General features: G+C 39.5%; 4 protein-coding genes and 1 long non-coding RNA gene across 7 annotated transcripts; 2 read left to right on the top strand and 3 right to left on the bottom strand.

Annotated features, from left to right (window-relative positions):
* Window positions 1-11,491: 11,491 nt before the first annotated feature.
* Window positions 11,492-65,030, bottom strand: EFCC1 (EF-hand and coiled-coil domain containing 1). Its single transcript, XM_072876155.1, has 8 exons — window positions 64,347-65,030; window positions 62,520-62,926; window positions 26,706-26,851; window positions 23,066-23,201; window positions 22,599-22,764; window positions 15,911-16,069; window positions 13,537-13,606; window positions 11,492-11,927 (listed from the first exon to the last, which is right to left on the bottom strand). The coding sequence occupies exons 1-8, from the start codon at window positions 65,028-65,030 to the stop codon at window positions 11,794-11,796; spliced, it is 1,902 nt and encodes a 633-aa protein (XP_072732256.1). The 3' UTR covers window positions 11,492-11,793.
* Window positions 65,031-73,274: 8,244 nt separating this feature from the next.
* Window positions 73,275-101,522, top strand: CFAP92 (cilia and flagella associated protein 92 (putative)). The gene is given in 16 exon segments (XM_072876384.1): window positions 73,275-73,548; window positions 74,359-74,552; window positions 75,699-75,906; window positions 77,415-77,554; window positions 80,835-80,953; window positions 85,492-85,655; window positions 88,778-88,962; window positions 90,611-90,950; window positions 90,953-91,493; window positions 92,536-92,693; window positions 93,499-93,577; window positions 95,538-95,835; window positions 97,660-97,824; window positions 98,591-98,620; window positions 98,622-98,804; window positions 101,358-101,522. Coding segments are annotated over 16 exon segments (3,243 nt in total).
* Window positions 101,523-107,755: 6,233 nt separating this feature from the next.
* ACAD9 (acyl-CoA dehydrogenase family member 9) lies at window positions 107,756-133,106 on the bottom strand. The gene is made up of 18 exons (XM_072876086.1): window positions 132,918-133,106; window positions 131,027-131,120; window positions 128,532-128,633; window positions 125,228-125,334; window positions 123,712-123,812; window positions 121,828-121,906; window positions 120,641-120,815; window positions 119,939-120,012; window positions 118,460-118,535; window positions 117,683-117,753; window positions 117,203-117,322; window positions 116,213-116,341; window positions 113,471-113,550; window positions 112,752-112,878; window positions 110,712-110,789; window positions 109,699-109,827; window positions 108,532-108,604; window positions 107,756-108,056 (listed from the first exon to the last, which is right to left on the bottom strand). Exons 1-18 carry the CDS (start codon window positions 133,050-133,052, stop codon window positions 107,956-107,958), a joined length of 1,851 nt encoding a protein of 616 aa, XP_072732187.1. The 5' UTR covers window positions 133,053-133,106; the 3' UTR covers window positions 107,756-107,955.
* Window positions 133,107-133,226: 120 nt separating this feature from the next.
* On the top strand, window positions 133,227-140,428 carry LOC140657955 (uncharacterized). Its single transcript, XR_012044551.1, has 3 exons — window positions 133,227-133,878; window positions 134,256-134,377; window positions 140,331-140,428. It is a non-coding gene; the product is annotated as an uncharacterized lncRNA (long non-coding RNA).
* On the bottom strand, window positions 139,881-211,279 carry IQSEC1 (IQ motif and Sec7 domain ArfGEF 1). 3 transcript variants are annotated; one of them, XM_072875735.1, is made up of 15 exons: window positions 211,128-211,236; window positions 210,402-210,548; window positions 193,530-193,812; window positions 188,521-189,785; window positions 172,160-172,321; window positions 167,770-167,892; window positions 166,784-166,950; window positions 164,042-164,181; window positions 162,402-162,431; window positions 159,977-160,102; window positions 157,987-158,086; window positions 154,436-154,597; window positions 153,569-153,745; window positions 145,958-146,007; window positions 139,881-144,614 (listed from the first exon to the last, which is right to left on the bottom strand). In XM_072875735.1, exons 2-15 carry the CDS (start codon window positions 210,476-210,478, stop codon window positions 144,009-144,011), a joined length of 3,468 nt encoding a protein of 1,155 aa, XP_072731836.1. In that variant the 5' UTR covers window positions 210,479-210,548; window positions 211,128-211,236; the 3' UTR covers window positions 139,881-144,008. The 3 variants fall into 3 exon arrangements, with proteins under 3 accessions (XP_072731836.1, XP_072731837.1, XP_072731838.1); XM_072875736.1 differs by lacking the exon at window positions 210,402-210,548 and having other exon boundaries at window positions 211,128-211,279; XM_072875737.1 differs by lacking the exon at window positions 145,958-146,007 and having other exon boundaries at window positions 144,465-144,614; window positions 211,128-211,238.
* Between the last annotated feature and the right edge of the window lie 71,655 nt (window positions 211,280-282,934).

Here is a 282,934-nt window from a genome sequence, read left to right as displayed (position 1 = left end):
ACTGTTTATTGGGAAATAGCCCTTATCTGCCTTCTGCCAGGCAGAGAACCATTTATTCTCCCAATGCAAAAGCTAAGGTCAAAGGCAATAGTGAATACTGGAGGACCTGGAACTGAGAAATGGTAGAGTCAAGTGAATGACTAAGTGCTCTAGATGTGGCCGAATTTATCATTACATTGGCATTGATGGTTAAACAGAACAAATATGAACATGCAATGCTCAAATTGTTTGAATAGCAAAATTACCTTGTGTTTAATTGTGGTGGGGGTGTGCGTAAACACAGCATACCAATTGCTAAGGATGTTTTCTGAATCATTCGTGGCCATTCATTACTATGAAAAATTAAACTTGAATCTGAATGACTTGTCTATTATGGTTAATTTTTCTTCTCATACTTTCCAAAGACCTTTTTGGGGGTCTATTTAGCACTCTTGCACTGTAACATAGTTGTAGTAGGGCCATTAAGTGACTTGTCAGCATTCCTGTGTCCATACCTGCTATAATTTGTATGGAAATTTTTATGTGGTATTGGCTGGACAAGAAGTGATAGGGAGGAAAGAAAGGAAAATGTGACTTACATTTGCTATTTGCTTGTGTGACAATTTATGAGCCAGTCAAAGGCTAAACTACAACTCCGCTATCCTTCAAAGATCTCCAACTGTTTATTTTCAGCAGAAGTTATGACCAGGTCTCCATAATGTTATCATTCAACAGCGGATGCAGCTTTAAAACTATTTACAGAGTTTATTCATCAGTGCAGGAATGAAGTGAATCTGGAGTCTGTAACAAGGGATTTCCAAAGATTTCATACAAATTGCTGGAGTTAGTTCTTTCCATTTTTAGTAGCAGTAGTATATGGGCCTATATGCTGATTTTTGTTATTGAATCTGTTTCTGCTTATAAGGCAATGTCAAATGTCTTGTAAGATTTGAAATGGCTTTAAACAGTCTTACTACTCTTTAGTTCTAAGCTCCCTTTTCCTTAAACAATATAAACAGAGTAGTAAACTTGGAGCTGCTGTTTTCTTGCATGAGCAAAAGAATAAAGAAAACCAAGGTTTTCGTATTGCCAAATGTTTTAAAGGCCTCTAAATTCTAAAACAGGTTAGGATTCTTCAAGACATTGGTTTTTTTCCATCACAAAATGAGATTCAGTTGAAGTGGAACAGTTCAAGTGAACATAAACAGGTGTTTTGTCAAGGGTGGACTTTCTGGTAAGTGAGGGACACAAATTTCCCATGTTGGGATAGTCAAGGACTATTCTGCTGTCACTTTGTTTTCTTGCTGTATATTTTCTGTAATACTCTCCTTGTTCATAATGTTACTAATGAAAAACACAAACTCTATATGTAAGAGACTCTGAGAATCACAGAATAGTTGAGGTTGGAGGGGACCTCTGGAGATCGTCTACTCCAACGATCATGCTCAAAGCAGGGTCAGCTGGAGCGAGTTGCTCCCATGCCCAGTTGTACTTTGAATATCTCCAACGCTGGAGACTCCACAGCCTCTCTGGGCAACCTGTTACAGTGTTTGACCACCCTCACAGTAAAAAAAGAACAAAAATCTTCTTATGTTTAAATGGAATTTCTTGTATTTCAGTTTGTGCCTGTTGCCTCTTGCATGTCAATGTGTATCTGAGAAGAGTCTGACTCCGTCTTCATTACTCCCCCCATCAGGTATTTATACACATTGATAAGGTTCCCACCTGGGCCTTCTCTTCTCCAGGCTGAGCAACCCCGGCGCTCCCAGCCACCCCTTGTATGTCAGATGCTCCAGTCCCTCAAACCTCTTTGTGGCCCCACGTTGGACTTGCTTCAGCAATTCTGAGAAGACCCTCTTGTACTGCGAGCCCAGCACTGGACCCAGCGCTCCAGATGTCTCACCAGTGCCGAGCTGAGAGGAAGAATCACTCCCTCAACCTGCTGGCAATGCTCTGCCTAACGCAGCCCGGGATGCCATTGGCCTTCACCTAGGTTGAAAGAGATCATGATTCAAGTCCCTCTTGATTGAAAGCCCAAACTTGAATGTCAGCTCCACCTTTCCCAGATGAGTACCCTGACTACTGGATTCTTCAGACTGACTGTGTGAAGGTGGGTCTCTTCCCATTACAGTCCTGCAGTTTGAGTGCAAAAACCTGTATCTTTGTGTGCCTCTGTGTGCCTCTCTGACGATGAGTCAGTCTCTCAATGGCCTATTGAATATTTAATTATTTATAATTAAACAGATTGTTCAGATATTTGATCTTGTAACCCTGGATGGTTTTATAGCACAAAGAAGCATGCTATTTAGTTATTCCTCATATAATTTATCAGTCAGTAATCTATATTTAAATTTATATTTAATTATACTGACGTATATTCTCCTTGATGAATTTTCACAGCCTTTTTCCAATGCTAATCCAAGTTCTAGTAAAGTACCTTCAGAAACATTCCCCAGAAAAGGAGCAAGCAGGTTTTTATCCTAACCTATTATGAAATCCTTCACATACTAGGCTTTTCAAATAATAGTGATAATAATATAGTGCTGCTTTTGTATGCAGTATTGAAGTAGCTTGGACTTTTCAGTTGTTTGAAAAATTGTCCTTCAGCTTTTCTCAGTTCCACCTTGTCAACATGGTCTCAGTTCCACATTTGCTGACGTCTGTGTCCCTACAGGACATAAAATAAAACCAAGGAAATTTCACCTTCTCCTCCTATATATTCTAGAGAATATTTTATTGTACAATTCTTATCAGCAGAATCTCCTTTTCCATAGTCTCAGCATTGTCAAATATGTTTTATTCAGACTCTCGGCCATATTTTTTTTTCTCTCTTCCTGTACTTTTTAATTGCTTGTGATCTCTGTCATGCTCTAACTCTCAAGAGCTTGGGAATGACTTGTACAATCAATGAAATAATAGTATAAGTTGAGGTCAGTCTACCATGACTTGCAACAATTTCCTTTTATGAAATAGTGGTTGCTAGATACACTATTCTGCTTCTCTGTTAGCGGAAAAAAAAACAACAGCAAAACCAACAGTTGCAAAAAAGAAAACAAATGATAGCTATAAATATTCATGTCTTTCTTGAGGATTTGTGGCTTTTGGAATGGAGGACTGTGCCCTGCACAGAAACTAGAAGTCCCACAGTATAAGTTCAAACTTAAGTTCTTGAAAGCAACTCACTGTTGTTAAAATTATCACCATAGAAGTAAATTTTTCCAGATTTATCAATGTAATATAAAAATTTTGTTTATCTTTCTTCTTAGGTTCCCTTCCCAAATTCTGTCTTGCTAAAGACACTTCCTTCACAGATCTGAACATCTTGATTCCATATTTAAAATAATTAGGTTAGAGTGTTCACTAGCAGTTGCTGTGAAAATGTAGTTTCTTCCTCCTGGATCAGTAACTCTTTGGTGTTCCCTGAACAGAAAAGAATCTGCTATGTAATTATTTCTTACTTCTTATGTCCTGAAATATTTCTGTATTTCAGGATTTGAAATGCTTCCCATCTCTTTTCTGTCTCTACTCAATATATTGTTGTTCAGTTCAATAGCTCCTTAAATCTGATTTTGTGAGTCGAATTATTGGTTCTGTCAGTTTTATTTATACGTAGCTCCAGCCTGATATGTAAAAGCAGCTCCAGCTGTGTTTTCCCTCTTGGTAGGGTCTCTCCAGTGTTAATGATGTTCTCTACAGAATTAGTTTAACCCAAGCTGTTATACAGCTTGAATTACAAAATGGATGCATGGGATCAGGCAATCATTTTGCTTCCCTCGCTAGAGGTATAACAGTGGAGTCTGAGCCAAGACCTCCTGCACGGTATATACATTCCCATCTTTATGCTGGAGAGAGTATGTCTTTTTAGTTGTGGCATATTATGTGTAATTACAGAAAATGTTAAGTTGGTTACTGTAATCTTCATTGAAAAGGAGTGTGCTTTAATGGTGGAGTTGGTGCTAAGATGTTTTCTCTGCACTGTTATGTAAAGGTGACCTAGAAATGGTTTCCATGGCAGTAGGATGTGCTACATGCTATTGATGGCAGGGCTCAGAGGAGGCCCCAGAAGGCTATTAGGTTTAAAATGTGAGCGCATTCGAGAGCGACTTTCAAATGACTCTCAAAACCTGGTGACATTTTTGGGTGACTGTCAATCCTTTGGTAGATGAGTCAGTGGTGTGTCTCAGCCCTGGGCATGGCAGATGTTTGTTCATAAGCAATTAGCAGCCGTGCTGACTGCTCCTGTCGTCCCCAGAGCTGATCTCTGCTGGTAAGAGCTGCAGCGCTTGAGAAGAAAGCAAGCAGTACTGCTGCATGTGCTGGACTAGCACTGTGAATGTGTAATGAAGTTTACTTCCAAGATTAGATTAAAAACAAAAAAGGCCCTCCCATGGGTATTGCATATTCTTTATTTAAAAATAACATTTTTTATCTAAATGGTATGTTTATGTCTCAACCTCCATGTGTTTTCTCTTTTTTTCTCTTTTTTTGGCAGCTTTCAGAGGTAGAAAATCCCTCACAAAATACTGGACCTTGCCTTTATTAGAGAACTTTTTTTCCACTTGTAGTTGTGAAAAAATCAATGACAAATAATCAGCAAAACCAGAACTTTCAAACAATAAAACCTTCTTCAAGTACAGAAATTATCCCTAACTATAATAGCACACTCAGCTCTTACGACCTTTTTGCTTTGCAGTGAGGACATGGATGAAACCACTTGAATACTGATAATTTTTCAATGTCATCCTACAGTCCTTGTTTACTCCTTGACAAAGATAAGTTATCTCATAATTCTTTGAGGCAGAATCATAAAACACTCATTTATAATGTAATTTGTGTTGTGCTCGCAAAAGTACTATTCATACAGAACACCACAGGGAACACAGTGACTCAATGGGGTTTTGAAGCCTACCCACTCTCACCTAAGTAAAGCTGCCTGGCATGCAGAGGTTGTGCTGCTGGTCACCTGAAATAACTCTGTAGTGAAGATACACCCTCCCTAGGAGTAGTGCTCATAGGCCTCATCTCATTAGTACGTAAAGGTGTGTTACTACACAGTGTATTAAGTGTTTTATAAGCCTGACATATGCTGAGCTCACTGAGTAAGGTGTGAGTTCTGAAAAATATGGTAGCCAGCTTAAGGTTAGTGGGCACAGACTGTCTTTTGGCAGGACCAGCCCTGTACTGCTTTCAGCCTTGTTATATACTGGGCTGCTTACCCTCTGCTGTTTCCTCAGAAATGTCTCTATTTCTGTAGTCCCCACAGAGCAGGACTTGTGTCCCCCCCCAACACAGACAGAAGAATCGGCACCTCTCTGTTGCAGCGGGCACGGTGGTGTGGTGTGAGCTTGTGTTTGTGACAAATCCTGTAATTCAGCTGCATTTTCCAAGTAGTACTGGATGGAAAGAATGGACTTGCAGGACCATAGGTTTCCATTTCACGGCATCCACAGCACTCAGTCAGTGTAACACAGAAAAGCTAACACGAATAGCTAACCTACAAAGTACCTGTGCATCACTATTGGGGGACCCTATGGATGCTGGAGTGCATCTATGCCAACGTTATGTTGGCGGCCTTATGAAAACCAAGGGTTTGTTTTGTCTAAGGAAGACACGCTACCCAGCTGTTGTACCAGGTTCTTGTCCCTCACAAGCAGCTGGTGTGGAAGCAGTTAAACTTTCATTACCAAAACTTTCTAGTGAAGTCTAAACTAAGGAAGGGCTATTTCCTTCACAAATTTGAATGGCAAAGGTACAAAGTCTGCATTATCTGAAGCATGCATTAGTATCATGCTGAGTTAATTCTTTTTTATTTCCTAGGCTGTTATTTAACTTAAAAATAAACAGCTATCTGTATTCTGTGCTCCAAGTTTTGGCAAACATGTAGAAGTTTAAGCAGACCTTTGTCTACGGATTCTGACACCTTGCTATCCTTTTCTGAGTTTCATTAGACAAAAATATAGTTGTATTGGCAGGAGGAAAACTGGTCATGAATTGAATTTGATGTCTAACTGGCAACTTGTTCTAAAATGCCAGCTAGGATCTCCGGAATTTCCTCTGAGCCTTTTCATTCTTTTCTTTTGTTCTACTGTTAATATGCTCTGGAAACGGGTAGGGGATTAAGTCTAGGAGCAGACTGTTCTTCAGCCAGAGAGTCTGAAATGGTTACAGCTCAGAAAAATATAAGCATTTTAGGAAATAGTGTCACTTACGACGTGAGTCTCAATTCTGGGTGGTTTGCTGTAATGCAGACACCCCTCCTAAGTGAAGAAGTGAGCGAGCTGCATTAAGCAAAGAGGTTTGCTAAGCGGGAGCTCTTCTAAGAACCTGAGTACATCAGTCTGGGTGTGGTGTCCAATACTTTCAGCCTGAAGGACAAATATTAATTTGAAAAAAGTCAAGGAGACAAAATGAAGTTGAGCTATTTTGGGATGCTGAGGCAATGCCAGAAAAGTGCCTCTCAATCTCCCCAGGCTTTCCACAGCTGTTGAGCAGACCGGCCTAGAGCAGCGAGTTGCTGCCCATGGGCAGCCCGTGGACACGCTGCTGAGGATATATACACGTGTAGCTGAAACGGGCAGTGCTCTGGTGGTGTCCTCTGCTGCCTTGAGGTAAAGATGGGGAATGCTGATTCTGTCTTCCGTCTTTTCAGAGAGGAAGCTGGGCTCAGGAAGGTCTGGCAGCATCCCCAAAGAAATGCATATCCAGTCTGACCAGTTGCCTGCAAAAGCCACAATGTAGGGCCACCAAACGAGTGTAACAGACAGTACCACGGGAAATGGGTAAGGATGTTTCTGCTCGTGTATTATGGAAGAGCCAGGAAAGTAGAATAGAAACGAAACGGAACTCTGAAAATCCTGGCCTCTTGAAAGTAAATAATTCAGGAAGTAAGGATGATTCAATTTTCAACTGAATTTCACACAAAGAAACACATTCTATAGCTTTTGTATTGTGCGGAATTATACGTAAAATTATTAAGCAAACAAGAGAATGTAAATATTAAAGGATTCAGTGTCTTAAACTCCATGAAATTATAAATCTAAGAGAAACCCTTTGGGTGATAATGCGATGTGTCACACACACGCTGTGATGCTTTATTGTCATTCTTTCATACCAAGCAATTCTATTTTATGCAGCACTGTTTGAAAGTGTTCCCTTCTTCTTAACAGTAAGATGGAAACAAGGAATGAAATCTAAACAGCCTTTCATCATTGAAATATACCACGTAGTAGATTAATGGACAGTATCATGAAAGGGAGGAGATTTAATTCCAACAAATTCAGCAAATCTAAACATGTCGGTGCCAAAGATTTTTTCTTCCAAGAGTGTGGACAAATGCCATCAGCCTCTTGGAGTAGCTCTGGCTGGAGACGGCCACACTGATTTGGTGCAAAAGTTTTGTGAATCAGTGTAACATCTGTGACGAGTGGTCACTGCCAGATACTTCAGAGAGAGCTTCAATGAAAAGAAATTGGACAATTATTGAATAACTTTATATATCAGGTGGACTTTAATTTACTGATAGTTAATACCTTATATAAAGAAAAAAATAATGAGAGGAGGAAGCTCTTCTTGAAAAGTGTAACTTGTGCTAGAAGTGTGCAGATCCTCAAGTTACCTCAGCGAGAAATATGCCAACCGATAAGTGAGGAGGGCACTGGGAGGAGAAAGTAGTTTGAGAGCGAAGTCAAATCAGAAAGCTTGTTTTGTGGAAACACAGTGGAGATCAGTGGAGGAAATGTCCCAGCTTCCTTGTTAGGGCCAATTTGCAGTTTTAATAGCAAATTAATAAATTAAGGTGGTGACTGCTAAGAAAGCGAGCTTGATCACAATTTTTGGACATCTAATGTTGAACCGCTAAGGCTAAGGAAATGCAAACACATTATATGAGCAAAGTCTGTGAGAGCTAAACTGCCAGGTTTAGGGGACATGAGCAGGAGAAAGGGCACGTTCCTTGAGACTTGTAGGAGTGAGGGTTAGTAGTGCTGAGAACACTCCAGGCAGCTCATTCGAGGAGAGACTGGACACCAGTCTTAAAGTACAAAATCTCGGAGCCTGAGGGATTTATTGCTCTGCAATTAGTGATGAAGGAGGAAAGGACATACAGAAGAGGTGATGAAGAATAACTTTTTTGCTGGGGTGAATTACTTCAGGGAGTCCCCAGCAGATACAACTGGGAGGAAACAAACTGTCCTTTCTGTACGAATGGAATTATTCTCGAGAAAAAAAAAAATCTACTAGAATGAGGAATGAGCATGCTGGGGAGGGAATAAAATCTCAAGGATGGTGTAAGGCCAGAGTTCAACCAGGGTGCCTCAAAGCCAGCATAATTAGGTTGCTTTAGCCCTTTTATAGATGCCCATTGGCTTTCTAACTGAAAAGCAAAGTAGTGCAGGTCCCTTCTACAGACAAGACCTAAGTAACCCTTACCGGTTGGAAACTGTACAGCAGGGCTCTGGTCTCACCCGGTAACGCGTCACATGTACTCCTCCAGACTGGTTTTCCTCCTGAACAAAGAAATGCTGGGAAGGCACACTCTGTTGGCCGTTGTCTACTTACGCAAAATTTTCGATGGGCAATTGCACTTATGTTTATAGCACATGCACTCTCTCCAGGATTTTTTTCTTTAGTGAGAAGTCAACATGCAAGCAAATGGCCATTTATTACCGTTTGATGAACACACAACAAAATAAAGTGTTTGCAGAGACTTGGGATGCTGGATTTGGGGTTGTATGTTTTAAATGGAAGGCTTTTGAGTGTGCTTTGTTATCTTTTCAGTTTTTGTCACATAGGGAATTTTTTTTTACAAAGTCAGTTTAAACTTGGTATATGTTCCCCGTAGAAAAAAGGTAGCTGAAATCTGCAGTAATCACTTCACTTAAGGAGCTAGGTCTTTAAAAAAACCTGGAGATTTGGGTTTGCTCCCAGGATTACTGTGCACTCTTTTGAACATGTTCCACATAGTAAATCAAACTGTGGAGGCCTCCTTGCTTTTGAGGCAGAGCTAGAAATTTCTCATTTACATTGATTTAAAACCACGTATTTTTACAGGTTCACATGAAATATTTATCAGCCTCAGCAACACTGCCAACAGGCTCAGTGTAAAACATTAAGGTAAAAATATTTAAGAAAAAAAATCAATTTTAAGGTCACCAAAGAAGGACTCTCAAAGTACAGTGCTTTGCTTTGCCTCTGATTTCCAGCAAGAATTTGACTGAGGACTGTTTCTTGAGCCATCCTGAAGAAGAGATTCTTCTTATGGAAATACTGCAAGTCTGACTTGCTCCATATTAATTGCTTTTTGGAGTTAAAATAATCAGCTTTTATTATTAAAAGATTAATCAGCATATGCCGATGTGTCAGAAATTAAGATTAATCAGCATATACGATGTATCAAAAATTATTCTGATATAGGCATTTCTTGAAGAAATAAAAACGTTACAGTATTGGAAGCTAATTTAGCAAGATATGATTTTGCTGCTTCTTCTATCAGTTAAACGCTGTTTATGTGTTCCCAAAAGCTTCCTTTTATCTCAACAGTTTGCATCTTCCTTAACACCAGTTTAGGTTTCCAGTGACATTTTCTAGTTTCTGATTACAGTTCAAGTGCAGCTTGGATAATCTGTGCAGTACTCCCTCAGGTTATACTGCTCCTCCCCCATTTTGGCATTAGGACATCAGTTTACTTAGTAGTCTTAGAAGTAGACTTAGAAAGTGAAGTAGAAACTTAGTGGTGAAAAAGATACTAAAAGTATACAATTAGCATAGCAATCTTAAGGTATACATAAGTATATATAACACAAATACACATATATATGTGTATATATAGAGAGTGGATACAGTAAATAATATTAATTCAAATGATAAAAGAATCCTGGAGTGCATGAGGGTATCCCCAGTCAGGTATGTTCTTGCATTATAATCCTATTCCTGAAGTGTCTCTTCTGCTAACTATACAGACAGATCATGCTTATTTAATGATTTGCTGGCATTTTCGCTCTTTATACATGTACGGTATTCCTGGGAAAGTCTAAGAGAGCTGCACAAAACATAAGCTGATACTTGTGCTTGTTCTTTCAGAAGATGAACTCAGGCAGGGAATTAACCTCTGCTCATTTTGAATTTTATCTGTTGCACATTTAGTGTATAGTTTTTGTAGCATATAGTACTAGCATATAGTTTAGTATATACCAAGTATATTATGCTTAGTATTACGTTAGTATTGTATTTAGTATTAGTATACAGTTTTCATTCTTACAGGGTGAATATTGCACTATGTATGTATGTCCTGTCTAATTTATCTTTGTGAAAAATCTACATTAAAAATATATATCTATTCTTAAAATCTTCCTCTGTTAAACCAGAAAAAAAATCCCGTGTAAAACACCATTGAACAGAGTTTGTTCCATTGTTTGCAAAACACCTTTTTTTTCCTCCTCTAAAATGAGACGAAAATATCTATTGCAAATTTTTGTTACCAGCATGGCTCTAAATGCTAAGTAATGTATCACAATTTTGGATGGAGGTCTGCATAAGCTATACAGTGTATTATGAATAGAAAGGAATAGAAATCTTCTTATTCCCCAGATTGCATTGTGATACGGACCTTATTCCTGTATGAAAACCATTTTCATGGGAAAAATTCATATATGCACAGTTCTGAATTGAACGGTCTTATTTCATTGCAGGCATTATCTCAGGAAAATAATTTCACATTCTTAAAGGAACTGCAGTGCATTTTTTAATAACATAAATTCAATTGGATCATTTAAGAACTCTGCTTCTTTTGTTTCTGTGTTTGATAGTTGAATGAAACAGCAAAAGCATCTTGGAAGCAACCTATTTTTTTTGCTTTTGCCCCCAGGAATTATTTTATTGCTGATTAAAATGTTACATGGCACCATGATTAGGCCCAGCATTTTACATTAATTTGTCTGCAAGTGGGGCCTAGTTTTGTGTCTCTACAGTTGCACTGAGGGGAATGAAATGAGAGAACAAAGTCGTGTACTGCACGTGTTGTTTGCTAATGTGACAACAGCAGCTGTTGCAAAGTGAATTTTTCGGCCTTTCCTTTCCCTGAGAGCCTGGGAACAAGATTGCTTTGTGCCTTTTTCAAGCAGTTAAATGTAACTTTTAATGTAAAATCTAAGAGTATTGCTGGGAAAGGCTGTTGCAGATTTCTAAGGCATCTCTATAATTGCAAATACAAATCAGCAGAGCAATAACAAATCTAACTTCAGAGTTAAATAAGGTGAATAACTGAATCAGACACACACAAACACATTTCATCCATGAGCCCTTAAAACTTGCACTACTGGCATACGCTCGTGCGGATGTTGATAATACAGTCATTTTGTCACTTGTATGTTAAGGAAGCGGTTTACTTGCCAGTGATAACATAGGCTGCCTTTTGCTTTTGAATTGAGCTGTCACAAAAGCTAGAAGCTATTCCCAGCCAGGGCTGTAAATCTAAATAGGTCAGGTCAGTGTATTTGGAATAGTTTTTATTTGGTTAACCAGTACAGTTACAGGGCCATCATAGAAGGATGGTTAGGCTTCCATCAGAGACAGACATTGCTATGTAATCCTCACATCATGTGAATGCTCATTCACGTAAGGGAGGGCTTTGACGTTAGCTGAGGAAATGGCGCTCCTCCCAGAAGCAGCATACCTTTGATTTCATGGCTGAATTATTCTATTACTCTTCTCCATTACTGAGCTCCGTTGAATTGGCCAAATCTTATTCATTCATCATGTGTTTGAATGAGTGAGGGCTGTTGTTTGGCTGGTCGTGCGGGTTGTAGTTGGTGCTGCTGCTCAGCACGAGATGACCAGTGGGTTAGACAAGGACTGGTGACTCTGCGCCTTCTCCAGAGACTGGCTTTGAAAGAGTTCACAGGCTGTCAGCTCGTGGTAAAGAGTATCTAGGACTTCAAATAGGTGGGCTTTTCCTTAGAAAAGAAAATTGCAAGCATTATAATTTGAACAAAGACAGAAAGTTGCAGTTTAACAATCATAATGCAAGCTCTCTTCTTCATAGGTGCCATTTCAGGTAGTTAACATAAAATGTCTAAATTTTGATACCAAGTAATGAATTCCTGTCCCTATAAAAATGAGAGTGGAACTGGGTTCAAGGACTGTTTTCTCTACTGGTTCTCTTGCTTCATTCATTGCCCATTCACTGAGTTCTTGCATACTTGTGTGAACAAAGACTATTTCATATCACAATAAAGAATTGCTAATCCAACCATCCGCTTAGTCTTGTCAAAGAGGAAGATGATGTTTGATTACAAAGACTTAGGAAAGCTGCTTAAGTCATATCAAATGCACAGCCAGCAAATGGAAAGCAGAGAAGATGAGCCGTTTATGGCAATGGTGATGCAGAATGGACAGAGCTTTGCAAGGTTACTTCACTTGTTGGTGTCATTTTAGGAAGCTGAGCTGTGCTGCCGTTACAGAGGGAGGTACTTTGTTTCAGCAGCACCACTTGGAGTCAGTGTTCCTGTGCAGGATAAGTAGTAGTACCTTCTGGACACTTGGGTGCTGCGGATACCAACAGTCTCCTCTTTTCTTGTTCTCACCAGGAGAATAGCTGACCTATGGCTCAGGTACAGTTTCTCTCTGCGTTGGTGTCCTGGAGCCAGCAAAGGTCTGTCTTTGCCTTCTTTTCTCTGCTGCCTCTGCAGCCATGCTGGAACAGCACAGCTTAGCTCTGGGCTGCCTGCACCCCGAATTGCTGGACACTAGTAACAACAAGGCTTTGAAACTGCAAAACCCCGAGTGGTTTGTATGTAATTCTCCCTAAATCACTGTTAAGAATATTTGCCAAAATTAAACCCTCAGGCCACATCTAGTCTTTTATAATCTTGTCTTTGACTACTGTCTGCCTATTAAAAGCACCTCCAAGCTATGTTCTTAGGCTTGGTACAGGATGTTCATTTCTTGAAGGTAAGTACAAATGCTCTGCTAATAGGAACAAAATAATCAAATCTAAACCTCCAGGCTGTGGTCCCTGTATGGTTCCTACAAAGGCAGCTCTGGCACACCAGACCATTGTCAAGGGAGAGGAGTTTGCAAGGTTAATTTTCGTAAGAGGAATGCAAAAAGCTATTATTAGAGGAGTGCAGGTTTGATGCAGTTTCTTTACAGAAACATTCTATTTTGTATATTTGTTTGTGTTGCAGCAGAGGAATACAACACACAGTGGGACAGCAAACCTGATAAATAGGTGCCTTACATACTTGGTCATGTTTTCCACTTTCTCATATCAATGAAGCCCTACAGACATTAGTGGGATACTGAATTGTTCCCCTAAGGCCAAATTCTAACTAAAATTTGGCTAAAAAAAAGCCCTGGATGTGTTCCTGCTTCTGATGTGTCACAGACTAGAAAGCATCACTTCCTATAGGTAATCTTCTTGCATAGTACTTCTTTCTCCCTAGCCTGCCCCCCAGTATTTGAAATATTTTTTCTCCTACTCCTGTGTTCATTATCTAGTGTTTTTTCCCAAAAGGACACTTTCCGTGCTTCTTAGTCTTTACACGTGATTTATTTTCTTACCAGGTTGGGGGTCATGGCAGGATTCCAAAGTGCTCAGCAAGATTTTCCCCAAGGCTCGCTTAGATATGTTCTTTAAAAAACAAAATAATATTATGGCACAAATATGTCCTTCACCAGTTTAAATGTATGCAACAAAAGCTATGCGCAGTGTATTTGCATTTGAAAATTAAACCAAAATGAAACTGAATCCTGATAACACAAGACCTGATATTGGCTTTGTTTTCAAGCATTTTATCTTAGATACTGCTCAAATAATAGCAGTTTGCGGAGGACTCCAGTTCTTTAATATGGCTGTAGAAAGACAAATAGCAGTTATTCAGTGGAAAAACCCAGAATTTTCCAGAGTGTGTGCCTAAACAAATCTAGATGGCAAGGAGCGTAAGCAGGGCATGCACAACAAAGGCTTGTTCAGTCCTCTGCTAGCCTGTGTTGAAAGGCGAATGAACGGATTTTGTGGTGTAATCTCAGAAAGAGGCTTCTCAGACCCAGCTGTTCTAGGAATCATTGGGAACCACTTTAGGTATAAACAAATTAGAAGAGATTGTATGTGTCATGTGGCAGGCCCACTGTTAGTTATCTATTGAGATGTAATAAACATTAGCCAAAGTGAGAGTATTGTAAAAACTACTTAGGATTTGGATGGTCTTTTTCAGTGGTAGTTTTATATTAGAAATCAGTTGGGACATTACATAATGTGTCTGGAAAAACAAACTGTCTTAATTTGCTGTCGAGACACTAATGCATGCTTTCTGGGAGATGGTCTTGCAATCAGTTTAATTAGCACTTAGAGCACCCGTATCTGCAGGGACAGGCTGTTCTTGTTAAAACTTCAAGACGTGAAAATAGATGTAAGCTATTCTGGAAGAAAGACGCTATACCTTCCAGCAGCCCAGGCAATACTGGCCTTGCTTGCTCATGCTGGTCATCTACCTTCTGCTTGTCTGCCCCAGTGGGGACTGGGGCATAGTGGAAAGCAGTTTGCAGTGGGCTGTGATTACACATGACTTCTGCAACACAGTGTGGGGTTTTAATAGTCCTAACAGAGCGTGCACTTGCCTTTGGACAGTCATTGCTTTGTAGTAGATTCTGTTGCAAATTAGATGCTTGGGGTATTTAAAACATGAATGTGAATACACGGGGGAAGTGACACCTAAACCCACAGTTTCTGATGAATAAGTTTTCTTTTGTCTGAAGTATATCCCATCAGGGATTTAGGGGATCCTTGCTAAACTCTACTGGGAATGCTGTAAATTATCTTGTTCGTTGACAGCATCATTGCCTGTATTAGTGCTATGGGAGTTGGCAGCACGCAGTGGCGTGTTTCCAGCCATGATTAGCATTAAGTGGTATTATCACTGAGATATGGCACATTGTGTGATGGATTGTCTCCTAATGGTTTGCAATAATGCAACTGACCAGCGAATGACATGTTGAAGTCTTGACACAAAAGGTTATTATGCTTGTTGCCAGTCATAGTCTTTACTAGTTTAATCCTTCACTGGATTGTAATTGATGCATGTGTCAGACTTGCAATATGAAAAGTAGAACTTCCATGTCAAGTGCTAAAAGAAGTTACCAAATTATGAGTTATTGCACTTGTTCCCTAGAGTCATCAGTGGAACATGAGCGTACTTCAGACAAAGTAAAGTGATCATCTGAGAAAGCATTCTCATCTCACACAGATTAGGCAGAGCTTTGCTGAAAATTGAAGAGAACCCTCAGTCATTATCAAAGAAATGAGTTCTTAGCAGTCCAGTGTGGCTCCCAATGTACTCTGTGTTCTGCAGATTATCCAATTTGCCCATCTTGTGGCCAGCCCTTACCATTATCATTCCCACGCAGGAGATTTAAACTTATTTTCTAAAGGACTGAACTGCTATACTGGCCGTGTACTTCTGGGATGTTATTGCATCAGCTTTTGTAAGTCCACGTTTGGATTATTAATTGGGTAAGAAACTTCTTACCAAAAATACCTTATTGGTATATAGGAATGGGTTTTATTCCTTTAATACTGACTCAGTGTCACGTTAGGATGCAGTTAAACAAAGGCCCTTTTCTAGAAGGAAAAATAATCTAGAATCTTTCTGATTACTAGCATTTTTGTTTTTCTTGTTTCCTCTATATTTTTGTTTAGAGGATAATGAGAGCTTGGAGATCTAGATCCAAGGAGATCTCTAGGCTTCTTTCAGAAAGTCAGCCATATGAGTCTAAAAGTTTTCTGCAATCACCGGGCAGTTCCCAGGGCAAACACATGTAAGAATGTGTCCTGGTATAAAGGACTTTGTATTTAATAGAAGGTATGAACATCCTTTTTAGTTTGGAAAGGACACTGTCAAAACCACTTTTAAGTCTCTGGACTGCTTTCTTGCCATACCAAGTCTCGAAGTTGTTGAAGAAGCTGTAAAACATCCATGAGCTTTTCTTCCACCAATGACAGCCTAACTCTCTCAGTCTCCAACATCTGCAGCTCCATCTTCAACAATTCGGTCTCCTCCACCTTTTGCTGCAGTTCACCTAGCAATGGGCCTTTCATCTGGACAATGACACAGGAAATAAAAAGCACTGGAGCTTTTCACTTTCTTGCCCAATAATTGCAAAGCTAAGTTTTCCCCCTTATCTGGTAAATGTCAGTTCACTCCAGAAGATTATCTTGAAAGGAAGTACATTTCTTTAACGTACTACATAAAGTGAAGAATTGATAGTTGCTAGGAAATGCATGCTTTGCTCCGCATGATGAACCACATAATGACAGTTCATTCAACACTGGATGCAAGCAGATCATTCAGAAATTTCAAATACTAGCATTACTATTTCAGTTTTCTAATCTTTTGCATTCCTGTCGTCCTCTATAAAGCATACCTAATTTGTGTGCCTTCACCAATGTAATCATATCTTTGTCTTGCAACTCCTACACATCAATCATCTGTATATTCAGTGAAACAAGATAATTAGCTAATTTCTTGTAAGTATTTTGGTTAAGAAAAAAAAGTCTCTTAAGGAAAAAAATTTAAGGTTCTGGTTCTGCAAAACACTGGCATGTGTGCTTGCTGAAGCATTGGTTTGCACCTGAGGACGGAAGAGTCCAGATTCAACAAGACTTTTGAATGCTACAGAAATCCTGGGCAGGAGGGGTCCCTCAGACCTGGTCCTTCCAAAGCTGAGCTGACCTGTCAGTTCTCAGACCTCCCTGTGAAAAAATGTTCAGGATTTGAAATGTTGCTTTTCTTTCAATGCAAAAATCTAAGTGACATATTTTGAACTACAAAGCTGCCACACCGTTTGCAAAAGTAAGTATCTTTCTTTGTCACAGACCCGGGCCTGTTGCAGATACATAGCCAATTTGCTAAAAAAAGCCTGAAAAGCAAGCATTCCCTGGAAAATACGTCACTTTAATATTAATTTTGGACCTTTGAGAGCACTGACAGATTTCAGGTTTATTGATAAAAGTAAACTTATTTCTCAGTCATTACTGTGCCCAGCATTCTGAATGTTACCATGTTTTGCAATTTCTTGTTGCAAACACACTGTAAATATATTTATAAGTATTACACTGAGAAACAAAATCATGTGGGGTAAATGCCAAATTTTCTGTCTCTGTTAATCCCTTTTTGCTGTCATCTTTTATCTTTATTGCAGTTTTAGAAATAACTAAGGAGAGAGTTGAACTCAAAAAGCTGAAGGCCTTAATATGCATACTATTTAATAGATTTTTTTGGTGGAAATTTGTATCCTAATGAATTTTAATAGATGGGAAGGAACTTCAGTTCCCTAAACCACAAGTGTCAGAGTGAAAACAATCCCTGATCCACACCAAGCCTTCTAGAAGGTCATTTTAGTTTCTGACGGTGCTAATAGTATGTATTAGTTGGCGCTTATTCCCCCATCGCCCCATCAGATGGAAATCAGCCTGTTCCATTAGCTCTCTGTGAGCTTTGCCCTGTGAGGCACTCCAGCTCCTCTGAGCTGTACAACAGCTACAGAAGTTTGGATCACTTAATCTGGTCCATCTGCCAAACAATGATTTCAGCATCCCTGTCTGAACACCCCTTTTAGATGAATACACTAACATTTTCCTGTATGGAGAGCCAACTTTGTTACCACCAATGTGGCAGCAGTCCAACTGAGACATAACAAATACTCTAGAGGCTGTGGGAGGTCTTCAATGAATTAAACATGTGGTTTCCTTTATTACATTGCAGATTGCCTCCGCATTGTAAATACCACCTGGCATAGATATGTACTAAACACATGAAGTAGTTATGTTCCCCTGTACAGCTGAAGCAGTGTCATACCAGATAACAGAGAGGTAAAAAGGTCATTGTTTTTAAGTGTAAAAGAGACTTCCCCAATAGGCAATTAGACAGATGCTCATGGAAATTCATAGCAGGTGCCCATCTATCCTGGTCCCGCACCCCTCACATCACTATCTGCTGCTTTTAGCTGCTGCTTTAGTCATGCTGGCAGAACAGCCGCTCTGGGGAAGCTGCCCAGGGACTCCTCTGTCCTCTGCTGGGTGGAACTGGAAGGCTGTAGCCATGCAGTGGGTCTCCCAGGCAGACATGAATAGGAGAAGTACAAACTTTTCTCTTTAGTATGCACATCACTTGAGTTCTCCATAGTTGTCTAGTGTCACGACCAGCTGCTTAGTTTGTATAGACAGCACAGGCAATATGCTTAGCCGAGAGTGCCGCTAGTGATATTTGGACATAGCATTCGTTGCTACTGCTGCCTCATTTTCCTCTTCATTTTGACTGCTCCTACAAAGCCCTTTTCTCTTGTACTTCCTATGCTATAGCTAGTAAACGGCCTTCCACAGCAGTTGTACCTTAACAGCCACCTTGTCATCTAGGAGGATACTAGCTTCCTGATACCTTTGTTTCATTTATATGCATGGGTATGCATTTTTTGTCTTCTTATTGTGCTTTAAGACAGTGGCTCAGTGTACCATTAAAACATTCTCCCAAATTGTTTTCCCTAGTTAGGTTACATCTAGCACCTCGTGTTACCTTAACATTTGCAATAAGATAATGATGATAGTTAAGCATAAGCTGTTTTTAAAATCTAGATACTCAGGAGGGATGGTCAGTAGTTAAGTCACAGGGCTCAGAGGAGTGGGTTTGTTCTTGGCTCTGTTAAAGTCCCCCAGCAGAGCCTGATTTTGGATCTGTGCCTTGTTTGTGAAATGGAAATAGTACCTTGCCAAACACCAGTTTGGAGAAGAAGTCAGCTGCTGATATCTGACCCTCTTATAAAAGGGGGAGAATGCCATGGGGAAAATCTAAGCTCTGGAGTAGTGTCTACAAATACATCTAGGACAATGAATAATTAATATGCAAAAATCCCTTAAGGAATGTAAGAGAAAATAATTCTATTGTATTTTCCCCAGAAGTTAAGGAGGCTCTCATACTAGAGCCATTTTTACAACCAATGAACCTGAAAAACATTTTCAAAATGGGAATAAAACAGTAACAGAACAGTAGAATAAAGTGCTGAACTGTGCTGTGCAATTTATCTTTTAGATCATTTCACCTTCAAAAGACTGGAGGGTGGCAAATGGAGCACCATTTTTTAAGAGAGGCCGCAGAGATGATCTGAGGAACAGCAAATCACCTCAAGAGTATCAGTAATTCTGTCAGGCAAATTGATAGGAACTGTAATGGAGGAGGGACTTGGTGAATACATAGATGAACACAGTGAAGAATCTATTAGATTTCTTTGAAGGGGTCTGTACATATATATGAATAATGTTAATTCAGTTGATTGATAGAGTGTATTTTGAATCTGCAAAAAGCTTTTGATAAGATTCATCACCAAAGACTCAAAAAAAAAAAGTCACTGCCACAGGGCAGTAGCGCAGCTCCTGCCATGGCCTTACAGCAGGTTAAAAGATGGGGGTAGAGCACAGAGTGACAGACCAGGATTGAAGGTTTCACAACAGAGGGAGATAAATCTTAGGGTCTCACAAGGAGCGGGTTAAGACCTGAGCTGTTCAGCATATTCATAAGCAATTTTTTAAAAAGGTGAATGTCAAAGTGTTTAAGTGTCCTCTCAATACAATTTTTTGGGGGTAATCAAAACTAAAGCTGCCTGTGAAGAATTACAGCAGGAGCTCATGATATTGAATAGCTACGGGCAATAAAAGATCGGATGAAATTCAGTGTCAATAATGCAAAGTAAGGCATGTAGGGAAGGCACACAATGTCATACGTATGCAGTGATGACGACTGCCACTCAAGAAGGAGATCTAGAAGAGCTATAATCTCCTGAACATAGCTCAGCAGTCAGCAGAGATCAAAAGGATACACGCTAGGAGCTATTAGGAAAGGAACTAGGGACAAAACAGAAACTATGATTATGCCATGAAGGGCTTGCATTTGAATACTAAGCACATTTTCAGTTCTTCTCATTCAAAGAGGGTAATAGAGCTTGAAAAGTAATGGAAGAATAAAATAGAATAACAGAAGTAATGGCTTCTCTACCAAGAGAGCTGAGGCAGACTAGGAATGGTGATAACTGAGGCAGTATTTCTGGTAGTAAAAGTCTATAAAATTATGAGGGAAAGATCATTTGCTGATTCCCAAGCGCAAAACCGAGGTGACAGCGGATGATCAGGCAGCAGATTTAAAGCTAACAAAAACAAATCCTCAAAACCTGTTCCTTTCTAACTAGTACGTAGGAGTCCTTGCCCTGAGATACCAAAAGCATCGCTAGCTTTAAAGCGAGGAGAGGTAAATTCATGGTAAATAGCTCCAATGCTGGCCATTAAACGTGACACTCCATGCAACATCCAGTTCAAGATGTGTCTGTCCTTAGTGTACTGGGAACCAGGTGAGTAATACCAAGAGGAAAATCCTTTGTACTGTTTCTCATTGCTTTTCTCTAAGCAACTGCTGCTTGCCATCAGGCGCATGACATTAGGATGAACTTTTCATTTGACCCTGTATGGCAGGTCATAAACTAATTGTCTTTTTAATTAAGCTGCCAGTTTGTATGCAAGCTTTTATAGAAAATAATTGGCAATTCTTTGCAACGCTACACTTGGCAGCATATCACTTTATTTTTAGAATTCACTCGTGTTTTCTCCATCTATTATCCCCATGTCCTGACACCTTCATCGCCCTGTCTTCAGTAGAAGCTATTTTAAAGTGTTTGCTTATTGGAACGCACAACTTTCTAGACATGACAGATTTCAGAACTCTTATCCCCTGGTTTTACAAGTCTTAGACTGAAGCAATTATTAATTTGTATTTGAGAGTGTTGCTCTTCAGTTGCCTGCTGAGTTTGTTACTTGTTAGCTTTATTTGTCTAATTTTCAGCATTGAGCAGGTCCAAACAGAAGTATATAGGGCAATGCATAAGGTAGTTTTGTCAGGTCATCAGAGAAAGTGTTCCTGGCGGTTTATTCATTAAGCCAATATATTTATTTGCAAGTTAGATGAGAGAGAGCATTTCTCAGTCTTCCAATTTGCTTTGTCTTGATTACAGGAACAATCACCTTTTTGAAAGGAATTACTTATTACTTGCCTGTTTTGTAGCATCAGAAAAAAACCCCTGTAACTGCATACAAGATATAAATGCTGGCTAAATAAGGGTTTAAGAATAAATTTCTAACAGGCTCAAAGTGATTCACCCTACTGATTTTAAATTCATGTTGCAGTGAGTTGGCACTATGTCTTATTCACCTCCCCACTTGTCTTTAAATCAAGAGCAACAGGTTCCATTTTTGTCCTGGAATTTTGTATTAATCTATCAATAATGATACTTTTCTGAACACCGTGGACAGAACTAATATCCATCAGCAGAGACTAAAAAGAAGGCAATATGATAGTGCAGAAGATGATGAGCACCTCTGAATGGAAAAAGAAGAAGAAAACTGGCACTACCTACAGGAAGGTAGTTCCTCCCTGTAGGTAAAAGAATAAATGTAGGTTTTTTATGTGGGCTATTGTTAAGCAGTATAGAAGGAAGCTTTGTGTTGCTCTAAGGAGTATTAGAGGAATAAATTGTCATTGAATACTGCAAATTGTGTAAGACACAAGTATGATTTTATTCTGTTTTTAAATTTTTTTCCTCACAAGTAAACGCTTTCATTTAATTTAGTCAAGGGGGAAAATGATATGAAATACTGATAAAAAGCAAAGGATGGCAACATGTAAAGAAGTTGAATATTTTACTCTTACTTTAAATAGTTTACTGATTAATATAATCCTTCCAGAACTACTAAAATCTTTATGCTGCTTTTAAAGAAGGGTTATAAAATACTGAACAAGCACTAACTGAACCTAAGACAAAGCATACCAAAGCAATGCATCTGATGCACTATTTTTGTTTCACAGAAAGATTGCTAGCATTTAAATCTATGCCCATCAATGGCTGAAGTTTGCAGGATTTAAATAGTAAGATCACATGGGACTACTAGGATACTGCACTGGGGCTTTTAACTATTGTTGTTATAAGCTCTGCTGAAGGAAAGCTGAACATGCCACTAAGCCTGAGAACTACTTTTTTTTATTTATTTATAAATATATTGGTCTAAGCATGAGAACCAGCCAGAGTAAACTGGATTATTTCCTCCGAAGGATTCCAAAACGGTGAGCCCCTGCATCTCAGCCAGCTAGAGGGATTTCTTGAAGAGTTATTGTGCTCCCAGAGGAGCTGGATGTCGTAGGATGTGAGGAGCGTTTCATCCACAGCTGAGGAACCACTGAAAGCTGCCTACAGTAACCCTATGGTTAATGTGCAGCTCTTTGGTCTGCACTGGTATCAGTCCCAAACATAGCATCAGTGAACGTCTTAAACCATTTCAATAAAGGATAGTATGTGAAGAGCCTGTGTCTGCCTGTAGTTGGTGTACATCTCATCCTCCAAACCAATGGAGTTTCAGGTAGGAACCAGACTAGAAATGTGGCTGTTACAGGAAAGCATGAGATGTTTGAGCTGACAAACTAACGGCACAGTGAGAAACATCAGCAACAGAGAGCAGAATGGCCAGAATAGAATATAAATGCAGCTACTTAAAGATACATAAATAACGCTTTCATGCTCTGCTTGGCACCCATTACCTCTTCCATGTTTGTTTCCAGTTTTTTCACTTCATGCCCTTTAAGCTCAAGCTGTTCAGTTAGCTGTGTGATTCTCTCCGTGAGCTCCGCTGGGGCTGCTTCGTAGCCATCGGTATTGGTGGTCTCCAAGTAAGACATTAGCTTTTTCCACATTTTTTCATCACATCTATATATACATTAAAAAAAAAAAGTTAGTGAAACCTCACGATGAAGGTCTATGTTTGTAAAAGCCAGTTTTCCTGCAAAACTGTTGGCAGCACAGATCACAAATTAGCATCCTAGCTGACACTGATTAGGGTTCAGTAGGAATATCCAGCGTGTTGTTTCCCATGCGCTGTAAAGAACGGGCAAAGGGGCTTGCTGGTTTTGCTGTATAGGATTACTGCTTCTTACTGAAGCCATGGTGCCTTCAGGTCATGAAATAATCTTTGCAAAGCGCTCAAATAGCATTAATTTCAGAAACCTACCCGCTGCCACAGCAAGGGAGCTTGGCCAGTATTTTCTTCATTTGGTCCACGTGGGATGGCTGGTCTCCTGCCCACTTCTCCTCCTCTTCGTCAGAGGCAGCCTGGCCCTCCACAGAGCGGAACAGCTGATCCTCTGCTTGAGAAACCAACAACCACTTAGCAACAAAACAACAACCCCAATGCACTGCAGCTGTGGCAATTTAAACTCCTGAGACTGAGTCAGACAGAAGTGAGATTTTAAAAACCCCAGTGAAACACAATGCAGGGTCCTTCAGCATCCATGGAAGGGGGCTTTAAAGCTAAGGCAAGGGAGCTGCAGCAAAGATCATTATGCAGCAAAGAGTCTTGAATATTTCAGCAGGTAACTTGTAGCTATTTCACTTCAATTCTCTTCTTTCCTTTAAGTACCTATAATGTAAGGATAAGTGTGAAGGATCAGTGTGTTATTGGGGGGGGCAATTATTGTTCTTGTATACAATTGAATATACACTTTTCAAGAGGAATGAGAAACCATCGTACTGTGTAAGATTTTTTTTTGCATAGTCATTGTACCAGCCGAACACATATTTGGAGTGCAGGAATTTGATATAAATGTTCTCTAATTCATTCCCTTACTGTGTTTTGTAGGGACAGTGATTTTAATATATAAATGTAATATTAGACCCATAGCTATCTAATGTTTAGCTATATCTTTTTTTACCTAAACCTAATGTCTCCTCACACGCCAAATAAATTATAGATGAACTGTCTACAATACATGTAAATATACATGTACTATTACAGTAATATTTCAATACTTTTTTAGCTGTATCTTATAAAAGCTATTGCGTTTAACTCCTTTTTATCACAAGAAGATATTTACTGGGACTTAGAGGATTATTACGATGCTTGTAACTTATTGGGAGTCTTCTGAAGCATTGAGTATGTGAAAAGCACTGGTCACATCTTTATTCTGAACATTTATTTTGAGTTGACATCCAGTTAAGCCACTGTCAACATGATTTTAAATTTTATAATTATTTACCTTAATCACTGTCAGTTAATTAAAGAGGTTTGATGAATTCTAACAGAGTGATCAAATCAAATATTGAAACACATTTGACCTTAGGGAGCATTGCAAGTGTTGTGCATATTTAGTTCATCCAGCACAGGAAAGGTGGGTTCAAGGGGATGAGTCACCCAGCAGAGACTCTCAGGTACATGATTTTCTGTCTCATTTCAAGGACACAAGCACCTGCAGTTCAAGCTGAAATCCTGTTTCAGTTGTCAGGATCAGAAGGGCTCCTGCCGTAGTTGCCAGCCCCTTGCCAGCCAGCAGTGAGTGGTGGCTCGTGCCCGTGTGGTTTGGCAGGCTGCCCTTCCAAGGGCAGGCGTTACACCTCGGCAGAGTCCTCGCTACGGCGTGTTCAGTCCTCTCTCAGGTCTACTTTCAGCAACAAAGGAAAAATGGCCTGGTATTTTTTTTCTTTTGGTTAACACTTGGCATATGTTTGTTAATGCAATTTTCATTCCAGTAGTGTTCAGTGTGCCTAATTTATAGGTTATCATCTTCAATAATTTATTGCCTAAGCAGCAACAAAGCTTAGTTGCATGCAGTATTGCTCTTTAATTAGAGAATGCATGTCTGCGTTTTCATGGCAATCCTTACGCTGTACAAACTAATTTATTAGAAGTGCTTTATTTCTGTGAGGCTGTGCATGGCCAAAACAAAACAAAAAGACTTTCTATTTTCAATCTGTGATATGTTACAAGTGAACTTTTTCTGTCATCGTTTATTTTCTTGCTGTTGAAGTTCAAAGGGATAACAATCAGAGTTTAGAACTGTTGTGGCAGCCATGAGAACTGATCCAACACTATGGATTCCTCGAAGAGCTTCAAACTGGTATGTTTAATCTAGAAAATTAATTTCAGTATCTGGCATAGGAGAAACTCAGATTAGGTTTTTAAAAATGGAGGAAAAGGCATGTGAATCTCAAGCTGTCTTCATGCTAAGAAATCTAAGATGCTTGTAATGCTTCCCACCTCCCTGGGAATGTCCTCTGCTCTGACCGAGTGTGTATGCAAAGGAGACTATCTTTCACATCCCCCTTGTAGGTCACGATTAGCAGGACTGGAAACCAGAGAGGGAAAGCAAACCTTCTTATGCATCTCTCTTAACATAAAGCCAGTATTTTATTAAAATTCTTCTACTAAGCTAATATTTAAAAAAATATTCTGTCAGTAGAATCATAGAGCACTTTATTATTGTGATTTTAGGCACTAATTTGTAAACTAGCTAATGTAGAATAACTTACCCAATTCCATTGATGCAAGTGCTCTTCTGCTCTAAGAAATTAATATTTGTTAAAGTATATAGAAAAAATTATAAATAATTCTGCATCTACATTTATTTATCTAGTATATCTAGGTTTATCCCAGATATTCACATAATTTTTTTATTTGTTCAACTAATCCTCTTTTATTTGATGGAACACTTTTTCACATTTTTAAATCTATAAACCCACAATTTATTTGTTTGAAAAGCTTTTTCTAAAAAGCTGTTTCTACTTGAAATGTGGGTAGTGTAGGTTAGACATGGAAACTGTGAGCTGGCAAAGTGTCTGATTTGATAAAAATATTTGTCAAAGCAGGTTTATTTTATAAGTCTAACCACATAGAGAACACACTGCAATGTTAATTGTATTTACATGTCATTATTTTTCACATTCCTGAGCAGCTGTTTGCCAGCTCCATTCAGTACATACCTAAAATCTAATTTTTTGTCACTACGTGCAGCTCTCCAGTCTGCAGTAAAGATGCCTCGTTACTTACAGTTAATGTCAGATAAGTGCTTTTGTCTTCTTTGAACTAGATGTGTCAAAAAAAAAACCAACCAACCAAACAAACAAAAAAACCTGAAGGCAAGTCAAACTTACCGAACTTTGCATTTGCTGTCTACTTGGTAAACCCCTAGCCGGGGGGGGGAGAAATGGCTACCATAAATGTGTCTCCTCATTACAGCTCCTAAATGCCCACCCCTCCAAATCGCCATCTCTTTGAGAGCCCTTGTCACTGTCTGCTCTACAAACTGTCTAGTCGAGGTCACTGATCGCGAGAGCCGGCCTTGGCAAACCCAGTGATTTTAGAGGACTTTCAAAGAACGCTTCATGCAGTCCCATGAGAAATCGCAAGTATGCAATGTTATGGCAGTAGTTAGCGCTACATGTGCTAAAGAGGTTGGACCTTTTCAGGGTTACCGAAGCAGCCAGGATATTTCCAAAGAGTGTGACTGTACAGAATATTAACTGCAAATGGTTTCCTTGGAAATGATTTTAGCTGAGGTTCTGAGTTTTTATTTGCAAAGAAATGAAAACTTCATACTTTTAAGCCAGGAAAAAGGTTTTGGTGAGGTGAGTTGTATGGAAAAAAGCAGTTTTAAATCATAGCTCTAAGTGATATGTTCAGTCTTTCATTAAACATAAAATTATGTGGGGAGTGAGAAATAGAAAGCTGAGATATTACCTTTTATTTAGGTCTAGGATTTCAAGATTCATTAGGATTGGTTTGTGGCTTTGACGGTTTAATATCTATATTAGTTTTTCTGCTGAGGATCTTACAAATCAAGTGAGGAAATAAAATAGTTGGGTACTGGGTTTGATACCATTCTCGGAAATCCCAGCTCCACCAGTGGGAGATCGTCGATCTTGCTGCACAACCGACAGGCAGTATCTTCCATCTGGTGAGGCTGCTCCCTCTTTCTGCTCTGAGCTGCTTCTTGAGGGAAGCTGAAATCTCACAGTTTTTGATCTGGAAAAGAAGGGCAAAATAAAGTGGACTTGTAGGAAATGTGAAAAACCGAGGTGAATGCACACAGTGTAGTACATGAACGATCAAATGAAATTGTTCAGAGTTGCTATAGAAGAACAGGGGTATTTGCCTTCAGGGCCTGTAAAATCGAACCCCCGAGGGCTGCATTTGGTTGCTTCACTAAGAATCAAAGGAAGGTGGATTTCAGCTATTCTTAGATTTAGGTAATAAGAACTAAACGTTACTTACACCACTTAGTTCAGGTCAAAGACATCTAGAAAATATATACAGAAAGTCTACTCTGACCATAAACTCTCCCTTCTCCACTGACAGGATGCTTCGTTTTTACCATGGGGACTCTTATAATGTAGTAAGAAACTCATAGTTACATTGCATAAATGGAAATTTGGCATATCCATCCGCACATGTAAGGTTTATATCAAACGTTCTCTGAGGTAGGAATAAGCTGCCTCTCAGGTATGGAGCTAAATGAACACCAAGTCCAGTCCGTTACAAGCATGTGTATGTTGCATGTGTATGTTGTGTAATGTAATATTATACATTTCATATAGAGTACGTTTCCATTGCTTCCTTTTTAAGTATTTAGAAAACAGTTTACTTCCAATAGTTACATCAGGATATTTTCCTACTTAGACCGTATAATAACGTGGTTATACTTTTCCCAGTAGGAGCTGTCATGTAGTTCACAAAGAATCTATATGCAGAAGAAGGCAAACCAAATTCTGGAGTTTTACAGTAAATTAAGTTCCCTCCAAATTCTTTCTCAGATTTTTTTTGGTCTGGTGAATATTGAATATTCCTTGTACTTAACACATTAAATATTAATCAACAAAAAGTGAGAGTTGAAACACTTAGCAAATTGGTCCTACTGAAACAAGTTGTATAACATGATCTTTTTGTACAAATCTTCTAAATACTTCCTGCCTGTAAATTGAACTCCTGTTAGAAACAGGACCTTAGATGTAGTAATAGAAAAGCTGATGCCAAGTTAGAGATGAATATTGCAGACAGCCTTTGTTTAATCTAACACAGCTGCTGTGAGTTCCTGAAGAACCACACCACTATTAGTTCCCTTGTTGCTTGTGAAAGTATACTAAGTAAATAAGATCATGAATTTAACAACAACAACAAAAGTCAGTATTTCAAAATATCTGTAGGGATAGAAGCTGGGATAAACCGTGCTTAGGAACCAGCACTTCTTTTACCCCCTCAAGTAGAGCTGACTGCATAAAAACTAATGACGTATTTCATTTACAATTTATGGTATTATTTAGCTTAGCAACAATTGGATTTCCTGTAAAGTCAGGGGAAATAGCAGTCTCCAGAATGGAGCCTGGCTAGTCATTTGGCTTCATTAGTTCTGGAAAAAATAATTATGAAGTAGTGCACAAATAGCAAGCACTATTAAGCTTGGGCATTCAAAATGGGGGCTCGTGGAAGCATCACAGAGCTTCGGTGTTCTGGACAGTTACTGTGGAATATAGTAGTATTCCCTTTGCCAAGAATGTTACGTTTTGTTTTTCTGAAATGGTCTAATTTCCTCCATTTTAAGACAAAAATATTTTGGGGTCTGGTACTCAATAAGAATCCTTTACAATCTCTTGAGGACCGTAGCTGGTATTGTGCAGCTTGTTCTCTTAGTTTTGAGCTGCAGTATAATTTAGATCTGTTTGGATTTCAGAGACTTCTAGAGTTAGTTCACATAATGCAGAGATGTTGACATTTCAGTGAATATTCATTGTAGTCTCAAAGTTGGTTAAGATTTTTAACCTGTAAAACACTGAGAATATCCTAGTATCATGAAAATCTTTTCTAGCAAAAGTGGGTAAATGCTGTGATGTTTAATGGGAGATCTGCTGGTGGTATTAACTTCTTACATCTGGCAGCCTGGTTTCAATTTACCTTGCAGTCCAAGGAACATTTAGAAGTTTGGTGGAAAAAAAACAATCCTTCCCATGAAATTCAGGACTTAGAATAGCAGACTCCCTCCACTTACATGAGATTCAAGGCAGACCTAAATAATAGCTTTCATTTATCTGTAGTACTTGTAAGGGAACTTATAATTAGTTGATGAAAGACAAAGTACAAGCTCTGATTATTCTGTAGTAATTTTCTTGAGAGGACTTCATCAGCTCTCTCTTAATGTGGAGAAATTAAGGGAGCCATACAGACAGCATGTTTTGTTATGTCTTTCTGCCCAATATATTGATTAAAGACAGCCATGTCTGTCTTATCTGGAGATGTTAATCTGGGAAACTAGAAAGAAATGTAAGGTTTGAGCAAGGGTTTTCAGACCCAGGTGCTCCAGAATTTAAATCTTGGTTCTGGCACAGGCTCTATCATTTGCATCAAATCACATTGTGCCTTAGTTTCTCCAACAGAGGAAATATGGCAAAGTTAGTGTACCTTACATCCTAAATAAAAAGGCAGCACAGATTAATATACAGCCTTCTTTTCTAGACCCACGCATGGAAATTATTTCAAGGTGTTTAGGAAAGGGGCAGATTTTAAATGTGTGTGAAGGAACATGTGGCCAGACAAGCTGGAATTTCAGAGCTTGTCCGTGCCAGTTAAAAATGAAGGAAAAAAGCAAACAGCAGCACGAGTAGATACACAAGTTTAAAAAAACATCCAAGAGATTTTATATTTGATCAGCTAATATATAATGTCAAGGATCCATTAGGAATAACAAACCTGGAAATTTGTTGTTTTGGTCTTGCCAGGAGTCCAGTATAATGTGATGCCGGGCATTGGTTTATCCACAGTAGTGACCAGGGAAGGTGACAGGAAAGGACAGGACCAACAGCCTAGTGACAGAGGTAAAGGGAGGGGAATGTCCTGTCCAATAGAGTTCCAAAGAAGGGATGTATAAACACAGTTGGTTTTCATTCATGTCATCCAAAAACACTTTAAGGCAATAATCTGCCAAGTTTGGTGCTAAAGATCAGGAGGCAGAGCTAGAGATCTTTTTGGTTATACAGAAACGGGGGGAGGGGGGGGGCAGGAAGGGGCTGCTAATACTGCTCATGTAGCTGCAAGGGCAAACTTACCATTCCTTTAAACTGTAACTAGAAACTAAACGTGTTGAAGGTTCTCATCAGAAATATTGCACAGAACTAGAATAACACTAGGGACACTAATGAATCTTTGCTGTCTATGGGAAGAAAGGGACTGTTTCCTTCTGTTAATTTTGCCATCGATACAGGATCCTACATTGACTTCGGAGAGTATTTCAAATTTCTGACTGGATTGTCTCTGTTTTTTGAACTTTAAAGAAGATGCAACCAGACAGTACAGAAGGTGTTAATTCATAGGGCTGCTTCATGCTCCTTAGTTCACATTGTTGGAGTACACAGCATTTCATCCTCGTTCTCAAGTGAGGGGATGGAGGCATGAATGGAGTCATGGTGGTGCTCTTTGGTAGCAGAACAATGAAGCACCATGATCTCCTGATTTCTCATCATGTGACTTAACCGCTAGGTCATTTTTTCCTACTGGAGAGCTTTTAATTGATTTTAATGCCAAATCTGCACTCTTAATTATGAACTGGCAGAGGTTTCAGGGTTTAAAGACAAGCATAAGGAAAGAGGCCAACAGGTATGCTTTCGCTGTCGTGGTAAATGCTAAAAGGAGGAATCTTCACTCATTCTTAAACATAGGTTTAATTCTTTTCTCATTAGTATTCATACAGCATCAAATGGGTCTTCATAAATGAGAAGAAGAGTGAATAAACAGCACATTTGTTTAGGGCAAAGATCAGAGGGGAAAGTAGTGCTGAAGATGCCTGGGAAGCGTTTGTGTACGGTGCAGTGTGGCAAGGCTTCCATGGAGACAGGGAAACAGCCCACATTCATTTTAAAGTCTTTGTACTGAGGATAATGGGCAGCTCCAGAGGAAGAAAATTGAGGAGGGGAGAGTTTGCGAAGTATTGGACCTTAAAGTAATGTCCATGACTAATTGGCTTTTAATTGGCACTCCTATTATTGTTATGGAAACTTCTAACTGCAGCAAAAACCACCTGCTTCTGGCACTAAACAAATCTTTAACTTAAATAATTCCTGACTAATCATAAAATAACTCTGAGGAATTACTTGGCTTCGCATTCATAGACCTTTAACTAGTCTCTTTTAGAGATGTATTGGGAGCAGATCAAACAGCCGTGTGGATATGTACATTGCCCTAAGTATAGTTATACAAACTAAGCTACACTTTATTTTAAAAGTGTATGACTTGTGTTTTTTAACCAAGATGAGGTGTGACTTTTGTTTTTGTACTATTTTACCCCAACTGTCAGAGTTCAGGGAACTCAGAATGGTCTCAGTTTTGGCTTATCCCCTACAAGGAATTACAGACTTTAGAAGGTGTGCATATTTTTGATTTATTTACGACTTTTCATTTAACTTTCAGATCAAATATGTTTTCACACTGGAGCTAAGTGTCTGTGTGGGTTTTCTGAATACATCTCTCTTTGGTTGGTGCTATAAGCTGTGAACCCTTCTCCAGCAGAAATTGTATGACTGAACTTTCTATGATCAATTCAGATTTTAAATTGCTTTATCTCGGGTTTTAAATTGCTTGATCTGTAAAGCATTAAATATAAATTTTTAAAGTATGAATTTTTAGTAGCTGTAATAAAGATGACTAAATATCCTGGATTTATACTGAAATAAGGAGAAGTTTGTAGCTGAAGAGCCTCTGTAATACTGGTTACAGTTCTGGGAGGTTTCCTGTTATTGGCTGATGATTTTTATTTTCTTGCCAAAATCACCATCCTCTAGAAAAAAAATCATTTTGCTGATGGCAATGTGTTTCCTTGCAGAATCTTTCCGTCTTTCTGCACATTGTATATAAACAGGCAAATCTTGCAATGGTACTGTCACACGTAGCAGTTATGCCTTGCTGTCATGCAGTGCTCTTCCTATCATGATTTCAAGCATTTCTGAGACAACACAAACCTTTGTGCAGACATAGTGAAATTACAGAACAGGAATGGGCCTTTTATTGTCCACACTGTCCCATTCCAAAGAGCAACTTCTGTAAGCTCAGACTGTTTGGGGGAAATTGATTTTCAGAAATTAGCTGCTCTTAGTACACGTCTTTATTGTTCATTTGTCAGCTGCTTTCTTGTTACTCCACTCCTTAAAATCTGAGATCAGATTAGAAAAACTTATTTCCTGGGTGGTACATTGGTGTTCCTGACATTTTTGATTCTCAAAGATTTAGATGCAAAGATCTTCCGTTGCATATTGCTTTCCCATGCCATTTGGGTTGAATTTCTAACAATCCAAATGTTTCTTAGGCTGATCTAGGTTTCAGGCAAGCAAGAATGCATTTCTAAAATGTAATAGATGCAACAGTAAATGCATTTCTAAAAGGCCTTGTATCTCCTTTGTCTGGAGCGCTGACTGTTTGTAAGAGCTCTGAAGTACTGAACAAGCTCCCATCCATGGCCACGAAGAAATACATAAAACTTTGCCAACAGTTGTGAATCTCTGTTTATGCTAGGCAAGCTGGCACTAACAACCAAGAATGGGGTCAGGAAGATTTTCCCTTTTGCACTCTGTGTTCTCTCCGGCAAGGACAGTAGTGCAGGGAGTGGTGGCTTTGACGTATAGAAAGGACCAGAGGAGCTTTTTAGGCCTGAAAGAGTAGTTCCAAATAAATTTGGAAGAAAAACTCCCTCTTTCTTACCATCTCTTGCCTTTAACACCTTGCTCCCATTCTGCATCTTCTCATACCTGATCCTATACACTCTGAGTTGTGCAAGTGCTTTTGCTGCTATGAACTGGATTTACGAGATGAAGTGTGTTTAAAATATCTCATCACTTTCTTATTTTTGGAGAGAAGTTTAAAATTTGCATCAGTACATAGCCCTAAGAGTTGCATCTTTCAGGGGATGGCAAAATGCAGGGCTGCGACAGGAGTGAGTGGGTGGAGAGACCTTTCAATCAGGTTTTACTGCTGATGGAAGCATGCGATTGACTTACACCCGGAATAGGTACAGTGGTTAAAGTGAGAATGAGAATTACAGCAACAGCAGACTTGAACATGGAGGAAGGAGACAGGACTGGGGTAGAGATAAAGGGACAGAAGATGAAATATGCAGAAAAAAGTTCTTAAGAGCCAAACACACTCCCTGACAAAATTTGGGACGCTATCCAAGTTCTTGAAGTCTTGTCATTACTCTCTATCAGTAAATGTTTGGGAAAACCATCCACAAATGAGTTTCTCCTCCCTCCCCCACTGCAGGTCCACATGGAGGATGATAATTTACTGTGCTGTCAGTTGCTCAGTTAACTCAGAGCAGAAATCTATGCAGGGAATGTAGAGAATCTGACCCTCTTGGTAGAAAACACAGATGTCGTGATGATGCTACCTGATACAAATTCTGGTTTTAAGTGTATTTGGTTTTTTAAGGTTCTCAACTTACAAGATGTCAGGAGGTTGCCTTAACCCCTGGAGCACATGCGTTACAATACAGTTGTTATTTGTAAAATCGCAGTCTGTTTTTCCTATGTGACCTTTGCCTCATTCAAGGCAGGGGATGAATGATTTGTGTGGATGGACAACAACTTCAGAGAGAAGGAAACCTCTGCCAGGAGGTTCCTTTCTCATCTACCGCAGAAGCTATAAGTAGTCAGGTGAGACACAGGAACAGAACGGATAGTGTCCTTGTTAAAGCAGCTAAATCCTCCTTTGAGGAAATAGATTCTACTCCTGTCTCTGCCAGAGACCCTGCATAATGCTAGGCAAATGACTTTAGTTAGGCTTTCTACACATAATTACCATGTTACACATGTACAGATAATAATTGGGTCCTGATTTTTTTTTTTTGGCATGGAATTTGAGACTATGGGGCCTGAGAATTGCAGCTGAAGCATGGGATCATGCAAGTTATGATTTGTGTGGTTTGCTCTGAAATACTAGGCACTGTGAACATTTAGATAAGTCAGAGTGGGCACCTAAAACTAGCAGAAAAGTTTGGTAATCTTTCTAGTCTGGTATATTATGCTGTGATGAAGAGTATACTAAAAAACCTCATCATTCATTTTCAACGTAACAGGTAAGGCCACACTTACAGTTAAGATAAATATCAGTGCATTAAGCAAGACCCACCTAAGTACAAAATAGATGCTCTTATGCATGGATACACACTCATACATAATAAATTTATTACAAATAAATGCATAAGGAAGCTGAATTAAAACTGCATGGGCACGTTTCATTCTGTGACTTACAGAATACATTCCTTTCAGCTCTGAAATGCAGCTCAAGATCTCTGAGTCTCGCTGTTTGTTTTCCTTAACCTTTTTTGGCCTTGAAACTTTAGTTTACCATTATTAGTAAACTATTAGTCATTTGGGCTGCTCCATGGAAGATAACATTTGATAATTAGGCTAAACAGATGAGGTAATTATACTGCTTTTATAAATCCTGTACCTAGCAAGGGATTATATTGCATGGCAGTAGTTCTTGAGTATATTCTTGATGAATCAGACTGCATTTTGCTCTGTGTGAGGTATTCTATGGTTAAGAGTCACTGCACTATCCAGGAGAAACATACGTCACTTTGGAATTATGTCATTCAGATATTCTTGCCCCTTAATGAATTCTTTTGTGACAAAATAAAGGAAAGTTGTTCCACTGGAATAAAGAACTCTGTTGCCACACCCTGCCAGCTAGAAATTCAGATATTTGCACTGAAAATCTAGAGTTTGGATGCACACAATGCAGACCTAAATAAAGCTAGAAAAATTTAAATATCACTTGTTCTTGAACTATTAGCACAAAAACTGTTTGCTAAAGATTGCACAAAATTTCTTGGAAGTCTGAATTGAAAACCTGGATTCAACTTTCCTCCTAGTCATGGAAATGGAAGTCATAGGTCCATTAACTCCCTCATCTTATCTGTTACACAGCTCTGCTCTTGAGTTTCCCTTCCTTCCATATTGGAACAATTATTTTAATTTAGTATAACTGAAGTTTGTGTTAAGCCGTCAATGTCAGAATTATTCCAAAAGCCCACAAGACTCAGCAGTGTATGTGGACATGGGACTGGTGCTAGACCCCACAATGACGCTAAGCAGCACAGCGGTCTGTGTCTTAAGAGACAATACTGAGGGACAGCTAAAGGACCGGAAGGGCTTTATTCAATATTGTACTGACCCACTAACTAACTGTTGGTTAAATAACAGCATTTCCCTCTTACACCAATATGGCGAAACTGTTTCAGCCCAGAGAGCCCAGTACCCCTTGGTGGACTTTCCTAATAGGCCATGTGGGTGCAGCAGTAATTCAGAGTACCTGGCTATGTGCAGGTGGGTTAAGAAGGCTTCTGCTGTTGGTCCTCACACCATGCCATAACAGCCATTTCAGCTGTTTTCCGTGACGGCTCTTTCCCAGCTACAACAGAAGAGAGGACCGGATGGTGTTGCCAGTGGCCTGGATCCAGCCTGCTGGCTGCCACTTCAGCACTTGGGTCTGAGCCAGGCTGCTTTCCACAAGATCCTTCACATCTTGTGGGTGCCCTTCCTCAGGTCAACATCCTCCAGCCCCACTCTAAGAAGGACGTAGATCTTCTACCTGGAGTTTGCCGAAGACTCTGTATCAGCAATATGTTACAAGTCTATTTCAGAAAAGCAGTGCAAAAAATTTACTTCTCCAGCTTATCAGGAAGTGAGGGTCTGAAATAAGGCTGAAGCTCATATGAGAATAAGTTCCCACTCAAGATTTGCAGCCCTCCTTGCTTCTAGTCAGGTTTTGCCATAGGCAAAACCTCTCTCTAGACAGTTTTTGGTATCTCCTTTCAGCCCAGCCCATAAGGAAAAGCAACAGAGGCAGGTGAAAACAAACACCACCGCCACCACCCCAACTACATATGCATGAGTTGTGTGTATGTATGTATTCTCCTAAGTCTATTTGTCCTTCCTGATCTCCAAACTTTTATTTTTATAATTGTCTCTCTCCTGGTATCCTGTCTTGTATTTTACAGAAAGGTGCTTGAAAGGGTTAGAATTACAAATACTTATTTGTAAATTCTAATTACAATTATATAGAATATATATATTCTAATTATATATAGATAGAATTATACATATTTAGAATTCTATATATATAGTTATATATTTATGTAGTTGTAATTAGAATATATATTCTATATAATTCTATATATATAATTCTATATATTCTAATTGCAATTATATGTTACAATTACAATACAGAATTATAAATTCTAATTACAAAACCTAATACTTATTAGTTTTTGGTTTAGGCTAATACCATGAAATTCTAAAACACTGACACATATAACCAAGATAGTTGATATAAGGCATATAAGCCAGATAAAGAAGAGCAGCAGAGCTGTGGTCCTGTAGATAATGTCCTTCTGTCATTGCCTGTATAACAACCAAAACCCCTCCTGTATTCCTTCACGTAGACCTGTGCTATCTAATCCCAAGGAATCCTTCCGTTATTTCCTGCACGCTAGAGTGTATGTCAGTAAAGATCAAATGTCCAGTGATCCTTTTAATGTCCCCTAGATAAAGAAAAGTGTTCTTCCCAAACAGAGTCAGGGACCACTTATCAGCAGGGTGGAGATACTACTGAATTCAACTCCTAAAGCTTAAAACAGCTGACAAAACACTGTTTTTCAGTTCTCTGTTTGATGTATGCAAAACTGCAGGTATCACTGAACGTGGCATACACTCTGAAAGTACCTATTGACTGGCATGTAAATTCCTTCAGGACTCACCTCGGAACTTCACAGGCTTAGAGCCTCATGGATTTGGAGTGACAGAAAAGGAAGGTGGCTCACTTAACAGCAACGTCGTGCCTTAAGCTGGCTGCAAGTTATTTCTGACCAGCTCTTACTAAGCATTTGGGGAAGTATGACATTAATGTTTGTTAACAGGAGGGGCTGCAACCATTGATTTTGCACCTAAGTCAGATATTTCTTAAGCTCTCACAGGACAATTGCATAAAGGCCTGTCTAGTCATCTGGTCCCTGCAGGTTCCCAAGTGCTCCACATAGGAGAGCTGTCCTGCGGTTATTGCTGAGCCCAGAAGCTCAGAGTGCAAAGGGAACACGTTGTTACTGCGAGCCCTGAGCCTGACGTGTCACTGCCTGCAACTGTCTGCTGTGAACGTGGGGAAGTCGCAGCTTCCATGTTCCTCAGATCCTGTACCAGGAAACCAGAATAACAATTACCTCATGCTGTTGTGTTTTCTGTTTCACTGATGTTTGTAAAAAATCCTTAGATCTTTAGAGAGTGCTATTTCTCTATTAGATTACTGTACAATTATGCATGCTCCTTCATATTTAAGCTCTGTGCCTGCTATGCCGATCCTTTTTTGAAATAGTTTTAGGTTTCCTGAAAGCAGCCTGTCCTTTGCTTTCTTGAAGCCTTTATTGTTCTGGTAGGTGTCTTGTGAAAAATAACACTGCCTTCATACTAATCCCAAATGAATTACTTTCCTTCCCAAATGTTTATAAGTTATTTGCCAGTTCACAGAGATCAGAAAAGATTGCCTAGTATTCCTGCATTTATTGGGGTCCTAGGTATATTTTGACAGCAAATATAGCAGCTTCTATTTAGTCTTTTATTGGTTATATGGTTGAATAAGAAACTTTATTTGGAGGTCAAAAAGCCAATGCCAGAAATGTAACACAACCATACGTAGCTGCTCCCTGCAGGTAAGAACTGATTTCTAACCCTGTATGTTTAGCACTCTGGCTCATTTGCTTTCTCCATGGGTGGACTCTGCTTGCCTTAGCAGTACCTCCAGTTTCTCTGTCTGATGAACCTCAGTCCAAGCAGCTTTGCATTGTATTTATCACAGAATTTACTTAAACTTCATCTAAGTTTAAACTTTACGTAATATCTTTCCTACTACAGCAGAATACTTAAGCAGGTGCATCATTTTAACCAAATAGGTAGTCTCATTGACATAAAAGCAGTTTAATTACATTTTAGTTTCATTGTATCAGTTGCAATCCCTATATAAATAAAGTTACACACCTCCTTAAACATTTTACTAAGTAAAGATTTCAGTATTAACCATTTTCAAATAATTGCCTTGATCCAAGTTCAGGTTATGGCTTATACATGTTCATTTAACAGCTTTCCTCAAGCTTTTGCTTTATAAGCCATTTTTCAGTTTCTGTGATATGATTATACTGTATTCATTTCCATGATGTTCAGTAGCATAAAACTGTGATTCAGTTGGGGCTTAGGCAATCTTTAGTCCTCCCCTGGGAAGTACTCCCCCTCTCTTCTATCAGTTAGAATCGCCTGGAATTTGCAGGGTGGCCATGTACAACCTCATTGAATATTTGTAGAAAGTCAACATAAATTAACGCAAATATTTAGCGGAGGAAAAAAGGTATGACTAACTTGTTTCTGTCTCTTTCTGAAAAACTCAATGCCATAAATGTAGGTTAATGTATGAATGTATATAAAACCTGCAGGTTTTACGGATGACTTCCAGTAGACCAAATCTGGTATTTCACAGTACTAAAAGCTAAAATGGTTAAGCAACTGGACTATGGGAATAAGCATACATTAAAAGACATGTAAGAAGTGTAACCTGGGCACACAGCAGGCCAGCAAAGACAGAGACTAAAAATGTAATCATGGTCATATTAGCATTAGCTGGACAGTGTTGCTCAATTCTAATGGATTATTGACCAGATCTTGACGGCTTCTCATTTCTTGAAAAGTTATTGCACTATTAAGGCCAGTTTTCTGATACCCTCTTCACATGCATGTATTTTTATAAAATGTGGCTATGTTTTTAGACCACAGGACTGTTGGCGTAGGATGTAAATGATGTAACTTACCATAAATGTATATTGTGTCAGTGTAAGGAAATCATGACCTAACCTGTTTGAAATTAGTAGGTATTACTGGGATAAAACCAAGATCAGTAATGGTCTCTATTAGGAAGAGTAAAACCTAGTGTTGCTGTAATTTATCCAGCACTGATATTGTATGGCTGGGATAATGTTCTAAAATTGCACGTACATAGAGCCTTTGGAGCCGCCCAGGGTGAGGCGTGTTCTCTATTAATTAGGACAATGGCACAATGAAATCCTGACAGTAGCCCTTGAAAAGAACTATAATATAAGTGATAATAGAACTTCTTTCTGCAGGACAAAGGAGCAATACTTTTTTATTAGTAACTTAAAATCACTCTCATTCCTCCCCCTGCCCCACCACTATTTTTTTTCAACTACATTTTAACTCAACAAGCAGAAAACTTGATTGAGCAAGTAGTTACTGCCTTGGAAATTGCATATAGATTATTTAACAAGGGTATGAAAAAATGAAACAAAACCACCTTCCATCCTTTAACAATGCCTGCGGCTCAGTTTCACTTAGAAATGCTCAGCCATGCAGCAGAACTGCAGTACGTGGGGAGTAAACTTCATCCAGATTCTGTGGAGCCTAGCAGGCTGTCAGAAACCAGAAACAGACACTAAATTATGTTGAAATATATTAAGTACATTTTCTACTTCTGTTTTGGATCTTCTAGCTCCACAGTCTAGAAACTTAGATGTCTAAAGCAAATCAGAGCTACCTTAAAGGTGATTGAAAAAACACTTTTGAGAGTGATTCTGTTTCAGCTGCTGTATATTTAAGGTGTTAGAGAACTTACTAACATTAGGTTATTAGAAAAGGTACATTACGTAGGTAAGATCTTTAATGATACATGGCTCAGTGCTAGTGTATTACTCCCTGACTAATGGCTGGCCATACGTGGACGTCCCAGACTCCGGTGCAGCCCTATGGTTCCTCTCAAGTAGGAGAGCTAATAAATGAGGTGAAGGAGAGGGGGGCAGATGGGAGTTGTTACTAGGCACAGTCCACACAGGAAGGCTGGGTAACTGGGATTCATGTTTTCCCAATCAACATTACTCTCAATTGCTCTAACGAAGGACTCCCCTCCACGCAGCAGTCCTGCTGCATCTGAGCTGGGCGCAGCTTGTTGGAGGGCTCACGGTTACCTCCGCAGGGCACAGCGCTACTCGCATCGCGGGCAGCCCCTACACACAGCAGTGGGTAAAGACGGTTCTTTTGGGCAGTCTTACAGGTACTTAGGAACAGACACTTCCTTTTGTTTTCATAGAGTTTCCTCAATAGATATCCACAGGAAAAGAGGGAAATCTGTATGAAAAACAGGAAGCGGTTCTCAGAAGTTCTCTGTAACATAGCACTAGGAGGAAGACTTAAAATAAATGCAGTTGTTTGAAACGGTAGGTGATACCAGTAGTATTATCTTACTGTAAAAACAATGATTAAATTTAACATCATAGGGCTATAGTAGAATTAAAAACCTCAGGTATTTATAAAAATATATTTAGCCTTTCATTTTAGTTCACAGTAGGTGACTAATATTTAAACTTCTGCAACCAGGTTTTTACACCATATTTTCTATTTCCACTTTATTGCCCTGGGCAACTCTTTTGGAAGACTTCTCATCTGCCTCAGCCTTGGATGAGATCCCAAACTTTCTAATGCTGATCCATTCCTCTTGCATCCAATATGAGACTTAATAATTTCCCTTGGCTTTTTGGCATTCTACAATGCAGTTTCAAATCCTGAGATTTATGTATTAGAAGAAGGAAGACAGGTTAGGATAAAATTTGACACGCAGAAATACTTGTTAATGAAAACCCCCTAGAAACTTCACATTTAAGTTCCTTTCTGATCCGTCTTCAAACTCCCATAAAGTCCCACATGTCATGGAGAAGTTGTTCAAACTTTTACTGCAAGTGCTGAAGAGGGGTGGGGAAGTTTGCAACTCTCCACCTTAAAGGCAAGTACACTCACACTAGGAAAATGTTCCAGTTGACTGCTGGCTGCATTAGGAAGCTCATTAGCCTATGTAGGCTTAGGTGGATGGAGGCAGCCCATTAGAAAATGGGGATATAGCATGTGGGATGGCAATTTTTGAGGAAGAAACCCTTAAATTTGTAAATCCTTAAAAAGAAATTTGAGCCTAATTTTACCATCACTTTCTATATTTAATAAAGCCAGATGTCAGGAAGAAGATGGATTTGGCCTTCACAGTATGTTGTTTGTATTTGAGAATGTTAGGGATAATATATTCTGTGCTCATTTCTAATACAGAAATAGGGAAAAAATGAAAGCAGAATATGTTCCTGAGTTTTACTGCCAGGTTTTTAGAAATTAGCAACATTATGTTTCAAGAGATATATGAAATAAAAATTCAAAATCCTCACAATCCCAAAGCATCTAAACCAAACATACCACTTGGCTGGCAATACTGCTATTTTAATTTTTAAAGCTGAACTAGCTACATACCAGAATTTCATGGAAGCATTTCAGGCATGGCACATTCTACTTTTTAAAGTTTCCATTAGAGTGAGTGTAAAAGGCTTTGTAGATCTGAAGTAGTCCCATTGAAATCAAAGCAGAAAGAGAACTGATATGCTGCAGTGCTTCTGGGTTTCTTTCAGCTTAGTCCCACAATAAAGCCTGATGGGTTTTGTTTGTTGCTTGAGTTAAAACTATTGAACAGAATGGGGCTTGTCTATGTATCTCACACAGAATCTAAAGATACCGTTTTATCTGAGATGATAGACTAAAAAACCCAGTAGTAGGTCTCTGTAGTGAATGTAGATTTTTCTTGATTTTGTTTTCCATAGATACTTTAAACAACTAAAGGGGGGGGGGGGGTGTCAATATAATCTGTGCAAAGTGCAACACTGGTGTATCATTAAGCCTGAAATTTATCACTAGAGACCCCTTCCCCCTCCAAACCATCAATTATGGTTCTTGAAATTATCTTGATTGTACTTGTTGCTGGCCACAGTCTTTCATTACATGATTGGTTGCCACTCTGTAGTGTGCCATGTTGTTCAGGAACTGAGAGAGACTCTAATAATCCTCTGTGAGTGAATTTTTATACACTACAGTGATTAGGCTGGCAACAACAGCAAAAGGTAGGATTTAACATGCTCTGCCTGCATTTTTGATTGTAAATTCCTTGAAACAGGGCATGAGTACATTAAACATCATATATCTGGAGGGTCATTTAAAAAAAAGATGCTGGCAGTAAACTAAGCCAGCTGTACATTTATGTCCTCGAAGGATTAATGACAGCATCCCATGAGCATGCAGAAGTCTGGTTTGCATTAGCAAAGGCTCACTGAATTGCATTCATCCTGGCCAGAACTGGGATATTTAGGATAAATACTGCTTATTTTCAGGTCCCCATCCTACTGGGAATAGAAATGACCTTAGTTTCTGATGTTAGGGCCACTATTAATGCTTGTTTGAGAAGTGACAGGCTCCAGATTTGCTGAAGGGTCTAAGCTGGTAAAAAAACGCAACTGGTGCATAAATTTCATTTTCTAGTGGAAGCATTTGTTTAAAATGTCAGATCATTCCCAGATCTCTAGTTAAAACCCAAACACATCATTAGTAACAGAAAGAAAGGATATATCACATGCAGATGTATTTCAGATGACTATAAAACCACATCATGCGCAACTGCCTCAAGCAGCCTTCAGGTGTCTATACCGGTGATGACAGAGAATGTCTTGTGGTGAGATTTCTGGCAGCGGCTTTAAAAATTGTTATTTAAATACACTTATCAGAATAATGGGAATTTAGGCTCTTAGGTCTATAGCAGCGTAGGAGAGACACAACGGCATGCATGCAAGATCCCAGTATCCCTTAAGACCACTGTTTACTTCAGTTCTTAGAAAGGCCATGCAGGATCAAAGGTTACTTCAGAGTACCCCATCATTACTGTTTAGTAAAGGGCTTAGCAAAATCTTGACCTACGGCAGAACTTCAATGCCTTCCTTTATTTCAAAAGAGTTTCTTGTATGCAGCCTTTTAATCAAGTCCAGGCAATTCGATTCTGTGGAAATGTTTCAATTGCTGTATTTTCCAACCTAGACGGTACAAGATTCTAGGAAACAGTTTTTTCTGGCCATGTGCAATTTGACATTGACAATCTACTTTTATTCAGTTGAATGTATATTATAACTTCACTGTTGCAAATGATACCTAGATGTAGGACTCTGATAGCTGGGCTGGTAAAACAAGAGCTGCTTGTTTAATGCTTGCTTTGTGCACGTCGCAGTGTTGATTGTGACTAACCCATGTTTTTAGAGGGAGACAACTGGAATATTCAGTGTATCTTACCTTCCCAGTACATATCTGGTAACCCGGCAGAGCCATACCCATCACATTTGAAATTTTGGGGTCTGTTACTTCTGCAACTAACTGTATTTGTTTTCAAAACCAGGGAAGAGAGTCAGTCCGCAGTGACACTGTTGCTCATGAAATAGGTTGTGCCAGCACCTCCCAGTCTGAGGGATGTGTGCTACTGGCGTGGACAGGATTTATGTGACTTACTCATGCTAACATCAGTGTGACCTCCTGGATAACTCAAAGGGGGAACTGATACCTCTGTGCTTAGGAAATTGTAATTGAATTCTGCTGCTGTCATGTTCTTTAGGCTCAAAACTCGAGAGATCAAATAGGGTTTTATCTCCATTCTGCTAGTGCTACTACATCAAGGAAATGTATTGTTTTCCTGTATTTCATATCACCTATCTTAAAAAAAAAAAAGTTAGCCTAAGTTGGAGAAGGACTGAGGATTTCCCTGTACATTCTAAACCCAGAGACACGACTGTAATGTGATGTAACCACTTCCTAAACTTGTGCATTTAGAGCATTCGTGAAACATTCATAGCAAACGTGTCCTTGTTTGTTTGCCCACTGTCCTATCCATTAAGCAGATACAAGCTTGTGTGAAAGTTAAATTGAGCGATCAAATGTTTACAGAGAACCCCAGGGTGATGTGACATTCACCTTGGTCCAGTTTTTATTGCATTCTAAAATAGCAAAGACAGTTTTATGAAGGATTGATTTGAATTTTGGAAGTGACTTGAAGCAGAGGTTGTTTATGAAGTTGAATGAGGACCCAATTATTATTGGGATTTTCAGTTGCTCCTGTAATAAAAATGGTAATCAAATGTCCGTACCTTGTTAAACAGAGATAAGCCCACAAGTTGGAGCTTCATCCTCTAGAACCCAAATTTGATATCGTGAAAATGATATCAGTGGCTCGATTTAAGCCACTCAGAGCCTGATTTGAGTATGATTCATGATGTTACATCACCATTCCATATAGTAACAAGTTACAGAAATCCAAACAAAATGTAAGGCTTACAAGAATGTATTGATCTTTAAATGGATATAAGAAGATGAGAATTTAGGAATGACCACACTATGCTTAGAATTTCATCCTGTCCACTGTCCTGTCTCTGACAGGGAGCTATAGTGGATGCTTCAAAAAAGAAATACAGGCACAGAGGAAGTCTAGAGCAATCTTTTCCCGGGTTCCAATAATCAGCATTTTGAAATTTCCACACACAGAGCATGCATATGGACTTCTGTGGTGTTGTAATGGACATATAAAAGCTTATCCTTATAGACATGTAAAAACTTATCTGAGTTTTTAAATAGTTTCACAATTTCACAGAACTGTATCATTAATTTTGACAGTATTTTTCCTCCCCATTGAGAATGATAGTGTTGTGGTTAAATTGTGCAGAGTGCCGATGTTCTCTCAATGTTGGCTCTCTTTGCACACTGAAAAACGAGCCCGGCATGGGTTAGAGCCTATTACTTTAAGGGACCCCGGAGCAGTAGACAAACAGCTGACAGTAATTCATGCCGAGTAGACAGAACACCTCCACTTCTTGCAGTATAATAAAAACCAGCCTACGCTTATGTACAGTGCATAGGAAGGCCCCAAAGGTCTCGTGGAGGATTTAAGAAAGAAATCACGTTTACTATTTCCAAGCTCTGTCTATTGCTGTGGTCCCACTGAATTGTAAAGATTGCATCTGAGCAGACAAAGATCTCAGACTGCCATCAGACCAATCTCATCCAGTGCATGGGCTCATTTCCTGAGCAACGGCTCTGGAATCCAAATTTAGGTTATTTTAATTAAATGCTTCTTCATTCCCTGTGGGTCTGTGGCCAGTTGAAAAGTGCTCTAGAGATCGATTTTAGCATCATATATAAAACAACAAACATCTCTAAGTTTTAGTAGAGCCGGATATGCTGTTATGTATTTATACTTATTTGCCAGCACAGCACCTATAACAATGGAAAAAAGTTCCCTAACTTAAAAGCACAAAACAATCCATAAAGGAAAACTTTTTGGGATTAGACCTGCAATTTTGTGATCTGATAAAACATGGTTTATTTTTAAAAATTAAATTTCCTGAAGAGGAAAACTACAATGCAGTGTTTACAAAACTGAAGAATTCTCCTTGTAGAATAGAATAATTCAGTTGGAAAGAACCTAAAGCTATCATCTAGTCCAAGTGTAATTCTTCTAAATTATTGTTTGCTTTTTCAATTGTCTGTATTTGATATTCATGATGGAGTTCTCTAGAATACACAGCATGCAGACTTCTCCAAGACATACATTGATGTGTAATAGATTTTAAATGAGAATTTTCTTAATAATCTAAATGGGTAATTTCATCATGCTCCTTTGACATATACATTTATCTAGGACTAAAATATTCAGGATACGGCCTGTATTTTATATCTTTGGTTCTGGCAAGTACACAGTAACCTCTATAATAATAGATTTCTGACATAACAAACATTAATGTCAGAGTTCAAAATATACATAAGTCCTTGGCCACATTTGCACAGAACAAAGTAACAAGATCTATTACGCAACATTACCTGCTCATCTTACCATTTAAAACAGAATAGTTATTATTCTGGCGACATGAGTTATTACAATGGTCGAAATAAGTACAGTTTGAGTCGTCATAGTGTATTTATTAATAGAAGCCTACTGCTATGGGAGCAGCAGTACTATTTAAAATCAAACTCATTGTATTCCTAAGTGATGCTGTTGGTCTAAGTTTGGAATGACTGCTTTGCTCATGAATATTAAGTGAGTAATGCAAGTGGTCTGAATGTGTGCTGTATATTTAATAATTTGTTTCATGTAATCTACTTAAGCTTTGTGTTTTACAGGACAGCTATTCCAGTCTGATTCTCTTCCATTTGTATAGTCAGGCTATTCTTACACCCTTGTAGGGGTTTTAAAGGAAGGGAGGATTCCCCATTAATACATTTCAGAACCTCTTTGTTCCTTTTTTCAATGAGATATAATGTTGTGTTTCTATCTCAGGGCTACCTGGACTAGAAATGAGAAAAATCCCTCTTTCCAGGGTTATAGAACATAATTTTCTCTCCCTGACAGCCCCAACAGAGTATGACAAACCAAGTTAGATGTGCATTTATGGGCAGATATAGGTGAGGCACTTGCATATGCATGGTGAATGTAAGGTATCACACTAAATTATTGAATTTATAATTTAGCCCTCTAAATTATTGAACAGAATCTTTAATATTGCACATATATGCACATACCAAGCAACTTGGAGTGAAGTGAGAAAATGTGAACAGAGAAATACCAGCATATGTCCATGACAGGCAGCTGCGAACAGCATGAAGGCCAAATAAATGTAAATGTTAAAGTACATATTTTATTTCTGATAAACATACAGTATTTTGAAAATGCTCTGCTTGCCCCCAGATCTCAGCCTGTGTTGATAACCACTGGGCCAACACTCTTACAAATGATCTTTTTAAATTATGTAGGAAAATATTTGCTGTGCCAGCATGTCAGAAACTCTAAGCCTAGCTTTTCAGATTAAATTTTGCTGTAGGCATGAACGGATAAAAAGGATCTTTGCAATATTGGTATGGCTGTCTCTTACACAAAACCTGACATCTACATTGAATAGTGTGTGCTGGTTTCCAGCTCCGCGGGGAACTTCTGTGATTTGAATGGAAATGAATTAAGTGATTTGAGACTGGACAATAGGCATCCGTCAAGCAGAGTCTAGAATGTGAAAGCATGACCTAAAGGGAGGGACTTGTGCAGGGTTTTGCCATACTAGATTGTGGTTGGACTCCTCAGCTATCTAATCCTGCATCCTACTCATTATGTCCCACAAGCAGATGCTTAGGAGGAGTGTGCAAGAAATCCTGTGATAGGTTGTTAATGGGAAAGTTTCATCTAAAGCTGAGAGTCAGAATTTGGCTCTCACACTGAAATAGAGGGTTCAGAGATTTTCCAAAATGCTAGCTAATATTTATCACAGTAACTCAGAAATTCTTCTTACCAGAGTAATAGTTCATCCATTTTAAATCCTGCTAATCTCCAGGTATCAGTGATATTTTGTAGCAACAACCTCTCATTTAGATACACAAAGAATTAAACAGAATCTGTAAGCTTGTAGTTAATCTTTTCCTATCTTAAAGGTAATTGTAGAACCATTAACTGATGTGGGTAACAGCTGCCTACTTCTGTGGTTGTCATAATTTTAACTTTTTAGATGGGGAAACTGATGTGAAGGAAAAACATCAATGATTCTTCCAAAGCTATGGTCTTAAGTCTGAGTCAGGGCTAAGCTTAGAGCATGGGTCCTCCTAAATTGTAGTTGCATGAGGTAAGCTTGATTCTCAGACCAATAACCTAGGATTCCTGCAGATGAAGACAAGGCAATGACACCTCCTGAAATCAAACTATATTTTGTCATTTTATGTATATTAAAAGTTCAAAGAGAATACTTACATATACATTTCCCCTGATACTCACATACCCTATTGCATCCTTAGTCCTTCCCTGGCCTTTCACTCTGCAGTATGTGTGTAGATTTGCTTGGTGATGCAGGTAGAGATGTCATCTTTCTATTTAATACCCGCTAAGAGTGGTTTTTTTGTAAATCAGTATGTTAGTTGCTTTCTTAATCTAGGTAACCTTTCATCAAGCTAAGCATCTTGCAGGGAGGTACTCCACAGCTCGCTTTACCCGCTGTGTAAGAACCACTTTTTTTTGTCTGCTTGAACCTGCCTCCTGCTTTCATGTGATGACTCATAATTCTTGCATTGGAAGAGACTGAACAATTCTTCCCTATTCATCTTCTTGATCCCAATGAAAATTTCATAGACCTTTTTCACATCTTTCCTCAGCTATCTCTTTTCCACATCTGCAAGTGGCTAAAATAGTTTCCATGCCTTTTTTTCACGCTTGTTGCCTTTTCTATGCCTTTTCCAGTTTTATTCTGGTTTAGGTGGAAGGATCATAATTTCCTTTTTCTGATACAGGTGTTCTATGAATGTGCATAATTGTTTTCTTTGTTTTGTTCTCTATTCCTTTCCTAATAAATTTTAATATTATATTTGCTTTTGTTACTGCAACTCAGCAACTGAACAGCTACATCCATAGAGTTATAAAGCTCAAAGATACAATTCCTGAGCAGTTATAATAAGCTCAGAGTCCATCACTCTATCTCTTCCACTGAAGTTGGAACTGTTGTTTCGTTGGGTTTTTTTTCCCCAAAGTGCATCAGTTTTCATTAACACGGTAGGTATTACCTGCCATCATCCCGTCACTCAGTATCCTAAGATCATTCTGCAATTCTTCAGTTGGTCCTTGTTCTTAACATGTTGAATAATTGAGGCATTGTTTATTTTTTATTTTCATTATTATTTTATCTAAAAATCAAATGATAATCACATTAAAGTGGCTTTCCTCACCACATGATACATAAAGCACATTTTTCTAACTAAAATACAGACCAAACAAAACATGTTTTCAAGTACTAACCAAGGCAGACTACCAGTCATGGTTAGAATTAGGATAAAACTGAAGTTACGTATCCAGCCGCCCCTCAGACAGTGGATGTTCTGATCTGAATCTGAATCTAAGCTTTGTGATTCAAATGCATTTTTAGTTGAGACATGAATCAAATTACTGAGGTGGAACTTTACTGCTTGTAATTCCAGAGATTAATCCAGACTCACCTCTGAAGTATGGTATCTTCTGGAGTGTTTTTAATGAGATAGAAACATCTTGATAGATCATGTTTTTTAATGTATGACAGCATACCCTTTATTTTAACACAAATTAACCTCTTTAAAATAGAAGATCTATAATGCATATCATCCACTAAGTACATGAATGATGTATGCAGTATGCATTTGTTTAATTGGGGGGAGGGGAAGCCCTTTAAACGTAAGGATACACAATCTAAGCCACATAAACTTTTCTACACCTGTTTTATAGCACTCAGCTCTGACCTGGCACTTTGTATGTTATATTCTGGACCAGATCATGGTTTTACACTTCCATTTATAAAGCAATGGAAAAAAACTATCATTTTCATAAGCATGGTCAAAGCAGCATGTGTTCCCAGGGTGCTGGGAGGATTTTTGTCTTTGAAAAGTTGCTTTATTTTAAGCTTGGTTAAAACACAAACCAAACATTCAAAAGCATTGGTTTGCTTAACTTCACTGAAAATAATAAACACCTGAAAGTGACCTCGGGCCTCTGCATGTTGAATCGATGGGTAATTCATAAGCCTGCTTTTAGAAACAATACAGTACATGGTTTTCTTTCCATATTTCAGCAGCTCTCCCAGTTCACATTCATCTTGCCTATTGTGAGCTGTTATACCATTCTCCCTCCAACATAGCAGTTAATTAAAATTAGCCATCCTTGTTGCCAGTATTAAAACTTTATTTTGAACCAGTACTCTGACCCTTTCTGAAGCCTGACTGATGATGGTTCAGATCGCCATTACACTGGTCGTCCTACTAATCCTGTTCCCTTTGACGAAGGATAAATATCCACGCATTACAGTTCATTTTATGCATGCAGGAACCTTACAGGCTGTGTTTAGAGATGTAAAAGGAAGGGGGTCTGTCTTCCCACCGTGGCTGTTCAAGCACCAGCTTCTGTCATAATGAAATCAAGGAAACCAACAGCTGAGTGTTGTCTGCTGCCTTCGGATGGGCCCCCTTTTTACCTCTCTCAACAGCCTCTTGTTTTGTTTTGTACAAACTACGCAGTTTCATCATTCATTCTGACTGTTTGATTTCAGCTTCCATTCCCTCGGTCAAAAAAAAGGCTGGCAAGGGAGGAAGGATGAAAGAAGGTGACACTTTGACAGCTCCTTTTTCACGGTAATGAGCAGAACTGCTCTTTCTTTCCCCACTCCTGTTCAGCATGGCCTTTTCTTTCTTTATAGAGCCACATGAAGGGAAGAAATTGCTGGTTCAGCTTTGCCTTCCAGGGACTGACTAGATAAACTGGAGCGCGCTGCGTGTCTTTTGTGGGCTCTGCCTATGGAGTCATTGCTTTGTTTAGGGGTTATTTTCTGTTTGTTTCCTATATATAATGACAGGTAAATGCAGATTAATAGAATTAAAGTTTCGACTTGAGTACACGAGGCAGCAAAGCATCAATTACTTCCTGGTGACTTCTGTACCGTGCCTCATGCTCATTCATGAAACAGGCATCTGTTAATTTAGCTAGTCCATGGGAGCCTGCCACAGAAAAGCTCACTTTGCTTGGAAGAGGAAGAAAGAATTGCTACCTTTCCGGCATTAATAATCTTCTGTTCTAAAAAGAACATAATTTAATAAAGAGGTAATTTAGACTATAAGTAACCTGTATCCCAACTCAAAGAAAAGACTCGTTCGATGCAAGACAGTGCTGTTTGCAGAAGCAGAGCCTTAACTGATAAGGTTGGAGAACTGCAATTTAAGTATAAATGACTTTTAGTACTTCACAAGTGCCAAGCCTTAGGGACTGACAGTTTCTCTGATTTATATGAAGTACAGGTCTAAACACCTCAAAACTCTCAGGATTTTAGATCTTTAATCATGACTATTTGATGTGAACTCGGAGCTTAGATCATTCATATACTGCATAGTATTTACCTAAAAAGGTTTATTTACTTTTTAATGTTTCCTATTTTTAAATGCATTTGAAGCATCATTCGGAAACTGGAAATCATGATGAACAAAAAACCCCAAACCAAAGAAAGCAAAGCAGGTAGGTAACAACAGGAGAGGGAGAAAAGTAGCAAGCGTAAGACTGACAGCACAGAAGTAGACCCAGTATATAATTCTGCTGTATTTCTGAAAGATACTAGCCCCCTGGCTACGCTGAAAGGTCTCTCATTCAAAGCTAGTGCATTCACCTGGGAATGTCCTGTCAGTGCTGTTCATATTTCACAGCCAGAAGACTTCTTCTGCAAAACCAGTCACATCACAGCCAGGGCTTCAGCAGTATGGAGATACACAGTCTTTCTGACGATATAAGCTAAAAGCACTCTTTTCTTGTTTTCTCTTTTTCCTCTGCTAAAGGAATTGTCCATGGGGACTGGGGATAGTGTTGGAAATTGAGCAGAGCTGTACACATGCATTAATGGAAACATAGATCTTTCAGAAAAGGACCAGCTTTTGCTTGTAGCTGGTCAAATTTTTGTTGTTGTTGTTTGGTTGAATTAGGAATCTGAGGAAAAAATGTTTTGCATCTACAGAAACTGCTTCTTCAACACGAAATGAAATATTTCATTTTGGTTTAATTTCTCTTTTATGTATTAAAATGGTATTTTGAAATTCGATTTAGCTACACTGATTTAATGTCATTCAGAAAGGAAAAATCAAAACACTCCAGCAAGAAAACATCCAAATAAAAGACCACAATTCTGCTGCTTTTCCTTTTATTTTTGTCTATGTGAAATCTTGCCTGATGCAACCTAAATATGCAACTAGTTTAAACTGTTTCCAAACTATATTTTTGGACAATGAACTATTCAGCCTGAGTACTGTGCCTGGGTCTAAGTTAAATTGGAGCAGTTGCTGTAACTGGGAGTCATCCATCTGTTTACCTCATTCACGTCAGATCCGTCAGGCCACCAAATTAAACCACTATAAACAGCCACCTTGATGTCTTTTTGTTCTGCAGTAGAGAACATCTACGAGACCCGTGCTTTTAAGGGTATGTCTATGTTGCGCAGTGTAAAATCACTTGAATTAATTCCAAAGAGCTGGTGTTTGCGCTGTGCAGCTCTGCAGCACTCAGACGTGGGGTGCTCAGGATGTTGTGCTGATGCAGCTACCCTGCCCTCCGCTCCAGAGCGGGCTCGCTGGCAGTCAACACATTGATGCACCACAAAATATAGGTGTACCCCTAGTTTCATACATACTGTTGGAAATCCCACCTTCGGATATTTGCTGACACAGAGATGGGTAGGATACCTACTTTTCTGCAATTTTCATAAGCATCAGCCTTGCTTTGACTGCTCATACTGTTTGTGTAATTTTCTGCTAAGCAGAGTGCTACTTAGACCTACCAGCTCCAGGAGTGTGAAAATACCATACTCGGAACTCAGCTTAAACCTGACAACGTTCTGCTTTAAGCTTGGCTGACCTCAACATATGCAGTTCCAGATACTTTTATGTTATGTGAACTAATGCCAAGGACATGTGATGGGGTCAAGTACAGAGAATAAAAGCAGAGCAGATGTGCTGTGAATACCAGATTTTTTTCAGTGTTATGATTAATGTGACATCATGAACCTTCCCTGAAACACTCTGCTGTGAAAAGAGACTTGACAAAACAAAGCACAGGGCCTGATTTTATTCTGTAGATTTATTGAAAGGTTTGGGGTCTCTCCACTGCAACCTGATTCCTAACACTTGGCACCTCTTTTCTTGAAATGGATGATGTGTGATGTGATGGCAATTAGCACTTGAAGCTCAGGCGCCCTTCAGATAACATGTTTTCCCACAAACAAGGAGGGACTGCAACACACAGTCAATCACAGCCTCTACACCTTATTTTTCAAGTGGTTTTAAGAACGATGCCGTGAAGGCTGAAGTTACTTGTTATGCAGAAGTAAATTTCTAAAGATGTGTCATGCTCAAAGCTTACGTTTGACATTTATTGTCCAACCGTCGTCTTTTCATAAAGTACATTCCTACGTGAAATGGCATTAGCAAGCAGAATACAGTCTGTGATACAGATATCTGCCATAATGATCAAGCTTCATTCCATGCTTTACATTTGAAGTTGAGCTGCAACCTTGTGATCCTTTACGGATACATATATCTATTAATTTCTGTCAGAATTTGTCAGATTTTCAGATGGGCATTATGAAAAGCTATAAAAATGTATAAAAATTCCTTTTTTCATAGATAAAGAATGATCTCTGTAAATAACAACTAAAGCCAGCCTCTTGATATATATTACAACTTTCAGGTTGCTTGACTTGAGGACACAGGGAGGTTCCACATCTGGAATTGGGGAAATATCTCTTCTCTGTAAGGGACTGAAGCAAATACTTTGACCAGCTGATCCTCCTGCCCTTCTTCTTCCCCTCTTCCCCCCTCAAAATCTCAGTCTGAGTTTCCAGTTTACAATTATCTCAGAATGTGAAGCTTTAAGATCAGATGCATTTAATCAAGATTTTACTTATAATGCAGGGCATTCTTTTCTAGTTTTTTTTCTAGTTTGAGGGCAGCATTTTTCTTAGGTTGTGACTGCAGTTTTTCTTAGGTTGTTTCAGTGGCTACAGTTCTGAATAGTTGACATTCAGATTGCAAGGCAAATCTAGCAAATACAGGAAAATATGCTGAGTATCACAAAGAGAATACCCTAAGCCAAGCAGTAGAGAGGCAAATATGAGTCTGGATTTTAATCATTCTGCTAAGCAGGCAGATGAGATGCTGATAAAGTTGAAAAAATGTACTGGAGAACGAAGGGAAGAGAACAGTACAGTAAACATGGCCAGTGATTCAGCAGGAATTCTGACTGCGGTGAGAAGACGGGTAAACAGAACAAACTCCAGCAAATATTTGCAGTACTGCTAAATAACTGTCTCGTGTCAGTTATTCTGAAAATTCAGAAATTGCCTATATTGTATTTCCTAACATCAGTCACATTTATTAGCTCATCCCCCAACCTGCTTAGATTCTAGGCAGTTTTAAATACAGATTGACTATCTACCTGTGTGCAAGTATCCCTGGCAGTGTCCTAAGTAACATGATGGTATCTAAAATCTTTTGATTTTGCCTGTACTATCCTAAGGATGGGCTTGAAGAACTCAGTTTGGCTGTGGGTTTGCATTATGGCAAGTTCCCGGTGAAGTCACGGAGTCAACTAATTTGACTTTCTAGATATTTCCCCAGGTCTCCAGATAATTTAGTATTTATATTACATGGAGGAGCTTTTTGAGAGTTAATGATGAAATAGAATGGTTGCCTGTGCATCTATTAAAGGCTAGATTAATTTCTTTCTCTGGCTGGCTAACTCTAATAGACAACTGGTTGAAGAAAGCTGCTGAAACAGAACATATTTCTTGCAAATTGAAGGACGGGTTTGAGTGGGCTGGTCCCTCTAGCATTTCCAGATTTCATGATTCCGTGCTTTTTTCCTAGTGCATAAATTAAAAAGGCTTTTTGTTGAGTTTTGTTTTGTTTTTTAAGCATAACATAGGCAAATTTCCCTTGAACTATTCTAGGGTGACTTCACTCATCTTGTCACATCATTGTCGGTTTTGGGATGTATTCAAGAGATAAGGCCTCCTCCCCTGCAGATCATTAATCCTTCCATATTCTGAGAGCAGACTATTTTAGCAGAACAAATTAGTTTAATCTGTTTGAAAACTTGGGTTATCAGCATCTATCTTACAGACTACCTTGTCTATTTTGTATCCTGAAGGAAAGTGAGATGAGGAGCAGAGAGTAAATAATTGCTTCTTATTGCTTTAGTAGAACTCCTCCTCTCCTCATTTTCACGAAGTAAATTTATGAAGAAAAAATAAAATTTCTTCCCTTTTTATTCCTCCAGCAGAATAACAAGCTTAAAAGAATGCAAAATTCTCTGCTTGTGCGTGAGTGTAGATGATCAGCAGTGTTTGATTTTCAAAGTAACTTATGTGAATTGACAGCAAAAATGACATGCGTTAAACCTGCTTGAGATATGGTTGGTTGATTTGTTTTAATTTGTTGGTTGATTTGTTTTAATTTTATTCTTGGAGGGGCTCAGTGGAGTCATCGAGTACTTTATATTAACTGTGTGTTGAAGTGCCTGACTGAAGCACTTGTCAATGCTCTGGTCCTCTCAGGGTCTCGCCCCTGGTGTTTTTACTTCAGATTTTTGTCAATATCTTTGACATCCAGGGAGGTAAACATAGAAGCCCCAAGTTTAAGCCACAGGTTACGCTTCGAGATTATGTATTACTACTTTGTCTTACAAAACTGACCTGAAGGAAAAGTAAGTTTTTAAAACACTGCTGGCTCTTCAAAGCATCTGTTAGGGAGGTTTGGCAAACTTCCATCCAGTAAAAGGTTTATTGGCCAGTTACGTTCTCGTTACTCCTGTAAGCAAAGGAGTGCTGCTAATGAATTCAACAGGTCTGATCACACGAGCATATGAGCAGAGAGCAGCGCAGCAGGACCGGGACATACAGGGACCTTTCAGTGAGGTGGGGAAAACTGGAGCGCTCCAGCAAGCATCCTTTCCTGCAGGTGCTCTTTTGCATAGGAGCGGCTACAAACTTGTCAGGTTTGCTCAAGAACCAAACGAGAGGCCAAGTGCGTGACTGTGTAGGCACGCTCCTCCTGGCTCCCCAGAGAGGTTCGTATCACCTGTAACACTTTGTGACAGGAGGCTACAAACTCTTGGTTTACAGATGCGTTCTTCTTGGTAATAGATGACTGTTCTTTTCATGCAGCTCTCCTACACTGATGTGAGTTGGCTTTTAGGTCAAGAGAGATGCATAGATCCCAGTCTTGTCAAGCTGGTAACTCCATTCCCAGAATAACCCCAATGCATTGAGTTTTCTGTGCTTGTATCTGCATGCAGTGGGATCTGAAGTGTCAGGATCTGTCAGACGGATGATATCAAGGTTAATGCAATTCTAAGGTCTATAAATTGAGCGCAACAGCAGTACACAGCAGTGATGTCCTGCCACTGGCCAGCTAGGCCCACCAGGCAGAAGGTACCTAGGAAGCCTTTATGGCAGAAAGTGACATACTGCAAGTATTTGATAGAAAGGTGCTATACAGGAGCTCCCCCAAGTAATCCAGAGGGTTGCAACTGACAGCTAATTATGAGCTAGGACCACTTCTGTTTGATTTTGGTTCTTGCAATGACAGCGAGGAAGTGACGTTGTTCTGGGAGGCGTGCTTTCAAAGTGGCCTAGCCTCTAACAGGGAGTCCAGTCTTATGAAATTATTTGAAAGGCATGGGGGGAGTAGGTGTTTAATTTAAAGTTATCTTTGTGTATGAAATTAATCTTTGATTTTTGCTGGCATAAGATGAGATAGATAACATGTTGCATCACCTAGAAAGTTTGGGCAGTAAAAGGTGTCCATTTCCTTGGGGAAAGACTATAAAGCCGGAGAGGTGTGATGCAGGCAGATGAGGGAGGGAGGGAGGGAGGTGCACGGCTGTCACTGGGGGGGCCACCAAGCTGCTGGCTGAATTTCCAGGCACTGATTTGAGGGAGAGTAGCTGCAGAAACACTGACTGCACACCTTCTGGGGAAAAAATAATCTCTCTGGCATAGGAGGGGTTAGCATGATTCAAATTATGCACAGAAGGGCAGGAGACAGCTTTGAAAGGCAGCTGCATGCGTCAGATACTGTGTACGAGAGGACAAAACTAACTCCTTTAGCTTGAACTGTCTTTTTATTACTGATGACTATGGCAGGGCTTGTAGTACGCTTTAATCTCTCTGTCCCCAGGAAGGTATGTGCAATGAGGTCTGCTAAGTGACACCTACAGCGGGTTCAACAAACGGTGCCTCCACAGAGATGTGGGAGGAAGCCTGGGCCACAGCGAAAGCATGCCCACCCCAGTGAATGGGCAGCGTCCATACCTGTGGCATTGCTGGTGTGCTCACAGTGATTTACTCCAAACACAGCAAATAAGGCAAGCCAGATGAAAAGGGAGGATTTAGTGAGAAACCAGGGAAAGTCTCCCAAGAATAAATGCTGAGTAACTAAGAGCCCAGCACTGAAAAAGGCCGGAGAACTGGCTACATTTCCAATGTCAGAATTAGCACCAAAGTACAAGCTTCCTTGTGGACAAATGCACTTGCATTAATTTGAACAGATTTGAAGTAAAGCTTTTACTATTATTATGGGAAGCAAGTATTATTAATGTTAAAAAGAATTGAAAGAATATTCTTGCATTTGAAATAAAACTAGTCCTTCCATAGAAGGAGATGCTGTACATTTTCTTCAATGTCAAGTTAATGTATTTAAATTGCTCTGTACAGTTCTCTCTAGCATATATAACAATACCTTCCATTATCCCTTTTTGTGAAATCAAAATGTTCCTTTAAAGTGTTTCAAATTAGTAGTAATCTGATTTGCTTGCTTAGCTCATGATTCTTCTATAACTAGAGACATGCAAGTAGTCTAAGCTTCATATGATGGGAACATATTCACCTGTTACTGTTAACTTCTTGAAAAACTTAAAGTTCTGTGGTTTTTGGCAGACTTCTATGTAATATATAACTTCTTACAGTCTTAAGTAGAAGAAAATATCAGGTACAAGCAGAATTAGAAATAAAATGAGATGACATCAGTTCATGCAGAACAATCTGCTTGAGTGCTCTTGCAGATGAGGCTCTGCAAAGTAACATTTTATTTTACCCTCCATGAGTTCGGTTCCCTGACTGTCATTGTTCTCACTGACTGCCATCAGTCACTGCTCCCTGCCTGTTGTTGCTCTCGTCCAAGGACGTACTTATCATCTGCAGTTCTATCCAGTCTTTTGTGTAGTCCAGCACATATACACCCACAGTCTCTGTTCAAATTTTGTGCCATCGGAAATAAATTGCCAAGATGCACTTCACCTTACAGCCAGCAAGTAGTTGATATTGATGACACTAGACAAGCAGAAAGTTGTCTGGATTTTCTTTATTTAATGTCTAATTTTTTAAATAGAAGAACAGTTCTAGAATGCCTAAATATAAAACAGGCATTATCATTCAGACTGGAAATAACCTACTATATACACCTTCTTTTGGGGATTAGTGTTTCCTTCCTAGGGCTTTTGTTTCTTCACCTAACAGCGCTGACTCTGTAGCAGTTAGGAGTATTTCCATACTCCTCTCCTGTTCTTGGATGATTGATTTGGATCTGTTTGGTCCATCTTGTTATATTTTACAGAGTAAATGATAACCTGAGAAATTACTGAAAAGATCAGGACACTGCCTCCTAAAAGAAAAGAAAAATTGAACTACTTCTGATATAGGATAACTTAAAGCATCACTTTTTAGAAAAATTAACACTGGTGACTTTATGAAAGAAATAAATGGGGGAAATTATGCTAGAGGCCTCTACCTTCATATTTTTAAGAGAATATGAGGGGATGAAACAAGCCTCTCTGCATTCCATGTAAAAAGGATTCCTACTCATTAACACATCTAAATGCTGATGGATAATTAAGTAATTTGGGAGACAGACCATGCATATGGGAAGCATTTTTGGTATTTTATGACCCCTTCCACTGACCTATGTAATTACTGTGCTGCTGGCTAACACAGCAACATAAAACCTCTGTGAACATCTCCATTAGGAAGTCTATTTCAATTCTAAATGACCTTTCTTTTTGTTTGTTACAGTGGGATCAAAAAAAGGTTAAATTCTGTTATGCCCTCCAATGCTATTAAAGAGGAAAAAATCTGTAAACTTTATTAAGTAATCAATTTCTAAGCCACCTACAATGTAGTATAGAAAACAGAGCCAGCTTTTATTTGGCAAGAACAATTCACATCAAACCAATCTAATTTCCTTCTCTGACAGGGAAAATGGCTGAATGGATAAAGAGAAGCAGTAGATGTGACATTTTTATTATAGGTAACATTTTTTTATGTGGCATTCTTATAAACAATACTTATAAATCATAGGACGACATTAGAATACATGGACGGTGTCACCTTGGGCTGGAGCAAAACTTACTGAAAAAAATTAGTTTAGGGAATAGCTGTTAATGATGTGCTCTTGGACAGAGCATATCAAGCGGAGGTCACCAGAATCTGTCCTGGGACCTAGCCAGTATGTTCATTTAGGCTTCCAACTTTTGAAAGAGAAATTACAAATGTGCAGTTGACATCAAGCTGGGAGGGAATGACAGCAATTTGGAGGTTAGTCCCAATATCATCTTGAGAAACTGGAAGAGTAGTCCAAAAATCAAAAAGCTGAGCTTCAGTAATAGCAAATGAGAAGTCCTATACCTGGGAAAATGAAATCAAGTGCACCGGTACAAAATGAGAATAACTCTCTGGGCAGTACTGCATAAAAAAGGGGGCTTGCATAACTTCCTAAACTCTTCCATCTACTGACATTGTGAATTATGCATTTGTGATATAATAGCAATGATAAAGCATGCAATTTCTTGTGACATGTATTTTTCCTCTGAAATGAATTGAATTCATGCTTTCCAGAAAGGAATTTCTTTAAATTTACCTTTAAAGTATCTGAGCTGACTAATTAAATGGCCAGGGATTTAAAAAAAAGAATAGTACAAATATCTAATGGTGGAGAAAATAGGGAACCAAAACCTGACACATGCATCCAGCGTAGGAAGAATAGGGTGTGCACCTTGAGACAAGAAGTATTGACAAACTATTGGGTCAACTAGGTTGGCTTCGGAACCTAGTAATGTGATAGGGACATTTCAAACCCTGATACAGGAGCCTGTGTACTCAGAGAATGGCTAAGTCATACAAACTTCAGTTAGCAAACATTTACCAGAGATGTTGATAGCAACATTTTGCATTAAATTTGCAGGAATATGAATCTGTGGGCAGAAAAGGCAATTGTAATTAAAGGTTTTCCTGAATTGGGGTACCTAATCACTTGCAGGTGCTTAAACGCTTTCCTGAATAGATGCAAACTGTGTTGTTTCCTGAGTTAGGGATTATAATTTAAGGTAATTGTTGTGATTCCAGGCCTAACTGATGGCAAGTTGGTGTAAGATGAAGGTCTAGAAGTGGGACTTAGATGCTTAAAGAGCTTTGAAAATCTGAACCTAAAAGAAGAAAGCATTTTCTTCTTTAGAAATGCAAAAGTATAAAGGAGCAGCATGAAAAACTCATAGAGCGGTCTCATCCTTGAATATGATCCTCTCTGGAAGAAATTAGACTTTGGCTGAAGTAAATAGTGGCCATACCGAGCCAGTTAAGGTGAATTCTCAGGAGACAAATCTGCAACCTTAAATGCTTTCTGCAGTATACTCAAATCCCCACCCATTTCCTTCCACTGCTACCTTGCAGCATTAATTCTTGCCAAACCTAGATCCTGCTTACATGCTTACAAACTTTTTGTGGTAATTGGAAATGGAGAAAACTGCTCACTGGAGTACTAAATTAAATACATACTGACTTAAGTAACAGTACAAGTAATACACTTGCCAATTGACTGAGAAACCTGGGGGATATAGCAGCTGTCCCTCCATCTCTACGCTTTGGCCAACTCATCATCTTTCCCTCAACGCGGACTTCCTAGCACCTCACCCAAACTATGCCCATGGGTTTTGGACTTCTGCACCCACAGGAGATGATGATTCTCTATGAGCAGAAGGAGTTCCTGCCATCTGTAGCACAAGTAAGCAAGTGAGTGGGACAAGCTATGATGCCAATGGCTGCATAGGGTAGAGAGAGCCATGCTAGCGTTAAGCTCTTTCATCACAGTAACACAGAGCTCTGCACAGCTTAACTTACCTATTTTCTGCCAGTTTGGGCATCTCTGTGCCACACTGTGGACTACGTGGAATTACGTGGTATTCCATATACTGCGGAACTGTGGAATATGACCGTAGGCATGCAAGTCACAATCATCATTAAGCAGCTCTGCTGTTAAACTGTTTAAGCCAAGAGCAGTATTACATGGACAGGGAGTTGGAAGTGCTTTATGGCTAACATAGAATCAAGACCTGTTAAAGGGTCTTGCATGTGGAAGCTGGCCTGGTCCTGTGCTAAATGTGCCGAGGGGCTAAAAAAGGGGTGTAGCTTCCAAATGCTCAGTCTAGCACCATTCCTGAGCTTTACACTCACTTTAAATTAGCATGCAATTTTAAAATAAATATTACAGATGAATATTATCTTACAAAGAACATTTTTTACAATTACATAAACTCACACTATTTGTTTTGATGTAACCCATAAAAGGTCCTGCTCTGAAAGGCCCAGTTGACATTTCTTATTGTCTTTAACTAGTTCATCTCTACCTGCTTAAAGGTGATTTTTTATGCTTCATCATACTTTGGAAAAGCAATTCTGCAGGACAAGAACTCATCTTAAGTCTTTGGTGGTCATGCCAGGGAGAACTTGATAGACTAGACAAGTAGCGTGATCTGTCTCAGCACCAAGAGTTGTATCATTCATCCAGATATCCCTGTAAATGACAATCATCTTGGACATCCCATGCCCTCACAGTGTTTTTAAAATCCTTCATCCAGATATCCCTGTAAATGACAATCATCTTGGACATCCCATGCCCTCACAGTGTTTTTAAAATCCTTCATCCAGATATCCCTGTAAATGACAATCATCTTGGACATCCCATGCCCTCACAGTGTTTTTAAAATCCTTCATCCAGATATCCCTGTAAATGACAATCATCTTGGACATCACATGCCCTCACAGTGTTTTTAAAATCCTATAGATGTTTACATAAATGCTTTTATCTTCTGCAACCACACAGGTATTAATGTGCACAATGCTTACAGAAAGACACCGGATAAAATGATTATTTTTAGAATTTCCTCACTTCATAAACCAGTACAATAGCTATGATGCTACAAATAACTCCCTATGAATTCTTCTTATAAGCAAACGGAGGAAGTGTAAGTTTAGGAAGAGACAAGGAGTTCAGAATAGACAATATATTAAAATACTAGTTTTGGTGCAGCTAGGAAAAAATATTAGATATTAGCTTTACTTTGGGTCAGTAAAAACAACATTTCATTCCACAGGTCAGTTTGAAACTTGGGCAGAATTGCCTGGCACTGAGTAACCATCAATGAGTCCAAGTTTTGTCTGAGGTAAAAGGCAACAAAGGCAGTGAGCTATTTGTGACCAACTGTCTCAGTTTTGGAAACATATTTATTTATGCTATTACAAAAGTGGGGTTTAGTTGGATGATGTATTTTTTGTTTGAGACTCCCACTATATTATTGTGTGGTTTTAGGAAAGTGTTTTAACTTTTCTCTTCTGGAGTATTACATATTCTGTCAGTGAAGAAGTGATAAAATTGCAGCAGAGTTTAAAAGTGCTGGCCAGAAGTTGGCCTTGTGTGTTTTTCTCCAATTCGTATGACAGGTTGAACAGCTTTCATAAGAAATGGAGGATCAGCCGCCTGATTACGACTGGCTTTGTATGTGTGACTGACCTAGCAGAAAATGTCTGAACTGATATTAGTTAAGGTGAAAAAATAAGTGTGTTGGAAATGGATTCTGAAGGACTGTCAGCAATTTCTTTTGAGGCTTTCTTGAAGTATTACTACGTTGCATCGTGTTGCTGTGTTTGAGGAGTAACTTCGGCTCTCTGTAGATCAAGCATCCTTATTTTGGCCTACCTCCCACTGAACGGGCCTGGTTCTGTTATGGATCCCTACCAAGAAAATTGCTAAGTAGCTTCTAATTTCCCTCTGGCTACAGTTTAGAAGATGTATTTGGACACATTTAATAAGCGACAACCACAAAATACTGTGATTTTATAGGCATTTTTTGACGGACTCAAACTTACCTATAGTGCTGCAGTTCCGATTCTAGCTGCTGAATGTACATTTGCAGATGTGGCACTTCGTTAGCTTTCACTTCCAGCTCCTTCACTTTACCAAGACTGTTGAGGACGGCGTGTCTCGCCTCTTCAACCTTCTTCCTCATTTCTGCTTGTTCTCTCTTCAAGTTACGGTTGCAGTCTTCCAGATTGACCAGAGCTTCCTGAGAGCTCTTCAGCTCTCTCTCCAGCTCTTGATTGAACCTAATTGCTTCTTCAATTTGCCCATCCCTGGAGCTCCGGATGAGTTCCACTTCCTTCAGGACACTTTGAAGGCACTTGGTCTGGGAGTGGTTCTGCGTTAACTGTCTCTTACTCCCTATAAAACAGGTCCCCTCTTCCTTATGGTTAGCATGGCTTTTCCGCAGTCCTACCTATAATGAACAGGAGTAGAAAGCAGAGAGAAATTAATGTGTTTTAAAGCAACTGCCGTTTTAATCAAGACTGAAAATGGCTGGATTGTTTTTTGTTGGGTTTTTGTTTTTAATGACATATAGTTGATCAGCAGCTAATAAGCTGCTTACCTTTGCGAAATACAGAGACAAGGAAACAATCTCTGGAAAGTATTTTTTAAATATGTATCTATAAATTTAATTTTAAAACTACTCGTTAAAGTGGAAAATTAGGTTATTGCACAAGTTTCTGTATAGCTTTAATGTCGTTACTTTGGTCTGTCCTCAAAAGGCAAGTAGTATTCTGAAAAAAACATTCCCAGTTATGTTTTTTATAGAAGTGAACAGAGAGCAGCTGGTGGTGGTCTGGACCTCTCATCTTTGTCCTTCTGATTCCTTCCGGGGCCTTTGACTGGTGACTTCGTGTTTGCTTCTGACTTCTTTCACTTTTCAAATGAAAATGGGAAAGGTGGCTTTCACCTGCCACGCTGGGTGTTGTGAAGATGGCCAGCCAGCTAACGCCAAATGGAAGTGTCACGCGTGGAGCAGAGTTCTGTGAGTGTTGTGTTAGTATTAAATCCAACCTGACCAGACCCGCCAGAACAACCGGTGAACTCAGCCCTTCGGTGCTCTGCCTGTTCTGTGCTATTTCATGCCAGAATAATTTAACTGCTGTTATGTATGTATGCGTTTCACTTGAGCCAATACAGCAGAAACAGAAACCAGCCCCAGAACGAATGGGGCTCTGCAGAGGAGCCAGGGACTGTTCATCAGGAGCCAGGGACTGTTCATCAGGAGCCAGGGACTGTTCATCAGCCCGTTTGCAGAACTGGCTCCAACTCTGAACTCTCATGACCACCCTCTGCAGAAAACACACTTCTAATGTTTCTGACGTTAGAATGTTTCTACATTTATGAGTGAGTAATTGCATGTGCGTGTGCAAGTAAGAACTCAAAAGTTCTTTCTTTCTTTGGAAAAAAAATGCAACGGTGCATAACTGGCATGTAACTGACTGCAAGTGCTATAGAAAAAGCAGCATTACTCTGCCGTTACAGGTCTGTTTGTTAAATTGACATCGACCATTTTAGCAGGGTGGTTTGCAGTGCATCCCTTAAATGTATATAATGTCACACTGGTGAAAAACACAACATTTCTCCTCAAAGTCTCCGTGTAACCAAACTTTGCTAAACCGTTAATGCCGACGGTGAAAGAGCAGCCCAGGTCTATGCCGCCCTCCCTTTACAAATCAGCCTGGGGCCGGAGCGGTTATTAACACCGGCTTTTCCGGGGGCAGCGTCCTTCCTAAGCGACTCTTGGGCCGCAGCCACGGCCCGAGGGGGCTTTGAAGAGCCGGGGGAAGCCGGGCGGCCGTGCCCGCCCCGGCCGGGCGTCGGAGACTCACCTGCAGCGCCAGGCACCGCGCGTCGCTGCTCTGCAGGGCGGCCCGCATGTCCTCCACCAGCTCCCGCAGGCTGCCGTTCTCCTCCTCCAGCTTGGCGATGCGGTCCTCGGCCTGCTCCAGCGCCACGATCTCCTCGTAGCACTCCCGCGAGCAGGGCCCCGCCGGCCGCCGCCCCGCCGCCTCCCCGCCGCCGGGCCGCCCCGCCGCGCCGGGCCCGGCCGGGTCCCTGCGGCGGCGGCGGGGGCTGCGCAGGCGGATCTGGGTCTCGATGTGCTCGCTCTCCCGGCCCAGCGGCAGGCGCGGCACGGCGCGGCGAGGGGCGCTGCCCGCCTTGGTGCTGAAGTAGCCGCAGAGGCGGGCGTGGAACTGGCGGAAGGTGAGCTCGGCCGAGAGGCCCTCCCACAGCCCCGCGCACTCCTCGGGGTCGGCCGCCGCCTCCGCCGCCTCCTCCAGCCCCAGCACCTGGCAGAGCGTCCGGAAGTCCTCGCCGGGGATCCTGCCCGCCCCGGCGCAGTCCAGGTGGTGGAAGATCTCCTGCAGGTACTGGTCCAGGCCGGTGGCCAGGACGACGATCTCGTTCTCCACGCCGCGGTCCAGCCCGTAGTGGTAGGCCAGGGCGCTCACCAGCCACTGCGTCCGCCGGGCCGGCCGCCCGTACGGGTCCCAGCCCTCAGGCGGCTCCATCGCGCCCGCCCGCCGCGCCGCGCCGGCCGCGCTCCCCGACCATCCTGCGCCCGGGCCGGCCGCCCCGCCGGCTGCGCCCCCGCCCCGCCTCGCCGCCCGCCCCGCTCGGCTCCGCGCCCGCGGGCGGGGCGGGGCCGTGTGCCGGGGCGGAGAGGGGCGCCGGGGGCCGCCACGGAGCCCCGGCGGCGGGGCCTCTGTTCCCACCGGCCCTTTCCCGGCGCGGGGTTTTAGGCTCCCCCTCACCGGGGGCCGCTGTCGGCGGTGGCCAGGCGCCGTGCGCCGGCCCTGCGGGCTTCGCCGGGCGAAGCGGGCAGGTGCCACCCCGCTCCCTGCGTTTCCCGGGAGCAGGGCTTCGGCCAAGCCTGAGCTCGAAGTTTGTTTCCAACTGCTGAACTACTGTCTGGTTCCTTTTTAACACGAGCGAAGCGACAGCGTGGCAGAATCCAGTTTGACGAGTAACGCTCGTGAACGAGTGAGTGGTCCCGCTAGGTTAATGAACCTAATGTGCTTAAAAGTTGATCGTCTTTCTGTTCGCTCAGGCTTTGTCACTTCTGTAGGTGTGGTGTCTTTATGGTGTCGGTATGTATTTCTTAAGTTGTTGTCTGCGATAGAGATGAAGAAATGTTACACTGGTTCAAATGACTGAGCTTTCCAAAGCAGTGATTTTTGTCACTCTTTGGCTATGGAGTAGCACCTCTTTGAAAATTAGGTGTGATTCAGAAGGAGTACCCAGCCTTAACCAGTTCTCGAGTGCTTAAAAACCTTTCCTGTGAACACCGGCTACCTTTCTGCTTTAGCAGCCCACCGATTTGAGAGAGAGGCCGTGCGCAGCATCCGACCGGTATTTGTTGAATGCAGCTGCAGTCAGGGAGTAGCACGAGCAGGGCTGCTCCACCCGCAAGGACACGCCATGAGCCAGAGGTGACCGTGGCACCAGCCGTGCCCAAGGTCCGAATAGGGTGGCAAAGTTGGGGTGGTGATTACAGGCTCCGTTAACAGCCCCGGACAAGGCAAGGTGGTGAACCAGGCCTGGGGTCCATCCAAGAAGTCCTGGTCAAGAGCAGCAGCAGATAGGGCCAGAGGCAGGGCTGGTGGAAAGGCTACAGGGCAGGTCCAAGGTCCATCCAGTAGACTGGGCAAGGAGCAGATAGGTACACCCACAGCATCACTCAGGGAAGGACAGGGGACTCAGCGCTGGGTGCAGATGGCGGTCTTGGGCAGGGGGTGTGGGTGGGGGTCCCACCAGAGGTTGTGCAGGGCAGGTAAGGTCTGCTGGTATGCTCAGGGCCCGGATGCTGCTTTTACTTCCCACAGCTGAACGGGAATGTTGACTGACCTCTGGGTGCTGTGCACCATCAAGAAAAAGTGTCCTTTGGAAGGCTTTTGCCCTTCCTCTTTGCTAAAAAACAGATTTCTGATTATTTCTATGGTAGGCTGGCAACATAGAAGGCAACATAGAATCTCCTTTTGGCTTTTATGTTAAAAGATCCAGGTTCCCCCAGGGTACTCAGTGCTCTGTAGGATCAGCCTTCCTGTTCTCAAGGGCTGAGTTTTATCCACCAGTGATCTTCTGTTTATTTATTGTCCAAAATAGTAGCATGTTTTGTAATTTTGCAGTCATTAGGAACCTGCTGTCCAGCTCATGGATTTACTTGTTTGGTTTAGTTTGGGTTTTGTTGGTTTTTTTGAGATATTCTTGTACCTTTAAAGAGCGTTTCTCCCATTTTCCTCTTGTTTAATACATAACATGTAACATTTTTGATTGACTTGAGGAGTCTTTTTTCCATAGGTAACACATATGTATATATTCCTTATTCACTCTCGTAGCCCTCTATACCTATACAACTTTAGCTTTTCTTAGTCTGATAATGTTATTAACGCAAGAAATTGACTTAGGGTCAAAATATCACTGTAATGCAGCACCAGAGAGAGACAGCAAAGACAAAAACATAAACCTTGAATGTTTTCAGCAGATACCATGTAAATCCACATCTGTTATCCACACACACCAAACCGACTGACCCCAAACACCAACGAAAGCATGGAGGCCCTGCAGTTAGACAGTGCAACACTCTGAACGTGTTTTGGTCTAGCTAGTTTCAATTGTAAAAATATTTATCAAGTGGAAATAATTGATTTAAAGGCTGACAGAATCTTTACCAAGCTATAAACCTGTCAGCATAAATTTTACTTTAGCACCTGTGGTTTCCAGTTGGGTTTCTTGATGGTGTCTCTGGGTAGAAGAGAGGCATCCTTAACAGCACTGGGGAGCGTTTGGGCCTCTCCTGAATTCCTCATTGCCCATCTGCTGGGCTTCTGGTTTGAAAGAGTGAAAGACATAAATGGCATGTCAAATCTTTGGCTTTCTGTATTATCACTGTAACAGGGAAGTGAGAATGTCAGTATGATGTCAATTCATATTCACCAAAGTTTCATCTGTGAAAGAAAGCAGATACTTGATACCAGCAAAATACCCCAAACCTTTGGCCGTTGAATTTTGTTTGATTTTTCAGGAAAAGCTCCAACTGCCAGGCTGTTGGGTTTTGCATCGTGTTTTCTTAGAAAACAACCGCCTAACCCAATACTTTTAAACACTAGACAACTGCAAAAACAGCTGGACCAGAGAAATCTTAAATGTCACCGTAGCCTCCCTGTGGCAAGGGCGTTGGGTATGGTAGAAGCAAACTTTCCTTGCAGCCTGCTTTTCTTTGAAACTAAACCATGCATTGCTCCACGCTTCACCCTTTTTCCAGTGCAGTGCTTCTGATATCAGAGGTACAGAAAAGCCTGTCACAGTGTAATTACAATGACTCTTGTATTAACTCCCGACTACAGCACGACTAAGATCTTACTCCTGACCCAGACGAGGTTTGCCTATTCCTTGACTTATTCTCTAAACCTGCTCAGAGAGATGGTAACTTTTTTTTTAAGTATTCAAGGACTTTTTCTTTACTAAGTTGTTCCCAGTTCTGATAGTGCACTCCAGCGTGAAAGTATCTTGAAAGAGTCCCAACTGTAGAAAGAGCTGACGCAAAGCGGGATCTGAATGGAATGGCTGTTTCTACAGTGTGGTGGTAATAGTTGGAAATTAGAAGGAAATTAAAATACTGCTTTTGAAATTACTGAACTGTTTTTCTTTATTTTAAGAGGTTAAAAGGTGCCACGATCAGCCTTAAGCTTGTTTGCCAACATCACTGATGGAATAATGTTTTAAATTGTATTAGGTAGCAGTGGGATTAGTTAAGACACGTAAACTACATTTACAGAAAAAAATGGCTTGAGCTTAAGTTAACTATACTTATACTTTATTTCACGGTTCATATGTGTTGCAGGACCAAGGATCAGCACCGTTTGCATTTATGTCTGACGTTGCAGGATATCAGTAGTCTGGTCTCATTCGTGGGGTGGGTTGTTGTTTTGTAGTGCTATGCTGGGCCAGCCAGAACTGCGGGGCTGTGGAAGGTGCTCATCTTGCCGAAAGATCACTTCATTACAGTAAAAAAAATAATAGAATTTATTCCTTCCAGACTTTCTACTATCAAGGAGAGAAGTGACAATCTAGTGCTAAGTACCTAAAATTTGTTTTCCAAACCCTTTCCAACAAAATCATACTGTGATGTTATTGAACCTTTTAAAACTGTTGTTTCGGAAACAGTTGCTTTCACAAGGAACTTCAGAGATGAGTTAAAATAATATTAGTGGTGCAGTGTTGTTCTTGGCATATTCTTGAAGTTACTTGCAACTCCAAAAATGTTGGGTGTTGTCTTTTTGTTTGTTAGGTCCCGTGCGTTGGGACAGCTCTGTGTATGCAGTAAAACAAAGAAGGCAAAATGTAATTGAACGTCACTATCTGTCACGTAGTTCTGTTCCTGCCTGCAGCATGTTTTCATTTCATACTTACACAGACAAGATTTTAGATGTGCACATCCAGTGAGCGTGTAGGTAGTTCTGATAAACTGTGCAGAAGGCTGTAAAGTTGTTCTGTATGTTTAGTGACACGGAGAGCATATTGGGTGGATACAGGGAAGAGTTTCACTAACTAATATAGGGCACCTTAGTAAGCTTCTGAACGTAAGGAAAATGTCTATGGTAAAAATGGACAAGAACTGGTGTCTGGAGCCTCTCTTGCTGTGGAGCTGATGGGAAGCCACTGGGGTTAACAAAAGACCTTACCTAACTGCAATTTGTTTTCTCTCCTGAGTGATATTACTAATTACATTGTGGTCTTTCTCTTGGTGTAAACTATTTAAAGGGAAGAAACGACGTGTTATGTAGTCTGCAGAGGAAACAGCTGCAGCTCTCTGAATAACCAGGTGTTGTATTTGACATTTCTTAGCTAGTCAGCATCTGGAACAGTTTTAAGGATCTTCTACAGTAATTAGAAAAGAGAAATCTACTGCTTTCAACTTTTATTTAGTGGTGCTCATGGGGTAAACGTTTCTTTTTTATGAACAACTTTTGGAGTAAATGGAGGGGGAAAATTGGAAATTCACAATAGTGTAAGTGAGACCAGAATTTGGCTTGTAGTGCTTCAGTCAGAATTGCTGCTGGCTTTCTGTTTCTCCAGCTGGTAAGTGTGCCAGCAGTTCCCGAGTAGGCTGTAGGAAGCAGACCTGATCTGAGCCTCTCCTACAATGTTTTGACTCCTGTTAAGAGTGTGTATCTAAATTACTCCAGAAAAGTATTTTCTAAAACATTGATGCCGTATTGATTTCTGCTGTAAATTAGACTATAGATTCTCAGAATAAATGTGTATTATTTAGATTTAGCCTTTTTAGAGCCCCTTTTCTCCTGGATATTCCTAAGTACCAGAGATTACTAAGCCTGCGTGTACAGGCGAGGGAATGGAGGTACAGTGACTGTAAGGAGCAGATGCAAGGAGAGCAATGGAAACTTCAGCCTTGGTGTTGAGACCCATTTTGTGTCCATCTGGCCATTCCCATGTCATCTAGAACCTGGAATTCCTGGAAAATCAGAATCAGTTTCCTTATGGGTAAGTTGGACATCGTAGCATACAGTCCCCCAAAATGGCACGCTGGACAGAGCGCTGCGTAGAGTTAGACAACACAAAGAACGTGGGTGTCCCCTATTCCTTGTGATTCTGAGGTTTTATGCACTTTGCTGAGGATTCACAGCCCCGAGCCTTTGCCTGAGGGGAGTCGTGAGTATGAGTTTCTGGCCTGATGGTTTGGGCTCTGCCAGCAGGTGGGGAGTGTGTGTCCTGTTCACTGCTTGCTGAGACTCTTCATGCACTTTCACTAAACCACGGTAGATCTTAAGGCTCTCTTTCCCTATTGAGCTCAGCAAATCTTGAACTCCTTTTGCAGTCGTACAGCTTCAGCAGAAACAGCGGAAAATGCCCCCGTGCTCTGCCTCACGTACAGCCCTGAGGGTTAGCTAGGTCCCACTCCTGGTGGTCAGAAGATGCAGGTGCAGCAAGGCCTCAGGAAGAGAAGTAGACGTGGGTCTCCTGCCTGCAGGGTAAGCGTGCAGGCTGTGGAACGGGTGGTCCTGAGGAAGGTGCTGAGGAAGGTATGACACACTGTCCACAGCCTTTTATTTCCTCACAGCTGTGTTTAAAAAGGAAGTGGTGTAGTTTGGATGTAGCCCAGTCTGGTAGGTACCCAGCAGGTGTATCTACAGCACTTCTGAGCTGAGGGCTGAAGTGGAAGACTGGCATCTAGGGTTTGGGTCTTGATCTAGTGTAGGTGTGAAAGGAGCACCAAACTGTTGAATCATTTTAAGATTTGGATCCTTCTGGGCTTTATGTGCTTTTCAGCTTCATATGAAAAATTCAGGGGCTCTCATTGGGTTTGTCTAAAAGAGATTTACCAAAGCCCATGCATGAAGGCAGTGGCAGATATGGGAATGGCACAGAGGAATCTGTGTATTCTTTTGTTCATAGAATACTCCCTGAAATGTTGACGCTCTTATTAGGAAAGTGTTTAACGACAATCAAGTTTTATTCCATTGGCATTTTAATTTCCACTCAGCTGCTTTTTCGCAGACAATTGAGATGTCAGCCTGAGTTCCTAATGATGGGTTGTGAGACATAGTCCCGTGGGAAAACAAAAAGAACCAAAATCTGTGAAATGAATCACCCCACCCTTTTTCACCCCCCCTTGTGTGAAATATTGTCAAACTATAGTGGCTAAAGTGCTAAAGTGGCTGAGGGCTAAAGTGGGCTTAAATACTGAGCTGTTCATGTGATGTGTGGTTTGTGCAAGAAGACAAAATATTTAATCATTATTTGGCTTATAATCATCGAACTAATCCTGTAATGGTTTTGCTGCTGTCTAAGGAAGAAGGAAGTTGATAGGTAAGTTGTGAGTATATGGAATGTTCGTTACAGTTTAGGCAATCTGAGTCGCTGTAAAGGGAATTGGTGAATAACTCATGTGCCTGGATTCACACTGTGGTTTGCTGCTCAGTGGTTCGGTGTGTAGATAATCCTGTGTCACTGTCTCCAAAAAATGCATCCCTATTTGTTTCTGTCCGGTTTATCCTTATTTCTGCGGAGTCATTTGGATGGTCGTGCTCTTCAAACTCCTGAAAAGTGAACATGCTTAAACATTTTCTTGATTTGTTAGCTGCACGCACAATTAATTACATACTACCGATTGCAGACAATCCTTCTCTCATTCCTTTGCCCACTCTACCATAAATACCATCCGTGTTCAAGACAACGAACACAAATTTATCCAGTGGGAAAAAGACCTGCAAACATTTGAAAGCGAATGTGATTACATTTTGAGGGATTTTCATTCTAGCTTTACGTGGTAGTGCTTACTACATTTTCAGATTCATAAAGCTACAGACGTGATTGGGACGGGGTTGCCGAGGCCTCAGACAGACCGTCCGGCCGCGCTCCGTGCCGGTGCCGCAGGCCGCCATCCCTGCGGGCCACCGTCCCCAATGCTCGCCGCTAGCTCCCCCTCTTCTTTACGGTACAGTCTACTCCGAAACGACAGAAATGGGGAAAAACATTTTCAAATCAAAGTAAGGTGTGAGCACGCCGGCAAGGAAAGCCTACGCAACATGAAGAGTCAGCGCCGAGCGGCGCGGGGGCTCTGGCGAGGTGTTTGCCCTGGTTTCTAGGACAAACGGCCCCGGTGGGATGCCGCTGCCCGTAGCAGCCGCGCACCAGCTTGCGGGACATCCGCGTGCACTGCGGCTGGTTCAGCCCGAGCGCGGCCTTGTAACAAAACAGCTCCCCGGTGCGAGAAGCCGGCCGGGAGCAGCCCGGGCAGCCGCGGCTCGCTGCCCAGCTCGCTGCCCAGCGCCGCCGTAGCGGCAGTCGCGCCGAGCGCCTGGCTGCACCGGTGCGCGGGCGGGGCAACCCCGGGCAGTGGCAACCCCGGGCCCTGGCAACCCCGGGCAGTGGCAACCCCCGGGCAGTGGCAACCCCGGGCAGTGGCAACCCCGAGCAGTGGCAGCCCCGGGCAGTGGCAACCCCGGGCAGTGGCAACCCCGAGCAGTGGCAGCCCCGGGCAGTGGCAACCCCGGGCAGTGGCAACCCCCGGCAGTGGCAACCCCCGGCAGTGGCAACCCCGGGCAGTGGCAACCCCCGGCAATGGCAACCCCCGGGCAGTGGCAACCCCCGGGCAGTGGCAACCCCGGGCAGTGGCAACCCCGGGCCCTGACAACCCCGGGCAGTGGCAACCCCGGGCAGTGGCAACCCCCGGCAGTGGCAACCCCCGGCAGTGGCAACCCCGGGCAGTGGCAGCCCCCGGCAATGGCAACCCCGCGGGGCTGGCGGCCGCGGGCGAGCCGGGCAGCTCTGCGGGGCCGGGCGGCTCTGCGGGGCCGGGGCGCAGCTCGCCCGCTGCCTCGGCGCGCTTCGGTGCAGGGGCTCCCCCGGTTCCTGAGGATGGGCTCCTTGCAAAACGCAGCTTCCCTCTGCGGTTCGGCGAGGAACCGGTAGTTCATAGCCTCAGCTGCCATCCGCCCTTTTCGCTTTTCTGAGCGTGGTGTGGCTGTTTGCGGAATGCGTTGGCGCGCTGTTACCCCGGCTGGTCGCTTGGAGGCTTTTGTGTGGATTGTCCCTGCGTCCAAAAATTAATCCGTTGGGTATATATGTTAAGTACTTGGAAAGCATCTTTCGAAATGGGAATTTTCGGGCCTCCCCATGCTATCCTTCCTTTCTTTGGCTTTGGTTCTAGTAGGGATTTTTATTTCAGCACTAAAATAAAGCTGTTTGTCTTGTTCCGTAGCCTTGAGTCCGTTGTCTGACTGTACATCAAGATGGCAAAGCAAAAGCATAAGAATTCAAAGGCAGTGGAAGAAGAGGAGGTGGAGGAAGGTGATAAAGACAAGATGACAGACTTGAACACAATCTGCTCTGAAAGCACATCTGAAACTGAAAACCTAGAGGTGCTTGGGGGTGGTGGACAACTGACCCCAGAGGGTGAAAGCAGCAGGCTCCTCCCGTCTGAAAAAAGTGGAGTGGAACTGGATGGCTCCCGTACTGTGGCCTGCACATTCGCAGTCTCTCTAGCTGTCCCTGGCCTGCCTACAGGTAAGTACCTGACGCAGGCTTTCCTAAGAACCCTTCTTTTATTACTCCATAAGTTTGTGTGGCAGAGTCCTGGATGGTTTAAGGTGATAACATTAGAAAAGGTGTTAGTCGATTTGAGTTGTCCTGGGTAGATTGCTCAAGAAAATGGCAGTGGGACATGGGAGCCTTTTACCATTGGATGGTTGTCACTAGTGACTGAAAACCGTTCCTGGCAGCTGACTCCTCAGCAGTCACAGTTATTCAAGTTGCTGACTGTAGCTGGTGCTTACTGATCAGTCACTGCCTAATAATGAAAATAAAGGTAGTTTTTTGGTGTATATACTCAACTTGGCTAAGTGTGATTTTGGGTAGTTTAAAGGTGGTGTTGTCATTTTAGGAGAAGGCAGCAGCTGTTCAACAGATGAGGTATGATTCTGCTGTGGCACAGAGGTGTTTGGGTATAGCAGGAGCAGGTACATTCCCCTGAGCAGTGTGGAACTCTGCTTTATGGAACTTATCTTGGTAACAGGACATATGTACCTTGGGAATTGCAATTGCTGGACATCAGGCTGCAGGAAGAGAGGGTGAAGGGGGGAGTTCCAGGAACTTTATGGACCATTACGGTAGTTAAACCTGGGTAAGAATTGCAGGGTTAGGCACTGGGATAAGAGTTTCATGTTCAGCAATCATCCGTGTTTGATCAGTCGCTTTTCTGTTGTCACACTGGAACGCCTGTTACCATTTGGTCGTTGCAGAGAGCATTAATTCCCCCCGAAAGTATCATCTTTGATAACATTTAACTCTTCCAAATAATTTTAACGTTCTCTCTAGGACAAAAGCAGAAGAAATCCAATTCTGATATGCAAGGAAATAGAATTCAAGTTGATGGATCGGGAGCTATTCCAAGAATGCAACATTGCTATCGCATTGAGTACTTCCTTCTACCAGATGACCTCGTACCTAGAAGACTGGATTTGGTGTTTTTTGGGGTGGTTGCAAAGCTATTTACAGAATCCGATTCCAAGGTAAAAGACATAATTAAGTAATCCAAAATCTTGTATATAGAAGGTGGGAGAATGTTTTCAGATACGGAGTGATGTAGTTGCATGTTGTTTTAGCAGCTGCTTAGGCCTTATCTGCACACACAGATATAGAATGAATATCAAGGATAGAACTTGACTCTGCTAGTCCAGATCAGCAGTAACTTCTTACATTTGTAGTAGGAGGCTGGTGGATTTCAGAGTATTTTACTTTTGTTTTCCTCTAGATTATCAGTTTACTTGGGATTATAGCTTTTATCTTTCAAGTACTAAGATAATAATATAATAATTTGAAGGCAACTATCCATTTTATTAACAGTGAATAAAAAAATTGAAATTTATGCCTCTGATCTTTGTTGAGGAGAAAAAGATTTTTAAGGTACTTGACAAATTTTGCAAATTTTGTTTTGTTTAGACACGTGTCTAAATGAATCCTGTGCATTCAAATCCAGGAACCTAAAAATTGGATATATTATTTTGAATACACCTTGGTTTGTTAAGAAATTATATCTAAAAAGTCAATGCTAAAATATTTTTTTTTTAATTTGAGAGAGAGACTGTTGGTTTTAACGCAACCTGTATACTCTCAGGTTTTGTCTTTGCACAACAATCTTTCTAATGGCCCTCTTTGATTGCTTTGCACTTCTGAGTATTGGCTTGACATTTTTGTTAAACAAAATGCACGTGCAAAGTTGCTGATTGAAATGTGTTTTATTGGCAACTCTGATGAGTGCTTTGGCCTTACAATTTACCAGCATGTACATGTGAAGTTTAGTGCTGGTGCTTTAATTTTGTAAATACCAATTCAGCATTTTAAAGTGTATATATTTGCTTTTACAGTATTCTGTTAAGTCTTCAGTCCACAATCTCATGCTGAGCAACAGCTTAATTGCTGTTTGTCCTTACCTCAGGTCTTCGTATCAGACCTTGACTTGATAAGACTGCTTTGTCTGAATCCAACAAAATATGCTGCTCTGACACAGCAAGGGGGGGGTCATGTAAGACCCAGCACAAGCTGGAGAAATAAGAAACGTACAGTTTGAGAGCAGTGGTGATAGTGGTCAGCATGTAAATACAAGTTCTTCAGTACTGGTCAGCTCCTGTAAAGATTTTAATCTTTTGTCTTAATAGGCTATTACACCATGGTTTGAAAATGACAAGATGTGGGTATCATGGAACCATAGTGTTGCTATCGGTGTCACTAATGAATATCTAATAAAACTAAGAGATCACAAAATAATTTTAAAAATCTGGGATACCAAGGACAAAGTTTCCTCAAAAGTGAAGCTTAATAAACCAAACATTATTTCTTCACTAGAAGGAGATGCAGAGGCTGTTAGTAAGTCTAATGCAAACAGGTACATTATAAAACATAGCTTGAAATTGTGACTGCACCTATTGATAAGCTATTGTTGCAATTATTTGACATTCGTATGTCATTCCCACTAAAACAATTCCTACTTGTGTTTTAATGAATGCATGAGTAAGTTTCTGAAAATATGGATGGCAGGAAAACATAATTAGGTCTATAATCTGAACCTTTGAAAACTAGTGAGTTATTTGAGGATGTTGGGTAGTAATGTTAGTAGCGAATGTATCCATTTTTCAAAGATGGATTTTTCTTTTTGTTGTCCTGAGAAGAAGCAAAACTTGTACAGCCACATTTTTATGCTGTGCATCTTTCCGTTTCATCTTCTCCCCCTTGTTGTCTCCCACAACCCCATAACTTGAACCTATGCTTACATTTTGACCACACTAGCTTGAAGGTCAGTGGCTTCAAAGACAGTTATTTTATAATTTATAGTTAATTTTTACTAGTGGAGTTAATTTAATTAAAGGAGAGAGGCCTTATTAGGGCTCTTACAGACATATATGAAATGACATCTTCATCCTTAATAAATACGAGAGAACTAAGCATGAGATGAAACCTGTAGGAAATGGGGTATCCTTTGTTCTGATGGCCTCAAACTACTGTTAAAATTAATTTTACTATTAAAATATGCATAATTTGTTAGTAAAATACTGTAATTGTTCTCTCTTTCCCATGTCTATGAGTGGATAGAGATTTGGTGAGGTTCTAAGATTTCAAATGCTAGTTAGTACAGGGTTGGGTTTCTTTCGATTGAACTGAAAGTAATAAATCAAATGTTTGCTCAGATATGGGGGGGTTTATCAGCAAATAGGCTTTGCAATTGGTGGAAATTCTGACAGCATGTGGTTTTGCTCTTTAAGATAGGTTGAGCACCTGAGTGGCTGTTGTTGAGGAATGGAAACTTGTTTGGAGTTCAGTATTTTCTCAAGAGCAGCCTTACACTGTAGCACCAGGAGGAAGGCAGGACAAAGGATTAAAAGCTGTCCCTCCTGAAGCTGCACACTTCCAGAGGAGTCTGTGTGGAGAAGCCCCCGCAGCGCGCTGCCAGGGCTGTTTGCCTGCTCTGCAGGCTCCGTGTTCTGGGAGTTCCCACAAGCCTCAGCTGCCCCAGCGTTTTCTTCTGAATATGTATTGTCGTAGAGTACGCGGGGAGAACGTTTTATGCTAGATTCTTCTGTGGCCTTTGAGGTAAATCTCAGTAACTCTGGTGATTTTTGTCTCCAGATTAACCAAATTGAAGTCTAAGAGTGGCTTCTTATAGATAGTAGGAAAAGGGGAAGAGGTGCCAGACTAGGCAATGAAGGCTAAACCAGGGAATTTCTTTCCTTTTCCCTTTTCCCTTTTCCCTTTTCCCTTTTCCCTTTTCCCTTTTCCCTTTTCCCTTTTCCCTTTTCCCTTTTCCCTTTCCCCTTTCCCCTTTCCCCTTTTCCCTTTTTCTTTTCTTTTCTTTTCCCTTTTCCCTTTTCCCTTTATAGATGGGGTAAAATACGCAGTGCTATTGCAAAGAAAATTCTTGGAAGAGAGTCAACCAGCACCCAGCTGTACAAAAATCAAAGCAGCAAAGGAATCCAAGGCACAGGAGGAGTCTTCAGCCCTTCCTGTTGAAGGTGTAACAGTATGAAAACTGGAACTGGCTTATGGGTGAAAAGGGAGGGGGGTGCAATGGCAGCTTGAGTAATGGGCGAGCAGGAACGGGACTGAGGAATCTACTGAGGGAACAACGTGTTGCAGGAAGACTGAGGTATTATAGTTAGAACAAGTTTTTAATAGCTTTGGAATAGAATTGGACAGAGTCCAGTAGCAGAATGTCACATTTCCTTTGAATTACTCGTTCATGGAGAAGTACGAAAGTTTGTTCCCAACATCGGCGGGATCCCGATTGTATGCAGTTTTGTAATCTGGCCTTGCCTTGTGCCTCTTGAGAACCTGCTGCAATACTGCCGCAAATAACATCACGATCTGGCCTTGTGTCAGGTTCTCCGTCTAGCGGCAGCGTGTTTGTAGCCACATCTTCTTAAACCCTGCTGCTAGCTTTCCTTGTCCCCTCTGGAGCCCCGCTCAGGTCTGTTCACTGGAAAGCAGGGATTTCTCTGCACCTGGGCACTGTTGAACGGAGCAGCCATGCAGAGTGCTCTGCTGCGAGCTCAGAAAGCACATGGTACCACGTTGCAGTGCCTGACTGGAGATCATGGGGGCTGAGAGCTCACGATAGCAACTGAAGTCAATAGCAGATGAATGAAAACTTAATTAATGAAAATTGAAATAAAAATATGATGCTGAGAATTCTTAAAAAATTAGGTCCTTGGCTTTCCAGCTGGGCCACCAAGGTTAGTGGAAACCTTTTGCCTTATTTTTTTTTGCACTTCAATTTTCAGTCTCCACAATGGAGATAATATTTGACACGTTACAGAAAGTGTTAAAAGTTAAGAAAGCACAAAGATACTTCAGCAATGAGTGTTACAGACTCTCAGGACGTCAGTAATTCTTCTGCTACACCAGGGTTACTGCTTGGATACCCTGTAAGAAATGACCCCAGCCCTGCATTGTGCAGTGAGAAGAAAGCTAACTCTCGCAATGCGCTTTCATTGAGCAACACAATGAACAGTAGTGTGCGACCTGGGGCAGAGGACCGTGGCAAAATGTGTTTAATCCTCGTCTGAGGTCTCGGATACATATATATTTACCAAAGGGCTGAATTCAAGCAGCACAGACCTTTTATTTTGAAAATTTCTGCTTTTAGGCAGTTGGCCTTGCAATTTCATAGTTGTTTTCATAGAATGTTTTTAAGAACAAAAAATGTCCAAAAAGTACTGGAAAGCAATTATTATGAAACTCTATACTTGACTTCAGTAATCTTGTGAAAATGCAAACAAAATGCTTGCTTGTTTGTTTTCCCCTTAATTTTAGATTTTTATGGTGAAAACAAAACTAACAGCTAGGTTGTCACTCTGTGTTATGTCTGTGATTTTGTTAGATCTACAAACAAAAATGGACTTGCCAAATACTCAGATAGAATTATCCAAAAGGAAACCTTGTTAGCGCAGTAAGGAACTGGGGATTCAGCAGATAATGTGATTTCCTCCTATATTAGCGTCCGATGCAGGGCTGCTTACATTACGTTGAGGAGCACCGTGTCACTGGCGTCGGTTGGCTATCTTTTTACTTTTTTTTGGTTTTTTCTAATGGTTAATGACATGCGCCATGGAAGGAGGAGTGGATGAGTTCCTGGTGTCGTTCGGCTGCAGAATGCATGTGTATTTTGGTGGTAGTGCCATCTAGTGATGGGCCCGGAGAGGATTGATGGACCAAATACTGAAGCCTGCAAAGGTAGAAAGTGTGTTCGAGGAGATGAAGGACAGGAACACAGCTTCCAGTTCAGATGAATGGAAAAATGCCAGCGTTTTGCCTACGTGCTAACCCATTCTGTACTTCTGTTAAGGAAGAAAGGAATGTCCTGAAGGTCTCTTTATGTTTCTTTTCATTGACTTTGAAAAACTATGTGCACTATTGGGTGTACCAGTACTTGTGCTCTGTAAAACTGGGAAGTTGTTACAGTTTCTCAGTATCCTGCTTACAGCCAGGTAGAAACCTAATATTGCATTGCTTCATCTTTGCTTACTTCCAGATAATGGCAAATTTTGTTCTTTATTGTGTGGAACGTATTCAGCCATTCAGGTGCAAATTCTCCCTGCCATTCATACAGTGTTGATTTGCTCTAATCTCACTGTAATTAAGACCTAGATCTCATTGTAAGGCTGATACATTGTGAGGCTAAATGTTGAGTAATTAATACTGAAATCTGTGACTGTAGAGTGTTTTTCTGTAATTAAATGACATTCAAACAGGTGTCCTGTGTCATACTTATGGCATATATGAAACATTGACTAAATATCTGGACATTTCTACACATTGTGTAAGAGATCTGGACACTATTAACATTACTTTTTTTTGATGAGTATTCAGTAGAATAGCAATTGGAACAGTTGATTAAAATAAATAAGGAAAAGTAATGTATTACTTCTTATGTATGCAGTCTTTCATGCATTAAGATCTGTTATGGGCATCAGTACCTACTTAAGTACAGATAGGACATTCACCGCTAACAAAATATTATTTGGGTATTCTCACCTCATTTTAATTACTTGTTAATTCCTAGGTTTTTTAAATTGCAGCATGATAATTACCACAAAACTTATTTTTCTAGGAAATAAAGTATGACTTCATAATATTTTAGTTTCTCTGCATGATCTCTCAAAGTCCCTCAAAAATATTTTATTTTATACATTTTAGGCTTATTCAAACTCATCCTTGACTCGGAGACAAAAATTAAATGGATTGTGGTTTTGAGTTACAAATACAGCTTGCATAAGACTTCTCACCACATCTTCCTAGAGCTTTACAGATGCATTTTGTTAGTCTTATGGGAGTTATCAAAACATAGCAAGACTTAATAGCAAACGTAAAACCTGTTTTAATTCAGCAGAAGAAACTGATCTGAATGGACTAGCAACATCTAATTGTGGTTTGCCACATCCATCAAGGACAGATGACTGATGTACAGCGAGGTGAGAATGTGGCACTTGCATTGGGAAATGTTCAGGTGTTAAAAATGTAGTTGAAGATATGTAATTGTTTTTCAGTATCTTTTTTTTTTTAACATTTTATAATTATACTGTGGTTTCAGAAGTGGTTAACTACTGCTTTTTGCACCATGCCTACTGATTGTAGGAGAGGAACAAAAGCATTAAGATCCTCTTTGATACATCAAGCGTGTTATAGTATATTTGGGGTGAAGAAGCTGTTTATGAAAAAATTACATAAAATAACAAATTTTGCTCAGCTTGCTTGTTTGTGCATGTTTTTTTCTTCTGTTCACTTGTATGCTGTGACTTCAGATTTGTGAGATAAGAGTGTCATTAAGACTCGATGGAGGAGGAACAGGAGGTATTCTGCTGCTAGTTGCTCAGCTGAAAGGGTTAGGAAGTGGCAAAAGTGAGGAGTGTTGCGGTTCAGGGTACCTCATTCTTTCCAAAAGGTTGAAGGTAGCGTCAGCGATAACAGTTGCTGGCAGAGCAGGCTTTGCTGGCTTGGGAGCTCAATGAATCAACTCTATAACTATGAATTTATATTGGGTCAAATTACCATGAGGTAGTTTTCTAAAGCAATTAAGGTAATCCTGAGTTTATACTGCCGTAGTAGCGTAGTTGCCTATTTGTTCTGTTCTGCTTTTAGGAACAGCTCTTCACTCTTTTGATTTAAGGAGTAATTTGTTTTCTCAGTGGTAAATTTCTAACAATTAGCATGTAACTCTCCAAAATTGTAGAAAAGGTTAGAGGGTTCAAGACTTGAGAAACCATAACATTTTAAATAAATCGTATTTTCTTGGGTATTATTCATAGTGGAAAACTTTGCACTTGAAATAGAAATGAATCATGAAGAGGGTGTATCTCGAATACATCATCCAGAATGTCATTTAGAAAAATATCAACTCTTAAATTACTTTCTTAAGGTTCCCATCTTGTTTCTAAAAAATTAATTGGTGTTGATGGCACAAGATAACAAATCCACTCCTGTGTTCCAAGATGTGCTTTCTTGTTTTATGCTGTTGTGCAAGTTGGAGAATTTCTCCTGAACAAGATTTAGTCAGATTGTTACCCTGCTCAAAAGATAATGAAGTCAATTAAAGGACTCCTAATGCCTTCAGCACAAATATGAACTCAGCTTTACAGATGGACATTTCTGAGTATTTTGTACGTTGTGAGAACACTGCCATTTCTGATAAGTGCATCTGTAAGTGAATCTTGCAGTTCAAATGGTATGGGTTTTGTGTGGCAGAAGGAAAACATACGTTTGTAGAGATGAACAAAATCAGCAAGAATGTTGCATTGTACATGGAAGCAACACCTTTAGTTCATTTCAGATAGCTTTCATTTAAGTGCAAAATCCATCTTCAAAGAAACCCATTCTCCCAGCATTTAGAAAATCCAGCCATCTTGCTTTAGGCTCCTAGCTTGTATTCTTTTGAGCTGCTATGGATGCTTCTTTAACAAAGGTGCTGTACTGTAAGATTTGGGAGAATGTTGATTTTTAATCAATGTCTTGTTATATCGTCTTGCATAATTCTTGGTTTGCTGCCTGTTCTGTTTTTAACAGTTCTCAGTTTCTGGCTTGTAGACTAAATAGACTCTTCTGTTCATGTCCACCATATATAGCCTTTGCTAATTGAGCTATTTCCTATGAAAGTAAATACCGTGTGATTGCATGATGAAATAAAATGGGGCCCTCAGCTTCATAACTGCTAGAAGCAGTTGGGCTAGTGCGTTTATATCTTGCGTATCTGTTTGCGATAATAGAAATGGAAAAAACAACCTTTGGAATGGAATTTTATTTGTTAACGGCTTATGGGAGGAAATACCTGGTGCAAATGTGAGTTGGGGTTGTTGAAATTAAGTAGTGTTTTTACTGCAAAAATAGCGCTGGTGAAATCTTGCTCTGCAACTCAGACTGTGAATTGTTGCTACTCTGTGTGCCATGAGCACGTCCTTTCTGCTCAAAGACGGGTGTCCATGTTGTGTAAGATCTAATGTAGAACTCCAGGGCATAACCTTACTTTGGACTTGCTCTGCATTTCATAAGCATCTTTATTGCTGAAGTATAAGGATATTTGAAGGATATTTGTTCAGTTTAAGTCTGAAAGTGTAGTTCCTTATGCTGTTGCTGTTCCCTCGCATGCATTTATACTCTCTGTCATGCCAGGAACAAAATTCTGGTGAAACATGAACAAATGAGATCAGTATTTTGCAAAATTAGGAGCATGTGTTTAGTCTTCATGCAAACATAACTTTCAGTACAGATTAACTGGAATAGAAATCCTTTTTAGGTAGAAATATTGTAATAGTTTTTAAAAAACCCCCAAAATCATTACTGGAAACGTATTTAGAGGTATTACAATCTAATGACACAAGAGCTATGTAAGAATATTTATCAGGATATTAATTCTTCTGGAAAAATTTACCTCTTCAAAGTGATGCTCAAACAGATAAAATGAATTAATATTATACCTGTACGTACATCACTGTTGCTTTATCATATCTCTGAACATTCTCACTCTACCTGTATTGTGACTGTGGTGATGGTTTTTTCTAGCTTCATGTTCAAAGAATTATTATTATTGTAATGATCATTCTTTGTGGAGGACTAGTGAGTTACCTGACAAGCAGCCTACATGTTTACTCTAAAAGCAAATCTGAGACTCAGGAAGTTATATTTTACCAATTTTATTATTGGCAAAGTTTTGCTGCTCCTTTGTGCACCTGGAAAATAATTTTTTTTTTCTAAAGAATCAGGTTTCTTCTTCCCTCATTTTATGTCAAAAGTCTACAGCCAGAAAGTATGATAGTCATGATAGTTGTACGTGCATTTCTTCTCTCAAATTGGTTCCAGAAAAATTCTTAATACTGCTGTAAATGCCCACATATGGTCTGATATCCTCTATGCCTTCTCAGTCTGCAGTGGGGAGGTTTCCAACAAATCCAGCAATGAATTCCGTGTTACCTCCGTGGACTCCACAGTTCCGTTTCCTTCATTTATTCCCACCACCGGGAGGTTCCTATATATAGTGGTGGTCTCTAGGGCCTCTGACTCTTTGCAGCGATTTTTCTTTTTTTATTGAGGCAAATGAAACAGCCTGGTTGGTTTTAGTTTTAGCAGGTCTATTTTTTTCTTAGAATGATGGTTTACTTATAAAACCGCATGCAAACTTTTTTTATTTAGATTTTTTTGTTCTCCAAGCAATTATTTTGAGTCTGTCATTCACTACTTAGTTAACCGTATATTAACAATTTTGACTGTGTGTTTTTATAGGAATACAAAGATCTCGGAAAGCTGTGTTTTTAATGTTGATCACTTTTAGTGCTGCAAAACCACACAACCAACCTTCTCTCTCCCCACTCCCAGCTATTACTACGATCCTTTTTGAAACATCTCTGAGGATAGGTAGAGTTATTTGGGAAATGCTTGGCTTAATCTGTGTAATGAACTATTATTTTTAGTGCTGTAAACATACATTGCTTCAAGCTTCACAGCCACAGTCTTGATTCATTGCTCACTGCATGGATGCCTGTCTGAATTAAAATAATGTTTGTGAAGCAGCTGAAGATTAAGATTCCTGGGAGGAGGAGGAAGAAAGGATGTTTGAAAGACTTAATGCCAAGGATAAAGGGAAGATGTTGCACATACTAATAAATCTGAGAGAAGATGCTGTAGATTGAATATGATAATCTGGAGACAATATTCAGCACCAGAAATCCTTAAAGTTATCATTGTGAGAAGCTATGGGGGCAGTAGGCAGGGAGAGTTGTACTTTGTGTCCCAGGCGTATAATACTGGTCACACTCAGAGATGACTAGATGACACAGAGTTCTTGCAGTCTATGCTATTAGCAATAAAATGTTTGTTAGATTAAAGCCTTAAAAAAATAAATTAATGTCATAATACGTGTGTAAAAGAGTAGATTGCATGTATCTGTCTACATATATTGAACTATAGTTATTTCATTACTAAACATTGTACCTCTCAAAACATCATCAAATGCCTTTATTTTCAAACTGCTATTATCCTAAATCATGCCTATAAAGCTAATTAGAACAGGGACCAGTTTTTGTGAACACTGATGTCAACATTTCTTGGACAGACATTGTATTTCCTTGAACTGCAGGTAAGATTCTACCACTGATTCTGTCGCGCCATTGTGAGGAATCTTTAGGGCTGAATGCGTTCTTCACAGATAAAACAATTTTGCTGTGGTATATCTTGTACTGCTGCCCTCCGGGTACAATATATTACAGGGATCTGAAGACAGGGCCAACAAAATTGTTTATTCAGGAGATTTAAAATGCAGTGAGATTCGTCTCTGTTAAACAGCCTTTTCTATTGTTTCTGATTAATACTCATTTTTCAGCAGCAGTAATATGTCAAATTTGTAAGGAATGTGTGTACTTTAGGGAATGAAATGTGTGATGGCTTGTGAAGAACCATTTACAGCAGTGGCTGATATTACAAAGTCTGGGAAGCTTGTTAATGCTGAAACTAAGTGACAGCATTCCTAGCTGCATTTTCTCCCTCAGAAGGCAGTTGCTCCTATAATAGAGCAAAACTGTATTTATTCTAGATTTCTGGTCTATCTGTAATTGTGTTACAGTATATACCAAATGTGAACAGTACTAGAACAGACATCTTTCTCTTTCCTCAAAAAGCAAAGCAGATGTACAGAAAAATCTCTAAGTAAGGTAGTATGTACTATATGATGTTTTACTTTGTGCATCTCTTCAGGTACGTACTTGGTCTCTTTCTTACTTACTTAAAAGAGAAGGACCATGTATCCTGTTGATATCCTTTTTTGATCTCCTTTACATTTATATTCTGGCAGTTGAGCTCTTTTAGACTTGAAATTTAAAAAACCAATTGTTTGGATGGAATCATTAGCATGGCAGGGATTTGTTTTTTTATTTTCCATACTTCTTAAATAACTTCAAGTCTTTTTACTGTTTTCAGAAGTATGATATTTGCAAAAACCAGATTTCTGGATAAGGCCCATCTTCTGAAGCAGAAAGCAGTTGCTGGTCCCCCAGTTAATTCAGCTTCAAAAGAAACTGAGAAAACAAATGATAATGTGGGAATTCTGACATATGAAGCAGACAAAACAGCCACCACGAATGGTAAGTTCTGGATGGACTTATGGACTAGATTTGAAAAGGTCAATAGGGAATTCTGGTTATCTTCTTTTTAAAAAAAATTTATTTTATTATTATTTTAAAGAATTCAAGGTTGAAACAAAGAAGTAAGAGTTACGGGACCTGTGCTTTAGTCCCGGCTCTGCCATGAGCTTTCTGTGTTTCTTCAGCTGCTAATAAAACTTTCTTTTTCAGTTTCCTTAGCTAGTAGTGTGAAGCAGGGATGATGATGGTTCTTTTATACTACTTGGAGTGTTCCACGGTGAAGTGATGGATCTTTGCAAGGGACTTGGGTGAACAATGGTGTAAAACAGTTAAAGAGTAATGTTGGAGCTAAAACAGCTATTCCAACTGCGAAATTATCAAGCTGTTGTTTTGTATCACTTGCATTGCTTTTTCCGCTAGAGACCAGGTTTCGATCTGTGGTTTACAGTCCATTTTTATTTCCAGTGCTTGTTCATTATGTTAAATGAAAACCCACAGCCCCATTGAGTGATATGTTGCTCTCTCATCTGTAGCTTACAATTGACTAAGGCCGTATGAAAGGTGGGAGGAGATGATAGCCCCTGCGACAATGGACGCTAAAGCATATATTAACTGACCTCTGTTAAACAGCGTGCTTGTCTGACCAAAAACTAGCACAGCATCACAGGGTTGCAGTGCACATGGCTCCTGGCACACATGATGAAAAATACATTTGCTTATCAATAAGCGTCACCAGGCATGAATGCTAACATTCAGTTGTAGCATCGTTCTGTCAAAGTAAGCGAATGCACCGATAGCGTCAGCCAGATCTTTGCTTGCCAACTGTTTTCTGTTGCTGTCCACTGTGGCCGAGTTTGGTGTGCCTGCTTTTATGGACAGAGCTTTTGAAGAGCAGTAACACTAGTGCAAAACAGGGCGTGCAGAGGAACAGGCAGGCATTTTGGAGCCCTCTGTGTGCACGCAGATGGTGGTGGGCAGCTCAGGCTGCAGCACAGGGCTACGTTTGAAGAGCTTTAACCCCAAACCACATCTGCTCTGTTCACCTGGGGTGCTGGTTTGCTCTTTCTTTCCCGTGACTCTGGAGACCCCTGACTTATGCGATCAGTTCTACACAGTTATCTCTCAAACTTCCACACCCTGTCTCTTTCAAAATTAAGGCAGTTAGAACTTTTCATTTCCAAGCTTTTGATAAAGTTACGCACTTTGTAGGGAGTTTTCTATGTGGGTTATCATTTTGCTTCAGTTCAGAGTGGACTGTTTTTTCCTCAGTGTCGTTTTGGTACTGCTAATATTTCTAGGCACATTACTATTGTTATTAAAAGATAAAACTTTAGTAATACGTTGCATGCCTCTCTCTTCTTCCATTTGAGTGTTAAATTTGTCCTTAAAACATTCTGCCATTCCTTTTATTGTAGGAATAACAATAAACCAGGAGCAGCAGCAGTGATATTTCTACAATTCTTCTTTTAAGTTGCTGTGTTTGCTTGCTACATTTTTTTGTCAAACTTAAACTACTTTGTGCTGAAATTCTGTACTCGCTTAATTAACTGATTGGACAAAGCATCTGAAGCTAGGATTTAAATACTCGAGGCTGGGACTGACTGTGCTTTTACTGGCTGGGTAAAGACTGGATCTGAGCAAAAAGAATTTTGGGAATAATTACTCAGTCTCTAAGAAAATGACAAATATTAAGGAGTTTATCTTTGTGGTATCCTTGTGAGGTAAAGAAATGACAACATTGCTGTTTCGGAGATGTGAAGTTATAAAATACAGGTTTCTGTAAGCAACAGAATACATATCACAGAGAGTACCATACATGTGTCATAATGCATATACGCAAGGGAAGAATAGTAAGGTGGCAAAGATAAATTTTATTTTGGTAATTCCATGAACTTCTAATGCTTGCTGTTGCAAATTTAACTTCCTTGTAAAGTAGGGATTCTATATACAGTATAGTGGACTGTGCAATGGAAGTTTGAGCTTATTGAAATACCTATAGCCTAAGTTGGTGTTAAAGTGTATAATTGACATCTTTTTCTAAGGATGATACTGAATTATGCCACCTACTGCAGTAAATTTTAAATTACTTCTTTGATTATTTGCAACAAAATGTTTCCTCCTTCCTACTCAGTCCAACCCTGGCTTCCATCAACAGGTAGAAGAGGTTCTGGTCCTAAAAGAAACATTGCTGCTGCTGTGGCAAGGAAGTATGGCATTGCTTCACTGCGGTTAGATCTCATGCCTCTCCTCTGCGGTATTATTCTGTTAGGAAGGGGCAGGGTAAGAGCGACCTGCTGGGTGCACTCCGTGTCTCCTCTGAAGCACCTGTGCTGGTGCCTCTGCCAGGTGGAAACTGTCTTGAAAGATCCTGAGGGAATTTCATGTTGTGGATAAAAGCTGTCTGGTTATAAAAGGTTTAGGATTTGGTTTTGATCTGGGGGAGGCTGACATATGTTCAGAAGTCTGTGTGCTCTGAAGGGCAGGATGTCAAAAATAACTCTGCATTGTAGCTCTCCATCAGCATGGACATCTAAGTTCTTTGATTCAGAATGTGTTGAAAGTGGGATATTGGTCAGAGTAGAGTGGGTTATTTCTGTGGTTTTCTGACTGTAATGAGATTAACATTCATTATTAATATATGTTGTCCTATTTTTGTGTGTAGTGAATTAAACTCCCCTTTGTTCAGTGCACGCAGACAGAAATAGCAGTATGTCATGGAGCATGGAACTCAGCTGCTGAGTGTATGGACGTGGCAAAGCTGCTTGCAGAGAAGCCAGTTTGTTTAAAGGTGCTTGTTTACCTTTAACGAAGAGTTTAATTATGATGAAAAGTCTCTGAACTGCTTTAATTTTTGTGCTTATGCGAACTGTATATTTACAGCTTCAAATAGAAATAAACTTCTGTGTGCTTTCAGCAGTTAGCCCAAGCAGGGGTTCTGACACTGCTTTGGGGACTATTTTCTTCCTTACTGTAAAAGATAAATAATATTTGAAGCAGCTAAAGCAATACTTTTGTTTTATTTTAATACAAATTCAGTGGAGATTTGTAATTAATTGCATCAAATATGGGTGCCTTGATGGGATTGCTTCTATAACAGTATTTAATCTTGTATGTTTAAAAAGGAGAAAAATCAGTGATCAGTCATCTGGCAGAAAACAATCCTGAAGTTTTAGATGCTTATGTGACTTTCACTGTGGAAACACCTCTTCTGTCTGAAAGACAAAGACATTAATTGAATCCACTGATGATGAGGATTAATTCAGCTACCTGCCTCCCAAACACACCTGTACCAATAGAAGTGCTGCAGGTAACACATACCGTTGCTTCTTTCTGAAAGAATTTCCTTGTTACCCTCAAGTAGCTTTGCTTGAAATACGGGCATAGTTTTAAAGATAACTTTCCTTATGAGTAGCAAAATTGGAGAATATGACTAACATATTTCCTGAAAAACATGTGGGCAGATTAGTGCCTATGTTATCGTAGGCACTGGCGCCAGAACAGCAATCCTTGTGTTTTCCAAGGGCAGTAATTTATATATAGTCATCCCATTTTGATTTCTGAGCAGTGGATCTTGAGTAAGCCAGAGAAGATCTAGTTCAGTCACAGCGCTATATTGTTTGCAACAATTTGCTGACAAGTCAGTACGTGTTGACTTGCTCATTAGAACAACTTCTATTCCTGTGTTAAAAATATTCTTTAACTTAAAAAAATAGCGAATGTTTCACATCTTAAAAAATACTGTTCGCAAAAAAAGTTCTATATTGGTGAGAATATAGTTTAAAGTTTTTAGTCTTACGTTTGTAAATTTGGAGAGATGACTTAGAAGATATCTTCCCATGTCAAATGGTTGCATTTTTAGGCTTAAAGAAATGCTATTTTAAAATGCCTCTTTTCTCAGTACGATACATGGTCGATGTGAAAATGAAATTGAGGTCAAAGACCTTTGATTTCAGGAGCTATTTTCTTGATCCTCGGCTGAGGTGGAATTATAAGGGAATAGCATATGAAAGATCTGATCCAAGTTGCATCAGCCTGAACCGTAACATTAGTAGGATGTTTTGCTGTTTTTGTGAAAATAGTTTAATAATATTATGTTAGGAACTTTATAATGGTGCATATAGTTCTGAGGTGGAGTTTTACAGTGCAGGGCTTATGACAGACTAGGTGAATTGGCTTAGCATTTTATGAAGAGAAACGGGGAAAAATGTCAGTAACTGTGCAACATAATAAATAACGGAGACAAAAAGACTCTGTAGTTTCTAATGCAATCTGCAGAGTGACCACAGAAGTTTTGACTTTGTTTCCCTTGCCAAGTAGGGTACTGTAAGAAATAATGAACTGTTTCAAATTTGCAATTGTCAGGATAGTCCTTGGCAAGTAGCCTCTCCATGCAGGCTGCTGTAATGCTGATGGACACTTACATGGAGGAACTGCAACCAGTATTGTGGAATGAATCCCCCACGTGCTTCCCCAGATTTGTAAACAAATGGCTAATGTTGGAGGTCATACAGTCCATTCCATACAGTATCTCTGGATACTTGTTGAATTTCCTAACTTCTAGCTATAGGCATTTATTTTGGGCCTCAAATCCTACAGATGAATGTATAGGGAGAAACAGAAAAGGTCTAGGAGCTGTTGCAGTCCCTAGCATGTTCCTATAATGATCTAGAAACAAGGAGAGTTTTTCTGACATATTTGGAAAGTCAACAAAGTTGAGGACAGGCAAACAAAGGGGACAGTATATTCCCCAAACCCAGGATCCAGACCAGACCTACATGCCCAAACCAGGCATGTAGAATGGCCTCTTTGCTGCCTTTGAAGACCATAATTTGTGCCGTGAAGTACATCCCCCGTACCTTATCTACTAGAAAAGCTGATTGTTCTGTGAGGAAAAAATAAAAAGGAAAAAGGTTAATGCTACAAATATCTGTTTCTCCCCAGTTTTTGTTCTTTAGAGATTGCGTGTTCCCACCTACTGCAAATACAAATTTCACAACTTCCCACCTCATCAAACTCATGGACAAATCCATGGAACTCATGTCTACTTTAAGGATGTTAATGTACTTCTAGCAGGGACACGGAAACCTGGGGAATTACAGAGGTGTCTTAGAGGTCCACCTTTGGAGATTGAAGTTCATGACCGGGATAGAAACACGTAAAACAACACAAAGAAGCCATGTTTGTTTGGGGAGGATGAAGCTGATGAAAGAGTGGGTAGGGTGAGCTTCCTTGCTTGCAAAGCCACAATCTATAATTCTTTTAAGAAGAACAAAGTGTGGCATGGGGTAGCTAAAGTCATCTAGCTGATTTATTGTTGGGTAAAAAGTACTTGACTATCAGTGCTCCCATCCATAACTGTTCAGCTCCACATACAGCTGCTTTCAGGGAGGAGGATAAAAATGAGAAAATAATAGAATCATTGAGTAGTTCGTCCCTGCTACCTATGGGACATTATCTAGAATCAGACTCACTTTTGAAAGTAAGACTTGAAATAGCTGTGCCATTGGGAATGCATGCAGAAATTGCTGATGCTCAAGTCATAAATTGCCCATATGGTTGTATAATCTACACTTTTGACTACAATAATTCATCATTATTACATCATTTGGTGGCAGAGATTACAGAAATCAATGCTAAAGCCCTCCAGCTGGACTGCTGTCCTGTACACTTAATTGGAATGGCTCTTGCTGCATTAAAACTGAAAACCACACTTGAGAAAGTTTCTGAGTTGGATATTGTTACTGGTTTTCATTTATTGGATGGAGCAACTCATCTCTTTGTCTTGGAGGGATTAAAAGACAAAGCAATCAAGAAACTGTGGGATAAACACTTTGAAAGGTAAGAGAGTTTGAGGTTTTTCATCAGTTATTTCCTGAGATTAAGAGATTTTAATTTGATTTATACCTCCCCCATCCCTTTCTACGCAAAGATATATGGGCAAGTACATAGCTGATGCTTTCTATGTGGTTTTAGTGGATATGAGTCCCAATGGGTGCTTCACTTGAGGCATAATCTTCTCATCTTTATCACGTTACACCATGGATCATCCATGTGAAGTTAAAATGAGAAGGATGGCAACATATACTTTTGTTTGTTAAGCTGCTACTTGGTTTATGGGAACAATACTATAATCTGCCCATTCTAAATAATAACAAAAAATACTCAATGGGATCTAAACCAAAAACAGTCACCATGAGGAAGTGGATTTCAACCTGTTTCTTCCTTTGAGTTTAGGGGAAAATGTGACAAATTCAAGGTGAATGTCTTCCTCAAATTTCATGCTTAAAAATAATTGATATTTTTTTCCAGCACTGTAGCATGTTGTTCAAGCTTTCCCTGTGGTAGTTTGTTGTTTTGTTTGATTTTTTTTTTTTTAATGCAAGTCACTTCATTTTTGTTTGATTTTTTTTTTTTTAAATGCAAGTCACTTCATTGCAGTTACTGAAATTATTTATTGCATGAAAAGTTGTCTCTTGTCAGTGCTCACCTGTAACCTAAATTGAAGCTTTGTTTTACTGCTGCAGTATGGATTTTGGTATTTGTAGTAGAAATACTTACTTTTGTAGCTGTAATAAAGCTGGTAAGGGGCACAACACTGATGAAACTGAGATGAGCTTCCTTTCAAATGTTTTCCATGCGACTTAAAAAGAAAGCATGTGCAACTCAGTTATGTCATGAGAGTTTTGATATTTTCTTTGTAATTTTGTCCAAAATAATTTTTTAGAACAGTTCATGTGAAGTGAAGGCTGTAGAGTGAGAGGTTCCATCTGAAGGACAAAAGCAAAGCAGTTTCATTAGAGAGTAATTGTACTGCAGAACTGAGGAAACCTGCGATACAGGCTGATTGTTTTAACCTTGTCACTGGGGTACTTCGTTACAGGACTTACAGACATGAAGATGGACAACTGGAAATACTATATAACTCACAACTGTCTTTCCCTCAACGCCTGTATACAGACCTGGAAGCTATCTTTTATCATTTCCGCCTCTGTAAGCCCCTCTTCACTGTAACAAAACAGCCTCTGCTTTATGTCAGAGGTATGGTTCCTTGGGCATGTTTCCAAGCCTTGTCCAGATTCATAGTCAAGAAATGAAGACATGAAATGTTAGGAAAGTAGAGTCAATACATGATACAAAAAATAATACTCTTGGCTATCTTTTCTGTGATGAAAGCAGTCTGTGGGCCTGATGGGTAACTCAGATTTTGGATCGGGTGCGGTAAGATGGAAGAACATGGTTTTCTAACTGCTGATGTAGTCATAACTGGATATTGGTGAGCCCACTTTCAGTTTGGGCAGGAATTTATACTTTGTAAAGAAGAGGAGACAGGTGTATCAGTAGGATAGTATATCAGAAAATATCTGAATATAATACAAATTGAAGAAAGAGAAGATTCCAGTGTCAGAAGCATCAGCTGGGAAGGATTTACTTCTCTGCTCAGTTCTCATAGAGATGGAGTAAAGGAGGAGGCCAAATAGGACTTGATAGATCCAGAAAGTCACTTGAACTAAGTGGGGAATTCTAAAAACAGTTTTCCTAAGATAACTAGAGAAAGGAAGAGTTTTGTGAGAGTTGGGAGAATATTTTTCCTGTTCCTGGCTTTTTGTTTGGGGGTTTTGTTGCATGATCTATTGCTGGATCTCTGCCAGGTTGCTCATGTCAGCACACGTATTCTCAGCCATTTGCCTTACAGCGTCTCTGACATTGCACCTCATGAAATGGATTGAAGAAAAAGAAAGTGGGTGAAGTCTTATGTGCATACATCTCTATCTATATATTTTACTAATCTATGAGACAATTTCTATGCATGTTTGGTTTTTTGTTTGTTTATTTGTAAATTAAGACATATCTATTGAGAGGTGGATAAAGGTACCGTCCATCGTTGATATGAGCAACTTGGGTTTAGAAGGCAGAGATGAGCTGTGATTGCTTGCTTTCTTGCTAGAAGTAGACTGGCTTGTTTAGATTAACTTCTGAACTGAAATCCTGCAAAGCTTATTTGAAATGAATGGGGACATTTAGTCCTGAGACAAGAAAGAATGAATGTCTCCTAGACATCAATCTGATTTCATAACAAATTGGTGTTAATGTGCCTTTACACTTAAAGTTCTGAAGTATATTCATTCTAATGATCTGCATGTAACTTGGGTACCTCTTCACGTACCTGTAATTCGTTTCATGTTTATGCTGTGAGATGGTGAGGAAAAGAATACACTATGGAAGTGACTGGTGGCCATCACTGTGATGTCCTTAAAAGTCCTTTGTTTCTTTTTATTTTTTTCCTTCAACAATGGTTGGTAAATACTTTTCTTCCTTTAGCTATGTGCTGACAATATTTGAGGTAGAGAAAAATGTAATACTGCATAGTTTAGATACTTGGTAGTTAATTTTCTTGTGAAATTTTATTGCAGTATCTCCTGTCTAAAAAAAAGGAAAATTAAATCAGCAGGTTGGCTGCTGTGCACAACTTGCTAGATAGCTGCAGCTCAGGTCCCTGCAGTGAAAGTGAAGGTTTCGGGATGGCTGGAAGAATTTTAAATGCAGGGGGTTATTTTTCCACTAGAGAGAAAGGAAGCTGCAGGAACGATTACTGTACTTCATAGTACTCATTGCTATAAAATCAGAGAGAACCTCAGTAAAAGCATCTTCAGTGGCTGAGACGATGCCCTTCTCGACACCAGCTCTTTTCAGCACCCCACCATCAACAGGTGAGCGAATCACGTCTGCCGGGCATTGGGCGTTCGTCCTTTTTGCCATACCCTCATTCTGCTGCATCTGTAACTATTCAGAGAAATACAAAGAAATTCTTCACTGGAGTATACGGGCTGTGGACTGTGTTCAAGAGCAGTCTCTAACTTGTACAGCTCCTGTTTTACTGGCTTTTGGTTTGCTGTAGTCAGTCACTGGTTTAATGGGTGCACAACAGAAACTGCTGCTTCCCAATATACTTCTTTCTGCTAGAATTAGCCAGAAAATTAATTTTAATGTAGAAAAACTAATGCATGTGATCCATGTGCACAATGGCCAATTGAATTTTTAACATACCGATATAAACTCAATTTGTGTCATTAATGCTGATGCAACTTTGAAATTAATGTCATTTATCAGTTGTATGTATTGTTCAGAAGTAATGGTAAGAAAATAATGTTGTTGCAGTGATTTTACAATTGAATTCTTTTACCGTACTTTGTAAAGTTACTCTCCCCAAATAAAGAACAGGTATGTGATAAGTGAGTTAACAAATTTCCAGTTTGAGCAAGGAATCATCATGCTCTGTTTGGCTGTTAGTCACTTTATTTCGTGGCCTCTGCTATGGCCTGAGCCAGAGAGGCTGAGAACTGAATTTAAGGGCACGTACACAGGGTGTGTGTATGGTGTTCAGTAGCTGTCATATACTTAGAACCGCTTTTGTGTTAACACTAGGCTTTGCAGGCCAAATTTAGTGAATGAAATCAGATGAGGTAAGCGTTGCCATGAATAGCACACAGAATTAAATTTGATGAGAACGAGACGTAAAATAGAGGTAAGGCAGGATGGATTTTAGTGGGTATTCAACAGAAATATGGGTCATACGCTGGAACCAGTGTGTGTGAAGGGACTTTGCTTTATTGCATTTCCAGCCAGGGGCTAGAGAAATTCAGCAACTAATCATTAACTTGCAGCTAAATCTAGTGCCGGCAGCATTCCTAGAATATTCCTAGTAGGTATATTGCTAACCTTCTCTATTGCTGCGGAATACCAGCATACATGAACTGACCTGAACTTCTTAATAAACAGAGGTTTCAAGAAGGTTGTATAGTTTTTCCACAGTAATACTAACTGTAATGATTTGATGACAGTAAAGTTTTTGTAAGCTAATAAAATGTTGATGTCTATTTGTAGGCTCAGTTACCTCTGTCACAGTGAGAGGTTGAGGGATGTAATTCTGGGGGATCTGCTGCCCGCAGCAGAGGTGATCGCAGTCTTGAGTCACAACTATGGCGTTCCCCTAACTGATGAGGATCTCTTCATTCAAAAACCTCCTTTACTCTCACTTTCCTCTGATGATTACACAGTACCAGGAAAAGTTAGCAGAGTGAAACAGGCAGTGTATTCTTCGTTACATAACTACAATGAAACGTGTGTGCAGCAGAAGAAAGAAATAGCAGCCAAAATGTCTTTTGAGAGAAACCATACTGGGGTGAGTAGTTTGCGGTATGTGAGAAGCAAGCCTAATAGTTGCAAAACTTCATATCCTTAATCAAGACCTCCTTCTTCTCCTGAAACAATGACTCATTAGACTTAAAAACTTTTGGTAAGGTATTTGTAGGTGTTATGCAAACATTATACAAAAGTGCAGGGTAATTTTATTTTGCAGAAGTTGAATTGCAAATGTAATTGCTTCTCAAAGGGGAAAGCAATTCTAGTGCTTACAGGTAAACAGAGGAGACGCAGTGTGAGTGGTGAGGAAACTGATTATTTAAAGGACTTGTAATTTCTTTTGGGGTTTGGTTCCTATTTTTCTTTGTCTCTTTCTTCTCCATAGCTCCCCCATTGTGCTTCAGGATGTCATCCAGGCTTCAGGTGCTCGCGGGGACTGAGCCAACTTAGCTCATGTGAAAATAGTGCTTTCTTCTCTTACCGTGTGAAAGACCTGCTTGCCTTTGGGCAACCAGAATGGCATTTGTTCTTGACTAAATAAAACCAGCAGTTGCAGACAGAGCTGAGCTGAGCTTTAAGGAAATGGTGAAGAATTTTAGAACTTCTTCTGGCTTGTTACCAGCATCCATCTACCACTTCTGTTGCCTCAGGGAAAACACATTGAAACTAAACCCTTTCCTGTTAGCATAGACATCAAAGAGGAGGTATCCCACATGTTTCCTGGGAGTCTGAATTGTTTTTTGGAGTATCTTGCTCAGTTGAGGACTCTAGCCATCCCATGGTTTGTGAAGAATAGTTCTGAATGTTTTTTCCTGTATATATTTTAGTACAAAGAGGTTTTGCCTGATCTGTGTTCCTGTATAAGGGTACTGTCTTGGAGATATTGAAAGAAATTTAACTTGTAAGTATTTCCTTTTTTAGTCAGTCTGTTGATAAAGGAGTATTACGTGAGGCTACAAAAGAAGACTGTCTTAAGTAATTGTTCCCAGTGCTTGCATTTGTAACCTCACGGGAGGATGAGCGCAGCAGAGCTCTTAGGCCTAATCATTCTGTATAGATTCAGTGTAGAGTTATTTTGTTATTTGTATAAAGTTAGCAGTCTTCCCAGTGTATGTGTTTTAACCAGTTTTCATTTTATACGTGCTTTTTAATCAAGAGGATAATAGAGGAATGGGAAGTCCTCTGTAGAAAAGAAAATATGAAATTCTTTTTTAATAGCAGGTAAAGTAAACTTTCAGGCTTTTTAATTAAAAAAAAAAAAAAAGAAAAAAAAAAAGGGAAGTGGATGTCACAGGGAAGTGACATCCAAAATGCAATTTTACTCTCTTGCTGTAATTACCTGTTATGACAGAGTCTGAATTCAAAGCCGTAATTACCATAAACGCAGTAGAATGATGTTCTTAAGTCAATGAAGAAAGGGTATGAGGGTTTAATTGTACTGTGTCAGTAGAGAAATTTAAAGAGCCCTGATGAATGGTGTTTCCCATGTCACTGTATTCGCTGGGGTGTTAATGGAATCATAGAAATGAAAGAACGAATCTTATTTTGTTTGAAGACAATCAGCACCTCTAGATCTGTAAGTAGAGGTCATCCTCTGGAGAGTGCTTGCCGCCAGTCTGCTGCCATTGCTCTTGCAATGTCATATGCAAGGGTGGAATGGTGCTATTTTTTTTGAGAGTGTCTTCTGTGGAGTATTTTCTTAACAAAGAGCTGTTGTGTAATAAATCTATATATAGGGTTTTTTTAGGGTTTTTGTTTTGTTAAAGATTTTTTAAATGTTTACAGAATCATTTGCTTGTTCATAATTTTTTTCGTAACACTGTGAATTACCAATTCAGACAGAACTCAGATGTAATCTCTGCAGGCTAACATTGGTGCTGTATGCCAACTGAAAGGACAGATGAAAAAGCCAAAGTTTGAAGCTTTCAGGATTTCTCCTGTTGATGGTAAAGCTGTCTTTAATTACAGCTCTCAGAGCCTGAATTCTGCAGAACTTGCAAAGAAGCATCTTCGCCAGGAAATGGAAAAGGTGAATTGAGACACGTAACTGGAAGACCTTTGCTTGCTGTATGTAGTGCTGAAAAGAGAGAGAGGAATTAAATAGGTTTACACTAGTACTCCCATGTAGTGCGTAGGAAGGGAAGTTGGTATCCAAAAAGGTCTCAGTCTGAGAGGTACTCTGGTGTAAAAGCCTGCTCTTAATGCCGTTCATTACAGTCGAGTCGTCTTGTCTCCATGACTTGGGCTGTCGTTTTGACTGTGGACTTTGATAATCTAGGTGGTCACTTCCAGTTCTGAGTCCCACACATTTATAAGTGGGAGAATTCAAGTAATCGCAGTGTTGGCGTATGCAGTATGAAGTGATTTGAAGAACACGTTTAAGAACACATTTGAAGAATCACATTTATCTGCTTTTGTCTGCATGGCTGGCTTGAATCTTAATAACAAATGCTATTTTGCTATCAGCTAGTGGAAATTACTATAGCTCTGTGAAAACTGTTCATGAGAGGAACTGCAGTTCTCTTGTTGCACAAATAATATTAAAGATACTTCTTTCTGTAATTATTTGTCACAGATCCCATTATACCACTTGCCATTAAATCCATCGTTGGATCGTAATAGAATGAGAGTTAAAACCATTTTAAAATATGTAATGATATATATATTTTGTATAATTTTGATCTATGATTGCAGTTTTAAGGAGAGAAATTATACTGGTTCTGTACCTTGTGGGCTCCTCTCCCAGCAAAGGGGAATTCACATTAACAACAACAAAAAAATCTTTTTTTTTGTAGGAACCAAAGAACAGATTCACTTATTGTCGTGGGTTATCTGTCAGCCACATTTGACCCAGTGGATGTGGTTGCTGCCTGTAAGGAACCCTTTGCAAACTCCAGGAGTATGTGGCTGTCACCGGATGGATTTGTATTTCCTGGGCTCAAGAGCAGCATTGAAAGCAACCTGCACCCTCGGATGCCTGATGAGGCACGTCTGGAGGAGTTAAGTGAGGTAACAGAAAACTTACATCAACAGTCCAAAGTGAACTCAAGCATTTTGGGAGCCTTGAAAGAGGCAGCCTGCTTTAGCATGTGGAAGTCTCTTTTGAGGGGTACAGCCTAGGCAGCTTTTTTGAGGGTGAGGGCGATATTTGCAGTTTGGGTACATCAGCATCTAGCTCACTCAGGTGATACTTTGTTTGGATACACAAATTCTACCCTGAACACATACAGAAAACCCATTTGCCAGTATTAATTGGATATTAATAGGTATTAATGGACTATAGTGTGCTTTGTTTTACATTTACAGGTGGGGTTTAGTGTCAGAGAAAATCGTAATATTGCATTCCATGATGAATGGGTTCCAGGCTGTTCTTCATGAGTTGCCAATCTAATTGCAGCCTTCCTTTGTGTTTCCAAATTCTCTCACTGCTTATTTTTCCTCCATCTTTTCTTTATGGTTTGTGGTTACAGTTTTATGGGGTGTTTGTCCTCCACCACTGTGTTCTCTATCAGTTTCTTCCTGCCGTGTGTCCTCTCTCCCTTCTCTTGTTCTTTACTATTTAGCTTCTAGTTTTCTGCCATTTTACTGGATCATCAACCTGACTAGTTTACAGTTCCCTGTTCTGAACAGTCTTCGGCATTGGGTACACTCAAGCACATGTGGTCTGCTGTTAGGAAGAAATTTGGATGTTATTAGAATTGGCAAGATGAGGAAATAAAGGGAATAGAACAGGTTTTTTTTGTGCAGGATCAGTAAATTCTACCAAATTAGTTGACCACAGTCACAGCACAGCATGGAACAAGCTGAATGCTTGGAGGCTTGCTATCGTATCTTGCAAGAATGTACACATGTTCATTTAATTTTCAGGCTTTATTTATTTATTTTTTTCCATACAAATTAAAGTAGTTTCTCAGAAAGGTTAGAGTATAGCTGAAGTGAAATGGTTAGTGAAAACAAAGTGCTTTTTTCTGATCCATGATGCTAGAGAATGTATCTTCTCATGAAGGAGCAGAGAGGATTCACTGACCGAGAGTAACAGAAGCCAACCAGTACAGTGTAATTGCTGGTGCCTTTTGCCGAAGAGATAAAAAAGAGGAGGGGAACTAGGCAGTACAGGATCAAAACTGACAAGCTGAAAAAGGGTCAGCAGGCTTACAGTGCAGCAGCTGATGACTGACACCAGGGTTACTGAACTTAAATAAATGGGGGACAGTGACATTCGGCGTGGGAGTAGCGGTTGACTAGTATGTTGTGTTGACCATTGGCGCCTACTGATGGGATGAGAAGGGGGAAGAGAGCTGACATCTTACCCTGAATGGCACTAAGTGTAACCTGGCAGTACCAATACCTGGGTAGCATCCATGGAGCTGTGACAAAAGAGGAAGGAGGCTCCTCCTGCAGAAGCAGGGACCTCATGGGCATGACCAGCATTATGCTGGATAATGGAGGTTGATTCTGAACTTAGCATTCGTGTCACCTTAAAGATGGAACAAAAGCAGAAAACTATTAGGATCCCATTCTGAAGCAGTCTGGTTTTGATAACATTGCTGCTTTAACCATTTCTGGTTTTCTTCTCAAACACTGGATTTGACTATCTTTTGTAACACTGTCCCTTGGGAGGCAAAAGAGTTCTTGGAGTTCTTCCGGTTTCCTAAAGTATTTCCACACAGTTTCTGCACTGACTCAGCTATCCTTTACTGTCACTGTTTTACCTAAAACTGTGCAGTTACAGGGCTAACAACAGACCGCGGGAGTTACTTTGTAGCTTAGGAAGGATAGTTTTGTCTGGAAAAAATATAACTGGTATTTCAGCAGTGGGTAGTCAGAGGACCGCAAAAAGTTGAACTCTGTTTCGCAATCGTGATGATGAATATTCCTGCCAGTGCACATGCTGCTTCTCTCACCTGCTTCCTCGGGACACCTGGGCTCTTGGCCCCAGTACTGATGATTGTATTTTTAGAAGCACTCGGACAGCGTCTGCTTTCTAAAAGCACTATGCTTTAAGATTGTCCTTGAGATGATCTGTAGCTCTCACTGTTCCGGCAATTCTGTACAGCTAGTCCACTTCTTACCACTGGGATAAGATAAATAACTAGTTAGGTGTTGGACTGGGTCTGTCCTCTCACAGCCTCCTTGTGCAGCGAAGGATATTGACACCGAGTCACATGGACAAGAGGGATGGTCCACCTTCGCCTGTGAGTTTAGCAGCTGTCTATGAAATACAGGAAAGTGCCTCAGACCCCTTATACCACTGCAGAGGAATGTGACATAAATATGAAATTGAATCCCCTGCCAGGTATTTCTCAAGTATACTGTAAGTGCCTGTATGTTAGATAACAGCCCAGTACTAGAGTGTCAGCAGCTTGCTCACAAAATGGATTTTTGTTCTTATTCATGTGTATCAAACATAACAAATTGAAAGACTACTGACAGAGAGAAGTAGTCTTGTGTAGTGGAGCTTGGACTTTGGTGAGATCCTATTATGGTAGTTGTTAGATCGCTACCCAATGATCGGGCTAACTTATTTTTTTGTGACTCCTCCCTGGTGATTTTTTCATTTAGAAATGGCAGGAGAATGCTCTGCATGCTGACATGGAGCCAGTGCTGTCACGAGACAGCTGGAGCTGGGACAAATGGCACATTGATTCTGGTCTTTACAAGAAGCCACCTGAGCTCTTCGTGACAACAGCCCCACAGGCTGGCAATGGATCTGTTAAAATTAACTAATCAAAAAGCTTTTAACTTCAAGCTCTGACACCCGAAGCTTGTTCAGTTCTGCCATCAAGGAAGGGAGTTTGAATGCGAAGAGGTTTAGCAAGGAGATCTGCGTACAGCAAAACTATTTGTACTCTAGCAAATGAGGCACCTTAGCATGTAAGACCTTGGCCATACTCCAATTTTACCTCTCCGTTTACCTAACTTCTTAGCCGTAGTTCCTTTGTCTCTAGTAAAATACGACAGGGAGGTAGAGATCCTTCTCGGCTTATTCTTCTGTAAAGCTAGCTCTGTTGGCTGCCTGATCTTCCTTTATACAGATTGATGACCATCAGCTTTTGTTGTTACCAAGGTCAGACAAAAAGCTACCTCACAGACTGTAAGCAATACCAGATAATTGGTCCAGAGGGGGCTGAGATGAGCCGGTTAAATCTGCACGCTGTCACAGCAGCCTGTAGTGTGCCTTGGTGCGGTGGTCAGCGTAGAACATCATGTTCTCACACAAATAGTAAAAGACAAAGCTGTATTTCATTATGAAAGGGTATTTTGAAAGGTTTGCCATATGTTTCTTTTTCCCCAGAACCATCTGAAATTCACTGGAACGTTTGCAAGCTGGAAATAATAGATTTATTGTGGTTGCTAGGACCTTTCATCTTTTAAAACTTTTTGGCTGCACATTGCCCTGTAACTTGCAAACACTTGCTTAGTGCAGTTCTTCTTACAGAGAAATGCTTTTGGAAGCGGTCAGGATCGATTCTGCTTTCATGTGTGTTTTATGGAGCCGACAGGACAGTGGATTGTCTTTGGGGGCACTAGCCATTATTCTAATACCTGTATCATTTGTTCTAGTTGAGTCCTTGTGTGAATGGTTGTTTGGTTGCAATAGAGGCTTTTAGCCTACTTTTTTCTTAGTTCAAACAGCCAAAACTTACCTTTTCCATCTAACTGGTTTCTATTGCCTGATTTTTCTGTTGTTGGCCTTGTGAAGATGCTAAGCAGATTCTGCAGACTACGTTTGATGATACCAAGCTGAAAGCTCACTGGCACTCCACAGCAGCTGAGTGAGTTACCCACACGTGGGCCAAGAGCCAGGTTTCAGCTACAGAAGCTCCAAGGACTTCTGAAAGATAAGCCCCTGAAATTCTCTCTCAGGAAGGCAGGACCAACTTTGAAGGTAAAGACTGTCTTTGGGTACTGACCCTGGCACCTGCCTTTGTGCAGCAGCAGCTGTCCTGCACGTTGTGGAAGGCAGATAACGTATGACACGCTAAATCTAGCATAATACTTTTGGAAGTAAAAATATTTGTTAAAATCGATGGTGATAGCACTGGTTGACTCAATCTTACAAAGCTCATAGAAAAACATATCAATCAGCCAGGGCACAAAATGATTTTTAAATTTTTTTTTCTTTGCTTTGATGCTCAGAGATAATGGGGAGAATTTCTGTTAAATTAACTAACTTCCCTGTCAGCGTGCAGTGGATGAGAAAAGAAGAACAATTTTTGGCCAGCTGGCTTAGCAGCTCTAAAAGAAATTGTAATGTCCCCTAATGAAACGTAGGGGTTGAGGCACTTCTATAGACTAGATGCCAAATGTCGCACCATGTGTTCTCTTGATTACCATAGTGCTGTATAGACTTCCTGAGCGTTGCATTTCAGCCTGTTGGTGCAAAAATCCCACACAGACACCCCAGTTTGCAAGACTAAAGGATTTGCGCTCATTAATATGGAAAGCTGCATGGGTGGCCTGCACCTAGCTGTTCTTTTGTTGCCTGAATCGTAGTCGGTGCTTGCATCTAAATGACTGACCCAAACCCTGGGCGTGCTTTTAAAGCTGATTTTGATCAAAGGGACTGAAGCTCGCTGTGGGCTACAAATGCTCTAGCAAAACAAACACAGGAACTATGAGAATGTTGGTAACAAAAGCAGAGTTAAACCTTTGAGGCCAACTCACTCCCACTCCCCCCCCCCTTTTTTTTTTATTTTTTGATATTGTGAGTGTCAGTCCTTGCATTAAATGGACACTCAGCAGCAAGCTGCCTGGCCTCCTAGTTTATAGCGTCAGGCTTAGGATGGAGTATCCCTTCGTGCTCTCTGTGCTTGGCCTTCTGTTTTGATTTGGCTGTGGCTGTTCAAGCTATGAAACTTGTCCATCTTGGACTCTGCCTGTTTCCTGTAATTCCAATACACAGCCTTTTTTTGTTAGATTGCATATAAATACTCTTATTAGTTTATTAGATAATGTACAGCTTGCACTTCATGACATTCTACTTACGGCCCTCAGACTTGACTCTCTTACATCCCAAGTTTCACGAACACATTTTTCAAGGCTTCCAACTGTAGCCCACAGGAAGACATTTCTGTCTTGCCTCACAAAACTGGCTACTCCTTTGCAAAGACATCCCTTTAAAAAGGAGAGGTTATGTGCATTAACTTCCAAGGGTCTGCTTTGGAAGATTAAAAAAAAAAAAAAAAAAAAAAAAAAGGAAAAAATAAAGAAAATATGTCTTTTTTTTTGTTGTTTCTAATAAATTTCCAAACTAGCCTCCTTTTCCAGTACAGTGTTTTTCCTCTGACAGAGAAAGAAAGAAAATGTCCTTGCCGGATGACATGTCTGGCTGAAGAAACAGAATTTAAACAAGATGGATCCATTAAAGCTAACCGTGCAGAGTTACATTACCACAGCATCATTTATTTTCTGCTTATTTTTATGTAAGCGTGTTTTCAGAATGGTGAACACAGTATCTCAGCTCCACGAGCTAGATTAGTGCCATTGCCTTCTATTATCTGCTCATTCTTATGCTATTGTGTTTTCTGCTGCTTTCTCTCTCTGTGATCACCTCTTCCTTCACCTGATTTCTTTTGTTTGTTTTGTTTTTAAAAATCTTCTTTGCTGTAGCAGCTTAGGGCTGGTGGCTAAGTGTTGTGGCTTTTCCTCCATCCTGTAGAAGCTGTGCAAGTCTTCCTGTCTTCCCTGTCTTCCTGGCGCTCTGACAGAAGGGCATACCGGCCGTACAGGTCTGGGGGTGCTGGCACGCAGAGGGGTTGCTCGCCCTACGGCTCAGGTGCTCCGACCGCCCTTCCCAGGTCTCATCGCTCATCCCGGGGCACTGGGGTGCAGCCGTGCACCTCCCGCTCCCCATGTGGTCTTTGCGTTTGTGCATAGTGGGAAACAGCCTATTCCTAGGGGCAGGCTTTGTATCCCTAACAGGACTTAATTTTTGCTATAAAAGCAAATGTGGACTTTTTAAAATTTTAATCCATGCAGGCTTCCTGTACCTGATTCACATGCTGGACTGTCTCTCAAACCATGTGCTTTCTGTAGCCTCCTGTGAGTGTAATCTGACCGTGTGTTACTTCTCACGTTCAAATCGTGCTTCTGAGTATGTCTACTCTCTCAGACCTTGTCTGGCGCAGCTATTTGATTACTGGGACATTTTCTGCTCAATATTTCTACTCACTTGTTCGGCAAGCAAACCACCTGAGGGCTGTATGACCATTGCTGTGCACACCTCCAAGCTGGAGCTTAACCTTTACCGACTAACCTGGCAGGTGGGGGTTTTGGGTGGGGGTTTTTTGTTCGTTTGGTTGGTTTTTTTGTTATTGTTTTTGTTGGTTTTTAACACTAGGAATCAGCTTATGATTTGTATCTTAAAGGTTTTTGAAGCACAAAGATTGCACATCATGGCTTTTAAAAAAAATAATAATAAAAAAGCATGATCTCAAATACCGTCCTGTAGGAGTTTGAGTAACGCGTGCTTTAGCTGTGTACATTTGCAACCTTGTAGTTCGCCTGTAAGGTAAATGCTCTGGGGCTTATTTATGTAACAGTATATGAGGGTGCAACAGCTTTCATTGTCTTGTCAATGTTTTGGGGAATCTATGCATTTAAAAATTGCCTCACCTTGGCGCTCAAAGGCACCCAAAACTTCCTGTGTAGGCAGACATTCCTCCCTTCAAAGCCTAGCTGGCTGAGCACCTGAACATCTACTATTTTCCTGTCCTAGCCTACCCAGCCCTGTCACACCGGTTCAGATGCCCTCCCAGAAAGGAGGAAGAGCATCGCCAGTGGCTTTGTACCACGCCCTGATGACCAGCACAGCTTGACGTGGAGCAAGAATGTTATCCCCCGGCCCAACAGCAAGCAGGAGATGTTTGAAAAACTCCAAGGCGCAGATTTCAGGTAAGACAACCTAATTGCTAGAACTAGCACAAGTGGGCCCACATCATTTTGTATGGTGCGTGTCAAAGCGTTACAGTATACAGACATTGTAATACTAAATCACTAGGTCAATAAATTAAATTCTCAGGGTCAATAAATTAAATTCTCAAGAAACAAACCAATTATACAGGACAACCTGGCGTTCTTGGGAGGTCTCCCTTTCAAGTCCAAACTCCAGAATTAAGGAATTGGGTTTGTCACTGGTGAACACTGGCCCTGGGTGTCACTGTGTGTTACCTACATGTTCACAGATGGAGCTTTCCACAGAGCTGGCACAGACACTGACGCTTCAGCCGTATGCCTGTCCTTACACTGGAGAACGTAGGCCGCAGCATTTCTCATCCAAGAAACACAAATCTAAGTTCTTCAAGAGCAATGTTTACCTTTCCGGTCTAACTGCTAGAAATTTGAAGAAGTTTCATGTTACTCAAACTTTCTAAATTAAACTGTGTCAGGCAGCAAGTCTTGCATTAACAGGAAACTTGTAGTTACTATCTATCTCAATTACATATGGAGCAAGGTAACGTGGTTTAATTGCTATTTTGTTCTTTATTGTGGGAGATGAGTTCTGGCCTTTATTTCGCTGTCATGCCATTGCATAGTCCAAGATACTGCTTCGCTTCATTTAATTATTCAGCTCTTGCAGAAATGTAATCTTTCAGAATCCCACGCTAGATATAAATCATGCTTAACAAGGTCAGACTTTAGCCTTTTGAGTGTCAGCTTGTGAAATGACGATTCATTAGCTCCCGTGTTGAACCTGGTATCTTACTAGGGTGAACACTAAATTTGTCATTTCATGGCTGGCCTCTATCTTCCAAAGGCAAGGTAGAGCTGCATCTAAGGCAACAGGGTGTTAGCTAACGAAATTACTGTGTTAGCTGATTCAGACCTGTTAGCAAATTTTGCCAGAGCCCACACTGCTCTTTAAATGCTACAGCACCCGATGATCACAATTCCTTGTTCAAATCACACTTCTCCCAAGAGTGGTTGAGCAATACGAATGAGGTAACATGGCCACAGTAACTGATGAAAGGGGTGAGCTCATTGGCTATTACAGTAAATTAGTATTCAGTGGTGTTTAGTAAACACCTTTGTTTAATGGAAAAATTGCAACCCTTATTTATTAGGAATTGGTAGACAAAGGTACAGCTTGATCTTTTTCATTCCAGGTTACTTTGCTATAAACATTGATTTGCTCACAAGAGAGAACAATCTGCAAGAGCAGGAGGACACACCACCATCCTCACACAACAGGAAGACTCTCTCCAGAACGATACGCTAGAGCAAAGTTATTCTGCGGACAGGTAACTTGGTAACAGAAAGCACTCCATGAAGGGCAGATAATTGGTAACGTATACCTTCCTAATCTGGCCAGCAAACAACTCCCAAAGGCAAGTACGGGGACGCTGTTGAAATGTGTCCTGGATAGAACTGACCTTGCAGGGATAGTTAAGGGGTAGCTAAATTACGTTTGGGGGTTAGCAAGAGGGTGTGTGGGGGGGAAATGTGTAAACTGTCATCAAGTCTGAATAATGCTCAGGAAGAATCTATTGTCTTGTGAGTTTTTTTAACAGAAATTACTTATATTTAAATAAAACCCCCCATTTATTGTTGTTAAAAACCAGAACAAACCAAAGCCAGTGTGAGGCTTAAGACCAAGGCCAAGAACAGAGCATGGAGAAGTTCTGATTAAATACAAGGGAAAACTTGTAAATGGGAGCTCAGAGAGAAAGCCCATCTGTGGAGATACTCAAAACTGGCCTGGACAAGGCAATGATGACTGTAGCTGGCACTGCTGTCTGCAGTGTGTTGGACAAGATGACCTCCAGAGGTGCCTTCCAAACGACATTGTTCTGATTCTACAAGTCTTTCCGTGCTTCTCTACAGGTAGGTACGTAGCTGATTTGAGTTTAAAGGTACTTACCAGACACACCCAATCCCTTCCCTGGGAAAACACATCTCTGTCCGAACCTCAACGGTCTGTATTTAGCTCCAAGGGAAACAGACAGACAAACATCGAGTAAGAGAAAACTTGAGATACAAGTAGAATTTCTTTATTTCTCCTTTTTATATGAAGTTGTGTTTAGAAGTTTTATTTTACACAGTTACAGCTAATTACATTTGGTAAACTCATGAAATTGTTTTTAAGGTGTCAAATACTTGAACTGCAGAAAATTAGTCACTGTTTTACATTCACCAGTATTTGCTGTCAGGGAAGTAATTAGAATGTCCTGTCCAGTGGATGAGAACAGATATAGGCTCTCTTTTCCAGTACCTGCTTTGCAGCTTTTTTAATACAGTCATCCAGATTTTCATCTGCATCTGTGGAGAAACAGCAGGAAAGTTAGCTGAAGTACTGTAAAGAGCTTTCTAAATTTCTTTTGAAAAGGATTTTAGGATACAAATGCAAGTATCTAAACTCCAGTGCCAGGAAATAATTTAACATTTCTTCTAAAAAAGACTGATTATTCGAGACTGAGTTTCACAGACCAAATGCCTAACTGGTCAGTACTTAACGATTAGGTATTTGACCTGTCTGGTTATCTCGTATTTTCTTGACAGGAGTATTTGCTTCTGACAGATTTCATGTTCCTCCCCACAGCTGGAAAAAAAGAATCACTGTAGTTTGTTTTCTCTCTTAACTGAAGAGACTCTTTATAGTCACCTGGTACCAGTTCTGTTCCTCATCCTAATTAAAGGCAGAGCAAAACTATTCTGTTGGTCAAACACCTACTTTTGTCTGGAGTCTGTGAAAGCTGTAAGAGTACAAAAAATCCTTTTATTTTATCAAACTTACATTTTTGTAATTGAGCTATGGCATAATTATTCTTGAAATATGCTTCTGTGCAGAAGATATTTGTAAGAAGCACCTGAGAAAATAGTAAAACTCAGTTAAAAACCAGTAAAAGAATTTCATAAACAAACCAATGTAGTAAAAATACAGTAATTTAAATTTCTGAAGGTCTAGTTTTGTCTCTTGATAAAATGGAGCCCTGCAAGCTAGTCATGTATGTTGCAAGCTTAGTTGTTATTTTTTCCCCACAGCTACTGAGCGGCAGAGGGGGGATGACCCCTTCACTCAGAACTGACTAGAAGACGTTTTTGGTAATAAACCCAGAGGGGGCTTACACACACCAAATCTGAAGCCTCGGGGCCAGTGAAGACAAAGGTTAATCAGTCTGGATTTGTCTAGCACTGAACTGTAGCAAATTTACTTGTCCTGTAGCACAACCATTACCATGAAACTTCGTATGAGCTCCTATACAATCACCCGGGTGTCAAACACTCACTTTACTGTCAATAAATTTATTGATAAAATACTGTTGTTACTACACGTTACTATTTATTAATGATTACATGGAAAGAGTTTGGGAAGAACTGCATGGTATTAGCAGGTGTAAGAGAACATGCACATTTGTAATTCATTCATAAACGTGTATGTATGTGTTAAAATATTGTAAATACTTTGATAGCATGCAACTCGTGTGTTCAGAGCACTGGAGAGGCAATTGGTGTGGTTACTGCACTCTTGCACCAATCCGTTTAGAAACATTCCAGTGCGCTGTCGGTTTTACGGGAGAGTCTGCTGTGATCGATACAAATTCTTAACAAATGTAGAGTGTACTTTTAAGTGTAATGAAAGCTATTTGTCATTGAGGTTTTGCAAAGTCTGAGACATTAGCATGCAATGCCTGCTGGTTTAGAGCACTCTCTTAGGTCAGCATCATGCTCGTGCACATTTCGGAGCTGAGGGGCAAAGTCAGCTCGTCGAGACAAAAGCATCTGGTTAGAGCCTTGTAAAATGTACGTAGGCTGTAACATTTCAAGGAGAAGTCTGAGGCTGGATAGTGCCTCTTTATTACAAAACAGTGAGGCAGAATGGTAATAAATACTGGTTGTGAAACTACCTGATCCAGGGAGCACAGACATTAAATGGCTATGACTGGTATTAGAGTACACTTACTTCATGGTCGTGGTTTCTCAGACCGATACTGATAGAGCGGCTAGCTCTGGAAACAGCTGCTGTCATTGCATATAAATTAATAACTATATCTGCCACTCTCTTCAGAACCAACTGCTCATCCACTATTGTCTAGAAGAGTAAAAATGATTATTAGCTTGTAGCTCATCCATTTAAAACTTCAACCAAACATTTTTTTCATACTGTGTTTTTAGGTTCATACTTATTTAGCACAGACAGGTAAGTTGTTACATAGAATTTCTACCCTAAGTCAGTTTGGGATAAGTTTTGGATAAACTATGCTCCGCCTTTTAACAGTTTTGGATTAACTATGTTTGACCTTTTAACAGTCGTTCTGGCTGCAGCCAACATTAAAATTGCTGCGTCTTGAAATCACGTCAGTAAATGCCAAAATGCTGAAATTAAAGTACCAACTACAGTAAGCCTGTTCAAAAGATGTATTAGTTAAGGTGGAATGTGGCAGGGCCTTGGCTGATAAGCATTCTCAGAACACAGCAGATTAACTGGCACAAAATTGTAAAGCCAGGGTATTCTAACTTCAGTCTCTCCTATTTTAACTACACCACTTTGCATGGCATAATTATGGACCCATTTGCTGTACAAGATGGATGACTAGCATTCCTTCCAAAACTGCTGGTACAGCTCTTCGTTGGGGAACAGGGAAATGGGTTCCGGTGCCTACTCACAGCAAGTACTTAAAGTAGTCACTGGAGCAGGCAGGATTTGTTCTTACAGAGGTAGAAGAAAACAACTAAATCACCGAGCTGGCTGGGTTTTTTTGTTGTTGTTGTGTTTTTGGGTTTTTTTTAAACAAAAGTTGTCCATTACCTGAAGTATAGAATTTCAGTGTATTTTCTTATATTCAATGCAAATGTCTTGTGTAAAGGAAGTCCTGGCTCTTGCCACACACACAGTCCATTCCAGATTCTAGCGAGGCCCATTTGGTTGAGGATAAACTCTTCAATAATTAAGATAACACAAAAAATAATAGTTACCTTGCCAAACCTACTTAGCAGGCCTCTCACTGTAGTTCCAAAATAATAGATGTTTTCTTCAAGTTTCTGGCCACTTTCCTATAAAATAAAACACAAAATACAACAATTTGAGTAGTCTTCTAAGGGAAAAAACAAGCACACCCCCGCTCCCTTAAAACAGGACCCGTAGCTAAACAACAAGGACATTATAGGGAAGCACCTATGGGGAACTATGAGCTACTCCCGTGCTGCCCAGCCACTAAACCAGAGTCCTGGGCGCCACGACCTTCTGCATGAGAAAGTAGTCGCTCTGCCCGCGCAGTCCTGGGCTTCCGTGGTCTGGCTGCATGAGGCCAGGATTTCTGATGGGTTTAGTAGCCAAGACACAAATTAGAATTCTGAACTAGAGCACAAAAGTAGTTTTCCTTTTTTAATTAGCCAAGACTGAAGTTTAGCAGAGCACTATTAAGAGGTCTAGAATCAGTTCTGAGTGATCAAAATGAAGGAACAATGTACACTCAAGCTGAACAACCAACACGCAATTCTATTGAAGAAAATAACGATGTAAGCCCCAAGATGCGTGCCGCTCCCCAAGAACAAACTTTCCCTCTCTAAAAAAACGGCAGTTCAAGTTTCTGCTAAATACAGTGCTTATTATCAACTTCTAGTTACTGACCAGACTTCCCTGTTAAGATGACCTTTCACCATTTTATATCTTTTTCTTACCAACTAAAAAGGAGAGAGAGTTTGCTTATTTACCTAAAAAGAATGGGATTATAAAATGTTGATTCTTTTCCAAGGGGAAAATCACTGCCGAGATACAGCCCTGGTATCCTGAAGCCCAACTACTACTAGATTTTTCTCTCGGCGAGAACTGTTTTTTTAACATTCATCCGGTTTGCTGCTGAAAGCCAGATAGGCACTATTCCTTCTCAATAAAATATGCATTAAAATTTTCTACATTTTACTTCTGGTAACTTTTCAGTGTAGTCTTTATGCTTATGCAAGCAATAGTTTCAAAAATTCTTATGCAATGTTTAGGTCTGCACAGCAAGCCTAATTCTTATTCTAAGTGCTGCAGGTTATGAAAACCCTGAAAATCAAGATTATCTGCTCCTACTGTGTGAATTCACCAACAGGCTCAAATTCTGGTACTAAGTAGGAAGAAAACTTCCAGTGTCATATTTGGCTTTTATTAATTCATAAATGCAACTAATTCATGATGCTGATTCTTGTACTGTGAATGCAAGTGAGTGGGTTCGAAGCTATTTACAGCAAATTTGAATCTAGCGTGTCAGCTAGGTCAGAACTGCTGTAGTTAAAACAATCCACCCATGTGCTCTGGGGCACCACAGAACACAGCCTATTTACCCAGAGGAGGTGCCACATTGTTAAGCTTCCTTCTGCGAACCGAACAGTAGTAGCAAATCCTCACAAATCCTCTTACCTGTGTGCCTGAAATACCCGACCTGGAGGACAGGGATACTGACAGAACAGTGAAAATCATTTTGTTACGGTTTTTCAGATTGCTAACGAAACATCATAGGAAAACCATACCTTACCTTTTTTCTATGAACAGAACATTCATCTTTGGTCATAAAAATGATCTACTAAGGGATTAAGCAAGTCTGTATATATATATATACTTCACAGAAATTCCTACCTAAAACCATGTTACTATTCAATGGGAAAAAATAGTGTTTTGTAACTGAGCTTATTATGAAGGGCAGCAACAGACCGTTACAAATGAAGACTTTAGTACTGTGAAGGCTCAATTTATATAAATTACTAAAATGGATATAAACCTGGATTTGGTATAAATACATACTTAGAGCAGTCTTCATTTTACCTTGATGTGTACCCATATGGTATCCATAACTAAGTCCTTACCCCTGAAATGGTATAAACACGTGTTTAAGTTTGTAAATCTCACTGTTCCTAAGCACAAACTTTGTTTCGCATAAACGGGATATAAAGTTGTGACGAGCAGTGAAGGGGATCAAATACAAAAGACCAGTCTCTGGATCCGATCAAAGAGCACTGTGTCCCCCTTCCCCTTACCTGCAGGCTGGGATGCACCACTCCATGATCACCAACTAGCCCATAATCCACTTTTCTGCCCATCGTGTCCCGTAATTTGCTTAGAAACTCCCCCAGTGCCACGCCCACATTTCCTTTCTTGATTTCTCTAAAATGTTGGGCAAACAACAGCTGTTAAAGGCCATTTCCTGGTTTGCAAGGGAAGTTTCAGGAGGTTCAGATAAACCCGTTGAAATTGTAAATGCATTACCGAAACACCTGCAGTTTGTCTACGAATCATCAAGTCTTTTGATCCATTTTACTATGAAGTCTGGAGAACAATTACATGGCCTTAAAAGTATACAACATGGTTCCTACTCAGTTCCGCTCAAAAATACAATAAATTCCAGAGACCAGTATACACACTCAGTATGTGTGATACAGCTATCTTACCAATAAAACTTTGTTATAAAATCTTACGTTATAAGATTTTAATTACTGGTCTTTTAAGGAAGAATTTTACACAAGCTGGAATTATATGATAAGATAAAATAAGTCCAAGATTCCTAAATACATAAAACATCCAATTAAAAAAAAAAAAAAAGACTCCTATAACATTGAACTGCCTTTTAGACAAGATAATACATTCAGAAATACTGCATTTTTTTTCCTACAGTTTCCCCGCTTATCTATATATAGTTAAACAGTTATCAGATTCTGTTTACTTTATTAAAAACTATTAAAAATAAATAAGAACATACTTAATTTTGTCAGTTAAGATTTTGCCTGCGTATTGCATACCCGTCAAAGCAATATACAGTCGCAGAATTTCATTTGTTCCCTGTAAAAAACATAACAAAGTGAAGTCACTATCAAGTACAAAGTATTTTTTAGTATTTCAAAAATCTAGATATGCTGTGCCCCTATTTTATATACATTTTTTTCCTAAAACTGCTTTGAATGTCTAAATAACTTATGTGCTGTGCCTTTCCTTGAAATGTTCTAAAACGCATTTGGACTCGTAAGATAAAATTCTTCTGAGAGCTCTCTGTAAGACAAAAGATGATCACTGCTTGTAAGGAAAACACACGTATGCAGAAACTGCACGCCCCGGTGAGTTTGCCTGAAGCGGGAACAGAAGCTGGGGAGGCAGAGGACATATGGCTGCAGAGGGTCAGGGATGCTGGAAGCAAGCAACGAAGACTAAACACTCTCTTAATTACGTTTTCTTAAAGTATATGTATAATTTTGAAGACAGGTTCTTCAGTTAACTATAAAGTTTACAGTTAACTATAAAGTTTACAAATGAATGTTTTCCAAGCAGGTCTGCTTTGCCAGTCTTCCCTTTCTATTGTTCTGGTGTTAAAAGGTTACTCTTCATCCATCCATAAATGTTTGCTATCTTTTGCTTTATCTCAATTATAAAGTCTGATTTCATTTAGCTGTGAAGAAGGTGAGCCTCTCGTTATTAAACATACACGTGTATCACAATGAAAAAGAAACCAGACTAAATGCATTTTGAGTAAAAAATAAGTTCTGCATTGTTCCGGTAAAGGAACATTTAAATAGTTGTAAAACCGCTCAACGTGCCTGTTTGGAAAGCAAATGCAGACTGAGAAATTAAGATGATAGTATACAATTGATGTCTGGGAATCCATTATATGATTGTTTTAATATAGATGGCTGAAGAATAAAGATCAAAACATAGAAGGCTGGTCACAAATGAAAAGCACCCTGAGTATTAGATCAGTCTCAAAACTGTAACGACCCGGTGACAGGCCAAGTGACGAAGAGGCTACAGTTCAAAGAAGAAGTGGTATTCACCGGTTACTAAGACTAAGCAGGAAGTTTTGGAGGGGCACATGCACAGCACAGCCTACCTACTGTTGGTGCTGGCCAACAGAAACAGATCCTGGACAACAAGGAACAGTCTTTAGAATTCTGTCCTTGGCTGCAGCAAACTGCGTGTATCTGATCTGCTTGCAGGTCCCTTCAAAGCAGGCTAAGATAAACAGCGAGGTAAGCGCAACCTCCTTGTTCTAGCAGAAGAGTAACTTTTACGGCCGTTGGGATCAGTGAGAAAAATGAGCTGGATTACAGGAATTCCAGTGGTGTGGTGTTTTGGTTTTTTTAAACAAGACTTCCTATAACCTGTCCGATATGAACGGTCATCTCTGCTTCAACCAGTCTAGGAAGTGCTCCTTACATCTGGTTTTGCTTTTACTGTTCAGACTGTCTGTGAGATTCATAAACATCAAACTCCACAGGATGTAGGAGGATGACCTTATAGGTTGGCTGGTTTTGCTTTTCAATCAACATTGGAATTGACTCTTCCTACTTACACAAGATAAACACACGTGTATTTGCAAGAGCAGCTACGTGACTGCTATGCACTGAACTGCAGTTTGAAAATTCTTGCTTGCATTAATTTGCAGTTGAGATCTTTGCTGTCCTGACAGCAGGAGGTAAACGATCACTTCTAAATGGCCCACCAAGAAAAATCAAGTCTGGAAGTCTCACTCAGATGTACAGATGAATAGTCATTGATAATCCGGCTTGGAAACAGAATACATTTCACAGCCAACATTTTTGTTTTAAAATAAATGCACATCAGTAAGTTAATTAAACTTCTAAACTTATCTTTTGTGAGTTTCCCTACTTCACTTGTGAGAAGCACACAAGAGGAAAGGTTACTCAAGTCTAGATACAACAGAGCAGCTTAGCCACAAAAAAAAAAAAAAGAAAATCCTATTGGAGAAATCTGTTTAAAAATTAAAATTTTGCCCATACTTCTTACCAAATCCTATCCCTTATATTAGTACAGATACATGAGACTAAAAGCAGCAAAAAGGTTTCAAAATATGCTTGATACAAAGCAAGATGGCCAACTTCACTTTCATAAGGCTCTTGCTTAGGCAGACATAGTACTCTGATTTCATCATGAGTCAGCATGTGCAATTACAACTACTTACTGCGCATGAACCGAGGAGTTACTTTTGTCAACTGAAAGAGTTTAAGGCTTTTATGCTAATTTAGAATCCTTTAGTCTGTTCAAAACAACAACAAACCCCCATGAACTGGGACTGCTTTTTCTCATGACGGTGTATTTAAAACAGAGGCGTATTTTGTTAAAAACATCCAGAAAGTTTCTAAATATTTAAAGAAGAAACTGTATATTCACTACCGGTATATATATCTATAACAGTACATATACTACCATGTATATACGTGACCAGTTTGTTCCTTCCAGAGGCAAAGCTTCCTACTGTAACTCACACTTTGTGGTTAGTCTATAAAAGCCATCACATCTTATTTTATTATAGGAAAGTACTATCCGTATCTCCAAAGAAAACAAGATTAGTTCTTCAGCCTTCCTCTATTACAGACTTTGCAACTGAGTGAGTGAAGGCCTGCTCAACTGAATACTCGGCTTTCAGCTCCGGTTTACAGAATGTGAGAGTGTGAATTTCAGTTTACAGTAAAAACAGTATATTCATACTTGCCTCAAAAATCAGAAGTATCCTAGCATCTCTGAGATAGCGCTCATAGGGGTAATCTTTCATATAGCCAAGGCCTCCAAGAATTTGCAGTGCTTCGCTTACGCAAGCCCATGCACCTTCAGAACTGAACACCTGCCATTGAAAAGTATTTTAATCACCATGCTACAGAGTAAATGCAGAAACATTGCTCCGTTATTATATCTACATGACATTGCTGTAATATTTTGTACTGCTGTTACAATAGCCCTGTTTAAAGGCTGCCTGAAATAGTACCCTTATGGCTCAGGGTGTATACTTTGGTCAAATTGAAATGGTTTCCTTGCAATCCACAAAAACTTCTCGGTAAGGAAATATTCCTGGGAGAGTGACAGCCGCAAACTGAACGGACAGCCGTAACTGGTTGGCTGGAGCCCTTCACGTCTGCCCAGATTCCCCCGAACACGAGTTCTTTTGAAGTGACCACACCATAAGGGACCATCAACGGGCTGGACATCTGTGAGTCCTCCTCAAGGGTGCCTGCCAGCCAGCAGCAGCCAGCCCGACTGCAGACACGCCTTCAACAGCCACACTCCAGCAGAGGGGGCCTGACTCTTTCTCCAGATGTATTTTGCAACCACTTCTGAGTTACAGCCAGGACAGAAGCGCCTGAGCCAAGCCTGCAGCTGGGATTATGACTGAGTGTCTTTTTACTCTTGCTACCACGTGAGGCCACATGAAACACAATTCAAGAGGACCATGATATTCCAAACCTGTTGTATGTTGTTTTTATTTCATATGGTGACAAAAGCCTGAATCTGAGGGAACCAATAGCACGTGGTAAATCAGAGAAAACAGGAATGTCTATTTTTTCCATCTAGCTGAGGTTTTTGTATCATGTGTCTAAATGTAATACCTGAGCCTCTCAGCAATCTGGAATGTAGACTGCAAAACAGGAGAGGTGTTAGCCTTCATTAGCTTAAAGCTGTAGGCAAGTGTTTCAATAAAATTCATTACCTTGACCATGGCTGCCTCCACAGAGCAGTCTGGAAAGCCTGGCCTGTCCATCATTCCTGCAGTGAGGTAAGCCATACTCTCCATTACATACGCTTTCACAGCCATAAAACAAAACTTCTCCTGTCAAACAGCAATGCGAGGAATCATACAGTAATTCAGATGCAAAATCCCACCGTCAAGCCTGAAACTTAAGACCACAACTGCATTTTCGTATGTTTAACATGTTATCAAATACTAATTAATAAAAAGTACTGCTGCAAAACAATAATGAAAATTTTTTTAAAAGTCTTTATTAATTACATTTATCATTCTAGACATTTAAAAAAACCAGTGTACAGAAGTCTGCACTAAGTTTACACAAATTTAATACCTCTAGCAATTTCTTCACACCAGTACAGCCAAAAAAACCCCAACATAATCTATGTCCTTGCACTTAGTCAATACAAAGCACAGAGATTTAGGTTTTTCGGTTTTTATTACCTGAATTAATCCAAATTCGCTCAGTCTCTTATTGAATTGTTTCCTGGTACAAGCATACTCTGCTGTCATTTCTTTAAAAAAAAAAAAAAAAATCAAAACAGCAGAACTGTAACTGTGACAAGACTATCCCTGCTGATAGTGTCTTTCTATCGCCTGATTCTGACACCGCAACCTATACATAGTAAAGCCCTCGCTGCTTCAGAAGCAGTAGTGTGTGAAGAACACACTCAAAATGATGGTGTGGATCCAGTCTGGGAACAGTGTGCCAAGGCTTTTAAACAAGAATCTGAGGCGTGAACCTGTACTCTTAGAGAGGGCACATTTTAGTGCTAATTAATTACTTTAGAGGGATTTCTGTTACTATTTTGGGTAACTACTGGTAGAAAGCAATTTTATTACTTACTACTGTGTGTAAGCCTTGAGCCAGTTAGTCAAGTTGGAAGTTTTAAGGGAGATTATACCTTCCAAAAGCAATAGTATATAGGTTATTCTGAGGTAAAATATTCTTACTGAGAGAAAAATTTGACTGAGGCAATAATTTTCCACTATATGAAATGAAAAAACTTCAGTGTTTTACAGGCTTTTAATAAAAATTTTAAATAAAAATTATTTTAGTGTTTTAAAGAAGTCAAAGCATGTTATGACTGACAATATAATGATGTTGTTATGATCAAGACTCACGTTGTTACTATTTTGAATTAACTGCATTATATACCTTATGCAGATCAGGGTTTTTTTGCATGGCACCCAGCAATCCAGAACACCTAATTCACCCACCTATCAATTTTTTAATCATTCCAGCAGATGCACTGCCCATGCTAAATCTTCCACTGTTTAGGATATTCATGGCAACCTGTGAAGAAAATGAATGTTTTTTAGGCACAGATGTAGTTGCCACAAAACTTGTCCTTAGGCTGCGACGGTTACTGCTATCTCACTTCACGTTTCAGTGCTTTCCTGGATTTCATTCGTCACTGGAAAACACCTCCTGTCTTGTGACACCTGCCCTCATATTGGTCAATACAGCATTCAGCATCCCAGCAATAATTCTTCAAAAATAGGCTTTTAAGGTGACCTACTACATCCAATTTCATATTTGATACAGTTTTCAGACACTGACGATCCAGTGAGCTGGAAGTAATCCTCTATTCAAACTACATTAAGGTAAAATGTAGATAAAGATGTATTTATCTGCAACTAGACAAACAACATTCAAACTAGACAGCATTGCTGAAGTTTATCAAACAGACAAAGAAGAAAAACGGAGTATTGCTTAATGTGTGTACACAACAGCCAAATATAAAAATCTTCTCTGCAGCAGACCTGCAATGGATGCTTTCCTGCTTCAGATACCTTTCAGCAACATACAAGAAAAGGGAATGAGAATGAAAGGTGTAGAAATGAAATACAGATCAATAATGTGCAAAAATAGATTCTGAAATCTAGTATTATTTCTTAACAAGAGAAACATGGGTGACTCAGTTCAAAGACTGTTAAGAAATTCAGCAAGAAGTCCTTGTTCCTACATTTTAATTTGTGATAATTAGCTGAAGAAGAAATCATAAAGATAATCTTTTGATCTGTTTACTACATTAAAGAAAATTGTTTTGTTTAGCATTTAGGTCTGGACTTGGCTGCTACAGCAGGAGTAAGAAAACTGAGAAGGGTTCTCTTTACTGGTGTCACACTTCTCTGATGCGACAAAGAGAAGCCAATGCCGGAGGCAGCCTTTCAGTGTACTCCTCCCGCCATTGTTCTGTGCTATAATCTAACCCTGGAAAATCATCCGACAACCATGGGACCTTAGATAGCGTCTGGACTTTCCTCGAACCATTTCCTGTTACACTCATTTCTTTCCCTCCCTTTTTCTACATAGTCCACAATTCTGGCTGGAGAAAACAGCAGAAGACATTTCCCTGATTCAATTCAGAAGTTCTGTTGAAAAAGTTGCTCCCTTTTCTGAAGAGAACAGTATCCCATGAAAAACATTTAAAAGCCAAACAAATAGCAGCACCAGCTCTATAACTGTATTGAGAAGAAATACACACAAATCCAAGATTATGGCAGGCTCGAGCACTGTGCCGGTGAAACCAATTAGTGCAAAGCACATAAGGTACACATAAGAGAAGTCTGTCCTCCAGTATTCAGTTTGGCAATGTTCGTATTACCAATAAGGAAACTTCAGTACAGAAAAAAACCCCACAAAAGTCTCCTTCAGGCTTTTAAAAATCATCAGTAGTTATTTTTACTGCTTACCTTAAATCCTCCTCCTACTTCTCCAATTACATTCTCTATAGGCACTTTTGTGTTTTCAAAATGTACTTCACAAGCTGAAACACAGAGTTAATAGCTGTTGAATGATTATGTAGAAATATTTAAAAGCCATTCAAGAACATAATTGACACTTTTTGTAACAAGAAGTAAAGTTTTCCTAATGCACCGTTTATGACAGAATTACATATTGCTTTGCCAAAGAAGTTAGAATTTGGGAAAAGACTGTAGTTGACATCAATTACTGGTGTAAAATATTCAAAATATAATTAATGTACACCGAATGAACAGAGAACTGTAGTTTTGTCTCTATTTTAAGGAACTGATAGAGCAGTGAAGCCCAAATGATAGATGGTGAAAAAAATATAATCATCAGTACACTTAAGAAGAGCCTATGAAAACTTATTTCTAGATTAAAGCTACTCGGTTACTGAATCTTCCGAGTAATTTCTTTCATTGCAGAGTTAGGGAAGCTTCACATGTGCAGAGAAGAATTACACAGTATGGATTTCTTATTTCAGACCCTGCATTAGGAAGGACTCATAGGAAAATCTAGGTAAAGAAACATGAAAGTTGTACTGTTATATGGAATAGATACTGATTTGCCTCTGAATTCAGATGATCTAAACAAATTAAAACATTAAAATACTAAAACAATTTCTGTTAACTATTTTAAGTGATTCTTACTATTGGATCCTCGAATGCCTAACTTATCCTCAGGTTTCCCATGGGTGACTCCACCAAAATCCCGCTCTACGATGAAAGCAGTAATTTTGTCTTTTAGTTGTCCATCTTTGTCAACAACCTCTGTCCTAGCAAATACTGTGAAAATATTAGCAAGGCCACCGTTTGATATCCAAACCTGTTTGGAGAGAGGAAAGATGTATAAGAAATGTATTTGTTCTGCTTTTGGGAGCACTGTTCGTAAGAGTTTCATAATGGATCAGCAAAGAACAGAGTGGTGAAAAATTGTTTCTTCCTCCCTTTAAATTCTAATGAGTGTCCTGCTACTAGCTTTGCCTCTTGTGAACACATTTCCAAGGAAAGTTGACCACATAATAGTAAGCTTAGACCAACTATAAAATAGATTGCAATATAGATTTGAATTAAAGTAAAACCCATGGTGCATTTTCACAAAAGCTTGAACATCCTGCTACTTACGGCACGTGAGGGATACAAGGGTAATACAGACTCTAGACCCACTTTGCCCAAAGTAACTTCAACTCTGACGAGAAATTCTCTGCCTCAGGCCACATACATACGGCCTCTTCCACAGGCTGGGTCTCTTCACGTCACAGACAAATGTATCAACAACCACAGATCGAGTCTGCAACGTGTCAAATATTGCTGAATCCAGTACCTCTCTACATTTCTTCAAGATTGTATTCTGCCACTGTTTCTTTTAGCAGAAATATTCCAAGCAGCCCTATTTCCAATTTGCTTAAGTTTTCTTTCAAATACACCTACAAAATCTGGCATGAAGAATGATGAGAGGGGAAAACACGGGTTTAGGTTTCTTTTTACCTATGCTGTCACAGAGGGGGCTAACTAACCGACCCTCCCTGAAGCTGAACACCATGAGCTGGTGACACAGAGAAGGAACTTAAGAGTGCCTTCTCCTGTCTTTCTTACCAAGAGTTTAGTGAAGGTTATTCCCCGAACAGTGTGCTTTTCTATTCTCTCTGACCCTAAAACAACATGGGTTGTCTTTGACATGGTCATTCTTCACTCGCTTGGAAACCTCAAAATTCTGACGCAGCTGCCAAGCTAGCCTCTTAGCAAACCTGACTGACCGCAATGCTGCAAAAGACAAAGATGCTTTCTGCAAACTTGTAACAAAAACCCATCGTATTTCCAGTCTGTGAGTGGATTACCTTGGAGCCATTTAGCAAGAAGTATTTCCCATCTTCACTGAGGGTTGCTCTTGTCTGGATGGACGCAGCATCACTTCCACTAAAAGCCAAGCAAGTTATTCATGTTTAAAGAAATAAACATGCTTTAAAAAACAAATCTTTTTTCTTCTTCCCATCCTTTAAAAAAGAATGTTTATAGTTGTATTAAATAGTAGTATATAAATTTTAATTCTTAACTAACAAGGAAACTTAGTAGATTCAACAGCTCTAAAGAAATCTACTTCTACTTCAGTTACCCGAGGGGACACTTCTGCTGGTTAACTTATATGTTATCAATCTTATGACCTGACCAGAATGTTCAGAATGCCACATAAGCAACTGTTTGAGCTACACGTTGAGCTATGTGAATGTACAATGAATATGTCATCCTAAAACACAATCAAGTTGAAAATGTCTAAGTTGTTCCTCAAAAATTCACGGTTTTATATCCTAAGTTAAAAAAGGCTCAACACAAATGAAAAATAAATATGTGACAGTCTCTATCAATGAGCACTTGGGCACATCAAATACCTTCTACAGGAGCAAAATCAGCAGGTGAATTCCAACAAAGCAATCAAAAGTTTCTGTTCTGTGATTAAAAGTTCATGCCCTCTCTTGAATGACCACCTTATTACCTAATTTAACAGGAAGCACATAATCTCCCCCTTGAAAGAAGTTTCCTCTTCCACAAATTAAAATGCCACAACAGCTCACTTCAGCCTTCAGCTGAAGACAGTTGTTAAGTTCTTGGAAAGGCCAGTTCTCAGCTGGTATTTTAATAGGGTTAGATTTCTAAAATTCAGTTCTAAAAACAATGGCTTCTGTGCACTAGAATTAAGGTCTCTAAGAAGACTGAAGTTAAAGTTACTAAGACTAGCAATCTTTTTAAATAATACTGGGCTAAATAAAGATGTTAGAAGAATTTCAGAGCACGGTCAGCCCCTGTTTTTTTCCTGTGTGTTACTTCCAAGGCCCCTCCACGAACCACTTTGTTAAAATATCTGTGCTAGTTTAAAATCTACCTGCAAGTGGGATAGCTTTTAGAGGTCAAAAACTGGCTTAGGACTCTTGAATAAAAACCATCACTGATGGTTGGGAGGTATCTATGTCACAGCAACATGAAAATTAGCAGGTAAATCAAACGCTCATTGCAAGTCATTCTAGCAGACAAGAATTCAGAAAAGACAGTTTCAAACTATAGTTTTGTATGGACAAGCAAGATGAAACTTCAAACATTCAAACAGTCTCAGTCCTTCAGCTTCCCTTACAATCACATAGTAAACCATCAGCCTATGTTTTTAAGAAAACTGTACCTATTCTGCATTAACAGAATTTGCAACATTAGCAATAGTCAATGAATAAACATAATAAATATAACATTATCTTTGAAATGAAGTTGCTGCTACAAAGATGCCTTTTCTAAACTCGAAGGAAAGACCAAAATTTCTTCCTATTATTTTTGGTAGCTCCTGCAATACAGGCTTTTATAATTTTGCAGAAGAACTGAAAGCATCCTAGCACAGACACAGCACATTATTTCCAACACGGCACAAAGTATCCTTTCAATTCATATTCAGTAATGCCAGAAATTAAGTGGATGAATTCCTGGGATGGGAACAACAACCGTTAGTGATTTCATGGAAACTGCCATAAGCAGCACATTGGGGAAAGATGAATTACATGATTTGAAATGTACCTTTAAAAAAAAAAAAAACAAACCAAAACCCACCTATATACTGAAGCCATAGGCACCAAATAATAAAGATATATAAACCAAACAACCTCTGCAATGAAGATGAAAATAATAAAAAAGTCATTTAGGTGTTCTGGTGCTTTCTGAAGCTTTTATGATTACAAAACCAGTACCTTCCGGGTTCAGTGAGACAAAAAGCTGCAATGTGCTCCCCAGATGCCAGCCTAGGCAGGTACTTTGCTTTCTGTTCATCAGTGCCAGCAATGAGGATTCCCTAAATAAAGAATTAATAGAAAACTTTTCAGCATCAACCTTGTGTAAAAAGAAATAAAGCTGACAAGCTTCGCCAAGTTCAGGAAGCTTAATTTGCAGATTTTATGGCATATCAAGAGACAGTTTAATAAACAATGGACATTATCAGACATTAAAATACATCAGTTATCATCACACAGTTGTTGAAATGCCCACAGGAAATGGCTTATTGTTAAGACTGCCTTCTAGGGTAAGGTTTCACTGTATTTATGCTGAAGTGAACACTTAATTGTTGCTCTGAAAGGGGCTGAGATAGTCCTTCCTTTATAATTTGTCGTATCTTCATGATCATCACTATAATTTTATTTTAATAACCCAAAAAGCAGCAATTTTCAAAGCTCCTAGAGAACAGAACGTATGATTTACTTAGGTTCCACATTATTTCATTACATAGGCATTCAGCAACTTTTTGTGGGAGTGCACTTATTTTAATTATCTCTGTTGTATTTTTTTTTTACAGCAGGTTTCTTATGAAGGACAAACAAAATACAAAAATACATGATAAAACTAAGTAATCAGTGGTTAAATAGCTAACATACAGTTACTCAACCAAATTAGGATTAACCCAATTGACCCAAACTGGCCACAGCAGGAGAGTGACAGTAGCTGTGTCTTGCACTACACTTCTCATCTGACTGCTTTACAATCAGCTCAGCTCACTATCCCTGTTCTACAGACAGTGAAATTTTAAGTAAGGTGACGAATACATCCATATTTTTAATTAGCATTGTCTGCTCAATTCCATGAAGAATTTTTTCTCATTATAACGAACTTATTGCTATTTCAAGCTTCAGACTACTACCATCCACCCACCATAAAACACACTAAAAGGTAGATACCTAAAAGCTGTATTAAACAGAAAACGAGTTTAAAATCCATGTGCTTGCTATAGCACATTGATCTTGGGTAAGTTTTCTTCTCTAAGCTCCCCAATATGCAGCCTCATTCAGCTAGAGAAAGTTGCACCCTTCTGAATTCTCTGCATGGCTGTCCCACCTCCCCATAATTTTAGCCCCCCTAATATTTTATTTATTTCAATATTTATTCTAGCTACTTCTATCAAGTTTGCTCGATTTAAAAAACTTGGGATCATTTAAGGTATTTTTTTCTAAGAATTATTATCTCAGTGTTTCCTGGACTAATAATTTTCTCGTGTACTTCATATTCAGTCTTCACGCTGCATGAGTCTTACGCTGAGCCACTGGCAGAGGGTGCTGGGAACAAGAACCACCAACCTGACGTCAGAATGTTCCACCTGATTTATGCTTCACCGGTAATTCTTATCTGTTACACTCACACTCCACATTTAAAAAAACTTCACCTCACCTTTTCTATGCAAGTTGTGTATAACTACTTGACGTAAAAGAAAAGCATTACCTTAAGCCCAATAGCTTGATGAGCTGCCAGAGTAACTGCGATAGATCCATCTAAAGAAATTATTTCTCCCAAACGTGCATACATAGTATTTGACAGACCCAGACCACCTGGAACAAACACTACATTTTACTCAAAGTAGAGAGCTTACAATTTAACTTGCCCCTTCCCCAAAAAAATCCCTTTCAAGTACAGAAACATCAAGAATATAACACCGTTAACTGGAGAGTGTCTTAGTATAGACTGGATATAATATGTCCACAAATAAGCACCACATTGTTGCAGTTGTGCCAGAAGAATGCATTTTGAAAACAGTCATTTTTAATAAGCATGAGTTGTGCTGAATTTAGTTCTATTCAGAAAGCAAATGTGTTCGTGTTCAAGCATCCATGCACACATAGCAAATACAGCATAATCCATCAAATGGTAGAAAACGAGCTTGTTTAAAACACTGTGTATGTGAAAATGGTAAAAGATTTGGTATAAAAATCGCTCTAGTCTGAATTTCTGTGCTTACAGGATAAAACGAATTTTTTTGCTGAAGTTTCCACGCTACGTTACAAAGCCAGACAATTAACCATATACAGCTTTAGGGCTGACCAGCTGCAGACCAAGCCGCAGAAGGAGCAGCACTGGACAAGCCTCAGGACAGAGCTGGGCTGGTACCGATACACAAAGACAGCCAGGCTGTCCCCAGCTTCACTGGCAGCAGGGCAGAAAACGACCTAGACAACAAAACTGACACAAAATAGTTCCCGAGCAGACTTCCAAACTGGTACTAAAGAAGGATAAAATATAACAGTTCAAAAAATGTGAATATATTAATAAACAAACTTGACACCAGCACATCCTTTTTGGAGGAATTTTGTGATCCGTTGCTGCAAATACAGAGACTACTTGTAAGGAGCTTGAAAAGAACAGAAGTGGGATAAATCAAAGCTGCATCTTTATGAGTCTAAAGTTGAAGAATTTTACGTCGCCAGGACTAGAAGTCCTGCTCCCCGTAATTTAGAGTATTTTATACATTACTGCTGAATAAACAACTTCTATCTAATCAAGATAATCTTTCGTCCAGGTTAATAATTTTCTGAGACAGTGGTGTAAGTCAGGATAATGAACACCTTATTTCAGCAGATGTCTCAACAGTCCTACTATTTTACGTATACCAAATAAACGCAAGAACAAGTCTCCCCAACACCATTAATTCACATCACTGCCTCTTACACCCTTCTCCTTCAGAGCATGCTTACGCGAATTAAAACTCTCACACCTATCTATACACACTCTGACTTCTTTTCCCCTTTCTGAGAGGTGCTGGGCTCAGGATTCAGCTTGGAGACTACTGATGATGTGCACAGTAATTCCAGGGATGCCAGTGTTAAAGAGTGCCATCATTCCATGATTTACATGAGCTTCATTTTTCCCATTCATGTTCTGCTTTTTAATGCTTCTGGCAAATATGCCACTATTACAAATCATTATGAAAAATATCATGCAATGAACAAAGCACTGAATGCATGTGACTGAAGAATTTTAAAATATGACAAGCACCACCAACAAAAATACAGCAGTTCTAAACTACAGAAAACGGGAAATAACCTCGTTAGAAGCATATTATTTATGGTGCAGAAAAGGTAGCTTGCTTATAGTAAGGTGATTGCTTTCCATCTTTTGGATTTTATCTAGCACACATGTTTACGAGACAACAGGACTATGATTTTCTACAAGTATGCTGAATGGATTGCAACCTTTTACAAACTGGAAGCTGAGAGAGCATTATTTCACAAACTTCAAAACAATACAAGATCAAAACAACAACAAAATTTTATTAAAGTATGATTTCTAAGTCATTGCCTTTCAGACTCTTTTCTATTTAATCAATAGTAAGTTATACTTCCAATGTCATGATGCTTCCTAATGCTCTGCTTTGAGTTCTGTCCTTTGCTCTCTGCTTCCAGCACATCCTTTCAGTGGACACTAACCTCCCGTCTTCTTCCAATGCATTTCTTAACTCCTCAATGCCTCTCTCTCCCCATCTGGGTTAAGCTCTGTCCAGATCTTTCTCCTCCCCAGACACTATCCTGAAGAGAAAAACTTGAAAGAGCTTGCAAACCTCTTTTCTATCTTACTCTCACATCACCCTGCCTACTTCTGAATACCCATGAAAAACATTTAATACCATTTCTAATGCATTTCAAAAGCATTAATTAACGATTAATTAATCAAGAGATCACATCATGTTACAGTACACGCAAATTGTCCAATATACTTTAATGGCTTTGTATAGAAACACTTTACTTAAAGAATTGAAATTAGTGCAGCACAGCAACACTAGTTACGTTGCCTAATGCAATAAAGAAAAAAGGTGTAACAAAAAATGCTACGAAAAATAGGGTATTACTTTAACACGAAGTAAATACTGAGGTATGTCTCGAGCTTTAAATAGTATTATTGTAATCACTGAAAAAAAATACTTTCACACTATTCTCTTCAAAAATTAGGTATCTTCCCCCCTGAAACTATCTTCTGCAGATGGTCAAACACAGTTTGTCTTCCTCTGAGTTGTTCTCTTTGAAGTCTCCTTCTTTTATAATAGAAAATAGACAATGCAATGATCTCATTTCTTTATAAATTTCATGTAAAGTATTAGTTTCAATCCCAATTTTTATTTTATGCATAAGAATAAGATTAACATTTTCTTGAAAACTCCTTTGCAAGTTTAAGGGTTAATCCACTGAGGAACTAATGTCTCTGGTCTCAACTGGCACTATAATGTCCTTTAAGACAAACTTTTTGTTCAGTATTGCATAGGAAGGATTTTATACAAAAGCTATACTTTTAATAAATAGACATTGTACTTTTACACTTCTGTAAGGTCAAACACATTCCTATCTGCTAATGACAGGTGACAGCTTTGATAGATCAGTTCCACGCGACACCGTAGTTTGGACCCAGTATTTTAGGAACCACCAGCAAGAACTGCAAGTCCCACAGAATGTCAAGCTACTCTACTGCATCCAAAAAAAGAACAAAAAGGAAAACGCTATGCCAAAAGGAATTTACACCAGCTAAAATTAGTTATCTAACTTAGGCGCCCAAGGTAAGAGTGTGCAGAGCTCCCTACATAGCCAACAGACATTCATGGTGCCCACATCTCTTTATTAACTGGGCAGGAAGCCTCAGCTCCTAATTTAGACATCCAAGTCAAAGGACTACACATAGAACAGTACAGGCACATTTTGCAAGACCCAAAAATGCATTACTTAATACAGACTACTGGGCTATCCTTTTGTGATTATTTACTCACCGTATTCCTCTGGAATCTGCATGCCAAAGAGACCCAGGTCCTTCAGTCCATTTAAAGTTTCAGGTGGGATTTTTGCATCTTGATCAATCTTCTTAGAGTCCACTACAAATACAGACAGTTTTATAACTGAAAAGTGAAAATCTCTGAGACTGCAGCGTTCTCAAATCAGAGCCAAGGTCACTGTGTGCTAGGAGTTAGCAGCAGTATGATCTCTAACCTAGCCATCAGTCTGAGAGCCCAGACCTGAAGAACTGAAATAACTTACAGAAAAAGGGGCTGCTGAAGCTTCACATCCCTCTCTGCTGTAATTGCCCTAAAGATGCTTCAGAAGACTAGAGAAAAGACATAGTGCTTGTTGCACCAGATACAGACATACTTCTCATCCCAAACTTCACATGAATTACTCTTTCTAGCTTCAGTCTGATCTTACTGACTGTCCTGTTTGCTCTCTTCCCTGCGCAGCTGCCGAAGCCTCAAACCCTAAGCTGGCTTCTGTAAGATTAATAACGCCCTGGGTTGGTTGGGGGCTGTTTGCCGCAGCCTGCCACCCAACGAGTTCTCCTCCCTGCAAAGTGAAAAACCATGATTTTCTAGCCTTTTGATGATGGTCACACAGGTAAGTCCTACACATTGCAGGGGTAATTCCCATTTCTGTTTCTGGAGAACAACGCTCCACTTAAGTAGCCCACCTTATTACACCATCAAAGTCAAAATATAGAACCGACTGGAAGGTCCCAAGAATACTGATTATGGCTGTAAAGTCACGACATATACAAGAAAAGGACTCGGGAGTGGGAAAAATCTGGATTTTATTTCATTTTCTCAAACATTTCTATGTGTACAGATTGTGCTTGTGCGTGTTAGCAGATTCCCTGACTGGAATAAGTGAAGTATTTCCAAGATTTTCTATCTGAACTATGTTTAGGTCATGATTTAAAAACAAAACAACAACAACAACAACAAAGTACACAAATGAGTTCATTAAAAAAATCTTGTTCTTATGAGTAATTCAAATTCTTGGGGGATTATAAGAGCTGTTCTGTACTGTGACATTGAAAATAAACAAGAATCATATTAAGCAGCTCAGGAAGCCTGTGAGCTGCAGCAAAAGGAACAGAAGCCATCCTTCCAAAAAGTACACAAAAAGAAGTAACTCTGCAACAGTGCTTTCCTAAAGAAACATAAATGACGCTGTAACTTCTCTATGACATACAATAATGGGAGGCAATTAAATATTCTGATGCTCTTCTAAGAGAAGTTATTCAGAATGAAAACTCATTTTAAAAAGACTTTTTGTTCCCCACAGTAATTTTTTAGCTACACAGTATGAGATATTTATCTGTGGTATGCCATCAGCTGTTCTGGGGAGAGAAAGGTGGTTTTTTACCTCTTCCTCCATCATGCCCATGCAGACCTATCTGTGGTGTCTAGACACTGTCACACTTCATAATGACTCTGCTGGGATGAATTTCCTTACCCAGTGCCAATCATATCAAGTTTCTAACTGTTTAAGACTGCTCTCCTAACCTATTTTTACCACACTCAGAAATTACCCTGAATAACTAAACAGAAATAGCTGTGAATTCAAACAAAGACGAGCAATTTCCACCTTCGGTTAAGACTCTATAATTTGACTTTTTTATTCCTCCCTTAAATACTAACTTTTTTACTCAATAAATGATGTTCCCCAACAGAGCAAAGAATTAAAAGATGTAATCTGCATAAATTCTTAATTTACTGTCAGTGATCAACGTTACAACTTTATCGTTAAAACTACCCGGATCTCATAAACTGTGATCTGCGATAATCAAAGGCTTCTTCAAACTCCTGCAGTGCTTGGCAGTCTAGACCTAGTATCTTTGTCAGTGGGAATTCTGAGACAATACTGTTTCACTGTCTCAGAAATTGCTGTCTGTAAAAACCAATTTTCTACAATTGTTCTAGACTTGGCTTATCTATCGCACCAGTAATAGAAGAAACACCCTGCAACCCTATCTGGAACGCGTATGGCTAATACGACTTTACCCAAACAGAATCACTACTCTAAAACATAAATGCTTTTGATTTTTCACAGCTTCTCAATGAGTCATCATTTATGAGTATCTCTGCTTAATTTTGTTAAAACCACTTTTAGTACAGTAAGACAGTTAAAAAGTTTCAGAAAAAATTCACTATGTATGAAGTGGTAAATAGTACTACTCAACCAAGCTAAAAACAATTTCAAATCCTACCTCTATCGCAGATTTCTTTTACTTCCTGTTTTCTCTATTTATATTTTTGTTTTGAAGATTTATGTCTTCTCACCAGCATCCAAACACTCCATACAAAAAGGCCATAAATTAACATGCCTATAGAACCATCAGCACTATATGACTAGCAATAAATGCATAAAATTACTTAAATATTTTAAGTGTAACAATCTTATTCAACTGCTATAGTTAAATCATTTTGTAATCACTAAATTACTTGTATGAATAAGAAACTAATAACTATACCTTCTTCACTGAAGAATTTTTCTACAGGTCCTACAAACTGGTTGATCTCTTCTAGTTCTTCATTGCTAACTTCTGGATAAGGGAAAACTTCTTCCTAATATAAGAGGCAATTTTTTATTATTTTTTTTTTAAAGCATGAATCATGCAACTGAAATAAAAATTCATTAACATATACCGTTCAAACACTAGACTCTAAAAAAACTGTGAAAATTAAGAATTGTGGAAAATGTTCAGAAACAAACAGCCTTTCTGATGAAATCCACAGGACTCAACTTTACTACACACAAAAAACCAAATGAGAAGGTATTACCTGAAAAACAGAAACATTAGGGAGAAATAAAGAGATTTTAAGAACTAGGAGGATGCAAAAATCCTTCATCAACCATGAATTTTTCAATGTAATCCCATTTTGGGATTTAAAAAAATTAGTTAATTTTAATTTGTATCAGAATCAATTTACTGCTATAATGTTTCCAAAGCTTAGCCCCTAAATGCTGTCCCTTGGAAACACACAGCACATTCCACCTGTTTAGTGTCACAAGTACAAAGGTTAGTGAGTTCCATACTGCTCCTTATCATCAACCTGGTATTTTGGCCATAAACTGGAAGCTGTATAACCTGACAGGCTTGAATAAATAAAAAAATCCAAGCAACTAGCACAAGAAGTGAAAGACTACATGAGAAGCATGCTTCTAATTTTTATCATCTTTCCCCTTTTAAATAGAAGTCTACTTCTGCCCAAATAAAACTGCTCACGATAGTCTGAAGAATCATGTCAGCTCCAAAAATTCAGGAGCTAGTAAATGCTACAGTTTTTCAGAAAACTGTTGAAGTTTGAGAGGGAAAAAAAAGGCATATATGAACAGGGGTTTAATGTGATGGAGTCTGCTCACTGTCATAACACTTCACTTGACATGGTCTGTTTTGGGAAACTTTATTGTTCAACTCATTTCAGTGGATTTGAGTCATTCCTTCTTTCAATCTATTTAACCCTGTAACCGCTGATAAATCTCTCCAAACCTTGGATTAACAAGTACTGTTTTAATACAGTGTTGTATCTCAAATTCGTAACTTCTTTGTCCAGTGGCATCTCAAAACACAACAAGAATGTCAATCTTTCCTATAAAAAACTGTAAGCAAATGTTTACGTAAAATCTTGTTCCTTGAAGTAAACAGACAATAAACTGACGTAAGTTTGGTGGAATGCAGTTGTTCAATGCCCAGAGCCCAATGTAAACAGACAAGTGTGTTTCTGTAGGGAATGTGCTAGGCTTGCAAGAACAGGCGACTGCGGTTTAAAGTAGTCCTTCAGACGCTGGTTGTTTCCAGCGTTCAGAATGACATCATGCATTTCGTGTGCACAGGTGCAAACAGGTCGATTTATTTACCCCAGCTTCAGCTGAGAGGCCCACTGAAACACCTGAGAGCGAGCAGGCCTGGACTGCAACAGGGAGCAGCAGCTGTTACTAGAATCGCCTTCAGCGGACTGCGCCGCCATGCCTCACGTTCTCTATTCGCTGCAGCCGGTAACGGGCAGCAGGTGCGAGGCCGAAGCACGGCTCAGCGCTCCGCTGCTGGCGGGGAAACGAGGACAGCTCTCCTCTCCCCGCTCCCCCAGGCCGTAAGGGGCACTTCCCCTCACCCGCTTCCCGGGCCCGCGGCGCTGCTAAGTGCCGCCTGGGACGGCGGAACCACGGCCAGCCGGCTTCCGCCGCACCGCCCGCTCCTCTGCGGGACAGCGCGGCGGGAGGAACAGCCCCGCCGCTGTCCGGTGCCGCCTGCAGCGCCCGGGGACCCCGCTCGGGTGCCCCCGCGGCCGCGGCCCGCGCCCGCCCCTGAGGCGCCGCCGCCGCGGCGGGCCCCAGCCGGAGCGGCGGGGCGGGCCCCTCACCTTCCGCAGCGTCCCCAGGAAGAGCTCCTTGGCGAAGGCGGGGCGCGGCGCGGCGGTGCGCAGGCGGCGGACGGCGGGGAGGGCGGCGGGGACCGGGAGAGCGGCGCGCAGGGCGCGCAGCAGGAGGCCGCTCATGGCCGCCACCTCGCCTGCCCGGCGCGCGCGACGCTGACGGCCGCGCGCACGCCGGGGCACGTGACCGCGTGACGCCCGCCCGCCCCTCCCCGCCGTCAGGCAGCGCCCGCGAGGCGCCCGGCCCGGGCCGCGGCGGCCGGAGGGGGCCCCGTCTGCAGCCCCCCCCCGCCCCCCCCGGCGAGCGCCGCCACCCGCCTCCGCCCCAGCACGAAGGGCAGCGACAGAAACGCTCCCGGTCGCATCCTGGTGCAGGCACGGAGGCGGCGGCCGGAGCGGGCCGCAAGGAGCTCCCGCTGCTTCAGTAATGCCAGAGCCCGTCCTCTGATCCCTCCGCAGCGGCGGGTCAGGGACACACGCACAGACCCGTACGTCCCGCGCACCACCCGCGCTGCCAGAGCCCCTCTCCATCCTCCACCCACTTCGGGCCTAGCGATCACCTAACAGCAGGCACAGGAAAGGAGCCCGATAACTGGCTAGCCTGACAGAACCCGCGCCTCCTGGAGCACGCAGGATGTCTTCGAATGGTCTTCCTGAACCAGCTCAAGAGCATCAGCACAGGCCGGGAGAGGGCACAGGACCACCTGCCAGAGACAAGGGGCGATCACTTCACCCCCCTTTTAGATCTGATGGACGTGCTGACCTGCACCCCGAGTTGATGGAAATCACCACAAATCTCCATCAAAACCTAACTCCTCCTAATCTCTGTGTCTCTGGGATTAGGAGGAGGATTATGTCAGAAGTTGACAGCCCTCACCCGAACTGCCTGTGTAGCCATTTCCGTAGGTAACTAAATGCCAAAGACAAAACACCACTCCTGTGACCTGAGGTAAATACTGCGCTATGCTGAGGATCCTCAGATTTATATTTCTCCTTTGCTTTCATCTGCCATGCCTCTGACAGCAGCTTTTGGTTTTTTTAAAAAACCAAGTAGCAAAACCGTGCCAGATTACCGAGCTGGTTTCCTAAATATTGAAATCTGGTTAGGAAATACACGCTGCTCCATTTCTGTACAAGAGGTCACTAGTCAAGTGAGTTGTCTCACCACCCAGCACCTACTGTTCTCATCTGCAGGTGGGTAAGAGTGCTCACTGACACGTAAGTACTTGATGAATACTGAACTTCAATTACACAAGGGTAGTATTAATTTGATTGAAATATTTCTTTCAAGTCCTTTAAAGGCTGTCTTTACTCTCTCATTTTAAGGATCACCATGGCCTGCTGCCCTTCATTCTTCAGCTGCCCTCATTCGATTTGTTCTGTGAGGAGACTTTCAGAATGCTAGGGATTTAATAAAATGGCATTTCACAAAAGAACAAGTACTAAAGGTAAACACAGCCTAATGAACTGATTTACTTTGCTTACTTAAGACTTGCAAAATGTAAATCCTATAATCCTGTAGTCCAGATAAATTGCCATTTCGATTCCCTCTCAGGCACTGTATTGCTTACTGGGGTTTTTTGTGTGAATCCTCAAATCCTAAGCTTTTGCAAGCAGACAGGTATCTGTCAGAGCCCTGCACACGCTGACCAGGCTGACTGAAGCCAAAGGTATCACATGAGTATGTAATGCTGTACATCTGGGAGGAGGCGAGAAATATTTCACTCATTGGTTGGTACGTCAGCCAGACAGTGTCGAGTCCAAACACATGCAGAACTCTGAGGAAACAAACCCATCTCAACCAGAAAGGTTTTCCTTTTCACAGACTCCTTGATCCCATTAATTGTAACTCTTAGTTGGGGACAAGATGCAACTGCTGAGTGCTCATTTTTTGACAGCCTCTTGAAGGGTGAGTTTTTGATGATCTGTATGAACTACTTGTCTTTGTATGAAACATGGATACCTTATTTATGAGAGAAAAGCCAGCCCTCTTTGGTAGCCCTCTGATAAAGGCAATAGGTAGGAAAGGCTACCTGCAGGACCCTGCTCCTCCATAACATTACAATACCTTCACAGTTTCGTGGTTACAGGAATACAGGAGTACTGACTACCAAAACTGATCCTGAGCTTCTTATTTCCACATGTTCAGTTCTGGTTAAAGTTGTCCAACTTTTTAGCTTTGGAAGGTGGAAAAGCAAGAGGTGATGTCTAGTCCTATCAGGAAAAAAAAAAAGGGGGTGGGGAACACTGAGATGGCTTTGCAATCTTTGGGGTGGAGTGGTAACATGTTACTGCCTCTATAGAGTGCTTATATCGATAGCTGGTTGATGGCATGGATAGTAAGAGTAAAAAGCCTGCTCTGCTGCTCAGCCTGATGACACATCAGGTTAATTGAGCAGAAGGCTTTCCCACATGATGTCACTGAGAGGGAACCTGTCTGGCACTGTGGTGAAATGGTGGAGTGTAGAAGAGAGGGTGATGGCACACCAATGCCACATCGCAGTTCCGGACAGAGGTGGTGGTAGCTAACACATCCTCCATGGGGTCAGGAGAAGAGCTCTGGGTCCAGTGACATCCTCCCCGGACTAAATATGCTAAGGACGCAAGTGCTAAAGCTGAGGCCACCTTCTACTAAGACAAGTCAGACTGGTTCTGGTCAGTACAAACGGGAGTGATCTGGCAACTTTAAAGAAAGGATAAACAAAGAGCATAGGAAAAGACTGCTTGAAGAAAATGATCCAAACAGTGAAAACAAGGCTAGGCAGCTGGGAAACAGCAGGAAAAAGATGCCTCATCAGGAAGTTCAAAAGAACTGAAAGAGCAGCCAGCACGCTCCACCCTGTGCATTCATTCACTAAGTATGAGAATGGTTATTGTGAGCATATCCTAAAGAAATACCTGATTTTTTTTCCAATTGCAGAACAAATCACAGTGGATGATAACATATCCACAGCATGAAACTACAAGCAGACTATTACTTGCACATAGAGAATCCCCTTTGTTTCTGCACTGACACAAATGGTAATACACCATTTATTTTGTCCCATACATGCAACTCTTCCTAATGTTGTATTTAACTACAGTTGAAAGCACCCTCCTGGCAGCTGCAGTTCACTGCAACTCTCCATAACACTTAATTCCACCATTCTGGCCTATAAACATCTTCAAGCTGCATTGCACAGAACTGCACAATATGCTGCTAAAAAAAAAAAAGTATCTTTTTTGCCTTCTGCTTCAGCAACGTGCCCGACCTTTTTCTTTCCCCGCTTTTATTTACAACTCATCTCTGCTGTCTCTGCCACTCAGCTATTCATCTACATGTTGATATAATTTCAGCTTCCTTTGAAATTGTTAGACCACTCGTCACTACCTTCCTGGACCAGCTAATCCCTCAGCTGTTACAGAGCTCTTCATAACTCACATTTTGTGATCAACCGTGACTGCCACAGTGATATCCATTTCAGTCTATTCCACATAGAATTGCTTTCTTGAGAAGGAATTAATACAAGAGAGATATAGATCAGTAAATGAGTATCATGAAAGTACCCTACCATTTTCCATTCCTTTTTACTCTACCATATTTTTCAGTAGCTGCTTAAAAACTGGTATTCAATAATATAAACAGCTGATAATATTTAGCTCCTTGAGACACGGATATTTTACTTACTGAAAAAGTGCCACTGTAGGTCTAAATTACTTTATAAAACTATTCACCAGTCTTTGCAGCACTTCCAGGAAAATACATACAATTCCTTTAGTAGCCTCTCCTCGCTTTATACAATTGTTGTTTTCTCCTTTTCAATCAGACAGATGGTAGGAAAGTTTTGCACTTGAAATTCATTAATTGTCTTCCCCGTGGGCATGTGATGATGTGCTTATAGCATCATCTTTCCTGTCTCTGAGTATTTGGAAAAAAGTTGGCTGACAAATTAAATCTTGGGAAAGGTGAGAGCAGGAACTGGTATTTCCACTTTTGCTCCTGGTTGAACAAAGTGATGGTTTCAAGTCAGCATCACCCACACAACTTTCATTTAAGTCTTACTTAGCTTAGGAAGTACTTCAAGCAGAGGTCTTAATTTAAGCATTTCCTAACATTCATGATCAGCCTCATCCTGCAGTTGATTTAGTTTTGCCAAGTAATGCAGGATTTGGCTTTAATGCTTGAAATAATAGGAAACAAAAAGGAAGTCTACTAAAAAATACACTTAAAATGAAGCATTTTTCCCTCATTTGTGTGTTTCAGATATTTCTATCAAGTTAGCTATGCTATGTTCTCCTCTAGGAATTTTATATCAACAAAATATAGCAGCAAAAATCACCAAGAGGCTAGTAAATAGGCTAAAAGTCCAGTATGCTTCCTTTTGAAAAAGGTGTATATAATACAGCTATACCAGTGAAGATTTATTATGGCATGTTACTGTAAGGACATTGTTCATCTTATGCAAATATGTTTGTCAGTAGATATGCATGCTGAAATATGATTTATCACACAATCCTAACAACATAATAATTCTGGTATCTTGTCACAATTTGAATGACTGCAGGAAAAAACCCTGGAATTTGGCTTCATGTTTTGCACTCAATCTAAAAAGCTGAGGGATAAGCAACAGTGTATGGAAGATATTCTGGACTCGGTGTGACCAGGGCCTGTGATACCGTGCAAGAAATTTAAAAATAATTGGGGCTCCTAAATCTCACCTGTGCACAGGTTGTAGCTGATGAATAAAACATCACACAACTATTCTATATACTCCAAATAAATATATGGTAAAATGCTACTACACCTGTTTTTATGAAACTCCTGAATCAAAATCAATCATTAAGGCCAACTGGAAGAAAAAGTTAAATAGAATTCATGAGATTTTTAAGTCAACAAAAACCTGAAGAGAGATACAGATAAAACATATTTCAGAAGTAAAACATATGAAGTTCTTTGGTCATTTTCCTGTCATTTCAATATTGCATTTCTTTATTTCAACCAAAATAATACAGAAAATACCTGGAAAGTAACCCCCTCTTAAAAAGATGCTATCTAGAAGACTATGAAGTAACTTGTTATTGCATGACAATTCATTCATGCAATTATTATGTGTACTGAATCATGCACACAAACACCTAAAATACACAAACATAGGACTGAGTTTAGGAAAAGTTTTCAAACATTTGACTCCTGACTTGCAAAATATGTGACTTTCAGTTACAATTTATGACAGAAAACCTTTGTCTTAGTATTAGGGTACGAATGCCTATCCTCAGCAAGAAGGCAATATAACTTCTTAAATGAAGGCATTTTTCACTAGATACGTACATACAAGTTTTATCAGAGACTTAAGGAATGCAACTCCATTAAGATGAGAATCTCAAACAAATAAGGATATTAACATTTTAAAAAGCCCATGAACAACTGTGAGCTATTAGACTATCACATGCTTAACCTACATTGAATTTTTTTAATTAAGTTACTTGGCATTGCTGTGACCAGTGCAAATTATCACACAAACCACAATGGCTGCTGAGGTTCCTTTGGCTATTTATTTTTCTTCAGTAGTGCCAGATCATAAATGCTTTCAACCTAGTCTTAGTTTAGGTAGGAAGTAGCAGCATTTAGACATATTACTTAGATCCTACTTTTAAAATGGATCAGGAAAAAAACCCAGATTTATAATAATATTTACATGCTTTTAGAGGTAAATTAGAGAAGACAGACTCTTTGCCTTCTCGAACTGTAGATGTATCAAAATTCTTAAAATCATAGCTTCTGAAACAGGAATAGAAGTACCAGTAGAGAACATCACTGCAACTTCTTCTGTTTCCACTAACAGAACGTTTCTATGAGGCATTGCTTATCTTCTAGTGGGTCGCACAGCTCAGAGGGATGGCACACTGGACGTACCTAGTGATAAATGGGTACTTACCTATCAAAAAAATCATTGATCAAGATGTACATCCTGAAATCAGGGCCATTCAGAAATAGGTCAGAGTCGACTATTCCCACAAAATAATTCAAGAATCTCCTAAAATTCACAGACAAAACAAGCAAACACAATATTTAGTTTAAATTGATAGCTGAGCATTAGTTTTAACAGGCTTTACAGACATGCTATAATCCCCTTGAAATCTAGGAAATGCACAAAAATAAGAACACAGTTGAGTATGCCACAGGCTATTATCTAAAGTAATTGCAGGAGTGTAACATGAAATATTTTGAAGGCCACGTGTGGCAAATATGCCTGTGTAGCGATCCTTCTGCGGTATAAATTAAGACACACAACAAATAAATACAGGTACAAGTAGTAAGGGGATAATACTTATTCAGTTACATCACTTACTGAAGTATGATGGTTCCCTGCCAATGGGTGCACAGAAGCAATGAATACTCTCAAAGCTCGATCCAAAGGGCGTAGGTTACACTTAGGAAATGAAGGACTGCATCCCTGGGAAGGACAAACTTAGAACACTTAAGAGTCAAGGGCAGTCAGTCATCTAAACATGAGCTCCTAAGGCAATGTGATAGCCAAAAGATTAATGGGATCAGCTGAACATGCTGGGCAGCTCGTGTTTAAGAAGATTCAAAATCTGGTTACTGCTTTTCGACATTAGAATGTTTTGACAAATAGTACACCAAAAAACCTCTTCAGTGTTACCTTGCATTATTTGCAGGTCTAGGTGTTGTATTTATTGCTCCTTATCGTACTTCGGAACTAAATATACTTACAGCACCACCAAACAAATCGAAACCTGTTGAGAAGGGATCACAGTCTCCACAGTACTGACCACCACTTCCACCAACTTATCTTTAATTTAAGATGAAGACTGAAATCTTGGCCCCTTTGAAGTGAGTAGCAGAAATCCCTTTGACTCAGCAGGGCCAGGACACCATTGTGGAAGGAATTTCCTTCATTTCAAGCCTGAAGAGTTGAAGTTCTTGGATTACACAAAATGAGAAACAAAGAGTTTTAAATGATTTATTTGATTTCTCCACATGATCACAGTTATAGTTTTACATCAATAGGGTCTGTTACTACTTACAAACAGAATGCATATTAAAATGAAAGCACTCCTTTCTTCCCCATAGTTACAAAAGGGGTCTCAAGCCTCCCCAGAACAGAAGCTTCTTGTAAGCATAATGTTTTTTGAAGTCTTTAACAGTCTGCATTCAAGACCTAATTCTAACAGTTTAATACAACTCAAAGCTGATTTAAGTTCCTAGCAGGAGATAGGCAACCTCAAAGTGACTGCAGACTTATAGTAATACTAATTTACACACTATGTACAATTTAGAGAATTATCTATTCCCCCTACTGGTCCCATTTTCACCACCCCCTTTTCTCTTTTCCAAATTTAATCTTTTTATTGGTTCCACTTTTCTTTTAAATATATACACAATAATCCATTTTGTAGGCAAGAAGTGCGATGGTATTTTACAACGGAACAGCAAAATGCATGCTTAACTGCAGAAAACACACAGCTTCATATGGAACAGCAAGTCAACATCTAGAGATTCATTGTTTAAATATCTGCTGACTGTCTTTCAGCTCATTTTATCAAGAAACAAGAGGCTTCTGCTGCATGCAGTACATGATGGGAAAATCATTCCACACTGTATGTTAGACTTGTTTTTTTTAGCAATACAAGACGTACATTATATTAGGATGAACTTTGTTTTTTGTTTTTACATTGTTTTACATTTCATTCTTAACTTAAAAAAATAAAAACCCCAAATATATATTTGATTGTTGTCCCAGAAAAGATTTTTGTTGCCACACCTTCATTCTTTACGTTTCCCTTTCATTTTTTCAAATCAGCATTACTACTTTGCCACATCATTTATGGGAAAAGAGAAACATGGTCACTCTATGCAGTTCTGTACCAGTTCTTAATTGGCAATGGCATTTGAGAAAAAACCCTCTCAATTCTACTCCTGCCTGCAGGCTGAAAAAAAATTAATTTTCTTAACCACACGCAGTGTTAAAGTACTATACTATCATTTTCCTATTCTAGGCATGATCCACACTGCTCTAAGCAATTGTTAATCAAGGACGGAGTCAGAGAGGTTATATTACAACCCTAAACAAGCAGCAAAGTTCTTAAGACTTATGCTGACACCAAGACACATCTGTTTGTTTGAAGTACATACAAACACATAGGCAAAAAGAAAATAGGAAAAAAAAAAAAATCAAGTCCACTGTTTCTCCTCATTGACTTGAAATAATAGTTTACAAACACTGTGCTCTTACACAACCAGTTTTGTTTTTTAAACTAGCCTCAATATGATCTGTGGTTTTACACATGCAACTTAATGCACCTAGAGGGTAGGCACAAGCTCTTTCCCCACGTGTACATGAAATAATGTGTAAGTGTTTTTTTGCACGCACATTTGTGACATCTCCTGAATATTTAATTGATTGCACATGGAAAACCAGTGGTCAAGCATTAAAATGTGGCTTACTGTGTAAGTTTAGAATATTTATATGTAACTCTAATTTAAATGAATGAAAGGGGTTTTTAAACATAAAGCAAATGCAGATCTGGGAGATTTAACATCTTCATTGTTAATTAACACAGCTGGAGTCAGATTTTCCTCTCCACTGCTACCGCATATTCTGCATTTATCCCATACACAGGCAGTTTTACTTACATTATAACTCTGCATCTGAAACAAGTACAGACTCCGTCGCTCAGTGAAGAGGAGCATTCTTACCTCTCTTTTAATTAAAAGATGCAGTTTCTGAAAGATGTTTGTACCTGAATGGTTCCTTATCTTTTCTGGAACAACCTATAAATTACAGTTAGACTCTACTATTGGTACAGATGTATGAAGAAAAGTCTACATATTGAAATGTTACCACTTTACTTCAACTAATTATCAACAGTAACACTGATAGATTTTGCAAATATACAATATGTAGAGTGTAGCCTCACACTAATAACATTAGATGACATGCAGACAGTTCTACTTTCCCTTATCAGAACAGTATATATTTTTTTAAACTGCAAGGAACAGAGCCTCAGGGGACCCGTACGAGCCCTCTTAAGGTAAGCCGCAGAATTTAGAATAGTATGAGTGATACTTAAAAATAATAATGTAATTACTCCTTTTCATGAAGATAATTTAGAGGAGAAGGAGCAGAAGGGGAAAACATATTGCACATGTGTGAAACAAACGTGGACAGCTTTAAACAAAAGGCTAAACTCTAGATTGCTGTATTTGCTCTCTGTGGAGGTTAACAAAGTGCTCAGTTTGCAGTTTTGCTGGTATTGTGATATCAATGGTATGAAAGGGAAAAAATTACTCAGCCTCTCCCCCCTCCCCCCAAATATTAGAGATGCCATGAGCAAGCCAATATGAAAAGTCATTCTCTTGTTCTCATGTCCTCATTATTCCTGACAGTTTTATTACTGTTAAATAGAAAATTGACTGGTTGTTATTATTATTACTTTTACCCATCTCACACTGGAACTTTTTGCTCATCCTCTTCAAGGTTTGCTTTTAGGCTGGTACAGTTTTGCAGTTGTGATTCCTTTGTCTCTACTGTTTAGGTGTAAAGTCCTTGCAGTGGCTCAAAATGCTGAAACTACAAAGTAGGCGCCATGTATATAACTTTGTACAGGATTTTGGGATAAAAATTGTATATAAATTTGCAAATGGTTTGATTACAACACATAAGCAACAACAGCACAGCCTGTTTTTATGTGATGTCTTGCAACTAACTGGACTATGAAAGTGAGGGTTTGAGCATAAACTCAGCCCGCTGAGTGCTGGGTACTTTCAAACTAACAAACGTGATGAGTAAAAATGGTGAAGCCACTTTGTTGCTAGCACATGGCTACATGGAATTACATATCTTTTTAATATTTATATATAAAAACCCTATACTAAATTCTAAAACAAACCTTCAAGTTTTAGAGCACTTCCACCTGGAAACACTCTAACTGGAATTCAGCTTCATTGGGGGTAAAAATGAGAAATTATGGTAAACAGGAAACAAAGTAGCTGAGAAAGATGGAAGTTTGCCATTTTCATGTTTGAGATGAATGTTTTTGCAGTGTATACATGCACCTGTCATAACTCTTCATGTGTGTTCATTAAATCATATGTGTACAAAAGAAATGTGGATCATGTAAATTCACAGTTATCACAGCCTTTAAAGTGTCCAAGAATTTGTGTGACCAATGCTTGAAGATGACCACTGGTAAATGGTCATCTGACATTGCTACGGTATAATTACTGCATCTTAACGAGTTTGCTTACCTGAAATAGCAGAGCAGTTATAATACTGATTACGTATGATATTATCGTGTTAATAAAATAAGGATTTATACAAAGCGGTATTTGACTACAACATTTAAATGCTATGTTACTTGGCACATTTAGTAATGATTGCTTAGAAATCTTAGCGAGTCCAGAGGACTCTCAATGAAAATACTGAAATGTCTGAAATTTGTTTCTAACGTTTAATGTTTTTGGTCTACTCTTTCATATGCTATTCATCTATTATACTGTCCTATCAAGTAAGTGGAATTCCTTGTAAAGACTATATTGCTAGTTTTGTGGACTGAAAAAATTTCTTTCCAAGCACAAATGTTAACTATACAGTATATATATATATATATTTATATGTATATATTTATATTATATAAAGTTTACTTACGTACTTTCATCAACCATATCAGGTCTACTTATTTTTTTTGCCCATTGACAATAAAAGAGCAAGAATGCAACACTTGGTTCTGTATCACTTTTTTCCTTTTTTCATAGACTAAGTTTTTATTATGCATGTAAAATTGTCAAGGGATTCGGTGTAAAAGGTAGCTTTACTCATATTCAGCAAGCAGCATGTTTTCAAGGCAGTTTGGAAATAAGAACTAACCAGATGGTAAGCGTCTATCGAGTAGATAAGTAAAACCACTTGCGCTATCGATTGCGCTAACTTGAATTATTTTATTTAGTAACAGCAAGCCTTTAAGCTCACACAACTCAATTAAGTTGTCTAGGTAAAAACTGACAATATTATTTGTTCCTGTAAGTGCCTTTGTAACTTTGTTTAAAACTATAGTTATTAGGAGGGTCAATATGTTCTAGACTATTGTGCTGATGCCACTGTGTTTGGGCTTGGTGCTGGCTGAAGTGGAGGGAGGTGGTGGCGGTCCATGGTGATGCTGAGAGTGTTGGGGATGAGAAGAGTGCCCTGGGTGCGGAGGGGGCAGTGGCGGATGAGGAGAGTGGGTGTGCTGCGCGTGGGGGTGCTGCATGTAAGGAGTGTGCTGGGAGTGTGCCGCATGCTGGGAATGGGGCACGTGTTGGTGATACTGGTGTGGGTGCTGGATATGCTGGGGAGGGTGATAGTGGTGGTGGTGGTGGTAGGGTGGCGGGTTCTGCTGCATGTGACAGTACTGCGAATGGTGAGAGTGCACTTGTGCCTGTGTCTGCCCCTCAGCTGGCCCTGCATGGTGCATGGCAGAAGGATGCTGTGAGTGTTGCTGATGTGGGATTACTGGAGGGTGCGGAGGTTGCTGTGATGAGCCAGATGGTGGATGGCCTTGGGAAGGTGGCTTTCCCCTTTTACTACCAAATAAGGAACCTAGGAGTGAGGAGGAGTTAGGCATAGCCTGGTGAGGGCGAGATGGACACTCTCGGGTTGATGTAGCTCTTCGGCGCATGTGAGGACTGCTAATGATGGACCCCTAAAAAGAAATTAATAGAAATAAAAATTAAAAAAATCTTAAAATGTTTAAAAGAAAAAGTTCACACTGACCCACAAACTCCTCCTTCAGTGTTCACATGGGTGGACTACGTTAAGAGTTCTAGGAAAAATTTTATTTCCACCTTCTCTAAGTTGCCAATGAGGCATTCATGCCCTTCTTGGGATACCTGAAGCATTAAATGTTTTTCTCTCAGTACTTTAATATCAAAAGCTATGACTTTAAATAAGGAAAATGTCACGGAAGAGTAACATGACATAAGACCTAGGAGTGTGTTTTTAAAGGAAAAATACATTTTAAAATACTGTAATAATACCATACTTGCTTGTTTACAACAAAAAATAAAACTACATTAAATTCAACCTAAATAGTTAAACACACAGCAGCAAATATTACAGTTACAATTCAGATTTCAAAACAGTATTTTAAACTTTTTTTTTTTTATAGTAGTTCTCCACTACTATATGCCACAGTGCTGCTTCTCAAGCCTACCTCTGAATTATGTTTTTAATGGAACCATACCATTTTTGCCACTAAGGTTTCTATGTGATCGTGTTCTTCTGACCTGTGGTCCAACATTCTCTATTATTTAGCCTGGAAGGTGTATTTAGTTTCTGGAAGTTTTGGGTTTGTATTTTTTAAAAAGAGTTATGGGACACAACAATACTTAGGCAAAGTGTGCTAGATTTAAACTGCAATCTACCTAAAGCAAACACAAAAAAAAAAAAAAAAGAAAAAAAAAGAAAAAAAAAAGAAAAAATCTGCAAGCTGAATTCAGAGACATGAACAGTATATATATAAATGGTTTGAAGATGAATGAAATCTCATGAAATCCACATTGAATTCACCTATCTTAATAATTTTTCCTCCCATGCCCTATCTGTGCAATTCCATGGTGTCATGACTGCATACATTTAGCAATTTAACTCGAAAATAAGCAATGGGAATGGTTGAGCATGAAAGTCAATAGTTGTAGCTAAATATCAAACAGCAGGAACAGTGTACTTTGTAACAAAGAGCAAGTGGGCTTTTAAGCTGGGACCAGACTGAAATGGTGGCAAAAGGACACATCATATTCATTTAACCATGCTTACAGGAACAAAGGGAACAAGGTTAGCTCAAACCAAAAATGGCATTGGTCTAAAACAAGCTGTCAGTGCTTTTTAAGCTGGAAGAATACGGAGTGAGTAGCCTAGGCATGCATTTTATTTGAGGCAGGCAGGTTATATGTTAGAAGAAAAAAGAGCAAAAAAATATGTATATAAAAGAAAGGTTTGAAATGCACATCATCACATCCAGCTAGACATCAGTAACTTCCTACTTACTTCCATATTGCTGTCTAGCGATCCTGCACTGCTGCGTCGCCCACGCTTGCCTGCCCAGGACATGCAACACCATAGATTAGAGACTGAGACAAGACCCGGGTGAAAAACAGCTGCTTTCCCTGAATCACTAGAGGAGTCTCTAAATGCAACTACAGGGGCTGCACGGGGGTTAACATTGCACTGGACTGGTACAGCAGCTACTAAGGCAGAAACTTAGATTTTTAAGGCCATTAGTTATATTAAGTTTCTGTACCTGACTAGTTTTTAAGAGGCATTGTTGTTGTGAATCAACTATCACTAGCGGGGTGTGATTTTTTTTTTTTTAATTTGTACAGCTCTTAAAATACGTAATTCTAGCATCTATATTTAATAGTATGGTTATGATGTTGACCAGCAACAATTTTAAATTGTTTGCTTTCCTGGAATCTAATTGTCTTGAGGTTTCTTTCTTTGAAGATTAGTATAGCATTGATATATACTTGTGGGGTGGTATTAATCCAAATACAAAATTTAATATTGGTATATTCTGAACTTCAGTGTGGGGGATGGTAAGGGGCATTGGTTTCATAATTTCATTTTCAGTTCTGAACCTCAGTGGATTTCATATAATCTTCTTTCATGAGGTTTAAAAAAAACTAAACTTAATTTTTGATCAATAAATCTGCAATCTGTCTTGACATTATGGCTAGATTTTGTTTGTTTAGCTGTGCAGTGCTTTATCTTTAAGTATGATGGATTTGTTCTCCAACATTCTCAAATTGCCAAAGACATTTGCCTAAGACTACACATGAAACACCAGACTGTTTGCCTAAAGAGCCAGAATACCTCAGTGGCTATATACAGGACACAGGATCCCAGATTTTCTCTCTCATTTCACAGGAGAGAAAATAGCATATGGCTGCAGATAAATAGATATAGATATTTTTTAAAAGATAGCTTGTTGAGCATTGCTTTGCAAAGTTTCAAAGTACTTTACTGTCAGGTTGTATAAACAAAGCTAACCTTTGAAGAGCGGTCAGGTTCTCAAAGCTTCTCTAAACTCTGCATGTTTTTAGAAACCTAAGTTTTCTCAATGCTTTCTCCTTGCTTTCTTGGCGAGGCCAAACATCAAAGACTATCTCCACCCTTCATTGGTACATTGCTGCCTTCAGAATCTTCTACTCTAACAGGTGGTTTTGGGGAGGAATGTGAAGATTTCAGCACCACTGAACCTATGAGCCACATACCCTCATCTTTAGAAGCCCAAAAGCCACATGGTATCAGAGCTGAAGAGAAGAACTTTGGGACTGCTTTGTAAGTGGGACACAACAGTGATTCCTGGGAGGTTCACCCTTACTTCTTGACGTACCCTTTCATAGACCAATTTAGACTACCCGTAAGTCTTATAAGATGAGTATGATCTAAAAATACCACGGATGGGATCCATAAGCATAACTTTGACCTGGCTGGTCACAGGATGCTGCCCTGCAACACAAGTTTCTCTTAAGAGCTACAGTTCTCTTTAGACTACTGTAACATTTCCCCCTCTCTTATTGTCCCCGGGAGTTACTCCCCAGTACAAATCCCTCTACATTGACATTAAAATGAGGGGAAGGCGTTTGTGGTCAAGGTGTTTTGTTTGACTTGTTAAATCTGTTGGAATTTTGAACAATTACCCTAGACAGGCTGTTTGTCAAAAGCTTGGCGCTTCATCTCTTGCTGCAGTTTTAGCCTCATCAAAACCATAACTGTACTATCTTATGAACCCCCCAAGAAAAACTGGTTTTGATAATCTCTTATTTTTAATTCTAGTCAGGCTTTCATATTGTTCTGCTCTGCTAACGGGATTAGTACTGATTAACACGCAAATCACTCTTGCTTGCTGATACAAAAACACTGAGGAAGAGAGCCATCTCTTAATTTAGCAGTCAATATTGCAAATAAGACTGACAGCTGCCACAAGTCATTAAACATGGCCAAAAATGAAGGAAAACAGGAAAATCTAATGCCTTTTGCATATGGCAGGATTCAAAGTCTCTAATAAAATAACCATGAACACGGTATATACACAGTATACACGGACAGAAAGAGACAGATGGGATTTTTGCTTAGAAAAACTTCAGGGCAAAGTAGTACTAGCAAAGCCAAGAACAAATAGAAAAATCCTACTTAAGATGCCTGTAATTTTCCTCAGATAGGCACTATCACTATAAAAAGCGCTTTGTTTATTTTCTGAAAAACAAATTGAACCCAATTCTGTATTGACCTGCAGTGTGATACGAAAACTATTAAGTAAATCCTCTAGAGTATTCCCCCTGCAAATGTGTTTATACAAGACTGTTCTCTGGTCTTTGAGATGGCATCCCATCTCAAAAATGTTTCCCTAGAGCTGCAGCGTTCAAATGCATTTCAAGAAAATGGTGACTCTCGACTAGAACTGTATGTAAGCATAACTCTGTACTTGCATAATAATCAACAGCTGTGGTATAAAGCAAGGTGGTATTTATCAAATCTGAAGACCAGTTTTGCTTAATATACTACTGATCTACTTGAAATTTTTAAGGATGTTACTTAGAGTGATTTTTATTTTATTTTTATAAAATTAAATTTCAGTTAATCTTTTCTGATTCATTCCAACAATTCATTGACGTTAGATATGAGTACTCTTTGTAAGAAATATCTTTAACTTACATAAGTATAATATGTCCCATATATGTACATGCATTATATGGGACTAAGAATATTTCAAATTTATAGTAGTAATATTAAGTGATTAAAATATTTTCTCGAACTTAAACATTCCAAAAGAAAATTCAGAGTTTCATTAATAAAAATCCATTCTACCTTCAGAAATTGATCTCACAGATATGCAGATCATTACAGTAAATGTAAATATTTCTCACTGCTACCCTGTATTTCTTGAAACTCTGTTCTATGCTAGTGAGATACATTGATACCTAACAATGTATTATGATCTGGCTTTGTATGTCTTGGGAAAAAAAGTTTGGAAAAAAGTGCTAAATTAAGGTTTTCGTAAAGCAAACGAATGTAGCAGCTCTTATAACAATGAGTCATTATACTAGCCTCCAAAGGCTGTGAAATTGATATTCCCAGCAGCAGCAGAATCTGTAACCATCTAGCTACTGAGCTTACAGGTACTACCCAAGCTGACTTGCTCAAAATTATCTAAAAAATATGCTCTAATCATTAATTTAGAGAGACCACTTTCCAGGGTGAAAAGACTCTTTGTAACCATCATATTTTCATCTTGTTTTCTGGGTGAAACAGGTAGAGTCTTAAGATCACACACCGACTGTGAAAATAGTTTCTTCGCATCTCCAAAATTCTCAAAATACTGATTAAGCCCCAGGAGAAGAGAAAACAGCATAACCACACCTCGCCTTGCTGAACTCCTCCTTCACTGGAAAAGCAAAGTGTCTCTTCCATAAGACAGAAAAGTTGTTGATACAAAGGTGTTTATATACAGTGTGGGGCGTCTGTACAACATACTTGTAAAATGGTTTGGTATTAACACACGTATATCACAAAAGACTTGATTCATACAAATCTGTTTTATTTTAAAAAACCCAGTAAATTCTATCATGCCCATTACTGTTGCTATTTCATTGAAGAATAGGAAATATAGTAACAGTGACAAGGGAAGAGACAGGAAAAATCTCTCCCTACTTGGAAAGCTCTTCTAATAAGGGAGAAAAAAAACCAGCTTGTATCCTCTGTCCTATATAGTGCAGCAAAATCCACAGGAGAGGAAGGAGAAAATAACCTAGTAACCCTGCCTGCATCAGATGAGGGAGGAGCCAAGGGACTGTTCCATCCCATCACAGACTGATTCAACAGATTAAAGGATTCTGTAATAGCATGAAGTCAGAGGTTTTTTAAGGGGATTACAATGCTGAGAAGTTCCACAGTCTTGTTCATTACATTTTGGGATATAGGAAATTTTCAAAAATACATGACAAAAATGTTAAAAAAAAAAAAAAAAAAAAGAAGAAGCAGCAGCTTGTTTTGGAAGGTAGAAAGAAACATTTAAAAATTTAAAGGTTGACGACTGAGATTATATGCAATATACAAATAGAATTATTTTAATTTGGGAACTACTTTATGTTTTTGTTTTGGGTTTGTGGTTTTTGGGTTTTTTTGGGTTGTTTTATTTTTTTTTAAGTAGTCTCTACTGGTCTGTGATTGTTTTGAGATAGCTCAGGAGATTATGAGACAAGCACAACTTATATTAATAGTAACCATTATACCATCCTGCACTTCTGTGCAGATTCCAATATTACATGGGTATGCCAGTTGTGTATTACTGGGACAAACCATAAAATTACAATTTTTAAACCAGTGCAGTGTGTAAATATTATTTCCACCTTACAGGTTAGGGATGGGGGGAATAAAGCTTGATTTCCACAGGTGCTCACCACTGTAAACTCAATGTGAAAGCACTGGGTCCTCCAGCAACTCAAAGTCACTGGAATTCAGACTCACCTAAAATCAGTCAAGAAACCTGTGAGACAGAATCAGCAACACAACCTGTCTAATCCTCCATGCTCTCCTTCAGCGACCAAATCATTCTTGCCACGTACTAATGGCCATGATGGGACTTCACACCTTTCACATCTTTCTGTAAACCTACTTACATGTAATTATATATGGAGTAAGTGGTAAAATGTCCAAAATTCTATCAGAACCCATAAAACTGAGCTTTAACTGCATTAAAATTTGTCTGTGTTCTAATATTTTTATGTAAATTAAGAATTTCAGAGTCTGGGACAAATAAATTCAGTTCTTTGTTGACTATAGCTCAAGAATGTGTAATAAAAATGATGTATTTTTCTTTTGAGAAAAATAAAGCACTAAATACTTTTGGCGTATTCACATCTTGGAACAGTTGGTTGCCACATTCTGCTTTTTATTCCATGGAAAGAACTATCAATCCACAATGAACAGTACTACCTTTAAAATCAAGAGACCCTCATTCGCATCCTTTTTGCAATTACGATTTACGCTATCATGGCAAATGCATGGAAGAACAACCATCAGGAAATGATTCCTGACATTGTTTCCTGACAGAGAAATCTTGCCTTTCGTTACGGTTTACAGCTTAGGAGTCAGAATCATTCAGGGTATCAATGCTGACTAGATCTAAGAAGCTTATGAATCGTCACTCTTTTCCAACAGAGAAATTTAAAGTCACTTCCCACAGCCACCACTTACTACTGTGATACCTGGTAGAGAGTAATGGACTGTTTTCTTAAATAGTTTTGTCATATACCTGTGCAACCAAAATGCTGTTCAATCAGATTTCCCCTTCATTGAATAAATATTTAAAAGTTTTCAATTTGTTTTTGGAATGTTCATTGGACAATTATCTGCCTTACTGCATAAATATGCAACCAGGCAATTTTCTCATGTTTATTAGATTTATTTCTGTTTAAATGTAGAAAGGAACTCTCTAAAAATCCAGTTTCATCATGCCTTTTCCTACAGAAAGACACACATCCACACACAGTCCCACTACTCTTGTTCCTCCTTTTTGATCCTGTATTTCATCCACAAAAAGAAGAACTGAGGCAACCTAACTCAGTACTCTTTTACAGAAGCAATTTAGTATGGTATAATCACTGGGACGCAGTATCTTGCTAACTGAAAGAGATTTCTTTGTTTTTCTGTGGATCATCTGTCCCATATTAAAACAAAATCAGCCTCACACGCAAGCTATTCACTGAGAAAAGGCAGAAAAGACATGTATAATCTCATTAAAATTACACCAAATAACAAAGCAAACAACAGGTACGTAATTTCTCAAGTCAGTTGCACTGCACAAGACCAAACAGAAACTCTCCATAATTCTCAACTCGTTAAAGTTAAAATTAAGTTTAGTTGGGTTTAACAAACTCATTGATAAACCCTGCAGTCTGTGAGTGATTTCTACTTTTTATTATGGAAAAAAGTTATTTTCAGTAATAAGCATGCCAATTGTAGGCATGCCCTGTTGAAACGTGAAATGTTTTCATGATTACAAATACTTGTTTATTGCATAAAACCCATAACATGAATTGAAATACATGGCAATGTTTGAAAGACAGGGATGAAAAATTCCTACGGGATGAAAAAAATTAATCAGAAATCACATTTATGGGTGCAGATACCCACTGAACTCACATATTGGCAGTTCAATATGGCAGTTCTCATTCTAATGAAATACAAACAAAACAACAAAAAAGGATGATGGAAGTATCCTCAAATCTGAGAGATAATAGTGGTGAAGACTAGTGGCTTGATCCAAAATCCATTGAAGCCAATCAGGCACCAATATTCAACTTCAGCCTGATTTTGGATCAAGGTCCTAGGTCTTTTTAACGAAGCAAATGGACATACGAGTATGAAAGCCTAAACAGAGAATAAAATAATTGAAAGAGCTCACTCTCTACATATTTGTATGCACATACATATACCCACAAAACACAGGCTATAATTTCAGTTTGCAACAATTTTATTTATTGCAGCATAGCTAAAATCTCTTCTTTGGTTAAAAAAAGGAAAAAGATTAGTGTCTACTACCAAAGTTATACATAATATTGAAATTATGACTATACTGTTAATCATCACTGCAATTAAAAGAACAAATCCGAGTAACACAGACTATGAGCGGGAAAAAAAATAAATATATATATATATAGTTGCTACTATCCCCAGAAGTACTTTCTGAATAGTGGGCATGGTGTTCGGATATGACTTCTTGTAAATGATAGGAATCACGTTTAACACTGAAAGACAAGGTTACTACCCATGGTAGCCAGTATTACATGGGTATGCCAGTTGTGTATTACTGAGGCAAACCATAAAATAAAAACATACCAAACTTCCCCTGGCTTTTCTTTGGCCAAAAAATCACACCACCACTCCTTTCCAGTCTTTAGCTATATTAATCAGTTAATAAATCTTAAGACACATCAGTGGTTTTGTGGGATATCAGTGTTCTTGTCCACTATGGCTTCCTTTATTATATAGGCAATAGAATTTCACAACAACCTCTTCTGCAAGAACTGGGAACTATACCTTGAGTTATGAAACAATAAAAGAGCATCAGGGACACACTGTAGCTGAATTACATAGCTCTAGGCAGAATTTAGTAGGGCTTCACTCAATTTCATTCATCAATGTGGTAACACAGGTACACTTGAGCACAAAACGCACAGAAAGCGGTCATTACACAGAGACCAGTTTCTTTTCTTTTCTTTCTAAGCCTATTGTATGAAGGGGAAGAAGCAAAGGGGAAGAAAAAAAGAAAGGAAAACTAAGTGGGTTACTCCTAGCACAAGTCAACCATTTTTTTATAAAACACTTACAATTTTTCCTCTGTCTTCACTCTCCTTTAAAAGTATATATAGCAATCTACAACGGTTTAAATGCTTTCAAATAGTGGTTGCTTAATAGAACAAGGGTAAAAAACAAACAGAAATTAAACACGAACTATGAAAGAGGCGCTATTTAAAATGTTTGAAGTTTCAGTATTACTAGTTATGAAAGCCCACTGTGAGCTGGGCTTTATATGCATCATTCACGCATCTTTGCATGCACTAGTCAGAGCAAGGAAATAAAGGCAGTGCTTACCTGCTTCAGACAGGTCTCTAAGGGAGCTGCTCAGTGCACTTCTTTTCAGCCCCTCCCCAGTAGCATAGCTGTCATCCAGGCAAGCTCTGTTCAGCGTCCCATTGCCAGAATCTTTTTTCAGACTGGAGCATTGAGACATGCTTGGACGCACCACACCCTTCTGTTTTTCTAGCTCAGCTGAAACAAAGAGAATAATTTTGCAATTCATGTTTATTGACTATAATGGAGGACATGGCAACATCGCAATTTCTGTATATGATCACCTATTACTGTGAATAATGGATAAGAGTTGATTTTGGCACTGTTAAATGCCAGAGAGGAACTTCAGCCCTGTACTACCAGCTTTATATTACAACATACAGGATGAAAGGCTATTCCTCTTTTGGAAAAACAGAAGATAAAATTCTGTGTTTAGACACTCGTGTAACTTCCAGCAAAATATTTCAGTTTGTACTATGGCTACCTAATTGAGAGAATACAGGAATATCAACATGGAAATGAAGAAAAATTCAGTGAAACTTATTTGAAGGGCCATCACTGAGAATTTCAGAGTGATGTAAATTATCCCTAAAATTCTTACTGTAATTTATACTACAAATTACAAATCCATCTCTCCTCTGTCCATTGCTATTTGCAGTTTGTCCAGGCTAAATTTCCACTGCAGCTACACTGCAGTAAATAACAGTCAATGAACTCAGCTGGGGCTTAAGATACCATTGGGTTTTTCCTCTTTGTAGAATCAGAGCCATGGAAAAACCCTACATTATTTTGAACTTTTAAACAGTTCTAATGGGTTATACACACATTCAAGATTTTCTTATTTTGATTAGCTTGAAAATGCTCTATTATATGTACCTTTGTACTTACACTCTATTCTGTGCTTTTCCATTTCTTGAACCTCTGCAATTGACTCCCTCAAATCATCTGTAAACTTCTTCCTGTCCTGAGGATTTGGTGCATTGAAATTTATTAGTACTTTGATATCTGCTCCTGGAACAGCTGACGTGAGCCGAATACCGTTGGGATAATCTAGAAGAAAGAGTCATGAAAAACTAAGCTCTGATTATTCCAATTACTTTTCTTTTTAATTAAAAACCAAAACAAAAAAAACCAAAACAAACAAAAAAAACCCCCTGCCACAACTGAAGGCTTTTTACTAGTATTACCATATAGGGAACGAAGTCCGAGAAATAAAAGTCTAAAGGCACAGAATTAGAATGAAAATCCCTAAGCTACATTGGAACTGCTTAACTGTCAAGATACCAAATAAAATATTGAAAGATAGTCTTTATGCAGCTGTCACCCTTAAGGTACAACCTCCAATATAAAAGAAAAATCCCAGAAAAAACCCCAAAAAATTAAGGGGATAATTTTTATGGAGCAGATCCCATTACCTACCGTATTCAATTGTGACCAAAGTTTTGTTGAGTAAAGACTACTTGAACACATCTCAAGTACTAGAAACTGTCTTACACTTTTAACTTAATGTTTGCAGGAAGACAAATGCTAGCATGTACAGCTTTTAGTATTTCCTATTAAGTTGTGTTCCCTGGACATCCTACTTTCATTTTTTTTCTCTATAAAAAAAGTTTAAATTATCTGTGAAATTACATACTGAGGAAGTAAAAGGGGTGGGTTGGTTTTTTTTCCTCTTTTGGCCCATATTATGGACATCGTCACAATAAAAGGCAGATTTTTCAGCAAACTGTCTTTGCTTCTTTTCTAGCTGCACATCTGAGAATGCAAATTTTAACAGCTGGTCAAAAATATCTCCTGGTTGAGATAAAAGGTTCATTTACAGAAAGATAGCTTATAATGAAGATACGTGCTGCTGTAGAAAACAGAATCAGCCTTTGTTTGAAGCATAGACCTGTAGAAACAGGGTGTCAGAAAAACTCAAAATGTGCGTTCTAATTCACAATGTTTTCTTTTACTCAACTGCCTGACCTTATTGGTTTGCAAAAGCTCTTAAATATTTACTTAAGTATTCAACCTGAAGTTCAAGTGCTCCCATGTACTAAAAATTCATTCCCTCAAGAACCAGCAGATGATGTAAGGTAGTCTTTTCCTCAAAGTCATCAGGTTTTAACAATACAGAGACTTAAATTTTGAGAAACAAGTGCAAATGCTATGCTTTTTTCAAAGGATACCTTAAAATTCCAAACCAGATTTGCAACTAAAAGTGAAGCAAACCCATTTACCATTCTCAGGTGAAAAAGTGCCAACTACCGCAAGCTTCAAAGGGTACAGAGAGGAAGGAGGGAGCAAGAATTTGGGGCTTCTGCTGGGGTCTGATATCAACACCTTGCACAGAAGCAATGTATAGCCGATCTGCTTCTCCTGACCACGTGACAATTGCATCTACCTTCAGTCAAATAAGACAGCCGCCTCAAGTTGTCTGCAGCTGCTGTCGTTCAGAATACAGCCAAATGGCCAAAAGTGCAGAGGAGTCTGGTGCTAGGCAAGCTAACAGGCGGAGAGCATGGTGTAACAGCACATACTGCTTGGAACACTGAAACTGGATATGCAGCAAACAGCTCTAGAAAGTGCACCACTTGGGGAAAAAAAAGTTATGAAACCAAACAAGGAAACTTGTTAAGCCCAAAGTCACATGGGCTACCTTCACATATGAACAAAGAACAACAAAACTCCACATACTAAACAAACAAAAATATTTTATTACCAGAGATACTTCTCTACACCGTATTGATTAAGCATCAGGAAACACTGACGTAAGTGTTTATTGGTTTCAGATATACTCTCTCTAAAGTGATCTGCTTGCCTTTCACATTTTCAGTGATTTTGACTGAAAATGTAAAATATACTTCCCTTATGGCCTATTTATTTACTAAAGAGACATGACATTATTTTCCCTTTTGGAGCTCATCCATCCCTCAGCGTAATTGACTTCTATCATTAGAAGTCAATTCTTCTATCATCAACGCCAACCATTTTGTTCAACCACACCAGTAGCCATATCAATATTTTTTTTGCTTCTGCTTTAGTGACACTAAATTTTATTCACTTGAAACCAGCTGATTCTGACAGCTGTGACACACAGATTTACTGCAAGGCATGATGGCTCTGGCCAAAATACCCCAGAGCTTGCTGGGGATAGGGGAAACCAAGAATATGAATTTCACAAACCAGAGGGGAAGAATAATTCTCTTTCCCAATTGGAAAATACTGCATTCCACCTGACAGGCACCAATACTAGAAGTACAATCAGCTCACTGATTCACCGTAGTGAATTCACCTTAGGAGCCCAACTATGCCTACTTAAGTGTCTCAGTTAAAATGCCTCCAGTTCACTGGGAGTAATCCAACCTTTTACTCCTAGTTCCACTACAGATATTTTTAAGTTTACTTGAATAAAGTGTTTCTACTTAGCATGCTTATGTGATTTTTTTAAAAAATCTATTTAATTGACATCAGAGGAATTACATATTCTTCTATTTTCAGTAGAATCCAGGATAGAACTATTTGGCCTTCCTCTCTAAAAATGGATTTTATATCATAAATGTGTGCACAAGAGAGAGAGAATGAATATGTATGCATATAAATAATCTGCAGGCTACACATCGCTGCTATAAGCACTACAAAATCTTCCCTTTTGAAATCTCCGGATGCTTTCACTCAATAACAGTGACTTCTTTTGAGTGAGATGAGCATTGGAGCACATTCTCAAGGACAAGCGAAAACTAAGGGCTTTCCACAACAGAAAAGCAAAGAAAACACTGAATGTCACACTGAACTGTAGCCAATTTATCATGAAGGTCAAGGTTTGGTTTACAAACCATTAAGTCACGTCAAATAGACTGTCTCCCTATGTACCACATAAACAACTATGCTCTGCTACGTTATTACTGATGCAGTCTCTGGGCTCAAAATCTACAGGAGCGTTAGCAAACTATTTGCTTTTTGTTGGGTTGTTGTCTGCTAAGACTAAGCTTGACAAGCATTAAAGATAAAATGAATATTGGATTGATGCAGATTACAATTGACATAAACAAAAGGTGTCAGAAAATACAAACTTTAATCCAGACTCTCTGCTTTGTATTTATATTTGAATGAATATATATTACCTCAGCACAAAGTTAAGATACAAATCAGGAAAATAAATTAAATAGTGGCTTGAATTACACGTATCATTATAATAGTCATTATTTATTATCATACATTCAGTTCCACCTAACTGTACCATTGATTCAGCAACAGATATAACATACTTGTTTCTTTACAAACGTTCTGTTCTTTACAACACATTTGACTAGATTTGGCTTCTGACTACAACCAAAAAAATCTAACAGCAGTCTTGCTGTTCCTTATGCTAACACCATCTTGTTTTAAACACACAAGTTTTTATTTTATTTTATTTATAAATAAAACGGCCATCTAAAAAGAGAGGAAAAACTTACACTGGTTCTCAAAAAGAAGAACTTGCATTCCATAGAGGGAAAAGGACTGTCGAAAACTGTATGTGACTGAGTTCTTCTTCTTTTGAAAAATCTTGGTCACCTGAAAGTTATCAAATAAACGAAGTTAAATATCCCTTTTACCATATGTGTTTGTGGAAAATTATTGTTTTTAAGAATTAGCATACAAGAAAACATTTTATGCCAAAGAAAGGTATAATCTGCCAGAAAAGATGAACTTGTAATTGTTTCCTTTTTTTTTTTTTAGTGCAACTGATGTATTTAATCTACTACTACTGAAGAAACAAAGCTAGCTTTGAAGCACTGGTATCTCTTAACCAGAAGGTTTAATATTTTATCCAGATACAAAGCCTTTGTGTTCTCTACTCTCCAGAACCCTACTTCTTGAAATTCCAGAAAGAAAAAAAACCCTGGATCATATTGTGTACTGTACATGCTAGCAAAAATGTAAATATGTTTAAATTTTCCTTTTTAAAAAACTTAGCTGCTACCACACTTTCCTTCATGCTTTTTTCTTACAGGCTGACTGCAGGCAGGACGTGCCTATGGACCTCTCCACACAAGTTTAATTCTTAGTCCTTATTCTTATGTGCTGTGTGACCTTCCAAGCCTGCTTCACTTCTGTGCACCTCCAAATACTGTCTTACACTACCTCATCCAATGATACCCTGTTTTCCCTATGATTTGTACAGCACCTATCTTAATAAAAGCTCTGAGTCTGTGGAAACCTTTACTTTTTGCTATAATAGGAGTAACGTACTACTGCTTACCATCAATTTTGGGGTTCTCCTGAAGTGTGAATGCAACCACTCTTTCTCTTTACAACCAAGAGGTTTATTTTTACTAGTTCTTTCTAATTTTAACTTTTGATGATGGCATTTTACTAGAGCTGACAAATTTTTGCTATAATAGGAGTAACGTACTACTGCTTACCATCAATTTTGGGGTTCTCCTGAAGTGTGAATGCAACCACTCTTTCTCTTTACAACCAAGAGGTTTATTTTTACTAGTTCTTTCTAATTTTAACTTTTGATGATGGCATTTTACTAGAGCTGACAAATTTAGTCTATATTACTCCCAAAACAGTTTGATAAAACTACCGACATCTGAGTATGCAATAAAAAACGACAGAAAACTTGCAACCTGAAGACGACAATATTCCATCATTTTGTACTCAAGCTCACACTTACAAATAGGAGCTTACACTCACAACCAAAAGGATTGATTTTTTTTTTTAAATTTACTTCCTGGTTTTAAGGTCTGAAGGTATGTAAAAATTACACACAATAAAATTGTGCATCTGAAGCATGCTTTTTTTGTAACAAAATATGAAATATTTAGTTTCGTTCTTAGTTCTCAGGTAACAGCCAAATACATTCCAAATAGAGTGCAACAAATTTTCCTATTTTTCAAATAGGTAAATCAACCAAACAATTCCAAACTGTCACTAGTTTTGTATGTCTGTTTTTCAAAAGACTGGGTCAAGTTAAATGCACACTAAAAAGTAAAGTCAACTGTAAAATGTTATTTCAACATATCCTATTCCTATTTCACTGAATAAACATGTCTGGTTCACAGAACATCTGGGGAATACAAAGTAGTATGTAATTTTGTTTTTCCACAAGTAACTTGAATTCATTATTCACAGAATAAAGAATGTCTCCATTTATCCATTAGGGAAATGGATAAACTGGAGGTAATTTTTGTCCTTTATAGTAAAAGCTAGTGCATCAAAGTACTTTCTTACAATAGAGTGTAGTAATCAATAAAAGGCTTCAGTTTAAAAGCAAATTATATATAATGAAGAGAGAGAAAATTTAAAGCTTAATCATCCCAAGACTGTTGGAGTACAGAGTAACAGGTAATAGATACTTATTTTTAGGAATGCTCATGCACTTAATTGCCACTAATTTCATGGAGATAGGCATTTCTGAATACCTCACTAGAAGTCTATCCACCTGAAAGTACATACCACAAGAAGATCATTAAATAAAAATATTTCTCGCTGGTGCAATCCAAGCTTCTGAGGTTTATTTGGATCTGGAACTTCAAACAGCCTACAGTAGCAAACAAGCCTCCGGTGGGGTAGAGAGAGGACCTAGGATAATACAAAAGTTCATGGTTAATATAGCAATATGTAGCCAAGATAGAGCATCTTTCATACCCAGAGTCTTTTTTTGAATACTTCAAGTATTTTTTCCTCTAAGCCCATTAGACTTTTTCATCAAAGGACCAACAACAGAAAAATAAAGATTTATATGCCACAAACTTGCATGACATTCAAACTTCATCAAAATTCTTATATAAAATATTCTCTAACAGCTTGCATTCCTGTATATGGATGCCAATGAAAGTTCTACTGGGGATAGAGTTTTACTTTGTGAAACAATAAAACCTTGAAAGAACTTAAGATTAAGCAAGTGGGAGCTCAAAGGAAAGGATGTTTGTTTTCCTGAGCATTTTTACATATCCTTATTAGAAGAAAGGATGCAAAGCAACTTTAGCTTTTGTGAGATGAATACACTGATGTTGTAGATTACGTTTTGTCAGCCACTGAGTTAATTCAATTTGTTCATTCCCCAATACCAAGGAAATGGTGACATCAGGGAAAAGTAAATGTTTTTTCCATATGGCTTATTTTCTCATGCCGGCAAAAAAACCAAGAATAATTTTCCATTTTCTTATTTGAAATGTCTGCTGAAGCTATTTCCGAAGCTGCTGTTTTCAACCTAGTGAGACTTCATTTCCTTCAAATGCAAATGATGATATCGTGTCAACAATATTAAAAGAAATCCTTTAAACTTTAAAAATTTGAAGTAGAGAATATTCTTTGGTAACTAGACATATATTTCATTTATATATTATATTTCTTTATAATTCCTGATTCTGCATGGGAATTACGAGATTTACTAGGTAAAGAGAAACAGTCAAAGGCTGTTAATGCTGCTTCTTCCTCTACATGGGGCGGGGAAGAGGGGAAAAGGAGATTAGGATTCACTATCTGACCTTGTTCCTGATTGGTTATTAAGTTCTTTGGTGAGATTTCAGTTTTTCCCCCAAATCCAATGATAACTATACTAATAAGAGATAAAATGCTATTAGCATTTAAATTATCTATGGCATTAGCGTAATTACCCTTCCTGAACTTTAAAGGAGAAGGTATTTAAGAAAAAATCTGACATGTTTAAAGGAGCCAGTGTGGTGAAGAATGCTGGAGAAATCAATGGTTTCTATTTTCAGGCTATTCTGGTAACTGAACAGCTTACATGGATTCTCAGTGAAAAGTGGCAGGAATAAATGTTACATGTTCTCATTCTCTCCTACCTCCAGACTTAGTTTCCCCAGCACATGGCAGTCTGAGATTTGCTACAGCGAGATAACAAAACCCAAGGGCAGTCACTGAGCCTATGAACTTGCAAACAACTACTGCAATCTCTGGTATTGAAATTTAGCTATAGACAATACTTTCACTCATAGCAATAGATGATCTGGTAAGATTTTCTTCCACTTTATAGTATAAAGGTCACATCTTTCAGTTTGTTTTTACAGTCCAGTGGTACTGCTAGACATGCATCCGTGAAACAACAGGTACTTCACTTAGGAATATGAAGCTAGCTTTGCATGATTTTAATGGTTTACATAGAAAAAGCAAGAAATAGAAGACTGAAAAAACAGATGAAAGTTTAGAGTTTCTTCTCTGGATTGTCCTGAGTGAAGATGCTAATGCACATTAGCAGTTATAATTGAGAAAAAAAATCATTAGGATCAAATTTGTGTAAGGTAATCAGATTTCAGAGCACTACATGCACTCCTCTGCTATGAGGTGGTTTCTTTGTTCAAAACTACTAGCAATAATGTTATCATGAAATTAAAGTGGAACGCTGCATTAGAAGAACAGTTCTAGGATTATTATTGAATATGCCTATTACTTAAATTTGGAAGCAATATTTTCTGCGTTCATCTACCTTTCAGAAGAGGACTGTTAAATTAACTAGCAGTATCTCTCTAGAGTATCATTCAATACTGAAACGGACCAGAAAGAATAAACACACCAGGGCCCAGGTGGAAAGGTGAGGTGCAACTGTAATTTTACTTATTTGTTTATTCTTTACTGGCTAATTTCTACAGTGATAACAGCATTTGAAATGCATAAAAAACATGCTAAAAAAGGTCTAAAAAACTCTTGGCAATAAATTAAGCTGTCTCTGGGAAATATATTTTTAAGAAAATCTTTATACTTTGGAGAGTTATTATTATAACAACAGGAACATTTTGCTTGAAAGAAGCCAAATTTTTTAAAAAGTTAAAATGTAATAGAACGTATTATTGCTGGTTTAAGAAAATGCTGCCAGTTAAAGTTACTATATATTTTGAAGGAGTATGAGAGAAATACCTACACAACCAAGTCCATGATGCAGAGATCCAATCTACAGTAGAAAGACATATACAAGTTCGTTAAACTTCAGAGAAACACAGTACTGTATCATAGCAAGTAAATACGTCACGGTCTTACTATGACTAAATGCCTATAAAGTAAAAACAAATATTTCTATCAATAAAGACTGTTGGCTGTTTCCTAAATTTTCTTTCACACAGTTACAAGTCTCTCAACAGAAGAATCCTTGAACCTAGGACTCCATTGAGGGCATTGTTTTCTTAATCCCATTTAATTTACAAGGTCAGGATTAGTTTTAGGATTTGAATTGCCACATGCCTGAATAAAAAAAGAACCATTAAAAAAAACATTTCCCACAGAAGCCTATATATAAACCTAAATCCCCAAACAATTACGGAAAATAAGTTTCATATGAAAGCATAAGTGACTGTCAACTACTGACTTTAGAATATTTATTTCCCTTCTCCTCAAAAATCTGTAAAAGCTTTTATTAAGGAAATTTTGCTTTCTCTCTCCTCTGCTTCTTCCAAGAGATCTCCATAATATTTCCTTACTGGGAAACAGAAGTAAATTAGTTTGGTTTTTTTTTGTGGCGGTCCCTCATTACCTTCCCCTCCTCCCCGCATTGAGGCTTGTCTGAGAAGAGATTACAATTCAAAGCTCTTTAAAAGTAATAGGGAGAATCTTGAGATCCATGCTCTTTTTCTTAATAAAAAGTACCCCAACCCATCAGTGCTTGCTGAAGTAAAGTTCCCCAGAGCTGATAAAAAACTGATGCAGGACTTCAAAAACATGCAATTCTAGTCTTTTTTTGGCTTTGTTCTGGGCTGCCTTTGTGACTACTAACATGAAGATTTTCAGATGACTCTAGGACTTGAATTCAGGAAGGCTGAGTATCCATTGTCCCTCTCCACATTAGATACCATTGTTAGCATGTAAAATATTGGTCTTAATATCTCTGTGTTCACTCAGCTCCTAAAACAAAGGGGAAAATACTGTGGCCTTCCTTTTCCCTCTCCTTTTCCAACAGATGCTTTGAAGATTAATTTATATAGCAAAGTATTTCAGGATTTTTCCCACAACAAAGCAAGAGGTATCTTTGGATGCCCAAACCCAATACTACAATCTCTGGGACCTGATTTCCAGGTAAGTTCTGAAATAAAATGACAAAATCTCCCCTTACAAATACCAGTTCATAGAGCTAGCTGCGAAGCTGAGAAAGACGCTGACGTGAACGGAAGTTCTCTATTACTCTTGTAAATTATGGAGCCATAACTGATAGCGTAAATATTGAAATACGATTCTCTATAACACTTCAATTCTCTTGAAACAAACACGAGAACTGCCTAAAATGCAGATATTTCAGTGTAATTTCAGAATTGTAAAGCTTCACATAGAGAAAAGAGTTTAAGACTCATAACATCATCACTCATGAATACCAGACTGCAACAAAGTTCATCTGCACTGTGAATACTCCAAAATCAAAACCAACCTTATAGCAAATTATTATTTTGACAGTTTCTGCCTTTTGCCATTTATCAACCAATTTACACTTCTAAGCAACACACTTCTGTATTGTTCTATACTGTACATTGCCCTACATCTCCTCAGTAACTGACAGGCAGTGCAAAGTGAACTTACCGGTTTCTTTCCTACTATGAGTTTTTCAACCTTTTGGACTTGGGATACATGATCCTCATTCGTCTTCAGTTCCCGTTTGCGGATTCGCTCATAAATCCCAATCAGCATTTCTCGTGGGATATCCTCACCATCATCCACACCTGCAGAAGCCAACAGTTTCTGTTATCAGTCTGGCTCTGAATGCTCTAACACACACTGTTATTTCTCAGCAATGTAGGATTATCAGCAAGGAGAGGATAAAGACATGGGCAATCTTTTCTTCCTCTGCTAACAGTAATGCCAATGCTGCCTAAGACTGCTGATGTACTTGCTTATGCTATTTTGTTTTATAGCTGCCGGTACTCTGTCAGCTAACATCTCCTATGCAGGTCTTGTGCTTACCTTACCAAAGCAGCAGAAGTTATGTTACTCATTACCAAAGCACTGATTTTTGTCCGAAAGCTTGCTGCCCGCAATATGCCAAGACATTGATGGAAATTACACAGGTTTAGTTTTTTGTTTTAAAACTCTAATCTAAAACTAAGCCATAAAAAGGCTAATTTCCTATGTAAATTCTTTTTTTTTTTTTCTTTTAAGTTTCCTCTGTTTGGTATCAAAGCTCCAAGGAGTTAAATAACCCTATAGACACTAAAATCTCCATATGACCTCCTCCTAGGAGTATACCACTGGGAGGAAGCAGAACCACCATTCTGTTTTGCCTCTGTCCCAATATTACTCAACACTGTTCATAAAATAATTTCCTACAAGAGACTCTTATGAACATCCAGTAAAATTAATTTAACCAATATTTCCTTTTGATTTAAAGAGCAATTAATGTACTCTGGAAAAAAAAACCCCAACAAAACAGCCTAGTTACAGTATTATTGTTTAGCACTGTGTGATTATCATTGGCATGTTGGTATTCTAACAAATGCCGCAGTGTCTTGAATGCTTGATCCTGAATTTTTAGTAGCAGTGGAAGGAGTCCGATTTCAATAAGTGACTTAAAGCTGGATTTCCTGGGGACGGGGAGATGCACGTCTATTTTTTAAACAGGTTTTAAAGCAATAAACTCTTATCTCCCATTCAGAAGCCAAAATAGAATATTTTGTCACCCAGTAGAACAACTGCTCACATAAAAAATACTGTGATAAAATACAGTTTCTTTGCAACTAGAAGCAAGCAAAACTGCCTCTGTTCTGCTCCGCACCAGCAAGTCTTCCACAGACTACCCTTTATGATCCAGTCATTTAAAGTTACAGGCAAGGTAGCCTGTTACAAAAATGCCTACAATAAAAAAAAAATTGCTGGCATTTGGGCTGGAGCTCAGCGAGAATGTACTGTATTTAATACAACAAATATAACTGTAACAGTATGCTAAGAAATGAGTATCAGGCCTTTTTTAATCTTTGTGGACTTTATGATAAAATCTCAACACTAACTTAAATTTTGCTAAGCTAAAACATCTGCTAAGCATAGATCGTTCATTGCTGTCTTATATAGATCTAAGGGAATAAAATCACCAAACAGGACTTTCACTTTCAAGATCTGAAATTCCAGAACACCACAAGTATTTTGTTTTTACTAGTACTAAAATGGAAGTACCACACGCACACATGAATACAAACTGCCATGCATCCGAGATGCGCCAATATATTTTTATATATTAAGCAACTTGATTCTGTCTTTCTGCCATTCAGCCCACTTCTAGATATCACTGAGAAAATGGCTGTTAAACAATACGTCAGTACTGGCTGGTGCCTGCAGTAACAGGCCTATTCTGCTACATCCGTTGTTGCCAAAAGAAGAGAGACTGTGCACTAAGTTGTGCTTATTCTGTGCTTAAAAGCAGGGGGAGGAGGAGGAGGAGGAGAGGGTTGCAATGACTGAGCAGGCAATTTTCCTGGCCTTTGTACAAACACATAGTAATGGAACTATAGTAAAAGCTGCTTTTTCCCCTATGGGCACAAACTATCGTAAGGGAAAAAAAGGGATGGGGACCTTCAGCCTCATTTTATTTCTCTAACATCTGAGTGCTCTTCTGTGATAAAAGGTAAATGCTGTCTGATCCATTCTGCCTTGAGGGCCCAGGAACAACAGGCAGTATCATCTCCTCATGCGCGATCGTCCTCCTCAGCTCTACAGTGACTACTTCCTGTTAGGCAGAGCTGAGCACTGGCTGAGCTGATACTTCAGAAAAATCTGTTCTTTTTCACCAGAAAGAACCAGGATAGAAAGATCTGAGATACAAATTTGAAAAAACATCCGTATTTTTTTCGCAATCTAATTGCAAGCTTAGGTGTGCCATAGCCTGGCAAATAGTTTCTTGATCAGAAAATATACCAATGAAGAAATCAAATCAGTGCTACTTACTGTATACCTTTCAGGAAGGTTTTGGAGTTGGGATTTTTTTTTCTCCTCATCAAGAATTTACATCTTTAGTTTATTTCCAAAAGTTCTCATCATGGCATAGTGATTTCTGTTCCTTTATATATATATATACACATATATGGCAATAAAAGGACCTGACAATACATCCACTCAAGACAGACAAGATAAAAATGACAAAATACTATATGCTTAATCCTGTTTTCGCTATTCTAGAAATAACTAAAGCCTGGAAAAATGACAGTAGTTTTAAGTCAGGTGAAAACACAATCAAGTGTCCTGTATTTTGTCTTTTTCCCAGAAGATACACGGTGTCCCTCCAGTGACAGTTACAGGGGAAAGCTTTCATGACCTTCATCGTTAGAGTTTGCTTACCCCTTAGATTCTTGACAAAATCTTCTAGCTTCATTTTGCGTTCTGGTTTCACATTTGGGCTGTACATATCTGTGTTTAACAGTATGATGGCAAAAGCTAGAATGAAGATGGTATCAGGATTTCTAAACTGTCTCACAACACCTGGATTGCAGATACAGTATCGTTGGCTGTAAAAAAGCAAAGAGAGGAAGCTGTCAGAGCTATGAATTACTATTCTAATTCCACCAAATAAACCAACTGCTACATTCCAGAGGCTGAGCAAGCTATTATTTGCGTTCCATACACATATTTAGCTTTCCATCCACATATTTTCATAAGCCTATCCTAGAATATGGAAGGCTTTTGTTTTCTACTACCACTGTAACTTCACTTCTTTGTACAGATTCTGAGCTTTTAACTTCAGTATTTAATTTTTTTCAGTGAGTAATACCCATTGACACCAGGTGAGAATACAGCATCGATTTTAGCTTACTGCCACACGATGCCACATCCCATCCTGCCCTGGATAAAGTATGCTTGTGTTAGTATTAATAAGTTAATGCTCTTTATTCCACTATTGTTGAAATGTTTAATGAAAGGTTGAGAACATATATACTCTAAAATGTAAATGGTCTTATAATTCCACTCATATAAACTATTATATCCAAATACATTGTTAGAGACATTCAAAAATCCTTGAATATCTTTTCAACTGATGCCAGAAAGAACTTTTAATTGAGAAACCTCGCTACATTAATACAAGTGACATACATGAACAGCACCAGCAAATAAAACTTCCTGTTCCATAAGGAAGTTTTTTGCTAACCTGTGTGGTTAGCAAAACCACCACAAACGACATGCTGTATTTGAAACCGTGTGTAGCTCATAAGGACACTGCAAATAAGCAGGGAAGTAACTCAGATATACTCAACTTCCCCAGTTCTCCAGTATGACTGTTAGACAACAGCAGGTTTCTGGTGACTGAGTAATTTATTTCAGCATCATACCTAAAAGCTTCAATGAGCCGTTCTACTTTCTGGGCTTCTCCTTGAACACGGATATGAGCCTGAAATTTCCTGAGTGCTTCATCCAGTTCCATTGTTGAGAAGTCCATCTCATCCACAACACAGCTAGGATAAAAACATATTGCCATTGTGTGTTTTAATTTCTAACACCACAGTACCAAAGGTAAGATTTCGAGACCAAAAAACCTTCAAATTTTCCATCTCTTGTAGAGGACTCATGGAGTTTTTTGAAACATTCAGCAGCAATTGCAATAATTGTAGGTAAGCTGTGAAGGAAGGATTGCACATAATGGATCAAGGTGAATGTGTACATGTAAGCAGGCCCTTGGTTTTTTTTTAACAGAAAAGCTGCTGGAATGACAAATGTCTGACCAAGGTAAGTGACATCCCATTGCCAAGAATAATTATTGGGTTTGTGCTTCCAGGCCAATCAAATATTACAATGCCTATAATAATAATAAATAGTTTATACTGCTCAAAATATCATATCTCGAACAGCCTGCAGCAAGCACAGTAATCTGTACCAAATGGCTTCTGTGTCTAGGAATGTTCTTACATACGGAGAAAAAAAAATAATTATCTTGTTTGGATACTCTCTTACTATTACTGTAATTCTCATCTCCCCATCATCTGCCATGTCTTTCAGTTAACATTTATGGAGAAATAATTACTTTCTTGCTCTGAAAACACAGTGCTGACAAAAAATAAAAAAGGAACCAGTTTAATATAATCAACAATGTCATTCTAATACTTTGTTTAAAGACTACTTTAAGATCAGAAGCTTATAAATTTCCTTTCTTTAAACTTAGCTTTTAGTTTTTAAATAACCAGACATGAATCACTGCAAGTAACAGCACTGTAATGCAGAAACCACAGAAAGAAAGCACAATGCAGTTTTAAAAGCCTTTTCTTACATGTATAGCTTATACGATGATAAATTAGAGTAGCTTCCATTTTTCTCCTAGTAACATTGTAGCTAACATAGATTAATACCGAAGCAATTCATTCACTTTGCCTTGAATATTTTTCCCTTTATGCAGAAGCTCAAGGAAACAAACAGGCTTGGCATTTCTCACACCCTTTCCAATCCACACCTAAAAACCTGTTATCAGTTCTGCAATAATGTGCACAGTCTTCCCACCTATTGTAAGTTCTGTAACACTTTCAAAAGCTCTTTTCTCCTTCAAAGGTGTAAAGCACATGTGCAGACAAGCTGGAGTCAAAATGAAGTAATTAGAGCAATTAAGTACCTCCAGAAACATGCTGGCCAGCAACATAATGGGGAGGGGTCTTAATCTTTTATATGAACTATGGAGAGAGCAGATACACCACCATAGTCAATGTTCTTAACTGGAACCCGTACTTTTCTGCAAATATTTCAAAATAGTAAACAAAACTTTTCTAGTGGCTATATAATGACAAAAAAGGGAAAAAGTTATTTTAGCTAGGTCATTACAGCAAATGAAAACATGAAAGTAAGTAAGATCAGACACACTTGTTTAGTTTTTGTTAACAATAGTTAACAAAATGATAATCCTTGATAATAACTTCATGATCATAATGATAAAGAGAACATGATTAAATGGACTTTAGTCACTGCAGGAGAACTTGAGTACATATGTACTCTGGGTGAATGAGCCTGTGCTGAACGACCACATCTTCACTATTACAGTTACATGTCCCAGGCAGGTAAAGGCAAGAAGCAGCTAGGCTTCAGCACTTTAGGCGGGCAGATAATTGAAACTTCTTCCTGGGAACTATCCCCTGCTTACCACCTCTCCACAAAATTTAGGCAAGAAGAGTGGAACATACCATTTTCTGGGTCAGCGCAGCTACAACTGCCTAGGTTCTCTACTGTACCACTTGCCTGTACTCTTGCACATATCTGTGCAGTGTAATGGACTGAAATGATGGAGTCCCGTACAGAGCAACAGAATGCCATGCTTTCCCTCTCGCTTTTAACAGTGTTCCTTTATGATGGTTTTATTTTATTCTTTCTTTCAGTGACTGTACTTGTGTTTTCTAATGCAAAGTCAAGACACAGTAGAAGGTCAGCTACTTCTCTATTACATAGAGCACTCCTTGGTCAGGCAGAGAAAGAAAGCTGACGCTCACTGCAGAACAGCAGAGCTTCAGGAAGCGTGTCTGATATGCCCCAAATGTTGGCCACGACAACACATCAATGCCGGCCCCACGCCACCCAAACAATGCCTTTACACTTGAGCTACCACCAGGTAGCAACTACAATAGGCCCAGAATGCAGCTCTTGGTCAAAAATTTAAGCTACTCTTGAGTATTTCCTAAGCTCCAGTGAAAAGAAGATTTCAAACAGTTGAAACACCCTAATTTACAGGAGCTGGGAAACTTAAACACAAATCAAGTCACTTGACATTAAATTGTGTAACAGAAAAAGGATCATCTGTTAAAATATCTTTTCTATGTAACAACCTGGAGTTATTATCAGTTCGACAAAATCTACCTCCAATCTGTAAATGCAATATTTAAGATGAAATGCTGTTCTATTGTCTCTTTTTAAGAAAAAATAGCTTGTTCCTATTTGCAGGCAAGGTTCAGAACACTATCAAGAGAACTTCACCACTTACAGGGTGTTGCTAGCCCCAAAGCATAGCTGAAACAGCTTATTTAAGAATAGATTAATTTCAACAAAAGGACTGTTGTGGGGTTGTAGGTAGGTGATTATGACCTTACTCCTAACAATTTACCTCATCACAGGTACAGCACCTGGCTTAGCAGAGACACACTTCTACTTACCCATGTTCTGCTAGTCTGTTTGAGACGGTGAGGGCAAACGATTTGTTCAAGATCACAAAATGCATGATCTAAGATTATAAACCATCTTGTCCTGGACCTGTACTGTTTTCTTTTAAAAAATTAGAAAATATACACTCTTTGGAAAGTTTTCACCCTAGTCTGACTCATAATTGCAAAATCCAGATGATCGTTACAGATAGCTAATAATGACTCATGCTGAATAGGGACTGCACCAAAATCAAGCTATATTCTATTACTCTGTATTGTAAGGCTGGCTGCATGCTTTGCTACAGAGGCTCTTGTGTTGCTTTCTGCTGGGTACTGTACTATAAGAAGGAAGCCTTTAACAAGGCACAGGAAAGAAAGAGAAAACCTCGAAAAAAAGGTCTATGGCATCTGTACACATGCCATTAGCTGTATTAATACAGCGTTCAAGCCTGCAATTTGAGATACATAAGTTCTGACAGCATAATAGTAAGATCAGGACGACTACAGAGAATGTGACCAACATCTTTGCAGTATGAAGCCAGTGAGAGCAGTCTGTAAGAAATATGCAAAGAAAATATAAGGTGTTGGCAGACACTTTGTATCGTGATACCATAACCTTAAAACTTGTGCGATGTATCTATATTATGGTATCAATATTATGTATCAACATTCAGTCCTCAAGAAAGACTGCATCTATAGACCAATGCAAATTTCAGTACAGCTTTCATTGTACTCTGGTTAGAACTTGTGGTCAGAATTTTTCCTAGTCTTCCTTAATGGGCAAAATGTGGCGTTTTTTTGCTTTTATTCTCAGCAGTTTTGTTAAACGGCTAACTAAATTTTTATACAATTCCTTGAACAAAACTGGACTAAGATGTGTTCATGTTTACAGGTCAGTATATCAGATTAAAAAAAAAAAAAAAAAAGCCCCCAAAGAATATGTGTTTTAAATGAAGACCTTCTTAAAATAAAGCAACTTCTTTTTTGGTCAACTCTGTATATAAGGTTTAGAAATTTATGACTAAGCTGCTAAAAGTCTAATTTTCTGCTTTGAATTTCTTTGGTTTTTAAAACATCTTTTGTTTATCTAATCTTTTGGAAAAGAACAGTTTGTATAGATCTTGTCAGCATATGCCTGAACACACTGAAATCCCTGTTTATCTAACATCTGAGCCATTTGGCTGTAATAATTATTTTCATGTTCTGTTACTGATGAAGCCTTATGTTGCATAAAATATTATTTTGTTTCATTCAGTAAATTATTAGAGAGCCTGAGGAAGGAAAAAGACTTCGAAATAACATACTCTAACGCCAATGAAATTAAAACATAAATTTAGAGTAAATGTACACGACTACAGGGAATATAAATCCTTATAATTATCTTGCTGAATCAATAACAGAAACAGTAACTTAGCTGGAAAGCAAAGAAATAAATATCTGCTCATGTGCATGTTTTCTTTCTTAACTCTTAGAGTCTGGTTTCCCCCTCCGTCAGAACTAGATCTAGAGACAAGCACAAAACATTCAGAGACCATTACTACCTGTAGCTTGACAAAACATCTTACTTGAACATTACAACATGCTTACCTCCTCCCCCGCCCCCAATACTCACTCTAATACATCCCGGTTGAACTGTTTTTGTCGATTTCCCAGAAATTCTCCAATCATCTGCCTGCTGAGACCTTTCCTTTGCAGGAGAAAGTGGGCAACACCAACTGGAGTGTCGGGCACAAAACCTCGCTCAATTAGGTACTGGACTCCTTTTTCAGGTTTTCTGAGGAGAAATGAGAATGCAAAACTATTAATTTTCTTCCATTGGACCTGAAGGCATCTGATCAAAATTTTACAATTTTGCCAACCACTTTTGACTAACATACTACTAGCATGGGCTAGTATAGTTTCAGGATAAATGTAACCATCACGTAGAACATCTGTTCACTGTTAATAGCTTACTACCTTTGAAACGCATCTTTGCATGTTATTACACATTTCCCTGCTCCATAACCCTTCCAAAGAGAAGCTTTATATGCAAGGAGCTTCAGCCATGAAAGTCAAAACACTTGTCAATGCAAAAGACAAGCCCAACATCAGCTACTAAACACTCCTGTTGCTGGGAGAGATGTACCTTCCAGAAACTGAACTAAAAAGCTGCCGATGAGAAAGAAGAAACAAAGAACACCCCTGACCTCCTACTCCCCTGCTGTCAAAAGTTAAACTCATTGAACAAAAGCATCTGAAGAGGTATAACTTGCAAGCTGAGAATGCAAAAAATAAGGGAAAAATATAGTCAGTCATGCAAAAAGAAGCTATTAAAAACAGTGGAACTCCCATCTAATTTAGATTTTTTTTTTCGTGTCCTTTAACACACCCACTGCCCCAGATTTCCCTCCCTCAGACAACCACCTTCATAATTTCTGCAGTATTTTACATATCTTTATACATCACCTCCAGATTTAGCTGTAACCATTTTCAGATGTCAAAACAAAGCAAGCCAAAGCTACTCATTTTAACATATTAAGAAGTGTGTGCTGGGGAGGAGGGTTGGGGATGGAATGGGTTTCTGGCAATAAATCTACTGCTTATAAAGGCAAATGCTGCTTATATTTTAAAGTGATGGAAAATTCCCCTGACAGAACATATTGTGCACTGCATCTTCCAGCGGTGTGACACAACAGACAACCATAATTTCTTTTAAAGATATTAAAGGGATATCTTTACAGAACCAGTAATTCCATCATCATCTTTATTTTGTAAGGAATTATAATGTCCACCTGTAAGAGTGAATTATTTGCAGCATGCTGGATGACCCGAAAGATATTTCCTTTAAGGCAAGCAAAATCAATTTCAAAGGACAAGGTGACCGTACTATTTTTACACAAGGTTGATCATACAACCATAACCCTTCCTCAGGGTTTTTAATTGCAAATAACATTACTAAATACATCACCATTCAGTTCTCCTACTCTTTTACATTACACTATTATACACTTAATACCCTATTAAGAGTCAGATAGATCAGAGGAATATATCTAATTTAATCAAAAGGGAGTTCTCAAATCTCAATTTCTTCCATCAGGCTTTGTGGCTCTCTTCATCTGAAATAAGATTACACATACGGTCATCTTCTAAATACAATCTTGTAAAATGAATCTCCTTCCTACTCAAAAAGCATCCTTTTTCTTTCAAGTAATGTAACTGCTACGTTCATATGCTTTTGAGTTGTATTTCAGAATTCTTAATCTTTCTGAATTTAAATTCACAGCATCCAATATAAACAGGAATAGTTTTCTCCATCCCCCTTGTAGTGAGCTACATTTGTCCATAAAATTCAGAGCGGTACAAATCTAGGAGAGTTCCTCTCCAGCAACTGTCAAAACTGAAAACAAAGAACACTATCAAAAAGCACAACTTGATCCAAAGATCACCTTTACTTGAGATATAGAAAATGCCGGATCATTACTTATTGTACTAAAACACAACATGAATTCTTACCACTCCCATAAGCCTGAACATTTAAAATCATCACAAGGGTGACACATGATTTATTTTGCATCAGTTCCTATGTAGTTGTATAATTCTACAAGTCAGGGTCTGCTTTTTCACATAAGTAGCTCTGCTTCTGGTTCAGCAATATGAAAACGCTTTATTCAAATAAACTTCAAACCAGGCTATGTAAATCTCCAAAACAGACTTAAAAATCCATTTAGCAATACACTGGCAGCCAAAAGCTCTTTTTCCATCGATACTTTCTTCATGCTGAAGTGAAGCATCAGGAAGTTTTGCAGTCTAGGATTATTTGAAAGTAGTCCAATTTGTTACAAAAGTTGTAACGTGGAAGAAATTTAAACTCTGAACTGTAAGAACGAAGACTACTCTTTCCCTATTTGATAAGTCAAACTGTAGTAGCAGCGATATAAACTTCAGAGTAACAAACCTCTAAGAGTCATTTCCAGAGTGAAGAAACTTTAATTCTTCTAATTCATGGCCCTACCCACTGAATTTGCCAACTAGAGATCAATAAAATTGTCTCATATTATTTTGAAATCTATCCTCTAAAAACTGTTAACTTTGTTGTTCTGTTCTAGAAAAACAACTGTAAACCTAGAGAATATGACTGACCTCAACTGTAGAGCTACCTGTGGGTTGACCCCAGCCAACAGCCAAGCACCCAAAGACTAAGCCGGTACAGAGCTACTCCTAAAAATAAAGAACTCAAGAATTAAAGGGCTTCTCTAGAGAATTTCTACTACCTGTTGAGATGAGAACTGTAACTTTCCATAATGTTACTTTGATCTTTCTTTGAAGGTTCCGATAGTCATCACTACAACGGGGGGGGGGGGGGGGTAAAGGCTTTCTTAGAGCAAGCATTAGCAGGATAATTGTTCTTAATGACAGAACGTATAGCTTCAGGTGGTCTTTTGGTACCTCACCCCAAGTAATGACAGTCTACAATAGAGTATATTCTAAAGGATGGCATAAGGGACAAGTAGCCAGAGACAGCTGGTACCACTCTGTAGTTGTTAGGGTATCACTCCTTGAGCAAGGCAGCCTCCAGTGTTTTCAGTTTTCCTGTTACCAAAATGTGACCTGAACCCTGAAGGTTAAGGGTTATATGGGAATGTGCACAAATACAGTTCTAAATAAAGTAAGTTTCTGTGGCTAAATGTGGGTATTAAATATCAGAGGAAGAAAAATTTTCTTGTCCAATGGGTATCTTCCTAGCTTCCCATTCAGCTCATAAATGCTAATTTTGGTTTCTGTTCTGGAAGTCTAGCTTGCTGACAAAATTTTCTTCATATTTCTATTTTTGATGATCTGAAACCTTGAATTCATTCAATACTCCTGACCAAGAAACTGAATTTAATATGAACTAAATTTTATCAAACAGCTTATTAGAAGAACAATCTCCTTTTTAAAAATTTTAATCACCTTGCAAGCTAGGGAGGTTCGGGGGTTTTATTGCTGTTGTAGGCTCCCTCCCACCCCCACACCAGGTGTGAAATTATCTTATTCAACAAGAAAAGTACTTAATAGAAAATGGTGACTTTGTAAGAGTGTTCTGAAGTGCTGTACTTCCAATGAAATTTGACTTAAAAAGGGAAGCTAACAATAGGTTAAGAGAAAAATGTACACAAGGGTGCCTTCCCTCTCTGTCTTTAAACACAAGCAATATTTTCTCTCTTTTCAAATTCAGGGAAGTTGAAGAACTAAACAGGTTCATGGAAATTTAAGTCATTCCCAACATCACAAACTTCAAATATTACTAAGCATGAAGGAATTGCCTCTTAACTGCACCAAGAGGACAGACATGTAGGTTGTGGTGTTGACTATCAGCAAACTACCGGAAACTCATTTGCTCCTTCCCAATGAAAGGCAAAAAATATCAGGTAGCTGACAGGGTTTCTGGGAGGGCAGGTTTTAAAAGACAACACAAGCAAACAGGGATTCTACTGCTGGCAAAACCAGCTGTTTTAAATTGGACAAACTTTCTTTTTCACCAAACCCTAATTTTCCTAAGGTGTATGACTGGATGCAGAAGGGAGTGGGACACGAAAGGGTCATGGATTTAACATGAGACAGGATATATGACATAAGTCATCCTCATTTCTGCCTACTCAGAATTGAGTGTAGACTGTTTTGTACTTACAACTAAGAGTCTTTTGCGATTAGGAAAATTCCCAGTGATGGCTTGTTAATTACACCTACCAATAACAGGGAAGATGAGAAGTCTATAAATAGCAATTGTGGAAGCTGCATAAGCAGAGCATTTATTTTCTGATTTGAATACATTAACTAATACCAAAATACACCCTCTATAGCTAGCACCTCACATAGCTGATGATATACATATTTAGAGAACTTTTGAGATTTACAGGATTGCTTCTAAAATAAAGCTTAAAAATGCCTTCTATCTCCAAAAAAACCCAACCAACCCCAACCAAAACAAATCAAAAGGAATCTACTCAAAGGAAGGAAAAAAAAAGAAATCAACTCACACAAAAAGATGTGCAAAAACATATTTACATAAGATTCTCAGATGTTGCATAAAGGGCTAAGGAATTTGCCAGAAACTGATTAATAACAAGACCTTTAGGATGGTTTAAAGTGACTTTTAGGGGAAAAACATCGATGGAGAAAGTAATGCAAACTTCAAAATAGCAGATCAAAACAGTGTATTTAATAAACATGCTTCTTAGAGAGCACTGGTCATATCCAGTACAAATGTTGTCTTTGTGTATTTCTGAAGACCTGTTGGATCCTGCAGCAATTTTTGGAAACTGACATCTTTAAGAGGAAGCAAATTCCAGGAATGAAGAGTGCAAACTCACACACAGACAACAGTTAAAAAAACAAAGAGCAAAAAACCCCAAACCCCAGCCCCCCTAAAAACCCATTCCCTCAAAAGCCAAGACAACGGTAAATCCCTGCACATGACTGCTGTTTCCTCTAGTCAGTATCCTGCCTTTCCTTCCTAGGCGTTAATGCTAACTAGAAGGAGATGGCTTATTTACTCAGCAAGTTCTACGTGCAGTACCGAAAGCATAAATTCAATGGAAGTTCATATAACTTGCTGACATTTGTGTAGATCTCATTAGAGTAGTGGTTTGTTGGGGGTTTATAGCTTGTGAAGCTGAGAAGGAGTTGTTTGGTTTTTTTCTCCTTTAACAGCTATGCAGGCTGAATCTGGAAAAATCACAAAAAGGTCTGTATGTTCCGGAGTTTTGCTAATAAAGTGAGGTGCAAGGCTCTCCTAAGAATGAACTCTCCTTTGGAGTATGAGGTAGAAGAGAAAAGAAGAACAATAAATAGGGTAATAATATCAAAGCTGGTACATTCCTGAGAGAAGTGTCCCTTATCCAAGTTAGGAATGTATAGAAAGGAAAAAAAAAAAAAAAAAAAAAAAAAAGAAAAAAGGTAAAATCTTCATGTATATAAGCAGCACAGCATCTTTAGAAAAACACTGCATTCCTAATATTTCTATTGTCATGAGCAAATTAGTAAGGAGAGCAGTCATCCAGACATCTGTAATTCTGAATGTGTCATTATTTGTCTCAATTAACTTTCACCTGGTCAGAGAAACCACTGAGACAACTTTAGGATACATGTTATTACAATCATTTACACCATGTGAGAATATCGTCAACATGCAAAGATAATTGCCAGCTAGCTGGTGCAGAAAATTTGGATTGCCAATGATAAAAAACAGCCCTAAATCTCCATGAATCACTAAATATGGACTGTCAAAATCACATAATTCCAGTCCCTGGTTTGACATTTCCCCTGCTTGAATTCTGTTTTCAGAGGTTCTCGAGACCTGCCAGAGTTTGAGAAAGCAGGAAAGCCACGGTCAGAAACAGCTCCTCCTTTGAAGAGGGGAAGGGTAACAGCATCTGCTGACTGACTTCCCAAGTCAGTTCACGTCAAAGCTGTCAACAACTGTGCTCACACAACCCAACAGGCAGGGTAGGAGCAGGGACAGACACGCAGATTGCTGTTTAAATCACAAAAGGATTCCAAACGTTAGTGGTACTTGGGAAATAAGGCTTTGTATTATCTAGATATTCAAAATGTTATCTTTAAAATTATAGGAAATACTATTTTTGCAAAAACACTGCCGTGAATTTGAAAAGTGAATTTGGCAGAGGAAAAGCTTTTAGTAAGATTCTAGATGCTAAGAAAGAGATCGAGACAAACTTAGCATTTACTGTTATCTACTAGACTTACTGGTACAGCCAGTCTTACTGCAAAACAAACACATTAAACCTAAGTGCTGTAGTTAGGTGAGCACTTCAGTGGCAGTGCCAGCACTGGCATCAGTCTCCTCTCTCATTCCTATTGCTGGTTTAGGATTTCCTGACAAACTGAACTAGGAGAAAAAGGGGTTTTGTTGTTCTGTGTTTGTAGAGTTTTTTAGCGGGCGTTTGTTGTGGTGGTTTGGTTTGGGTTTGGTTTGGTTTTTTAAATCCAGTCAAGCTCCCCCCGTAGCTGCACAATCAGTTGTACTAACCAAGCCACAGTGTGGATAAAGTGCCTATGTCCACACTGGCCAACAGAAGAGAACAGCAAGCACTACCTCAAAAAGAAACATTCAACAAAACCACAGTACAAAGGTGTATAAAGCCTTCCCTATTTCTGACCTGCTAAACATGTAAAGCTTACAAGCATCCAAAACCACATTAAATCTCTGTTATTTCCTTTTAGATGCTCAGCCAGTAACAGAGCTGTAAAATGGAAGCATTAATAAACAAATGAGCACAGAGAGCAGCTTGCCCAAGTCTAGATTTCCAATACCCAGCAATGCCAAAAGTATCTTCTGGGGTAAACTAGGGATTTATTCACACAATGTAAATAACCGCAAACGTACTGTTCTTACAGCTGTTTGAGACAAGGGGGATAAAGCTAGCCTGACTGAAAATGAGAAGCTTGGTGAAACATCTAGAAAGAATTTCAGTATTTCTGAAGGCGCATCTATGCTTTTTGGTTTCTTGTCTACGTCTGGGCACACATACGTGTGCTAGACTGAAAGGACCATAAGCTGAGAGAATCTAGAAAACAAGCAAACCAGAACTACAAACATTTCTTAGAGGCTGTCAACACTGCAAACAAACAGTTCACAAACGTGCTGCTGCCAAAGAAATCTTTTCATGTTGGGGGTGGAGAATTTAATGCAGCTATGATGCCAGCCCTCTGTTAAAAGAAAATTATCTTCCTTGCCTTTGATACTAGAGATCCCATTTTGAAAATATTTACAGTTGTCACAAAACTAAGCATTAGTTTAACATTAAAATCCAGGGATGGCTTTTTTAATAGCAAGAATCTAAGACTTTTCTTAGAATAATTTAAGAAGTTAAATATTTTTAAATAGCCAAGTTGGCAATAACAAGCTAGTTAAACATTCTCCTTAGTTTGGCAGTCAGCTAAGTTTTGCTTCTATGTTTGTCCTTCTTCCTTCCCTTTTGCTGAATATCCTACTGCTGCAGCAACGAAGTTAAGAGAATCACTATGCCTATTTTAAACCTTCTGGGAAAGAAGAAAAAACCCAATATCCTTAAAATACTACCAAACTAGTGCCAACTTGTCAGAGGTCACTCAACTATGCAGCAACACAAGAAAGGGACTGCAAGGAAAAAAATTAAGAGAAACTGACTGGGCAGCCTAATCTGTGTCTTCCTCATGTTACACAACTGTTTAATGAAGAGAAAGAAAAACTAGATGTAAATTGCACCTTCTGGTAATTACAAGAAAGAGTCTCTGGGTCAGGAAAATAAGCCAAGAAACAGCACGTTTCTCACAGCTTCTCTGCATCTCATGGAAACAGGGAGATAGTTATTCATGTTGTTTGGGCAGGAGTCCCAGAGTTTCCCCCACTGTGGGGAAGACTTCTCTCCACTAAATTATGATACGTTAATCTTCTCAGTTTTGAATGAACTGCTCAGGTTCATTCAAGACCAAACCAAAAAACTACTGCCACAGATGCGAAGGTCACAGCTTACTTGCAATTACACCAAATTACCTGGAGCAATCTCCATTCAGTGAAAGTTAATTTATACTCATGTCACTAACAAAAGAATTTACTAGGAAGTGATCTCAGTGCCCAGTTCTATTTGGTGGGGGAGTAAAATAAAGAGAGGAAACTCTGTAGACATCTGTTTTCACAAAATTGGGTAACTGACCTGAACAGTTCTACCATTACTTTCTGTTTGATCAATTGGTTTCTTTATGTCACCATTTCCTAGTGAAGTGCTAGGAAATTATGCATCAAACATTACTGCTACTGAATGCTGAGGCTTGTCTGAAAATTATTGCCTGAATCAGAGCTGATTATAAAACTGTAAAAAGTGTATTAAAGGCAGCTAAAGGGTCCAAGCAGAAAGTCTGGGTTATTCTAATAAAGGAGGAAAAACAGAGTTTAAAGCTATTTCAGAAATAGGATTTTTCCGTATGAGAAGCATCAGCCCTGAGGAACAAAGCAGTCAGCACAGTGAAGAGAATCATACAGCACACCCCAAGCAGTTGCAATGCAGTAGCTGGACATGTCCTGGCTAGTGAAAACAATCCTGAGTCATCATGCTATAGCAGATTTTGTAGCTCCTCATTATTCCCCCTCTTGGCAGTGGACAGCCTGCTTCTCCCCCCACCCGCTCCTTCCTTCCTCACAAGAAAGAAGGAAATATTTTCGTTAAATAAATGGACCAAAACACTCTATGAGGTTTTTCTCACCTCCTCTGACCCCACTGCATCCCTGCATTTCTCAAAGAGTAGGGAAAAGACTTTGTAGCTGCCAGGAGAGCAAAACATACTCCACTTTGAGACAAGATACATGAAAAACCTGCCAGCTCTCTCAGACCTATTTGCCAGGGCTGAGTATTGCTTTCATGTTTGTGCAACTGTAGTCAGAAATGAGACATTAAGATGACGATGTCCTTGAAACTGAGGAACAGTCCCTGTCTTAAGGCTTCTAGTGTCCCTGCCCTAAATTCTCTTTCCACACCCAGTTACATGTAACAGAAGCACTTCAGCTTCAATTTCTGCAACTCTGCTGACTGCAAATGGGAAACACTGACAATCACATTTACTTCAAAAGGGATACCTTTTAAATTGGCAATGCAAAAATACTGTTTAAAGATCTCCAGATTTTTCATTTACAGATCCACCAAACCCCGATTCAGTAGATAGATGTGAACTGTTAAACAGGAGGAAAGAGTCAGTGCCCCCTCATCTTTTCCTTAACTCTCTTCCAAGGCTTCCCATGCAGCCTTCCCAACTCCCTCTTCAAACTGTCCTCTATGCCTGCAAAGGCAGCTGGTCACATTTTTCACCCTCAAAATTTGGCCACTTCAGATTTGGGTCATATCTGATGCTTGCCTGGGAGCTGCTCACCCAGTCAAATTCCTCCATTCCTAGGGTCATTTTCTAATAACCGACTGTATCCTGAGCACGCACCCAGGCATTGTCAGAGCAAAGCAGTTACAGATTCCTGGCACGTAGCAGTGGGAGGGAGATGTGTGCCCAGAATGTTTAAGGGCAGGCGGAGCTGGCGGCAGAGGATGAGGTAATGGCTCTTTCACGGTTCCAGGGACGCTTGCACACAGTTACTGCTGGTCATAGCGCAGCCTTTCGAAAGCTAGATTTGCTTTCAACATTTGGTAAAGTTTATACTCCCTTTTAATGGCAATAAAGGGAATCCTTGTGCCCATATTTGAAACCGGTGCTTAAATATACTATTGGCTGAATTCTCACAGTTATACATTTCAGCTGTTTCTTACGGGCAGGACATAACGTATGCTAATCAAAGCACCCATTTTGGAAAAAAAGGAGGAAAAACGGGTCCTCAGGGAGAAAAGATAAACCATGCACAGAACAAAGCAAAACACAGAGCTTTTTTTTTTCCTTCGGGTGTTCTCACTTAGGGCTAAACGTTTTTAGAAATAATGAGAGTCATACTAAGAACATTCTTCTCTTTTTACTGACTCCTCGGCATGTTAGAGGACAAGCTACATGGAGTGCTTTGATTTTAATTTTTGTTGGAACTGTCTGTGGCTGAATAATCTGCAGTCCAGATGTTGTAACAACAATAAAGTCCCTCTCGGCATATACAGGAGGATGGCAAATGGCTCTGTTGTGAAATCCTGAATAAGCCTCTTGTCTCCCCTTTCCTCTTTCTATTGAATCATTCAAAAAAATCAGAGAAGATACACAATTTGCAAAGATACTAGAGATCAGCTGACAAAATAAAATTGTTAGTTCAAAGGTAAAGAGAACCAACTTAGTTGGATTTACACCTTCTCCCTCCTACTCAATCTGCACTTACAAAGTCTAAAATAATTAGAAACGTTTCCAATAAGCTCTCAACTTAAAATTCTAAGGGACAGTCTAAAGAGACATGTTTTCAGACCAGATATTAGAATGCTGAATGGATGCGCCATGAGACCCAACTAAAAGCAATACAGAAAATATGTTCAGCATCTTAAGTGGAATTCATTAGGCATGTGATTGGTGTAAATGGAGGAATATCAGATTAGTACACTTCTTACAATACTTAAACTAAAGGCTACTCGCAAAACATCTTTTTTAAAATAAATTAATAACATCTGGCAACTTTTAAGGATTTCAAATAGATAAAAAGTTTGCAGTGCTTTCTGAATGTAATAGTACTTAGGAATCCAAATCACCTTCAACCTCTACCTACATGTACATGATGGAAACCTCTGTTGAACAGTTAAAGCTGCTTTCATGGAAAATTAAAAATGTGCCTTCTCACAAATATCATTATTGTGTGCCTCAGATTTCCAACAATAATTTCTCTAGAAATTGTAATCTGCAATTTTGTATTTGGTATAATCCCACCAGCACTCAGCAAATTCCTCTCATATCTGCTTAGTAAAATAAAGAAATACTTAAATTAACATTCCAAGGAATCTAGACATGTTTAAAAAAAGTCTGCTCCTGGAATTAGTATTCAATTCATATCAATAGTGATTTTTAAATTTTGAATAAAATCATCCTCATCATGCAATAAATGAAGCTGGTAGGCCTTTCAGGGCTTACAGGTCAGAAGATGATACATCACTGCATAATGAAAACAGATACTCATGCCTTTTTAGCTCTGTCAGTAAAATCTTTGAGAACTTTGGAATAGTGAGAACCTTGATAATAGCCCATTATAAAGGAAGCTACAGAAAACTCTTCAAAACAGTACGCTGTAATGGACTGCGGACACATGAGGAACTTTTCCATCTGCCACTACGCTTTCCAGAAAGCAAAAGAGGACAAAAAAGGGGAGGGTGGGGGTTGAAAGGCATCTGGGAAAACTTATTGTAAAAATATTTATAGCCTAGCCTCTGTTCTAGCAATGCAAAGTGGTGTTACATTCATTTGCCTCCAAGATGTACATGCAAGATGGGGCTGTAAAACCTGCAACAAAACACTACACAAAAAGAGCCCTCAACAAAATGATGTGACAGCAAAAAAACCAGAGCAGTATGGTGCAAGTGGCCCACGAGCTGTACTTTACAGCCTCTCTTCACCAGCAATTGACACCAGCAAGACTGGCTCGTGGGGCAAGAAATCACAATGCAACAGGAACACTGCCAGATGAGAGGCCATTTAACGGGGTCCTCCAATATCTGATATCCCAAAGGAGATAGTAAATATGACTCATCTCTGCTAGATTAACAAATGAGTCTGAGAAACACGAACTTTTATCTCCCGTGTTGTATAATACCAGGTACAGTCGCATCAAATTTTCAAACTGCTCTAATGTTGTCCGAGTTTTGTTGAAAATACTTTATTAATACAGAAAGCATTGGTATTCCCTGCCCAAGAGAACGCTGAATAATCACCACATCACAGCCTATTCGACATGGCCCAGGTGGGTGTGTCACAGCAGTTTGAGGAGACAGTAATTGAGGGTAGTGTTATCAACAAACATACCTGGTAGCCACAAATACTTGGCAAGGAGCCAGAGTTACTGCCACCATCATGGTGGCACAAGAGAAGGGAATCTGGCAATATACTTCTTCCTACACACGCACAGCATTACAGTCTGCTACTACCGACTGCAAAGTTGACCCAAGGGCAGGACATGTTTCCTCAGACTACAGAGGTTAAACTATTTGGTCCTCTTTAATCTGTTAGAGCCATCAGTGCACCGGTGGCAGAATGGAACCTGAAAATCCTACCAGATTGGGCTGCAATAACTGGTAAACCTGGTATTTCCAGCCTGCAGTCAAAACAAACATGAGAATAAAATCACAGCCCTTTTTACTTCTTTTTTTCCCCTCCTCTTTTTTTTTTTTTTTTTAAAAGCAGCAGTCAAAAGCCCTCTTGAAGCCTTGTTTATAAGCAAACCAGTCTCAAAGGCTGGATTTGCATTGGCAGGGTTTGGAGCCTGCAAAATAAACCTTTCTAGGTAGTGTTTTCCTTCTGCCTATAAGGGAGGAATGGTTTCTAGTGTAATTTCTCCCAGACTACAACCCTTTCAAACTACACTGAAGAAAATGCCTAATTCAACACAGCTGGCTTCACCAAGCTTCCCTGGGAGCCTCTGCACTCTGGGCATGCACCTGCAATCCTTCCTTTACAAAGGCAATGAATGGTAACACACAATCTGACAGCCTATTGACAGGGTGAAATCACTACTGCCATACAAAAATAGGAGAATGTACAGAAGCTCTAACTTAGTTGCAATTTCAGAAAATCAGAATCCAGAAATCATTCCATTGGGGTGATACTTTATTTTCTAGTATAGTGGATACCACAAAGCATCTTTTAAAAAGTATACTACTTTAATCAACACCAAGGTTCCAAATTGAGTGCCAAGTTATAGTTTGAAACAAATGATATGATCAAGTGATAAAACTCCTAGAAAAATGGTTTTCAATTACCTACAGTTTTCTGTCTACTGTCCTGTGTTCTTCATTCTGCAAGGAACTTTGTGCTACTAATGTTTTGCACATAATGGTGATTAAGTGAACTAGACCACCAGTTGTGCGCAACTTCTACTCCACACATAACTGGCTATTCTAATAAAGGGCCTCTGGTAAGAAAACGTCACTTTGGCTTCTGAAAATTATTATTGTAATAGGACAGTCAGAAAAATTATAAAGCATCTGTTGAAATTTCAACTGTGAGGATAGTGACTTTCCATGCTTTTTAAAACTTCATTCTTTCAATACTCCTAGTGAACGAAGCAGAAGTATTTACTCTACTACAATTAATGCACTTCTTTAAGGTTCTAAACTCTTTGCATTTCAGCCAAGTTTCATGTACCTGAAAGAAATGATATGATTATTTCTTAATTAAGGTTTGGAATCTTAATTTGCAAGAAAGATTTCAAAGATGCAATGAAATTAACATGAACTTCTTGTAAAAGACATCCCTAAAATTTCCTCTGGTAGATGCAGACATTTGGAAAAAAACTTGACTTCTTGTAATAGGTAACTTCAAAGCCACTTCTTCAATTCTGCACACAGTCCTTCCGCATGGGTGGAGCACACATCCTCTCAGGAGCTTGCTGCCAAGACTTGTACTACTCCCTCCCTTTCATGATCATAAACGTGTCATGAAAGATCATGCGATCAAGAGACATCTACATGATTCCAGTGTTCAAGTCAATGCAGCAGAGAGTAGACTAAAAAAAAAATGTATCCCATCACACCGTGGGTGTACATCTGGTCACACGATAGGAAGCACAAGCAGTTTGCGACATGGGACTGAACGCGTAGGCAGACCCTTACTCATATGAGAGGCTGAGCAGTTGTATTTTTGCCATGTCATGAGAGAGAAACTGTGAAGACGGGACTGATTTGCAGAAAGTCCGTCTGACCTGCAGACCCCCTTACTGGCCCATGTCTAACCAGGCTGGGCAATCCACCTTTATGCTGTTCTGCAGGTGAAACAGCAGCCTTCGCCAAGGAAACTGACATCTAGGACATGGCTTGCTTTTCAAAAAACATTTGGACACACACGATGCTATGACATACTTCATGTGCTGAGAACAATTAGTGTGATGCTCAGAAGTTAACTGAAACTAATGCACCTCTACAGCACACACATAAAAGGAAAAAGGATTCTTCATCTTGAAGAAATTGTCATCTGCAAATCCTGGCAAGTGCCTGAACACAATCTCTATCCCTTCACTTACCTCACAAAATGCAGTTTGCAATCTCACTGATACACCCTTAAGAGTCTCCTCCTGAACTTTTTAAAGAATAAAGCTTTGGAAGTTTCCCAGCTCCCTTTCAAAAGAGTTTACAGATTCATACACCATCACATTCTATGATGGTTCAATACCTGACATTGCACAGAGGGGAAATAAGGCTATTAATGAAATGTCACAATCTGCGGACTTGAAGAGCCATAGTCAAAACCAAGATACATGGGATACTTGGGAACTGTCTGAGCTATTAATAGAATCAGAGTGAATCGGCAGAAGGTAATGAGAATTTTCAGTTCTGTATCAATACTGGAGATAAAATGCGGTGGGGGAATGAAACAATCACGCACAACAAACGATCACGCACAGAGGCGCTGCCTGGAGTTCTGCGCAGTGCTGTCTTTTAGAACTCACTGCTAAGAAACTGCAAGTCATCTTACAACCAGCCAATATATATAAAAGGGTTATCTCTATTCAAGTCCATGCAGCAAGATCATTTAGATGTGTTTCAAATAACAAGTCTCTATTCTTCTCTATTCCTGATGTTTATTTTTCACTTTCAGCCTCCTACTGATATGGCACGTGACTAGAAGCATCTGACAATTTCCAGTGCTCTCATTCATCTCTGCATGCTGTTTGAGCACTTTTGCCATTCACGTTTTTTCTTACAGCCTTCTGCAATTGACTCAAAAGACTGTATTATCAAGCCTGAAGTTCACTGATCATTAACTGCTTAAGGCTTAATTACTGTGCAAAAAACTGAGTAAACACCAAGTCTTTTAAATGTCAGCCAAACAGCACCAGCACCTTCCTCCCCACCCCCTGCACCAAGGATGTTAATGTTTTCAAATCTTCTAAAAAGAGCAAATTGATATATCTTCCTACCCAGTCTACTTCATGAGCAGTAAAAGCTGTGGAGATCCTATGACTCTCATACTTCCAATTGGTTAAAAGCTCTGTAAAGGCCTATTAGCTTTTTGCAAAGATAAAAAAACAAACCTGAAAGTTTTTACAGCCAAACCTGTCCGATCCATACTTATTATAGTAATGCACAGCCTCACGTGATGGCATCAAAAAGCTTTAATTAGCTGCAATGTTACAACATATTATAATATGATGAACCACTGACCTATTAATCCAAACAAAATCGATCACAACACTGCTAGCTGAAAAGGAGGGCTAAACTCATTCAAGCTGTAGGAGACTGTGAAGCAAGGTCTATGGCAGCACGCTGAAATATCTATTAGCTCTTCAGAAGCTACAAAATTTTCATAGAGAAATCCTGAAGTACTCTATAGAAAATTTCAAAAACTTATACAAACACTGTGAGCTGCCAACAGTGTTTTAAAGAAAAATAGGAACATATTCTGGCACTTAGCGTCTTTCATCTAAGTGTTCTGAGGAGCTTTTTAGGCACTAGTACCAGAAAAGGTTTAAGTAAATGATACCCATTCTAGGGCAGGGAAATTGGCACACGAGACATCAACTGAGGGGTGAAGAAAAGCTAGGAATTCTAATGCCAGTCACCTAGCTGTTCTTATCTTCCAATTATGACAGTTCTAATGAAATCTGTGTAACTTCAGTAATGTGAATACAGAGTTTAAGCCGTATATTATTTGTTACCCTCTATCATAATATTCTTGGTTTTCTACAGCCACCTGGGAGTATCCAAAGAAGAAAGTATTTCAATAAAACAAAGAAACTTGAGAAAGTTACTTTATAGAAGTCTTAAACAACTCCATACGTGGGAAAATTAAGTCATAGGCAGAAATACAAATTTTACAATAACTTTAAGATAAATAATAAATATTCATTTAGCGTAAAAATATTCAGCGCATTGCTTTTTACTATCAAAGTTTTGATGAGATCTACTGAACAATTTTCAGGCCTTGCCCGTGTTAAACAGGAAACTCCTCTTAGACTGCTTGTTATTTCTAATTCCCATATGACAAGTTTTACAATACCTATATGATTAGGGCAGGAAGAAATTTGAATTTGTTATAACACCAGAAATGCATCAGGAATAAGCCACCATATTTTTCAACAAGAAAGGAATCCGATCCAGCCTCTTCAATAGTTTACTACCATATATATACAGATAATTATGTCTTTCCTTTTCCTCTGAAGCTGTTTAACTGTAAAGATGTCAACTTGTACATACTCTAACATGAACAGTCACCACGAGCACCTTATTTTTTCACTGAAAAGTCAGTATCAGACACCAGTCTTACTTATCTGATACTAGAAAATATTCCTGGTTCAGTGGCTATGTTTCTACCAAACACAGAGAGCAAAGGAGGAAATGCTGTACTTACTTGTTAAAAAGGTTCAGTCCAATCCTATAATGGCGTTTCCTGATAACATCATTACTGAAGGCAGGGGAATCCCAGCTGTTGCGAGTTTCTTTGTGGTATGTTTGTTTGCTCAAGGTTTGCTCCCTTAGGCTGTCTCTAGAAGAAGATTCTGAGCTGCAATTTATTGTATCATTAGAGTTGGAAGTGCTGTTGATGCTGTCATTGTCTCCATCAGAATAATCAGACTCTGATTTGCTTTGCCTGTTTGCTGTGCCATTGATAGCTAAATGACTATCTATAGGCCTAGCCCTATGCCTTGCCTCCTGTTCCTCTCGGGATATAATCTTGGCAGGAATACTGTGAGGGATGTGTTTTGGGCTTCCTTGTTGACTAGTGATCCCTCGGTCATATGCATTTTGTCTCTTTAATGAACCTCTCTCTGAGCGATCACTCAAATCCACTGAACTGTCACTGGGTGGCTCTATAGTTAGCAATGGTAGATGATCCATTCTCATCCTCTGTTCCTGACATTCCAGTGACGGGGTACTCCTACAGCTCGTATCAGTGTCTATCTTATCATCTTTGTGGGTCATGGACCAGTACTCTTGAGAAGAGTTCACGGACCGAAGCCTCAAATCAGATTCTGTGCTGGATGGTCTGTCTACTGACTGGGAAAGTGGAAGGGGTGGAGATAACTCTTCCTCATCAATATATAACGTAACATCACTGTATGACGCTGTCATCTCATCAAGCTTCCTGTGATCCACATTGTGAATTGCTGGTTTAGTTTGAGCACAACTATCCCTTTCCATTTCACGACTTCTGACTTGATCCGGAGTCTGGACTTCATCAGAATGTAGACTACGGCAATTCAGTGCATCATCAATGGACTCTGCAAGGGATTTCACTTGCCTGGAAAAAGCATCCTCCAGTTCTGTTATAGCATCAGCAAAATCAGTAGATGCTGCTGGAGACTTCATTGTAGCTGACTCTCCAAGGTCACCACATTCAGACTGTACCAAGGAACCCAGCTTTGACCCATCATTTGTAACAGAAACTTGTTTTCCTTCAAAGTAAGAGCTGTGGACTTTCTCAGGTCCTTCAAAGGAAAACTGCATTCTCATATTGGACAGTACAATGCGTCTTGACATACGATTTTCAGACATAGAACTTCTAAGACGCTCAAAATTTTTGTTCATCTGATACTGGCGAAAAGCTGTTTGTATAGTACGAGCAGCATGTCTAGTTATGAGACGGCCTCCATATTTCCGTTCTAGCATTTCCACCTGTGAAAGGGTGAACACAATTACTTTGTAACTTGATGCAGGTTAGAACAAGGTTAAAGTATAACCAAAAAAAATTTCTTTACAACTTTAATTTTCAGAAATCTTTCAAAGCGTATACTGTTTTTGAAAGTAAAAACTCAAAGCCCCAGACTAGCAACTGCACAAATAGTGAACCAAATAGTCATTTGCAAGTTCCACCATAAAAATACAGACAAAAATATGACTATGTGAATACTGCCATACAAAATTACAGTGTTGGCAATTTGTGTGTGTGTGTTTAAACGTTGGTTTTCACACATCAGCATTGGTGTGCCCATTTCAAAGTAGACAAGACAACGCTCTAACACAGCATAATGCAGCCATTCTTTCTCTGTAGGGACAACTGTAGAGAAGTGAAATCCAACTATAATCCAAATTGCCATATTTTGGGAGTAAATTCTGAAAGTGGCCATCACCTTTCCAGGCATGCATCACTTTCTACATGAATAAAAACCAGGTAGCATCGTTTCACCCAGGCCTGGTACCAAAGCAAAACTGAGTCTCCCAGACCCTATGCTTCCAGAGAGGTTTCTCTGATAGAATATCCACATACACAGTCTTCCTCAAACCAAGAACATATTTCAGACTTTCTAAATACAAATTCAAATCTATTTTCATTCTTGTGATTACACTCAACATTGCCAGTGTTTCCAATTAACAGAATGAATATGCAAAATAAATACATTATAAATGCTCTCAGTTTAACCTAGTGAAAATGACATGTCAATACTTTTGGAATACTCTTTAGATTTTTCAAACCTTTCCTTCCAAATCATGAAAAGCATTGCTTATTTAAAAAACACTGAACAAGATGAATAACTAGTTTCATTTCAATTTTTTTCCCAGTATTTAATTTCTGTTCTGATCAGTCTTTGCTGGATCCATATCATTCACAAACACAAACCACACATCACAAATCAATATGTTTAGTACTACAATTAAAACCACCATTTTTCTGGCAGCATTTGTATATGCAATTTGCATAATACTCTAATGATTCATAAGTCACTTCTCCTTGCTTGCAAATCCAGGTACCATTTTTCATTACACACCATGTTTTCATTACTTACGTTACATGCACGTGCACACACAACCTCTCCTCCTCATACTTTGGAGATCTCTCCGAGTAATTGTTAAGTTCAGATATTGATGTGCAGAGGGGCTTCATCCCCCTTCTATGGAAGGAACTAAAAAATGTTTTCTAGTCCATTATGTCTACCATCTGGGAGTAGTTGGCGTATTTCTTTCAGTGCTATTGCCTGGTTCAGCAGCTCCCATTCCCCTTCCACATTAAAGATGATCTCCTTTTTGGCTCAGTGTTTTTAAATGTGAAGCACTAATTTTTATTTAAATTTTTTTTTTATTCTAGATGCAAAAAAATAACAATATTTTATGCCACAGCTATTGGCATAACTGAGGATGCCAACTTCTCAGAAGGGCTCACATCAGGATTACTGCTAAGGAATTGTTCTTTTTGACTGTATCTTGAAACTTCTTTTAACTAAGCTCAAAAAGCTGCAACTGATCTCTGAGCTGGGAGTCTGTAAATCTCTGCATAATTTTCTATAGTTTGTCTTTAAAAAAAAAATTGTTTAGCCTTTCACCCCCTCAAATGGGGGTTGTATTACCCCCACATTTGCACTTGTCAAAGCAGCTATGAGGTTACTTGTAAGGCATTCTGAAGATTAAAAAAATTATTAAGAACTTCTATCACAACCCTGCCACCACACATTTCCTACTATTTCTATCTGTAGTATACGTTAGGTTCTGTGTGTTTAAATAAATTGTAAGAGATTATTTTGCTGGACTAATCTCAAAACAAATGATGAATTGTTAATTTAGTTGTCCTCTCAAAATTAAATGTCAAACCTAAAGAAAATAAAACTGGCATAGCTGGTGTGAAAGGATAAAACAAAAACTAATATTCTATAAAATAAACTATCTGGACTTTATTCTTGCAAACAGGCTGTTGTCCTTCAGGTTTACACAGAAAATGACATCACCATTGATTATCATAAATTAGGGGGTTTTGGTGGGAATTTTAATTGAGAGTATTTTGGAATTTGCCTAGATGATTTACTAGACTTGTGACTGATATTTCTAATAAATTTTAATGCATATTTAATGCACCTTTTTAATGCATATTTAATGCACATTGCCTTTAGGTAAAGCCTTGGACATTCTCCTAAACAGTTTTTAAGTATCTTCTGAGATTTCAATGAGAGCTTTTCAAGAGCAGTAAGCAACTCTTCAGTATCAAGCTTCCTTTATGTATCATTGTCACTTTTTATTGTGTAGGACTCCCTGAACAAATGCAAAATAACATCTGCAGACCTCATTCTCTATCAAACCGGCAAAAAAGGACAGATGGAATGAGGCTCTGTGGAATATCTGCAGTGCAAGAGACCTCTTTAGTAAGCTTAACACTCTATATCAATCCCTTATGAGACATCTAGCAAAAATGACTGCCAAAGGCAGAAAAGGAAGTAACATTTTAGATCTCACAAGGAGGTCCAATTTAATAGCAGAGCTGGCATAATCTAGATCAAGAATCAGGAACTTGATATGTCCCCACTCCAATATAGAATTTGGTGAGCATAAACTAAACTCACACTTGCTATCCCAAATACTGGCTTCAACTTTAAGTCAGAGGCCAAGCTCTGTTCTTCCAGGTCTCTCTGGAACAACATTATATGATTCTCCAACCTGAAATTTTAGAACAACAAACAGATGGCAAATGAGACTTAGCCCCTATAAATTTCACCGACTATCAATGTGTGGTCCAAAATCAGAAGTAGTTTGCTTCCTGTCTGCGGAATTTTGCCTGCTTCCACTTTCGCCATGTACCATACAAGTTGGAGTGACTATGCAATATACCACAATGACTCACAGTAAACAAAATATTCTCTGGCAAGAAAGATCTCTAACAAAAAAACCCCAACAAACCCAAAACAAACAACCCAAAAATCATTGATGTATTGGCTACTGTTCATCTATCAGTGAAATTCAGCACATTCTGCATATTTGCTTACCTTAAGCTATTACAGCATCATTTTCAAATGATAAATATGAACTCATATGGCAATAAACATCTTTCAAATCGAACTACATTCACAATAAAGCTTAAAAGGAATGGCTGAGGCTGACTGTCTTACAGAAGTGCCTTTTTAGGGACAAAGGCTTTGAACATCTACATAGCTTCCATTAGTTCTTTGTAAAGCATATGGGAGTTTTGCCTAGTTGAGTAAAACCAATCAAGGCCTTGAATTCACCCCACAGATATGAGAGAATATAACTTACAGTAAGTTCTTCCTTTCTTTCTGCAACAACAAAGATCTCCAGGTTTCAAAATTACTCATTTTCTTAGAAAAGTATTTTGCATTATTACATTCTAGTACTTGTCCAAAGCACGAAATCACAATTCCTAGTAGAACTGTTTTTACTTTTAACACTATTAACATATCTTTTATACGTTTCTTCAGGAATGGGGGAAGGTGTATGGGACACAAGGACAACCAACACAGGAGAAAAAAAAAAAAAGAGTAACAAACCTCAGAAATGCTGTTGTATGACTATTTTGAACTAAGTTGGTTGCAGGAAAAAAAGGTGTTTTGAGCATCACAACTGAAGTGATGCTGGAAAAGATTTTTCCCAGCTTACAGACATGTTGCCGTTGTCATAAATTAGGTAACAAAGCTCAAATACCTGCTTATCTTGTAGGTCTGAAGAGAGTTCATAGCTCTCAGAAAGTGATCTTGACCTTTTAATAGCTTCTTCCTCCGCTTGTTTTCGCAGTATGGATGTTGAGTGCTGAAGTTTCGGCCTCCGAGATCTTTGTTGCCCAGGGGAGACAGAATACAGCCCGTAAGCAGAATGATCGTAATGGTCTGGACTTAGAGCTGAACTGTGCGTTACAGGTCCTTGATGGTAAGTAGATGGGCTATCCAAAGACGTGCCAGTTTCACTGCTTGGAGCTTCACCCTCAACACTAGACAGAATGAAAAGACAGGAAAATCCTCAGGTGAGCATTGTATACCAAAATTCTCAGCAACAAATAGCATAGTTTTGCTTAGTATCATTTTATGTAGACATCCAGCACATTTTGTTCAAATTCAGATGCAGTTAGTACAGGGTAATGTGGCTTTCATGTCAAGCACTGTAGTTTTCACTGTAATCTAAGCAAGTCTCTATTGATGTTGCAGAGGTCATCTTTAGAGCGTAAGTCAAGCAGGAGAATGGAGATTTCAAGCATTATTCAACTTTATACAGTAATTACTAATAACATCCTAAGTAAGTCACTCAGCAACTACTGTGTAAAATAAATGAAAACTTTTAATTTCTTATAAGACTGCTCGTTTCCAAGTTGTTCTACTTCAAAATGACAGATGCTTATTTGTGTCTTGCCTTGCTTTGACAAATAAAAGCAATACTTTCTTACTGTTACATTACAGTTTGACATAAAAGGATTACTTTCACATTACTCAAATGAGAGTTGGGATCTTGTGAGCTACTGTGTTTCTAGAAACTGAAGTTGGGAAAAAGTACCTACAGGAGAAATCTCATTTATTTCTCTGTTAGTGAAAGATTGCTCCCATGGGATACTTTTGGCATGCTTTGTAGTAAAGCATCCCAAGGGATGGTGTTTCTAGCTAATGAAAGCAAAACAGTTACAGGTAGGGAAAACACAATAGGACCTATCTGACAAATAAAGCACTTTGTTTTCACATGAATGCTGTTATTGCTAAGGAATAAAGGAAAGAAAACAAACTTTATATTAAAGGAGTTGGACACAATAGGAAGCATTTTAAAACTGAGTCCTGGTCAAGGTTTATCCTGAAGGACTGATGACTAGTACTAATTTACAGTAGGGCATTCTCATATTGCAATTGTGTATGCACTTTCACTCTTCCACAGTATGTCTTTTTCATATGTTTCACATAAATACTTACTATGTGCCTCATCCTGTGTACACAGAGCATTGACAGAATAACAAAATGTTACTTTTTTTTTAATCACTCAAAAGACTTAGTAAACACTCCATGCATGCATGAATATAAGCATTTGCAGTACTTCCCCTACCTTTTGTTTTAGGAACAGGTACATCCAAACTCTAAAGCAGTAAAATTCCACGTTCCCACCACGCCTTTTATTTCTTATTTTGCTTTCATTCACATGTATACGAACATAAAAAATAAAGCTCTCCTGGCGTCTCTCAGAAATGAAATGCTGTGACCCTTGCTGCACACACATACCACAGCAATCCCTTCAATGGTTCAAAGTACAGAGCGATTTCTGAAAGAACTCTCTCCACCAGACCACAGTGCCAGAAAAGATCAAGGTTAACGCTGGCAAAACTCTCCTAGCTTGAACGGCATGTACTTTTTAAAGCAAAGGAGAAAAAAGACCCTCAGATTTCTCAAAATGTTTCTATAAACATGTAAAACTGAAAGCAAGTCCTCTTTCTTTGCCCATCAAATATGACTCTACCCAAAAGGTATTTTCAAACATACTTTACCCAAGCTGGAAATATTTTCAGTGTGCACACATCACTTTTTCCAAAAAGGAAGTTGACAGGAAACTAATCCCTTTCCCTCTGTGATACAGCTGGCTTTCAACTTAAAAATGATAAATTATCCGGAGTTTTGCTAGTGACATTGAAACTGTGTAACCACCCATTAAAAACAAACAAATCATTCTCTCTAAAGTATCCATTAAAGAAATTACTACAATACTGAACTGCTTCACATTCTGTCTTTAAATAGTAAAATACATCTATCTGTTCTGCTAACTGTGAGGCTGCACTATTTTGTACATCACAGGTTCCTAATTACAAGCTTATTTGTAAAGTGCTTTTCATACAAGTATGGGAAATTTGTTTTTCACAGGAAGTCAGGAGTTATCAGTATTACCCCCTTCTTAGGTTCTGTGACTTTTTTTGCCTTCCTCGCCCTTAAATTGTGAACTATTTCATAACCCTTCCACATTGATTATAATCTCATGTTGACATTTTAATAATGATACCTTCAATGGATCACTTAACCTTTTCATCAACAAAAAGGGTACTGCCCTAATCAGAAAAAGTGGAAAGGGGTCTGCCCGAGGCTCTGGTTAAAGTTAGAGGTTTCTTCTTTATTTTTAGTTTGTCTTTCATACTTTTTCCAGACACAAATATGATCCTTGACTGACTGAAGTGCTTGATCTCATTTTGCTCATAGGCCTATTTCCTGCCATCACATCTGACCTTTGAAGCAGGGAAGTAATTATCTTTTACAACAGGCAGCCTCCTGCACAACAGTATGATAGCCCTTTAAGCAAACAAGCGTGCACAGCCAACACTGCGTATTTGAAGGCTTTCTCCCATTCAGCTCTTCCTTGTCCGTTAAGAGCAGCTGAAGCTTCATACGAGTTATTTCACAAAAATGAAACTCCACTAACAAAGAAAAGCAGCTTGCTTCCTCCTTACTACTTTACATATGTTTGGAAAAAAAAAAAATATTTCAACAAATAGGACTTGTGTGAAGCTTTAGGGATGACAAGAAGTATTGCTCCACTATGGAGGAAGTGCACACACAGCGTCATGGAACAGGAGTGTGGAATTGAGAATCATCCTGCCCATGTCTATTTTGAAGGACTGTATGCTAAAAAGGGTACCTTTGCTTCAAAACAGACTCAGAACACGAGCCAGTCACTGCAGGGTTACAAGGGCGATTTTTATCTATCCACTTCTTAAAAATGCCAACACAAAAAAAATGTCAGGGATTCTGCCCCAGGCTTGCAACAAGAATTAGAGTAAGTCCCCCTATGACTAGGGGAGTAGTCAGACACCTCTCTAGCACTACTTCACTTCCAGTAGCCACCCTGCACACACTGTCTTTCTCAGATGGGTGAGAAATTAAGTACATTAAGCACACTGCAAAAAATGGACAGTATAACACTTGACCCAGTCCCAACTGGAATTGGAAAGAACTTATTAGTAAAGGTCTCCTGTTTTGAGGCATTTGCCACCTACTATACGTGCCCAGTAGAATTACTGATAATTTCAGTGCTTAAAAAAATCTAGTGGACGAATTTGGTTCATCTCTCTGCAATGTGCAATGGCATATTACTAAGGAGACTGGCAATATGTTGGGTATTCCAACTGTGTAAAACCAGGAGAATGGAAAACAGTTGAAATTAACCTTTCATTTTTAGAACTTCAATTGTCTTATCACACTCTTGTTTCAGCAGAAACTAAACGTCCGTTATCTGCCAAGCCAGAAAAAGAGAAAGGTTGCTTGCCAGCATTTTACAAAGAAGCAGAGAATGGAGCAGCTAAAGAGTGAAAATGGAAATTAAATATTTAAAAATGATTAGTACTATTAATATGACTTTGCATGAACAAAACTTTAAAACAGAACCATGGAAAAACTTTGTTTCTTTGTACATCTAAATTACTTTTTTGAAAGAGTAGCCAGCACTGACTGAATCAGTATTTTATCAGAAATTGACACTGGAAGTTCCTTCCTGCATAAAGCTCAGCTTGTAATACTGTTAAAAAAACCCCAAACCCAAAATACCACTGTATCAAGAAACAATAGGGAAGAAGGCTTACAGAAACATGGAAGCAGACTGAATACTGTATTTTTAACATATCTCAATGGATATGTAAAACTATTGGTGAAAAGCAGATCAATTTTACTTTTTCTAATGACTATAAACCAGTACTAAATACCAAACATAGATAGATTCAGGCATTTTCTTTTCTTTGTGTACATATGGTTCTAGACTTCCTTGCAAGAGCTAAGGCACACACGCTGCAAACACTTTTAAATTAAAATACATCAGCTGAAGTGACATATGTGCATGCAAGTAGGATCTGTTGGCTTCGTCAGCAGGGCCGTGAGATAAGGGTCATCCCGCAGTGCAGCTAACACTGTATTTACCCATGATGCACACTGTGCTCTAACAGCGACAGAATCAAAGCTCACTGCTCTGTCTGAATCAAAGACTAATACCAATGTGCAGGCCAGGGCTGCCAAAAGCTGCTTTTCTAACTAATTTGCTTAGACGTCAAAGCTGAGTAACATGGTGCATGGCTGTATCTTTGGACTAAAGTAGCATACAATAGCTCCAAGCTGACAACATGTGAAGCAGACTTTGCTGCTAGCTAGAAAAAGGTCGTGTTTTTTACAGTTATTTCCCACTATTCAGGTGGTAAGTTCATTTCAAGAATTACCTAATAAGAAAAAGCTCTGTCTCCTCCTTCCCTCTGTCCAATCGCCAAATGTAGTTGTGTGGTTAGCCATGACCAAAACAAAACATTTCCTCTCTCCAGGCATTTTAGCAGCATAAACCTGGCAGGTCTTTTCTTCCCTGTCTCTCATTTTATACCTTCAGTCATTACTTCTGATCACAAAGGCTGTAATTAGTAACCAGTATACTAAAACCACTATCATATTTTAAAACAACATATTACTCAGGATGTTTGAATATCTACTGTTCTTCAATTTATTTTTCATTTTTATATTCACACCTCCCTTTTCCTTCAAATCTTGCCAAACTATTATCTCAGCAAAACCAAAAATAAGCACAATAAAGACAAAATTTTGAAAAACAACACAACTTCAACATTTGAGCTTAAAACGGAAACTGGAAAGAGTTCTCAAGACCTAAATTTCAGTAAAGAACAAACCCCAAGCTTTTCCATGAGTACAGACTTACTCATTCCACTGACAATAATGGCAAAATTATCAGAGAAGCTGCAGGTTTGGATCCATAGGCACAAGCATTTACCTCTCAGAGCAACTATACTTTGAAAGAAAGAGAGATGATAACCAGAAAAGCATAAATTCCCTTTTTACTGAGGCCTAGTACTTTATCTTTAAAACTACGTGCATGTAAAGAGGAAGTATATAACAATAACATCAGATGCAAGGAATTATTCAGTATTCCCGCTCACTCCAGAAACCTCACTGTTTACAAGTAGTGAAGTGTGCTGGTGCATTTGTAGGACTAAAATACAAAGATAATGAGAGCATATGCTTACAGAAATCATCCAAATGTTCAAACCAGTATGTTGCAGATTTAGTTTGGAACTAAAAGCAACAAAGAAATTCAACATGCTTCTAAATAATGTAAATGCCAAACCAAAACTGCATGCAACATTTTAAAATAGAACCAAAAGAGCCTCCCAGCAAAACAGAGTAAATACTTGAGAAATTATTTTACCAACTAACATTCCCTGAAATCACTAGTTATTTTCATCATTCATTTACAATGGACTTTCAACAGTGTAATATAAAGGCATGAAATTGAAAACAGGCCCTAACAACTGGACGGTACACGCATGAGAACCAATCAGCATTATATTCATCCTGTAAAAAATTTGTTTTGGACAGAAAGAAAAGTATGACAATATAATAAGTTTGTGCTGCTACATCTTAAAAGATTTTTCCACAGCATTTTAGATCCTTAAAGGTATGAATAGAAGTTCAAAGGTACACAGAATAAATTCCTTTTCTTCTAAATTGTGGAAAGTATGCACAAGTATATTAATACAGTAAGAAAAACACATCCAACTTAAAGTTCTAGTCAGCACGAGATGATAAAACCACTCAGCTTCGCCATGACACTACAAGTGCTCTGTTCTTTAGGAAGCAGGCAGTTTTGAAAGCATGACTGTGGTAGAGTATCACTTGCCAGAGACAGCAGTCAAGACTCCAGGCAGTCCGAATTAAAATTGAACTTAATGAAGTATTTATATGTTTATTTTATTTGTTGCAACAATTAAACATTTGCATGAGTAGTTCTTCATGAAATTCCTCAATCAAATCCATCCCTTCTCTAACTTGCCTAGTTTTCCCTGAATCCATGTCATTTATTCCCCTCTTCAGGAAAAATGCATGTAAACCTGGTTCCCTTTAAGTCATATCTACTGATAGAACAATTCAGCAAGCTGACTTTCTTCCTTTGTCCCAGAAACTTTTCCATCCATAAACATTAACATGATACCTACAGCTGAGGTATCTAGATACCTAGGGACTCTGCCCTATGATTTATGAGATGGATTTAAATGCAAACCAAAGAGTTAAACTTTTTGCATTAAAACCTCATTTCGTATACATGATTCCCAGTAAAACTTCTGCCTCACTCAAGAATAAATATCCTATATAAATAGGCCCCAATGCCCAGGAAGGAAGGAAGTGCTATGCATCTGTCTTACACCAACGATCTCTTTTTAAAATTTGGAGGTTAAAAAAGTCAAACTCTGATCATAACTCCTAATTATAGATACCCGCTTGAAATGGATCCAAATTCTCTACCTAGCTCAAAGAATGCAGACCAGAAGTCGCCCATGGAACTAACTCTGAGTAACAGAGAAAAGCACGATGGCAGCTGCTAGAGCAGCTGATACGGTCAGATACTTCCAACATGAAGCCTGAAAAAAACCCATTTAAATGTCAAAAATGTTTAGGTCAAATCTAGGCATTCCACATAGGAACAAACCTCTACAAAAGCTAATTTCTTGCATATAACTTTGTCTTTACAAGTGCAGTGAAGTCCTAATTTGAATGTGAAATTTTAAATGGCAATTACAAACATAACACTGCTAACTAAAACTATAGCTCCCCACACACAACTTAATCTGAACATAAGCATTCATTTGACACAAGGGTACACCCCACTGCTTCAAAGTTGGCTTACATTTCAGTACCTGTGGTGCTTTCTGCTATTAACTAGGAGGTGTCTTTAATTAAAGCTCTGATGTATGCATTGTATCATCTCAAATTACTCTCCACAAAAAGTTCTTAAAGTAAGTTCTTAAAATGCAAAACTAGCCATACATAGTTCATATAAGCTAGGTTTTTTAGCATTTTTCTCCCCATCCTCCCCCCTCCCAATATTCCCCAATGGAGTGAGAACATGTGAGCAGAAGTATATTATTAGTACAATTTGCAACAGAATAGAATCTAGTTCTTACTGCCATGTCTGTTTTGTACTGTATAGCAGACAAAAGTCAATTATATTAAGAACTTATACAAATCCCCAAATTCAATAAATGCAATAACATTAACAAACCAATCTACTTTCAAATATACCCTGTCAAAAGTTCAAAGCCATTACGATGGACAACAGTATTCACAGGCACTGACAAAAGCTTTGATCCACAAAAGAAATATTGACCAACTTGTTTTACTTAGAATGCACTCTGAATTCAGCTGTTTCTGTTAAAAACAAATTAAACCTTTGAATGCACATCAAAGTAATGTCCCAGGTAATTCATCTTACTGAAGTTAAATATCATTGCAAGAAAAATCCAGACAAAATTTGCATGTGTCTCAGAAGCAAACACTAACAAAGCAACCGCTTCATTCTGTAATGCTCTGTGTAATAGACTGCCAATAACAGCCAGCTTCAGTTAAAACACAGTCTGATGACCGTTGACAGAGCGACCAGAGTTCCACAGACAAGTACCACTATGTACACTGCAAACCTTCATTTGCTCTCTGGTCCAAGTCCTGGATTCAAAATTACAGAAAAACCCCAACATCTACTCACTTGGACACTACCAAGCCATAAAAGGCAGTGTTCTTTGTTAACATAAAAGTTAACAAAAATGTTTTTTTTAAAAAGGGCATTTTGACCCACACTCTTATATGCCATTAGTAGTAACGGAGAGCAGGGGAAGAAAGATGAGAGATTATTTTCTCCGTGCCGAAACAGAATGTAGGAATTATTGAACTGTCTCTACTGAAATGGAGATGCACACGAGCAAGATGAAGAGAGAACCAAACAAAAATCGACCCAACTTCTCCATTTTAGGGAACAACCTTTATAATAGATATAAGAACTAAGAATATCCATTTGAAAAGAGCTTACTTGAGATTATCTTCAGCTTCCAAGGAGGAGAAGGAAGGTTAAACACCTCACACATCACCTTTGTCTAAGTCAAACAGTGGCAGCATATTGCCTAGCAGACGTAAGTATTTATTACAGAAAGATCGAATAAATCCACCAACCAACCCTCACCCATTTAATGCCTGATGAAGCCTATCTGCTAAAGGCAAAGCTGTATTTTATTTTCATTATTTAGCAGCTGGAAAGTAACAAAGGAGACTGACAGCATCAACAGAACTTGAGTACAGCCCACAAATGTTAGTTTCTATCTCAGGTAAAGACAGAACAATATTCTCTGCTAATCTGCATTAATCATCACCCAGCAGATGTTTATTCAGCAATGACCATATACCATACTTCAAACTCTTTAAAAAATGGATAAAATATTATTAAAAGATGACTATGGTCATAATTTGAGGCTTGTAGCTGGAGGAAGAGTTCTCAAATTTATCAGCCCAATTTTTAGAATTTTTAGAGGGTTTTTTATGGCCAGCTCATCCTCTTGGTGTGTCAGCATACAACATACTAACATCAGAAAATGTCACGGATGCTTCAAAAGGATGCTTACCTTCTTATAGGGACTAAAGCTAAAAATTTTAAAGTGTAACTGTGGTATCTGACCATTTAACAAAATCTGTGAAGGTCTACCTACCACTGCAGACTTTGTCCTGTTCCTCCTACGTAAACTCTTACAGAATAGGATAAGCTTCTGTGGAGTTTCTTAATTCAGCTGTGGCAGAATTTGACCTCAACTATTTATTATTTATTCAGAGATATCATTCAGCAGCTGGAATCCTCTTATTTAGCATATCTACACCACATACGACATGTATTTAAGATAGTAAGATATTAATACACATTCTACCATTTATAGCATGACATGACCTTTATACAATGCTAATTTTAAAAAGGAAGATATAGTTTCTGCAGCTGAGAAAAAACTGATTTGCATGCACAGCTGAAGCAGCATTTGGTACAATGCAAAAATCCTTGGTGTCCTATACCAGTCATCCTTGTATTTCACCTCTGTTGTGGCTTCAGCTGTTGTGTCAAGCCCACCAGAGGAAGAGGTGATACAGAATGGCACTGCTGAGAAACCAGCTTGCTGGCAATTAGGTTCTGTAAGAGACTAAATACTAGTTTCCTCTCCCTATTCAGTCCTTGGTGGGTAATACTCTTCTTTCCTCTCTTATATACTGTATATCATATAAACATGAATTAGTTTAAAGATCCTTAACGAAATCCTGTTTACTGAGTAAATAAAATGTTTCAGGCATTGAAATTTCATACCTAGAACAAAACTATATTCTCCTCTTAGATCAAATATACTTGATAAAGCCTATCATTTGACTCATTTTAAGGTTTTGCCCCTTTACTATTCAAAATAATTACAAATAAGATGCAGTATAGAGAACTGGGAACAATTTTTGAGCAGGCCAGCCTTTCCCTTCAGGTATGTCTGTGTGCCTGGGCAGAGGGAAATTAAGAATCATCATAAACCAAAGAGCATGCAGATGGTCCATGCAGCAGAAATGACAACAAAACCATCCTTTTGTATTGGACACTGTATCGGGTAAAGTCACAGATCACATCACAACTGTATTCATTTAGGCCATATTTTCACTTAAGCAGCAAATGAACGTTATACAAAAAGACCTATCTAAAACAACCAAGGGATTCTATTTCAATTAGTTAATAATATATTTTTATTACATAATGAGGTGTGCTTTAAAATAATGTCACTGATAAACATGAAATACTTTGTTCTCTCACTTGGATTTAAGTAGTTGGCTAAAGTTCTCCCACTTTTAGAACCAGAAAGAAAGGGATTGTTCAACTTTTAGTGGTTGCTTGACTTCTCTGAAGTTACAGATAAACTTCATAAGGTTATACAGTAACGTACTTAATAAAGCCAATCTTAAAGGAGGATGGACTGTTAAAAGTCTGATCAGAGAAAGGCCTTTTACTGATCTAACTGAATCTAGAAGTATATATGATATAAAAGTATCACTCAGTCTTAAACACTGCACAAACCCTGCATTTTGACTGCCAACTACGTCGTGCCAAGTCTAAAAAAAACCACCCAAAAGACAAAGAAATCCTTCTAGTTTTCTTCTAAGGGAGAACAATGTAATTTCGATATGCATAAACGCAAACAGGCACGGGGAAACTCTCACCAGGTAGGAAAGAAAATGGATGAGAACACAGAACCCTTGTTTCTGCTTTCTGTGAAGTTCAGAGCATTGCTACCGAGTTAGTGAGAATGGGAACTGGCCTTGAGCATCCTGCACGCACTGAGAGAGGTCTGTGTTGTAACTTACCGGAACAGAATAGCTGCTAACCAGTCTTTAATCACAGGCATCCTCATAAAAATGAGATTTTTATCCTCTGCAACACACACCAAAGGTTTATATCAAAGTGTACAGAACATAATGTTTAAGGAAACAAAACGGTAAGAGATCTTTTGTTGGAAGTATGGAGTTTGGTGGAAAAGAAAATGTTTTAAATGTTACTTAAATTCAAGGCAATGTGTTCAAATGCAGAAGAGATTTGCAGACATACTCAGAAAGATATTCCATGTCTTACCATGTGTAAATCTGCACTCTTAGGACAAATGAGATCTCAGAAGATTGCTTACAACCTCTAAATCAGTTAAAGAGCTGACAGATGCTTTTTCTCATTCACAAACTTCCTTCCTTTTACATTTCCTCTCCATTACGCTGAGTCTATATATTTTATAGTTCTTTCTCTGTTAGTGAGGAATTAAATGTAGGCTTTCAGTAGGACTTCTGACTCACCTCACTGATCACAACAAAAAAGTAACACAGGTAGCAATTCCTGTCTTGGAAACCTATAGATGCTATTTCAGAGCTTACTATAAGCCAAGAACTTTCTCCTTACAAAGCTTATCTATTATCAAATTTTAAGACCTGCTCTATGTTCTAAATAATTTATTAGCTCCTTCCAATCAGTACCTAAAAATAGAGGATTTACTGCACATACACAGAATGAGAGTAAACATTATGTTGTACTGCAGCGTGTAGCAGTTTCATTTCGATGCAGCACACAGATGGCCAGTATGGCTCTGCAACCCTTGCTCCCAGAAGCATCGACAATCTGCACTGATTTCTGCTGATACAGCTTGCCTTAGCTGGCAGCTGCATGTGAGGCTGATCAACTGCAAAAGAACGTCAGGTCTAAAATACAGAACTCGCATCATTCTTAGAATTTATAGACTCTTTACCACGACTTAATTCATAGATCTTTCCGTAATGGAAAATGGTCTTTTGGGGCAAGAGTAGAAGTCCAATTCCTGAAAACAGGAGTCACCATTCTGTGAACTGAAAATGAAATATTGTGCAAAGATAGATTTTGAAAATGTCAACCAAAGACAGTCAGAAATGGTCTTGTGTAACATGCTGCACTGTGGCAGCACAGGAAAACCTGAAATACTTCTTTTCTTCTAGGCTAACCTAATCAAAAACATCTCAATCACATTTTAATAAGAAAAAAGAATCCAAGATTGTCAACAAGTTGTCACCATTTGGGACAATTTCCAATAAAAGCTGGGCAATCCTCTGTTCTCTCTCAATTTCCCAAAGCATTAACTACTAGTATTAATAGGAAACTATTAGCTGTAAAGTCCCATTCTCCCAAAAGAAGCGTTAGAATCAGCCTCTTCTTGAAACTAGTTTCTACTAAATGCTCCACATCACTGGTATCTTCTAAACCAGGCTCACAGAATAAAATATAAGAAAATAATATATAAGCAACAATAATGAACTGTCTGTCTTTCAAGAATCTAAGAACAGCTGAAAATATTCTCTAACATTCAACACCCTGTGAAATGGCGTTAACTTCAAAGCATGAGAATCACCCCAGACACCTCTAGAATGGAAATTCAACAGCTGTTTCACAGCACATTGCAATAAAGCAGAACCACCTAAGAAAGAAAAATAAAGATAAGTTTTATTCCCAATTGAAAGTGCAGAGGGAAGTTAGATTGAGAGAAAAGCTGTTATTCAGCTGACACATGACGAGAAAGTCAGGGGTTGATACAGGCCTGTTCTGTTCTGTGTACTATTAGGCCCCTAGGAACTGCAGCTGGATCAGGAACACTGCTGTCCATCTCATTTGAATGATGATTTCCTCAGCACAACCTCCCCAAACAATGAGGGAAACCCTGTCTTTGGTATTAAATTTAAAGGCAGGAGCGCTTCCAACTAAATCATCCATTCCTTCCTGAAGATTTTTCCTTGGAGTTCTGTGCAAGTACTGACATGGCCTACCTCACCTTGACTCGTGAAAACTGAAAGGATCACAACTATAATCGTTACAGCTGTAGGCTACACTAAAAAGAATACACTAAACTCAAGTTAAATACAGTCCAACGTACAGCTGTCTAAGCTACAACGCCCATAGCCACTGCTGCATTTAACTCTCCATGCCAACTGAGATTGAGTTTGGTCCGTTCTATTATAAAGGTGGGGAGTGAAAACTAAATTAAAGTAAAATGGTGAACTTTCCTGTAATGCAGCTTTAGGACTGGCTGTAAACATACCCTGCAACAGAAAATCCATCAGGTTTGCATCCTTGCTTCCCTTATGCTGCATAAAGATGACCGGAAAGGTCACGTATATATCAACAAACAGAAGGAAGTTAGTTTTCTTTCTCTCTGTTCTTACCAAAACATTTAAACTCACAATACATCCATCCTTGTTAATGTGGTGAATTTTAGAGGCGACTGAAATTTTTTGGATTAAACAATGCAAGTACCCCTCAAAACAAACTTAGGGTTCTTTTTCTATTGCCCTGCCCTGTATATAGCCACTTATGTAAAACAAAGCCAAATCATAACTGTTGCATTTTGTTTATGCTCGCACAACATAAGGCAACAGGGAATTGGGTCCTTTGTTTTTAAGCACAACTTTAACTCGGATGACACTGAACTACTGAAAGAATCTGATTAACAGATATACTACATCAATTTCCTGTATTAAAGGCTATCAAAGCCATCATTCTACTTTTCTGCTTCTCCCACAGGGACAAAAGGGTTTGATTTTTTTATCATACCAAAGCTTGGCTTTTTTACTTTATTTTTATTAAAGACATCTTTACAATAATTTTATGAAAATGTTTCTAGTCTTTTGTCTATTGTAAGGAAGCAAAAGAAGATTTATTTAGCTGAATTTGCAGTCCCCTTTAACGTAATACTAGGGCTTTGTGCTACAGTGGATTAAAGCAGCATCTGTTCTCTGGAAACCTGAAGTCAAATCACAGCAGTGCAGTAAACTCGCCATCTCTGCCTGCACCCTAACTAGAATCGTCCTTCCTCCAAATAAAATAATAAAATTCAGATGAATTCCTGAAAGACACAAGAAGGGCCATGTAACTAAAATATTTTTGGTTAAGAAGTCTTGCTAAAAGCCCATGATCAGTAACTATTTCTGCACAACAAAGATGTATGAATTAAACAAAACCTGTATTGACATAAGTTTTGACATAAAACAACAATATACAGGATGCTAAAAATGAACTTCCACATCCAGGGCCTGATTCTGCTCTTATAACTACACAGTCTTGTTAGACAACAGAAATGAAGCAGCAAAATTGGGAATATGAATTTGGCCTGTGGCCCATGCTCTGTTCAAACATAAATGAAATCTAAACAAAGCACAGTTAACAACAACGCACCAAGACACTTTCTCCCCAAACCCATGATTCACCTCTTCATAATTCCAGTTACTCTGCTGATCAGACAGTGTCTGGGTTAAGGGCACATCCTCATATATTTAATGTAACAAATAGAGCAATCAGGGCTTCATCTTGATTACAGTTTCTGAGGTCTCCCACAGTTCCGTTATTAAATAAAACATAAAAAGCAATAATTGATTGACAGCTACTGTGATTAAAATATGCCTGGTTCTGAAATTAGTGATAAAATTGCTATCGATTCTGACAGAAAAAGAACTACATAAATGCTGAAAGAGCAAGAAAATTGCATCCTTAATGTCCTTCATAAATTATGGTAAATCCTTGCAATGCTCAAAGCAACAAAGTGAGGTTTTTCTCCTCAAATTGTGGTCCTTCATAGTTTTTTCAAAAAATACAATATTCAAAAATACAACAGCTTGAACCACTCCTTTGCACCTGTCAGAATCAGGCAGGAACTGGAAGCTGCATAGGTTTACAACAAAGAGGGTGCATTAGTCTCGATCTTGAGAATCTATGTGGATAATACCCTAGTGGATAATTTCCAGGACATCTTTATGGCATTAATATTTCCAAAATAAAGCTGGCCTGATAGCAGGCTAAATCCAATTTTACTCATTGAGAGTCACACAGCTCAGGCTATAAAGTTAAGGCAATGCAGTGAATTTCAATTGGAACACCACACAGTAGGCAAAAGGACAGGTTTTACTAGGAAAGCAGTATCTCACTTCTGGCACTCTTGTTTCCCAGTGTTCTGCTAGAGATGCCTGAAGTCTGAGCATCAGTGGTGTTAAACATCAAGAAGCACAACTGAAATATGTGAGGAGATGTTAAATACTTACAGGTAGCATCTCCACAAGTGTTGAATTTGGTTCAGGATGACATCTTGCATCCACCAACTGGCTACTTTTAGGCCAGCTTTTATAATTCACAGCTACTTCTTATTGGTGTTCAGGGCAAATACAGTTTACAAGCATAATTAGAATAATCACATAAGTGTGCTAATCAGCTACACAATTATGAGATCTTCCTCTTCAGAAAGTTTGATCCTTGAATTGCCATCTTTGTACTTCAGAGAAAACATGATCAGTATAAAGGTAAACTGTTGTTTCAAAGTAGTTGTTCCACCTGAAGTCCTAGCACCTAACCTCTAGATCCTAAATGGCATGAAACAATCCCAGCCTCCAAGTGATGGAAGAGTATTCTCACGAAGACTAAATATTTGGAGGAATACTTTCTACAGCCATATGAATAGAAATGCAATTCTCTTGAGAGAATTTTCATTTTGCAAATATGAAACGGTCACAGGATGAGAAAAACCACGTAAGGCCACGGGGCTGTCTACCCTAAGAAATCACTTCCCAGTTCTCAAGAGGAACACCCTACCAACTGCTAGTGAAGATACCTTCTCTGGCAGAAAAGGACTGCTTGCCCAGCAGTCACTCACTGTGCCAACCCCTAGCAACCTTCTGATATAGATTTGTAACAAGAACAACAAATCAGTTACTGTTCAACATGGTATTTGTCGTTTTCAGATGAAAAACTGAATCCTTGGGTTTCCTTACCTGAAAGTTGCAAATTATTCAATGAAACTGAACTGCAAATTGTTTATTAACTGTACCAGGATTCCCAGAGAGCTTCTAAAGGGGCAAAGAAACAACTAAACGCTGTTGATATGCTGAGCGCTATAATTTTCACTGGTTAGCTCCAGATCTCGTACTACAGTTAGTATCTTTGATGATGATGAATTATTTCAGATTAGTAGAAATAGGGAAAAAATGGACAATAGCTGACTTCACACATGAAACCTCAACACTGAGCACCTATTTAACTAAGACGAAAAAAACCCAGCTGACTAACATGTAACAGCACTCTCAGTATCTGCAACTTCAAGAACTAGAACAGGACATCACAACAACAAAACAAATCTGGTACAAAAGTAGAAGTGAAATGGGTCATTTTATTCAGCACAGCCTAAGTTCTCTCACAGCACTAGATAGATGTAATGAATTCTGTGTTTATATAAAGGATATCTACTACAAGAATAGACACAGTTAAATACAACCACCCAAACTAAATACTCAGCAATTCCTCTTTTAACACATCAGGCAGAATAATCAAGTTTAACTGAAAGGAAGTGCATAGCAATGTGCAAATGGAGGAAAACAGTCTGAAACAATGACCGAATAGCAAAATGTAACTGTGTGAACACAGGCAAATCTGTCACTAAAGCAACATTTACAAATTATGTTTTGCAGCAAGCCATGCAAACATAGTATCACTTATGCAAACATTACCAACGCCATACAGTAAACTTACAAGCTCAACTTTATTATTTTCCGTAAGTGTAAAAATGGGCTTAAGGATTATTAAATGTGTGACTAAACTGTACTATAAAACATTTTTATCAAAAAACATTTTTCCTTTCTTTTCCAGAAAAGACACTGTTGCATTCATATGTAGTTACACTGAATCTAGTCACTTCCTCCTTTTATATTTTGCCACACATGCACACACCCAATTTAAGGTGTTGCCTATCTTTATTTAAATCGAATATTTCTTTAACAGTCGATCAGCTCAGAATTTCACCAAATTATTTGGTGGAATAAACTTTCATGATGCATCGGAGATAATTTTATTTTGCAAGTGCACTTGCCGGGATAACTATTTTAGTCTATCATAATCTACATACAACATTGCACAAGAAAAACTAGTTTCTACACCTAGTTTTCAAGTGGCTCATATAACAGAGTAGTGTCCTTTTGTAATTTTGACACACGTTATTTTAGTAATTAACAACGACATCATAACAAGAGAGACTGACACATTAACATGATAAACCCCGTTTTTCTGTTTTTCTTGCATCAGTTATTCTGTATCCCTACTTTAAAGGCCTTTGAAGTAAACTTTTTTTCTTTTCTTTTTTTTTTTGGCTGAGGGCATGAGTCGCAAATGACAATTTACGCTAAGCAGTATCACTGAACTTACCGCACCTGCCCACGCTGACAGGTACACCACCAGCTCTCCTGGTCTCCCCGGTCGCTCTCGGACACCGGGAACAGCATGTACCGAGCTCTGAAGCAGAACTCGCCGCTTGTTTGACGCCAGTCATGTGATTTCTTGCACTATATCAAACTCAACGAAAAGAAGTGTTTTCATGCTTGTGTACACACATGCGCGTATCACAGCGGCAATGCACACGCTAAGTCGGATCACATCCTAACAGCACCCTTCTCAAAAAGCTTCGGACGGTTTTCTACTTTGCCTGCCACCGACTAGCAACAATAGATGTACAGGTCCACTTTTGATAGCACATTTAAACGACTATGATTTCAAAGTTACGTCCCCATAAGACAGACGGCACTGCAGTTCTTCCCCGCTCCCCGACCCAGGACATAAGCTCCCGAGCAACACGATCGCCACAAAGCCGCCGCCGGCTGCGACCGCCGTGCGTTCACGATCACTGCGAACTTCGCAGCACCTCAGAGACAAAGGGGGGTGACCCCAGCGGCAAGCCGGGCCCCCTCTCAGCTGGCAGCGGCTCTGGGCTGCCGCTCCACCCGGCTTCCCCCAGTTACAGCTTCCCGCAACGGCGATCGGCGAGGCCGGGCAGCGAGGGAGCGGAGCCCTTTGTGTGACAGGACGGGGCTCCCGCCGAGCAGAGCCGGCAAGGGCGCCCGGGGACCCCCCTTCCCAACCCCCGGCAGGGCTTACCAGCTGTCAAGCTCCAGCTCCAGCAACGACTGGGTCCTCTCCGAACTGCAGTGCAGGCACCACATGGCTGGGCCGAAGTCGCAGGCGGGGAGCTCCGCGCCGCCACCATAGCCGCCCCTCAGGCCGCCCCGCCCCCGCGCCCGCTCCCCTCAGCGGCCGCGCACAGCTCGGTGCCGCGGGGGGAGAAGAGCGCGTGCCCGCCCGCGCGCACGCGCGGGGGACGGTTTCCCGGGGAACGCGAGGCGCCAACGGCCGCGGCGCGCGCGCCGACCGCTCTCCCCACGGCAGCCGCCTCACGGCCCGCACCGTGCCGGGGGCCCTTCCAGAGATTAAAAAACCTAGAGCGCTGCGCGTGCCTAATTAAAACCAGAACCCTATTAATTACACGTAAAGTGCCTGGCTCCAGGACCCGCAACAGACCTCACCCGCAGAACTCCTCGGCAGCGAGGGTGAAGTTTTAAAATAGGCGCTGGGGACTTTTAAAACAAGACGCCTTCAGAGCAAAGGTGCTGGTCAAGATTCAGAATTTATTTTTGTATAGGTCAAGGAGTGTCCAACTGGTTTTGGTTCTGCTTAAAAAAAAAATTCCAATTATCTTTTAAATTATTTTAATTGAAAAAGTATACGTAGACACTGGAGGCATCTGAGGAAGAACTCCCTCTGACGAAGGGTGTGGCCGCATTTTGTCGAAGGCTTCTGGCAGCCACACGGAAACTCCCAGAGATGTCCATGGAAAGAGCAACATGAAATAGCAAAGCTAAAAATATTTCAGATGCACCAGAATAAGAATGTGAAGAAAGAATTTAGCTTGTTAAAAAAACCCTGACTGGAGGCAACGGCAGCAGCTGTGCTGGCAGCAAATATTCCAACTCCTTCTCCCTGCACTTATTCCCAGGCACACAACCAGGTGAGGAAATTGAGCACTTCTGTCAACATCACACACATGCAGAACAACGGCATCTGAACTTCCCTGTTGTTGTTCTGAACATTAGCACAATAATCCAAATCCTGTTTACTTTCCATAGCACATTGTTTTTGTATGCATTACACTACTATGAGATGGCTTGAGGTTCGCGATTGCAAGGCAGAATGTGAACTGATGCTGCAAAACGTACAGAAAGCAAACGCACACAACGTAGTAATACATTAAGTGCTGTGGAGGCCTGGTGACAGGAGAACAATTTTGGAAAGAGTGGTTGATTGATTATTAAAAAAATACCTATCAGAATTCTCGATAAAAATGAGTAATTAAAAAAAGATTTTAATTATTATCCTTTGTTGCTCCACTGAAACGCGACCTAGAAAGCTTGTGGATTTTGCTGTATCATGTCCTCAGTGTTCTCACAGCATTTGTAAATGGGAATGGAAAGAAACCTCCACCCCCTCCAAACACATGGTAGCTCAATAGTAAAGCTAGTTCTGGCAAGCAAGAATTCCTCACTAGAATTTTAAAAAAACACCACCAACTGAATTTCATCATCACAGTATTTGACACTTGAATAACCATCCTTCCTAATTTTTCTCAAGCAGATTCACTATGCAGTGATTAAAGTATTGCAAGAAATCAAGTCTAAACAGAGTTAATTGTAACTTAGTAATTCATAAATGAAAACCATCTCATCTCCTAGAATACCGTAAAAGGTGCTTTAATGTATATAGACGCCTCTTATGTAGAAACCACACACCTGCAAATGAGAACACTGAAATTATATAATTTTCTCACACACAATAACATTCTACACACATATTTTAACAAAAATCCTTATGCTTCATGATGCTTCCCTAGCCTTCCTCCCCCAAAGCGTAGAAAAGAGAAGGGTTTGCAGCGTATCTGGAACGTTAATCCGAGTGCTGAAGAACTAAGGAGTCAGCCAGTTCCAGAACTTGTCCCCAGGCAACATCACCTTATCAACTGCCTGCTCCTGTTCAAAATGCAGTCTGAGTTCCTCAGCTGGTCTGAACCACAAACAATTTTGAAGAGTACTTGCTAAGTCATAGTTTCTTTGGTAGACTACCCCTACAGCACTTTTAGCTTTACAGGTCAAAAGAACAGCTGAAACTGCACCATAAAACCAGTAGATAAATAGTGCTACCTATAGGTACAAAGAAATTAGTGTTTCAAAAAGTAGTAAAGCCCATATGATTAACATCCTGTACTAATGCAAGAAAGCAAGACAAGTTTTAACTTTGGGGTTTCCTGTTTCATGGAACCATCAAAACAACTTGCTTTCCAAATTAAGTTTCCCTTCATCAAAATAAGCATCACGTCTATGTAAGCTGGGCAAACTGTCTAACCACAGACACTCCTTGTCTTCAATTAGGTGCCACAGTACTGGAGAAGGAGAAACTAATTAAGAAAACAAGAGCCATTCTTGGAGGGTGAGTTGGGGGGGGCAGTTGGTAAGTTTACCACTAAAGGTTTCATTCATAATTGTTCGCACAATATTTATTGCATTTTTGTGTAGGGACAGAGCAATTTGCACTATACTTTTTAGGAATGGAAATATTCCAGCACATAAAAGAAGCACTGGCCGATCTCTGTAGATTGGGGAAAGTCGGAAGCTTAGTCAGAAACTAAAAATGTTGCTCAAACAAATCAGGTACAAGAAAGAGCACAATGAAAGGGCCAACTGTGCCCTCATGCTGTATATACAACATACCTCTTATTTACAATACATACCATGAGAGCAGATCACACCTTTCTGGATGATAAAAAGAATCAAAGCAGCTTTACTTAAACCCAGTTAAACATTTGGATCGAGTGTCCATTTTGCATAGTTTCCTAAGGAAGCATTAGGCATGGATTCCAGCAAGCCTAAGTTTAACTAGCTTTCAGTGAAACTCAAATATGTTAAGGAAGGACACACCTACACTGACTGTTTTGATAATAATGTCACTGCAAGTCTATAACCAGAGACTATTTACACTGCAATGCCTGCTTCCAACATCTAATGGTTTTCCAGACAGTCTCTTCCCTACAGAAGTCTTTGACGTTCTGGGATAGACAGACGTGACAACAATCCCACATATTTCTGGTCCTGACTCAATGCCCTCCTGCACCAAGCTTCATCTCTACTTGTAAACAGAGACAAATCCAAAGCAGACATTAGCAGTCCACAAAAGTCAACTCCTAAATGGAAACTGGTTTCCAAAGGAGAAACCAAGTGCAGGCAGTTTTAGCATGGGCTGTGAAGGAGGATATGTACTGGCAAGGGCGGCCGAGAAGCTCTGACCTCCAAAGCAGTCACAGAATTTTCTGAAGAATGTGTTTTTCTGAACCCGCTTCAAACAGAATCTTCCTTCGACAGATACAAACGAACACACTAGATAAGCAAACAACCAAGCAATACTAACACGGCCTGTTTCAAACACTACCTGGATAATTGTTACAGTTTTCCCCCCTCCTCAGCATCAAGAATCCCAAACTCTCAATTTTGTTTTGACCATTCTGCTACAAAGTTTTTGTTAAATCACTTCTTGTTTTAGTAAGAGTCTTCAAAACCTAAAGTAGAGATTAAGTGCCAAAATCATCTACATATTTAAAATCTCGTATGTACTCCAATGGGGAAATTAAACACAGAAAAACAAATTCATGCTGTGCTACACAGATGGCATTGTGGTTTCTGAGTCAAGGCAGCCTGACGCAATTATTTTTGGAGGGATTTTTTATTTATGTTTCAACATTCCAAAACCATCTTTGTTGAACCATAACCCATAGTGCACAATCCAGTCTCACTCAAGTAACCGGTGGTGATTTTTTCATAGACATCTAGGCTTGACTTTTTAGGACAACTTTTTCATGGCCCTGACTACGTAAGTGCAGTGCTTCTGCTCTGTGCCAAACATACAGAGGTGGTTCCAGGCCTTAGAAGAAGGCTCTTCTAACAACACAGAGCCAACATGGGCTTCTATGCCACTTTATTTATCTGCACTTTGTATAGGAAGCTCTGGCAGAACCACTAGGACATATAGAGGCTATATACTCTGTTGTTCTCCCACTGCTATTTTGACATCTAGCTAACATTAGAGCTGCCACCAGAATATTGTAGAAATATGTAGCGCAGGGTAAGGAGCTAGGAAAGTAATTTTTCATATCTCAGTGTCCTTATTCCTGGCAATTTCTTGGAGCACAACTAATAGTACAACACAAATTTATCTTTGCTCCATTAAAAAAAAAAGATCAACTTGACTTAAGAAAAAATTAAGGAATTAGGAAATCTCTGTGCAAGAGAAAGTAAACAAAGATTTCAAACTGTAAACTTACGCTCACTAAATCAGTCCAGAAGTTTGAGGTAAATAACTCTGGAGCAAGCAGGCTAGCTGACCATGGGAAGAGCTTACTGTTGACAAGCGGCTCGTTCACTGTAGCTGCTAGTTCATTCACTTCGGTACCACTATAGTTTTCAGTCAGTGTGGCCAGTAAATACTACTGACAAACTTACAAAGGCAGCTCCAATTTTGTTACCATTATCATGTTTAACAATATCTCAGTAGTGAATGTTATACTTAGACTATTCAATCTTCCTTGCTAAAGCTAACTGTATTTTATTTCCAATACAGAAATATAATTAAACCTTAGATTAAGCACAACACTGAAATTTTGGTTTATCCAGTAATTGACATAAATCACTGTTATTTAATGTGTTAATAGCTAAGATAAAGTTTATAAACCCCCAGAGTGCAACAAACTCAATTTGTAATTATGAGCACACAGCAATTTGTGTAACATGCCATCTAAATCTACAGTAATTATGACCCTGCTTAAGGGTAATTCCCAACTTAATCACATTTAATACACCATTATTTCCAAGATCTAAAAGGCTGAAACGGGCATTTATCTTGCATTTTGCTTGAATAAAAGCAAAGGGTTTCCCAGAAAAAAAAAAAAAAAAAAAAAAAAAAGGAACTACTAGGGAGTAGTTTTCTTCCTGCAGAGTATAAATACAGCCATGCAGCACTGTACAATCAAATGCATACATGGTCAAAATACATGTTACTCCTCTCACAGTGGGCTTTGGGGGTATATTGATTCAATTCATCCCTTGAAAAAAAATGCTAGCTCACATGCATGGATACTCCACCTCCTCCCTCCCATGAATTCTCTGCTTCTCATGCTCTCCCTCCACCCATGCTTACCTGTACACCGAACAAAAACTAAGTGTTCTTTAAAAAAATCTTGGGATATATCAGTTTCAAGGATATACAGTACAATGCTCTTTCACAATATTCTCTTTTGGCACATGATAAGAATGATCAATAGACAGTAATTGATTCTCTAACTCTATAAAACACAGTATATTGTGATAATTTTCCCACATGACCTGGAATTACAAAGGAATTCTCAAATATGCCAGATAATTCCTTAAAAGCCAACATGTTACTGCACTTATCCCCATTCTGCGTCCCCCCAAAATAGATTTATCATCTTTTCTCATATACATTTCTTCATTTCCTATGGCTGCATACTAGTTCACTTATTTTTTTAATGCCGATGTACAAAAATCGGCACTAAAATGATAGCTACAACTTCAGTTCATTTTTTAAACTGAACTTATAAAGCCTTTAAATAAACACATCTGGGAAAAGGCTTTATGTTGTCGGTTGCTATGGAGTAGGGAAAACAATGAATCTTTGTAGTCATTTTGCTCTTCTAAGAACAGATCCAAAGCCTATTTAAGGCAAAGGAAACCTTCACTGACTTCAAGGGTTTGTATACTCAAAACTGTACTTTTCAACTACCTATGTCAACCCCCTCCCCCCTTTACAAAATATAAAATAGCATTATCCCCATGTGAAGGATGGGAATATCAAAGCACAAAGAGTATAAACCATAGCAGAGGAAAATCAGAATAACTTTTCACAGTCACCTTGCAGATGAGTGGGAGAACTAAAAATGAAATAGACCTATACATTCTGCTTCTTTACCCCCTCCCAGAAAACAAGATTCTTAGCTCTAGAGGGGGAGAAAAGGGCCTGTCATTAGCCCCTCAAAAGAAACCCTGCCAGTGAAAGGCTGCGCTCTGCAGCAAATTCTATCCTTAGCCCCGGCTAGAAGATTTGGGCAAGGGGCCTGATTTTGGAACAAAAAAGAAAATTCCACAATGATAAACAATATTTCAAAATGCTAAGATACACTGATTTACCCAGTGCAAACCAGACAACCCTGTAAACTACCGCAAGTTGTAAAACACATATACAAAATCTCAGCAATGAGAAAAACAAGGCATAAGGAGGATTAGATTGCAGTCAAACCATGAGACCCACGCCAGGATTCCTGACTCAAAGTTGTCTGCTGTCAATACTCTGACCTGGTTTTGTCCCCCAAAGTCAGTAGTTGATCCTACAAACCCTCACCTGTGCGGAGAGCTATTGTAAACTATATTATTAGGTGCACTGCAACACTGATTGACTATTTACATCCACAGGAACAACACTGGAAAAAATAACATTAGCAGAGCTTTTATTTAGTACAGTATTTAGGTATTTCTCCCAGAGAATGCTGGAACATTGGTCACACTGCTTCTGAGCTGATGTTTTCATCCTCTCTGGTTCTCCCTCTGCTCCCCATAGTGCCGCTCAGAGCAAGACAGTTCTGATTTTCCACAAAATTCATCAGTTACTACATAACTACGTTTTATTGTAAGACTACCAAGATATTTAAAATTTCTCTTGACAGAGCCATAGGCATGTGGAACAATTTTTTCTGCAAATACCATGGTTTTCATGGTTTTTCTGGTTTTCTGCAAATACCATGCAACCTCCCCTTCAAAAAAAATTTAGCAGGACGCTTTCAGCAGTCATCAATGTTGCCATGACTCACCCCAGCAGTGAAACTATACCTGAGAAGCAGAAGCTGCAATCTAGGTCAACCAGCACTGCGCAGTGGTTCTTCAAGAGAAAGCACTTTCTTCTCACAAAACCTTGGACAGAAGGATAGTGGATGCTTGGAAATCCCCCAAAGAAAGTACAGAGGCTGACAAGGAGCCAGAGACCCCCTCTAGAAAGAAGTTCATCTGTAAGCCAGGAAGGCCACTCTATTATTGCCAGAAATTGTAGATCAAAATAGACTAAAAGGGAAAGAGAAACCTTTAATCTGCATTCTCGGGGGCAGTCAAGGCAGGAGTCTGCACTGCGAACACAAGGTGACTGCAATTACAAGTTTGCTGATACCGTTACGCATATAATAGTCCTTTGTCTCTTAAGAGTGAAATATGTACAAGAGTGGCTCCTTCATTTTCCTCACTTGGAGTGCCACGTTCTCTGACGAATCCCGAGTTCCCACAGCTCAGGGCACACCTAAGCACTTGCCACACCAAGTCACTGGGTTCCCGGATTTCGCTGGCTGCGCGTTGGGCGCCACTACTGAGCAAGGTTGGTGGGCACTGAGTCCATGTGGCTCAAGACTGAGAAACTCAGGATGTAAGGAGTATATCCTGGTGCTCCAAAACAGCAGACCTCACAGAGAGAAACCTGAAGCCATAAGCTCCCCCTTCCAGACTCTTAGTTATAATAAAGGACTGAAAAAGTAAAGTAATTCTCCTTTACTAGAGAAACGGTGCGGTTTTGGGGTCAGATTAAGCTAGCACTGCCACAGAAAGAAGTGGCCTTACCTTCCCCTCACCTCTGCACCTTCCCCACCCCCCTTGCAGGTGCATGTGCTCATGTCAATGTGCATGGGCATGAATAGATTTAAAACAAGGTGGGTTTTGGCAGGTCAGTTTGGGATGTTTCACCTTATACAGGGCAGAGACATTTGTCAAAGTTGCACACTGAGTAGCAACCAGTATCAGTAAGACCCGCTGAGTATGTACTTAAGGCACAAAAGAAAAGCAATGCAGATGTTCACTTTAGTTCTTTACCTCTAGGTATTGTCTCCAAATGGGACTAGAACGGAAAGATTATTAGGACTTGGAACTTTTTAATATTACAAAGTACCACTGTTAAAAAGCCGTAAGAAAAATCCACTGACACTAGATGGCACGAAGCTCCGTAACCCCTCTATGCAGTAGTTAGCAAACTCGTCACTGAATAAAATATCTTTAAATGAAGTTGGACAGAACACGAACACTGAGATGATACATATAACGCAGGTAGCTAATACACAGTATATTAACGCTCTTGAAACACCCTGTGTAAACCAACTGAAATTGAACCGTCCTTTAAAAATATGCTATACCACAAGGTTCCCCACAGCTTCCTCTCTTTTTCTGCTTTCATTTTATGGCAGTAATAACATGCTTTCTGCAAAAAGCATCTCTTCGGGATTAACGGACAAGCGAGATTAACAATGCTTAGTTATGATTCACGTCATCAACATCTCAAAAGCTCTCAATCCCCAAGAAAAGCATAGTTTGGTTTGCTTGGTATTTAAAGGTTTTTTCCCTGTTTGAATGATTCACAAATTTAGTAAGACAAGTGAGCTTGTGTGTGCACATTGGGTTTTGCGCACGCACTAAAGTCAAGCAGAAAAATGCATGACTGATATACTAATATTTTCTAAATATTTTCTAATTCTGGAAAATACAGCACTGTGTTTCTTCGAACAAATGTGAAAGAATTACAAACCCCACAAATAGTGACTGAAAGCTTATGAAAGTAATTACTAGTCAGTATTAAAGTAAGTATCTGAATGTCGCTAATTTATGTTCTGGATAGAACTGTCTTTCTATCAGCATTTGTGACATCTGGCTCAGTATAATGTGCTACACTGAGAAATCACGTGTACAGTGCACACCATGTAGAAGTACCTATTTTCCATGACTTGTCTTTCTGCAAGCACCATTCTAAATGCAGAAATTTTTGTACTTGAAGCTCAGATTGTGTTAGAGTTGTTTATTTTGATAGCAACCACTAAGTTGAAGCTGTTACTAAAATGACAAGCATCACTGAAATGTCCCTTATATAAATAAAAAAAATGACCGAAATCCAATTTTAAGGTAAAGAAATCACTTTTTCACTGACTGCATATTTAAACAAATGAGTAGGAAGAAGGTTATAACGAAGGTCTTATTATTGACCTAATAAAGTTAGATTTAAAGGTATTTTATGAAAATATTTTCACAGCTTCTGTATTAGTGCATGACTGTGCAATACAACAATTTTTAATTCAGGAAGGATATTTATCTACATTCACATTTTGTCAAATGTGTCAGCATGGAGATGCACTGTATCAATCAGATAGAAGACTTGATTCAAATGCAGAAATATTTACAGACACGGCACTTCTTTTTGGCAGCTGCACATCCTCAGGCTGCTACTGCAAGCGACTGTGCCGGCACTGTAAAGCCCCTTTCCACAAAACTCAGTGAGGGCCACATGCTTACAGTTTTATGTATAATGCAAAGGGTGATCACCAAGGAAAAACAAAACAACAAAACCACATTCCCCAGCAATGATCATACAGCAAAATGAGTTATAGTACGAAGGCCACCCTATATATATACATAATGTAGGAAACAGCTGTGGCATTGACAATACCACTGTGTGTAGTAACAAAGTCTGAGCCTCCACTAATTGACTTAAGTCCGTGGACTAGATTCAGTAACCATAAAAACTCAATCCTAGCGTAAATTACGCAAACAAATATTGACTTTTTCCATGGTAACCTTTACAGCTAATAGAAACTTTGAATGGTGTTTTGAGCCAGATATAAAGTAAACAAAAATAGGAGAGGAACCAATAAACACGCACCTTGGAGAAATGCTCCACACTAACACAGAATGAAGAGCGTTAGAAAAAGGAATATTTTTGTTCCGCAGTTTCTCCTGCACTGGAGCCTGGAGGGCAGCACAGCACGTTGCGGTGTCCTCTCTATGGAATATGATGAACTCTCAGAAAAAAGGCTGGGCAGCCCTGGCCACTTTCACAGGGGGACGGGACACCTCTGCCTGGCCTCTGAGTGCAAACATGCCAGCCCTGCCCAAGCTCCGAGCAGAGCAGAGCTGAGACAAGGCATGGTAGCTGGTGCTCACTGTCCTGCTGACTGCTGCCCTGCGGCTCCAGCCAGCCCCGCATTCATACACCTGAAAATACATCTACTGTACACCTCTCTCTAAACTTGAAAACAAAGAGGCAAGATGTGAAAGGGTAGGATAACATTACATTACCTTTCTAGGCATTGTTAAACAAGAGAGAAGAAATGATCAGAAAATACCAAATCTAAATGATAGTACTGGATTTTACATGCAATGCATTGGGGATTTAGAGGCCGGTTATTTATTACTACAGAGTGATAAATTCAAGCATAAGGAGACTTAAATATTTCTTCCATTATGCTCATTCACAGATTTCTCCCTAATACTGTCCCTTCGCCTGTCATGCTGACCATGCCAGTATAGAACACAGGCATGTAGCTACCCGCATATGGATGAAAGCATACCTTCAAATTACCTTCTTTATAATACTGACCTATACAGGTATGTTAAGGTAAAAAGGACCAGGAAAATTCCTCTTTGAAACTCTCCAGTGCAGAAAACTAATTACATTTGCTAATACGTTAAGTGAAAGAAGAAACCCGTGTCCCCATGGTTAGATCCCCAGGGAACGCCCAGAAAGCAGCCCCTGTGACACAGGCCTCTATTTAAAAAGCTTATGTAAGATTTGCCTTAAACCTCTGTAAGGCACCATTAGCAAAATACCAACAGAAGAAACAATTTGCGTATGAGTATGCAGAGTACATATTTGTTCACAGATGAACAGGAGATATTTTGTTTCCTTTTGGAAATGCATAACTCCCAAAGCTTATGTCTTGCACAAGGGTTATATTTGGGCACAACTGCACACGGACTAAAGAGATAGTGGGAAGATATCAGGGTGCTAAGTTTCATCTTTTACAATTATTACTTACTGTAGTCCTTGTTTTGAATCTAGATAAAAAAGAAGAAAGACGACGGCCCCCCTCGCTTAGCACGAAATAAACCAGTAGTTGCTCAGGGGAGAACAGAATCGTTCCATTGAACGGCACACAGCACTGCGTGCCGGACAGGGCAGTCCGCCCACAGCCCACCTTCCTTTTAGCAGCCCTCTACCTCTCTGAAGGAAAATTTCCACAGAACACCAACGACCGCTTGTCCCATAAGGTGAGTAAATAAGGGACCTATACCATAAACCAAAGCATATTTTAAATCACTGCCTTCAAAAGGCAAAAATGGCAAAAGAAATCACATTTTTGTCACCCATAACAAAAAGGTTACTTTGCAATAAACTACATTACTAAAGGCACTGTTAACTTCCGATTGACTTATTGCCCTGTCACACAAAACATTTAATAACTTAAGTCTCATCTAAATCTTAGACAAAAAGAAAATGGAAATCCATTATGCTAATTAATTACATGGTATAGTTAAGGGTGGGTACCCTTTCAAATGCAAACAGTTCATTTACAGTAAGAACCACCCCCAGGTGTTTTAGGGAAAGCTGCTAACCAATCTGGAGATTAGAAACAGGAACTAATTTCAAATGTAAATTCATTTTCTTAACCGCCATAAATCTCCTTTTCCCCCCTCTAATCCAGGTTACCATGCTACAAATTGCAGTAACTTTAACAAATAAAAATGACCCTGAGGCAATAAAAGAGACGAAGAACACACTGTAAATGGGTGATCTTTGGCACCCACCAGAAGACTATTCAGTGAACTAGTTTATGTCAATGTTACTTATCTTCATTAATATGGAGGAAACATACTCTGGACTCAAAGGGACTCCAATTTCTCCTCCTCCTCGGCTCAACACACATAAGACTGCAAGAGCACTAGCAATTTAATCAATTTGTATCCTTTCATGTTAACTGACTAGAGAGATTTCTTCCTTCTCTAGGGTAGAATTTATCTTGGCATGCTCAAAGCTTTGTTTGTCAAGAATACGGAAAACTAAATTACAAGAAACACCTTATTTTGTTGACGGGATTGCACTGTGGTAACTGAGGGCAGAGCACAGCCAGTTACATGCAGCTGGTATCAGCTACAATAGACATAGGCGGTAAGAGAAGATGGATGCAACGCAGCTCCAGCCAGTGTTATCCCACGGAAACCTGACCATGGCTTTCCAATCTGATGAGCTTGACTGGTACTGAAAGTACAGATGAAGATGAAATAGGCTATTTCATAGACTGGAAGTCATCTAAAGTCCTCAGAAGGTTTCTAGTATGAACAATATTTTACGGACTGCAGATTTGAACTCCTACGCTAAATCAAATTTAAAGCTAAGCTTAAGGTGCAAACCCCACTACGCATATTCACAGGAGACCACAGCACACTCTCAGGGGAACCAAAATGGGTGAAACCAAAGAGGTGGCACAATCTAACAATTTGTTGGCAAATCTGTTTTCAGATATTGCAGATACTTTGTTCTTAAACAAACACGAGGATAAATTTTACTTTTGGTGGAAACCCGAGACTGAGTGAAGTGTCAGCTACTATGGCCTACGTGCAAAATAGCCTAACCGCTCCTAATCCTTCAGCAGCGTTTGAGAACATCACCTAGCAGCGACGTACAGGGACCAGGCCTCTGAAATCCATGTCTATAATCCCAGAGAGACATTTACAAGACCTTATACTATCAAAACACCCCATTACATTCACCGTGAGCAGACTATTGCTTTGGGCCTGAAGTCTGTAACACAAAAATAACCTATTGAGCTAGCAGTCTGACTGCTGCCATACTCGCTGTATGACCTGAGGAGTACACAAGTGTACCACAATGCAAGCGTGCACTTAAACCTATGGTTATTCTGATAACCCCAGGTTATTCCTGTAGATGTGTAATGGAATGGTTATTCCTGTTAGGAAATGGTTATTTCCTAAAAAGAAGGAAAAAAGCACAGGGTAAGCACTTATATATTTAGTTATCAACTAAAAAAAATTGTATTTAAGTCTGGGAAGAGACTTGTCTTCCTAGAGACAGAAGAAAAATGAAAATAACTAGCTCAAAAAGAAGTGTTAGAAACCTTTTACATTTACTTGATTGGATCACCAGCTTGGATATTATGCCATCTTTCGTTTAAATTATGAACTGCAAAGTAATTGAAGTATGAAGTATTGCTCAATCAGTTTAAAATTTAATCTCAAGAAATTCAGCCACACTTGATTTAAGGTAATGTTATTTTTCTTCCTACGAAACAAAAAATCAGAGAAATTAAGAATTTTTAATCTTGTTACTCTGTATTGTTTTCAGAATAACTTTCAGATACTCCCAGCTCACAACAAAATCCTCTAGTTTTTTTTAGAGGTAGATGATTACAAAAAACTTTACAAAAATAATTGCAAAAATAGTTTAATGGGTCCAAACTGGATCAGTTTCTTGCTTTACAATTATTTCAGTAATTTTTCTTCTATATCACTTCACAGTCTTTTGTTAGCCATCACAATGAGTTTCAACAAGTAACTATCTTCAGATGCGCAACAGATCTTTAACTGAAAACTGGCAGCAAAGATGCACCGTATTTACATGGTTCTCCTTCTGCATATTGTAGACAAAGTATTTACCTGGGCTAAACATAAATGAGATCATTCGTTTTGCTTTGACCTTGCTTATAAAGCCAGCAGAGCCTATCCAGATATTTTTTAGTTGGTGATGTTTCCTTAGATTTATTTTATATTAAATGTCTACTTAGAAGCATAATCTAGCTATTAAGGATGAAAGTTTTACTTTCAGTATTGAGAGAGGAAGGTGTTTGTTATGGTTTGGGGTTTTTATTGATCAAATTAGCTTTCACTAATGGTGAAATACTCAAAGAATCCCTTTTTGTTCTGTCCTGAAACCTCTCCCATGAGCCAAAGGAATGAAATAATCAAACAATCCAAGCTGGATTTACTTCAAATGGATTCTTTTTGAAATCCACAGGAAAAAAGTACATTTTGAAGGATGCAGAAAGATCATCTAAGTATGACGGACAATCTAAAACTCTTTTTTTGTTCCCTAGAATGGATATTGTGTAAGTGCCCAATGGCACCTATCAAGCCTTTCCCAAGACAGACTGAGTAACCTGAGAAGACAACAAATCGCTCATTTCTGCACAAACACCTGCTTAGTACTAACTTGAGCCATGGGATGAAACCACAGACAGACAAGACTCCCCAACCACATCTACATAAAAACTGAAAGGAAACATAAATGGTTCTTGGGCATCCATTTTTCAAAGCTCCTGCCATTATCTTTCAATGACACAGAGTTGAAAGGTTGGGTTTCTTTGTTTGTTTGTGAAGCCTGAAGAAAGCGTTCAAATGGTGACATATACTGCCAGTATTTGCATATATTATTCCCTGTACTTTGTAGCATCAGGATTGCTGAAAGGAGGTTGCAGCTTAGAATAGTTGAAAGGAAGAAGCAACGTTAACATCAAAGAAAGGTGAGCTTTCCACACTGTGACAGAATATTCAGTGCTACTCTGTCCCCTCCAGGCTGGCCTTCAATCAGCTACAACTTGCCTAAAACATAACCATAAGAGCTCTGACAAAAAACTGCCCATTTCACAGACCTAGATTTACCCTCCCTACAATGCAAACAACTATATGTAAAGCAAAACAACCCCAAATGTTTAAAATAAAAGGCACTGAATTCTAGCCTCACAAGCACTCGCTGCAACAGTGTTACACGCAGAAACTGGCAGTTAGGGCAATTGCTGCTGCTTCTGTCTGGATGCTCAGAAATAAGATTTCTCTTTCAAATGGTAATGACGCTACAACTTTCAATCCTGCTCCCAGACAGAGCCACAGAACATACATGCTAATAAGAAAAACGTCATTCATTGTTTCTGCTAAATTTGCAGACGTTATTTTACTGTGCAGTGCAATATACCATTCAAGTTTGTTCTCTCCTCCTTTTCCTCCACCACCCAAACACAAGTCAAACAGTCTGTCACAAATTACTATCTCCTTGTAAGTCAAAGATACACTCTTGAGCAGGCATCTGGTGAAAATTTCTGCATATGCTGTGCATGGCTTTACATAATGCTACAGTGGTCCTGTAGGGAATTATAATGGCACATATATTCTTCAGTTAATTCATTTCTAAAAATGAAGGATTAATTATTTTAAACCTGTAAATAAAGAAGTCCAGACACTTCTGTAAAGTTTTCAAATAAAAATAACTCCTAGTATGTTATGGATCTTATTATACCAAGTAAATCACCATATAAAAATCTCAGGGATTCATTCTTTACTCAGACTAATTCTAACTGTGTGTCAGATTTTCTTTATCCACAATACATTTTTCCTTAGAATACTCAGCTCTGTATTTAGAGGGCTCTGCATGCCCATGCCCTCACACACGTGAATTCTCCATAAAGCATTACATGAGTGCATCTACAAGTATGTGATATCAACATAAAGAGGGAGGCAATAAGCTTTCAAAAAAAATGACAGATAGTTTTTCTTTGGAGAATATTTTTCTGCATTTATGCTTTTCAGAACATGCTGACTCACGCATACAGTTGTGGTTGACAGAACAGCATCTCTTTTATAGGTGGCAATTCCCTCTGTGTTTGTGGAGGAAGTAGAGAAGACCTGACTTCACACGAAAGCAAAAGCTGCAGAATTCAGATATAAACGCTAGCTAACAAGGCTTACTGGATGTCTGGTAACCACAGTTAGTGTTTTGAATAGCTCTGCTAGCAGAGAATAGTTTGGCAAAATCCCAGATGGGGGACAAATGCCTGAAGCAAGTTAGCTTCTGCTACAGGAAGCATCTGGAAATACACTGAATGTTCAAAGTCTTTATCATTCAAAACATAATTTAATCAATTTACCAAAGCCATTAGAACGTTCCCCTCCAGGTGAAAGGCAAAGGCATAAGAAAGCATCTCATCTTGGCTCATTTCTATAAAGTGTGGTCAGACATACTCTAATCAAGAGGCCAGACAAAATGAGCCTGATGCTGGAATTAAGCTTCCCTTGCTGCTCTAGTACGAGAATTTAAGATGAGGTTTTTATTTTATGTATACACTGCTAGTTGGTGCATGTAGCCATGTTTTGACAGCTTCCTCTGCACCATTCTCTCTTTTTGGACCTCAGTGGGCTTATTAGAATTAAGTCACCCAGACTCTCTCTGCCATGCTGTCAATACAACAGTTATATAAACCTGCTTGCATTTCATTTGTTGTGTTCAAAAACCAGGAGGCTGTTAGCTGATCTTCCTACTGCAGACAGTTTTGAAATAATGTTAATATTCCATGGGCTCAACTAACAGGCACATCAGCGTTGCCATTCATAACAGATGCAAGCTCCTCCTCATCAGCAGGAAAAGCACCAGCTTCAGCAGCGCTGGCCCGCTCAGCAATCACTGCAGGCTCACGCTGCCTGGCTCAGGCTCTGGAGCTGCCTCCACAGCACAGAAACCAGGACAGGACTGAGACACCCACCCAAGCAGCAACATCTGTACTGAGCTCTTCACTGAGATAGCTACATCGCTACTGATAAGCAGTTCAGCTCAAATGAGTGAAAATGCCTACGTTTAGCTGTAAATATAGGCATAATGTTAAAGTATAACATACCAGGTATACACTCTGAAATCTATATACAGCTCTTGGTAACTGTTCCTAAAAAGTTGTGAATCTAAAGCTCTATAAGTAGCAAGCAACCTCATGAAAGTGAAAGTTTGCTGGGGGAAACACCCTCTTCACTTAGTCCTCTGATTCTATTTAAATGGTACAAATAATATGGATTTTCCAATTAATTATATTAAAATAGATAAAGCTTATGATTTCCGATAAAAGGCTCAATATGAATGTACATTTTTGTTTTCTAGTACGGAAAGGCTGGTATAGAAATAATCTGAGCAGCCTCTCAGGTTGAACCAAGCAACACAATGTCATAATTCCTCGAGTAGGATAATAATAACACATAGTTGACAGTAAGCAGAATAACCTTAGAGGCTTGAGACAGGTGCTGAAAAAAGCTGGAACAAAGCCTCTACTGAAATAGCTCAGTATTTATACCCAACTCCTATAAGAATACTCTAAGAGATAAAACTTAACTACCTTTGCTAGATGAAAGCAGAAACAAATTTTGCTTTGAGAAACACGTCTATCTCTGCTTCTTTCTGCTCATGTAAATCTGGCATTTTAGATGAAAATTCTTCAGCCAAGTAGACTCGGTATTATTTTACCTGACACTGCTAAAGAGCATTTAGGTCAGTCTGCATAAAGAGTGAGAGCTTTCCTGATGTCAGCTTTTTGGCACTCTGGCTGCCTTTGAACGGCTTCTCCTGCTCCTCTCTGATTAAGCTGTCCTTTGCCCATATGACAGAATTTAAGACCAGGTGACACACTATGCGTTTTGCTTAAGTTGTATTGTTGTAGAAAAGTAAAAGTCTACCAATATTTGGTACTTTGGAAAATGTTTTCCTTCAAATCTCTCAGATGTATCTTGCTAAAACGTACTCCCGGCTGGCAAGAGAGCACTGGGTAATCACTGTCAGAATGATGGAGTAAGGTACCTTCTCTTTCACAGACAAATTTGCATTGAAATCATCCTGCTGCAGGGTGGGGAAATGGCACAGCAGCTTTGCATAAAGCCTTCCCTGAACAAAAGGTTTAAGCATCTTTAGGTACTTTGCCTTATCCTAAGACGAAGAGAGTATTCTGGATGTACAAATGTACATATGGATAAACAAGACAGGGATCTTTTAGGGCATGAAATACCAAGAAGATTATTATTAGCAGTATTATTTATCTGTGTTTTCCCAACATGTCTTGTTTCAGAGTTGCTCTTGATTTACAGATGAATAATGAAACAGCCGTGCATCTTACTGAAGCAAAAGCATATGAAATGAAGGGAGAAACATTGGTGAATGAGACAAAAATACAGTAAATGTATTCAGCAATGTCCAACACTTGCATAAAACTTCATAGCTCCATTGAAACTGAAATGGCTGTTACCAAACACCAGCTGAGTATCCCAACTGATGAGATATAGAAGAACCGTGTTATTTTGTTCATATTTTCTAAGCCACAGAAATAAGAGAGTAAATTGAAGAAGGTTAATAAACACATCGCATTTTAATTATTTTGTTTCTTGCATGTGTAGTAAAAGCTAATATATATTTTTTACCGCATGCTCTAACTCAGATTTTACTGTCATTATATTAAGGTACCCTGTAAGAAAATATAAAATCTACATTAATGCCTTAAATGCAAGTGCATTTTGTAGAAGAATTTATAAATATTAACAAGATAAAAATTACAAATGCAAAGGACACCATTTGCTGCTATAAATGTTTAATTCCGAGGGAATGGGAATAACATTTTCATATTCATGCAAGTCATAAGCTATATTAAAATAATACTTATGTCCAAAGTGTTAAAATAACAGAACAAACCAGTATTGATCTGAGGTGATTCAAAGTCTCTTCTCCTATCCTTTCTAGACTCAGTTCAATATATGACTTTTAGGTCCAAAATATCTGTTTGGTATTGGTAGGAATCTGCGAAGTGGAAGCCCAAATGATAATATTAGTTTTATTATCCCTTCCCTGGCAGAGTTTGTCAATATTACTGCTAATACTAAGTGCTAGGCTTTATAAAACACCTTTCACAAACAGACAATGAACAGTTTACAAGGTCCTCCTTCAATAACCAGTCTGGATGAAGGGTCATGGTACTCATTGCTTTGTACACAAGCAATGGACCACCATCTTCAGAAATTAGTTTAAAACCACAAATTAGGCTTCTGCCTTTTTTTTTTTTTTTCTTTTAAACTGAGCAGTTACCTTAGAAACCAAGTCAGGGTTCAGAGCTTCTGGGAAAAGACTGAAATCTAGTTCCAGGACTGAGGGCAGGGATTTCAAAGGCACATTGGCAGTGCCTGCTTCTCACGGACACCAAAGGGTGCTGAAAGCCCAACTTCTATTTGTGCCCTTGAAAATATGTGCCTATAATGCTGACAATACAGGGCTTTCCTTTTGAAAATCTCAGCCATGGTGCCTAAGTCTGGATGACTTTTTTTTTGGCAAATAGTTGCAACAGTTGAACTTTTCCCATAGATGAAACAAAACGTTATCATTTTTACAACCTTTCCACTCTAGAGCCTCCCTGGCTAGAGTAGCAGGTGAAACTAAAGCATTACAGGGGCGCTTGCGTTTTGCCATCCCTGAACTAGAAACTTGAGCTCTCCTGTTCCTTCAAGGCCAAGGTCACAACTCTCTCCTGAGGTGCTGATCTGGAAATAACCTGACTAGTTTGATTTCTCACTTCTAAGATCACCAAAACATTTGGGAAAAAAAGACAAACGGAAAATGAGAAAACTCCCAAGGATCAGATTTCTAAATATCTCACAAACTCACCTGGAGCACTCTTCCTCCCGCACACAGTTACTGTAATTATGCATTCAAATTTGAGAAGCATGTACATGTTTTTCTGTTGGGTTATTTTGTTTACATATACAGCACCCAAGTCCCCAAACTACACATCTATACTACCAGATTCATATACAAAGACATAGGACCCTAAACGTTCAGAATGAGCCATAACAGTTTTGCCTTCGTGCTCACTGCAGCTCGAACAGCACTAACCATAGAAGGGCTGCCCCACACAGAATAAATCAAGAAAACTAACTCATAGTAATATATTGTTAGTCCCATTTTCACTTCTAAGATCCAACCAAAGGTATTAACTTAAGAGGAATAAAGAATCTGTCAGTTATGAACAGAATTTCCCTGTCTGTACGTTGTACAAAACGTAATTCTGCACTATCCTGCCACAGGCCAATGCAGAGCAGCATCAGTGAAGCAATGAGGGATTGGGAGAAACATCCCTTTGGTGATGAACAGGTACAGGTGAGGCTGATTGTCAGGTTAGTGGTCACTCAAAGTCAACATTTTAAATGGCTAAATGTAAAGATATGCCATAAAGTACTAAAAATGTAACTCCTTAAGAAGACTACTTCCAGCACTGCAGGGGTAACTGAAGTAATTTATAATCCCCTTACAAGGACTATTTATTTCTTCATTCTAACTAGCATGAGGTATGGTTTTTTTTTTTTTCCCCTTGCATCTGTTACTTAACATATAAGTTAAGAAATAACAGCATGGAAAGATGAACGCAGCATAAAAGGAAGAGTCAATAGAGGATGTGACACAAAGCAAAGCATTTAAGATGAAACGGGACTAAAAAAAATCCTGCCATATAATCAACCTGCCATTCTCTGCCTAGGCTGACTCCTACATCATCAGCAGTAAATACCTGCTGATTTGACAGATAATCATACTGTCATATCCCCTTCATCAACAAATTCTCTTCAGGTATTTTCCAAACCAGTAAATAAACAACAACATAAGAACCTAATTCTCAGGTATAAACATGCAGGCAAATGGAATATGAACTGCATATTGTGCTATTAAACTCTTTAAGTACAATTTACAGTTAATTGCCTTTCACAGTGAGGAAAAAAAAGTCCCCCCCAACCAGCTCCATGCTAGCTTCCCCAAGCTTTAATTGCTTACTCAAACTGGGATCGGAGGCTAACGAGAATCTCAAGCATTACACTGAACAATGGCAGCTCAGCAGAAGTGTTCAGTTTTTGTATTTATCTTTGCTGCAGGCCAAGAGTTACAGGGAGTGAAAGCCTTATGTCTTCTGCTTCTCATTAAATGTTGGTGTGCCATTGTAATCACAAACTAACATCAGAGAGGCCTTGCAGTCCTTTTTCAACTCCAAAAGGCAGCTTAGACTTCTTATTTCATAAACAGAAGAACTGAAATAGGTGGGAATGGTGTTTTAATATTCTACAATGAATATATTTGTTAAGACTGTATTCAAGAGATGATGCATTATTCATGCCCCAGAATCCAGCTGGCTATTTTGCTCTAGTCATTTCATCACAGCACAAAATGCCGTAGCGTTTACTCTGGCGTCTAGAAACTGCTGGAGCTACGTGGAGTCTTCTTGGCCCTGAATCGCCCATGGCATTATGCCTAAATCTTTAGAGAGTAAATAACCTTTTATTGATTAAATTCCTTTTAAAAATAGTATTTTTGTCCCTCAATTTTGTGTGTACACATATAATTTTGCAGACATGCATAATATGCTTTTTTTTTTTTCCTCTTGCTCTCAAACCCCAAGGGTGAGGCAAGTGAGACAGTAGCGGAGGGTGGGATGCAACAGTATTTTTAAATTATGCTACAATTGGCTTGAGAGCAGCATGTGAAATAGCATCCTTACGACAGCTGAAAGGTCTTCTTTAATGAATTCCAAAGGAAAAACATTTACTTCTGAATTTTCACTTAAGCAGGTGCCCAAAATGCTGCTGTGCACACTCTAAACAGTTATGTCCTATGAATGATAATAGAGAGAGAAATAATTTACGCGATAACCAAGCTCCACAATTTGTGTTGTATACCTTCCTGTTTAAGGCCACACACTGCAGGGGACTATTTGGCTATTTTTAGAAAGGTACTTACACTAACACATTCTATTTTACCCCATGTGTATACACACAAGTATCTTCCAGCTCTCAACAGCTCTTCACCTGTATCAATTGTTCTTCTTCCATAGGCTATAAGGCTGTCATTACTCCAGGTCATGTTTATTTTCAGGTCAAGTTTCCTACGGTAATAAGTACATCCTACTTTCCGTAGCAGTTTTATATTGGTAATCTGCTTCCATTACCTCCAAAACCAGCGGTAAAAATGCATTTAAAAGCCCTCACTTCAAATTTATTTACACAGTGTGGCTATATAGACTGAAATAAAAACTGGGCAAGTTCTCTCTCACTTGCTTTCTGGAAGGAACAATAAAACTGCCCAGTCTCCTGCATGATGCTACTTACTTTTCTTGGTGATATTCTGCCCAGGATGTACTCCTGTTTTTACAGTCCAGCATAGTAAGGACCAGATGGTTTTGGATATGGGCATTGCCACATGTCAACCATTCAGAAAAGAGCCAATTCAAGTAAAACTGAAATCTCTTCTATTCTTTGCCCTTACCCTCCATCCCTCCTCCATGAAATAAACTCTGTGGGAGCCAGCTCATGATGTAGGGAAAGAAAGGTTACATCTCTGCTTCAAAAGCCTTTCTTGGGCCTCCTCTCTTCACCGTACCTGCTCTGTATTCTACTATGCCAAGAAAGGGAGAAGAGAGATAATTCAGCCACCTGTCATGAGCTAAGGTATCAGCCTGTGAAAGATGCTGGCCATTTCATTCGCGTACTGATGCAGCACTTCCCTCTCAAGAGCAGCGACAGTGCCTCGGCAGCTTGGGACAGCGGCTCCACGTTTGCATAGCTGCAAGAATTCAGGCTCCTCCACGGGTAAAGCAGCTGCAGAAGTTTATCTCCACCCAGCAGAGCCTGCAGTAATTTTAGGAATCGGGAACAAAAACTTGAACCCCTTCTGCCTCGAAGTCATGACCCAAACAATCAGATTCACATGAACTGGAAGATGTAGAGCTCTGGTGCCTGGGTGTCCAAAGCAAACCCAAACACATACTAAATCCACTGTGGCACACTCCAAGTCTAGCATGTGAGTGCTTATGAATCACTTCATTTAACCTGGCCAAAGAGGCTGCCTACGACGCTGGGCTGTTAGAGCAGCTTTTCAAAGGTATTTTGAAAGGACTCCTCCAAGCCAGGCAGTCTTCCTGAACTTGTTATGCAACAGGCCTACAAACAGTTCATTCAGCGCAGTCCTGAGGATTAGTCTTGTTCAGCTGGACACTTTGTGCTTAATCCTCGCCAAGCAACAGAGTGTGGTAAAGGCACTCCTCAGATTTGCTGACAGGAAGAATCTGCTGCCAGAAGTCAACCAAATATGTAAGCTTTCAGAATACAGCATTTCCTTAGACACTCAAAATGTCTATTCTCTATTACTCCTCATAGTAATTACATCAGGCAACTTCACATTCAGTTGTCATGAAACGCCAGCTCGCTCTACGAAAAACACGTAAGGTGGCATTTTAGTCGTATTGCAAATGACAGTTCAGGGTCAGTAGCTGGCCACAGCTGAAGTAAACTGCATAGAGGAGAATTTCACAGTGCTAGCAGTAAAAAGGGCTCTGCCGCAAATTTTAGTACCAGTTTTCTCTGAAGTAAAGCAATGGTTAAGCTTTCAGTGAGTAAGAAGGGTGTTGTCTTGACTGCCTGTCCATATATGCACATTTCATTATTGTAGACCCACAAAAAAGCCAATTATATTCCAATTTAAACTCCCTCTCTTGTTTCTGCCCTTTACTGTGCTGAAAAATAAAAGCATGAAATAATTTGTATTCATCATCAGAATGGCTGGGAGAGGTTCAGAAGCTTAGAGATGCAACCAGGCCAGGACAAAATTGTTCATACTCATGAGGGAATTGTAATTGCAGGCGTTTTGCACAAGCTAATAAGGAATCTGTGTGCTGAGACTGCAAGAAAAAATACTCTGAGAATTCTGTTCTAAATTTATAGAATTAAAAAAATGATGAACACTAAATTAGGATTACATCACCACTGAACATACAGCCAACAGGTCATATCTCTTGGTGGTGGTGATCTCAACCACAAAACTCACTACTCCACCCTGTTTTGGCAAATAAAAATAAGCAGCTGTTTGGAGCACTTTATGAATATTTAAAATATATTTCCTCATACGCCAGTTAAGTATTTCTCCTTTTTCTGATAACAATGAAAAGAAAAAGACCTTCAGTTATTAGAAAAATGCATTCCAGGCCCTCGAAGGATGTTACAGGGTTTGGCGACAGTTTCTGGAACCTTACTGAGAGGGATCAAACCTGCTTTTGTAAAGTCTTGCCTCAGAAGAACTCCAGATTAAGATACACATATATGTTATTCTAACCAAAAGTTCCTTCCTCTTAATTTAAAGGCCCAGAAACGTGCGGTGCTCTGGCAGCCAAACAACATGGATGTTTTTACTCAAAGAAACCCTTCTTAATTGTTATAGAAAGAGTCTTGGCAAGCATCCATAGCAAAGCATACATCAGAAGCTAAAATTTATATTACACTTAAGAGAAACTGCCTGGTGGCTCCTCCATGCTGACAATGCAACTATGTCATTTGGGGGTGGAAGGTAAACTCTGGTTTAAAATTAATTGTTTAGTGTAGGAGTCAGCTCTGCAAATGAAGTGAGATGATTTGCCCTCGTGTAGAACATCATATGAAGTCTCTGCTGACAATTAGCAGTTCCATCTCCCTTGGCAAGGTCTGGGCAACCCTCGCTGACCATGCCCTCTCTGAGATGGTCTCAGAGCTAGTATGGTTTAGCATGATAGCTGCTGTGCTTTGCAAGACCATCACTAAAGTATTCCGATTTGAAAGATAAACACGTTCGTACAATTAAAGCGCCTACTCAACAGAAAGCAGCCTTTGCGGTTTCTGGCCCATAAGGACTTCACACAACTCTCTGGCCACACAGCCATAAAAATGTACCCTTATTCTAAAGCCGCACTGCTGTAGCTATACTGCTTCATGACGTAGCTAAGCACAGTCCCACCAGCTACCTGGGCAGAGGAAACCTGCTCTCTCTTTCTAGATCAGAAAGGCCCGGTCCCCGAAGCCATTATATAAAGCATCTCAGCTGGACAGACTCGATCTCACTCAGGGTTAGGCAAGGGTTTCTCAAGCTGGGATTGTCAGAATTTGGCAGATGAAGGTCAAATTCAGAGAAGGGAGTTAGATACTGCACAGACATAATTTAATGTCACAGAAATGCCTTCCAGAGCTGTTCTACCATTCTTCAGCTAATAGGATGGCTATTTAAAGAAAGAAAGCTCTTTGCAGTGATCCAATCATTTTGAAAAGGACTGCTGTATGACCAGCTTTGGTCACAGATTTTTCTATTCTTATTTAGGGAACAGAGGCCATCTAGTTATTTCTGCACAACTGAATAGATCAATTAAAATATTAATTTCCATTAGCTCTGATTCTCTAGAATACTTCCAGATAGAGTACCCGTCCGAACCAAACCAAAGGTAGCACAATGCTCAGGAAGTGCTGAATAACTTGCTATTAAGTCTCCCAAATATTTTCATTTCACTTCACGCTCACAAGCCTTTACTTCTTTTACATTACCAATAAGAGGCAGTCTCTGCTCTGTGCTGTCAGGACAGAGTCATAAATTAGTGTCTCTATCGTTAGTGAAATAGTGCTTTGACAAGTACAATCAGGCAAGGCAAGCCCTCTCATTAAGTGTTCCAGATGCATGAAAACAGGCAGGCATTTTTTCCTCTAGGAACTGAAGGAATTAAGCCACACCAAATTTTAGCTTGAAAATCATCTTAGTTGAAAGATCACGCATGCACATTTAAGAGATCTAGGTAAGTGTGGGAGGAGACGTCCACAACACTACCTCAGAACTTCAGTATTGTTAATATTTAGACTGCTCACAAAATATATTCAGAGGTACAAACCACAAAATATCACACAGCAAGTCTAAATTCCCCTTCCTGCAGGAATGGTAACTTTTGCATTTCCTGATAGATTGTATCTGATGGCTTTAGAACATTAGATTAGCTTCTTATTTCACCAATTGACCTCTACAGATTTCTGTTTTTAGCATTACCTACTCTTCTAGATCGAACACACCCACAGTTTCTCCTCCTAACAGCACGCTTTTGCCAAGAAGGTACCACAGGTGTGCCCCAGAAGCAGCGATTCTCTGTACATAGTAAGCAGACCGAAACTTCTTTCAGACACCGTAGTTGCCTCACACCCTGGCTGGTGCCATCCTTGGTATACAGGACTTCTTGCAGCAAGTTTCAGTAACCACCACCACCGCTAGCCTGAAGATTGTACCCACTGATCAGCTGCTTGTACAAAGCAATGAACCAAGGTTGCAGGCTGGCTGGCTAACAAAGATCATAAAAGAAAATCCTGCTATATCTTCATACACTTTAAAAGTATGAACATTTCTCCACTTTGATACACTTCCTTGTTTTCTGTACTGCTTGGAGCTGTAAAGTTCATGCAGCAGCCTCGTTTTTCATCTCCCGCACCTCAAATTCAACACGGGTTGCGTGAGAAACAAATGTGCATTCAGCTACTGTTCTAAATGGAGAGGTCAGCAGAAACTTTCACCCACCTATATGGATGCTGTAGCTACCTCTGGGTGTACCCAGGAACCAACGATGCTTATGCTGAGACATGGAAGGATACGCCTTCACCTACTGCTCTGCAACTACCTTAACACAGCAGGAGGGATGAAGTTCGAACCAGTGCTAGCGATGAACTACTTATCACTTTTCTCAACTTTCTGCTTTTCCCTCACATTGCCACCTGTGGTTGCTTAAGCCTATCCTTAATACCAAAAAAAGACAGGCAACATCTTCAAGGGAAGAATCAGGCACATCGAACTCGATTCTAAAAGTCTAAGGTGAGAGGAGTCATGAAGCGGTATGAAGTAACAGCTCAAGCCTGGGGAGGAGAAAACATCTTTCAGCCCAGAAATTGACAGACATAAGCTTGAGACCATCTCACTGGGGTCTCCATGTGGGCAACTACATAGAAAACACATGCTACGTATGAGCTACATACCAGGATTGTATTTTTTCTCTGATGTCCCTCAGTAACCTCATCGTTGCCCCCTAAAAAAAGGGTAACTGCACATGATAGTTTTTGCTTGCATTTGCTGGTATAATCACAATGAATTTTACTCGGGTGCAACGATGGCGAGAGCAGACCACACAGTTCCCTAGAAAGCTAACCTACTGCTGAAGAACCGAGACCAACAAAGGATCTTCAGAGACCACGAAAATGGCACATGTGCAGATGACCCCAAAATCATCGTATCTACTATATTCATAAGTTTTTTAGAAGCTTTTAGGAAAATTCTGTTGCATGCCAAATATTTTTGCACCCAATAAACTATGTATTTACAGTAAAAAAGCTTACTTTTTCAATATTGTAGAGCATGGAAAAAGAATAAAACCAAAACTGTGCCTATAATGCATATAGATGTTAGATGCATATACTTTAAAAAAGAAGTTTACAGAAAGAGTTAATATTTGATTTACCACATCTGACCTACTATTTTACATTTTACAATTTGTTGCTCCAAGTAACCAAGCTCTATTAGATACGAACCCATATTTAATATAAAGCACCCAGACAATCACTAGACAGTTCATGAATTTGAGAGAGAGAATTTACTCAATTCCATTTTAATTTCTATTGTGTATAAAAGTGTTTAGAGTGTGAGCCTTGCTAAGAGATGACAGAATATCATTATACAGTAATTCAAACGCTTTAAAGGCTGCTAAGAAACCTCCAGTGAAATGACAGGCCTCGTGAAGAGCTTAGAAATGCTGTTTCATCCATTCTAGATGGGTTTAGGACAAGAAAATTCATATAAAATCATATATTTACAGCACATAGGCTAACCTTTAAACTATTTCTGTAATCATATTATCCAGAATTGGATAAGACTTGCAGCATTGGTATCACATGGTCTTTCTGAGCTGAGATTTTTTTTAGTTTGTTATGATAACCAGAAAATCTGCGAGGACACCCATGCAAGACGGCATCATACTTATCCACAGTCCTTCTATCAAGTCGTCTGAAATTCTTTAGCAAGACTGAACATTAGCTTCCTTTAAAAGCACTGAGCTCAGGAAAGGGGAAACAGCTTGACTTAGTATTTATGTGCCAAGATAAATGAAAATGTCAGAGGAAGTGAACATTTTAAAAGATTGGGTAAACATACCCTAAGAGGGTGGCTCACTTTTCCTAGATTGTTCAAATACCCACACTTTTTTTTTTTCCCCATAAGAAAACCAACTGAGAATCAGATCTATTCAATGGCACAAATCTACTGTGATCACAAGCAAACAAAAGAATACAGCCTCTGTCCAAGATGCAATTTGGTCAGATCACATCTGGCTACCAGCAGATACTCTCTTTTTTCACCAGTGTTTCCTTTCCTTTTCCTGTGACCACGTTCTTCCGTGGCATGTGTAGCACCTACTGACTGCTTTGTGTTCTTCAAAACATCAGTCAGCTGAAAGTGTGATTTAGCCCTGTTTTGATCAGAGCGCCAATCTTCTGTGGTTCAGCCAAGATATTAGTCAATCCAGGCAGTAAACATTATATACAGTTTTATCTATTGAAGTCTGAGCAACAGATAAGGGAGACAGAGCAGCACCGTAATGATAAATCAAGGTACACGCTTCTCCAGCTTTCATTCAGTGGATGAAACTCTTTTCATCATAGTTTGTCCTACTCTAATACCAAACTTGAGACCTGGAGGATCTTATGATATTCGCTAATGAATATCCTTCAGAAATGTATATATCAATATTGTGTTAATCTTGCTTTTGAATGCTGCTTTCCCTTTCATAGACAAATAGTTTTCAAACAGAAATAAATAAACAAAAGTCAACTTTCTACATATCTCCACTATCATACTTCCACCGCACCCTCCAGTTTATACTGTCAGGAGTGATGAGACAGGCTCTTTGCCCAAGCTTCTAAAACAGTTAATAATGACAGTATTGAAAACATGGACACAAATGCACTAGGGAGACTAGGGGATAAAGAGACAAACTTGGTTGTTCGCGATCTGATTAAAATAACATAACCAAAAAAAGTCCACTCATTCGCTGGTTTGGTTCAAAAACTGGAGTTCTTCAAGAAGTCCTGTTTGGCTTTCTGGAACCTCTTTATCTAGGCAGAAGCAGCTGGGACATTTTGCTAGGTGCTGAAATTTTTTGCAGTGGGCAAAGCTATTCAGATCAGATATTCTGAGCAGAAGAATATGCAAAAGGATGGTGTAACAGTACCCAGAAGATTCTATGGAAGTTCCAGCATTCAGACAAATAACTGGAGTTTGCAAGAGAAGAAAGCTTGCAAAGCAAACATAAGGACTAACTGCATGCACAAGCGTTTCAAACTCTGATATTGCTCCTGACCTCAAGCACCAGTTATGTTATGCGTCAGATGCAAGCTAGAAAACACTTCTGGTATTGATATGCAAACATGTACACCAGGCATCTTGCTTTATGTCAGACTTCCTACATCTGACACTAGTGTAGCAAACAGCTTGTACTAGGATGCAAGAACCTCAGTAGCAATGTGAATTGCTTGGTTTTTGCTCCTTTTGCATACTAATACTTTGTATTCTCTTACAGCTGACAGCTACTTCATTCACTTCCAGTGATGTCTGAGCTCTGGAGCGAAGCAAAAGTTGCATATGAATCTCCTCTGCGGGTTTCCTTGTCTTTAAAAAAAAAAAAAAAAAAAAAAAAGAGCGGGTGCAAAGGCTAAACCGGAAACCTAGAGTTGGGCTTTTCTTCAGTCCCCTGCAGAAATGAGGACAAGAACACAATAAAAGCTCTAGCTTCTGTAAAGGCTTGAGGCAGTAGGGTGTAGGCATCTGGTCTGGGCCCACTTCTAGTTAGAAGTGTAGTGTAATTGCCTGGCTTGAGCGCACCCGTCCACTGTGGAAGCTGGGAGAATACATCAACGCCAGCCTTAATGCAGACTGCCGAATGCATAAGCAAGCATTTGTGAAGAAACAAAGTCCCCCGCATTTCTGTTCCTTTTCTGTCCTGCTATCTACTTCAGAAATCTTCGGAATGTGAGTTTTGTGCTAATACAGGTTGATGGGCTGACAGTTGAACATGACGTGGTCAATAGCACGAAAAGTCACCCTGGTGAGCCCCACGCTCTGCAGCTCCACACTTCGCAGCAGCTGGTCCCACCTGAAGAGCTGGCTCCAAACGGGGAGCCTGCAGCACACATCTGCTCTAGGGCTCCTCTCCCGACTACACAAAGCCTTCCTTGTCCTCACTTGAAAGGTAAGCCGTTCCTCACGAGGCGTTTTTTCTGGGTCCCTGTGCTGAGCTTGCGAGGCAGCAAGGCTGCCAGGTGGTGCAAATGTTGCGCTGGTACCTGGATCGAGATCCGCAGTTGAGCTGTTTAGGGAGGGTCAACTTGCACACTGGATTGCAGTTGTATGTTTTGCTGGGCGAAGAGAGTAAGAATTTCTGAAGTGTGGTGCAGTGTGAAGAGATTAACAGAGCAGCCAAGCAAGTGGTACTGGTAAGCTATAAAGTTCAGGGCAAGCACTGGAATGGGATGAAGTGGCAAAACAAATGGTACTACAGAAGAGTCCCATGACAACAGGACTCAAAGTAACACACAAACAGGAAGGGAAGGAAGGAGGAAAGGATAGCCGGGTGCAATTATTTTCTTTGGCTTATTTCCTTTCCACCCAGCCTTCCATACTTCTGTTAGCAGGCTAATGTTACTATCATTCCAATCCCCAAGCAATACTTTTGAAATTAATGCGTGACACTGATTTAAGAGCATAATGGCACAGATAAGCTATTCTGTGGGATACAAATGCCTTACGCTCAGCCACTTAAAAGAGGGTGTTGCTCTCCCCTCCCCATTTCCCATCTCATCAGTTCTGTTACTGATAACGCAATGGCGTTTAATTTTTCCATTAGTCTATTCATCATGTTAATCGAGAAATACAAAACATCATGGTTATACTAACCTGTCCTACAGATAGTATCCAACTAGTAAGGTCTTATTACCAGGAAATATTTTCCTATGGCCCTTCAGTGGAAAGAAACACATCTGAGGCCAGTCTGCTTTGGCAGCAGTTATCAAACAAGGAAAAAGAGAGTAGTGTCTAAAAGGCAATATATTTCCCCCCCCCCTTTTGGAACAGAATCCAAGAATATTCTCCGGATGAAGCCCGGTGGAAGGGGCACACAGCTGAACCAACACCCTTTATTGCACACTCTGAGTAACATAATAAATGCACAGCAACAAAACAGGCCATTTCTCAAGCTACATTGTTTGATCCCTACATTCTCCTCTGATGATTGCTGCCTTGAAGATGGTCTCTGATTCTATTCTTGGCTTAAATCTTAGGAAAATACTGTTGGAGTGCACAACATCAGTATTAAACTATCTGCCTCAAGCCTGAACAGGTCATCATAATCAGCCCCCTGCCTCCCAAGAAGTTGGGGTTTCTCCCCTTTGTCCTCCAATATAATTGCATTATAATTGTGCTGCATGGCTGTTGCTCAGCTGATGCTTTCTGTATCTGCAAAGTGGACTTCAGCATTGCACTAACGCTTGGGAAAATTGGAAAGACTGGGAAATACATTTTGACGAGTTTCCTTTTTCTGTTTATCTGCAAATATTAGTTGTTTTCGCTGTTTTGATTGCTGTGCTCATTACTGAAAGTTCAAGGCAGTCCAGCTGCTTCCCTTGCATTTTAATAACAGACAGAAGTAAAAAGTGGGATGCAGTAAGTTATGCTGTAATGTATAACATGTGATCACACCCATTTAAATAATACTGTCAATTCAGCATTGCCTGCAAGACATTGAGTGTAACTCACTGAGAGATCTGGTTTCACTTGACAGAGCTAAAAATGTTTGCCAAACACCATATTCTGCAGATGTCCCGTACACAGCACGTACACACACAATCACACTTTAAAAAAATTTATTTCTCCATCTCATTGTTCAAGCATATGAAATAGATGCTGTCTAATGCTCCTAGGCAGCTGTGAGAGCACAGCACTGGGAACGACGATTTCTAGAATCTAACTCTGCCTCTAATAGCAACTTTCCTCTGCAGCTGAACAAACCGTTCTCTCCCTTCCTCTCCCTCAGTCTTTCCATCTGGAAAAATGAAGACATTTGCATCTGTACTGTGGGTGCCTGTGCTGTGCATATAAATCACTAGATGTTTATAAAAATGATTTGAAGATGAAAAGTTACGCATTTCTGATTTAATGTATTTATTTATATTTTTGTGGAACAAAACAAAAACCAACAAACCACGCAAACCTAGCTGCATTAAGGATCTGATCCAGAGTCCATGAAACTCAGTTTCCTTAAGGTAATGGCACAGGCACCTCAAGCCTGATATTAAATATGAAGGAGTTCTCATTGCAACTCAAGATGAACATCTACCAGCTATCACAATAGAAAAACTTGTAACAAAAGGCAGCAGACTCAGCTCTCCTCCCCCTTCTCCAAACCACATCCTAGTCGTGTACCTCTGAATGCTACTACACTGCGTAACAACTGCCAGCACCCACATTAGCACTTCCTATTACAGAACGCTACTACACACTAGCTTCGAAAAACCCTTGGATAGCATCATCTTGGTACATGTTCACACTGTTCACATCCAAAAACTAAGCTTTCTAACAAAGTGGCTAAGACATTTACTAAACTCCAGGCTACTCAGTTTTCACATGTATAAGGCCTGTGATTTTTTTTCAGAGACCTAAAAGAATGAGGAGCCTGGATTAAACTGAATTTTGTCAGTATTTTTCACTTTGGCAAATGTAGCTGTTGGAGGAAATAGCCAGCTATGCTGTTTCTTGTAAGAGGCACAGACGTATAGTTTTGTTTTGCTGAAAAATAAGTATTTTTAAAACGTTTTTTTTTTTTTTCCCTTTCATCTCCCTTCTCATGCTTCTGGAGGTGATTTCATTTTTCAATAGGCACAGCACAGCAGCCTGATAACCTTCTACACGTTGACAAATCTCAAGTTTCTGCTTCTGAAGGAGTCCCCTCTAACAAATGCAGTGGCTTCTGCCTGGGAGAAGTCTCAAAACAAGATCCAACTTGCCTGCAATTGTTTTTTTCCTTAATAAAAATTCTCTCCTGGAAAATGTGAATTTCGTTCAGAAGCTTTCAGGTACTCTAAAGACTAAGCATCAGGGAAGCAGTAATGTCAAAGTATTGGGAGATGAACATTACAGTTGCATAATTTACCTATTTCCCTCCATGTACCCTGAAACTCCTGGTTGTCCTCGCTTAGGATGCATTTCTTATTGTGACAGCGTTGCCATTTACAGGAAAGAGTCTTCAAAAAACTATGGCTGTCCACACAGCACCCCCCAGCTAACCACTGGTGTACGCTAGAAAATACCCTTGCCCTTGCTTCATTGCAACCGCCTCATTCCCAGCGTTGCCCCCAGCATGAGCCTCCTTTGTTCCCGAGCGGCACACGAGCGAGTGTAGGAGAACATAAGCGATGCTGAACAGCCTAATACACCACTCAGTACTGCAGCAAACTAGCAACGCCCTGCCTGCACATTAAAGCAAAACTAATATTATTCACATTTTAAAAAATCTAAATTTGTTGATAGAGTAATGAAAAAATGCTCCAACTTCATGCAGTTGCTGATGCACTGTTTGCCCTTCATGAACACTGTTTCAAACTGGCAACTGTGTATATGCAAATTAAAGGTTTTATTGCTGTACCGCTGTTCAGCATGGGGGCCATTCACTTTTTACTAGAGTTCCTTTGGCATAAAGAGCATGACTTGACTAGTAATGAGACATGCCTTGCCTCGCTACCCTCTATAAAAATAATGGTTTCATCAAGAAGGACTAAAGTCCCCCAAGGCCCCCCCTCAATTTGTGTACTGAATACGAAACTTTTACATCCAACGTGCACAATCCTTACTTTCCAGATTACAGTAAAACCAAAACACGCATGTGAAAGGCTCTGGATCTTCAAGCATGTAATCATGTATATAACTACAAGCACAAATACTTCCTTTGTAATGAAGCTATGCATTTATAAATTCAAGACCTCTATGTTTTTCTTAAGCTACAAAACAGTATCTTTTATGCTCATTTAATTGAGAAAAAAAATGTTTTAAGTTATTTATTTCAGAAAAAAGAATTAGGAAAAAACCCCTAGGTTATTGCTTTTAAATGGTACCACGTTTAAAACTAAAGGATAATTTAGTGAAAGACAAAGTCATTTTTAGTAGTTTTTAGTAGTATTTTTCTCTTCCTCAAGCACTTAAAAAAAAGCGTGAAACAGAGTTTCTCCTTTGGTGGCTGGACCCACAGACACCGCACACTGCCTTGCTCCCAGACGTTGTGTGGCACATTGCTCGGGAGCCCAGCAGATACACTGGCAGACGCCTTCCAAAGCACCGAGCTGCCTGGTGAAGAGAGACGTGCCCCGCGCTCCTCTGCCTGCGCTGGGCTACGCACGAGGCATGGCACCGCTCCGGGAGGAACAGCAGAGTTTGGGCTTACGGGAAGCCAGGCTGAATTTCTCTGCCTGTGACCTTCTCGAAGTGACAAAGGCCCCAGATACCCTTTAACCCACGGATGCAACGCTACTGATGCCTCTCAGGCTGCTTAAAGAAATTCCGTATTTAGGTGTCAGCCTCATTCGACCCCCCCAAATCTGTTGACCAGTGGACCTTCACAGTGTACAAAACTTAGGTCCAAATTTACTGGTTTCATATCTTCCCTAGCTATCCTATAGCAAAGAAACATTGCTGACACTTACATCAATGAGCATATAAGTCAGGGTATTTTTAATTCTGTTTATAGCAATTCCCATAAACCAGCAATCTGGCTATGAATTTTAACTTTAACTAGGCTTATGACTTAAGGGTATTTTTCATTCCTTTACTTCCAACTATATGTAGCCATTAAAGATCCATAAGACCACCATCTCCAAATCAAACTACTGTGTAAAGACTGAAAGCGCTGACTTTTTGACAAGCAGCACATCCGAGAGCTTTGGTTTTTAAATGGGGATCTCGCAACTTCCTGCCCCGGGTGCTGGTGGCAGCTCTGCTTTCTGCTTCGCTTGTTCTAACCGTTCATCAGCTTTGACAGAACAGAGTCAAACCAAATCCAAAGCAGTTTAAAGTAACTGGTACTTGTAAAAATAGCAACGATTAATACCCCATTAAAAGAAAAAGATATTAATCTACTATCATTTATTTAATATCTTCTAAATCCAATGCTACTGACAGGAATTAACAATTTAAAAAAAAAAATATTAAGCACAAGAACTGTATTACATATACTAAGAGATATAAAAAAAATCAACTAACCCCCCCCAACTCTCAGCCACTTCACCCACACGCTCTCGCTCTCCATTATATAATCACAGCACCCCTATACACACAGGCCAGTCCAAGAGCTGTGCTTTGGCAACTCTGTTAAGAACCTGTTTCCATGCCTGTCCTAGGAATCCACACGTTCCTACGTACAAGACAGACATGAGACTGGTTTTTTAAAAACCCGAAACATACTCATGGTTTGCATGAAAACCCCTCCTTTAACAACTGCATCGAATGCATGCGATTCAACAGAAGGATTTCACTTCCTGAAACATTCTGCTCCCTCTGCTGTAGGATTGTTTATTGTTCTGATGATTTATTTAAAAGCAGATACACAAAGAAGAATAAATACATCCAGCAACAAAATTAACAGAAATTCACCAGAAGGGATTCGGGGTGGGCACAGGCTTGTTTGACTAAACGCAAATAAGAAGCCTGAACCTCCAGCCTGGAATCAATGCTAGCAATCTACATAACACAGTACATCAGCTGTGATGATTAACATGCTTATTTTTTTGCTGAGAACTTGATATGCATTCATAAGAATGAAACACGACATTCCGTTAATTCTGGCAAGTTAAATGGATAGCTTTGCCTTGAAAAGACTGGTTTTCTATCATTTTAAGGAAAGCAAACCCTTTGTACATGACTACTTCAGGCATAACAGAAAGCTATATAATTAGAAAATGTCATCTGCTGCACCTAGAAAGCCTTGTTTTGCCTCACCCCCTGCCCAATACATGCACGAACAGAATTTATTAATATTTCCCTCCGCCGTTAGCCCGATACATTAAATCATCGTCTCTGTAGCAAAGCTACTGCTGCAGCAACTTCCTGCACTGCATCATTCACCTACCTCTGACTTCATTGTTCCACGGGCCATGAATAAATAAAATCAAACATCCAGGTGGAGCTGTCACAGTTTCCCTTTGCGGCAGATGTGCAGCAATAATATAAAAAGAGCTAGCTGGTCCTACAGGAGGATGAAGCTGGGTCAGTGCCTCGTTATGAGCAGGCAAGAGCAGGGCTCTTAGCTGACTGATGTACTGTACTGATCAGCAAATTTACCTAACGTCGCTGGGATGGGCCGGACCTTGTAGCTTCTGCTCAGCAGCTTTCATACCCGAACGTACCCTGAGATACCACAGCTCTACGGCAATTCTGGCTAGTAAGCAATCTCACTGCAAGGTCAGTGCCCTTCTCAGCCTTACAAGATGTATCAGACAGCTTAAGCAGCAGATGCTAGGCTGTATAAAAATGATGATGCTACGTGTGCTTTCCCAGAACTAAATCACTTTCTGAATTGATACTCGTTCTCAGGTAATATTCAACTCCTGTACTGTTCAGCCCCAAATGAGGTACATTACTGACTTACAGCTCAAAATTTGGAACAATACCAGTGATACAAAATGCTGGAGCACAACTTTTATGCCTAAGAAGAAATTATTTTATCTTCTAATCATAACTTTTTTTGTTATTTTTTTTTCCCCTGGATTGTCCTCTTAAACGTCACCGAACCAGACAGAATATGTATATCAGCCTCTCAGAGCTCCCACGGTATTTCTTGAACTCTGCCCATTGCCTCTGTCAGACTTTCGCGTGTCACTGGAAGCGCTGAAGTGCAGCTCTTCCCGACTCTATCAACATGGACGGGCGCTCAGCACCTTTCATTGAAAAATTTATTGCTCAGGCTTCTCCAGCCTTCAGAGGAAAAATTTTCCCCATCTCTTCTTTCCTGCAGAAGTATCTCCTTTAACACTGAAAGGCATATTCTGTGTTTGCTGTTACTGCGGCATTTTCAATGCATCTTGAAATAAAACCCAAAGCATGGGCTAGATGGCTGATACTTCTTTGTGTAGGGCAGCCCAAAATAGTTTAGGTTTTAAAGCCATAAATTACATTAAAAAGCAACACTGTTTCCACTGTTTCCATCTAACCCATGGAACTTGAGCTAAGCTTTTACTCAAGTTCATGTGCTCTCTAGAATAGTCTCAGCACAGACAAATACTGCCAAGCCAAGCCTAACTAATGCTCACTAGTTGCCACGGTTCAAACAGCAGCAAATCACAGACACATAATGAAAAAAAGTAACCAGGACCTGTTCAACCAAATGCAGATCTTTTCCACTACTTTGGCAGAGGCTTTGATATCCCTTGACAAGGTAAATTTTTGAACAAACATTTCTCAACTACTTTTCTGGAGTTTTGCGTACAGATGTAGTGGTAGATTAGGGGCTTTATACTAGCAGCATAATAAATAGAAATAATAGATGAAGTACTACACCCAGCTTCTCCTACCTGTCAGATATCTGTATAGCACATGTTATGATAGTACCTGACTCTGCAATGCTGCTGACTGTACTTAGCCTGAGAGATAAGGAAGTGTCCCTGTTTGGGATGGAAACGCTGTGAGTTCAGCTGGACTGAGCTTGGAGCCCAAGGTTTTTTACAATCCTTTTCCCAATCCGAGAGAGTTACTGTGTACTGCTTCACTTACTTACCAGATTCCTCTGATCATAACATTACTTTATTTCATTCAGCTCTATTAGTTTTCTGGGAAAGTATTACTAATGGTTTCTTTCAAAGAGTCTGTCAACAGAGGAGGACTGGAAGCTCTTTCAAGAACTGGGAAGTATGACAGAAGTTAAGTGTAATTCAGGGTAGACAGACAGGGTTTTCCCCTTTTGACAACCCGTACCATACAGTAAACCGCAAGGTATCTGAAAAGCAGACTGTCATATCGGGCTGCCACGTTTCAAACCCTCTATATCAAACCATGGCATCGTCTGTAGGCTGCTCACCCTCCTTCCCCATTTTGTGCACTCACTCTCTGATGGTACCTCCTCACTGATGGGAGATCTTTATGGTTTGCTGTCACAGGGACTTGCTCCTCCCCACACGCTCCCTTGCATCAGTCCAGCCGTTTGGTTCACCTCCGCAGGGACGCATGAAGCGGATACTTTTTATGAGACAGAAATAGCATGTTCAAAGGGCTAGAGTGCTGACACGCATTTTCAGACAAATTCCTTATGCAGCCAAGTGAGCTCAGTGTAGAGCGATGGCTGCGAGCAGTCGGTGTGTCTCCAACTTGTAAACATGGCCACACAAAAACATTAAGAAGATAATTCAACCAGGACAGGAAATACAGAAGGACTAAAAGGATATACAAGCACGCCTGTGTGTTGGGCTCCTATCTCGCTTTCTCCATCATTCCCACGCATGCCTTTGGTATAAGTCCAGGATCTCCAGCGCAACCAGAATCTCTTTACTGCCTCCCTACCTGAGATCTTCCTGTTAGAAGACAGTGTCCAGAGAGACACTTCTCAGCACATTTCTGCATAAAAGTGATCTGTGCCAGCTTCCCTGCCGTACAATTCCTTCATCATCTTTGTCATGTAATTCGTCATCAAATAACAGAAAGCTCTCTTCCGGGGTGCAAGGTCAAAACATACAGAAACCAGAATCTTATGCAGAGCTTCCCAGTGAATGGAGGATCATGCAGGCTAAGCACCCTCCTGCACCCAGGCCTTGCACCACTGCCTCTGGAATTTCTTTCCAGTACAGAGGTAAAAAAAGAACAGGAAAAAAAGCCTAAATTCAAAACCCGAGTGTGCTGCCTCTCCAAAACCCACATCAGAAGTCCTTAAAAGCTTGCTTCAGCTTTCCCTATGGAAAAATTGGAGATAATTTTCACTCCCTTCTGTTAAGCACTTCTGAGATTTTCAATGCAAAGATGCTGAATAAGTGCAAAATATTATTGAAATCCACATTGGTAAGAACAGTTCATATTACTCCCACAATGGTAAAATCACGAAGACTGTCAAGCCTGCATGCTTCAGGACCAGCTGGAGCGGGGAAGAAGTCTTCTGGTGTGAGGCTGCCTAATTAGCTGGCTGGAGGTTGACTGGGGGAAGGCATTAATCCTTCTACTCTGTTAGACCCCATGAGCTGCAAGTCCGACCAGTTTTACGCTCTGGGATCAGCTTAGTTTCCTTGTGTTATTTTTACTGCACTGCTGAAGTTGTTTTGGGGGATGCAGGAGGTCATCGTTTCAGAAGAGGCGATATACTTTTCCTCATGTTTTCTACTTGAAACCTCCTAATAGTTCAGTGACCTCAGCCTGTTTTAAAGCAAATCAGTTGTGATGTCACTGTGAGGATGTTGACCTTCAGAGACAGAAAACATTGTACTGCGGAGCTCAGACACCTGTGATGAGGCACAGATGCATGAGAAAAGCGGTCAGAGCATGAGGAAGCCAAAAGGACTCTGTGGTCCCAGGAAAACAAGGCGTGTTAGCAGAAATACTGACAAAAGTTTTGTGAATGACCCTGAAGTGGCTGGTTTGCTTTTACATAGCATCACTCGCCTCTCTTACATGAACTAAAAGTCTAGCACCTTCTCAGGTAAGTCTCCCTGAAAGTCAAAGCAGAAAAAACTCAGCCTCACATAATTCTGATCCTACTTTTATTTACCTCTGTAAAGTCAGGGAAATACTCATTTGCATTTATCAGAGTTATCCTTGTCCTAAACCAGGCCCTTAGACAAGACGAAGTGCCAGGAAGTTTTGCCTTGAATGGATGCAGATTGCAATTTGCAGCTAAAAGGGCATTAATCTCAAATGCATTATGCTTCCTTTCTCCATTTGGACTAGAACAAGTCATCTGTATAGTTTACACTTCGCATGCCTGCCACCTCCGGGATTGTGAAAGGTGCCAGATGGACAGTTTTGGTTCTGTTTAGCCACTGAACAAAATCCATATACAAGCCCTCTTGACACTGCCTCAGGCACGCACATATGCAAAACACACAGTGTGTGTTATTTTATATTTTAACATATGCTAAGGCAACTATTCCAAGTTCTTCCCCAACGAGTACACACCTTATAAAAGCTCTGCCTTGTCTACATGTAGTCTTGCAACCATGTGAGCCAACAGCTGCTGTGCTACCAGGGACCATTGCTGCAATCTACCTCTGCCGGTGCTGCACTACAAAGACCAACCCATTCCAACAGCCAATAAGCACTCTTGTTTTCTTGGGAAAACTTAGTCTTGAACATTGGATCATAGCTAAACATTGCCTTGGTCCTTGTGGGATAATTGCTGAGGTGACTTAGAACTTATATTCACACTGTTAGGTAAGGCACAGCATTGAAGAAGCTCCCCAGGTGGAATGTGGCTGGCATGCAAGGAATCCATTCCATGGGAGTTCCCTAGGCCTGCAACCTTCGATGCTGGTAACGCCAGGGGAACTTGGTGTGCGGACTCTAAGAGGCGCTGCCCGGAGGGTGGAGCGGTGTGGAGATGCCGCGGCCAGGCTCTGCAATTATATGGGAACTTAAAGGTGTCATGGAACTGATAAGCTGCATATTTACTACCCTGGGCCAACAGCCTGCCACGTTTTTGACAAAATGCTGTCTTTTTGGTGAACTTTGCTCGTTATAACATCATTATAATACCAAAACACACCTCCATCCCAAAAGCTACCCGCCTCCAAGGCGTGACTACCCCTCACTGAGCTTGCGCACTGAATTTTTCTAGCTTATACCTTTAAAAGCGAAGCGAGAAAACTTTACAGCAATCCTAAACAAAGGTATGTATGACTAGAGTCACTCAAGCTCCACCCAAAAGGTGAAAGATAGTATAAAATGGCTTAAGGGAAAGAGAATGTTAGGGAAGACACCATCGCGTACCACTCTGACCTCTGGGATCAGTCGACGAGCTGAGCCTCTCTTCCCCCTATTGGGACGCCTTTGGGTAAGAGTCGAACACTTGGTTATACCAAGTGCCTCCCTGGGAAACTTAGAAATCTCTATAGAGTCGCTTTATTATCTTTTAACGTGTTTGTAGCCGGCAGTGTTACTCATATTCTTGGTGTTTGCGCGTGCTTTGCAGACAGTGAATTTATCACCGGTAATCCAAAGAATCTGTGTGTCTGTTCCTCTAATAAACTGCACTCCTCATTGATCTAGCCGTGGTAGTTCTCACTGAACACAACCAGACTCTTTAAGCGTGGCCGTGATAGTTCATGCAACACGACTAGACTGGAGGTGTAAGCGCGTTATTAGTGAATCCATAATCGTGAAGTTCAGTACGCTGGACACGACCGGACTTATAACGTTGTAAACCAATGCTGTCGCCTTAGCGAAAGCCCTGAGAGGGCTCTGGTTCTGATAAGTGGCTATACACACAGTCCTTAGAAAATAAACCGTTGACCAAGCCTAAGACTAAGACTGGACCTAGCTGCACCTAGACTCCTGTCTGAGGAGTTTAGAAAGCAAGGGGGTCCTATCTGAACCCCGTGACTCAACGGGAGGGTTCCCCCCCAGCCACTGCTCAGACTCCTATTTGTAACGCGACAGTAACTCCTAATGCAACAGTCCTCCAGTACAACTGATTGCACTCCAGAGCCAAAATACGCCAGCTTAGTCTATCTAATTTAGCACTGCAGTGTCTGGCCTAAAAGCTACTATGAATGGGATGGATTTAATAGATTGGAGGTAAAGTGCAAGGCTTCCTGGTTCTAGCACCTCACAAGAATGCTTCTCTAGCTCATAGACACAACTGCAGAAGGTCTTGGCACCTTCCTGAATTCACAAAATCTTCCCTATATATTACATAAGCATACTAATAAAACCCGAGAAACTCTATGCAAATGTTACCTGCTGAGTGCAACAATTATAGCCTCTAATAGTTATAGGAGGGAAACAAATTCACTCTCAAAGAGTCATTTATTTTGATTACCATAATCTCACCAGAACCGCACATGACTTAATTTTTAAGATAAATTCAAACCAAATCTTTTCTGTTCTGGATTACTGACTGCCAAAACAGAGCTGAAGGTAACCTGTACGTGCTGTCACATACAGTGTGATTTCCATTACCTTTAGAATAATGCCCAGTCAAGTGGTAAGAAATAACTACATAGAAGGTTTGAAATTAGGGGACAGACAGAGCAGTTTTAGCTATATTGTTGGAAATAATTTAGCACTAGCAACGGAGATATAAAAGAACATCAAATAAGATGATTTCATTGCTGCTTTCTGTGAAAACGGTAATGAATCTTGTATGCTGACACCTTCCCAGCTAGTCTGCAAAGAGGAGAAACTGTTGGGAAATGAAACAAAACTCTATCACTGCTTTGCCATACGTAAACTACGGTCTTCGGGGAAACAGAGACAAATGTATACTGTTCCTTATATATATATATTCCCCCCCCCCCCCGTGCTGGCCATTTTAGTTGCAGAAGAAATAGTAAATGACTGGAGGCGCGACTTAAACCACGTGTACTGTGGGGGTGTAGCAATCGGCTCCATGGAAGCTGCAAAGGCTGCCAGGCTGCTGAAGATACCTCTGTACCTTGCTTTCCCCTCCTGAGGTTTGAGGTTGTACTTCAGTAAAACCTGTTCTGCAGACAAGGGCTCTTGTGGTGCCATTACATCTGAAATGGTGTAAAACGTCTTACACTTCAAAGAACAAGCTGCTGACCATTACAACAGCTGACTGAAGGAGGCAATAGCTTTCATCATTGTCTATATTTCAAAGGTGGGGAAACTGAGGCAAAAAAAAGCCCAGTTAGTGGCAAGAATTTTGGTTAAAAATGGAGAATTGCTGCACATCCCATTCTTTCATTGAAATTAAAATACCAACAAGTAGTATGTCTTCAAATGCTAAATAGCCTTAACAGTTTGACAGCAGAATAATCCTGATGCCGTTGGAGTTTGTACCCTGCTCTCCTTATGCACATTAATAAATACAGTTTTAAAGACACTTTGTTACCTGCAGTGTATGGTAGGGTGATGCGGGGCATTTCTCATGTATGAGAATGATCCTTACCCCCGTTGTTCGGAACGATATTCCCTTCCCAGAGAAAGAGATCAATTTGTCCATTTACGGGTAAAGCCATTGGCTTCTTTTAGTTGGAGGCTGTCACAGTCACTTGTAACATTATCACTGCTGGCTTTGGAGAGACACTTTTTGTCATCTTGCTGTAGTTTATTTGATATATGTTCATTCCTTTAGCGATGCAGTCTCAGCCACATTCTCCTTATTTCCCAATTGGAAGCTTAATTGCTGGCAGGGTATACATTTAGGGGAGGATAAGAGACAATGAAGACAAGCCTGACTCCAGTCATTACACAGTATGATCAGAGTAATCATAAATAAAACAAAACCGCCTGAGATTAATAGAAAAACCTGTCATAACTGTAGAAAAAATATAATTTGAAAGATAAAGTGGATTTAGATATAGACACAAATATATTTAAAGAAAGGCATCCAATAGTTATCTGATAGCATTTTCAACGCAGTATAGTTTAAATTGGGATCTAACAATTAGGTACTTACATCTGACTTAATGCAAGTAGACCATGTTTCTAAATACCCAAGTCTTTTGCAAGGATTTAACCTCTGTTATTTGGCTGATTTCTACTTAGGTCTTTCTTATCGAGGCTGATCATCCTCAGTAAACCATTCTTCCTTCCTCACTTATCCATGCTCCAGTATCTCCCCGAAGAAGGGTCGTTCCATGAATTCTCTCTTTCCACCTCTGGCAGCATTGTATGTTTTACAGTCCCTGATCCGATGCTTAGCTTTTGCAGATCTTAGCTCCCCAGGTTTCACCTTATTGTGCTACAGAGCTCATTTACGCTAAAACCCCCGGGGATTTTTCACTGTCGCTTCACACCGGTGCCTTTTCCATTCTTGCTGCTTTTGTCTTCTCACGGGGCGCTTCCCTGTCACGTTTCATTTGCTCCTGGCTCCTTGTCTCTTCTCCTCGGGGTTTTTGGAAGATTCTCATCAACGTTTCTTACAGGTACCACACCTTAAGCGCTCCCCAAGAATTAACATTACTGCTGCTGCTGCTGATTTCCTTTGATTTTTCCCTTCACTTGAACTAATCCTCTTTGTAACGACATTTGGAAGAGACTGATTATTGCTATGCTTTATTTACGAAGTAAAGAAGGGGCTCTATTTTAGCTGCATTATGAGGTGCTTCTAGTACAAGATAATGTTAGGCTAACTCCCTTGGTGTCTTGCTTACAGAAATATGCCACTTCAATATGACTAGTCACTCAAGAAAACAAGGTGAATTTGATCCTTTTCCCCCGTTTCCAGTTATTTCATCTTTTTTATTTTTTTTTCTTCTACACCTATGGCAACAAAAGAGCAAAATCTAGATTTAATTTTCAAGATGTCTACATATGTAACTACAGCTTGTTGAGGTTTCCCAGCACAGATTGTTCATTTGTATCTCCTTAGAACTGGTCCAAAATCCAAGTTACAGAAAATCATCTGTAAACCTGTATCCCATGAATATACAGTCACGGTTGATATAAAATTTTAATAGTCAACTGTGACTAAAGAAGATAAGCATATTACAAAGAATGAGGCTCATAATAAAATTCATTATCCAAGGTCCAATTTGCAAAAACCAGCTCATCTCTTTCACACAGGGAATATCAGTCTGACTTGAAAAAAAGTTTTTGAATCTGAATCATTCAGATTTGCTTTTTTGCTGTCGTTGAGATTTTCAGTCTTTTTTTTTTAAAAAAACCACTAATTTGTTTAGAAAAAGGAGGCTCAGATGAACAGCCCAAAGAAAAAAGGTGCAAGAAAAAACACTGCCCTACAATAAAAGAAGTTCAACAGAAATTCTTATATTTTCTTACAAACAGCATTACCTCTGTAAACAGTTGGAGCACTTATGTATTCTGGGCTTGACTTATTTCAACAGAAGGCCCAGCAGGCAGAAGACTGGCAAAGTCCAATAGATTGCAACAAAATTAGTTATACCTCATTATGATTTGGAAGACAATAGTCTAGCCACCTAGGAAGAATTAAATGTTGTGTGATGACGACTTTATCTTGGGTGTTCTTTTATTACGAGTATATTAAAAGCAGGACGTTTTCATCTACTACAGGGTAGTTTTAAAGTAACATTAGTTTTATCCCACCAAGTGATTGATGGAGAAGCGCAGTCCTTACGTCTACTCAAGGTCAAAACCTCGTAGACAGCTTTTGCTTTGCTGGACAATTATTTGGGTTGTCTGACTTGACCACAGTCTTGTGTAGTTCAAGGAAGCCACATTATCTAAAAGACAAATTTTTTGAAGAAAATATTTTCAGATATTTTCTTCCCCTTTTTCCAGAAGAGGCATATGAGCTGCAGGAAGGATAACATTTTAACATGTCTCCCGCTGGCACGTTTGAGCTGTTGCACAATGACATTGATCAGGCAGCTGTTCTGGCTGAAGAAATACCCCTTCCTTCTCCATCACCACCTTTTTTTTTTTTTTTTTTTTTAATTTGGGGGGGATGCAGGCGGTGTGTGTGTCCTGGGTTTTTTTTCAGCTGGATCAGTTCCCCCATCTGGTTCATGGCTCTGCCTCACACACTAGCACTACTGCTCGTGCAGCACAGGACCAAGAACTGCTTGCTTTAGGGAAGCAGAGCCCATTTAAATGTGCGTCACGCTATGACATTGCTTGCCAAAGAGCAATTATGAGCCAGCCGCAAAGCTAGAAATAGAACTCGTGTCTCTTGACTTTCAATCCTTGGTATCATAATTAATTTTTATTCACTTTAAATAACTTCAAATAACCCTTTTTCTCCTCCTACTAAGTAAAGAAGAGATGGTCTCTTTCCATCTTTACAAAAAGGAAAAGCTAGGGAAATAGAATTAAAGAAGTCCATAAAAAGTATGAATATTTGAACAGTATTTAGAGCGCTACTTCCTATCTCCCAAAACTGCATACAGACTGCTCACTAAGCTGTATTCCCCCTTCTTTCAGGAACAGACCTTCACATGCCTAATAACATGTACAACTTATGATGTATGTTATTTTGAGAAACCTATGAGTTTCAGAGCATTATAATTAAAAACTACTAGAAAAATCACCAAAAAAGTAATATTTCCTTCAATACCAACATTGCCTAAAGGACAGACGAAGCAGGTAGTTCCTTACTTCACCAGAACCCTTTGTGTTCTCTAGCTGACGGGCTTTTAACTGTAGCCTCCTCTTCCCCTTCCCTGCCAAAACCTTAAGACAAGAACTTGTTTAATTTTTCAATAGTTACATGACATACAACGTACAACAATATGTTAAAGGACTTGATCTGTGAAATCAGAGATCACATAGCAAATGAAATCACATGGGTCTGGCAACAGAATCTATGTTTACAAATGTAGAGCTGACAGTAAAGCATAAAAAGAGCCATTTCCTTCCAAAATCAGTTCAGCTGTACCTTGTAGAGAAGAGTAATCAAAAAGCACTGTATTTTGCCACAAAGACTACATGGTGGCATGGTTAGACAAATTAAGCAATGACTTGGCATCTAGACTACAGGCCATTTACCTGTTAGCCTTTCTTTTTAATCTATTTGAAGTGTAAGAAAGCAAAATAGCGTGTTACACATCTACGAACACATAGCAGTTCTATGAATTCTTATAGAAACTACAGCAGCCGCAAATTGTACCTAAATGCATTTCCAAGTACAATGAAATTACTGGTATATACATGCAAGTTAAACATGGGCTCTAGAAATTACAAAAGGTGCTTCATGTTCTTATTAAACAACTCAAAATGGCATTTTATGCCATTCACATTATTTCCCAGCACACCTAGCGAACCAACCCTCTGGTTCCTTTAGCTCTCTCACAGAAAGACAGCCTTGCGGTCCAGTCAGTCGTATCTCTATGTACTTGATGGAACTTGGGAAGCATGGCTAATTTAACAGGTATGACTGGTTTGGCATTCAAACACAATCAGTGTTTGACTTTTTGGTATTAGAAGTCACCAAAACCAGTCGCAGAATTACTCTGTTATCTGCCTATGCTATAGGAAAGTTAAGCAGCAGCCTCTGTTTTCTGACCATAGTTTTCCCTTTCACTTGCTCGCTAATGATAATGTCGGCATCTCTTTAAAGCATTCCTCTCCATTAGAAAACCTCGCAAGGGTCAAGTACATCAGCAGAAACTCTTGAAAGAGCAGGCTGCAGCAACACAGTTGTCATGTATGTTCTGTGCTAACGGTATTCACCATCTCCTTAGATAAAAGGAGATGTTCTGGAGCAAAAGATCAAATTTATTTCAAAAGTCCTTCAAGACTTCACTTCTTAAAAATATATGTGAAGTGAAGAAATAGAAAGATTGTGTTTCTAAGTAAGTGTGTATGTACACGTACATATATACAGTTCCTGCAGTTCCTACAGTTTATTATGTGTTTATTGTGCTTCCCTGGCAGATATCCCACAGCACTAAAAAACTGAGAGAAACAGATAAGGCAGGATAATATTACTATGGGGATTTTAAGGTGTATTACTTGGTACCTTTACTGGAAGCATCAAACTAGTAGTTGTAAAAATTATGTGCTGTAGGGAAGGATTTGTTTCTTTTTTTCAGCATAACCGTCAATCCAAGATGCAGGGATATAAGGAAAAGCCTGCAAGTTAGGCATTAAAAAAACCTAAATATATTAATGTCAGACTGCCAAAAGGCAGGCTGGCAAGAAACCATTCTACTGGAAGCCACAGAAAACAGTGTGGCCAGTCACCTCGTGCGTCAGCTGCCTCCAGTTCTCCAGCAAGATACTTGCACCAAGTTGCTTCCCCCTGGGAACGCTGGCTGCTCTTGCTGCTTATTTAAAGTTAATTGCCATGACTGTTCCTCGGCAGTACGCTTTTAAAACAAAGGTGAGATGTCAGCTAGAATAACTGCATTGGTCTTCCAAATTTAAGGAAAAGTAAATCAAACTTTGCACTGGGTGCAAAGAAGGCCTCTTTGGATGACTGAAGAAATGGAAAGCTTCTCTGGCATCTCTGGACTGCACAAGAGTGGCTCATTGAGTCTGACAGAGCCCTGAAAAAGGGTAAGAACTGCTTTTTCAGTACTTACTGGTGGGGTGAGCATATGGGCTAGAAATGAAAAAATAGTATTGGCAAAAGAAGAAAAGTGCACAAGTTGGAACTGAATGAAGATAGAAATAAAAAGATTTCTAGCTCTGTGAGCAGCAAAACTGTGGAAAATGACAGGATTATGAGAAGAAAACATACAACATGCTTGCCTGAAGGGATTAGTGTTGATAGCCCAGAAACTCCCATTTCAGTCTTGCCTTCCCATAATTGCTGCTGCTTTCAATGTTTATCAATCACCCAGCAGTATCTTTTGCTATAGTTTACTTCTTACGAGTGTCAGGCATAGGTTTGGCCTCAGCAAGCATCGTTCTTTCAGCCTCCTTCTATCAATGGATGGAAGGGCTGAACATCAGACTCAGGGTCTATTAAAACTCCCAGGTCTCATGAGTTTAGCATATTCATGCATATGGGTCCCCCTTCCTGCACCACCCATACACCCATTTTGCCATAAATGCTGTATCATAGCATCATGCTTTGCCTACATGAAGGGACTTCACAGGGCATATCTGTGCACCAGGAAAGACACGGCATGAACTTTGACAGAGGACAGAGATGGAGCTGTTGCTAAAAAATATTCAATGTATTTTGAAAAGAAAATGTAGACGTTGATGACTTTCAGGTGTTGCACTCTTTCCAAAGGAGTAAATGCTCTTTGGAAATAAATACCAGCAAGTATGACAAACGGGACAGGAAGAACAACATCTTTTCCATTTCCCTCTTGACGAGTGCGCTGTATAATCCGTCAATCCAGCATATATATAGCTCTTCCCTGTTGTTATACTGATTAAAAAGATAAATTCTTTAGACTGATGTTAGAAAAAAAATGTTTTATTGTTTTACCAGCCCTTTCTTCCTAAAATTGCTTTGAAGAAACTTGGAGTTATACACGAATTCAGTAAGCTGCTAAAGAAAGAACCTCACTTTCCTTTGTCTGTACTACTCATTTATGTATATTTGGCTGTATGCACATGCTTAGAGCTTTGCTGAATCAAGTAAGAGAGCTGGATCGTGACAACTGCTTGAGATACACAGCAAATGGGAATTTATTCTTTGTTTTGGAATCAGGTCAGCTTTAAAAACCCCTCCTATTAACATGCCAAATAGTCAGCTGAAGAATAGAAATACAGGAAGAATGATGCTAATTCACAGTTCCTAAAAATATATGTATTTTTAAAAGGGTATTTATAAAAAGGTTAACAAGATAAAGGTAAGATTGGTCTGGTGTCATCTCATTACGTCATCTCACTGCACTTTGCCATGGATGTATTTTCAAAATCCCACAAGGGATCAGGGATCACTTCAACCAGCCATCCTTCAGCCTCCTGTAGCCTTCAAAGGACAGAAGTCAAAAGCTCTTCAAAAAGTCCAGGACTGAAATGAACATTAGGGCAGCTTTTCTATTTTTGTTTCCAAATGGTGATCTTTATGTAGCCTATGGAAATAACTCAGTTCCCAATTAACTCTGCATGACCTGTAACTTCATTTCACGAGCTTTCTTACAGAAGGTATCAAATGTGTCAGTAGAAAACAGACTAAGAGTAGCATTGCAGGATCTATAGAGAAAAGTGAAATGGCTGCACTAAAATAATATTATTGACAATGGTTCTGTGACAAGTTTGTAAAATCTGCAGCCTCTCCCTACCTTCAGCGAATGAATAGCATTAATCTCCCCTTCATGCTCTTCAGAAAGCTTTTTCACTGGTGTACAAATCAGCAAAACCAGCGACTTGCCAATGTTTTCACAATAAGAAACCTATTCTGTTGTATATACCGGGAAAGGCAATAAGCTTTAACTTCTTTGTAAGGTTAGGAGAAAACTGAATTTACACAAAGGATGCAGCACACGTAGGTGCATAGTTTTAACACCTGGTGCCACGACCGCCAATAACTGTGCTTAGCGCTTCCAGTGTTAGCATCTTTATGGAGGTATCAAACTTCTCAGGACCTCCAAGATTAATTTTTCTTTTCTTTTTATGATGACATACTGATGTAAACGATAAAAGTTAGCAATGCTTAAGCTTGGTGTTAAAGTAAAACAATTTGGGTTAGGGTGTTCAGAATTCATTACAAGGTATGAGGAAGATACTACCCCCCCTTCAGTGATGGAGACCTATCGCACTGAAAGCTCAGACAATGACAGAGAAAGCCCATTGTGGAGCATGGCAATGAAACGGGAGGCTCTAAACCAGCACCTTGCCCATAGACTGTTCTTACTTTATCAGAAAATGGTATTAGTTTGTGCTTCTGCAAAGCAGGTGCAAACTCTGCACAAATCACAGCCATGTACACAAAGATACCACAAAAACAACAGTGGAGACAGTGAGTCGCCAGAAACTGATATCCATAGCGCAACTGGCACTTTGCATCTCAGGTGCCTAACGGGCATAGTCCTTTGCACCAAGTCCTTTCTGTGTGCATATATAAGGCGACAGTCAAATCTGGCACTTGATGGAGCACAACATTAATTTACACAAAAATCTAGAACACACTGAGGTCAAATCCTTGCAGGGTCTGACCAGCACGTCATCCTTCCAAAGCAAAAATGTGATGTGCAGGTCTATGCTCAGACAGATTGAAGCAACACAGTCCTGTTCGAATGTAAAAACTTCCATTGCACAGGGGATCACGGCCTTGGTACCCAACAAGGCTCTTCACTAAAAGTTAAGTTAGAATTCTTGAGGCATTTGCAAATCTTCATTACAGCTAGAAATGCTTTATTCATTCTAATTAGACAGATTTCTTTTAGCTTGGCAGCTAGTAAAACCTGGTCTTAAGCAGTAATAAGGGATACTTTGATTTGTCACTAGAGGAAATTATCAGAAAATAGAAAAATTATCCCCAAAGCCTCAACCAGGGCTTATCGTGCAGTTTAAGATTTCAGTTCTAAGAGTACCACCAGGCCATGAAGTCATTTGTTTCAAGTATCAACTGATGACACGGTGCTCTAAAACGATGTGTACGGCATGTCATATCTGTAATTGCCCCTAAAAAATGTCACCATATGTGCAGTGAGTTATTAATGAAACTGTCTAGAGAGAACAGAAAATAGGAATCTCGTCAGCAATTTGTCCTGATATCTGAAAACATATCCCAGACCCAGCAGTTTCCAAAGTTAGAAGCTACCAAAATTATTTCAGCCTTCCTAAATGCTGAAAACATTCACAGCAAATCAGTTCACATTGTCTCTACCAAAGCTTAGTTTGCCTCTCATCAGTTTGTCGATTACTCAACATGACTCCCTGGACCTTTACAGAACCAATTTCTTGGGACAGAGTCCCCATTCTTCTAAGTGTGGGCTTCAACCCTAGTTGTCAGACATTCAGCTTTACATTCAAATGTATTAAAAGACACATATTGTTCGCTTGTGCTCTACTGACCAAACTATCCTATAGCTGTCCTCTTTGGTCCTGTATTTGTGTCATCTACAGATATTACAATTATTTTCTTACTAGAATATTAAAATTTATCTAGTGTGATACCCCTATGACTCCACTTAGACTCACCTGCTCTGCAATAATTCTAATTTACAGCTATGTTTTGAGAACTATCAGAATTACATCTACCAAGAGGATTTGTTGATTCTAGTAGGTTTCCAAAGTGGGGTGCACACACTCCAAGGGGTTTGCATCATGATCCACTGGGGTGTGGGAAGATGATCTTAGCACTTCAGTCGCAGATGTATATAATTTACAAATATATATACATACATTGGGAGTGCGTGCTCCAACATTTTTTTACCGATAGGGGTGCTCAATCAAAAAAGTTTGGAAGGCTGCCAGCTTGGACAACTCACACTGTACAAATCCACAAAAAGCAATGCTACCTTGCATACAGAAACAATGTCTGTTAGAAACAGAAGTCAAGTCTGTTTCAATTTATGTCAATAAATGCCATATCAATTAAAGACAAAGGATAACATAATTAAGTTGCATACTGGCTGTTCTACAATTCCGTCAAAAATCAGCAGCAGGCTCACACACATTATCAATTGTCTAAATCATTCCTTTCTTCTCAAACATGGATATCACATTACCTTGCACTGTTATGGCTTCTGTTTTCCCCATCCCCATAAAATAATTAAATATTACATGTTGGAGAGAATTCGTTGGCCAACTCTTCTAAAAGCATTTGGATACAATTTATCCAGATGTGCTGCTTTGACAGGTGCTCTTTATCTTCTGGAAACACAGACCAGAAAATAGTACTTCGTAAGAATTAATTTTGTTTCCAAACCACAATAAATAAGTTGAATTCATGTTTTCTGCCCTTATTGACAGATCCACCAACTGCACTTAATATCATTAGAATTCTTTTTGTTTTAATATTTAAAATGTTGCCCCTAACTGTGGTGGCATAAGTTTGCACTCCTTTGCTTCACTTACCATTTAGGACAGGTTTTTACTTGGATAATATATTCAGAGTCACCTTCCTCTCTTCCATTTGTATACACTCAGATTTTTATAGGTACTTGCATCACTCTGAGCTACTCAGATAACAAAAAGGCCCTGTGAACAGCATAGACTCTTACTTAATCAGAACATAGTAACTGCTGCTCAGAAATTAATAATTACTATTCACAACCCCTAGTTTATATTCCTAAACAAAGTAATATAGATTATAAACCATGTGACTATAACTTTAAGCATCTTAACACATTACTATTCAGATTAATCGAGACTACAGGACTGATTTTTAGACATAAGCACAGCTTTTATTCATTTTTGTCAGAGGAAATGAAATGCTCCTTACCCCTGACAAATCAAGACATGTTTAGATCAAATGAAACAAGAATGAAGTGTCTACTTTTAAATTTTGAGCAAGTTTACAAAATAAAAATGGCAAAGTCCGTTATCATTTAAGTTTGATAAATGCATTCATCCTGAACTTCATCACTTGTTGAGAACTGAGGAAATCAGCGGGCACCCTTTGCCAGCCTGGGCGTTTCCGAGGGGTTTCCCGGGCCACCACCACCTCCCTCAGCCTGGTGGCCAGCGCTGGCCGCCGGGCCAGTACGGCCTGCGGCAGATTGCGCCCAGGGCTCTGAGGGGTCCTGCCCGACAGCAATTTCTGTTCCCATAAACATCCCTTCTGTAAGCATAATTTATTTGACTGCATTTATTCCCACGGGAATAAAAATTCGCTTTTTCACTAGCAAACTGGGAACATATGCACCGTTCATGTCATGACAGGTATTTTACTGGAAGAAGTTACCTGCAAATTTTTTGCATGTATGTTCAAAAGAGTGTATTTGCCTTGCATGCGACCTCCTGATAGAGCAGTACAATTTTAAGTTTTCTAATTTGACATATGTATCTGCATTAGAATACAGCCTACTTTGAGAATTAAAATTATTTTGTAGGACTAAATCTTCAAGTTCTCAAGGCCTCCTGAGTGGAAATGAGCATGGAACAGAGGATTTTACATCAAGCTAGCAGAGCACTTAAACGGTAGTTTAAAAGCAGGAGTAATTCCCACGGCAAGGGACACTTAGGATGCTGTACTGTCAGCAGTAGTGCTGTCTCTTTAAATTATCTTTCATGCTGTGGCATTTTACATTTAATATTCCTGCTAAATAAAGAATTTTCTCTTCAGATGCTACAGCATCTTCCTTTAACAGCTGACCCACTCATTACATTTTTAACTACAAACAGGCCTGAACCAAAACTCAGCCCTCCTCAAACCTATCAAAGTTCACACATGGGCGTCACTTTTGACCCTTGAGCTAACCTAGAAAGGCTGTAAAAGATACTGCTTTATCTCAAGAATTTCAGCCTAAGTCACATATGAGGGTAAACATCAAATACCCAGCTTTGAGAGCAGGCATGACAAGCAGACTTTGCACTTCATTAGCTGTGGAGGTAATAGAAGCATTGAACTGAATGAATTTGATCTCACCTTGAAACAGTAAGACAGACTTTCTTTTGGAGTCCTTTATATATTGTCTTATGTGTAAACACACACACACATATTGATACATACATATAACCACACAGACGCACGTGTGCATGTAAACACACAGACTGTTCTCCCTTATCTGGAGCAGTTAAGTTGTTACGCTACAGGCTGTGTGCAATATTTAAACTGCAAACATCTTTCAGATCTTCATACATTTTTTGTATTTCCAGACTAAATTTCACTAGACAGATATGCAATTTACTAAATGCCTATAACTAATAATTTTGACCTCTGTCAAGCAGTATAAATGCTTGTGGCTTCTGTTACACAGATGCAACGATTTGCCATCTGAAAACATACTATTTAACTTCAAAGCACCAAAATATCCACATTATGTTTCACTGCAAGGTAGCATAGCGGAAAGATTACATTTTGCAAAGCAGTATATGGCAAGGGAGGGCATTTTGACTCAGTTACAAAGACTGAGGACTTAATATGATTCACTTCAGTTCCTCAAGAGATTTGAGATCTCCCCAAACCCGCCCCTCATTCTGGCTCAAGCTCCTCCTTTCCCATTTCTTTCCTGTTCTGAGCTCGCATCTCCCAGATGGGGTTTGTTTTCTTTTTCACCCTTTTGATTCAGTATTAAATCATAGTGGAGGAATAATGGCCTGAATCACATGGCTGAAAACACAATCTGACCACCCAGATTTTTGGTTATCTCCTTGATTTGGTTTAGTTCCACCTGAAAATGTTGTAATTCTTTTAGATAATCTGTTTAGAGAGAAAGGAGAGACACGGAATAAAGAAATGGCCGTATTTCTCTGTGCTCCTCAACACGTGCAAGATTGACCTAACATACCCTACCCTGCGTTTCCCTCAGGAATACACCTGGAGGTGGGGAAAAGTTTTGGCAGAATCCCAGCTGGACCATATTACACCGTATTTTATGCCCTTTGGTATCATACAAAACTCCTCTGAACCTCTCGAGTGAAACTTGGCACAACACACAGGAACTTTGAGTTTACTGTACCTATTCCTATGAGGACCGATAGCACCTGTAGCTGTTCCTAAAGACTTGTACGAAGGCAAAGGTCTAAATTTCCCACCAACCTGCTCAGCAGCAGAGCTTTCCTTCCCTGGCACATTGGGAGGATTCAGCCCCACAATGCCCCACCTAGTATATTTCTCTTTCAAATATTTTTGTTTTATTTCAGCCCAAAACTGTTAAAAACCACACAACCCCCAAAACCCAACAGAGACCAGTAGTTGATGAGGAAGTATCAGAATCCCAAGTTTCCGCTGCCGACAAAACATCTGCAACTTCATTACATGAGGATTTTGAAAGCTTGCTCACCATAATATAAATAATTTAATAGCCACAAAAATCACATAAGACAAACAATAATTGCTTTATTGTTAAACTATAAACATGAATTTATAGGTTCTACAGTCTCTAGATGAGGTTTGTGCAAATAAGATGATAATTTTCAACACACGTTATATACTTATAACATCTGTAGCTGTGAGAACTAAGGAATGTACTTACGTGCTACATGGTTACAGTATCTGACATTTAAATACTGCCTTGATAGAATTTCCAAACAATTATTTGGACACTCAAGATGTGCTTGGGAATACTGAAGGAGGAAGGAGGGATACTTTGAAGAGGGAAACAGATACAAAAGCTATGCAAGTGCTGGAAAAAGTAATTATCTCTATGTCTCAGTTCCAAAGTACTAGAAGCCTTTTCTCAGTGCGAAAGCATATTTAGGCATTGTGTAGGTTAAAAAGTAACGCTTGTAAATAGCAGAAAAAATAAAACAAATGCAAGGAAGAAGCTTATCTTGCAGCATTATCTCACTGCACTCTGAATTTACAGCCCTTCATGCAGCCAACACAGCCACGTGAGGCACTGGATGAAGGAGCCACAGCGTAAGCTTAAATCCTATGCAACACTAGAGCTTAAAGGCTAATGTTTAGCATCTTTTGTTGCTCAAAAATTATCTTGGTTTAGAACACTTTCTATTGAACGGGTGTAATTTTTCGAAAATGATTGTTCCTTTCTGAATCACAGAACACAAAATGATAGGATGCATGTCCTTTTGCCTTCCTACACTCTTTGTTCTCCACACCCCTTGCCCTGTCTTATTATACAGCTAATCATATGCTAAAACTGCTTTTAATTTAGCCTGTGAAGACAGATTGCTGTATGTGGACCACTGAGTGGGAGCAGGGTTTAGCTTATATTAAAATGACGAAGAGGGCCTACCAGCTGCCCAGGCAGCTTGTCAGTCCCCTCTGGTACTACAAGCAATCAGAATGTTAAACACATGCAGGGCTTTTGTTTTTACAGCCAAGTTAAAAAAAAAACAACACAAAACAAAAAACAACCAACCAACAAACCCCCCCAAAACAGGAGGCATCATCTGTAGACCAGCCAGCTGATCACATTCAGTATGACGGCCATTTGGAAAGGATATTAACAAAGCACATAGATCCGTTCACCTGATACAGGGTTGATCACTGTAAAAACAACTAAAAATGCGAAATAAATGGAGTTGCTTAGTTTTAAAAAAGGAAAACAGGAATGGAGGGACAGGGAGAAACGGGGGCGGCACCAAACCAAAACCCACCAAGACTTCCAAAGCTTACCCGTTAAGAGTTCCTTGCAGATCAGCAGAAGCCAAAGTGCTCCTACAAGAGCTCCTATTTATGTTCCATTCCTCTATCAAGTCTTAATACACCCAGGCTTAGCCTATTTTTTTTTTTTTTTAATTCTTCCTTCAAAGACAATTTTAGGTAAATAATTTAAAAGCTTGTGAGCTGGAGGCTGTATGACTACAGAAAGGCTTGGAAGGCGGGATGGAAAGCTCTTTGGAACTGCCTGTCAGCCTTCACATCACTTTTGAAATTAAGCATGTTAACTATAATTAAAACAGATTATCAGCCACCTGTGCTTATAGCTCTAGCAAGGTGCTTGGCCATGGCACGAGTTACATTAGAATAGATATTGGAGTTAGCCCACATCCACAGAAAGCTTGTGGACGGAGAGGAAACTCGACTGGCAGCATTCGGAAATGCACAGCAGAGCTGATCTACAAAGTACACTGACATTGTGTACAGCGTGTTCATACCTGGAAGGAAGAATGCGGCAGCAGTGTTCGTTACCTATATACATCATATGTCAAACTTCGGTTTACTGCTGAACACCTATATATAGAAAAAGAACTTAAAGATATAACGAAACATCTATTTTTGTGGCCTGCCTTATATAGTATTTTGTACTATATATACTATTTTAATCCCAAGTTTGGATTTATTATGCCTTTAAGCGCATTCTTTTTATGACATGCTAATGTGTTCACTAAGAAATATCTTGATACTATAAGCCCAGATGACGGTTTGTTGAGAGAGTTCTAGAGCAGGATGGTTTCAGTGACTGATGTTTTTGCTGCCTTGCCTGACATGGTCTGCTTCAAGTTCCTAAATCTACTTAAAGAAACTAAGCAATATTGCACAAAATGAGGTTTGTCTCTTCATTAAAGCATTTAGCTTTGAGGTGTGCTGTGGCATTCAGCACATCACAAACCCAATTGCTTAAGTAGCTTTCTGTGAGAACATGTCTACTGCAATCACTGTATTTCTACACCTGAGCAATAAAGACACAATAAGAAGGCACAGAAGAAAAGATGAAAAGGTCTTCCCTTGTAAAGATCACTGAAAGGAATGTTTCTCTGGGTTACTATCATGTTGTTGTACACATTTAATTGAATTTACACCTATAGTATCTAAAGCTAAAAAAGACATGGTAAAATTAGCAGAAAAGCGACAACAAAAAATTGGCCAAAGGAGTAGAAATTGTTAACTATAGAGAAGAAAGAGGCTCTTCTACACATCCTGTTAACAAATCAATTCCTTCAACTTCAGACAGCAGCGTATTTCTAATGATATCTTTCCAGTTCTGTACAGTCAGAACAGACTAGCTCACAAACTAGTTCCTATAAGAAATATTTTATTGCTATTGTAGCAAGAGTTCCAAAGTTTGCATTATTTTTAAAAACAAAGGAAGGATAAATATAAGTGAAAACTGTAAGACAGCAGAATTATTTCAAACCCCATCGCTTTAAGGATACTGAGATCAGGCACACTTCATATCATTTTCCCAGTTCATTGCTTCCCCCCTGAGGGCAAAAGTGAAATCCTTGTTGAAGTTTGCGGGAGTTCTCCCACTGAATTTCAATGGCATCAAAACAGTCCCTTATGTATTGCATTTGTCATTCATTTGAACCACATTTAAACAACAGATCTATTTAGAGATGGATTCAACAAAAGAGTGATCACAGTACCTGTCAGAATGAAAATTCATCCTTACTCCTAATTCCAAGTGCAGCATACGAATAGCATGGACAGATTATCACAGAGCATCTGCAAATGTACTGCCCAAACCCACCAACCTTGGGATAAACATTCAACCTGGGTAAATTCAGGCAAATCCGTCTTCCAGATGTATGGAAGCTTACACTTTAAAAGTGGGGGGGCGGGGGGTTGGGTTTTTTTTTCTTTTCATGTCTGATATAGTTTTTCTAGTGACAAAAGCAAGAATACTGTATCTTTCAAACACAAAACCACAACAGATCTAAACCAGCATTTCTCTAAAACATTTAATTCAGATTCTAATCTAACTTAGATTTTGCATCTGAAATTTTGAAGGCATTTTGAACACTAACCAGAGTTTAGGAATACCACCAGTTTGACCTTTGTACCTAATGCAATGTAAAATAGATTACAGAAAAGTAATGAATGCAATACTCAGCTTCTGTTCTGTTAAAGCCTTCTTGCCATATTTTCCAGAGTTCAGAATCTGTTTCCGTCTTGCTTATTGCTGATATGTAAACTCCTGAACCACTATCTTTTTGGAGTTTGAACCAAAAGAAAGTGTAACCTCCTACTGTGCAGTCTTCCAAAACTCAAAAAGGCTAGAAACACCAGGAACAGAAATCTAAGTCCTCATCTCCATTAGAAAGCTCATGCTACAATATTTAAGATCTATTTAAAAAATACACAATTAAATCAACCTGTCACCAGTTGCATTACCTAGGCTGTTTAATAGTAGCATATAATAAAAAATAAACCCAAAGACAGACACTATATTGCTGTATTTTTATATAGCTACCAGTGATTATAAGCTTTACAGTCAGCCTCTGCTTCATCAGTGGTAATCATCAAAATGGTTTTAAATTTCTATTGGTTATCATACAAAAGCATACAGGCTTTAACTATCCACAGAAACAGTAAATACTAACAATGTTACCCCTTCTTCTCCTCACCCCCATGATCGTGTGCCTTTTATTCCTGTCCTTTTTTTAGGGCACCCTTGAAAACTCTGACTGTAGAAACTGATAGCAAGAGAATGCTGAACAAAGTACCTCTCAAGCAGTAGAACATATGCTCTGGGGAAACTTTTCCTCCTAGCTAAATAATTCTTAGCAAAAGTCAATAGAAAAACAATATAAATATTTGATAGGAATATAACAAATTGCCTTAATACTGGAAGGGTGAGAGAAAAGAATAAAAAAATCCAGTGGAACATTTGAACCCATCTGCTAGATGGGTCATGTGCAGATATCGACCATCTGGGATTTGAACTTTATACCTGACCCTTGGCTGGACAGCATTTGTTGCCATAGCTGTTTAATTAGAAGGATCTCCAGCTTGAAGAGGAGGAAACACTTGAAAAATATTTGCCAAAGAACAATATGCCTTAGTCTGAGATTTTTCCAGTGTCTTCCTTCTATTCAAGAACTTACGCAGTTATATTTATTCGCATGTGGATTGATTATATTACGCCTTTTGCAGCCTTTGTGAGGAATTACTTTGTGACACATAGGTTGAGGGAAAATAAAAAAGTCTTCATCAGCAGCTAATTCCCAAGACACAGCACTGATTTGTTCAACAAAAGTAATTACTTTAGCAAATGTTTGTGTATTTTAATGCCAAGAGGAGGATTCCAGGTATTTTTTAAAGCTGGTTAGAGCTTGTCAGTCTAGCTGATACCCAGAAACTTCTAGTCAATGTGATGTAAAATTGACACACCACTTAATCAGAAGAATAGAATGTTTCTCTGATGAAAGGGCTTTAACAAATGTTACATTTCATTCGTATTAACATATTCAGACCTGACATCATATGGTCCCTAGATTTCCCTTGGAGGTATAGATTTTAAAAGTCCAGAGGGAAATGATAATACCATACATTGATTTGTTGACATATGAGCTCTGAAATTACCATTGGAAAAAAATTCCAAGGTCTGCAAAGATAATTTCACAACCCAAAGTGCATCCCAGCCCTGTGCTTAGGAGTTTTAAAAGCTTTTTGAAAGGAAAGTTATGAAGAATGAATGAATAGCACACATCGGGGCCAGACTTTAAAGCAATTTTTTAAAGCATTGTGCAAAGTTCATCTTCCTTTTTAATGAACACTGACTACTTGGACAAAATGTTTCCCTCCCTTCCCTCTCCGCATATTTAGACATAGTGAAATCCATCTTTTGTGCTTTGATAGACATGAAAAATTAGAGACAGATACGGAAAAGGCTGAGACTACCATCACAGGTCTCTTGTTTTCTTACCAGCCTCATCTGTTTTAGGCACACATGAATATCAGTACCCTAAGGACAGAGATATATTTTTTCTATTTCTTTGATGGAAAATTAGGTACAGAGGTCCTCTTATTAATAGCATCATTAGCCACTGGTATGGAGGAGGGAAAGACCACGTACCTGACCTCACCACTTAGAAAATGAAAGACAGAAGAGCTCCAGTGAGCTAATGGTTCTGAGCAGGCACCAATAGATAACAGGTCATCACCTCGCAAAAAAATGTCTCTTGAAAGGTTAGACATAAGGGAGGGAAGTGTGTCAGCAGTCCTTTTTCATTCCCTAAAAGTATAAGAAAGTCATGAGAGGTTTTCTTCTCCCCTCCTGAACGTATTTATTTTCATTTTAGAAAATTCAGCTTTAGGCAACCCCAAAATTACTACTTGAAAACTAGATAGTCCAGAGTACTACATACCTTCAGACCGTGAATTCAGATCATTTACAGCCACCAACAATTAGATGAAAATTTCTATAAAACAGTGAGTTGTGTTAAGGCTTCAGGACTCCCTGTTCTGACAGCTTTCTTAGTCCTCATCTCTAGGGCTTCCTAACATGACTATCTAAACTACTCAATTAACAAAAGCCACCACCAAACCAGCAAGCCTTCAGTATATTTACAAATACGAACCAAGCACCTTTCCCCTCCTCAAAACAGCTTTACAATATTGACCACTCATGTAGCTTTCCCAGTGCGCCCAGAACTTTCCCACAAGGCTCCTAAGAGCTCAAGTATACTGTCTTTTCTTCAAAGTCTGAGGAAATCATCAAATATTGATACAAAACACTACTAAGCCAGTAAGCTTATTTAACAGTTGAATACATACTATGAAATATAGAGTACCAGATAGAGAAATAACTTGCAGAAGATTTTTTGTGTGCGTGTGTTTTGTTTGCTTGGTTTTGGTTTTGTTTTACGAAGCAGCTGAATAGCCACACGCCTGCTACTGCTGCTGTTTAATGCTTGAGTCCTCTCTTAACAGTACTGGGACTTGTATTAATAAGAGATCTGTGTGTCTTTCAGCGACTGTATGATTTTCATTTTGGGTATCTTTGCATGAACAGCCATCTCCATCTTTGCTTTGAAATGGCACATATGGCACATACACTTTAAGGGAGTCCACTCCCAATTTCTTTAAAAGCTTCTTTGTTTCACTCTTTTGGAGGAAATGGCCCTGCCAGTGTGGTTATGCTTTTGTTTGCTGAGCATTTCCTCCAGAAGTGACAACGGCGTAAGAAGCCCTGATGATGCTAACCCATTAACCCTGACCCGTTTTTTTGGCAGCCTATTTTTACCGTGGATTCTTTTCCTTACCTATCACCACGTAGCGTAACGGATTGTTATACCGACAAAATCAATGTGCCACGACAATCAGATGAGAGGAAGCAGGCTAGCACAGCATAGGCACAAAAAGTACGTATGAACTATCACTTACACCGCTTCCAGCATAATTTCTCACTCTCCACCCCATTCTTATTCCAAGAAACATCAAGGCTATGCCTGTCCCTGCAAGACAGGCATGAAGTGGAATAGTCTCACAAGGCGTGGATATGAGCTACTGTGCAAGGCTCAATAATCTGAGTAACAAATCTGCTCAAGTACTTAGAATATGCAGGTGGAATAACCAGTAAAATGCAGTCGTTTCAGAGCCTGCAAGAGGATAAACAACCTGGGAGAAATTTTTCAAGAGATTGCCTTTAACGTTCGGGTTCTTTTCCATGTGCTTGTTTTTAAAGAATTAACACTGGCCATTTGGAAAGAATTCAAGTATTTATCTCCATCTCACTGGCTCCTTTCCTCCACAAGTGTTTGTTACATTAACTTGAAAATATACAGACAGTGAAATTCTATCATCAGGTCTCTGTATACGTGGCCAGAAAAATCACACAGCTGAGCACACTGCTGGACAGAAGTCTTGAGTATTGCTATTTGTGGAAAAGTGCTTAAATTCAGAGCTGTGTGCCTATAGCAGTTCAGATTAAGCTCTCCTAAACAGTCAGATTAAAAAGTATGCTTTTCATAATGCCTTGTTTTCACTTATTTTGAAATATCACAAGATAATTTCAGCTATTGAAAAGATCAATCTGCCCCTATTTCATTGACTTGGTGGAACAGTTCATTCTTCCTGATTTAAACATGAAAGGGAATTAGGCCATACAGACATCTGCTGATACAAACACATCTACCTATGCAGAATTCATATTTAGCAGTATACAGGCCTGCAGGCATTTTGCGGACATCCGACAATTCCCGGTAAATTGCAACTGAGCTTTAAATCTAGGCTGAATGCCTAAGATTACAAATATGCAATTTAACAAATGGTAACTGCTAATTTGGTTCTCAAACTTCTGTTAAATCAGCTTCCATTTCCTTAGGAACATAATAAACAACAACAGCAGCAGCGTTGAAGCTGTTTTTTATGGTTTTTAGAAAGCTTTTTTATATCTGCCAATAATAGATATTATTTCTATCCACTTCTTCCAAGCAAGGCTCTCTCTTAGATAAGAGAATCCAAGGCAAAGGTACAAACGTGCCTTTTATCTTCCAGGAGGCATCAGAAGCTCAGCATCTCCTTCCTGCAGCTGTCTCTGAAATTGCCCAGACGCTCTACCCATAGCTGCAGCGGCCGGGGACCGGCTGCGCTTCCCAGCGGGACTGCTGAAAGGTGGTCAATAAACACCTGCTTGCTGCGGAAGGGCTGACCGCAGGCACACGCCTCCCCCCGCCAGCTTCTGGGAGAGCAGAAATAGCCAGAGTCACTTAAAAGTCAGAGGTGGAACAAACGTTCAGAAAACTTGAGCCAAAGAGATCCTCTTCCAAGGCTTGTGGGCAACAGACAAATTACAGTGTATATAAGGACAGTAATTCATGGCTGAGACTGCAACCCCGCTGACCTTTTAATAGAAAAATGTATTATCCATAAGACTCGTATATTCTGAAGGCTCCCAAGCAACAGAAAGGTCATATTTCCCTTTGCACCAGCCTGCACTGGCTTTGTATTCTGCCTTTTTGACAGAGCTATCACAACCTGCTCAGCTTTTTTGAAGTCTCTCTCGCTTTAACGCAAAAACCATACAGGCTGCAGGCGGCATAGTACCATCAGGCCTCTGCCAAAGGCCATAGCGAAAGGCTTCTTGTCAAGGAAGCGGCAGCGTACGCAGCTAACGCTAACTGCGTGATGGAGCACAGACAGTGGCGCAGTTTCTCAAACAACTGAGCTGTCACACTAGTTTTGCTTTATGTACGATATTCAGCCAGCCAGCAGGTAACACAGAACAGATATCACAGGTACTACACGGTCACAGTAGCTCACGCCACCTTAATTCAGCAGCACAAGTGTTCAGACGCTTTTATCAAGGATCTCCTCTGAAAGATCGCATTTCTTGATACCCAAATAATGTGAAGTTATACTCAGGAAAGCAAATGGTGACAGAACTGTGGCTGTGAACATAACCTACTCCTCAAGATGATATGGTAAACAATTGTGTCCAAGACGACTTCCACATTAGAAAAACAACTTATGTGAAAATAAGTAACTTTGAGGAGAGCTGAACCAGAATGCTTCGTGTCAGGGTGGCAATTCCTCCTGTGTAATTTACAGCCATGGTGCTGCTTCCTGTACAAAACAGGCCCCATTAGAGCATGAAAGTGGCCCCCTGATGATATGAAAAAATACTATTCATTACTCTGATATCACAAACTAATGAGAATTCATTAAATGCAAAATGCCATGCATGCTGCTGAGACTTTTCCAGAAGATCAATGCAGATGTGACTAACTCAAGAGCATATTTAATTTTTAATTGATCAGTTTGCAGCATGCAGGTTTACACCTCAGTACACTCAGCATGGAAATGTTCCACGAGCGTAGCAGGTCAGGCAATCGTGCCTTGCCTACCTCAAGTTTTGCTTAAGTTTCATTAACCACTCAGAGGGTCTGAAGTAAATACGTAGGTGATGAGCTTTGATTTTTTTTATTTGCCTGTTACTGCAGTTGTCATGAGACCCTAAACTCTCCTAATTAAGCAGTTCTGCCATCCCCCCCCCAGTGGTGAAGACAGGAAAAACCCCAACAGTCTAATAACACTTCCAACACTTCTGTCACTGATACCTGCCAGGCAGTTAATTATATGAATGAATTTATTGTCTCCTGCTAAAAGATGACACTTTGCTTACTGTATAAATTCTTGTTGGTTTTATGATTATTGTCAAAGAAAATGATTAACGGGCAGATACTGCATGGAGAACAGCAAAAGAGTATTTACAGAGTATTCAAAAAACACATCCAGAATTAAAAATTACACTTGTATAGCAAAATGAATTCCTATTAGAAAAGGAATAAAACCTTTACCAGGCATTTAAGCAGAAGTCTTTTTCATTAAAATAATTTCACATCCCATGCTTTTCATACTATGATCAATTCACAGTATTCACTGATGTTAATCACATGAATCATAAGTATTAAATTGATCGGTCAGTACTCACCAATTACTAAAACGTCATCTGACTCCTCCCGGAAAATGCATGATCTTCTTAAAACCAGATAAGCTGAGAGCTTTGTTTTCTCGCTACCTAATTTGCTTTACAGTCCACTAGAAGATGATCCTGTTCAAACCGAAGAGCAGGTAACACTTCCATATGATTTGTTTCTTGTCTATATGTTCAGAGCAGAAAGACACAAGCTGAAAGGCTGCTTCAGGAGTTCTTAAAACATAAAAAATACAAACCAAACAACTGGGTAATCTAAGAGCAACAACAGAAGCGGTATCCTTTCAAAACAAATCCTAAATGCCAATTTCTAGGTAGATCTGAGAAGACATCGAGCAATAGGACTAGCAGTGGAAGTATTAGACCAGAACTACTGTTCGAGGTTTATAAAAGTTGCCACATACGCTTTCACCATATGCAATCACCTACAGCAAGCATTTAAATACAAAAAGCTACCTTAAATATAATTGAACTCCCCCATCAGTAGACAAACAATTTTACCAGCTCAATAACCTATGGTTCTGCATCAACAAGCTCTTTCGAAAGGTCTGTGTAAATAAATAATAAAACAGTCTGTTAACTTCGCTAGACTGCCTTGGATTAGGTTTCTGACTTCTAGGGTTTCAATGCACGTCATTATACCCCGCGTTGTAAAAGGACAGAGCTTCGGCATAGTTTAAACCCAGGGCTGCTCTCAGCCCAAACTAAAGGTTTGAGCTAAACATTGATGCAACTATTTTAATGCAAAGACATGAAAACTCAGAAGAGGGCTAGAAGTTGATTCCAGTTTTAGCTAATTAGCTAAGCTGGCTTCAGGTCCTTTTATACCAGAACAGCTCAGTAGACTCAGCCTTAAAATGAAAGAACAAAACTTTTGGAATAAAACTGATGGGGGCAGTGACTAAAAACAGCCTTCAGATCTCACACTGGTCCATCACTTCCACATCCTGCAATTATTTGATCCTTCTTAAAAAACACAGTCTTTAAGTTCATAAGGTACCTTGACTTTTGAACAGGAAAACACACAAACAAGAAGCACTGCTGCTGGATGGACAGTTTCTGTGTACTTCCAAGGCAGTGGACCCTCACCTGCGAGTTTTGTATGTGAAGAAAGTCTTAACTACATGCAATTATTGCAACTTCAGTGGTAGTTTTTACACTGAAACTCAAGCAAGGATTAAACTGAAATCACCAACTAACAGCCCCGCCTATACATTTTTAGCTTTTAGCAATGATATAGCAAGTGATGCACAAAGACAAAGAGAGCATCGTACAAGACAAAGAGTACATGAAAATCCTAAGTAGGAGCATTTTAATGAGTGCTCATAGCAAAAAAAAAAAAAAAAAAAAGCCAAAGGAGCTGATGAGGTTCTGGTCCTCTGCTCTAACAGATCTGTAACCTGTAACCTGTTTAAGCTCACTGCGCCCTTCCTGAACTTAAATCACAAACCACTAATTTACATTAACAATCAGACTGAAACAATCCAGCCATGTAAACACAGATACGCCCTAGTTGAACAGAAGCAACGTCTAAAGACAGTTAAATGAGTTAAAAATACCAATCCAACACAAAACCAAAGCAACGTCTAATTCACCCCTTGAACAAGTCTGCTGTAGGTAGAGCAACTGAGCTCAGAGGAATTAATGCCATAATGATTTCCTCTCCAGATTCCTATGCATAGACCAGAGACAGTAGGAGAAAAACGGTACCCTTTACCCAAATAATGTATTTTAGTATGCAAAATGCACAGGACACATTCACACACTCCTAACACACAATTCTAAAGATACCAACTTCATCCCAACCTCACAATGATTTGTTATACTCAAGAGCTTATTAAAAATTCATTAAGTGTTGTGTGGCTATTGGCACTGTCATGCTGAAGAGATCTTTTACCCCAAAGGAAGGTTTGCACTAGGATAATTACAGTTGTGCTATATTAAAATACAAGACTGATGGCTATAGAAAGCCATGCACTATATGAAGATTAAAGCATCCAGACTACTGATGATGACGTGCATGCAGCTTTGTCTTGTAGCTTCTCAAGCACAGCATTTAGCAGATGACAAAGAAACCCACATAGAAACTGAATTAAAAAAAAACCCAAACATTCTGGAGATAACAGGAGTCAACATGGAAGGGGTTTGGGGTTTTTTTGTCGTTGTTGGAGTTTTGTTTGTTTGTTTGTTTTTTAAATCTTACATGTGAATTTTTAGAAATTCTGGTTAGTGTTTAAGCCATAAAATAGCTATAGGAAAATCACTTTGTTAATGTCTGATCTTAACGAAAGGTGCCAACTCTATTGCTTACTACTGTAACAATACATAACATATATTCTCCTTTTCTGAGATAAGTTTCACAAACATTAACCCTGTAGGTGTGAGGAGGAATATCTGAGGTGGGTATTCTCGTTTCCATTTCAGATGAAAACTGAAATGCATAAATTAAATAGCTGATTATATACCGCGTTATCACTGGTTACATGTGACAGATAAATAGCCCTAAGAAGAGAACGCTGCTGCTATTTGCCCATGAACTACAGAGCAAACGATCTCGAGCCTTGGCGCTCAGTCCTCTCTCTTCAGGCCATACCATCTCCCGTAAGGTAAAGTCACACTTCAGCTGTGTCAGCACTGCGTTCCCCTCTCTCCCACCACTGCTTGTTACACTCCCTCGCCCAATACGAACACAAGCTTTTTTGTGGGGCCTTGTGGTGACCCTACCGCTGCACCCGCCGGGCTGGAAAACCACCCCTTTTCTCCCGCTGACCGTCCTGCGCGGCTGTACGACGCCCGTGCTGGCACCCTGCACCGGCACTCTGGAAGCAGGAGCAAGGAGCTGCAGCGATGTCTGGGGGCCGAACCATCACTGAACATGAACTGTGGACTAACATAGTCATTGTATTATTCCTTTACATTGACCCGTTTAACACGTTATTATTTAGAGTAGTTTGAGCTTTCATGAGGCAGTGCGGATGCTCACAACATTTACGAAATAAGCCCCTACACCAGATACACCAAGCTGCCTTTATGTGCTCCAGACTCCCACCATTGCCCCTCCCCTACACAGCTACAGTAGCTCGTGCTGCCCAAAATGCAATTAAAGCCCAACTGAGACCCTTTCACTTGCCAGGGTGTTATTTTTCCTCGATGAAAACACAGCGCTGTTCTGTCAGTCTTCAGAAAAAAACCCAAAGCAGACAACTAAAAATAAAGTATGACTGAACCAAGATGGAAAATGTTTGTAGGAGAAGGAAAATAAGTGAAGAAACTCCATGACAACTCATACTGAAGACTAATTCTTACTTTTTTCCAGATGTGTAGAGCACTAAGAACTAACTATTGACTGTTTTCCTCCATTACTTGCAAATGGAACTTTAAGATGCAAGCCGAAAACTATGTGTTACATTATTATAAACCCCTTAATTTATTCTCTGTGGGCTGTGGATCTGCTGATTCAGATGGCTCCAGTCTGCTCCTCTAACCACTAACCCCAACCTTACAGGCTGGCTGGCATATAGCACATTACTGAGGAAACGAGTAATTCCGCATGCAGCTGATCTGCTCCCCGTCCTTATATAACACGTGTTCCTCTGTTTTAATACTGACGTGACCCTCTAAATACAATGGCTAATCCGACTATGTTGACAAACAATTTCCTCATTATATATTTGCCTATCCCCCATCTATGGTGGGTCACTAAAATGTAACTTTAACAGAAGTAAATGACTACTGATGCTTTAACCCCACTTCTGCTTTCATGCTTTGCCAACTCGCTGATTCTGGGAGAGTTTTCCACCTGCAAATATCATCCCAAGTGGAGATTCACCATCAGAGGAAAGCACTGTTATTTCATGCAATATTCCCTCACAGTGAACTTCAGAGGAGCGGGAAGGGCACTGTTTGTCCTCCGCACACATGCTGGGACAGGAGCGGGTTCAGCGAGAAGGGCACGCGACTCAAGCAGCGGCTGCTGTGACAGCACAGAGCGATACTGCTCTGCCCCTCGCTCAGGAATAGTGCCGGTGACAAACACCATTACTCCCCTTTTCAGAAATATCGGAGACAACTTGCAGTGCCCTGGGCAGGAACACTTAACACCTCTTATGCAGGTAGTGACTGCTGTCGCCAAGCAGAGTCAAAAATACCACAGTGTGGCAGGAGTGGCTGCTGGCCTTGGGGGAGACCGGCCTGGCCAAGGGAAGAGGATAACGATCCTGTACCCCATACGGTGGAAACGCAGTGCAAAGTGGACAGGAGCAACAACTCTCCCCCAGATACCTGGGAACACCAGCTCCAGGTGAGCACCATCCCGGGGCTCGGGGATCACCCCACTGCTTGTTCTATGTTTTGGGGCTGTAGCCAGACCCTGCCTCTCCTAGTGTGCCTCGGGAAATAACCTGGTAATATCGTAGGCCACGCATGGGCTCAGAGAACTGAGCTCTTTCCAAGGACAGAAGTTTCCTGTTCAGTGCCGCAAGCTCAGCTTTGGTACCTTAGTGAAGAAATCCTTTCATCTTTATAATTTTTGCAATTTTGCTCTAGGACTAGGCCAACACCCCACAGCAGAAAAAAAAAGACATAATTTAGACAGTGCAGTATATTTCCACATTACACCGTCCTGCTCTCTCCTAAGCTTATTCCAGCATTACCTAAAGCTCCCCTATGCAAAAAGCAAACCACTGCCTTTTCTTCCAGTACTACACATGTATTTCACCTTGCTAACAGGCATGACCCTATGATTTTTAAGGTCTAGTCATGTAAACACATGTACACGGATGCAGACAATCTCGCTGCCCCCAAGCCACACAGTCTAATTAAAACAGGCAACAAAGACTCAGTCAACTATTTTTTTTAAAGCTGTTGGAGTCCAGTGGAAACAAGACCAACCCTAAAACCCAGTTAATAATAATTTTCATTTTGGAGTGGGACTGTTTTCTCAGTGAGGCATGAAACCCCTCATTCAGGCCCTGGGCATACGTAAGGAGCTGTAGTACAACTGGCCCAGTGTAGTCAATGCAAACACTGCTGCTCGGCGCAGCGGCGCTAAGGGCGTGGAGAAATGCTTTTACTGGGGCAGCTCACACACAGAGGGAAAACCCAGACTCGCTCTACTGGTATAAAGAGATGGAGGCTGACTGCCATCTCCAGCACGGGCTGCACGGGCTTCACAGTTTTCTAGAAAGGGGAGGAAGCGGAGAGGGAGAAAGACTGGTATAGCCTCATACTGGATGGATAAGAACACGAGCCAGAATGGTTACTGAAACCTTCCAAAATGCCGGGAGAGTTTCAGGATTTCTGAAGGATATCAGAAAAGCAAATTAAGGTGGTAGAGAGCTTTTTCCACAAAGGAAAAACTCTTTCTTTAATGCTCTCAAACTCATTGGTGTTGCTGCCAAAGAAAATAGGATCTGCTAAAACAACCAAAAACATTAATTGAAAATACTCACAGTGCTGTAACAAAGAGGAATGTTACTTTGCGTTACGCTAGCTGTGAGAGCCAGCAAGCTGCTCTATAAAGAAGCCCTGCTGTAGGCAATTAAGCTAATATTCAACCTATATACTCTGAACAGGAGTAAGGTCACTGATAAAAGAAAGAAGTGGCTGTTTACAGGCGAGCACAACATGCATGTTAAACTTCAGAAAAATAGCCACACCCAAGTGCTCCGAGGAACCTCTGAAGCTTAGTCTTAGTAGGAACATACACCTTTATAACTTAGGAGTTTTGCACAGGACTCTTCTCAGACGTACTGAGGTCAGGATGAACATCTGTGCTGTAAAGACTGGTTCTCTGGATTTAAGCACTGATCCGGTTTGTTTCAGGCTTTTCCTCTGCTTCTGGTTCTAAACCCAGATCATAAATAAAATTACTTCTATCTTAATCGAATCCTCTCTCAGGGATTATTTTCAGTTTCTATTACGTTGACTCACTGTCTGCTGGGAACTAAGGGACTTTTTAGCTTTATTTTGGTATCCTGATGATAAAAAGCTCTCCACAGTCTCATTCCGGTTGTAATGAAAGTTCATGCAGGAATTCAGGCACTCTCAACTATTTCCTCAGCACAGAATAATTATGCAGTGTGAAATGCAGTAATTACTTAGATTATGTGATATCTCAAGGGAAGCTTGCATGAGAAAACGTACCATTCAAATCATATAACTGTGTAACATGAAGAAACTATAGGATGAAAACGGCTAGCTATTTTTAAATATATAAAATTGCTGTGAGAACGCACAATCACCAAGCGTCTCGCTTAATAGCTCCATTCCTGGAATAAACTCTACTGGAATCCACAGCAACTGCTCTTGGCAGGGAGCACGCAGCATGTCAAACACGAACCACTCAAAGAATGTGCCCAGCGATGCACAGCAGCCACAGCCTGTCACCTTATTTAAGTCGGCTGCGTTTTCACGTAAGGCACACAGGTAAGATTGTAGCACTACGCTAGCTTAGAGCCATTTTTAGAGTTTTGTTCTGCCATAAAAGCCACCTTCTTTTCTCCTCCCTTCCCCTTTGTCTGAAGCAAATGATGCTTGTGGTAAGCTAAGAACACACGCTGTATCTCTGGATTTGGGAGATACAATAAATAGAAGATTCTTGTATTCATGAAAATAAGGTTTCTTTCATATTCCAACTTTTGCCTGCTTGTAAATGAGACAGAGGTATTTCCAAGACACTGAAATCATGAAAACTCCTCCTTTCTTGAAGATATTTTGCAATAACCCTGTATTTTTCTTTTCACAGCTTTAGTATAAGGACAAGTAGCCTAATAATCATCTTGGACTACTTAGAGTTAACTATGCAGGGTGAAAGAATACAAGTAGTAGGACAGACGATCTTTAACGCATGCAGTTTTTAGACTTACCACAAAATAAAGTTTTATATGTTCTTACCGTACCTGATTGTCCTGACAGAAATGCAGTATTTCCACATCAGATTCCACATTGCACTGCCATCTCCCTTCATGACCTTCTCTGAAGCGTTTGCAAAGTCAAAAAGATTCCAAGTAACTCAAGGAACAAGTAAGTTTAGCAGCGCACGACAAAGTTAGTCCAAGGTTCACGCAGCAGCCAAGTACTGATTCA

The sequence above is a fragment of the Ciconia boyciana genome, chromosome 11 (assembly GCF_034638445.1).
Source record: "Ciconia boyciana chromosome 11, ASM3463844v1, whole genome shotgun sequence".
In the NCBI taxonomy this organism is placed as follows: Eukaryota; Metazoa; Chordata; class Aves; order Ciconiiformes; family Ciconiidae; genus Ciconia; species Ciconia boyciana.
Note: the sequence above shows the minus strand (reverse complement) of the source record. Positions and strands in the feature narration are given on the sequence as shown.

What these genes read in the sequence shown, in the direction of transcription:
- EFCC1 (XM_072876155.1), bottom strand. Translation starts at nt 65,030, where the DNA reads ATGGAGCCGCCTGAGGGCTGGGACCCGTACGGGCGGCCGGCCCGGCGG. An exon ending in TCGGAACTGCAGCACTATAG is followed by an intron (nt 26,852 to 62,519) that starts GTAAGTTTGAGT and finishes CTTCTTTTCCAG; the next exon opens with ATCAAAAACTGTGAGATTTC. An exon ending in TGGAAACAAACATGGAAGAG is followed by an intron (nt 16,070 to 22,598) that starts GTAATGGGTGCC and finishes GTCATTGTCCAG; the next exon opens with ATGAAAGGCCCATTGCTAGG.
- IQSEC1 (XM_072875735.1), bottom strand. Translation starts at nt 210,478, where the DNA reads ATGCTGTTCCCGGTGTCCGAGAGCGACCGGGGAGACCAGGAGAGCTGG. An exon ending in GGACTGAACCTTTTTAACAA is followed by an intron (nt 172,322 to 188,520) that starts GTAAGTACAGCA and finishes ATTTCTCCTCAG; the next exon opens with AAAACCTGAAAAAGGAGTCC. An exon ending in TTTTGTCAAGAATCTAAGGG is followed by an intron (nt 164,182 to 166,783) that starts GTAAGCAAACTC and finishes TGGCTTCTGCAG; the next exon opens with GTGTGGATGATGGTGAGGAT.
- ACAD9 (XM_072876086.1), bottom strand. Translation starts at nt 133,052, where the DNA reads ATGAGCGGCCTCCTGCTGCGCGCCCTGCGCGCCGCTCTCCCGGTCCCC. An exon ending in TCCTGGGGACGCTGCGGAAG is followed by an intron (nt 131,121 to 132,917) that starts GTGAGGGGCCCG and finishes CTCTTATATTAG; the next exon opens with GAAGAAGTTTTCCCTTATCC. An exon ending in ATCTTAACTGACAAAATTAA is followed by an intron (nt 112,879 to 113,470) that starts GTATGTTCTTAT and finishes CCAACATTTTAG; the next exon opens with AGAAATCAAGAAAGGAAATG.